Source organism: Stegostoma tigrinum, chromosome 2 (assembly GCF_030684315.1).
Source record: "Stegostoma tigrinum isolate sSteTig4 chromosome 2, sSteTig4.hap1, whole genome shotgun sequence".
Lineage (NCBI taxonomy): Eukaryota > Metazoa > Chordata > Chondrichthyes > Orectolobiformes > Stegostomatidae > Stegostoma > Stegostoma tigrinum.
In genome coordinates, this window is record NC_081355.1 from 27,875,104 (window position 1) to 28,163,461 (window position 288,358).

Sequence of the window (288,358 nt, forward strand, 5' to 3'; positions counted from 1 at the left end):
GCCACTTTCTTCTGACTATATCTCTGTGCCACCATGTTTGCTGAATCTGTCCTGCCGGCAGGAGAGGACATAGCTAGGGATGGTATGGTGGCGTCTAAGGCACAATCACACCTTACAAAATGTCAGGCTGTTGCTTGACTAGGCAATGAGACAATACTCCCAATATTAATGAGGACTTTACAGGGTCCACAGGGCTGTTTATGCCATTGTCATCCTCAGATGTCAAGTTCATCTGGTTTGATTTCTTCGTGGAGCCTTCGTAACAATCGAAACAATTGAGTGGCTTGCTAGGCCATTTCAAAAGGGTTGTTGAGAATCAACCCCATTGCTGTTTGTTGCAGTCACATGTAGGTCAGACCAGGTTAGAATAGCAGATTTCCTTCCCTGAATGACAGCAACGAACGAGATGGGCTTTTATGACAATTGGCAACAGTTTCATGGTCATCATTAGAATCTTAAATCCAGATATTTTATTGAATTCAATTTCCACCATCTGCTGCAATGGGATTTGAACGCAGGTCACCAGACTGTTAGCTGGGTTTCTGGGTTATATATCTAGATAATACCACCAGGCTATCACATTCCCTAAAATTAGTTTCATTACAAAATTTCTCCTCAACCACCTTCTCTAGACCTTCTAATGGATTCACAATGTGGATTTCATCCATCAAGAGATACAATGGAAATGACTTTCACAGCAAGATAAATCCAAGATACTTCAGAGAACAGTGGAAACCTTTATACATGCCTTCTTCAAACTAGTGGAATTTTGGGAACTCCCCTCTAAAGATGCTCACAGAAATGTGGCACTATTCTCTGTCTGCCGCATAACAACAAGCAAATCATGAGTCTCACCAAAGGATACACCATGTTTGCAAACTAGTGTCAAGCATGTGGAGGCCAAACACAAATAGGGGAAGGAGCATGTGAAAACCAGAGCATCCCAACTACCTGGCTCTTCATACATCTCCTAACAATTTGTGGCAGTTTATAGGAATCCAACATTGAGTTGTTTATTTATGTATGGACTCAACTCCAGAGTGGAAGAAATTCAACCTCAGTCTCAACAGACTGCCTAAAAAGACTAATTTGTCACCTTGAAATTTTGAAATCCATTTTCAAACAAAACTGAATTTAATAAACTTTAATACATATCCATCACCTGGAACTTTGATTATCCATGCCTTCAGCGGTCATGGCCTTTCACCCCGGAAATGCCTCCCATTTTGTATAGCATCAAAAGAACTAATCCTGTGAAACATGTTTTTGCCATTTCTACCACGTTAAAAAGGTGCTGTACAGACACAGGTTACTTACTATTAATCAATCCATGAGCATAATCTTTTGAAATGGCTATATTTTGAAGCAGTTTATTTTTAAACAATGTGCAAAAGATGGCCGTGTGATAACACAATAAAACATTACAGAAAGGAACGAGATAACATTGCCTGATTAGAAGATAAACATGAGAGGATAGAAAAAGAAGAAAGCTGGAAATGTTAATGGAAATAAAAATAATAAAAAATTTTGAATTTAATACCTTACAAGTTCGTTAGTGTGATATTACAGTACTTATTTGACATACATTTAATAATAGTATAAAATATAGCTGGGACAATCACTATGATGTAAATGTTTTCCAATGTGTTGTACAATGGCATCAACATCATGTTCAAAATCATTGCATACCAGTATCAGCATAATCAAAAAATTCCATTTCTAAATTCTTAAAACTGGAGTGAATATATTATTGTAGTAAAGGCTGGCTTAATGCACACTGGAACAAAACGTTAGCCCTGAAAATATCAAGTATGATTATTAAATTATTCACAATGATGTTCACACAAAAAAAGGGAGCTTAATATCTCTCTCAAAAGGGTGCATATAAATTCTGTGTAAATATTAAAATGCTATTTGCAGAAGTAAAATGTGACAGCCTGCAAATAATAAGCAGGTAATATAATAGCAGCATAATTCAAAATATATGTATAAAGTTATTGCATAGTGTGTTCTGGTACCCCAAAAATTCCAGTATTTCAAACTATAGAAACAAGGATTCAGATATTTCAAATTGACTTTTTCTGGAATTAGTCCATGAGCTAAGGCCAACAATCTTAAGAATTATGGTGTATCAGCCAAACAGCGTGAGTAACATGCAGAATTCTAGTGGGCTCAGTACAATCATATTCACTTCTTAGTCAATTGCACTAATCCGCAAACTTTGAGAATTGTTGGCAAGACACTGGATGGAAACTGATTCTTTTGAAGCACTGAGATCTGTCAAATACTTTAAAAAAGTGCTAACTCATATGGAGAAATGCAATTGTACCTTTGTCATCATTCTGGACCCATGGCTCTTCCTCATGGCTAAAGGACATCACAATTAACTTTTTTTTTAAAAACAGCAATATGGTCTATAACAACGGTTCCTCTTATTTGCAAGTAGTTGCTATTTGCAGTTGCTTAAATTACTTCAAAGTGACATTTATCAAATAAAATCCAAGCCATGAAGTTACAGCCATTCTTACACATGATCAGGTACTGAGCTCTTAGCTCTGTGGCATCTTTTTAACTGCAAAAGAACATCTGTAACTCAATAAGCTCAAGGCAATAGCTGTTGTATAAAATGTTACACAATATTATTATAGTCTTCCAAAGCTCTACTTTCTCTAATAATGTTAATGTTTGACCAAAGACCATCTTTTCTGTTTTTAAGATGTTGTTTTCTTCAGGCATCACTGTACAATGGTTATTGCTAGTGTATTGGCTGTTCAGGAATATTTAAATGTACAAAATGCCACAAGTATTCGCACTTGTTCAATGCTCATAATGTTTCATTCTCTGAACGATCTCAGTGGAAAATAAAACTGACTAATAATGGTGTTCAATCGCCTTCAAAAGGACATGAGGTCTGTAGCAAGCATCTGGTTGCCAAGTTCGCAGATCAACTAGAACCTGATTCAGCTTCTGCATCCAGAGGTTGCGTTCATCCTTGGTATCAGCTGATAACCAGTTCCTGGAATAGGTGGGAAGGAAAGGGAAAGGAGATGAAATTTTTGATTGGGTTAACAGAGTCATTAGAAAACATTAAAACAGTACATCATTGCTAGATTCCCGAAATCCAATTCAAACAGGTTTATATCCAATCACGTTTAGCTTTGGCCTTGTTCCTCTCCCCTGTGCTGATCTAATCAAATTTCCCTGACCCCACCCATTGTGGTATCCCTTCTACCCCCAGGTATGAAAAGCCAGCAGTTTATGTTCTGATGTGGAGAAAATATTTAACCAGTGTAGTCATGGTAAACTGAACATGGATAATAAGTTTAATTGCTTCTCAAATATAAAATCGGAATTACAATGGGGAATGAAAACAAAAAAACACTCTAGTAAAGCGCATGGTACATTGCAATAGTTAACTTCCACGTATCATTGTTTAACAAATCAGTGGGACCTGGAATAATATTGCATTAAAGAATGTTTCCAATAAATTCTGTGGCAAAGAATCTAGACTGAGCAGATGTTTAGTTACATGTCCCCAATTCTATCTGTCCCAAATTTTTGTTTTGTCTCAGCATACTTGCCAGATCAGATTATCCAGTTTCCTTTCAGGTACATACATCTCATTTAGCAAATGCTGCAGAGCAAGCAGGGCTATTACGTGCCACAAGTAAAACACCCCTACTAAAGTAGAAGGTTTAAATGAACGACTAAACCTACTTTCCCCTCGCATTTGCCTGTTTGGAATTTCATGGTAAACCGTAACATTATTGAAATCAGAAACTGAGAAGCAAGAATTGGAAACCATTGCCCCGATCTCAATACAGTATTACTGTCAGATGTCCTCAAGTCAGGTTGAATTGTGACCTCAAGACAAGTCAGTAACAAACAGAATAAAAGTAGCTTGCTTTGCCATTCAGTTGGATCGTGGCTGATCTGTACCTCAAGTCCATTTTAGTGTCAGATCACTTGGCACGTTTACCTAATAAAAATGTTATGATCACTACTTAAATGCCTTAATTGCCTCAGGATCCACAACGCTTTGAAGAGGAGAATTCCAGATTTCTACAATGCACTTGTGAAAAAAAAAAGTGGGTCTTGGATTTCCATCTACTGCCTAGCTCTACTTTTGGTGATTATACTGCTTCATTTTTTTTTCCTGGTAGGGGAATGCAAAGTAGTTTTTTAAAATTCATTCATAGCATGAGGGCATCGCATGTTAGTCCAACATTTATCGCTTGCCCCTAACTGCCTAAGAGGGCAGTTAGGAGTCAATCACATTGCTGTCTAGATTCGCACGTAGGCCAGACTAGACCAGATAAGGATGGCAGTTTCCTTCCCTAAAGGACATTAATGAACCAGATGGTTTTTCCAACAAACAGTAGATTCATGGTCATCATTAGACTCCTAACTTCAGATTCTTATTTAATTCAAATTCCACCATCTGCTGTGACAGGATTTGAACTTGAGTCCCTAGAACATTACCTGGGTCTCTGGGTTAAGAGTTAAGAGTTCAGTGGTAATACCACTAAGCCATCCTCTCCCCTTATTGACACATTTCCAATAAAATCCCCATTTAACTTTGAGCATCTGAAATAAATCGCTGTCCAACAGTGACTTAAAGGAATCTAAACCATTTCTATGTATTTTCCCTTACAATTTAACCCTTAAAGTTCAGGTATCATTCTAACAAATACATCACAGAGATTAGCAGGACATTACCAAGGCACTGAAACTTCATACAGAATGCTCCCTAAAAATATTCAAGACCCTGTTGCTTACTTAGTGACACAAAGAGTATTCTTGCACTGACTGACAAGAGTCTCTCTGTCATCTTCTCGTTGAGGTCTAACAGTGACAAGTTCCAATGTGTGGGGGCGAGCACAGAATTCACGATTAGCCGGTTCAATTTTCCTGCTTGTGCAATTAGCCAGGTTCAAACGGCCAAGTGGGTTCTGAAAGTAAAAACAGTTATGTTCAGTAAATCTTCAAAGCAAAAATTCAGAAAAATGAAAGGAATTTGCTAAACTTTGGTGAAACAACAACAGATGGAGCTAACTAAATAGCTCTGTCAGACAACCGAGAGAGGCATAATAGGCTGAATGGCGTCCTCAATATTGTATACTTTTGGAGTTCACCATGTGCAATTCAGGCCATCAATAGTCATGACAGAGGGGGACATTTAAACCAATGCAGGCCAATAGTGTTGGGCGAATCGAACAATATTTTACCCCACTTACTTAGGGTAGGTGATCAAAAGCCTGGTTATGGGATTATATTTTAAGAAGAATCTTAAACCAGAAGAGGCGTAGAGAAGCTGAAAAGCCCAGAGACCATTCCAGGCATGCGAACCTGAAGGCCAGGGCACCAATGATCTAGGAAAGGAAATCAGGAATGGGAGGAGACACAGAATTTTAAAATTGAGGCACTGTTGAAGGTATCTCATCTCCTTGCTATAATTTATTATCATCCCTGATTTTATCCTAAATACCTAAATTAACCTGGCAAACTTAGCAAACAAAGTACAATGGGAAATCCTCAAATCTGAAATGACTCCAGTACAAATGGAAATAATCTCAAAAGAAGACAGCAAAGGATAAAATCAAACAATAAAAATTAACTGATAACTAAAAGTGATGTATGGCAAATTCTGCTTTTGTGCAACTCAGTAAGAAGCCACTTGATCTTATGTGCAGAAAGTAGTTTGCTGAGAAAAAGGCGTAAACTTTCAAAACAAAGCTTTTAAATTACATCTATTTGAATAAATATTGAGTTGATCATTTGAAACCATCCTCACATGACAATACTTTACTCAAATATTAAACTGTACAAAAACAGAAGGTAATGGAGCATTGATATTAGGTCGGGCTCGTCAAAAAATTAAACAAAAATGGTTAAAACACTGTAAGCAGGCATTCAGCCTTTGAATTGGCGGCACCTTCAGTTTAATGAGCATATACAACAAGCAATGCTCAAAAAACAGCAGAAATAGTTTCTGAACTTTGCAGAATTTGAGAAAATAGACAAGGAAAACTAAAATGGAAAGTAGATTTTCTGAAGAAGCACTCAAGATACTCTGGGCATACTTTTCTACAGAAACGTGTGCAGAAGTCCTTGAATTACATAACTTGGGAATTGAGAAAATGTTGTGTTCAACAAATCTGCAAGTAAGCAGGATATATTCTCATAGCCCTGTTTACATCATAGCAAATCTTTGAAATGCTGACATTGTTCCAAATGACAGCAGGTGGATGATTCTGACCCTCAAGTCTCTTCTGCCAGTCAACGAGGTGAGGGCTAGTCTGTGTACAGTGAATGTCTGCAAATTGTACTCATATGAGATGACAAATGTTTTCTATTGGTGTCAGCAACATGCTGCACTATCCAAAAGACCTGAACCCTGTTGCAGATGAGACTCAGTATAGAAAGGGGACAGAGATTTGTAACTGTTCTGGATTTTGGATTTAAACTTCCTTTGTGCAGATTGCCAAGCTATTAGCCTCCTCACTCCCAGCATTTAAGTAAAAGGTGTGTAGCCACTCCTAGATAGCATGCAACAGAGCTGTAAATGATGTCAAGCATTTACAGGTTAGTTATTTCAAGCACATAAGAACGTTACTAATGTATGTGTTGCAGAAAAAATACAAACAGCAAAGGGATAGCTAATTTGCATTGTTGATAGAAAATAATAACTGAAGTGCACTAAAATTACACTGATAGTTCTTATGTATCTACAAACCTTGCATTTCTCATCATCTGGATAAGTCCAATATGAGATGCAGTTCCCTGATAAGACACACCAGCGTCGATGCCAAGCTCCAAAACCACTCACATCATCAAACATGGTCTGCAATGAAAGAAATGTGTTACATTTTACACCTTCTATGTAACACTGGATCATCTGTAAAAACACTGGTTTGGTGACTTCACCTAAAAAAAGTCTTTACGACTCAGAATTGCATTCAAGTCTATCCTAATTCTTGTCTGTTTATTACACACTTTTACCATATTTTACAGTCAACATGCTATATGTTTTATATTTCCTAAATAATTTTGTTTGTATTAGCCATTTAGTTTTTAAGAGAGCTAGGCCAGGCAGAAAAAGTTTATGATTTGACTTTCTTTCTGTCTAAAGAAACAAAATACAAAGTTAAACCTGGAGATTTTAAAACTTTGGTCAAACAGTCCAGTTCTACTGACCAATTTGTAAAGTGAGGCACTTCAACATAAAACAAACAAAACTTGGGTACTTGATTTTGTTCTGATCTTCGACAGGTATTCATTCCGAAGAGGTCATAAAAGGTAGAATGGTGCTGTGATTCACCAACAGGGACCATGAGGGCCTGGTGAATGGGATGGGGTCCAGTGGAGGGACAGCCTCTTTCCAGAGCACTAGCAGAGCAGGCCAGAGGTCGCCACTTGGGCCAGTGCTGCAGCTACAGTCCAGAAGAACAGCCAGCAGTACACCACAGTCAATGACGCCCTCTGCTCTGCCAGGATAAGTGCCACATCTTTCTCTCTGCTATCTCACATACATCTACCTCTGCTACTGTACTCACTTCATGCTAAGCCAAAGACTACCACTCTCATTAAAACATGCAACATCTTCTGATATTTTATAAAGCTCAGGTTAGACCCCATTTAGAATACTGTCTCCAATTTTGGGCCCCACACCTCAGGAAGGACATACTGGCCCTGGAGCATGTCCAGCGGAGATTTACACAGATGATCCCTGGAATGGTAAGTTTAACGTATGATGAATGGCTAAGGATCATGGGATTGTACTCATTAGAGACTTTAGAAGGTTGAGGGGAGATCTAATAGAAACTTACAAGATAATGTATGGCTTAGAAGGGGTGGACGCTGGGAAGTTGTTTCCGTTAGATGGGGAGACTAGGACCCGTGGGCACAGCCCTAAAATTAGAGGGGGTAAATTTAAAACGGAAATGAGACGACATTTCTTCAGCCAGAGTGTGGTGGGCTTGTGGAATTCATTGCCACGGAGTGCAGTGGAGGCCGGGACATTAGATGCCTTCAAGGCAGAGATTAACAAATTCTTGATCTCACAAGGAATCAAGGGCTACGGGGAGAGTGCAGGGAACTGGAGTTGAAATGCCCATCAGCCGTGATTTGAATGGCGGAGTGGACTTGATGGGCCGAATGGTCTTGCTTCCATTCCTATGTCTTATGGTCTTATGATCTTCCCTCACTTGCTCTCATTTCCACCAACTCCCCACACTTCTCAGCACTGTGTACTCACTTGCCTGGGATACCTCACCACTTTTGGCCACCAGCACCAGCACCAGCACAAACAGAAATGCCAGTCACTTTAATCTCATTCAATCCCTCAATCTTTCCCATGACTGGAGAAAACACCCATATCAGGGCAAAAAGAGCCACAGTGGAGGGTTGCTTGGTATCAGTTGCCTCGTTGTTTGTGGAACAAGACCAAGATAGCTTCTTGGGAAACGCCGAAATGTCCATGTCCGGGTAAAAAGAAAAGATCATTCTCACAGTAACCTTGCTGTCATTGTGATTTATTGGGGATCACTTCTAAACACTAGCCACAGCACCACTGCTCCTTGTTGACTTGCAGGTGCCAGCAGGATGCTCACAGCTGCGGTGAAGAAATAACTGCTCCATCAGAAAGCAGCTGTTCAAGCCCCGAGGAGGAAGTGTCAGCATCCTGCATCCTTCTATCAGCTCATATAGTGACACCTCAGTGGGAATGTCAGGTTTAGAACATTGAGGATTACAAACCAGCGAGCACCTCACTGATAGTGCAACTGCTAGCCGAGAATGAAACACCCATGCCCCAGCACTCGGACGATTGCCAGAGATCAGGTACCTGCTCAGGCCCAGGCTGAGGGACCCCTGTGGTATCAATCATGAACTGTCCTTACTCACATGGAGGAATAGGAGCAGCAGACACGTACGAAGCACAATCTTCTCCATCCAGAGGTTGCATAACTGCAGTTATCCTATGGAGATGTGGCTGCATCAAAACATGTGATCATCGGGCTCAAACATACATTTCATTGCCTCAGCCATTGGCCATCAGGACTGAAGGCATGGCAGCAGGGGAATGGGGAACTTGGCGCTCACTCCAGGCACTTCCTGGAGACTTGATGGTACTAGAAGGCACCCAGCCGGAGAAGAAACCATACAGAGGTCCCTCAGAAGTCTTTTCTCAAGGTAGTCCAGAGGCAGCTCTGCCTTCCAACCCACACCAACTGCCAGTCACCAACCCTTGGATGTTCAAGCCAAGGTAGATCCATCTTCTGCTGGCAAGGAGACACTCAATGTCTTGGCTGTCCAGACAAAAACCCTACACCAACTCCCCCAGTCAGGGTCACATGACTAAACCTCCAAAGGTTTTCACCTCCCTTGCTGCAGAACCTGAGACCACACCAAGTTATCACGAGAGAATGTAAAAATAATATATTTTTGAGAACATGCAAATGACAATGCACTGAATAATCAATACACATGTTTTCATAAATATTCATGGGTTTTCAATACAACTATTTGTTTGGGTTTCTATCTCACTCCAAATGCAATTGCATCACCATGTTTATCATCAGGTACCAGAGGGGAGGTTTTGGGAGTGAAAGAGAAGTGTGCAAGGGTGTCCCGGACGGAACAGTCCATGCACAATGCTGTCAAGAGAGGGGAATGTGTGGCTGATTGTGGCATCCTGCTGGACATGGCAGCTCAGGATGATAATGAAATGTTAGTCTTTGCCACAAAAGGATTTGAGTATAGGAGGAATGAAATCTTGCTTAAATTGTATAGAAACTTAGAACATACAACATTACAGCACAGTACAGGCCCTTCGGCCCTCAATGTTGTGCCGACCTGTCATACCGATCTGAAGCCCATCTAACCTACACTATTCCATGTACATCCATATGCTTATCCAATGATGACTTAAATGTACCTAAAGTTGGCAAATCTACTACCGTTGCAGGCAAAGCGTTCCATTCCCTTACTACTGTCTGAGTAAAGAAACTACCTCTGACATCTGTCCTATAGCTTTAAATTGAGGGGTGAAAGATATGCCCCCTCGTGCTCGCCGTCACCATCCCAGGAAAAAGGCTCTCCCTATCCACCCTATCTAACCCTCTGATTATTTTATAGGTATCAATTAAGTCACCTCTCAACCTTCTTTCTAATGAAAACAGCCTCAAGTCCCTCAGCCTTTCCTCGTAAGACCTTCCCTCCATACCAGGCAACATCCTAGTAAATCTCCTCTGCACCCTTTCCAAAGCTGCCACATCCTTCTTATAATGCAGTGACCAGAACTGTACGTAATACTCCAAGTGCAGCCACACCAGAGTTTTGTACAGCTTCACCATAACCACTTGGTTCCGGAACTCGATCCCTCTACTAATAAAAAGCTAAAACACTGTATGCCTTCTTAACAGCCCTGTCAACCTGGGTGGCAACTTTCGAGGATCTGTGTACATGGACACCGAGATCTCTCTGCTCATCTACACTACTAAGAATCTTACCATTAGCCCAGTACTTTGCCTTCTGGTTACTCCTACCAAAGTGCATCACCTCACACTTGGCTGCATTAAACTCCATTTGCCACCTCTCAGCCCAGCTCTGCAGCTTATCTATGTCTCTCTGCAACCTACAGGATCCTTCGTCACTATCCACAACTCCACCGACCTCAGTGTCGTCTGCAAATTTACTAACCCATCCTTCTACGACCTCATCCAGGTCATTTATAAAAATGACAAACAGCAGTGGACCCAACACCGACCCTTGTGGTACACCACTAGAAACTGGTCTCCAGGATGAACATTTCCCATCAACTACCACCCTCTGTCTTCTTTCAGCAAGCCAATTTCCGATCCAAACTGCTATATCTCCCACAATTCCATTCCTCCGCATTTTGTACAATAGCCTACTGTGGGGAACCTTATCGAAACTTGGTTAGAATGAAGGACTTTGCACAGTTTCTGTATTCTTTTATCAGGATAGATATTATTACCATAGAGGGAATGCAACTAAGGTTGGCCAGGCTTGTTTCAGATGACAAGACTATCCTTTGAAGAGACATTAGGCAAACTGGGCCAGTATTATCTTGAGTTTCAAAGAATGAGAGGTGGTCTTATTTTGGGTGGCACTGCTGTCTCAGAACCAGGATCAAGGGTTCGATTCCAGCTTTGGATGACCATCTGTGTTGAGTTTGCTTATTGGTCTGGTTTCCTCCCACACTCCAAAAGGTGGACAGGTAAATGAGGGTTTATGGGGATAGGATGGGTTTGGGTCTGGGTGGGATGCTCTTCAAAGGGCTAGTGGGACACGCTGGACTGAGTGGCCTCTACCTACCTGCATTGTAGGTATTCTGTGATAACATCAGTTTGTACCATGGAACAATGTGGAAATTGAGAGTCTGCTATAGAATACAGAAGCAAAATGAACACTTCCCAGGCTCGTTGTCTGAGAACACACTAACCAGACTCCTGACTGTGACCAATCACTTGGATAGGAACTGCAGATTGCTTTTAACTTGCTGTGCCAGGATTGACCAAAGCCCATATGGACTTTAAGGGCTACTTCTCCAAAACTTTGAAACATGGTTGTTTGCTTGCTGCTTGCCACGAGCTGCTGGCAGATGGTGCAAGCATGAGACTGATGTAGCACAATGCCACACAGAAAGATACCCTCTCCCTTAGCTGAAGGCTGTTGGCCACAAGGCGCCTAGTCATGTGGCCGTGCTAATAAGGAAGCGAGCAGCCATGAGATGTAACCTGGTTTATTGTATGGCGCTGGGCCCAGGACAAAGTGGCTATGCAGCAGCATTTCAATGCTAGTTTCCAGCGCACCCTACAATGCCTTCTCAGTGATAATCATAGCATTAAAAAAAAATCAGAAATTACATGGGCAGGAAGCTGCTCAATTTGATAACTTCAAAAAAAAAATTACTGTCTTGAAGAACATGTTTTGCAGTTTCCTTTTGCCAATGACTACATTAGCTGCTGGTTCCCAGCAAAGTGTCCTGCAAGTGGATTAGAGAGGTACCATTAAGATTCTGAGGGGTTGGCAAATAACAGATACCAATGTCTGTGGATAAGGGGTGCATTTGATTGGTGCCCACAGATCATGACTTGAGATGCTGTTGCTTGGTAATCAGCATAGAGGCTGCTCACGGCCAGTGGTGAACTGAAATTGCAAGGTACCTGCTGTGAATTCCATGTTGAGAATTAGGAGTTTCTAGTTTGCTCACAACGGTGATAGGATGGGAAGCTTCATATTAATGAGGTGAGCTGTAAGGTTAGTAAAAAGTCATTATAAGCAGTAATTCTCCTTAATATGCAACTTGCCACGATCCAGCTTGAATCTCGACTCAGTGCCTAGAACATAGTCAAAAGAAGCAAACTGTACATAAAGTCAAAATAAGGCCTGGCTGAACTTGTCGTATGATTTTGCCACATTTCTCAGAATATCCCATGTCATTCAGGCCTCTGCAAGATTCACTCTTTTTATTTTACTGGGAACCAGCAGCTAACTTACTCATTGGTAAACAGGAAACTGCAAAATACATCCTTCAAGACAGTGATCTTTTCTTGAAGTTATCAAACGGAGCAGCTTCCTATCCATGTAATTTCTGATTTTTAATGTCATGACTATCACCGAGAAGGCATTTGCAAGAATGGCACAGAACACTTGTAGAAGAGAGTGTTGATGGAAGTATGTAATCTTGGTTAACTCTCAGTTAGCAGGAATGGAGCGGAAGACATATCATCATCATCCAGAACATGTGGAGTACATCCTGTGGAGTATTGGAACAGTCAAGCCAAGGTGACAAATTTCCCACGATAGCATTAACTTCTACAAGTCCCCATGCTAACTGAGCCAAATTCTTCATCAGGTCAACAAACATGGAGAAGTCCATTTTCTATTCTTACTCTTTTTTTCCTGAAACCGTGTGACTTCAAATACTCTTATCAGTCATTTTTTGGCTCTTTATGAAGCTGCATGACTTCTGGAAACAGATCCTAATTAAAACATTGCGCTAAGTCATTGTATAGTTGTAGAGTCATACAGCATGGAAACAGACCCTTCGGTCCAACCAGTCCATGCTAACCATAATCTCAATTAAACTTGACCTACCTGTCTGCACTTGGCCCATATCCCTCCAAATATTTCTTATCCATGTACTTATCCAAATGTCTTTTAAACTTGCAGTACTCCTTTCCACATCTTCCTCTTGAAGTTCATTCCACACACAAACTACTCTGCATAAAGAGAGTTGCCCCTCATGTCTTTTCTTTAAATCTTTCTGCTCTCACCTTAAAAATACGTCCCCTTGTCTTGAAATCCCCAATCCCAGGGAAAAGACACCTACCATCCACCTCATCTGTACTGTCATGATCTTATAAACTTTTATAAGATCATCACTCAATGAAAATTGTCCCAGCCTATCCAGCATCTCCTTATAACTCGAATCCTCTATTCCCAGCAACATCATGGTAAATCTTTTCTGTATTATCTGCAGCTTGATAATATCCATCCTTTAACAGGGGGACCAGACTGGACACGGTACTCCAGAAGAGCCCTCATCAATGTCCTAGACAATATCAAATGACATACCAACTCCTATCCTCAAAAGGTTCGAGTAATGAAGACAAGCTTGCTAAATGCCTTCTTAATCACTGTGACGACATGGTTCCGTAGGATTCTGGTAAAGATTTTGGCAGCAATGGAGAGAAGTTAGATTCCTGTGTGATTGGCTACTTTCTTTCAATTTGTTTAGCCGGACAACATCAGGGTAATTAGCTAACTTAGTTCCGGGGAATCATTATTTTGTAAACAGATTACTTAAAATTCCACTGGATGGTGCTGTTAGGTTGAAGTACAAAAGAATTCCTGATACACATCCAAATACATTAGAAACAACATTACAAGATCTATGATGGATGACAGGTCAATGCCAACATACAAAATACTTGCCCCACATTCTATCCTTTGAACTGGATATATTATTCGATTATCAGGAAGCTGTCAAATCATTTGGCCAATATTTGTCAGTCCGGCTCAATGGTGGCACACTTTCTTGACTCAGGAGGTGGAAATTGGAATTAGTAGCATTTGCTTGGGTACTTTAAGTGATATCAGGGATGGAACTGGGATCCTTTGCTTGTGCCCATAGTTCTGTTAATCATCATTCAGGCTGTCAACTTGATAATAGACAAAAAAGGTACTTTTGTCCACATCTCAGAGATAGATTTGGACACATGTATATGCAACTTAGGGGACCAACTCCCGGTCTTGGTTCCTGCTTTGACTTCGATTCACCCTGAGACCATCAGCACCAGTGCTGACAGCCTCTGGTAAAACTAATGCGAAACTGCATGCAAGTACAGGCAAGCACTTGCTTGCAATAATCAACACCACTTCTAATTCCTATCTCACCTGTCACATTTAATGCCCTTACCAAAGTCAACTTGCTCAATTTAAAACTGAACCAAAAGCCTGGCACTTTACTGTCAATCAGCATTAATGGGTGCTTCCTCCAGGCCAATACCTCTGCAAGAGTCCACTTGCCAATCAATCAGCATGCTCTACCCATGCAGTTTAAATGTTGGTTTTCCCCTGAATTAGTATCTTTGAGAAATGGCCTGATGAATGCACATCGAAAAGTTTTGACAACTTTTTAATTCAGCAGTAATAAAAATTGCTTGATTCAGAAGGAAGAGATCAAAGTCAAGCCCACAATTTCAATGTCAAGGCAGAATTGTTCACTAAAATTTCATGACCTAGCATGGCATAGGTGTACACAGTGTGCTAAGGATCCTTTCTGGTCCAGCATGCAAGATAGGCTTTCGCCCTTCACCAGTTGCTACAGCCTGACCAACTGCCGGCATATCCATTTAAGTAAAATGCTGTTGCCTTATGGCCTACGGAAAGGACGTAAAAGTGTGCTATGTGGTTCTTTGTAGAAACTCAGAAAAGCCATTATTCCATGTTACAAGTGAGGGAACCAGTTCCAAAGCTCCACCATTAAGAATGCATGAACACTGGAAGGCAACTTCCAGACTTGGTAAGAAAACGTACTTTGGCAAGCTACACTTCCAGTCAGCTCGCTAGTTTAGGTGACGACATCACATTTTTTAGAGGATGCAAATATGTATTCAGTCTTCACTCTCTTCTATATGAATGTGCAGAAAGATGAATGACTTGCAACAAAAGAACTAAATAGCTATTAAACAGATGTGATGGCCCAAGAATGTGTAAACTTAAGCACAAGCTTGTTCCACCTTCCTTGACAATTTAATTATTAATTCTTCAAAAACAAAAACAATCTGCAGAGATTATTTCTACTGTTAACTTACCAAAAAACCACGTTCCTCAATCATGGAACCAACCTGGCACTGCACTTTCACACAAATATGACCTTCAAGAGGAGATGAGAAAGGAACCTACAAAGAACAGAAGAACTGTATATTATATTTGGTTAATACTTTAATCAGTGCTCTAATTAGATCCAATGATCTGATACATTACTTCAGTCTGTTAATTTATTTTGCATAATTGAGCTGCAATCTGAAAGCTACTAGAAAGTGACAACAGACTTTCATCACACTTTAGTGGACAAGGTCAGAAGTATTTCGCACTGCTTTGATGCATTTTAACTTCCCGAATGAGATTAATAGTAACTGACAAGCACCAAAATATTTGTGTTGTGCAGCACACTGAGTGCCACAAGGTATAATAAAGGCCTCACAAATAACAGTACAAAAGCTTCAAGATTGCTATAATTCATTTGTTAATTGAGTTGCAATTCAGTCGTACCAAATCCTCCATGTCTGATCGTGAGTTAAGGCAGCTGTGTGATTTTATTTATCACAAGCTCTCTGTTTTGTGGTTCTGAAGTTACGAATTTCACTGTATGTTGCCTTACTTAGTTACTTAAGAGTGTGTAGTGCACACCTCACATTGTAGATGTTTTCTAGATCCTCAAAAACAAATAAAACCTACACAAAAATTGCTGTTGGGGTGTTTAGCCAAGTAAAAGACAAATTATTCATATATTAATGGTCAAATTCTAATAGAAAATCCCAGTACCACAAGATGTTTCAGGTACCTAAATTCTAACAAGTAGTCATCAAATTTACACTTTGGATCAATTAAGTAATGAAATAAATTAACATTTCATTTGTTACAATATGTCTTGTTTCAAGTGTTCAAAGCAGCAAGTCATTAGTGCCGGCTGATTCTCATTCAACGACAAGGACAAATAATTTACGCCATTGAGCAAAAAGAGCCATGCACAAGTTACTATTGTGCAGACTGAAGCACTTCATTTGAGCACTTCAGCAAAGAATCTGTGTTGAGAGAACAAAACAATAGAACAGAAGCAACTGTCAAGACAATACCATGAAAAATAGAGGTGAATCAGGTGACTGTTTGGACAAAATGTTACAAGCATTACATGGATACCAAACAGAATCTATTGAGTATTATCACGATGATTCCTAACCACCAAAAAGGTGAAAAACAATTTACTACAGCAGCTGGTCACCTAATCATTATCAGTCTGTATTTTGAATTGTAATGATTGCAGATTTAATCAGTGGCTTTTACATTTTTGATCATTTTAGTCAAACTTAATGTCCTTAATGTATTCCTTTTAACAAATTGTTTATTCAAACATATTAAAATAGCTTGTGCAAAAGCTCACTTATTAAAAGCATTAATGACATGCAGCAAGCAATAACAGCTGCGTTATTGATTACAAGGAGTGTAATGTGCAGCAAGGTGAGTGTCAACAGGCAAACTAACTACTAGCAAGGGATGATCCATGAATGACACAAATATAGCAGCCTTTTCCTGAAGAATATTTCCCAGAAACACTAAATGAGTTATTGCATAAATTAAAGGCATGAATAAAACAAGTTGCATGCAAGATATTTATCAAGCTGCGGCAATATTTTTAAAAAATACAAGGATTTACTTTGATAACAGCAAATTAGAGCATGGCAATGAGAAGATCTATTTAAAAGGATACTTCATCCATACCTTGAGTAATATTATATGTTTTACATCTAATTTGAGATACATTATCTTTAATTTCTATTAAGAATTGCAAAATCAAGAAGGTATGCATGCACAGAGCCTTTCACGGAGTATCTGAAAGTGCCTTGCAGTGAAGAAAATATATCTTTACATGAATTGTAATTTTGCCACTGTAACTTTGGAGATTTGCAAATCAGCCAAATTGTCCATCAAATTGCCACAACTGCAAAGTAATAACAAGCTGACGATTTGTGTTCACCATGTTAATTGAGAGATAAATGTTATTTCAAGATAACCTTTCTGCTTTTCTTCAAGATATTTATATGGAATAGTTTATGCTCAGGGCTGACATGGCCCCAGTTTAATGCCTCACCTGAAAGGGAGAACTTCCAACATGTAGAACTCTCAGTTATTTGTACTCAAGTCCTGAAGGAGCCTAGAACCCTGGAACCTCAGGAGGTGAGTGTTACCAATCAAGTTACAGCTAACACACAGAGATAACATACAGATTGGTCTAAACCAATTCCAACCTTCCTTCAGAAATTTATTACAACACAATGATGTATGGTATTCCCAGGGTAGTGATTGGGAACTGAGGCAGGAAAGTTATACAAGCCAGTCATGATCTAACTAAATGCTTCATTCTTGATTTAATGTAATCTGCCAAGTCCAGATACGTGGTTTACATCACAGAGCCATCAAATAAGATGCCAAAATAAAGCTACTTATATGAACAGTGAAGTTGTTTCAACTTTTGAAAATAACAATTGCTTGATAAAGCTTTATGTTGAAAATACATCTCTAAAATTTATATAGGACAAACCTAGAGGGCATCAGCAAAGTACAGGTATACGAGGAAGTGATCCAGGACCAATAGAGTAACGTTTTCAATCAATATTACACATTCCAAGATATGCTAATGAACTTAAAATATATTTTCTTGACTAATATAAGTTCAAATTAAATACACAATTCAACAAGTAAACTATGACTTTGTACGAGTGAAGCAAAATCACAGCATCATGAATTGTATGAAGAAAGACCATTAATTGTCTTTAGAACCATTATGCTCTCATTTAAAGTTTCGAACAAATTTGCTGGACTAAAGTACGCCTGGTGCCAGTCAATCTCAAATTCTGTGAAGTTCCAAGCAGCAGTACCTCAGACAATAACTTTCTAGAATCTCATGCCTCTCTTTTTTAGCATTGCAATCAAAAGACACAAAGAAGCAATAGATCTGCATTGCCAAGGCTACTGTAGATAAAGGATGAGACTGATGAAATTCATTAGGGCTGAAGTGGCACTAGCCAGCAGCAACATTTATCTCACAGCAAATGACAAAAGGAAGCATAGAAATTACTTCATTGAGGAATCCTGCTACATGACCAAAATTTCTAGATTCTAAAAAAAAATTTTAAGTTTGGTTTGCATGGTTTGGGTCTAGGAACAGCTAATTGACTGCTAACATCACTACCTGAAATATTTTTTCTACAGAAACCAGATTTCAGGTTTAGCAAAGACAGTCATTTGTCCCATTATCTCTGAAATCTGGTTTCCAAAAATAATCTTATATTTGCCTAAAAAGTAGACCAACAGCACTGTTACATCTCCTGATACCCCATGAAGGGATTCTGCAGAAACAGCTTAAGGAAATCAACTTACTGGGCTTGTTCAAAAAGGACTGAGTTAATGTTTAACTTTGTGGTATTTTAATGTTTTAAATTATTCCTAATTGCCACATTCTTTTCTTTCTACCTTTTAGATATTTGTAATCAAACTATTTAGGCCTGTTGTTATCACAGATCTGAAGCAGGTGGGACTTGAACCTGGGCCTTGTGCACTACAACAGTCCTTATCACAAATGGGATAATCAAATTACAGAAACCAAATGTGCAAATGTTAGCTTTTTCTGGTGTAATACTATCCCAGAGACATTACCACTAGGCTACTACCTCCAAATATTCTTCCTCATATGCTTACGCGTCTGGGTGTATTGCAACAACCACCCCCAAGTTTATATGTACGAACAAACCACATTTTCACACTCTAAATAAAACTTAGATCTCACAAACCAGGGGCTATGACAGAGACACACATGTTCTATTTCAAAAGGAAAAACACACCTAAAAATTCCTCTACCTACGGATAGGAGAAAAACAAAACTAATTCAATTCATCTCTCCCATTATCCATAACAGAGATATTGCATAGCTTTTTAACAGAGGAAATATACAATTTGCTAAAACTGTACAAGATCAGACAGAAGAAAAGACATGATGAAAGTAGTACTCCAGTTTGTTAACCTTATCTAGTTGGAATTTCGTGTCTCCTACTGAAGACAGTGTGAACCTGTGAGATCCAACCAAGGTGAAATTACTGGTGCGCACTGCATTAGGACCTCCAGGACTTGTCAAAGCTGTAAATGAAAACAGAACATTGAAAAATATTTAAAGAAATTTCCAGGCACCTTTAGGAAATTACTAGTGAAAGACAACAGGTAAAAGTCAAATATGTGGTATGAAGCAAGAAGCAGCAAGCAGCAATCCTGCTCTCCTGGTTTCAAATGAATCTAAACAAAAAGTACTAAGCTTAATTTGATAGGTCACATTTATGTCGAACTTAGGCAGCAGCATTCCCAGGTAATAAGTGCCAATTGTTAGCTATTGGGTAGTATGTTTCAGATATCTTTGGAGCACAGAGCCCAGGCCTGAGAAACGGATTAATTTTCTGCCTGGAAAAACAGTTACAATGATGACCAGTTTCAAGCCAAATGTCAAATGTATTTCTGCTTATGTTGGAACCAGCATATTTAGTAACATTACAAGTTTCAGACAGCACAATGGCTCCGAGTACTTCAACCTCACTGGCAATACAGGTTTATCAAGGCTTAGAAGTGAGAGACTTCCACCAGCACAAAATGCATTTGTACTCTCAGTTTTGGATGTGTGAAAAAAACCAACATAAATGTTATTTTACTTATGAATTATTATAATCTTAACACCAATCCTTGCTTTATGTGCATTAATAAATTCATTGTCCATGATGCCACAAACTACTACTAGTGAAAAGTTAACACGTTTAAATCACCTTTCATTCACCCTGCAAAATAAATTCATTCAAGAGATCAGATTTAAACAGAAAAACAAAACAGGAAACTAAATAATGAAGGGACTTATCTGCAGAGGTCTAACTTTAAGCCAATTTTTTTTATTTCATGGTATGCATTTGCTCTCATTCCCAGGTGCCCTTGAACTAAAAATTTTCTTAGACCACTGGTGAAAGCAACTAAGGGTCAATCACACTACTGATAATCTGGAAGTCACATTAGGCCAGAATGGGCAAGGATGGCAGATTTCAGTCCCGAAAACTACAAGGTTTTACAACTATCAATGAGAGTTGATGTGGTCACTATCACCAAGACGAGTTTTACATTCCAGGATTTTAATTAAATTGAATAGCCAGCTCCCAAAAGGAAAGATAAGTGTTGAGAGCAAAACTTGCAAGTAATAATACCAAGATAAACTGCAAAAGCTTCTTCATAAACACATAAAAGTAAGTGCATGCACAAAATGAACATAGACTGCCTAGATAATGAGCCTGGAGAAATGATAATGGGGAAGCAGGAAATGGAAAGAAGTTAAATTAATGCTTTGTAGCAGTCTTCACTGTAGGAGGCACCAATAACATTCTAAAAATAGTAAATACTCAAGGCGCAAAAGGAAAAGAAATAAAGACGATGGCTAACACTGGAAAGAAAAACTCAGAAAACTAATAGTGCTAAAGACTGATAAGTCATTTGGATGAAATGGTATGCATCGTTGGATATTAACCATAGCTACAGAGATAGTGGATGCACTGGTAGTAAGCTTCCAAAGAATCCTTAGACTATGGAAACAGAGGATTGTAAACTACTTACGTTAAGCCTTTACTTAAAAAATGAAGGAGATAATAAAAGCAGTTAATGATGGGCCAGTTGACTAACATTTTCCCAGTAACAGATGTTAAGCTAACTATAAAAGGATGTAATAACAGAAATTGCTGGAAAAAACTCAGATCTGGCAGCATCTGTGGGCAGAAATCAAAGCCATTCTTCAGAACTGGTTGAGTAGTTAGAAGGCCAGAGGGAGGGGTCCACGTGGAAGGAGTGTATTGGAGGTGGGTGAAAGGGTCGGTGCGTCAGGGAGAGGAAAGGAGGAGTCCAAAGAAACAGGCACAGAAGCAAAGGAAGAAGAGTTCAAGATCTTGTCATGTTCACAATTTATCAAAGTGGGACAAAGAAGGGTCACTAGACCTGAAAGATTAACTCTCATTTATCTCCACTGATGGTGCCAGACCTGTAAGTTTTGCCAGCAATTTTTTTTGTTTCTAATTTCCAGTATCTGCAGTTCTTTCGGTTTTTTTGAAGAATATGAGGCAATCTTATTGAAGAAAAAATAAGTTGAGGGACTAATACATAAAACAGCTATAGATGCTGGAGATCTGAAACAAACAAAAACAGATTGCTGGAGAAATTCAGCAGATCTGGCAGTATCCATGTAGAGAAAATAAAGTTAACATTTCAAGTCCAGTTGCCCTTCTTGAGAAGAAATGATTTCCCTTGGGGGAACAGTCCAGGACCAGGCAGCATGATCTGTTACCTTTAAGGGGTGACCTCAAAGGTTAGGGACGAATTTCTTCATGGAGGGTAGTAAATTTGTGTAATTCTTTACAGCAAAGGGCTGTTGAGGGGCTGGGTCATTTAGCATACTCAAGACTGAGACAGATCTTTAATGGATACAGAGAACCAAGGGTTATGGGGAGAAAGCAGGAAAATGGAGTTGAGGATTATCAGGTCAGCCATAAACTCACTGAATGATGCAGCAGACTCAATGGGCTGTAAAATATTAGTCTAGGCTTTGGATTACTTGTCCAGTGACATTATCAATATGTCACCATCTTCTTTCATGGCAAGATTTTCAATTATTTTCCACCTCTAATCGCCTTCAACAAGGTCGCAGCAAATCAACTTTCTGGACCTCTGCAGTTCATACATTGAGATACACCCAATGTGCTGTTAGACAGGGAGGGTCAGGATTTTTACCCAGCAACACTAAAAGAACAGTGATATTATTTCAAATCAAGACAGTGTGTTTTGGAGGTAATTTTCAGGTGATGGTACTCCCAGGTATCTACTATTCTTTCGTTCCAAGTGTGGTGATCAAAACTTTCATAGGTAGTGCTGAAGAAACTTTTGAGAGTTCCTGTAGTGCAGCTTGTATAGTGCACACACCGCTGCCAATATGGCATTCAACTCCTCCACCGCCAAAGCGATCAAATGGGCTTGTCTGATATGGATAATATTGTTGCAACTGTACTCATCCAGGTTACTGGCAAATATTCCATATTCTGTCTAGTTCTGATTTATGCCTTAGAGATACTGAGAGTCACAAAATGAGTTACTCACTGCAGAATGTCCCTCCTCTGACCTGCTCTAATAACAACAGTATTTAATTAGCCAGTCCAGTTGAATTTCTGGCCAATTGTAAGCCCAAGGATGTTGCCAGTGGAGTACTCAGATGGTAATATTACCACGTTGAGGGGAAAATTATTAGACAATTGTTGCTAGAAAGCATCATTGTCTTTCTGAGCTGAAAATGCTCCTTGATATACATAAACCCAAGCCTGAAAATTATCTAGGTTTCGCTGCATAAAAATACTGACTACTTTTGTGCCATGAGGATCGCGAATGATACTGAACATTATACAATCATTTGCGAGCATCTCCACTTTTGACTCCCCATTCACTTAATCCAGTTTTGCCAGGATTCTTTGATGTCATATTTGGTCAAAAGATGGCTGGATATGAAGGGTAGACACTCTCGCCAAACCGCTTTCACCTTGTGGAATCCAAACTGAGCTTCAGTAAGCAGGTTTCAATTTCCTGACTGCATATATCATGAGAAAATTGTTGGCAAAGCTCTCCTTTTATATTAGAAAAACTCAAATAGAAATTCACAGTTGCCGTTATTCAAGTGATTTAGGTCAATCAAGATAAATTAGCAAAAGAAACTGTAAACCACACCAGTTTATGCTAAATTATCAATCAACTTACCTGGTGTATGCAAGTTGTTTTTCTGTTTGAAATGAAATGAACAAAAAGATCAAGAATTAGCATTAAATATTATTCACAAACTCCACACAAACTGTTCACTGAATCTAAAATTACAGATGAAGTACAACTGTACAAGTTTAATGTTTTATGCTACATAAAAGAAAGCCATTCATTCACTCCTTTATTCATTAGTTCTCACCAGGTCTTACCCAATTCTCAAACGTGGGACTAGCCAAATGCTCATTTATTCCTCTTTATTTCTCCCTGACTGATAGTTAAGGGTAGCAGGATTGTTCACTATAAATTGTATTTCCCTAATCTGACACTCTCTGGTCTGGCAATTTCTGTGATCCGGCATGTTCTGCGAGCGGGAACCCTACAGTATTTCAAGTCTCCTGGAATTGTTCTGACACATAAAGAGATCGTAAATATTCTGTAAAATGACTGTGTACACCATATTTTAAAAACACAGTACAACGTAAAACATGTTTTAAGCTCTTATGTGAACCCTGACATTTGATTTCTCATGATCTCGCAGATTTCATGCTCCAGCAAAGAGCTGGACCTGAGGTTGCTGGATTATTGAGTTAGATGGTCTGTATACTGGCATTCTCAAACTTCAAGTATGGCCTTTGGAATTTCAAGGGATCCCTAGATTCACACAGGCACTTGCACACAAACCATCTAATTTTACAGCTCCTGCCCTATACCCCAAGCAACAGTATCTCGCAGTCTTTCATTTTGTAGACTCTTCTTTTGAGTGACGAAATCAGTTAGATAAGGTGCACTTTGATCAAGACAATGAAATAAATGATTCAGAAGGATAAATTAGCAAAAGTCACAGCTTAATATGGTGTTAAACAAATCAATGCATCAGGATGATAAATGAATCATGCAAAAATAGAGGACGAGTACTAACAATACAGCATCGAGAAAGATACACTCATCACCAGGTAAGTGCTCCAAACAGAAAGCTCTTCATGCTTTTAGATGAAAGCATTGGAAGGATTTTATAGAATATATGTCACAATTCAGTTGAACGTTTTCAATAGCAATTATTCAACTTCCATTCAATTTTCAAATATTTTATTCTGAAATGTCAACAAAGCAAGAGTCATAAGAGGGTTTCTCCCCACAATTGAACCATGGCTTTTTTCGTCCTGGCCCAAACATAGTATCTAGGCATATGTAATGATGTCCCTATACTATTAGGAAAAATAAGGTATGGGACAAGTTCAACCAAGTATGGAATTTAAATCCAATATTAATATTCTGTTCAAGAGCAAGCTGTGGCTCCCGGAATTAACAATTCCACGATGCAAATTAAACAGGTGCTTCCAGCATCTTAGCAAATACTAAAATTGGTGAGCAATGTCAGATCAGAAGTCATCAGCTTTCTGTTTGTGGGAGCTTGCTTTATGTAGATTGGTTGCTGATTCTTACAGCAGCAACTGCACTTCTAAAGCACTTTATTAGTAACTACTTTAGTATGTCATGAAGTCATGAAAGCAACTACGTAAACATATGATTTAATAAAAAATCTTCTTCAAACAATTCCACCAATCATTGTTCTTAACAGAACACATCACATTTTGTCAACAGTAGAAAATGAGGAGATAAAAAGAGACATCAAAACATTAGGAAGACAAAGAGAAACTATGAAATTAAATGTTCAAGGAACATAAAATAGTAAAATGTTTTACAGGAATATTCTCATAAAATTAATGTCAAGATGGAAACAGGGCCACTTAATTATGGCAGGATGAAATCAATTACAATGCTGGTTTGCAGGAAAACAGAAGTGGTCAGGAATTAGATGGCTACATTCAAGATAAAAAATTTAAAAACTAAACAAGCTTAAAGTTGACTTAAAAAACCTGTTATTGATAGACCTCATGCCATATTGAGAAAAATGTTTAGAACAGATCGTAATTGATTAAAGAAGGATAGAGTAACAAAGGACTTCATTCATGGAACCTGGGTGGTGTTGCTGACAAAGCCAACATTCATTGCCCATCCATAACTGCCCTTGAGAAGGTGGTGATGAGCTGCCTTCTAGAACTGCTGTAGTACTTGGGTGTAAATAGAGCTAGAGTGCTATTAGGAAGAAAATTTCAAGATTTTGCCTCAGTAACAGTTGAGAAGGGGCAACATAATTCCAAGTCAAGGTGAGAATCGGAATACTTATGGAACTTCCTCTTCCAATCAGTAGTTTAATTGTTCACTACTATTCAAGGCAGAGCTGCATAGCTAACATGTGACTTCTTGGGTGTGCTTCACTTAGTCCTGTTTATTGCATGCTGCTTCTCCTGTTTGGGATGTAAACAATCCTTGTTGTACTAGTACCAACTTGGCATCTCAATCTTGGTTATGTCTGGAGCTGCATCTGGCATGCCCACTTGCACCCTTCATTGAACCAAGGTTGGATCCCTACTTTGATGGCAATGGTAGATTGGGTCAAAAGGGAGAAAGAAAGGACAGTGTACAGTTTTTGTTAATTACAACTACATACATAGTTGGAGGGCGTGAAGATGCTAGATGATATGACTATCTTTTGCACTAATGTACTAAGCTCTCCCATCAGGGATGGGAATGTTTGTGGAGGCTTCCCCTCCAATCAGTTGTTTAACTGTTCACCAACATTCATGATTGGATGTTGCAAAACTGCAGAGCTTGGATCTGACACATTGGCTGTTGAATTGCTTAGCCCAGTTTATCACTTACTGCGTAGCACACAGAGTTCGGTGTTGTAGCTTCACCAGGCTGACAGCTCATTGTTAGATATGACAAATGCTGCTCCTAGTAAGGCCTCCTGCACTCTTCAGTGAACCAGAGCTGATCCCCTAGCTTGACGGCAGAACGGGATGTGTTCAGCAATGAAGTTGGAGCTTTGGAGTACAGCTCAGATCTGCTGCTACTGATTGCTCACAAAGCTTCATGGGTGCCCAACCTACAATTAAAATGTCTATCCTGTTTAGCATGGTGACAATGCCAAAAGCATCACATAAGACATTCTCAATAATGAAGAAAAGTCTTCATCTTCAAAAGGACTGTCCTGTGGTCATTCCTACTGACACTGTCATGGATTAAGCATCTGTGGCAGGCATATTGTGAGGATGACATCAAATATTTTTTCCCTTTTTGTTGATTCCAACACCACCTACTGCAGACCCATTCTAGCAGCTGTGACCTTTAGGACTTGGCTCAGTTAGTGTTACCACTATCTAGCCACTCTTGGCGAGGGTGTTGATGCCCTACCTAGGAGAAATTCTGCACCCTGGTCACCCTCAGTGCTTCCTTCAAGTGGTGTACAATAAACCAGTGAAAAATTAGAACTTGCTACACAACGTCGTTGAAACAAATAGTAAAGATGGATTTAGGGCAAGACAAGTCTACATGGACAAAGGGAATAGACGGTTATGTTGACAGATTTGGAAGATGATCAAGAAATGGTGCGTAAGTGCTACCACAGACTGGTTGGCATGCACATCCTATGCAATCACTAAATCAGAAATAATTAATCACCTAAATTTAGTAAGATATACAAATCCACAAAGATGCTATATAAAACTACAGTCCGTTTTTGTAGCATCTTATAATGCCGAGATACAAAATATTCAGTGTCTAGTATTTCAAAGCTGTAAACTCAGTGATAAAATTATTCTTTGAATTAAACAACTGAAGTTTTGCTGGATGGTATAAAATGTCAACTAAAGTACATTACATTACCAGTAGCAGTTTTTTTTTATGCTGTATGGTCATATACTCAATTAACTTACAGTAATCGAAGTCAACAACCTCTTTGGAGTAATGGCCTATGAAGAAAAAAAACTTAGTTATTTAAAGAAGCAACCATGGTGTTAAAATGATCTTTTTGATACCTGAATGCAACCAGTATGTCACCTGAGTGTAACAAAACTAGAATTTCTGCCATTGTTCAAAAAGTTTGTTAAAATGTTATTTACCCTGGTTCAGAAGGGACAGAAGTAATTAACCCTTTTCCAGTCAGCAAAATCCAACAAGTAGAAGGTAAATATTACACTGGAGTACATAAAAAGATTTAGCTTCCCATGAAAGATTTATGGAACTGCCTTCTAATCAAGCACACTGGACAAAAATGTCTGAAGTACAATATTTTGCAAACATTCTATTCCACTTAAGGTCATCATTGATCAAGATACAATGTAATAAAAGTAAAATGTTAGCAATGCCAGATGTAATTCAATCCCCTATCATCTCACCTATGACCCTACAGCCCCAAAGACGACAACTAGCTATCTGAGTGGCCAAAGTCCAATTTCCTTCTGTCCAGCGGCATTTATTTAATTACAACCTTAAAAGGGATATCAAGTAATTTTTTTAAAAATTGAAATGTTTAGTCCACTTAGTATTGCTTTAAATAGAAAACACAAGTGTAGAAGCCCTCTGGACAGAGAAACAGGAGGTATTGTTTCTAACCAACAATTTTCACCAGAACCAGAAAAATGTAGAAATGTTAGTTTTTAAGCAAGTGCAAAAGGCAAGGAAAGCTTGGGAGCGGAGCAAGACAAAAAAGGGAACAACTGTGATAGGATTGAAAGCTAATGAGATTAAATGAGGAACGAGGACGGTGAAATGCAAATGTGGATAGTAATGGAAATCTAGAAGAGTTGTACATGAGAAGCAGTATCATCAGTACAGCTGCTGTTCATAAGCAATGTGAACATAAGTAGAAACAGGAGAAGGCCACTCAACTTTTCAAGCTTACTCTGCCATTCAATAAAATCATGATTGATCAGATTCTTAACCTGCAAATCACATTCCTATATACCCTCAATAACTTTTAAACATACAAATATTCTACACGCACTACATTTTGAGAGAGCTCCAAAATATAACAGCCTGCTCTGAGGAAAGAATTCTCCTTCTGTGTCTTCAAGAGACAACACTTCAATTTTAAACTGTGAACACTAGCTTTAGATTCTCCAACAAAAATCTATCTGTGCAAGGCCTTTTGATAATGAGTGGCCAGAGTATGATAAAATTCCTCAAGATGGAGAGTGAAGTAGTTGATTCTAAGAAAAGCGTCCTGAATCTAAACACAGGAGACTAAAATAGTGTGAGGTGCAAGTTGGCTATCACAGATATAGAGAAATGTTTCTGAAAAGGATGACAGTGGATAGGTAATGGCAAACAACGCATAGGTAAACCACTATTGATTGTTCCAGTCTAGTGCTCAAGTAAAATATGTAAACCAAACCATGGCTCAGAAAAAGAAATTAGAGGCAGTATACAGTCTAAAGAATAACTATGCAAATAAAGTAACAACAGACTCAAGGAGTGGTAGCAGTTTAGACTTCAGAAAAAGGAGGACAAAGGGGTTAATTGAGAAATGGAAAAGAATGTGCGAGTGTAAGCTTAAGGAGCACATAAAAACTGCAAACGTTTCTATAGCTATGAGGAGAAAATAAATTGGTGAAGACAAATGTAAATCCCTTAGTCAGAAAATAGGGGAATTTATATTGGGAAATGGTTGATCTACTAAATACACACTTTGTTTTGATCTTCACAAAACAGATTACAACATACCAAAATGCTAGGGCACATGAATAGAAATTTCTTCATCCAGAGAGATCCTGTGTCCCTTGAGTTTAAATGGGGTGGTAGTAGAGCAGTGAACCAAAATGACAAGTGAGCTAAAACTCAAGCTCGTGATTACTAACTAATCAGGAATGTTCCAATGATTCCAATCTGCATTTGCCACCCCATGCAGAAAAAAAACACCCAGTGATAAGGCCCACATTTATTCTGTTTCAAACGTCCTGTGTATCCACCTTGTTGATGAAAGACTAACTATTACGTGTTTCTCCCTCAACAGATGCTGCTGTCCTAAGTACTTCTAACACTATTTTCATTTCATATTTTCAGCATCCGCACTATATCCATCAATAACCTCGATTTTGTTTATTGTATATTTAATTGATACTATTATCACCAGCATAATTACAGGCCAGTATAACTGGTTTCTGACTACAATGTTAGTTTACTTTAAAGTACGTTTACTTTAGCCTGTCTACCAACTTATCATGCCAGCTTCATCTTTATTATCATCATGGGGTAATATATCTACCAAAAAAAGCACACGTGGGCAACATCAAGTTGATAAGTAGCAAGTAATATCTGGGCTTCACAAGTGGCAGGCAATGACCATGACAAACAAAAGAATTTACCAGCCTCCTTTTGATATTCAATGGCATCACCATCATTAATCCTCCACTACCACACTGAGCAAAATTCTAACTGCACCAACCGTATAAATACAGTGGCTACAAGAATAAGCCAGAGATTTAAAATTCTGTGGCAAGTAATTCACCTAACTCCCAAATACATGTCCATCACACATGAAACAAGTCAGAAATGTGATCAGAGAATCACTATTGTGCAGAAGACCATTCAGCCCATCATGGCTGCAAGGGCAATAAATTATCTTTGGATATCCAATCTCCTGCCTTTTCCCCACAACTCTGCACATTTAAAGATTATATAAGTCAAAACAATGCCCTCACTAATGCCTCAATTTAGGCTGCCTCCAACACACTTCCAGGCAGTAGTTTAACAGACTAACTACTCTCTTTATGAAAAAAAGTTTTTCTCAACTCATCACTTGCTTCTTTTGCAAAACCTGTCCCCTTCAGCTCTTGATCCATTTGCAAATGGAAACAGTTTCTCCCCATCTAGTCTTTCAGGCTGCTCTTGATTTTGAAAAGTTCTATCAAATCTCCTCTTAGCCTTCTCCTCTCCATGGAAAACGGTCCTAAGTTTTCCAATCTTTCCTCAAAATTGAATGGTCTTATCCTAGAACCATTCTCATAAACATCATCTGTGTTCACTCCAAAGCATTCACATCCTTTTGATAGAATGGCATTTGGAACAATACATAACATTCCAGATGAGATTTAACCAATATCTTGTACGAGTTTATCATAACCATGTACTTCAAGCACCCTGTTCTCAGCAAACATCCTCAACTGATCATGATGCAATACCTGACAATTGACTTTACTGATTTTATTTTCGCCCTTCCTCAACAAACAACCCAGGTACATTAAGACCAGTTTGCAATGTTCCACAATTAGACATCACCGATTTTAGCAATTTGGGATAAATCTAATGTATGTTAGTAGTAAAGAAAATAACTCTGCTAGCTGCACTTGAGAGGGGAAGGAGTAAGAGAAAAATTGTGAAGCTTTGGCCAGTCAGTTAATGCTAACCAAGGCTGATGACTTCTTCTGGCTTGTTGTTTACTCTTATAATCATGGATAGGACAATTTAAGGATCAGATAAGGCGGCAATGGCCATTTTACAATATATTGAATACATTTACAACTTCTGCATAGAATCAAACAAAAATGTCTATGTGAATCACACCTATTCATTTACTCCACATGTAATGCAGGTCTGGAAATGAAATTCAAAACATGTCCAAATGAAGGCCAGTTAGAAAATCAGAATTGGGGTTTTATTACTGAAGTGTGAGCAGGGAAGATCAGTATTGTTATATTGAAAATGTGAATCATACCAAAGAGCAAATCAGTTCTCTGAAGTAATGAAACACTCCCAGATGAAGTGCAGGCATTTTGCACAGAAACTACAAAAAGAAAATAAATTTAGCCAGCTGGTTGTTCTTAGCAAACATAGAAAATGTAGAGCCAGTAGTAAAGTTTATCAGCTCATAATCTGATTTCAAGAACAGTTCAACTGTTGAAGAAGATATATCCCATAAAATATTTAAGTTTCGATGTAAAGTTACTTTTAAAAGAAGTCTGGAGATCATTATGCTGCTGGAACATACACAAAGACATATTCAAGACTTTTCTTAAAAATCAAAACTACTCATTGGCACAAGGCATTTCAAAATCATTAGAAAGATATTCAGAAAGATTTTTTGTCGAAAAAGAAATAACTTTAAGGACTGTTTTAACAGCAGTTTCAATTTATCCTCATAGCAGTATTTTATTCTCTCTCAACATGTCTGTACAAACTTTTTTTGTTAATTCATTTGTGGGATGTGGGTGTTGTTGATTGGCCAGCATTTATTGCCTATTCTTAGTTGCCCTTGAGGTAGTGGTGAGCTGCCTTCTTGAACCGCTGCAGTCCATCTTCTGTGGGTTGACCCACAATGCTATTGGTTGGGGTGAGGGGGTGGATTTTCTAGGATTTTGACACAGCAACAGCAAAGAAATGGTAATATACTTCCAAGTCAGGATGGTGAGCAGCTTGGAAGGGAACTTGAAGGTGGTTGTGTTCCCATATCTGCTGCCCTTGTCCTTCTAGGTGGAAATGGTTGTGGGTTTGGTAAGTGCTGCCTAGGCTCTTTGGTAAATTTTTGCACTGCATTTTACAGATAGTACATGCTGCCACTGAGCTTCGTTGGAGGAGGAAGTGGATGCTTGTGGATGTAGTGCCAGTCAAGCAAGCTGCTTTGTCCTGGATGATGTCGAGCTTAAGTGTTGTCAGGGCTGCACTCATCCAGACAAGTGGGGAGTATTCCATCACACTTCTGACTTGTGTCTTGTAGATGGTGGACAGGTTTTGAGGAGAGTCAGGAGGGGAGTTATTTGCTGGAGTATTTCTAGCTTCTGACTTGCTCTTGTAGCCACTGTGTTTGTGTGTTAAGTCCAGTCAATGATAACCAAGGATGTTGATATGGAGGATTCAGTGATGGTAACACCATTGAATGTCTGGGGGTGGTGGTGAGATTGTCTCTTATTGGTGATGGTTATAGCCTGGCATTTCTGTGAGGCAAATGTTACTTGCCACTTGTCAGCCCAAGCCTCAATATTGTCCAGATCTTGTTGCATTTGAACATGGACTGCTTCAGTGCCCGAGCAGTTGTGCATGGTGCTGAGCATTGTGCAATCATCGGCGAACATCCCCACTTCTGACCTTATGATGGAGGGAAGCTCATCGATGAAGCAGCTGAAGATGATTGGGCCGAGGACACCACCCTGAGGAACTCCTGCAGTGACGTCTTGGAGCTGAGACAATTGACATCCAACAACCATGACCATCTTGGGGTGGCACGGTGGCTCAGTGGTTAGCACTGCAGCCTCAGAGCGCCAGGGGCCTGGGTTCGATTCAAGCCTTGGGCGACTGTCTGTGCGGAGTTTGCACATTCTCCCTGTGTCTGCGTGGGTTTCCTCCGGGTGCTCCGGTTTCCTCCCACAGTCCAAAAGATGTGTAGGCTAGGTGGATTGGCCATGCTAAATTGCCCATAGTGTTCAGGGGTGTGTGGGTTATAGGGGGATGGGTCTGGCTGGGATGCTGCAAGGGGCGGTGTGGACTTGTTGGGCCGAAGGGCCTGTTTCCACACTGTAGGGAATCTAATCTAATCTTCTCACGTGTCAGGTATGACTCCAACCACCAGAGTTTTCCCCATGATAACCGCTAATTCCAGTTTTACTAAGGGTCCTTGATGCCTTGACTTGGTCAAATGCAGCCTTGATGTCAAGGACTGTCACTCTCACCTCACCTCTGGAATTCAGCTCTTTTGTCCATTCTGAACAAAGGCTGTAATACGGTCAGGAACGGAGTGGCCCTGGCGGAACCCAAACTGGGCGTCACAGAGCAGGATTTTGCTGAGCAGGTGCTGCGTATTAGCATTATTGATGACACCTTCCAACACTTTACTGATGACCGGAGAGTAGACTGATGGGGCGGTAACTGGCCAGGTTGCATTTGTCCTGCTTGTTATGTACAGGAATTTTCCACTTTGCCATCAAGCAGATACCAGTGTTGCAACTGTACTGGAATAGCTTTGCTAAGGGAGCGGCAAGTTCTGGAGCACGAGTCTTCAGTACTATTGCCGGAATGTAGTCAGGGCCTGTAGCCTTTGCAGGGTCCGGTGACTCCAACTGTTTCTTGATACCACATGGAGTTAATTGAAATAGCTGAAGACTGGTATCTGTAATGCTGGGGATCACTGGAGGAGGGCAAGATGGGTCATCCACTTGGCACTTCTGGCCGAAGATTGCTGCGAAAGCTCTAGCCTTATCTTTTTCACTGATGTGCTGGGCTCTTCCATCACGGAGGATGGGGATATTTGTGGGGCCTCCTCCTCCAGTGAGTGGTTTAATCATCCACCACCATTCACAACTGGATGCGGCAGTTCTGCAAAGGTTACATCTGATCCTTGTAGTGGAATCACTTTGCTCTATCACTCGCCACTTATGCTGTTTGGCATTCAAGTACTCCTGTTTGGTGGCTTCACCTGACTGACACCAAATCTTCAGGTATCCTGATACTTCTCCTGGCATAGCATCCTGCACTCTTCAATGAGCTAGAGTTGATTTCCTGGCTTGATGGTAATGGTTAAATGGGGAATGGCTGGCCATGAGGTTACAGGCTATGCTAGAGTACAATTCTGCTGCTGTTGATCCCCCACAGCACCTCATGGATGCCCAGTCTTCAGTTGCTAGATCTGTGAAAAATCTGTCCCATTTGGCACAGTGATAGTGCCACACAACATGATGGAGGGTATTCTCAGTGTGAAAGCGGGACTTTGACCTGCAAGGACTGTGCAGTGCTCACTCTTACTAATACTGTCATGAACTGATGCAACTGCAGCCGACAGACTGGTAAGGATGAGGTCAAGTATGTTTTTGCCTCTTTTTGGTTCCCCGACCACCTGCTGCAGACCCAGTCTAGCTGCTAGTGTCCTTTAGGACCTGGCAGTTCAATCAATAGGACTGCTGCTGAGCCACTCTTGGTAATGGACATTGGAATTCCCCACCCAGAGTACGATTTGTATCTTCGTCATTCTCGGTGCCTCCTCCAAGTAGTGTTCGAAATGGAGGGGAGTACCGATTCGTCAGCTGAGGGAGGAGAGTACATAGTATGCCCATGTTTAACCTGAAGCCATGAGACTTCGTGGGGTCCAGAGACAAGTGTTGAGGGCTCCCAGAGCAACTACCTCCCAAATGTATACCACTATGCCGCCACCTCTGCTGGGTCTGTCCTGCCAGTGAGAGAGATGAATATCCATGGATGGCCCTGGTGGCATCTGGGGCAATGTAAAGTAAGATTCCATGGGTATAACTATGTCAGATTGTTGCTTAACTACTCAGTGAGACAACACTTCCAAATTTGGCACGAGCCAAAATATTAGTGAGGACGACTTTTCAGGGTCAACAGGGTTGTTTCCGCCATTATTTCTTCTGATGCCTCGGCTGATACCAGGTGATCCATCTGGTTTCATTTCTTTGAGACGTTTAGTGATTCGTACAAAAGAATGGGTTGCTAGGCTATTTCAGAGGGCAACTGAGTCAACCACATTGCTGTGGGTCTGAAGACACACATAGGCCAGGCCAGGTGATCATGGCAAATTTCCTTCCCTGAAGGACATTAGTGATCCAGATGAGTTTTTCCAATAACCAATGATTTCAATGATTCATTATTCAATTTTTAAACAAAAAACTGAATTCAAATTCTACCATCTCCCATGACAGGTTTCGAACCCAAGTCCCCAGAACGTTAACCAAGTTTCTGGATTAATAGCTTAATGATAATACCACTAGGCCATCACCGACCCATAAACTAACAGTATGATAACTGAAGTTTCCAAAATATTGTTGAAATAGTTACTTGGAATTTTGGTTAAGGTAATATGATCCTCTGGCATTTCATACCATATCAAAATCATGCCTCTTGGAAGTTTTGTTATTTTAACATTAAGGAAGGTCTCAATGTATCAGTTGGAGGTAAATTTTGTCAGTTTGATTGCACTGGGTAGCTTTTCTTCAACCAGCAGCTGATGAATTATAAAATCATTGAATGTACCAATACTTCAGCAGATCTTGCTCTTTACCTTCGATTTATTAGGTTTCTTCTTCTTGTCTGTAGTACTGCTCTCTCGGCTTTGTGTCTAAAAATAAGAATGATAATATTCGTGAGATAATACAACATTACATCTGTGGATTAATTTTTTGCATACTTACCAAACTGTAAACTTCTATTTCAATTTCAAAATCATTTGAGACATCCTGCCTAAAATAGAAGAAAAGTTTGTGTACTTAATCCAGGCAAAAAGACAAAATAAAAAAGGTTCAATTTTTCTAAACACAGAATCATGAAACAGCTCAGACTATAGTACTGCAGTGAAGTACTGAAGGAACAATGAAGTGTCAGTCTTGGTCAGTGTTTTTGAAATATTCCTTTAGTGGACTATTTGGCAAGTCAGGCAAGAGACACTGCAACCAACCTACAGGTTCTATTCTGTTATTCTGCCACTGTAAAAACTCAGAAGTAGTGGGAAGAATTGCACTACTTTTGATGAAACACCAATGATGTGATAGATCATTCAAACCTGAAACCTTTGGTCTCATGCTGGCCCTCACATTCAGCTAGTTCTTTAGGAAGAAATTTCTCTCCCAACTCAATGGATTTGTAGGTCTTTTGAGGAAATACTGTGGTCTTCTCACTGCTCTTCCTCAATCTGCAATCTCATATGGGGTAAGCAAGGTCCAACAGAGGGTATTAAGCAGCCAGTTAATGACTACTCAAAAGGCTGAAATCATGGCAGATCACCCTGCTCTGACCTCAAGAAAGGGTTCATCTTCAAAGTCAAATGATTACTTTCTAATACACATGGTTGTTGGTGGTCATTTCTTGGAGGTGGAGCATTTGCAGGTGAAGAGTGAAAGTTCAGTCTCCAGCTGGATCTGTGGCTGCTGTGGATGCTTTCCCTGCCAACTCTTCAGCTGACTAGGTGAAATCCAACTGATTAAAATATTTCTGACCATCCTCCCAGTTTTCAGATCACAAGAGTTAAAAATTTAGTTTCATTGTTAAATCTCAACATAACAGTGACATAAATCTCATTATAAACATACGTTGTTGTTTCCTGTCTTTGTCATGCCTGAATATAATTTGTGCAAATGGAACTCTCAGTTCTAATTCTGATCTTGGCTGTGAAGTCAGTGGTTTGCATTTTGGACCAGCTTGTGGACCACCTGGGAGGACCCTTGTCCATAGGCTACACCCAAGAATCAACGGTCCAGGTTATTTCTCAAGTTCTGCAGCAGCGTTTAAACTCATGTCCTTCTATCGCCAAGAAAATATTCATTTGTTTGTCTGCTTTTCAGATTCCTCTTGATATGAGCCAAAAACGAATCCCTTCATCAAAACTATTTCAGCACATGATTGGAAAATGATATTAAAGGAGAAGAATCATTTGATAATTAACCAATAAATGTAAAAATTGCAGCTATGGAGATAACACAGTTTCTTCACTTAACTTTAGACTGGCATCATTTTATTCAGAGCCCTGAACTAGGTACTTGAATGCAAATAAGTTGTTAACGTAATATGTCAAATAGTTTAAGACAGCCTGCAAATATGTAAATTAAAATTGAACTTTGGATTTTGTTTCCATGTTTCTTACTTACAGTGTAAATTTTGTGGGGAAAGTAATAGCGTCTCCACTTAGTGCAATCTGGGTGGGGGCCAGTGGCGTGGCCACCATATTTAATGCTCCTGCTTTAATCAGTATAAAGAAATAATAGCTGGTAGCATCTGTAAGAGATCAATAATTCAAAATCAGCCTTATGTAATTAAAGGCTTTCTGATGTAAACGCAATTTGACTGTATGCACCTTTCAATTTTATTTGCAAATAACATTTGGAATTTTAATGATTAGACCCTACAATTACTTCATGTATAACTAATTCAAATACTATCTCAGAAAGCCAAAAGGCTAAAATATAACATGTTTAAAAAAAACCAACTACAAAATTTGTATTGGAGTTCATTAACTTTTGATATTTAATAGAAAGGAAAAATTCACGATAGAGCATGTTTTTAATTTAGTTATGTTTGTATATCCAAACTAATTGATTTCAAAATTTAGAAAAAGTCATTGGGAGCATTATATTTTGGTCTAATCCAAATCAAGTCACATTGGACTACATTAAACTTTAAACTTTCTTTGCTGTTGGACATCAGATCCAAACAGTGCTTGATTAGCATGCCATTTCAAAAAATGTCTGGTCACTCAAACAATTTATTGCTTTAAGCAGTTATGGTTGTCAAGATAACCTAATTTGCAACAGCAGTTCACTTGACTAGACTTCTTTCGCAAAGCTGCTCCAATTCAAGTCTGAACAAGCATTTTTCAAATAGACAAAAACAGTGTCCAATGGCTGAAACAGTAAAGGTCATTGCTACAGAACTGTCCAGTTTTGCACAATTCTAGTTTATGGACAAGTGAAATTTTGGTATTGAAAATGTAAAGGAGATCTCCAATTGCAATCTATTACATTTTAAAACCCATTAGGTGTAGATCAATACCATGGACAAAGGAGCAATTATCGAATACCATTTTTAGTAGCTGGTTCAGCTTGAGGGCAGAACATACCAATCTTATTACTCTGTATTTTAAATTAGGCTTACCCATTTTGTGAGCTGTTGAGCAGATGAAATCAGCCTTCAAAGGAAGGCGGATTTCTGAAAGTGCAACACAGCCCCTTGATGGAGCATATTCGCTAGCTGCTTTCTCCATATGGTCTCCTCTTTTACTTGAAGGCACTCCTTCACTCTTCAGTTTATTCAGTTCAGTGAGAAGTGCCAACCTCTTTTCACCTATGTGTGAAAACAAGAGTTTGGGTTTAACAAACAAGTTCTTTATGCGCCTTATTCTTTAAAATTGTGCAAGTATATTTTATATTGCAATATGTCATGCTTGCTTTGCTCAACACTTTAGTGTGATAGCTGTCAATTTAAATTCAATTCGTAGCTAAACTTGATGTAATCTTTCCCAAGGGAATATGCACAACTTAATTTAGAGAAATGATTATATGTACTTGTAATTTGATTTCAAATATAGATAATAAATTTAAGCTTAACCTCAAAGTAATGCAAATTTGCACTACTTTATTGAACTCACAGCATTATTACAATGAAACGTTTGTTTCATTGACATCTGTGCTTGTCAAACATAAATCAACATACAGTAATTGTTCTAACATTATTTTATTCAAACGCCCTTCAGACTCTGCCTTTTGCATGGTTGTGCTGGCTAGGAGGGGTAGGGAGAAAAATCCCAGGTTGGCCTGACCATAGCATTTTAACAAGAATAATCAAAATGAAAATTGCTATTTCAATGTTGTATTGATTACTCAGAGCTGGTTGATAACAGTACAATTGAAAAGAAGCATACAAGTAATTACATTTTAGCATTTAATGGACTTTAATAGGTTTGAATTAGAGGTTTCAGAAAAATTCAGAACAGTAAGCCTGAGAAAAGCACAACTTTTACTGTTGGAAGTGGGCATTCACACAACACACTTCGTTCTAGAGAAAATTGTACATTCACAAACATATTGCATCTTAAATGTTTCTTACTGGCAATCAGCAGCAACCTTTCAGCCTCAGCCTCTTGCTGAGATCCTTTCCCGTGATCTTCATCTGTGCAACAGTTTAAAGCCTGACTTGCCTGGTGGATAACACTTTGCTGGATATTTATCTCATTATTCAGATTCTTGAAATGATAAAGCGAAACCAATTAATATATGAGAAAGATAGTACATTAGTAACATCAGAGGATTTACAGTTTGGACTGATGGAAAACCAGCGGTCTCCTCCCAGAATAAAAAATGAATTCAAACAAGGTGTACCATGTGACCTAAAACCAAGTTCAGTTTGTTCTTCTGACAAATACACATGAAACTCCATTTCTTTCCACATCCCTGAAATTTAATGCTCTTAAATCAAAGTGCATAATTGCAAAGGCAATCAGGTTGATGTAATGTCCAGAGTGCTATAGTCCTCTTGCATTGAAGTCATTACCTTCATCCTCTGTTTAACAGAAACTGAACTTAGAGTTGCAGTATTCTTTTCCTCAAGTCTTTGAGAAACATCCTCTTTACGAACAATGACTTGTTTTGCTGAAGGGCGTTCGGCATTAAGTCTTTGAGACCTGTAGGCATCAATACTGTGAAGAAAGGGGGAAGGCAGTTGAAATTACAACACAAAAATGATTAAAGTTAAAGTTTAAAGGGCTTCCTCTGGATCAGCGTCCAACAGGAATTGAAAATCTAGAATTATACAAGACAAATTGCTAAATAATTGGCTCGTTATAAATTCACTATTTTCTTTACATTGTCATCCATGTTGCCTCCTATTTGTCAGAACAATTTGCTTTGCATAGGCAAGATTATTTCTATTGCCTCTTAGTTCTGAATTTCTCCCCAAAGACACTGCTTACCTACTTAAGACTCTGACTCAGTTACGTACATTCACAAGGATTTTTTTTTAAAAAGTACTTCCTTGTGCTGTTGTCCATTTTCTACTGATTAGTTGTAATTCAAATTTGGTTGATAAAATTTGACATTTTATTTGTACAAAATTCCACCCAGAGACTTGAGGTACATTTTATTTGCTAAGCTCTGGCTTCTGAAGATGGGACTTCATGTTGGCCGTGTTTAGAGCAACGCAAAGTTTTATTAGGTTAGCAACCTGATACGATCCCACCCCAAATGTAGATGGAAGGTGGCAAATTTACAAAGAGCACCACAAAGCGTAATCTCCTGCAACTTCATCCTTTAATCCCCTCTCAATTAGGGAATAAAGCCAACATTTCCCAAACTGAGGAACATGAGAGAGCCAACCACATGAAATCTGCGTGCGAAGTACTTGCTCAGGTGAAACTGACAGACTAAATAGCCTCCAAACAATTGAGCTAAATAGCTGTAGCCTGGCTAGGCGAGAGGTCATACTTGGGGTGTTTTCACTGCTTGGCAGGTGATAATTCATTTAACTTCATCTGCACTTCCTTGCTATCAGCCTTCACTGCAGCACAAGTGGGGAAGACCAAGCTATACTTTGGTCAGCTGAAGAGTCAGAAAAATAAATAAATACAGCATAAGGAAACTTTGAGCTGCCTGCTCTCAGTCAGATGGCTCACCACAGAACAGACAGGGTGAACATGCAGAGATTCTACTCAAAAGGGGAGATGCCAAAACAGCAAAACAGAGTTAACATCTTGTGTCAAATGACTCTTGGGACGGTTCCTAAGAAAAGTCATTGGACTTGCAACATTAACTGTTTCCTTGTTCACTAATGTTGCTAGACAAAATATGTTTCTCCAGTACTTTATTTTTATTTGCAAACTTACGAAATGTTTTGTATGCAGAGACAATAAAAAGACAATTGTGGAAAATGACTGCCAGGTCAATGTTATAACATAGCATTCCTTTAACTTGCAAAGGTATAAAACTGGATCGACTACCTGACATCAACATATGTACCAGAAATTACAATGGTACACTCAGCCTTGTCAATCATGCAAAATCTTACTAGTAACACCTTGGGGGATAATGCCAAAAATTGGCAGATATTTCTCAGACTAGTCAAGCAAAAGCATGATATAGTTCTAACTCTAATTCACGGAATTGTATCTAGCACAAAACATCCCAGATAACAAGATCACCATCCCTGGGTATGATGGGCCCAGGAGAGGTGGGGGGGGCACAGTGGTGTACAATGAGGAGGGAGATGCTGTGGGAGCTCTCAACATTGATTCTGGACACCATGAGGATTTGTGGCACCAAGTCCTGTGAATTGCAACATCCAAGCCCACCCCGCACCCTCCCACAGAAAGCAGCAAATAACATTAGTATGAAAAAGACAGTGCAAAATGATTCCACAAACAATGCTTCAGACACAAGTTGGTGGTCCTGCCACAACAAATTGCGAATGGTGACGACAATTAAACAACTCATTGGAGGAGATGGATCCACCAATCTCCTCATCCTCAGTCAATGGAGGGCGGGGTGTGGTGGTGGTCTGTGTGTGTGTGCCTGACACACCTGTGTAAAAGGCAGGGTTGAAACATTTACAACAATATTCAGCCAGAAGTACCAAGTGGATGATCCATCTTGGCTGCTCCAGAGCCCCCAGGATCAGATGCCAGTCTTCAGTCAATTCAATTCACTCCACATAATCATCAAGAAGTAACTGATACACTGAATATAACAAAGATTATGGGCCCTGATAATATTCCAGCAACAGGACCGAAGACTTGGTCTTCGGAATATGCTGCTACACTGTCAAGTTGCACCAGCACAGCTACAACAATGGCATCTACCTGACACTATGGAAAATTGTCCAGACATGTCCTGTACCGAAAAAGTACAAATCTGAACCATCTAATTATCACTCCATCAGTCTACTCTTTCTCATCAGTAAAGTGATGGAGGGAACTATTGCCACGCATTATCAAATAGCACGCACTTAGAATTAACCTGCTCACCTGACATTTAGTGTGGGTCCTAGCAAAGCCACTCAGCTCCTGGACTCATTACAACTTGGTTCAAACATGGACAACATAGTTGAGCGCCAGGCAGCAACAGGGAACGATTTGCCTTTGACATCAAGGAGCCTTAACAAGATTTGTATCAATGAGAACCAGGGGAGATCTCTCTGATGCTTGGAGACATACCTGGCACAGAGGAAGACAGTTGTGGATTTGAGACCATCATCTCCGCTCCAGGACATCTCCACAGGCCTTCCCTAGGTTAGTGTCATAGGTCCAACCAACTTCAGCTGCTTCGTCAGTGATGCTCATCCACCATAAGGTCAGAAGTGGGGATGGTTGCTGATGGTTGCACAACATCCAGCACTATTTGCAATTCCAATGATCAGAAGCTGAGCAGGACTAGGCACATAAACACCGTGGCCAAAAGAACAGATCATAGGCTAAGAATCTTGCAGACACTAATTCAAGCAACCACCCAGTGTCTGCTCACCACCTACAAGGCATAAGTCGGGAATGTTTTGGAATACTCTCCACTTGCCCCGATGAGTGCAGGTCCACCAATACTCAAGAAAGTTGACACCATTCAGGTCAAAGCCGCCCACTTGATTGGTACCACATTATATTCACTCACTCCACCAGCATGTTCAGAACTGCACTGGAACCCATCTACAGGATGTACTACAAAAAATATACCAAGGTTCCTTAGGCAGTACCTTCCAAATCCACAACTCCAACCATCCCAAAGGACAAGGACAGTGGATACATGGGAACATCATCACCAGCAAGTTTCCCTATAAGTAATCATTGTGACATAGAAATGTATTGCCTTTCCTTCACTATCACAGAAATCCTAGAACTCCCTCTGTATCAATACTGCGGTTCACCTACACCAAGTGAACTGCAGCAGTTCAAGAAGCTATAGTCAACACAGTGTGGAGTTGGAAAAAACAGATCAGGCAGCACCAGAGGAGCAGGAAAGTCAACATTTCAGGTCAGGGCCCTCCATCAGGGTCTCAGAGTTCAAGCAGCTATCTCACCAACACCTACTCAAAAGGGCAATCAGGCATGGGCAATAAATGGCAGCCTACCTAGTGAGGCCCACATTTCTGAATTAATTTTAAAAATGTTCATATTAGGTGTCAACATTGGATATTCACATGGGGATGAGAGGAGGGGCCTGAATATAGAAGAATGAGCAAAATATATCGTGGGAGGGATGTTGTGTAGGAGAATGCTGGAAAAGTCAGACTGTGGGGCATGAAATTTGAAACTGCCACTGACCTTTCCTGTCTGCTTGGAGCAATATATTCAAGTTTCAGATATCAGACTGCTGTTGCTCACTTTCTTATCCATACTTCATGTCACCTGACAACCACTCCAGTCCTTCAGATATTTCAGCATGACCTGCATACAAGAGTCTGAGACCCTGGTAGTGGCCTTCCCAGGTCTCCTTTCCATTCTTCTAGTTGCTCTGGCTCATGTATCAAAGTTTACCGTTCTGATACATGCAGATTCCTTTCTAACTAGAAATCCTACCTTTAATAATTTTACTCCACCTGTTTTGACTGAGAGGTGTGAAAGCAGGATGCTAATACTTGGGGTGAGTTAAAGAGACACAGCAAAGCCTGCTTCGGTGACAAGTGGGTTTCTGAGCCATTAATTGTCCCTCTGCTGTTTGGAAGTCCACTTGGATAAAATGTTAGCTTATGTCTTTCTCCATTGCAGGGAAAAGAAGCAAATGAAAAACAAAGCAAAATAAGCTGAAATACAATCAAATCCACTCTTGCATACTTAAGACCAATATCAAAGCTTTGAGTCAGAAGGGAAATACTCCAGGAAGTGAATACTCAAACAAAGTACTCATTTATTTAAAAAAAAAACTTACTGTCCTTTTTGATTTGTAAGCATCCCACAATCAAATTATGAAATTAAAATAGAAGTTAACCATATTCCCAGAGCACCATAGACTGGTGGCAAATTAAACCAAAGTCACCATACCTCAGACAAAATGCAATGTTGAGAAAGCAGAGCCTTTAAGGTGACCCTGACTGGTACAGTAATTGAACCTAGACACTTGCAGAGTGATGCCTTCACAAACCAACCATCTAGACAACTGAGACAATAACAATATCCTTGATACCTGTATAATAAGCTATGGGCACCTGTTGAAGACCCCACACTGCCAGAAGACTCTGCTCTGGTTATGTGTTCTTGTTGTAATTTGTCCATCTTCATTTTGTCTGAAGTTATGTTCTCCTGTGTTGCAGGACTCATTGTAATATTTGTAGAAACAGATTTCTGTACAAAAATAACAGTAAAATATAACATCATAAACTTTTTCAAAGTTATATTTTTAAATTGCAGTGAGAAACAAATTCTTTAAAAATGTTTAATTTAACAATTGCATTTTTGTCAAATTTGCTAGTATTATGAAATTTTACTTCAAAGATCAGACTAGCACATTTGTTCAAATCACGTTTACAGAAACAAAGGCATAATATTATCAAGTAAATTGGAAAACATTACTTAAAAGGGATGACAGTGGCTAGGCAATGGCAAACACTTATGTAGTGCATGGATGCTCTGCAACGGTTCATTCCTGTTGGACACAAAAATGAATACAGAAATGTGGTCCAACTGTGGCTAATAGGGAAATTAGGGATAGCATTAGGTCCAAGAAAGGGATGCACAGATTAGCCAAAAGGAGTAGCAGACCTGAGTAATGGGAGCAGAGTACATTTCTGCAAAGGAGGACGTAGGGTTTGATTCAGTGAGGGAAACTGGAATACAATAGTAAGGTTTCAGGGAACATAAACTGATTGTAACAGCTTCTACACATATGTGAAGAGAAAAAGATGGTAAAAGACCAAAGACCTTACAGTCAGAAACAAGGAAAGATACAATGGGAAAGAGGAGATGGCAGATCAACTGAAAAACATACTTTGGTTCTATCTTCACAAACAACTGCCCCAAAATGTTGGGGATCACACAATCTAGTAAGAGAGGCTAACTGAAGGAAATTGGTAAAAGCAGTAAAATGGTACAGAAAAATTGTAGAAAAATCCCCAGGCTCTGAGAATCTACATCCCCAGAGTACTTAAGGAAGTAGCCCACAAAATAGTGGATGCATTGGTGGTCATCTTTCAAGTTCTATACACTCTGGAACAGGTCCTATGGACTGGAGTATAGCTAATGTAACCCAACGATTTGGAAAAAGAGGTAAAAAGAAAACAGGGAGCTACAGGCTGGCAAGGTTGACATCAGTTGTGGGGAAATACTAGAATTCTTCATAGGATTAGACAACTAATCTAGAGACCTAGGCAATGTTCTTGGGACATGGGCTCAAATCCTGGTACGGTGGAAATTTAATTCCAATTTCTTTTATTGAATTCAGAGTCTAACGGTGACCATGAAGCCATTTGATGATGTTGGGGAAAAAAAACCCATCTAGTTCACTTATATCCTTTAGGGAAGGAAATCTGCTCTCCTTACCTAATTTGGCCTAATTATGACCCCATACCCACAGCAATATGTTTGACTCATAACTGCCCTTTCGGCAATTAGGAATGGACAACAAATGCTGGCTGAGCCAATGATGTCTGCATCCCATCAATTAATTTTGACAAAAATCTATTTCTGAAATAAATCTAGTTCTTCACTTGTAAAACACAATCAGGCAGAGTTAATTTGAAATAACGAGGTGTGGAGCTGGATGAACACAGCAGGCCAAACAGCATCTTAGGACCAGGGAAGCTGGCGTTTCGGGCCTAGACCCTTCATCAGAAATGGGGGAGAGGAAGAGGGTTCTGAAATAAATTGGGGGGGGGGGGGAGGTGAGAAAGAGAGAGGCGGATCGAAGATGGGTGGAGAGGCGAGCAGTTTCAAGGCCGAAGAAACTGCGCGCCTCTCCACCTATCTTCTCCTCTATCCATCTTCGATCTGTCTCCCCCTCTCTCCCTATTTATTTCAGAACCCTCTTCCCCTCCCCTATTTCTGATGAAGGGTCTAGGCCCAAAACGTCAGCTTTCCTGCTCCTTAGATGCTGCTTGGCCTGCTGTGTTCATCCAGCTCCACACCTCGTTATCTCGGATTGTCCAGCATCTGCAGTTCCTATTATCTCTGATACAGAGTTAATTTGAATTCGCTTTTGAGTAGGTGACTTATAGAATTGATATGGGGGAGCCAGTGGATATAGCTTACTTGGACCTTCAAAAGGTTTTTGACAAAGCGCCACCTGAGAGATTAGCATGCAAAATTAAAGCTCATGGGATTGGAGATAATGTTCTGACATGGCGAGACAGCTGGGTGGCAGGAAACAAAGGGTAAGGATAAAAACGTATTTTTCTGAGTGGCAGCCAGTGACTAGTGGAGTACTGCAGGAATCAGTGCTTGGACTGCAGCTATTCACAATATATATTTTCACACAGATAAAGGAAATCAAATGTAATATCTCAATGTTTGCAGTTGACACAAAGCTGAGTTGGAGTTTGAACAATGCATTGCTATTTCAGTACGACTGGAAGTTGAATGAGTGGGCAAATGCTTGGCAGATGAAGTCTAATGAGTTCATCTACTTTTGTAGCCGAAACAGAAGGCAGATTATTTGAATGGTGATGAATTGGGAAGCAGGGAAGTGCAATGAAACTTGGGTGTCTTTGTACACCAATTGCTAAAAGTAAGCATGCAGGTGCAGCAGGCTGGTGAAAAAGGCTAATGGTACATTTGCCTTCATAGCAAGAGTATTCAAGCACATAAGCTGGGATGCTGTGCTGCAAATGTATGAGGTACTAATGAGAGCAGACCTGGTGTATTGAGTGCAGTTTTGGTCTCCTTACTGAGAAAGTTTGCTTTTGCCAAGGAGGGAGTGCAATGAAGGCTCTTGAAATGGTAGGACTGACACATGAAGAGAGATTGGATTGGTTGAAGTTATATTCACAGAAGGACTTTAGAATAATGAGAGGGGCAGAGTCCTTTTGAAATCTATGAAGTTCTAACAGGATTAGAAAAGATACACACAGGTAGGCTGTTTCAGATGACAGGGAATCCAGAAGCAGGAGTCACATAGTCAGAGAGTCTCTGACTCTATGATCATGTGGTGACCTTATGTTTTGCACCCTTCAGGTTACAAACTGAGTCTGTTGATGAAACAAAATCTATGTTAAATTACTTACACTTGGAAAAGGCAGAAGTATAACATTTACCTACTGGACATACCAGTACTTAAACTAAGTGCTTAAAGCCAAACAATCTAATTAATGCCTTGGGACATGAGGAAGATGTGACATTTTAAACTTACTATATAAATTTAAATGAAAATGTGGTAGAAATCAAACCCTCAAGTGCGTTTCAAAGACAAAGCAAGTGAGAATTGAGTGCAGTGGTGTGGCAGATTGAAAGAAAAAAGGAAAAAGAAGAAGAAAAAGAAAAAGAAATAAAACCAGGACATTTAGTACTATGTGGAATTTGTCAGTAGCAATGTAGTCAAACATATCAAGTTTGTATTCCTGCAATAAGGAAAATGACCAAATAATTTTTGGTCTGATTGATTGGTAAATAAACAGTAATTAGGAAAATTTGCTGATTCTTTGAAAAGTGTTGCCTTTTTAAAAAAATATCCTAAGATGTCCAATGGGGCTTTGGTTTAATTTTTCAAACATATGACAGCATCTCTGACAATGCAGCACTGGAGTGCCAACCTAGATCTTTAGCTAAATCACTGGATCAGGGTTAAAAAAAATCAGCCATCATAATGAGAAAGCTGACAGGAAGATGTCTAAAGTAATTGGCTTTGGAAGTATAAAGATGAGAGAAACTAGGGATCTAAAAAAGGTGTTCAAAATGCTTATGGAGGTTTTGACAAAGTATATCAGGAAATGATCCAGACCAGTTGGGGAATTAGCAACTGAAGACACAAATTTAAGGTCATTTGCAGGAAAAAAGAGAGAACAGGTCTGTTAGACTTGTCATGTTCTACAAGATAGATGATTGGTGAAAAGCATAATATATCTTTCAGAGAAGTAGTTAATTACTACACGGCAAAGAAAGATTTAAGAGATATAGGGGAAGACCAGATAAATGGGGACAATTGCTTAGGCCTATCAAAGAACCAATGCAACAGAATGCCTAACAGGCTTTCTTGCTTTCTGTTTCATACATTTTTAGTATTCACAAGTCTTTTGATGCAAAACTGGGACTGTCACATTGTTGCATTCAGTAATGCTTTTCCAAAGCTACAGCCAAGTTGCATTAATGGGATAGAGCATATTGGCTCTTTTTTACCCCCGGTGGTGGAGGGGAGAGAGCAGTGACGTAATTAAAAATAGTATAGAGTGCTCATGTGCAGGCAATGAATACCTAAATAGTCAAAGCTTGTGTCAGTTTTCACCAATAACAATGCTTACTTTGATGAGCTTACAAATTGACCAAAAATGGTGGGGATTGAAAAAATCCTAGATACGTCGAAACAGAATTCTACAAATCTAAATCTCACCTCTGGATTTGTGACAGCATCAACTGTTTCTACCAACGGAGCAAGTAGCGACATTGAGGATATGTTCAGTTCATCACTTTTCCCCTCCATTTCACTTTCAGTTTCCTTTTTGCACTCCCTTCTTTCATCCAATTCCTCATCTCCGTATTCTTCTTCTTCCAGTACACCATCAAATAATTCATTAATTACTTCCGAACTATTAATTTCTTCATCATTGTCAACACTCATCTCAACTACACATACCGCTTCATCTTTATCTGCCAGAATCACATCAATTCAAATTAAATGTTAAACAATCTTGGATTTCAAACATCACATTACAGAATATTGATTAGTACACATAGAACACTTATATCCTACTTCAACAAATGTTTCAACCATTTTCAGAATGGTATCATTTCCAGAAAAAAAAAACATACATTTCACTTATAATACCAGCTAACATTATGGTTGGAGTGGTGTTGTCAGCAGGCAGTGAAACCTTTAGACCAACAGTTTCCTCTTCTACCAACTTGATTAAATTCTAAAGCGTACAAAGAAAAATTAAGTGATGGCAAACCAATCTACTCCATCATTCACTTCTGAGCTCCAGTAGCTACACAGGGCCTGTGGGGAATGTAAAGAAAGCTAGAAAGAACTCAAGCAGAGAATTAGGAGAGCAAGAAGGGGCCATGAAATGACATTGATAGTTAGGGTTAAAGACAATCCCAAGGCATTCTATATTTATATTAAAAGCAACAGGAACGTAGGACTACACAAGAATAAAGGAGTGAACTTGTGCTTGGAGGCAGAGGATACGGGCAAGATCCTAAATGAGTGCCTTGCACCAGTATTCACCCAGGAGAAGGATATAGGGGATAGGGAGATTTGTGTGGGGCATGTAAATATGCTAGAGAATTTTGAGATTAAGAAAGCAGCAGTGTGGGGTCTCTTGAAGTGCATTAAGGTGGATAAGTCCACAGGACTCGATGGTATGTCAAGGTTGTCAAGATCTTTGTATTCTTGTTAGCCATTGGACAGGTCCTAGAGTATTTGCAAGTAGCTAATGTTGTTCCCCTAGGAAGAGGAGAAAACTATAGACCATTGTATGGGAAGCTATTGGAGAGAATTTGTAGGGATAGGACATATGCACATCTGAAAAAGCATGGCCTAATGAATCAGTCCTCATGGTTTTATGCAGGGCATATCAAGTACTAACTTGACTAAATTCTAAGGTGGTGGCAAAAGGTGATGAATGAGGATAAAGCAATGGATATTATCTACATGGATTTTAGTAACACTTTACAAGGTCCCTCAGACTTATCCAGAAGGGCGGTATGGTAGCTCAGTGGTTTGCACTGCTATTTCTCAGTGCCAGGGACCCAGGATCAATTCCACCATTGGGCGTCTGTCTGTGTGGAGTTTGCATGCTTTCCCTGTGCCTGAGCAGTTTCCACTGGGTGCTCCGGTTTCCTCCCACAGTTCAAACATGCGCACTTAGGTGGATTGGCCATGCTAAATTAATCATATTGTGTTCAGGGATATAGAGATTAAGTGCGTTAGCCGTGGGAAATGCAGGGTTACAGGCATAACATAGGGGATAGATCTCTTTGGAGGATTGGTGTGGAATTTATAGGCCAAAAGGCCCGTTTCCACAGTGTAGGGATTCTATATTTAAAAAATTAAGATGCATTGGACACAGTGACCTGGCAATGTGGATTCAGAACTAATTTGCCCATAGAAGGCAGACAGTAGTGGTGGGTGGTTGCTTTTCAGGCTGGAGGTCCATACTAGTGGTGTTCCAAAGGGACCCATACAGTGAACTCTGTTGTTTGGGATATATGTAAATGGCTTAGGTGAAAATGTAGATGGATGGGTTAGTAAGTTTGTAGACAATACAAAGATCAGTGGAGATAGGGTAAACGGTTGTCAAAGAATACAGTGGGATATAGGTCAGTTGCAGATATGGCAGAGGAATGGCAGATGGAGTTTAACCCAGGTTGAGTGGAAGGTGATAACATTTGATCTCCCCTCAAAGTGTAAGAAAAGCACACAGTTAATTGCAGGACCCCGAACAACCAAGATGTACAGAGGGATCTTGGGGTTCAAGTTCGTACAGCTTTCAAAGTGGCCACACAAATAGATTGGCAGTAAAGAAGGCATACGATATGCTTGCCTTTATTGGTCAGGGAATTGAGTACAAGAGTCAAAATGTCGTTTGTAGCTTTAAAAGACTTTGGTTAGGCCACACCAAGTATTGTGATCAGTTCTAGTCGTCACAGTATAGGAAGGATGAGGAGACTTTGGAGAAGGTGCAAGAGAGATTTACCAGGATTAGAGGGTATCAGCTATAAGGAGAGGCTGTAAAAATTCAGGTTATTTTCTCTGGAGCAGTGGAGGCTGAGGAGAAACTTGAGAGAAGTTGATAAAATTGAGACGCATAGATAGGGTTAAACAATCAGACATTTCTATTCTGGGGAAAAAGATTCTAAGACTTGGGGGCATACATTTAAGGCGAGAGGTGAAAGGTTCAGAGGAGATGTGAAGGGCAATTTTTTTTTTTAAAAAGCACAAAAAAAAGTGGTCGGATCCTGCACTGCCGGGGGCGGGGTGGTGGTGGTGGAAGCAGATACAATAGGGGCATTTAAGGGACTTTTAGAGAAGTACGTAAATGTGCAAGGAATGGAGGGATGTGGACCAAGGGCAGGCAGAAGGGAGTATTTGAATTTGGCATCATGTTCGGTAAAACATTGTTTGCTGTACAGTTCTATCACAAATATACACATTAAGCAGGTGTACGTATTTGAATTATGTAGCTTGCTACATTCCTCAAAAATCCTAATGCAACAGTTTTAAGTTTTTGTTTAAGAATCTACAATTCAGAAAGTATATCTTCAAAGTCTTCTCAGTTTTTCCTTACAAGATACTTAACATAATTAAACATAATAAAATGTTACATGTCACTTAAAAAGAGCAGGATGAATAAATATATCTGGTTAACGAATAGTTTGGCTAGAGGGATGTTTCAAAAACCATCTTAACAGGAGAGAGAAGTAGAGGGATTGGGCAGAAAATTTGAATTTCACTCTTGGGATGTGACCACCATTGGCAAGGCCAGCATTGTTAATTATCTTTGAGAAATGGTGTTGAGCTGCCATCCATAACTGCTCTAATCCATGTCATGCAAGTACACAAACAGTCCCGTTATGTAGGAATTCCAGGATTTTTAATCAAGAGATTATGAGAAAGCAATGTTGTTCCAAGTTAGAACGGTTTGTGGCTAAGAGAGGAGATTGAAGGTAGAGTAACATGTAGCTGCTGTCCTTGTTCTTCTAGGTTGGAGATGCTGCTGAACGAGCCTCGAAGTGTTGCTGTTGATGATACATTATGGACACTCAAATGACAGCAGCATGCAAGAAATGAATGTCTAAAGTGATGGATAATCTCACTCTGATGCCTTGTCCGAAGTGAAGATTTTCAGTGCTGCTGCTCTTCTGGGCAAATGCAGAGTATTCCATCACATTCCTGACTTGTATTTTGTATATGATCAATAGGACTTTTTTTTTGGTGGGGGGGGCGGTGGCAAGGAGTCAGAAGTTGAATTACTTTTCCCAGAGACTGAACTGCTATTATAATTATAGCATTAATGTAACTGGTCTAGTTAGGTTTCTCATCAATGGTGAACTGGACAATGTTATTGGTTGCATCTTCAGTGATGGGTAATACTGTTGAACCCCAAGGTGACATAGTTAGATTACTGCTTGTTTAGGATAGTCATTGCCTGGCACTTGTCTAGCACAGGTCATTCACTCATCATTTCTCACAGCAGATTAATCAAAATGCTTGTGTGATGCAATGTTACTTGCCACTTTTCAGCTCAAGACTGATTGTTTAAGACCAGAAGACATAGGAGTGGAAGTAAGGCCATTCGGCCCATCGAGTCAATTCCGCCATTTAAATCATGGCTGATGGGCATTTCAACTCCACTTCCCTGCACTCTCCCCATAGCCCTTGATTCCTTCTGAGATCAAGAATTTGTCGATCTCTGCCTTGAAGGCATCTAACATCCCCGGCCTCCACTGCACTCCGTGGCAATGAATTCCACAAGCCCACCACTCCCTGGCTGAAGAAATGTGTCCTCATTTCAGTTTTAAATTTACCCCCTCTAATTCTAAGACTGTGCCCACGGGTCCTAGTCTCCCCACCTAACGGAAACAACTTCCCAGCGTACACCCTTTCTAAGTCAGACATTATCTTGTAAGTTTCTATTAGATCTCCCCTTAACCTTCTAAACTCCAATGAATACAATCCCAGGATCCTTCGCCATTCATCGTACAGTAAACACACCAATCCAGGCATCATCCATGTGAATCTCCATTGGACACCCTCCAGGGCCAAATGTCTTTATTGCTTGCTGACATTGATTACCTCAGTCTCTGAGAAATGCAAATGCTACTGAATGCTGTGCAATCATCAACGAATATCTTTGCTTCTGACATTATGTTATGGAGAAGGTTGTTGTTAAAGGAGTTGAAGATTGTTGGGCCTTGGACACTATCCTGAGGTACTCCAGCAATGCAGTGCTGAGACTGAGATGATTGTTATCCAATAACCACAGCCAATTATCCTTTGTGCCAGGTATTTTTCCAATGACTGGACAGGAAATCTGTCCACCCCCAAATACCACCACCAACCCTTACCAATTCCTTGTGACTTCAATTTCACTAGGGTTCTTGATATCGAGGACAGCCACTTGAGATAAGACAACATAGGAGCAGAAGTAGGTGATCCAGCCAATCAAACCTGCTTTGCCATTCATTGAGATCATGACTGATCCGATAATCCTCAACTCCACTTTCCTGCCTTTGCGTCATAAATTTGGATACCCTTACTGATTGAAAAATGCGTCTCAGTCTTGAATACACTCCATGACCTAGGCTCAATAGCCCTCTGTGGTTAAGAATTTGACCAATTCACAACCCTCAAAATAAATTCCTCATCTGTTTTAAATATTTCAGCTTATTCCAAGATTAGGCCATCTACCCCTACATAATTTTACGCATCTACCCTGTCAAGTCCTCCAAAAATCTTGTATGTTTCAATAAGGTCACTTCTCATATTCCAACAAGTACAGCCCAATTTATTTGGCCTCTGCTCATAAGACAGCCCCTCCATACTAGTATCAGCCTACTGAACCTTCTCTGACTGCTTCCAATGCCAGTACACCTTTCCTTAAGTAAGGTGCCCACAACTGTTCACACTATGCCAGTTGTAGTCTGACTTGTACCTTGTATAGCAAAATAGCTATATTCCATTCTCTCTCAAATAAAGTTATGTGGAGGTTCTGGTGTTGGACTGGGTGGACAAAGTTAGAAATCACAGACACCTGGCTATAGTCCAAAAGGTTTATTTGAAATCACAAGCTTTCAAAGCACTGCTCTTTTGTCAGGTACACCCGATGTGTGACTTCTGACTCTGAAATAAAGGCCAACATTCCTTTTGTTTTCCCTATTACCTACTGAACTTGGATGTTAACATTTTGTTACGTATGGGCAAGGGCTCCCAAATCCCTCTTCTGTAGCTTTCTGCAGTTTCTCACCCCCCCCCACCGCCCCAATTAAATGATATTCACCTCCTGTATTCTTCCTGCCATAGTGCATACCCTCACATTTCCCCACACTATATTCCACCTGCCAAGTTTTTGCCCAATCACCCAACTGTCTATATCCCTCTGCAAGATCTGTGTCATCTTCGCACTTGTCTTGCAACTTAGTTTTGTATGATCTGCAAACATTCACTTTCCTCATTTCAGCTATTAATTGTGACTCCAACACTGGTACCTGTAGCACATCACTTGTAACTGGTTGACATTCTAAAATTGTCCTTCATCATCCGCATTCCTCCTCTCTCCCCCCCCCCCCCCCCGTCTTCTATCAGTTAACCAATCCTGTATCCATGCTAATATACTACCTCCAACACCATGGGCTCTTATTCTTACTAAGCAGCATAATATTTGACACATTACCTTCTGAAAATCCACTGCTGCTTCTTTATCCAATTTTACCTCCTCAAAAGAATTTTAGTAAACTTGTCTGACATGATTTCCCCTTCAAGAAGTTATAATTATATTATGCTCGATTGTGTTATGCATTTCTAAACTGCTCTATTACATACTTTATAATAGAATAACATATTCCCCAATAACAGGGGATGGTAAGCTAACTGGCCACTATTTCTACAGCCACCTCCTTTATATCCTAGGTTGCATTCAATCAGGTCCAGAGGTCCCGTCAGTCTTTAGTCCTATTAGCTTGCCCAGCAATTTTTTTCTAGTGATTGTTACTGTATTTATTTCCTTTTTTAAAATCCCCCTTGAATATTTAGCAATTTAGGGATGCTCTTAGTGGCTTCTATTTCAAGATTGATGCAAAGCATTTATTCAATTCCTCTTCCATTTCCGAGTTCCTGATAATGATAATACTAATACTAATAATGATAATACTAATAATTCTTATTATTATTTTCCCAACTTAATCTCCAAGAGCCCTACACTCACTATGGCTTCTCTCTTCCTTTTTACATATTTGAAGAAGCTCTTGCTGCTTATCTTGGACTTACTTTCAAGTTTACCTTCAAAGTTTATTTTCTTCCCTTTTTTCCTCGGATGTCTTTTGTCAATTTTTAAAACATTTCCAATCCTCTGTCTTACACAGATCTTTGCCACATTGTTTATTTTATCTTTCAATGTGATACTATCCTTGACTTCCTGGGTTAACCATGATTGGCTTATATCGCCTTCCTAGAATCCTCACTGCAATGTCTTTGTTGTGAATCATGAAATATTTTATTAAATGATTATCATTTCTCGACCATCTTTGCTGATAAACCCCTACCCCAATCTATTCTGCTAAGCTCTGTCCTCATTCTTTAGCATAGCTCTTTCTAAACCAAGTTCCTCCCTCTCAAACTGAATGCTAAATTCTGCCATGTTATGGTTACTCTTTCCAAGGGGATCTTTTACTGAGATATTTTATTAAACCTGCCTCATTATACATCACCAAATCCAAAATAGCCTGATCCCTGATGGATTTACAGCATATTGTTCTAGGAAAATGTCCTGAAAATACTCTATGAATTCTTCCTCATGGTTTCCTCTGCTAATGTGACTATCCCAATCTCGATGATGATTAAGTTACAACAATAAACGTACTGCCTTTGTTGCGTGCCCCCACTATCTCCTAACTTATTCTGTCCCACTGAATAGCTACTGTTAGGAGGCCTATAGACTACTCTAGTCTTTTCTTCCTCACTATTTCTTACCTCCAACCAAATGCATTCTACATCTTCCAATTCAAAATCACTTCTCACTATCCTTCTTATTCCATCCCACACCAACAACGCTACCCCGTCTGTCCTATCAAAGTCACATGCTCCTGAATATTTGGTCCCCTGCTATCCCTTGTCGCCATTACACAGTTATGGCTATAAGATCATACCCATTACATCTGTATCATAGATGTTTCCTCTAGTAGGACAGACTAGGATCCGAGGACATTGCCTCAAAATGAAAGGATGACCCTTTAGTACTGCGATGAGGAGCAATTTCTCCAGAAATTGGTTCATCTGTGGACCTCTGATTCCACAGCCTTCTGCGACACTATATCATTAAGTGTCTCTAAGATAGCAATAGATAGGCTCTTGATTAGTAAGGGAATCAAGAGTTATGGGAGAATGCAGGAGAATGGGGTGGAGTAACGTATCAGTCAAGATCCACTGGCAGAGCTGAGTTGATGGGCTGAATGGCCTAATTCTGATCCTTCGTCTTATGGTCTTATTTGTGATTTTAATTCATTTATTCTGTTCCAAGTACTATGCACATTCAAGTATGCAGTGTTTTTAACCATTATTTCTCCTACTGACCTACTTACTGCAGTTTTTTTTTTAAGCTTGCATACTCTTGTCCATTCTTGTCACACTTAAGGTATTTTTATCCAAATATCTGCTCTGCAACTCTGCCATACCCTCTTGTTTTGTAAGCCTACATTTCCCCTCTTCCAAACCTTCAAGACCATGCCCCACCCAAAATAGTTCAAAGCCCTTTCTACAGCCCTAGCTATTTGATTTGCCAGGACACTGGTCCCAACATGGTTAAAGTGAAGGCCATCCCACGAGAATAGCTACCTTCTATGCCAGTATTGGTGCAAGTGCCTTAGGTACTGAAAAGCATTCCACCCACACCAGTCTAAGCCATACATTTAACTCCTTCAGTTTGGCCATAGCTCAGGCAGTAATACAAAAATTACCGTGGAAGGATCTAATTTAAAAATCAGAACGTAACTGTTCAAAGTCTTTAGAGAAAAACCACCTTTCTAGCCCAACCAATATCATTACCCTAATGTGGACAATGGCTACCCAATTCCCTCCTTTCCCTCTTGAAGTTCTTCACCTCTGGGGAGATGTCCTTAAACCTGCTACCAGGCAGGCAAGGCAGCCTACAGGACTCCTACTCAGCTGCAGAGAACAGTATCTAATCCCCTAATTATACTGCCCCTGACCACAACTACACTATTTCCTTCCTCCTTTTGAATGGCTCCCTATACCAAGGTGCTCTCAGCTCACTTCTGGAATTCAGCCTTTTTTCAGATTTGGGCAAAGCCCATAATATGGTCTGGAGTGGTTGTGTCTGACAGAACCTAAACTGCACAATTGATCAATAGTAGACTGAAGGGACCGTGATTGGCTGGATTGGATTGGTCCTGCTTTTGACCAACAGATTTATCCTCCTTTTCAGAGAGGTCACACCTGGAAAATTTTCCACAAGTCTTGGTAAATGCCTGTGTTGTAGCTGCAACGTACACCTCATCTTAGGATGCATCTAGTTCCTGCGTTCAATCTTCTGTTATAGTCAGGATCCATAGTTCAAATAACTTGTGCTACATCAAAACGAAAAAGGCTAAAGGCAGAGGAGATCATGGGGCATGTACAGATTTGACTGGATAATGGCAATGATAGTGTGAACCTCAAAAGGAGACAGAGTTGAGTTGTCCACTCTGTATTTCAGCTTTGCCTTTATCACTGGTGTATTGGATTAGCAAAATCAATGTGAATGTGGTTGTTTTTTGCAACTTCGACCGGTTAATCATCAGATTGTCTACCACAATTCATGACTAGATGTGGCAGGGGTTAGCTTGGAATCCATTGGTTGGGATTATTGGACTGTCTGTAACGTGCTGCTGCCAAGGTTTACCATAAATATATTTCAGTGTTATATCATCAATAGGTTTGTATTTAAGTTTACCTGGTGATGCTGTTGACATACTCTTCTAACTCTAGCCCAAAATAATATCAGTGTGTAATCTGACTTACTTATCACAGGTCAAGTCTGTCAGCCAAGTCTTTCTGGACTCAGCCAGCTCAGTGAGTAGGGATGCTACCAAATCACTCTAGAAAATGAACATTAAAGGTTCCCACCCCAGGTATATTCTGTGTCCTTGATACCCTCAATGCTTTTATGATGTGCAACGTGAAGGAGCACAAGCTCACTAGCAATAGATAAATCAGGAGGTTATTCCCTTTCCTGTGTTTAACCTAATGTCACAAGACTTCATGGAGTCAAAAGTCAAGGTCGAGAACTCTCAAGGCCACTCATTCTCATCAGTGCATCAATTTTCCCCAATTTTGGTTGATATTCTGAGACGTTAGCAACAAAGACTTTGTAGTGACTTTGTCACTTGTTGAGATTATGTCGATGCTTGGGTGGCCCATCTGGTTTTATTATTTGACTTTGACAACAGATCACTTCATAGAACAGTTGAAAGTGAGCCATATTGTGGGTGCAGACCACAAGGCCAGAGCAGCCATGGATGGCAGATTTCCTCATATTGGTTAAGCTAATGGGTTTTCACACCAACTACTAGTTATGAGATTAGTATGTTGTGCCAGATTAAATAACTTGGATATCCCCAGCTGCTGTGATAGGATCAAAACTCAATTTTGCTATTCTATAACACTACTACTGTTTTGGGCATGATTGTGGTAGATGTGGGAGAGGCTGAGGAATTCAATGTCTCCAATCCCAAATTCTATCCCAAGACTACTGCACACATTTAAGAATGTCTACCAACCTGTTATAATTTAATTATTAAGGCTTTTCTAAATTCACAAGGTTCTTATGTAAAACAATATCTACTTAGGAAAAAGTAGTGCAAATCAAATGAGTCAAATCAAATTCCCAAAAAGGAAAAAGGCTGAGGACAGACAGGAACATAATTTTAATTCATTAATCAGTTGCTACATCACTGTACTCTTAAAGTTGCCACATTAATGCTGCTAAATAAGCATGATAATGTAAAAGAATTAAGCAACCAAATTGTGTTCCAATATTAAAAGAAAATAGTCAGGGGTCCATTAAAACACAGTAATAACTGGTTAACTTCAGTATTTTGGTCCTACTTATCTGTCTTACTAAATGCGGGAGTTAATTTTATGTGTATTATTAAAAAAATAGGGATTAAGATTTTAGTTTTAGGCAACAAAGCTCAAGCTTATTTAACTTTCCTCCTATTTCAAGACCACAATTTGATAGTTTGCTGGAAACAAATAGAGTGGCTAAGATCAGTTTTAAGGGGAGATAGTGGCATAGTGGTAACGTCACTGGGCTGGTAATCCAGAACAGGTGAATGTTCTAGGGACATTGATTCAAATTCCACCATGTGGCAGATGGTAAAATTTGTAATCACTAATGCCCCCTAGGGAAGAGAAATGTATCATCCTTAACTGGTCTAAGCTACATGCAACTTCAGACCCACTGCAATGTGGTTGACCCTTATCTGCCCTCTAAAATGCCTTTCGCAAGCCACTCAGATCAAGGGGAAATTGAGATAGGCAATAAAAGGTTAGCCTAGCCAGCAACACCCTCATTCCAGAACAAATAAAACAGGAAAATTCTACTTATGTGTGGGTCAGTGGTAAATTACTTTTACATGGCACAAAATTTACATGTAATAAACACAGAGAGAGAGCTGAACTCTTAGAGGTTTTGGAAGTCTCTAATCTAGGAAGGGAATCTAAAAAATGTATGGCACCATTTGAAGAAAAGCAATACGGCTCTGGTATTCTACCTCATATGTAACACTCAGCCAACCTGAAGAAGTTTAAGACATCATTACCTCAGTGTTGTTCATGGAACCTTATAGAGCACAAATTGGCTCCACATGCACCAAAAAAATCCTCAGACTGTAAAGCATTTTGGGATACTGGAGTTATGGAGAACATACACAAGTTTTTTTTTCTTGCTTTAACCCACTGTAATGTAATCATTACAGTATTGTGTGCAGTTCTAGAATCCACAGTATAGGAGGGATGTGTTTGCACTGAAGTGGATGCAGGGGAGATTTACCAGAATGCTGCCTGGGCTAGACAGTTTTAGTCACAAAGAGATTGGACATACTGAGGCTGTTTTCCTTGGAGCACAGGAGACTGAAGGAGGAGATGGTTGAGATGCACAAGATTATGTAGGGCGCAGATAGAGTAACAGGCAGAAACCTTCCCCTTGGTGGAGCAATCAATGACCAGAGGTATAGATTTAAGTTAAGAGACAGGAGGTTTAGAGGAAATGCGACAGCAAGGCACACAAGGCTGTGGGCAAAGTGCTTGGAAAATGGGATTAGATTAGTTAGGCACTTGCTTTTAACTGGCACAGACTCAATGAGCAAAAGGGCTGTAGACCACCATGATTCTGTGCTGTAAACCTGTATGATTCAATGACTCATCCTGGCAATACTTTTACGTTTTTCAGATATTTCAAGTATTTTAGTAAATGACACTGACCGTTCAGCATTAAATATAGTCTTGTGCAACTAAGCCCTGAGGGAATGTTTTTATTCAAGATCCTGTATTTTTTAAAAAGTAAAGTAATCAGCAGACAAAATACAACTGCCATATGAAGAACCAATGAGATGTTGTTATCGGCTTACCATTATTTCTTTCATCATCACCCTTTTCTTCATTCCTTGTCGCATTCTCGGTGACATTCAGTTGTTCAGAGACAAAGGTAACCTTTTTGAAAGGACTTAATCTGGCAGGGCTATTTGAAACCTCCAAGCTTTGTCCACCAGAAGCAACTATTAAAATTAAATAAGTATACACTGAAATCCAAATAAGGGCACGAAACCTCTAGCTAGTTGATATATTATTAAAATCCAGAGGTTTGACTAAATACTACCAGTTTTTCCTAATCTATGTCCTTCCCTTGTTATCTCATATCACAAACAATCCACAGCAAACAAAATGAGGAAATGATTTCAGATTAGAGGTAATGGCAAAAGAACCAGATAATACACCAGACCCTTTTCCAAATATTATTTGTTAAAACCTGGGATGTGTTGTAACTTTCAAATGAAACCTGAACTTGAAAGAAAAAAGTAGCCATGGCAAAGTTGGACAAGTTAGATTGTTCCACCAAAGGGTGGCTCAGCATTGATCGGGTGAGTAACCATCCACTGCATCGTCTGATTCAATTTCTTTGCTAATGAAGCACAATAAAGTATGAAGTCTTAATCAATGAGAGATTATTATTTCTTCACAAGAGTATCTCTCAAAGATTAGAGAATGTGGGCCACAGACAGGGTACCAGGAAGAAACCTTCCTCTTGGTGGAGTAATCAATGACTGGGGTATTGATTTAAGGGCATTCATCCAAGTTTCATCATTCTGTGCAACAACACAAAATTAATTCTGTTTTTGCATATCTTGTGCTGCTTAAAATGTATCCAGGTCTAAATGAAGCAATTTCACATTTACTTTTGAATATACAAACAGTAAGCTTCAAAATCACTAGTTACAAGGGGAATTTCTTCTATGCCCTGATGAGCTTGCAATATGGAGCACTTAAATCTAATTTTATCTTGAATGAGACAGTGGCATCATCACTAGACTATTAACCCAGAAACTCAATAAATTTACTGGAGACCTGGGTTTGAATCCCACCATGGAATTGGAATCTTGCTGTTTAAACTTTGGAAGAGAGATACACAGTTGGCAGAGAGTTGCCCTGGGAGTCCTGAACATTAACACTGGATCTCATGAAGTCTCATGGCTTCAGGTTAAACATGGGCAAGGAAACCTGCTAATTACCAAGTACCATCCTCCCTTGGCTCATCAATCAGCACTCGTCCATAGCAAGTAATGCCTGGAGGAAGCACTCAGGGTGACATGGGTGCAAAATATACCCTGGGTAATGCATTTCAATGTCCTCCACCAAAAGTGGCTTGGCAGCAGTACTACTGATCGAGCTGGTCAGGTCCTAGTGGACATAACTGAGACACTGGGTCTGCAGTAGATGGTGAGGGATCCATTAAGAAGGAAAAACATCTTTACCAGTCTGCTAGCTTCAGATGCTTATGTCCATGAAAGTATCGGCAAGAATGACCACCGTACAATCCTCACGGAGACAAAGTCCCACCTTTATATCGAGACCGCTCAGTAGTGGTAGCGTATACTATCTACAAGATGCACTACAGAAATTCACCAAAGATCTTCGACAGTATCTTCCAAACACACGAAGGAGAAGGGCAGCAAATACATGGAACAATGCCATCGGCAAGATGCGTTCCAAGCTACTCACATCCCGATACAGAAATATATCACTCTTTTCCTGTCACTCTGTCAAAATCCTGAAAATCCCTCTAAGGACGTTGTGAACCTACACAGCACATGGACTATCTTCTCAAGGGCAACTAAGGGCGTGCAATAGACGCTTGCCTGGCAGTGATGCCATGTCCCACAAATGATTTAAATAGATCATGCTTCAGCGCAATGTTCAAAATAAAAGTTGTTGCTGGAGGTGGATGCAATTTTCTGTTAAAATTTTTGTGAGGTTTTATGCGCTTACAAAAGTTATTTATTGATATTCTCAAATCTCAAGATTAAAAAAGAATAAGAGGGTAACAATTTGAATAAACTTTGGCAGAGAGGTTGGAAGGCACATGATAGGTAGTACGCCTCTGATAAATGGTTAAAGCAGAGAACTCAAAAGACGATTAAACATCCAGATCGTGAAACAGATCAACTAATGCAGTCTGTCAGTGATCACTATTGGAATCTTGCTGTTTAAATTAAACATGTGTGTCTTGGGGGTGGAGAAAGAAAATCCTACATGTTTACAGATAGTACCACACCAGGAGGAACCTTAAAACAACAGGGAATAGGCTGATCAATTTGAGTAGCTGGGATCCTATACTGATAAATAAGGAACTTCACTTAATGCTTACAAATACAAAAATGATGAGATTGGAAAAGGCAAAAAAAGAGAATTAGAAACTAAATGGTATAATCCTATAGGCCGTGACTCAAAATAGTTTGAATGTCCCAATGAACAGGACTCTGAAGCTTTCAGGCAGCAGCATGGAAAATCTGTGCACCATATAAATGATAGAAACATAATACAAATCATAGCACTGAGATTAATCACTTAAGATTTCAGACAGTATTTGGAATCTAAGTGCCGTGTACTGCAGTCTGTTATGATAAGCAGAAAATACAGACCAGTCAGCCTAAAATCATTGAGAAATTGCTGGAATCCATTATTAAAGTCATTACAGCAGTGTACTTAGAAAAAAAAATCATAATGCTGTCAAGGAGACCCAATATGGCTTTGTGAAAGGAAAAGCATGTTGAATTAATTTAGGAGAGTTCTTTGAACAAGTAATGAATGGAACCTGTGAATATGATGTACTTATCATTTCAAAAGAATCTGATCAAGTACCTCAAAGGTACATAAGATTTTGCGGTGAAGGGGATAAGACACTAGCATTACAGAATTAGTTCGCTAGCAAGTAGTGTATGTGGGATGAGTATTTGCACAGGTATGATTAACTGCCACTTTAAGAGCCTACTGACGTGTCTAAAGCAGGGCATCATCAACTGTTCCAGGCAGATTTTAAAAAAAGTCCTCTCTTACTTTGCTGCTTGCAGAGAATGAACATCTCCATAAAGCTCCTGCTGTTTAATGCTTCAGCCTCCTGGTCCTTCTTGGAACCTAATTAGCTCACCACATATAGAGGGCAAATAGGTTTTTTTACATAGGCAAGAAAGCACTGCTGGAGCACAAGAGATCATTGCTGGGACTCCAACTTTTTACTATATACAGCAATTATAGCCTGCCAACAGCCCCAAGAGCGGCCAGAAGGTAATTTGTCACGAAAAAGTAGCATATCTCCAAAAATGATATAGGATAAGTAACTGAGCAAAAATTTAAACAGGTGGGACAATAACTTAGAAGAACATGAATCTGTTCATTTTGGTTCACAACTCAGAGTGGAATTTGGATTTCCTGCTGCATGAATCACAAAAGGGATACTATGCAGGTGAAGCAATTGATTGGGAAGGTACACAAAATGATAGTGTTTATTCCAATAGGAGTTAAATATAAGTTGTAACATTTACTGCATTGTACAATGTGCTGAACTATTGAATTATTCAAGGTGGAATTGGATAGGGATCAAAGGGTTATATGGATAAGCTGGAAAATAGAATTGAGATCACAATTGGATCAGATATGATTTTATTGAATGGTGACACAGACCTGGACGGCCTATGATCCTTCCTCTGTGTTCCTTATCATTGATACCCAATACTATGAGAGGCCAGTGAAAAAGTTGATGGAGGGAATGAGAGTATTTCAGGGTATGATACTCCTCACATGCTAGCCAGAATGAAAGATAGTAGTGGCCAAAATGTCTATTATCACCAAACTGTGCATTCATTCTTTCTCCAGATATTGAGGTTATGCTTGTGGCAGAAATCCTGAAGTGGATGTGACTGAGCATTTGTTTCTCATAACTAATTGGCTGTGAAAACTATTTCAAAGAAAAAAAAAATCAATCATATACCACTAATTTCTATGAGTAAAACCACAGTACCTGCTTTGCCAGAGCCAGATATTTTTATAGATGATGGTTCAAGTGCCTCTGCTAATGCACATTTCACTGGCAATTTTGGATTTGGTTGCAGTGTTGACCGAGGTGGGTGCTGTGCAGCACTCATCTGGGATCTGTGAACTTTTGGGCTCCTTTGCTCAGAGGTTCTAGGGAGAGAATCACTGCAATCCTATTTTAAAGTTGAAAATGAGAGGCAATTAGTTTGCTTTGTAACTTTCTGCTATCTGCAATACAAGATTATTCCAATTGTCAGAAATACATGACAACATCTGAAAACTGGAATCAATACCGAGAGGAACTAAATAATCATGGATATGACACGTTCCACCTGTTAATCCTGCACAACAGCCAAGTCTCTTGCATACAATGAATCCACTATTGTTGACTGTCGTTTCAACTTCCCAAGTCCAGAAATTATGTCACCACATCTCTCAGCCTCTTTTCCTCCAAGCTACTTCTTAAAACCTACCACTTGAGCAAAACTTCTCACCAGCAGTCACTTTTATCAGATGAAATTTGTCATTGTTGCACATTATTTCTGCAACGCTAGCACAACTATTTTCTCTTTCGACCTAAAAGGTGGTCACTTTTGGATTTGAAGAAGTTTTAAGAATATACAAATTTCGAGATACTAAATCGCTTCAACTAATCACCACATTGTAAATAAATATTAATTGGATATTTATTCACAATGCATTAGTTACCCAACTAGAGTTTGGTTTAAAATACCTGGATATGATAACTAAATTCCCTTATGTGAATGCCTCAGTTGAACTTGTGCTGGGTTATTTAAAATTAGCCCTTCTTAACAGCTTACAAAGTCTGTCAACTTACTTTAAACTGCATTGGTGTTACAAGGTTTAAGCTTTTTATTTTCTTGGAGAAGTCAAGCAGTGGAAAGAACAATATTCAGAGTATTCCTGAACATGTTGGCTCCTACACCGATTTAATAATATAATTCAAAGAGAAATATATACCTCTGATAACTTGGAGAAGCAATTTTCTTTTTCCTTATCAGCACTCCACAAGTTACCTCTCTGGAAACGATTGCGAATATTAGCCAGTTCTTTTTCACGTTCCTGAAACATAATTGCAACAAAATTATGACAAAAGGGCTATCCTGACTCAACAAGGGGCATATTTAATAAAGGTAAAGTCACAATAGTTTTATCAGACCACAGACCTGCTCTCTCATTACAGACACCTGATGGTGGCTTGACCTGGAGGCCACCGTTCCTCAGGCAAGGGGAGAGGTTGACAGGGAGTCTTTCATGGGAACCTCAACCAGTGCAGGAATTGAACCCAATCTGTTGAAAATACTCTGTATCACAAATCTAATCAATTATTGCAATTTTCTGCCTTAAATTCCCAATTTAGATTGTGGAAATGTCAGCTTGCATTGCCTACATATTTACGTAAGCTCTTTAATCATCTTTAAATACTATAAGTAGTGACCAAACAAAATATTCTGAAACTCAAGTCATGTATAAGTGACCTTCACATACTTTTAACTTCTCATCTTTACAAACCAGTTCTACTGGCAGACGTAACCGCCAACAGAGCTGGTTTGTCAACAAGAGACTGAAGGGGTGAAAAGCTCACTCAGACATACCTTGAGATCTGGAACATTTTGTTTGGTCATTAATCAACTTTATTACTATAGGTAAAAAGAGCTTAAGTAGATAATTTAAGCACAGTAACAGTATCATTGGTTGAAATCTCTCTTATGAAAGAGGCGGAGTAGATTGGGACCGTACTCATTGGACTTTAGAAGTATGAAAGGCAACCTTACTTAAGCGTAGATTCTTTGTCCATTTAAGACAAAAGGTACAGAGGAATTTCTTGTTTGAAGATAATGAACCTGTAGAGGCTAAGTCATGAAGTACATTCAAGGCTGAGTCAGACAGATCTTTAATCAATAATTCAGCCTATCCAGTCTTGCTCCACCATCTAGTGAAATCATGATGGATCTGATAACCCGCAACTCCATTTTTCTGCCTCTTCCTCAACATCTTTGATTCGTTTACTGACTTTTTAAAAAAAAATCTGCCTATCTCAGCCATGAAAATACTTAATGATCCAGCCTCAACAGCCCTGTGGTAAAGAATTCCATAGAATCATAACCCTTTGAGACACAAAATCCCTCCTCATGTCTTAAATGCAAGATCCCTTATTCAAAGATAATGCATTTGGGTCATGGACTCTACCAAAAGGGGAAACAACTTTTCTCCATCTACCTATAAAGTCCTCTCCGAGTCTTGTATACTTCAGTAAGGTCCCTAATAATTTTTCTATATTTCAATCAGCAGAGGTCCAATAAACTCAACATCTCCTCAAATCCTTCTGTTCCAAGGTATCTGCAATCTTTCTTTACTCGGATAATATTCGGTTCGTCCATTCATCCTGCCAAGTGCATAATCTGACATTTCCTGACGTTGTACGTCATCCACTAAGTCGTTGCCCACTTAGCTGGTTATATTGCTCTACAAACTCTTTGCACCACTCTCATCACTTCAATGAGAAGTATACAAATTCTTACAGGGCTCAACAGGATAGATACAGGAAGGATATTTCCCCCCAAATGGCGTACAGAGAATCAGGAAAGACAGTCTCAGAATAAGGTGTAGGCTATTTGTGAGGGAGACAAGGAAGAATTTCTTGACTCGGTGAGTGGTGAATCTTTGGAATTTCCAGCCCCAGGGGCTCAGTATGCGTAAAAATTCAAAACAGAGATTGATAGATTTTCTGATATTAAAGACATCAAGGATATTGAGATCATATGATAAAATTGGCATAGAAGTAGAAGATTAGCCATCTTGCTAAAAAGCACATCAAGCTTAAGGGACTGAATGGCTATCTGCTGCTCCTATTTGTTTTGTACCTATAAAAATTCTCTCATGTCTTCATTGAATTCCTCCCTCAGTAAGCAATTACTTCCCATGCCCAGTAATTTCAACCTCCATTTCAACTCAAATTTCCCTCCAGTCTTTGGCTCCCCTTGTCATCTCTAATTTTTCTTACGTTCCACAAACTTTCTAACCCACATTCACAGCCACTCTCTCCACTTTCCCACCATCTCACGTGGTGAAATCAAACATAGAAAAGGTCATGTCTGATCATGCCCTTACGTCACACTCCATCCTGAAATCTACCTCTTTTTGTGTTTTGTTCTGAAAAAAAATACACTATCCCCCAATTCACTTACAACCACAGTTTTAAAATCCCAGCTTTATCGACCCTTTCTTTAGCACAATATTGCCGCAGGAATGATTTTCTTATACATACCCTCAGCTCCACAGTTAATGCCCCAACTCTCAACAAAACCATCAACCTTGAAATGATATGTCAGAAAGCATCTTAAACATTCACCACCAAATTTGGCTGGGCCACAAAGCACATGGGATCTCATCACATCTGCTAAACTACTCCACCGGATGGAGTCTGAAATGTAAAGACAGTCCCCTCATTCTCTACTACAAACGTATGTCTCAAAACTTTTCAGCTACTCCTCCAACCCCCATGTCTAATAATAGGCATGGTGAAGCTCATGGATTTCTTTGTCATTATGATGAACAAATTGATCATGGGCATCTTTCATTTCTACTAGTCAAAAGTCCTAAACACAGCCTATTTCTACCCTTAAGTTTCCCAACTTTGCCTTGCCTCAGTTGCCTCTGCTGCTAAAATCCTCACTAATTCATGTCTTTATTACCTTTATGCTTGAGTATTCCAATACATTCCCAGCTGGTCTGCCACATTTTACACTTCTAAAGTTTATCTAAAATGCTCTCTCATGAATTCTAATTTGCACCAAGCCCAACTCATTTTATTGCGTCTGTGCTTGCTGACCTACATTGGCTCCTGATTAAACAATGCATCAAATTCCGAATTTTCATCCTTGAATTTCATATTCCATCACAGCCTCACTCTACCAGATCATTAATCTCCTTCTGTCACACACCCCCATGTTTTATCACCTCTCCATCTTTAATATGTTCCTTAGAAAATGCAATTCTTCAACTAAGGTTGTGCCCTAATATCACCTTAAGGCCAGATGCCTATTTTTTTCCTTTACAACACTACTGAGAAGTACCTTAAGGCATTTTACTCTGTTAATGGTGCTATTTGAATATTCAGTCGTTGTGCAGTCTGTTGATGTATCTTAGTATCTTCTCAAGTGACAACCCAGAAACCCAGACATAGATCCTTAGTACTATACTGCAGTTTATGCTGTACTGTCAAGAAGTCACGTTTCAGATGACACTCAATTACAAGGCCCCATCTGCTCTCTCATGTAGATGACACAGAACCTATGGTACTAATTCAAAGAGGCAGTAGGTAGTTTTCACAGGCATCCCAGCCTATTTATATCCTTCATGAAACATTGCTAACATAGATTAGATTAACTATACATGATCACATTGATGCTTGTAGGATTCTATGTAAGTGACAACAATTGAAAAATCTTCATTGCATCCATGGGGCTTTGGCATTTCCCAGTCATGAAAGACAGGACATAAATGCAAGTCTTTCTTTCTTAATAGCATTAGTGGCACATCGAAACATGCCACCTGAATTTAAAAGCTCAAAGAATCCATGGGTAAAGTTGAAGTTCAGACCTGTTTACGTTGCTGAGTTAAGTTTGCTGTTGTAGAAGGTTCCTGCTGTTTAAAAAGTCGATCCTGGATTGCTTTTGTGCTGGGTGTAACATTGAGAGATCTCTGTCCAGGAGTGGATGGAGCAGAGTTTGATACGTGTTGTTGGCAACGCTCACCAAAACGTTCCAGAAAGGACTTGATCCCTGTACCACCTGTAATATAATTGGAGATTAAAAATATCACAATTGAAAAAAAAACCCCAAATTCAACATATCAAAATGAGAGACTCAGCTGTCTGAGTACATGCAATCTTCTAAATACTTGGCTTGTCTCATGCTTAGTGTTCTGCAGCAATAACAATTTTGTAAGGGATAATTTAACAGCAAGCACAGGAATTTTTTTTTTTAAAAGAAATAAAAGCATTATGAATACAAACCATGCACTTTGTTAAAAGAGACTGTTCATTTATTTTTAGGAATTTGCAGTACCAATCCTGAATTTAACAATGCATGGAACTACCTAATAAGATAACTTAAAATAATTGAGGCATTAGGCCTAGTTTTCTCTAATAGCTAGTTTGGCCCAGACCAAAGTGACTGCAAGCAAAGTCGCTATTCAATGTTCAATGGATCAGTAGATCCTAGATATGATCTCCAGCTATACTGAAAAAAAGTGCTAGAAGGCAACTGGGGCATTCCAAATGGTTTTCTAGAGATGGGGAATGTTAAGATCAGTTAAAATACAAATGATGATAACTAAAAGCTATTTTAAAGTACTCAACTGCTAAAAGGATTAAAACAATAAAGACTAAGCTTGGAGATATTTGCTCCATCAGCTTTGTCCTACTACCTCTATCCTAATAATTCTCGCAAAACTTACCTGGAGTAGTTATAGTGTCTCCTGATTGAACCTGGGTTGTTGACACTTTGGTTTGTTGATCTTTAGACTCAGTCTGATGCTGAATACTTGCCCCTTTCACTGATAACGATTTGGCTTCAATTTTCTTTGGACTAAGCTGGACTTTTTCCTGGGCAAGTGTCCTTTCAGGTACTGGTGACTTGGGCTCTTCAGTTGTCTTTGGACTGAATGCTTTGGGCAAATTAATGGGTTCCTGACAAAATATATTAACCAGAATAAGTGAGCAGAATTTACGTAAACCCACAATCTGCCATGCAGACAAATCATTTTTTTAAAAATCAGATTTTAAGAAAAAGAATTAAATTGCAATTGTCCCCAAATAAATTTGTAAACTTTTTTATACGGGTGTTTTGATAAATTGATTTTCTTTTTCACTTAAGTTTCCAGAGATCTAGCTAATTAAACTTTGAGTGTGCCAGTCTTCAGCCAAAAACTTCTAATTTTTCTTTCCTGTACTTTTAAATAAAAAACTAGTGTTTAGCTCTAGACTAGACACTAACTGTATGGCAATCTGAACTTGCACTACACTTTCCCAAACTTATACATCACAATGAATCGGACAATTAGCAGAAAAAGGCAGCTCCACAAATAGAGGAGTTGCACACATTAGCAGAAAAAGGACCAGGCTGAAGAGTTCATAATCGTCATATAAATCAAGAAAAATGCTAAAGGCATTGGATTCTGCAAAGGTCATGGGCCCTACTAAATTTCAGCAATAATCCTGAAGATGCATGCTCCAGAATTAGCTGTGTCCTTAACCAAGCAGTTCCAGTGCAGTTACAACACATATCTACCTGGCAATTTGGGAAGTTTCCCAGATATGTCCTGTTGATTGGAAGGAAAATGAATCCAATCTAGCCAATTAACATCCATCAATCTACTCTCACCAGTAAATTAATAGAAGCAATTGTCAACTATGTGGTGGTGCTTGCTTAGCAATGTGCTCCCTGATACTATTTGGATTTTGTAGGATTATTTTCCTCCTGATCTTAGTCTTTGACCAAGCATTGATAAGGGTTTTTTTTAAACGGGTGAGGCAAGCATGCCTGGGTGTAGCATCAAGAAACTCTGGAGAAACTGAAGTCAAAGGGAAAGGGGGATAACTCTCCACAACTGGTGAATGACCTCCAATATACACAATCATCTCATTCCCAGATTAACGTTGCAATAGATTCTCAGAGTGGTGTCCAAGACTGAACCATCTTCAATTCCTTCATCAATAACCTTCCCTCCAAAGTCCAGAAGGAGGATATTTGTTGATGATACAATGTTCACCATAATTTCCTCAGATACTAAAACAAATGTCCATATGGAGCTGGACATGGATAAAATTCAGGCTTGGCCTGATAAGTGACAAACGACATTCACTCTACACACCCTGGAGATATTATTGACTTTTGCACAAGAGAGAATCTAATCATCTCCCCTTAAAATTCAATAGCATTACTTCAGTGAATAACATCAGCTATAATGCCACTCTCAAAAACCTGGGGGTTATCATTGACGAGAAACTGAACCGGACAATTCACATAAATATTGCAGCTACAACAGCAGATCAGAGATTAGAAATTCCACAGCAAGTAACACACCTTTTCCCTCCATACAGTCTACTCACAAACTAGAAGGTCCATGTCAGAAGCATGATGGAATATGCCTCATTTTCCTGGATGAACGCAACTCCAAGAATCCAACTAACCCAACTCAAACTGTAGAGAACCACCAGGACAATAAAGGTACAAGGCTGGCAACCGATTCACCACCTTCAACATTCATTCCTACCACCACTGACACAGTGTCAGTATTATTTCTTGCCTACAAGATGCACCACAGCAATTCACCAAGGCACCTTGGGCAATACCTTCCCAACCCAGGGGTAGCCACTAGTTTGGAACATCATTGGTCGAGTCATATACCGTCCTGACTTAGGAACAGTAATCATCATTCTTTCTCTGTTGCTGGGTCAAACTCCATCCTTAAGAGCACCATAGGCATAACTATACCATGGACTGCAGTGGTTCATGATTATGGCTCAGCAACATTTTCTCAAGAGCAAATAAAGATGGGTAATAAATGCTGACCTAGCCACACATATACATGAATGAACAATTTTTTTAGAAAAAGTGTCAGATATCTAATAAACTGTACCAACATTCTAAGTCATTATGAGCTTTTTAACACACTTGAGGTCTACTAGTATCTGATTTACTAAAGTCAACGTGTAAACCAGCCCTAACTTAATAAGTTACATCACTTGAATATTGTCTGCTGTTAAAGTTATTGAATCTAAACATGATAGTCACAAATGGATTATTAAACAAAAACAAAACTCTGCACATCAATCTCGATCACTATCAAACGTTTCCTGGTGTTTGAGGAGGATAATTCAAGATTCAAATGAAGTGGGTAAGTCAACTCAAATATTCAACATATTCTCTGCTCATTTGCTAGGTGCACATAGTTTAAAAGAAAAATACTACTTTAGGCAATGAACTGAAAGGCCATTTGTAGCGATAAATTTGTTTAGAAGGGTCATTGACTTAAAACGCTAACTTGGTTTGTCTCCCACTGCATAATCTGCCATATGTTTCCAGTACTTTGTTTTTATACCAATGAAACAATGCTTCAGCATGAGGCAGAACAGTCACGGTAAAAATTTGAGGGGGCTGGTGAAGAAACAAACCAGAAGATAATAACAGCATACTGGTGTTACTCAAAAAAATGGAAACAGTATATAAAAATTATCACCAGGACATTAGCTAATTATTCTATACCCTTTTTATTACAGATAAAACCAAGTACTTGAATTTTACAGGATAATACTTAATGGAAGATTCCACAGGATTAGGAAGTTAGAGTATATTCAAATTTTAACAAAAAGAGAAACGATTCATTACTACTAATTTTGAGCCTTTTGTTTAATATCTTCACCCACCTGTGATACTGTAACGGTGGCTTTATTAACAGTGCTTTCTACAGGTCTTTGAGGACTGGTTATATCTTGCAATTTAACACTGCTACTGTCGTCAGTAGTTGCAGCTCTGTTTGTTGTGGAAGCAACTGGTAAACAAGCAGTGCCAGGCTGTCCTGGCAGTTTGTTTTGCTTTCTATTCGGGTGGCTCAAGTCATCGTCCCAGGAGCTAATTGCTGCAGCAAGGTTTGCAAAGCGTCCTCTCCTTCCAGCTGGAGTTTTAGGCTCAACAATGCTCACTGTCTGTGGAGGTGGCGAGGTAGCTGGTTTCCACGAGTGTGCAAGCGATACAGGTGAATCAATATCATTACCTGTTTAAGAAAAGAAACCATGGCAAATGGAATTACTTTGGATGTTCATGTGCAATTTTATAATATGTGAAGGTTTAACTAAGCACTACTGTTTACAATAACGGTTAACAAATGTTTAAATATTCTAGCATTAAACAGTTAGCATAATAAATAATAAACATTCAGTATAATTTTCTTACCTCATATTACACAAAGTGCGTTAAAAAGGCTATATATTGATAGCACAATTCTATAACTAGCATGCCACCAGTGTTTAAAATTTTATAAAAGGAATGTTTCGACGTAAACCACATCCATTCAATGAAAAGTTAAGCCTTCTAGGTCAGGAAATATTTGCAATTTAAAGTAATTTCTTTCGTTCCACAGAGACTTGTCATTTCAAGGAGCTGCTGTGCTTTAAGCTGTAAATATTCTGTTAGTAATTATCCTTTAACCTTTACAGTGCCAGCATCTCCAGGGAATTGTTCTCTCAAGCCAGCATTTTATTACTAATCAGTTTATATAGTGTGAAGTTCAAAAGTCACCCAATCCAGAAATTCCACCATATAAATAAATAAGCTACCAATCCAACAGTTTGAAACCAGTTCTACCTCATCCATACTGAAGTAGCTAAGAAATATAGATGTACATATGTTAGCCTTTAAAGTTTAGTTTATTAACTTAAAAGTTTTCCTGCTTCTCATGAAGACACCTTCTTCTCCAAAAATTGCATGAATGAGTAAAATTCAACCAGTTGAAAAACAATTTCCAAAAAAAAAATCATTTTCAGCCTAATTAAAATGAAGTTGTTGACATTTCTCAGGCTGCCAAAGTGTTCAACAAGATGGGCAAAGAGAACTAACTTACCAAAATATATTACATTATCAAATGTGCTTCAGGAATCACAAGGAAACTGTAGAACCACTGTACTTCTTATGCATATGCTTTAAAGATGGTAACTTTTAAACCCTCTCAAATATACCATCTACAAATCTGACTTAACACCTTCTTTGGTGATCTCTGCAAGCAACCAACTTGTTCCTAGTTCTAATAACAACTTCAGTTTAACCATGCAGCTCAAGTGTCGAAATTTTGCTTGCATTTCTTTTTTGAATTAAACTGGTATTTAAATCTCATACCCAATCTTTATTTCAGACTTGAAAAATTAACCATGTCAATTTGTACATCATACCTTCATCCAGTGAATCTAGATTTTGCATGTCAGTTCCGGAATCAACTCTTAGTATACTATCTTCAGCAGCCAAGTAAACTTTGACCCTACATGATAACCAGAATTCCACTCCCCAGGTTATTGAAGTACCACCAGACCAGTCATAATCCAAAATAATTTGAACTTCAATTTGGCTATACCTAATTCTATCTGCACTGCAAAAGTTGAAGATGAAGATGGTTTACCAGCACATTCTCCATAGTCAACCAATTGACAGACAATACAAACTTGCCTAACAAGCATTGGTCAGATCTTAATTAAACTAACAAAAGTGAATATACACAAAGCAGCACATAGCCATCATTTGTCCTCACCAAACCCTACTAGCAATAGATGCTACTGACCATACTTTTCTGGCTGCAAAATCTTAATTGCAGTTTACAGTCCCTACGTACTCTCATTTCCATGGATTTCTATGTTTTCTCTGTGGACAGCAGTTCCGTGCCACTGCTCATCTAACTCTGGTTTGTGCAATGAATGCCCTTCTGTTCTGCCAGATGCCAAAGCTGCAGCAATCCCTCAAGCACTTGACTGTGCTACATGTCACACACACATCTTCAAAAATATCCTTAAAACTTACCTCTTAATCAACACATTCAAAACGCTTCAAATTACTAGCTTACTGCAGGACAGAATCTGGATTCCTGACTTTGAAATGTCTTGGGAAGTTTTGCTACATTAAATGTTCTCAAATCAAAGTTCTTACTTCTGATATTGTAAATTTCTGTTTTAAATATAAATTGTGAACTGGTTCTATTCTTCAGTCTATTTGCAAGTCAATTTGTGTTGGTCTCAGAACACAATGCAGGACAAGATACAATCGTCATTCCTAAATCCAGGAAACACGTGTATGTCAGATCTTTAAAATTACACACCTGTATGGGATTGTGTTCCTAAATTCAAATGTTAGTAAATCACGAAGGCTTTGTATATATTCCTGGTATGTGGGCTGAAAGTAGCTTCCAATTTCAGATTTATTTCCCCAGCTTCTGCAGTGAGATTTAAACCTGTATCTCCAGATGATTAACAGGGGCCATGTCTGAAGGCCACCTTCTGAAACCACTGGGCAAAACGTGGTCTAGTTGCACCCATTGCGCTGTTAGGAAGGAAATTTGATGACTTTGACCCAGTGGCAGTGAGGAAACAACAAAAAAGTCACAAGTTGAGGCAGTATGTTGCTTTTAGGAAGCTTATAGTTGGTAGCATTCCCATGCATCTGCTGCTCTTCTAGATGATAGAGGTTGAGAGGCAACCTTATAGAAGTTTGTAAAATAATGAGGGATACAGATAAAGTTAACGGTGGTTGTCCTTTCCCTAGGATGGGCTCTCTCAAGACTAGGAGGCACATTTTTAAGGCGAGACGAGTGAGGACATAGGGGCACTTTTTTGATTAAAAAGCACAGAGGGTGGTTCCTGCGTGGAATAAACTTCCTGAGGAAGTGGTGAATGTGGGTACAATTACAATATTTAAAAGATCTGTGGATAAGTACATGAATAGGAAAGGTTTGGAGGGACACAGGCCAGAAGTAGGCAGGTGGGACTAGTTTAGTTTGGGATTAAATGTTCCACATGGACTGGTCAGACTGAAGGGTCTGATTGCGTGTTTTTTGATACAATGACTCGATGAGACAACATTAAAAAAACAGTTTTGAATTGTTGTCAATAATACAATTGCAGACACTACCCTCTGGTGTCAAAAATCAGTAATTACTCTCTGAAAAAAAGGATGGGTCATACTTCTGCTTTGGAATCAGTTCTCACTTGATCATCTTTCACAATAATGAATTACAGTTTCACTCATCATAAAATAGCCTTTACAAATTTGAGAACAAGAAAATTGCTGAGAGCTTAAGATGCATATTTTGAATCAATAAACGTTCAATAACTTAATTTATGAGTATAGAGGGCCCTACTTCAAAACCTTGAAAGCATCTTCTGGAGTTAGCAAAGCAATGATGTTGTGTGTATCAGTCCCTTGGAATGAAGAAAATGCGTGATCTTTTAACTTGGAAACTTTTCCACTGCAGTTACTACACCACTCGATGATCAGGAAATTTTCCTTTTACCACATGCCATGAGCATAGTGGAGGAAATGGAAAAATTGAGAATTAACCCATTTGCCATATTATGACATCTTCTGTGGCCATCAAGTAGAATATGAACATGGAACTTCTAGTTCAGAGGTAGGGGCACTGCCACTGTGCCACAAGACCAAATTGAAGAACTGCTACTGTACAGTCAGAGTTGCTGTCGTTCATAAAAGATTAAAAGATAACCCCTTCCAGTCCAAAATGACTAAAAAATCAAGCGTGACTATTTTAAAATAAAAGGAAAAAGGAGTTCTCTTGGTATCACACCCAAAATTAATCCCCCAACTAATGCTAAAAGAGGTTTCATGTATTACAGTATTTTGCTGTGTGCAAATGCTCATTTCCCACATTTGTAGTTTTGTCTCGATTGAAAACAATATTTCAGCTGATAAAACCCATTTCGATGTCCTGAGATCATGAAAAGTATAATATCAACACAAGTTTTTTTTTCAATTCACACGTGACCAAGTCACACCAAAGCTTACTATAAAACATAGGAGTGGAAGTAAGGCCATTGGGCCCATCAAGTCCACTCCGCCATTTAATCATGGCTGATGGGCATTTCAACTCCACTTACCAGAACTCTCTGCATAGCCCTTAATTCCTTGTGAGATCAAGAAATTATCAATCTCTGCCTTGAAGACATTTAACATCTCGGTCTGCACTGCGCTCCGTAGCAATGAATTCCACAAGCCCACCACTCTCTGTCTGAAGAAATATCTCCTCAGTTCCGTTCTAAATTTACCCTTCTAATTCTAAGGCTGTGTCCACAGGTCCTAGTCTCCCCACCTAACAGAAACAACTTCCCAGCGCCCACCTTTTCTAAGCCATGCATTATCTTGTATGTTTCTATTAGGTCTCCTCTCAACCTACTAAACTCTAATGACTACAATCCCAGGATCCTCAGCCGTTCATCGTACGTTAAACCTACCATTCCAGGGATCATCCATGTGAATCTCCGCTGGACACGCTCCAGGGCTAGTATGTCCTTCCTGAGGTGTGGGGCCCAAAATTGGACACAGTATTCTAACTAGTGCTTTGTAAAGTCTCAAAAGCACATCACTGCTTTTATATTCTAACCCTCTTGAGATAAACGACAACATTACATTCACTTTCTTAATCACAGACTCAACCTGCAAGTTAACCTTTAGAGAATCATGGACTAGCACTCACAGATCCCTTTGTACTTCGGCTTTATGAATTTTTCTCACCATTTAGAAAATAGTCCATGCCTGTATTCTCTTTCTTCCAAAGTGCAAAACCTCACATTTGTTCATGTTGAATTTCATCAGCCATTTCCTGGACCACTTTCCTAAATCATCTAAACTTTTCTGGAGCCTCTCCACCTCCTCAGTACTACCTGCCTGTCCAACTAACTTCATATCATCGGCAAACTTTGTCAGAATGCCCCCAGTCTCTTCGTCCAGAACATTAATATAAAAAGTGAATAGCTGAGGCCCCAACACTGAAACCTGCGGGACACCACTTGTCACTGGTTGCCATTCTGAAAAAGAGCCTTTTATCCCAACTCTCTGCCTTCTGTCAGACAGCCAATCCTCAATCCATGCCAGTAGCTCACCTCGAACACCATGGGCCCTCACCTTACTCAGCAGCCTCCCAGAGGCACCTTATCAAAGGTCTTTTGGAAGTCTAGATAGATAATATCCACTGGGTTTCCCTGGTCTAGCCTACTTGCTACCTCTTCAAAGAATTCTAACAGGTTTGTCAAGCACGACCTCCCCTTACTAAATCCATGCTGACTTGTTCTAATCCGACCCTGCACTTCCAAGAATTTAGAAATCTCATCCTTAATGATGGATTCTATAATTTTACCAACTGAAGTTAGGCTAATCCACCTATAATTTTCCATCTTTTGTCTTGATCCTTTCTTGAACAAGGGGGTTGCAACAGCAATTTTCCAATCGTCTGGGACTTTCCCTGACTCCAGTGACTTTTGAAAGATCACAACCAACGCCTCCGCTATTTCCTCAACCACCTCCCTCAGGACACGAGGATGCAGCCCATCGGGGCCAGGAGATTTATCCATTTTTCGACCTTTTAGCTTTTCTAGCGCTTTCTCTTTTGTAATGCCTACCATACTCAACTCTGCCCTCTGATTCTCCTTAATTGTTGGAATACTGCTCATGTCTTCCACTGTGAAGACTGGCGCAAAGTACTTAAGTTCTTCAGCTATTTCCTTATCGCCCATCACTAGTCTTCCAGCATCAATTTGGAGCAGCCCAATGTCAACTTTTACATCTCGTTTGTTTCTTAAGTATTGAAAGAAACTTTTACTATCATTTTTAATATTACTGGCAAGCGTACCTTCATATTCGATTCTTTCCTTTCTTATTTTTCTCTTTGTAATCCTCTGTTTGTTTTTGTAGCCTTCCCAATCTTCTGATTTCTCAGTGCTCTTGGCCACTTTATAAGGCTGTCTCTTTTTCTTTGATACCTTTCCTGACATCCTTTGTCAGCCATGGCTGTCTAAACACCTCCCCCCCACCCCATTACTTCCGATTTTGCCTTCTCTCTTTCAAACTGCAGACTGAGCTCTACCATATTATGATCGCTGCCTCCTAAGTGTTCCCTTACTTTAAGATCTTTTATAAAGTCTGGCTCATGACATAGCACTAAGTCCAGAATAACCTGCTCCCTGTGGACTCCATCACAAGCTGTTCCAAAAAGCCATCCTGTAAGCATTCCATGAATTCCCTTTCTTCGGATCCACCGGCAACATTATTCACCCAGTCCACCTGCATATTGAAGTCCCCCGTGATCACCGTGACCTTGCCTTTCTGACATGCCCTTTCTATTTCCCAGTGCATCTTGCACCCCTGGTCCTGACCACTGTTAGGAGGTCTGTACATAACTCCCATTATGGTTTTGTTTTTGCCTTTGTGGTTCCTCAAATCCACCCACACAGACTCCACATCATCTGACCCTATGTCATTCAGTGCCATAGATTTAATTCCATTCTTAACTAACAGGGCAACCCCGTCTCCTCTGCCCACCTCCCTATCTTTTCGATAAGTTGTAAATCCTTGGATGTTTAACTGTCAGACCTGAAACCCCTGCAACCACGTCTCTGTGATGCCTACCACATCATAATCATTCAAGATGATTTGTACCGTTAATTCATCCAATTTGTTATGAACACTATGAGCAATTAGGTAAAGTGCCTTAATGTTAACTTTCTTATCATTAGAGATATTGGAAATCATAAGATGTTTTAAGCTATCCTTCCTTTTTGCGGCATTCTTAGTCTGCCTCGAGCTTAAACCCACCTGTATACATACTATCCTGCTGCTTATCTTTCCATTCAACTCCATACTCCCTGTCGCTTTCACTTTCCCTTCCCCCCGACTCACTAGTTTAAGGTCCTACTGACTACCCTATTTATCCTTTTCGCTAGAACACTGGTTCCTGATCGGTTCAGGTGGAGACCGTCCCAACAGTACAGATACACCCCCTTCCAAAACTGATGCCAATGCCCCATGAAATGGAATCCCTCTTTCCCACACCAATCCCTTAGCCACATGTTTACTTCCCTAACTTTCTTATCCCTATGCCAATTGGCACGTGGCTCGGGCAGTAATCCGGAGATTATGACCCTTGAGGACCTGCACTTCAATTTCCTTCCTGTGCTTGATAATGCCTGAACAGGTCCTCTACCCTAGCTTTGCCTATGTTGTTAGTCCCAACGTGGACCACAACAACTGGATCCTCCCCCTCCAATATCTTTTCAAGCCGGTTGGAGACGTCCTGCACCCTGACACCGGGCAGGCAACACACCATGTGGGACTCCCGATCCGACTTGCATAGGATACTATCTGTTCCCCTAATTATAGAATCCCCTTTAACAGCTACTTGTCTTTTTGCTCCTCCCTCTTGAATGACCTTCTGCACCATGATGCCATGGTCAGCTGGCTCATCCTGTCCACAGCCCTTTCCCTCATCCGCACAGGGAGCAAGAATCCCATATCTGTCGGACAAGATCAAGGGGTGAGGCTCCTGCACTCCTGAACTCAGGATCCCCCTACCTGCCTCACCTACAGCCACACACTGTTGTCCCTGAACACTTATTGAATTTGAATTACTTAATCTACTGGGTGTGACTGCCTCCTGAAACAGAGTCCAGGTAACTCTCCCCCTCCCAGATGCGCCACAGTTTGAAGCTCAGATTCCAGATCAGCGATTCTGACCCGGAGTTCTTCCAGCAACCAACACTTGCTGCAGATGTGGTCGCTGCTGTTCACAATGGGATCAGCCAGCTCACCTTTTCAATTTCCTTAACCGAGCTCTAAATATGAGCAGAGTTTGATTAATAGTTTCAAAGTAAAGCAATTGTCTTTACTTTTAATATTAAGTAATCCATATTTGACTTCTTTGGTTTCTTTCTTAGACAGAAAAGGAAAACTGTCAGGATAATACAATGATTTTTCACAACCTTGCAAAGCATTGCCACTTGCCAGGTGTTAGAGTTGTGCATTACCCTGATTTGTATTGCTCCAACATTGGAGTGCCTTCGCCCTAACATTCTGGATTTCTCCCCCCAAAACTCTCCACTCCCGTTTCTTTAAGAGGAATTGCTCCTTTGGAAGCCTACAGGAAAAATCTTGGAGATAAGGATATTGGCTGCCAACTGGCAAGAACCCTCTGCCAGCTCTTCACATCTCATGCTGTTCCATTCAAGAGCATGACAAGCTAGAGGGAGGCTTTCCATGTTTCAAGGACCTTAAGATAAAATGATGGCAGAGGCTGGCAGCTCTATTGAACTGCACTGTCACCGAGAAGTGGTGACTGCTGCAGATGTGACATTCACTGAAAGCCAAGGATTGTAGCTGGATCCTAGGCTAGGAGTGAATGACAGGGAAGAGAGGTCAAGTGTTGGGGATTTTAAGGAAGACGAGTCAACAAAAAAAAGTCAATCACTCTCAACAGCTCCCTGCCCCATATTTGTAATGGTCTGAAAGGTAAGGCCCATCAGCCGCTGGATTAATACAGCTGTTAATTTCACACTTAAAAGGACTTAACTGGTTGTAAGAGGGGGGCAGATATCCATTGATCTTCCACCATGGAGTTAATCAGGGCAGAGGCAGGAAATTAGCAAGGTCACCACCCTTCTGCCTAGTCAAATGTCACCCATATTGCTGACACTCAGTTGGGGGCTGGAGGGAGAAGCGTAAAACCTTTTGATCGAAGTTTTAGTCTTCTCTCCCATTATCTCCTCATGAGATTCAATGTTATGTTTAGTTTGTATAAAACAGCGACGCAACCATAAGACGACTTACAACATTAAAGTTGATAAAATGCCAATCGTTGCTGGACCTTCCAGAAAAGGATAATTGCTCTCCAAAGTAGTAAATCACAATAAAATATACAATCACATTCTAATGCATAATTAGGCCATACCGTAACAGTCCCATTGGCGTCGTTGTTCGGCCAACGCTTGCATTCGATTCTTCACAGAGGATACTGGGTTTGCATTCTGATTCACACTTTGTTCTTCCTGAACCCCAATTAATGCAACAGGTTGACTTGGAGGATATTGTGTAACAGGATTTCCTAGCTCTTCAATCTCTGCCCCAGGGACCGGAGTTTCCATTTTATCTGAACAGCGTCGTTTGGATGGAGAAGGCTTGGTTGACACTTTCACTACATTAAAAAAGGCAAAACAAAAATGTGGAGAACTCTGCCACTTCAGGAGAGAATAAATACCATAAACTGGGAGATGGAACAAGAGGAAAGGATATATGTTTAAAATTATGATTTAACTTTTATCACTAGATTACAGAAAGGTTACAGTCCATAAAGGGGGCTATTCGGCCCATCGTGCCTGTATTAATTTGTTAGCTAAAAATCATGTCCTTGTGCCAATCTCCTGTTTTACTGCTACACCCTTGCACATTGATTATTTGGTTAAAAATCATCAATCATTCAGGACCCTCCTGAATGCCTCAATTGAACTCAGCGCTCAAAAATATATTTAATTCCTGCTTTTCTTCCAGTCAGAGGCTAGAGGCCAATCTTGCTTTTATGTCTTTGCCCCCTGGGATTTTCTGGTCAAACCACCTTCAAATTTCTCCAGACAATTGTCTCTCCCTGTGGGAATATGTCCACATTATGGTAATATTACCACAAAGTACAGCACTTTTGTGTGACCACAATTTCTACCATTATTTATACTGGTATAAAGAAATTCATATTTATTGCAGAATCAGTATTCACTATTGCCAACATATATGATCGTTCAAAGTAGGCTTTATGCCTTACTTCAAATTCAAAGGCTTGATCTAGCTTTCAACTTGCCCTAATAGGTGAAACAGAAATAGGCGATTTGGGCCAGGCTTGCCATATCTGACCTTACAGTTGTAACCATTGCTACCTATCCTGATTCCATTTCCCTTTAACACCTGCACCTTCACCATCTATCCAATTTGAATCATTAAATGTTGACAATTTCTGCCTCAACCTTGGAACCCCAACATTGACCTTGGAAGTGAATGCCACATCCTGATAACTCTTTGTTGAAAGGAAGTTGTTCCTTTTTTCTGTTTTAAAAAGCTTAACATTTAATGTTGTAACCATGGTCTCCTACTCTTGACCCATCACCACCTGGAAACAATTCTGTCCTGCCTTTTTATTACTTTAAACACTTCCAAAGTTTTGACCCAGAAATCTGTTGTTCTTCTATTTCTTGAAGACATATTTCATACAGAAGATCAGATAAAATGAATCATTAGTTAAACATTAGATTTAAATGTGCAACTAAATGTACATTCTGCCATGCTAGAGTGCACAGCATCAACATGTTATGCCACTGAGCATCCTGCAGATCAGGAATTCCACTTTGGAATGGAAAAAAAGACAAACATACCATTCAGTCAACTGGCTCAAAGCTCAAGAGATATAATTTCAGCTGATATATTTGCATGTGGTACAATAGGTGGCATTGTTAAATCCAAAGTCACAGTTAGGAGATTTGATGATCACACTGCATTGGGTTGCCAAGTCCAACATAAAGTGGAAACGGTAGTGGCTCAAAACTAATCCCTAGGATTCCCAAACAGCTTTCCTTCCACTGACTCAATTCTTGCAGCTTATACAAACTGTTCTTTGTCAACACACAGGCTGTATCCCAATTATCCACAGCATTAGCCTTGATTAATCATCTTCCATTTTGAACCTGGATAAATATTTTTGGAAGTCTAAGTAGAATACAGTGTTGCAGCTACCACATCTCACTACTATGTCTCTTCAAAGCTGTCATGGAGCTTGTTCAGCGAGGACCTTTTCCTTACTGAACTCATTTTGGCAACTCAACTAAGTTATAATTGTACTGTTAATCATTAGGTTTATGACTCAAAATCAATTTGATTAAAAGGTGGAATGTAAAATAAAATTAACAGACCTTAAATTACTAGCAGCTGATTCATCATCCTGTTTAATAAAAAGGTACCACATTGACTGATTTTTCAATACTGGTAACTTCCCAAATGTCTTTAATACCATTAATAACCATTAATACAAAGTTTCTTTCCTAGTTTCCTTCAGTAATCTGCAATTATTATTCTTAGGGATTTCAGTTTCTTAGCTCTTTTAGCTTGTCTCAAGGTTCCTTCTCAGTCCAATCAACATCATAATATTGTCATTTGAAGAGGGTTTATCTTCAGGCTTTCCCTTGTGAATGTCCAGAATGTTTAAATCATTGACAATCCTCATACATTATACCTCATCTCTGCAGCTAGATGAAAAAAATCTACTCTTTCATCACTCTGACATACCCTTGTATGTATCTTAAAACACCAACCATTTTCTCCTTGCACGATTTATGGAGGTTATTTTCTCACTAAATCATTTCCAATGCGCTTATTAATCCATTTAGGATAATTCTTGTTTACTCTTCCCTTGCTTCTCGAGTACATACTTGCCCTGCATGCTCAGCACTGTATTTTTAACCAACCTGTTCAGCCATGATATGACAACACTGGGATTTGAAGCAGGCCTTCTGTCCCAGAGGTAGGGACATTGCCTAATTGACGCACCTCAAGAACCCTCATTTAAGGTGTTCCACTAAGATAGTTTAATCATTCTGTCCAGATATGTCTAGAGCAGATGGCTCTTGAATCCAGGCCATCTGGCTCAGCAGTTGAGGTACAGTGGTATTGTCCCTAGAGAGTTATTGGCAAAACTTATAGTCAGAGTGATACAGCACAGAAACAGACCTTTTGGTCCAACTCATCTGCGCCAACCAGACAGTCCAATCTGACCTAGTCCCATTTGCTAGCATTCATCACTCCAAACCCTTCCAATTCAACTTAACATCCTAAACTTTGTGATCTTTTGAGGCGGTTCTGCCAACTTTGCCAGAATGTGCTGATTTTGCTGGAACTCTACCCCAATGTGTTCCATTGCTCCCTTATTCAAGTTAAATTAGTCTTTTTAAGATTAAATGGCCAGTTCTTCAGTAAGCCTGAATACCATCTCAAGTTGAACTTCATTATTCAGTGTTTGCTTTCCTTTATGCTTCACAGCTTCAATATTAAATTGATACTTTCATAATTATTTACACAAATAAAGGCTGGAGATTAGTATTATCTCAATCTAAATACATTAAAATTAAGTCATCTTTCAGCTGCTTAGCCAATGGCATATATATAATATAGAAAACATCTTCAAATTTCATGTCTTAGTTGATTTAAAATTTTAGATACATGGCTAGTTAAGAGTTCACAGACAACATGTGTGTCGGGTACGTAGCCTAACAAGAAATATTCTTTCATAATAAAAGATTACAGTTTCTATTCACTTCTGTACTATAGGACTTTTTTTGGTCAGAATCAAACACATAGTAAGAAATCTTTTACCTTCCTCAGTAACTTCCAATGGTTGGTTGCTAGCCTCAGACAAAGGTTCCCTGGATCGTTTTACAATTTGTCGAGCAGCTGCTGTGGGCCTCTCAGCCATCTTCTTCTGCAGATTCTCTCGCCGAGCCCGAGTTCGCTCAAGTAATTTCTAGAATAGGTAACAATTCATTGTATTCTCCACAGTCTTGCATAAAAGTCATTGATTACATAATGCAAGCACTAAGCAAATTGCATCACTTCATTGAATTAAAACAATAAGCTTTTATTAGAGGAAAGACAAGTGAAGCACAAAAACTGCATTATTTCTAAAGTCAAGATGTGTTAGGCTAAAACATGAATATTGTTTTGAAAGAAAACATTTTTCAAGCACAATATTCACGTTTTAGCACATCAGGAATTATAAAGTATAAAATCACATCATTGCTCAAGTCACTAACTTACTATCAGCTTGGTGAGGATTAGTAGGTTCTCCATACTAGTTAGGTGCAGTGAAAACAGGTGAAAAAAAATCCTCAGATGAAATGAAAAAGGTATTCAAGCCATTTTATCCCTCCACAGATGTCTGACAAACTGAATAGTTCCTGCATATTTTGCTTTTATTTAAATTTCCAAAATTCAAAGCATTTGCTTTTAAATACAGAATAATATCTGGCTGGCTACAATGCTGTTTTTCTCGTAGCATATTGGCACCAATACAACAAAAAGGCTAAGCGGCAACACTGGGTACACACATGGTCTAATGAAGGATATCATCCAGTACTTTCAGCTCCTGCCTGATAGACTAACAAGCATCAAATTATATTCATAAAAACAACAGTCTGCATTGTCACAAGAAGTTTTGTCATATAAATTAAAAAACATTCTGTCACAGAAATTAGAGCAAAACCAGAAAATTTCTGCCAACAGATTAAAACTGCTGAAGATAGTCACATGGAATCTCTTACCAATTTACATTTTGCAAATTATAGTAATAAAATTAGGAGTACAGAAAAGGACAATAGTAAGGTTTTCACCTGTTAAGCCCAAGACATCAAGGGAATGTTTTTTCTACACTTTTCCCTTTTCTTAAAATCCTAGGCAAGGCAGACCAAAAGGTGCTCACCAAAACCCTGGTTTTCAAAGTCCAATTTCTAAAATTAACCCACAGCAAAAAGGAGCAGAGATGAACAAAACATTCAAAATATGGGAGTATTGCTTTGCCACTCCATCCACCCATACACCGGCAGTCACGAAGCTTTATTTACTCCAAAAGACATTAAATATCGTTTCAAGTGAGTTCACAGCTCGCCAGAGGTGAGTAATTGTTTTTGTCAGTGAAAAAACAAAGTTGCTGGAAAAGCTCAGCAGGTCTGGCAGCATCTGTGGAGGAGAAAGCAGAATTAATGTTTTGGGTCTGGTGACCCTTCCTCAGAGTTTTCTCAGTGAGCTGTGCCTGGGCCCAATAGTTTTCTTTCTTGCAAAAGATAGTCTATCAGCCAGCAACTTGTATTACCAGAGATGGAGGGTCTAAGGAAGTCTGACAACTCAATCTGGAGTCCGATTCTCCTTCTGGTGGTCAAACAGCAACTGTCTTGAAAAGCCAGGATTGCATTTATCAGCAAACTCAGATTTCAATTGTGATTTTAAAAAAAGCAGGCATTTCAGGTACTGAGGGCTTAGCTTAGTGAACTAATTGGAAGGCTCTTAAACTAACAGCATGGTGTTACATCTCCCAAGAGAGTCTGCAGAGCAAGGTGAAGAGGTAAACGTAAACTGTTAATGTCTTTTATTTAAACATAGTAGGTTTTGATGTTTTCTTTTGTCCTGGGCTGTGGGCCTGGAGTCACATGCAGTCTCGAAGAACGGCAGATTATTTCCTTCCCTAAGCAATATTAGCAAGATAGATGAATATTTACAACAAACAACAGCAGTTACACAGTGGTCATCAGACTAGCTTTTTATTGAATTCAAGTTTCACCATTTGCCAAGGTGGATTCGAATCCACGTGGTCAGAACCACTAGATTACCAGTCGAGTGGCACTATGGCATACAGGTAAGGAGGTGGAGGTAGTGGTAATGTCCCATATCATTATTTCATATGACCGTCTTAAAGGTATCTTGCCTAACTGGAATGGAATCTATTTGGAAAGAAACTGTTATGTATGTAACTTCTCATGTACTAAAATTGTTTTCTTTTAAAAAAAAAACTTGAAAGTTTTAGAAGACCAGCTCAAGGTAATAATTAACTTCAGGATCAACAGACGTTAACCCCACCCCCCCCGCCTCCCCCCCACCCCGAGTATAATGATGAATGTCAGCATGAGGGTACCTTTTCTAGAAAAAACTGTCAAACAGACTCATTAAAATTAGGCACTGTCACTACAATGAATGCCTTTAGGAAGGATCCTGAGCAAGAGAAAAGGTCACGTCATTGATGCATTGCTTGAAGATGGACACAACTATGAAACCACTGTAGAAAGCTAACAATAATTACATGATTGAAGTAGTCAACACTAAATACTATGGTCAGAGAACTGTAATCAAACCTAAAAAATCTACAACTTTTTCACACTAAGAAAAAGCTGTCCAGCTTTTCTTGTTACTATTTGCTTTATAACACTCAAGGGAAATTGGGCACATATATACTAGAAATATGGTTTCACAGCCCATACCAAACTACAGAAAAAAAAGTGACCAAAGAGATTACACAAAATCAAAAACACTGGCAGCAACAGAAGTGTTAAGGTGGACAAACGGAAATGCATCAATAATATTCACTGTCAAATAAGCAAGTCACGATTTTCAGAGGATGAATAAGTATTCCATGTTGTTACTCCCATGTGTCAAGGTTAAAAGAGGCCCAAAAGCTTTTTTTTCAAAAAATTCACTCATGGGATATGGACACTAGAAGGCGATAAACTGAGTTCTTGAACTGCTGCAATCCATTTGCTGGAGAGTCACCCACAATGCCATTAGAATGGAAGTTCCAGGGTGTGACTCAGCAACACTGAAGGAACAGCGATATAGTTCCAAGATACGACAGTAAATGGCTTAGAGGAGATCTTGTAAGTGGTGATGTTCCCACGGATCTGCTGCCCTTGTCATTCCAGATGATTGTGATCATAGGTTTGCAAGATGTTATTCTAAGGGGTCTCAGTGAATTTCTGCAGAACACTTTGAAGATGGTACATAATGCTGCGACTGAGCATCAGTGGTGGAGGGAGTGAAAGTTTGTGAATGTGATGCTAATCAAATGGTGCTTTGTCAAGGATGACATCAAGCATAAAATGTCTTGAAAACTAGAAGGCACACACTAGAAAATAAAATAAAGACAGTATGCAATGTCAACATATTACCACCACACATCCTAACGTCTTGTACCTCAATAAGTGGCACTCCACAGCATAGAATATGAAAGACTGTCACAGTGTATGACAGATCATCAATTCAGTGAAATAGCAAAATCACAATGCAATACTAAGCTCATCTTGGTTTTGCAGTAGCAAGATTACCAGTTGTGCACAGATCTCAGCATAGCTACAATTTATGATATTTAATCATACCCACTGTGGCAGAATAGACCGCAGACAGCATTCTGAAAGGGTGTGACTTTGAAGTGAAGTGAGATACAAGCCAGGTACCAGGATGATTACATCTGAGGCACTCAGCAGATTATCCAAGATACGACCAAGATATTCCCCTTAATCTACATATTAATGGTGTAGACTACAAAAGTTGAAGACATTTTCAATGTCAATAATCAGTTCCAAGCAGCGACTGCTGAAGATGAGCAATAAGAGTTGCAAAAGATGGCCAGGGATGACACGAAGGAATTCAGATATTTTTGCAAAATAATGACAAAAGCCATTTCGAAGACATACGAGTCGTAATTCCAAAAACATGACACCAAAATATCATGTCCATCTTACTCAAGAATATATAGGTATTGAAATTCAAGAGGATTAGCATGCGAATGCTGGGCAGGGGTGAATTGGAAGGACTCGTGAATGCAAAGGAGACATGCCAAACATATCAGCAGCAAAAGAAACCTCTATATCTAACATGATGTTCAACCATTCTTTGTATGTGCAAGGGGGGGTGATTACATCCATGTGGTGGATTACACCTTTAAATTTCCCATTGTTTAGCAACATCGTAACACAATCGCTCATGCAATCACTGCTATTTTCAGTATACCGGAATGCAGAGTGTCTGGCAACAGAATGTAGTCTACTGACAAACTGACAAGTTTCAAGACAAGTGGGGAGTGGCCACATCACTTTGGCACCCCACTATTCAAGCTATTGAATCAATTAAGTGTCAAGTGGCGGAACAGGGTTTTTGCATTAAAATTCTCCATTTCTGCCAATGTCAGGTGGGCTCTTCTTCAAAGACAGAAGAGTTTAAAAAGAAGAGACACACGATGAGTGCACAGATAGGAAGCCACCAAACTGCACAACGGTAACAGTATTTGAGTTACAAACTCAAATACTCAGATACCAGCAAGGACTTCTAGAATCTGCAACCATGCCTGATCATAAGTCATTATTGATTGTAGTATTGCATTGTGAAGTAACAGAGCGCAATGTGTGGGACAACAATCACGGAATAAGAGTAGGGAAGTAAACTCTGATAATAAAGACTATACAGTGATGCTGAGTGACAAGAATCAGCAGCAAAACAACAAACAATGGAGAATAACACATACCTCTTTAGACAGATATAGAACCACTGGATCAGGATGAATTGCCAAATCTCCAAAGTGCTGTAGTGAAGTTTGAAACATTAGTCTTGTAAAATCTGTTTTATCTATTTGTGACAGGTACCCACTGACAACATATTTGCTTGTATAGTTTTCAGATCTTCAGGAAAGGCAGCATGCTATACTACATCTCACTATCAGAGAGACTTGCTCATGATATCATGACCTTACACTAACAGAAGCTTTAAAAGGTCTCATCCACGGAATCACTCGATGCAAGTCATATTCATCATACATAGTACTCTTTATTTGAAATTGTAAAATTTGATCAGCTTGTATTCAATGTTCAGAATTGTAACAGGTTTAAGTCCCCAACTATTACATGTAGTTGTAAATACTATTATTGCAATATGTTTAAGTTTACTGCGTGTTTAAAAGGGGAGATGACAGCCTAGTGGTATTACTGCTGGACTGTTAATCAAGAGACCAGGAAATATTCTAGGTACTTGGATTTGAATACCGCCTCAGCAGATGGTGGAATTTGAATTCAATCGTGTCTTTTGATGACCACAACTCCATTGTCAATTGTCGGAAAAATCCATCTGGTTCACTAATATCCTTTAGGGAAGGAAATTGCCATTCTTATCCGGTTTGATTTACATGTGATTCCAGACCCGCAGCAAAGTGGTTGATTCTTAACTCCCCTTTGGGCAATTAGGGATTGGCAATAAATGCGGGCCAGAGACGCCCTCATCCCATGAATGAATAATGAATCTAATTACTTGACCTCAAACTTTGCAAAACCCTATTAATTTTGAGAAGTAGATGGTACATCAATCGTGAGTTTAAAAAAACCAAAGATCTATTTATATTCTTCACAATGTCAGAAAATCCCAAAACTCTAATCTTTTCAATTTAACGATGCTACCTTGATACAACATCAGCTCAGGGTTGTCACAAAGATTTCAATGAAATGTAGCAATGAAATTTGATGACGGTTTTTAGTAAGAGAGAGAAGCTATAAATAAAATGTATCAAAGAGAAAGAAAAGATCAAGAAACCCACGACTATTATAAATTTCTATTTGTTCACCTCACCACCTGCTTTCTAAGGATATCTGATTTTCACTGTTGACAAGGTTGAAGACATGAAATCTGGAACTGCAAACAATCTTGGCATATTAAGATATTAAATTTAAAATTATATTTAATCAAAAAGTGAGCCAAATTTAAAATTTAGATAACAAAGTGTAGAGTTAGATGAACACAACGGGCCAAGCAGCATCAGAGGAGCTGGAAAGCTGACGTTTTGGGCCTAGACCTTTCTTCAGAAAATATTTAAAACTTATCAGGATAGTCTATATTCTTGAGGTCTAAAACTGAAAGTTACTACTTCTTTATTGATATGTTTATACCCTCAAGGGGGTTACACAGGTAAAAACACTTCTGAAAAAGTCCAAGCTGACATCTGAAACTTTCCAACTGTGCAATTTGGCACACACCACTTTCCACTGATTCAGGAAGAATGTTAACAATCAGCTGCCTTGAAACACATACCAAGTCTACTAATCAGCACTACACCAGAATATTTCGTTGAAGCAGCAGAGTCTCATTTCTCAAGTATGTTCAATTTGGCATGTGACTCAAAATTCAAATCCTATTGGAGTAACTGACACACTGCACCACCAATTCAAACAACTGGGTGAGGTGACATGTACAATTTGAAAAGTTTCATTTGCAGCAGTGCTTCCCACCCTTTAAAGATTTAAATAGTATCCGGTCTTTAATCCACAGAAGTATTAAAAGCTACTCCTATTGGAAACAGAAAACATTTTAAAGCAAAGTTACTGCTTCTTTTCCAAATAGGTTAGAACAGAAAGAGGAAAACAAAAACAAAACAAAAATTGCAACTCATTGACAGTACAACACAGTCAGGAAAGCCAAAATACAAGTAAACCATGCAGACCATAAGTCTGACTCCTGACTGTGCTGCCAATCTCAGTATGGCAGGATGACAGTTATAATTGGACTCAATGCAATTTTGCTGATTAGAAAGCATGAAACTTAACAAAATGTTCCCACTCTATCTACTAGACTCAGAGAGAAAGCAGATTTACAGCAAAGCTGGATCACCTTTAGCTAGAATTCATTGAAACAAATAGTTTAAATATAAAATAGCAAACTCAAGTAGTTGAGTGCAACCAGCACTTGTTGAACTATATGTATTTTAGGAAGGGAAACACCAGAGTAGAATTTGAAGAGGAGCAAATTGTTTCTAGATTTGTGCAGTGAAAATAAAATTAAACCTATTGAATGGCTTACAAGAAGCTTGAGGAAGTAAAATAAGTTTTCCATAGAAAAATACCCAACAATGACCTGGTCTAAAATCAGGGGAAAGCACTGCGAGCTACAGTCCTGTAAATGCAAAAGCCCTTACCAGAAGAGTTTCTCAAAGCCCAACTTACTTACTTATCCACTTATCTGAAAGTATATCTGTTCTGTACATCTGGACAGTGAAACTCGCAGGAAACAGAAAGTTTGCAGTGTTGCCAAAAGCTGGTTTACAGAAAACAGCAAGGCGTGGAAATTGTACGAAATACAGGCAGGCTTCAGCATTACGTATGGTCAGGACTCAATCTGAACAGAAACAGAATTCAGGGCAGACAAAAAATAATATAGTTTAGCTAATATGTTAGAGTTAAAGGGTTCTTGGTTTTAGGATTAAATTTTAGATAAAAATAAACAGAGGCAGTCAGGTAGAGGAAGAATAATGATTATTCGCTGGAGTTGAGATATAGCATTCCAGGACAAAAACTACACTATACATTTTTCTCCCAAATACTTATTAAATTATTCCGTTATAAACAGTGTTTGTGCACGGAAACATAAATGATTTTCATCAAGAATTCAATAGTGCAATTGGTATGCAAAATGTTCATATTATCCTTATAATTGTTGCACTTTTTTCAAGCATATTTTTGCCTTTTCTACATTGGTTTGCACCCGTAGAAAATATCTTGAGCTATTTAACACTGAATTACAAGTGAAGGGAGCAATCTGTTAAAAACAGATAATTTATAGTTAACACCAAGGCAACTTTTCTTTATAGACAGCAATAAAGGGGCAGGAATTGGCCATTCAGCCCACAAAATTGCTCAGCCATTCTAGATTGTGGCTTCAATACCATTTTCCCCAGATTGTCCCCATATTCCTTGATGTCATTTCTAACTAGAATTCCATTGATCTTAGTCTTGAACTTAATTAATGACAGAGCTTCCACATCCGGGTTAGATAATTCCAAAGATTCACTATCCACTAAGTGAAGAAATCCATCTTTGACTCAGTCCTAAATGGTTTCCCCTGTATTGTGATCTGTCCTCTGCCCGCAGATTTTTGAAGTTAGAGAAACATCTTTTCTGCATTTACATTTTTTAAATACTTGTTCCTAGAAAGCGAGCATCACTGGTTAAGCCAATTATTTACCATCCCTCACTACCCTTGGGAAGGTGATGGTGATTTGCTTTCTTACACCACTGCAGTTACGAGTAGTTATGCCCGCAAGGCTGTTATAGAGGAAGTTTCCCTAATGCCATTAACCTGTCTACTCCTTCGAGTTCATCTTTCTAAACTTTACTGAATACACGTCTGCATATTCTCCTCAATCTGTCCTCATTGGATCGTCAACCATACCAGGAATCATTCTGGTGTGCATTTACTGCGTTCTCTCTGTGGCAAGTATATCATTCTTTGCCAAAAGTGTACATAACATTCCAGATGCAGTCACAACTAGATTCTCTAGCATCACTGAAGCAAAATACTCTTGTACTTAAATCCTCTTGCTATAAAAGACAACATAATTGTCAGCCTTCTAATTGCTTACTGCATTGCATGTTAGCTTTCAGTAACTTATGACAGGCAATTCTCAGGTTGTTTAAGACATGATCACTTCCCAGTTCCTTACTACTTAAAAAAAAATAACCTGCAGCTCAGGTTCTCTCATCAACTGGATGACCTCACACTTATCCTGATTATATTCCATCACTCACACAGGCTGTTGAAATCCCCTTGAAGCCTCTGATTTATCCTTGCAATATGCATTCCCACTTATTTACAGGGCATCTCCAAACTTGGAAATACTTGGTCCTAGCATCCAAATTATTGATAATAGCTCGTGAATAGTTGGGACTCGAGCATCGATCCCTGTTGTACCCCACTAGTAATAGCCTGCTAATCTGACCACTGACACCAACATACCCAAACCTAGAAACAAATACTGGACAAAACCTTCAAGAGAAAACAGTTGTTAGTTTAAAGCTGTAAGCTGGCTCTGTTTCCCTTCATCCTGATGAGGAAAACGTGTCAGTTTTGCTTCTCCTTTGTAACTGATAATTATGAAGACAAAGTGGAACATTTTATTATTTCAACAGAAAGCAAAATCTCCAAAAATAATTTTTCTTCAGAAATAATGAGTGACAAATCAAACATATTAATAGATATCCTGCCACAAAATTTTAAAATTACAAGTACATTTTCTTGTCTATTTCTAGAAATTAAATTTCACTGTTGATAAGCTACAAATGAGAAACTTCACACATTTCTATGTGTTTATATTAAAAACATAAGAGACTTCAAGACCAATTGTTTAAATATGTTAACATAAATGCATAGCAAACAAGATTTTGATATGAAGTTTTACATCAGAATTGTAGATTTTCTTGCTACATATAGTACACTAAAGTTGAAAGAATTGCTGTAGGGTTATTATTTAACAAAATAAAAACAAACCAGTTTAGTAGTTAAAACAGTAACGTGTATACCCCTGCATTACAGTTTTATTACTTAGTGTAAGATTTTATAATCGATTATATGGGCCTCTTGATCAACCAGTACACTACTGGTCCCATAGCTGCCAGTTAATAAAACGTTTACTATATTTGCACCACAATGATTCACAATAAAGTACACATGAACAAAGGAAACAAAATATTAACTGAAATGCAAGCAATAAGATGTTAGATGTGATTTTTCTATTTTGTTTAGAAAATATTTGGAACAATAATATAGCCAGAGTAGAGCCAAATGTCCATTGTTGAAATTCATGAAGGGTTTCCCTATATTTTCAGGCTACTTATATTTTAGTTTCAATTGCCCTAGTACTTGCCTCATGTCCAGCAGTAAATTAACAACTCTATTATGCTATCAGAATGGCAATCAAATAAACCGTTTATGTTCAAAGTAGCTCCACATTCCCAAAGTATCAGTGAGTCAGACTCAGTTAGAAATTGTATTGTAACGTAAAAGTGCCTTAAATGTTTTTTTTTGTTTCAAATTACCTCTTTTGGATAAGATCCCAGTCATACAACAGGCACAACACATTACTGAAATTTCAGTTTGAGCCTAACTGTAAATCAAATTGTGATCCAATATTTATGCTCTATCCATGTAAGGAAATTAAGACAATCTCAACCACAGCTACTTACTGTACAGCACATCAGCTGCTCAGTTGCCAAATCAGGATTAAGTTTCATTTGAAAGTCTCCATGAAGGTTGAAACAAGTTAATACCAATTCATTACACATTCAAAAGATGTTGTCTCCAAATCCTAATTAGAAATCTTCACACATTTAGAAGGTACTTCATTCCTATTGATTTTATCTGAATAATTCCTTATTTCTTTCCTGTCTTATGAAAAGGCAGGCACAGATTGGAGACTGGTGGAATGTGAACTCAGTGGAAGGCATTCCAGACACATCACGTATAAACTGAAGTAGCATTTCAGACAGAAGAGGTTTAGAAAAATAGCAAATATTAAAGATCCGAACAACTTCTAAAAATGTTAAAAAAACTGGCAGGTCAGTCAGCATCCGCAACAGCAAAAGCAAAACATGATATATTTGGATGTGTTCAGTTCTGATGACAGATACACCTAAACATCAAAAAACCTTGATTTCAGTTTATCGATATCGGGCAATTCACTCGTCCAAGTTGCAAATGAGCAACGTTGCTGCGATGCCAAGCAATAATCACTTCTCTCTGATACATCTCTCACAATGCCGAGAAGTGGTACGTATCATTCTGAAAGCCTTTCAAAAGCAGGGGAATAGGGGAGAAAGTTGAATCAAATCCCACTAAAAATTAAAGAGTTAACCTAACTATCTCGCCCACTAGACCTACTGGTTTACCTTAAGTCATGGGAAAGTCTACTTTTACTGATTGATTAGTAGAATTAATTGAAGATATGGTTGGGGGGTTAGTGTAAAGAATACCATTCTACATAATTGAAACGCAACATCATTTTACTCTTAAAAACGGAAAATACTGTAAATAACATTTGGCAGCTCAGGCAACGTCTGTGAAGAGCAACGTTTTAGGACTCAGTGTTTCATTAGAAAACGGGGAAGTTGGGATGTTGGTGGGGTGGGGGGTGGAAGTGTGGGAAAACCACATCGGTAATTCTTCACCTTTAAGGAAAAATAAACCAAGTGGCATGACTGCAAACAAAGTGCCTCGAGTTATGAAAGAAAATCGCCATTAAATGCAGATCCGTGGGAGACCCCAGGAGCGACAGCTCGCTGAATGACAGAACTGACATGAATAGGGTGGCCGGGAAAACGCGCACACCCCTCTCACGGTTTCAGCCTGTCCCAAAATACAACCGCCAAAACTTCGCCGGACTTCAACATCCCAATCCCCTAATATGGGGCATACACGGAGCCCTTACCTCGGTGAACGGGTCCATAATGTCCGAGTGACGAGCCGGCCAAATCAGCCCCTGTCAAACAACCAGCTTCTTCGGCCCTTCTCGTACTACTGCCTTCACAACCTCGAACTGCGCCAAACTGCATTCAAAATTTCAAATTCGGCGCCGTCAACGGTACGGGCTGAGATCGCGAGACCGGAGGAAATAGGATGAAGCCTGGCGGCAACGGTAAGGCTAGACGTCACTTGACGAACAATAATACAGACCAATTGAAAACGGTAAGCCGCGCGTCATGCATCTTGATGGACAGATTAAATAACCAATCAAATATCTACACAAGGTGGTCGTTTTCCACTGAGCTGGTGAATTCCAGCTTGACTGTCATTTACGTGTCAATCAGGGAAATGGCTGCGTACAGCACCGTCTTTGCCTTGAGTTCGCAATTTTCTCCTTACGTTTCAAAATGCCGATGCATTTTGTTTTGTTTTTTTATTGCGGGGTCGCAGTAGTTTGCGTGTTTTTTTTCCCCAATATGGAATAGATTGTGTTTCCGTTCCCCATCTTTCGTTACTGAGATGCCAGTCGCTCTATAAAATGGCCGGTCGTTGTTTTCCAGCAATGCACTTCATTCATAACAGTTGTACAAGTACGTGGCAAAGCTTCTAGACTTGAAAATTACAGAAATTGCAACAAAATTAAACTTGTCTTCAAATAGCACGTCCAACTTTTCTGTATTTCATCATGAATGTAATAATTTTAATGTGTATTTCACGTCAAGGTATACTACCTACCTGAGTATAATACATTTTAAATTGAAAATCAGTGAAAGCGCAATAGAAATAAACTTCTCCCTGCACCATGTTCTGCTCAGAGATACTTCAACACACTTGGAATGTACGTTGTGAAGACCACGGCTATCCAATTTCAGGTTTATAATTTAAGGGGTGTTACAAATTTTAGACCCTTGGTGTGAAATGGTTTAAAAGCTCTCCGCAAGTGACCCTTCCCATTTGTGCCTCAATGTTGGCTTCCCTGAATTTTAGTCATTCCTCAGCATGTACCCTGGACTTGGAATGTTCCATTTTGCAACATTACACAATAAGACCAATCCGGAACAAAAACAAAGTTGCTGGAAAAGCTCAGCAGGTCTGACAACATGGGTGTTTTCTCCTTCAGAGTTAACATTTTGGGTCCGGTGACCCTTCCTCAGAACTGGGGAAGTTGATTTACAGCATCTGCGGTTCTTTTGGTTTTTATAAGACCAAAAAGCTTTAGGCTGACTGGCCCTTTGTATGAGATCATTCCTTTGTGCCTGGACTCTGCTCCCCTGCATGCAGCTCGTGTGGCTGTACTGAGGAAGAGACTGTTGTCCCGGTCCTCATTGAATGCGCCTTTGTAAGGAACGATTGAGATGCAGTAGTTTTTGTTGAAACTCATTCTGAGCAGCTCTGTGATGCAGGACACTCAGCTCTGAAGGTTGTTCCCTACGATGCAAACCAAGGCAAACAACTGTGACTTAAAGTCTGAGAGACACCACAGTCCTACTCCCTTGTTAGAGTAGTGGTTTAACCTAAAGATCACCACACCTCGGACAAGGGGAGAAGTTGACAAGGAGTGTACTTCGTGGGAATTGAACCCACACTGTTGGCATCACTTTGCATCATAAACCAGCCTTGCAACCAAATGAGCTCCTACTTAAGCCTAACAACTCATGATCTACCTTTAGGTAGCCAGTCTTTACTGGCCTTTAAGCCTTACAGGCTGTTTAACTGTTACATTTCAAAGTGTAATATCCTGGTTACTATGTTATTTGTAACAAGCTGAGAACCAATTATTATGCAGATACATCATTCTTGCAGCACTGAATTCATATGCTAAAGTATCAGTTCACAAACCAAGTGGATGGCAATAAGAAATTCAGTGGATAAAACTCTTGCATTTTGAGTCCAAAATGGTTGATTATTTTGCATTGTGGGAAACAGAAGAAACAAAATGCTTGGGGTCAGGTGTCAGTGGATAAGACTCAAATCATTTGAATGGATTGATGTTAAATTAGACTAAGGAAAATCATCCCAAATCAGCGCCAAAGAAAAACTGAGTGAATCGTGGAAACAAAATGGTTGCCACCACATCAAAAGCCCAAAATTGAAAGGGAAGCTGATGATGTCATACAGGTATTTGGAAAGTTTACACAAAGTGCAGACTAACATTCACCAGATTTCCGAAAGGCAGTACTGTAGAGAAAAAGGCCAGTTACTTCTGGTTGTGGGCAGCATTGAAAGGGTTAAATTTGTTTAAACTCAGGGATGAGTAATAACAACAGTAAAAATTCAGACAAAAGTTAACGAAAAACTCAACACACACCTCCAAATTATTAGTTCCACCTAATCTGCGTTTCAAAACCTGGGCAGAAACGATGTGAGCCTGTTGCCAATTTTTCAACAAGACTAAAAAATGCAACCAGAAAGTGTGCATTACAAGAAACGTGAAATGCTGATAGATCAGCTGATTTGAAGTAGAAAACATTTGATTAGAAAGACCACATAGTCCTATTGGACCACAGGGCTGATCTCTCATTAGAGAGTGAGGGAGAGAGATGGCTGGTGGTGGTTTAACCTGAGGGGCATCACACATCAGGCAACAGGCAAGGTTGAGAAGTAGAGTCATTCATGGTAATCTCAGCCAGTGCACGAATTGAATCCATGCTATTCACATCATCCTAAATTACAAACCAGCCATACAGCCAACTGAGCTAACTGACCATCATTGGAAAGATAGTGGCCATAAAATTCCAAGTTGTAGACATTTCCAGAACACATGAACTAATGAATAGGTGAAAATGCTAACTACCCAAATGGCTCATTTCAAGGAGCACTGGGAACTTGTCTTTGGAACTTGTTGCCACAGAGAGCTGTGGGGGCAGAGTCTTTGTGTATATTTAAGGCTGAGATAAATAGATTCTTGATCAGTCAAGGAAATCAAGGGTAATAGGGAAGAGGGCAAGAAAGTGGACGTGAGGAATATCAGATCAGCCATGATCCTCTTGAAGGGCTGTGTAGGCTTGAGGGGCTGATCAGACTATTCCTATTCCTACTTCTGATGGTCTTATGCATGGTATCTCCCAATCCTCTAACCACAGACACATCCAGGAATGACATTGCTGATGTTGCTTTCCCTGAATGACATGAGTATTATGTTTCTTCTGGAACAAGGAGAGGCAAGAAGCCTGGGCAGGGTATTTTCTCCTGTCACTGGCTTATGCCAGGTGCAGAACACTGTAGACTGTACCCGTATTGCCTTCAGAACACCTTATCATCAATCCCAAGTGCTGTCTTGATGCATTCGTAACAGAGCAGTCACAGATTCCTGCCTCCTTCCAAAGTTCTTGGGCGTTACCTGGATGGCTGTTGGGTGGCTTGGGCTAAGTCCTTTAAAAATGGCCTATGAGATCTTTATTAAGCCTTCGGAATGAAGCAGAATGGAGATGTAACGTTGCTTATACTTCCACAAGGGCCATAGGGGAACAGACCACAGTATTCCTTAAAATGAGGTTTTGAAATCTGGAACATTCTGGTGGGACCTTTCAGGTATAGTCCGGAAAGAATATGCTGCAACATACTCGTAATCTGAGTCAATAAAGGAGGCATGGCCTTAATGTAGAGGAAATGAGGGATTGAATGCAATCTCCTGAGGATGAAAGTGAGGATTAGAACTGTCTGACAGGGCTACCCAAAACAGCACAGCAGATCAATACGTTGTAAAAAGTGAGAAGCCAGGGAAAAGTAATTGAAAGCCACTGTCAGAATGCTTGAGTTAGTAGGAACTGCTGATGGTGGAGATTCAGACCGGAAACGTCAGATTTCCTGCTCTTCTGATGCTGCTTGGCCTGCTGTGCTCATCCAGCTCTACACCTTGTTATGTCAGGATGCTTGAGCTGGGTTTGGCCTTCCTTTTGTTTTGTGACTGTCTGTTGGGTTTATGGCAAGCAGCCTTTGGCTAGTCCAAAAGTCCATGTGGCCCAAATTATTTTTGCAGTCTTTGAACTTTTCTGTTGCTGAATAAATGTTTTCTAACCCATTTAACTTTATGCTTGATATTTTTGGTATTACAAATGTGAGATGATGCATTTTGGAAGGTCAAGTACAGGTGGAAATTATACAGAGAAAATGGCAGAACCCTGAGGAGTATTGATGTGCAGAGGGATCTGTGTATGCAGGTAGGTAAGGTGGTAAAAAAGGCCTATGGCATGCTTGCCTTTATTGGAAGGGACATTGAGTATAAGGATAGGCAAATTATGCTGAAGCTTTATAGAACTTCAGCTAGGCCACACTTGGAATATCGCATACAGTTTTGGGTCACTACAATACCAGAATGATGTGGATGCTTTGGAGAGGATGCAGTAAAGGTTTACCAGGATGTTGCCTGGTATAGGGGATTTTAGCTGTGAAGAAAGGTTGGATAGACTGGGTTTGTTTTCATCAGAATGCAAAAGGTTGAGAGGTGACCTGATAGACATTTATAAGATTGTGAACAGCATGGATAGAGTGGAAAGTATGAGACATTTTCCCAGGGTAGAAGGGTCGATTACTAGGAAACACAGGTTCAAGATATGGAGGGACGGGGTGTTTTAAGAGATGTGTGAGGTACTAATATCAGATTGCACTAATGTTAGATTGTTTTTAAGGTTACAGTCAGCATATGGCATCTAAGTGTTGTGTAGTGAAGTCTCTTGTTTGGAAGCAGTTTGGAAACAATCCTAAGGCACTTCTTTTTCAGCCTTTCATCATCAGATACATCAATGTCTTAGAGATTGTGTAGACTCCTAAATTGCCCTGAAATGCTTGAACATCCTGCAGGATGGTGTTTAACCTAAGAGAGGCAGCTCTTTGTGCAGTGTCAGTTGGTAGGCAAATGTGCTTTGGGGGAGAGTGATGCTGTGAAATTCCATTTGTCAATTTCCCAGACTTTAATGGCAGCATGATACCTTGAAAAGTTCATGGAGAGAATTAAATTTTGTCTCCAAAGAAATATAAAATTATCACTGATTCCATACTGTCACTTCCAAGGTTTGTTTGTTAGTATGAATGGTTTGAGCAAAATAGGCCATCGTGACTACAGGTCCAAAGTTGGACATTCTAAATTGACCCACAGCCAGAGAAATCAGACATAACAGGAAATTGGCCAAATTTAATTAATTAGTAGCTAGCAGCTATCCTGCTACAGAGAACAGTGGAAAGCAAGATCAAAGAGATTACAAAGGTTCAAGGGGAATCAGTCACAACCACCGCGAGGTTGTGTGTTGGAGAAGTGTCAATCAGACTTTCTTGCACCTGCCTGAGTATGTGCACTTTATACCTCTCGTCATGTCAACAGTGAAAGGTGTTGGCGTGACCCCATTGGGTGATTGAACTCTGTTCTCCCATTGGCCAAAGGCAACAAGAAGATGACAAGAAGCCAGATATGGTGGTTGGGGACCATGAGGAGTAGGGGACACAGAGTCAAGGACCCACAAAAGACAACAAATTAAAAGGAAAAAGTAGGAGATATGGCATGGTGTCCAGAGTGGGAGGTAGTACTAAGAAAGAGGCACTACGTAAAAGAAGTGGCCCAGCTGTGTTGGCCATTCCAATGAGCAAATATTGTGTCCAAAACCCATGGGACAAAGATGCTGGGAGGCAGTCCAGAAAGCTGAAGGGAAGTGCTCTTTAAAACTCAGCAACATTGTAGCAATAGCCAATTGGTGGAGCAGCTGAGAGGCAGAGAATGGGAGAAGGATAAGCTAAGTAAGGAACCGAAGGAAGTGAAGCAGGAACTGGAGAAACTTAAGAGTCAAAGCAGCAGAGTAAGAGGTACCAGGCAAATGTGGTACATTCAGACTCAGTACAATAGAGTGTACTAGGGGACACAGTGTGCCATCAGTGAGCAGGACACAGCCCAAAATGCTGTGAACAAACTGATTGAGAATGCAAAAACCTACAGGTTGTGCTCAAAGTCCTGCACCAGGCAAGCATAGAAAATAATGCCCCGCCAAGGACCATTCAAAATGCCAGCACAAGATTGGAAAGTTAAAGTCCCAACTTTCTTAGCAAATGGGAATTATACGCATGTTTGGGACAATAGAATCACATGGAGGCAGCAATTGTGGGATAATCTGGGAGGAAATGGAAGAACAAACCCATAGATAAGCGGAGAGATGATTAGGGACTTCCATCTCCATTTCCAGAGGGAGAAAATCCTTCAGCATCCCCAGGATCTTACCCTGCCCCAATGAACCCACTGACCATAACCTGTCAGGACAACCAGAACAATAATGCAATTACTTGAAGTGGAAGAAAAACATTCGTGAATCGGAGCAGCCCAAAACAGGTGAGGGAAAAATGAACCCAGTAATAACTCCAAACGCCAGTACTATGGTTTAACCAAAACAAGGGGAGTCATTATCTGAGCCATCCACTTCCATGTGCCCATCCCACAATAAGATCTTTGGATCAGCAACAGAGAGGACTGAGGTCACTGTCACAGGGGAAATGCTACAATTGTGGGCACACAGGTTACTTTGTAAGTGACTGTAGGGTACCCAGCTAGCAGGGCCTCTGCCAGGAGTTAGGCTTAAGATTCCAGTCCATGTTCCTGGAAGGACAGGAGAGACAAGCAACAGTTAATCTGGTGCGGTAAAAATCCAGTCAAATTTAATGGAGGAAATCCCACTGTCGAACACCTTGTACCACCACCCACCAACCCCACCCCACACCCACACCCCCAGTTTGATACATTTGCCAGTATGTGACAGAGCTGCGCCTCTTTTCAGTGGGTTTGCAGCACCAGATGGAGCAAAGTGGGACAGCCCATGGGAGACAGCAAGATGGAAGGTCAGCCGGTTGAGTTTTTATGGGACGCAGGGGTCCAGAAAGACTCTTAATACACCCGAGAATTTGATAACACATGGTGCACCTGCAAGAAAATTCTCTTAAGTGGATGCATTGGACACCTATAGGATAGGGTGGAGACAGAACCCATAGAATTCAAACAGAGAGACATGGTCTGCCATCACCCAGTAGTGTCGGTTAATCTCCATACAAACGGCAAGCACATTTTAGGCTTGGACCTTACAAAGAAATGTAATTTACCTTTTGACCCAGGCAGTTGTTATGTGCAGCAAAGGCTGAAGCTCAGTGAGGCATCAACCATCACCGCACCAGCACTACCTGCCCCCAAGATTGCAACAGGCACATATACAGAATTTGTATATGGGGTAATTATGGATTAGGCTCACCGAAATGACTGAGGCTCCAGCAACACAGGCAGTTTTCATGGAACATGATAGTCAGTTCACCAGTCACAAGTACAACTGTGGTTGTATCAAGGGTGAGGTTGTGATAGATGGACCAGACACAAAGCCATAAAGAAAATACACTTTCCTCAATCAGGTGGCGCAGATGATGGCCAAAGTCATTAGCTGTTTGTTAAACCAAGGACTCCTATGCCCTTCAACATCTCAAAATAGCTCACTAATGTGGCCAGTTAAGAAATCAGACAGCTCTTGGAGGCTTATCATCAGCTACAGGTAGCTAAATGAAATCAATTAATCATGGCAGTGACAGTAGCAACTAGCCTTGAAATCATATAAAAACCAAAAGAACTGCGAATGCTGTAAATCAGGAACAAAAAAAGTTGCTGAAAGAGCTCAGCGGGTCTGGCAGCATCTGTGAAGAGGAAATCAGAGTTAGCATTTCAGGTCTGGTGACCCTCTCTCAGAACTGATGGTGGCTAAGAAAACATTTGTTTATGTGCAGAAAATAGGGATGGGGATGGGGATGGGGTAGGGCATTAAATGGTAGGATAAAGGATAGAGCCTGAAGAGAGAAAAGAGCAGATGGATAGAAAAAGGAGTTGATAACGATCAGGCTGGGGGGGGAATAGTTGTGAATGGGGACTGTTAGTGACTAACAATAGGGAGTGTGTAATGGCAGGCTATGTGATAACAAGGCCTGGAATGTGGTGTAAGGGGCAAGGACAAAGAGTTTAGGCCCTAAAATTATTGAACTTGATCTTGAGTCCAGAGGGCTGTGGGTTCCCAAGTGGCAAATGAGGTGTTCCAAGATAATAAAATGTGAGGCTAGATGAACACAGCAGGCCAAGCAGCATCTCAGGAGCACAAAAGCTGACGTTTCGGGCCTAGACCCTTCATCAGAGAGGGGGATGGGGAGAGGGAACTGGAATAAATAGGGAGAGAGGGGGAGGCGGACCGAAGATGGAGAGTAAAGAAGATAGGTGGAGAGAGTGTAGGTGGGGAGGTAGGGAGGGGAGAGGTCAGTCCAGGGAAGACGGGACATTGGGAAAACCAAGCGGAGGCTTGGGGATCGCTTTGCAGAATTCCTCTACATTGGGGAAACCAAGCGGAGGCTTGGGGACCGCTTTGCAGAATTCCTCTACATTGGGGAAACCAAGCGGAGGCTTGGGGACCGCTTTGCAGAACACCTCCGCTCAGTTCGCAACAAACAACTGCACCTCCCAGTCGCAAACCATTTCCACTCCCCCTCCCATTCTCTAGATGACATGTCCATCATGGGCCTCCTGCAGTGCCACAATGATGCCACCTGAAGGTTGCAGGAACAGCAACTCATATTCCGCCTGGGAACCCTGCAGCCATATGGTATCAATGTGGACTTCACCAGTTTCAAAATCTCCCCTTCCCCTACTGCATCCCTAAACCAGCCCAGTTCGTCCCCTCCCCCCACTGCACCACACAACCAGACCAGCTCTTCCCCTCCACCCACTGCATCCCAACACCAGTCCAACCTGTCTCTGCCTCCCTAACCGGTTCTTCCTCTCACCCATCCCTTCCTCCCACCCCAAGCCGCACCCCCAGCTACCTACTAACCTCATCCCACCTCCTTGACCTGTCCGTCTTCCCTGGACTGACCTATCCCCTCCCTACCTCCCCACCTACACTCTCTCCACCTATCTTCTTTACTCTCCATCTTCGGTCCGCCTCCCCCTCTCTCCCTATTTATTCCAGTTCCCTCTCCCCATTCCCCTCTCTGATGAAGGGTCTAGGCCCGAAACGTCAGCTTTTGTGCTCCTGAGATGCTGCTTGGCCTGCTGTGTTCATCCAGCCTCACATTTTATTATCTTGGAATTCTCCAGCATCTGCAGTTCCCATTATCGCAAATGAGGTGTTGTTCTTTCAGTTTGCATTGAGCTTTGCTGGAACACTGCAACGAGCCAGAGACAGGGATGTTGGCCAGGGAACAGGGTGGTGCATTAAAGTGGCAGGAAACAGGTAGCTCAGGGTCATTCCAAGATAATAAAATGTGAGGCTGGATGAACACAGCAGGCCAAGCAGCATCTCAGGAGCACAAAAGCTGACGTTTCGGGCCTAGACCCTTCATCAGAGAGGGGGATGGGGGGAGGGAACTGGAATAAATAGGGAGAGAGGGGGAGGCGGACCGAAGATGGAGAGTAAAGAAGATAGGTGGAGAGGGTGTAGGTGGGGAGGTAGGGAGGGGATAGGTCAGTCCAGGGAAGACGGACAGGTCAAGGAGGTGGGATGAGGTTAGTAGGTAGCTGGGGGTGCGGCTTGGGGTGGGAGGAAGGGATGGGTGAGAGTTCTTCCTCTCACCCATCCCTTCCTCCCACCCCAAGCCGCACCCCCAGCTACCTACTAACCTCATCCCACCTCCTTGACCTGTCCGTCTTCCCTGGACTGACCTATCCCCTCCCTACCTTCCCACCTACACCCTCTCCACCTATCTTCTTTACTCTCCATCTTCGGTCCGCCTCCCCCTCTCTCCCTATTTATTCCAGTTCCCTCCCCCCATCCCCCTCTCTGATGAAGGGTCTAGGCCCGAAACGTCAGCTTTTGTGCTCCTGAGATGCTGCTTGGCCTGCTGTGTTCATCCAGCCTCACATTTTATTATCTTGGAATCTCCAGCATCTGCAGTTCCCATTATCTCTGATACTATTTTAAGCTCAGGGTCATTCCTTGTTCCAATCCTAATTCAGCACCCAACCACAACTCTTTTCCGATATATCAATGACATCATTGGTGCTGCTTGCCTCTCTTGTATGGAATTGGAAAAGTTCATCGATTTTGCTTCCAATTTCCACCCTGCCCTCACTTCCACCTAGTCTATCTCTGACCCCTCCCCTCCCTTCCTTGACGTCTCTGTTTCCATTTCTGGAGATAGACTGGCCAGCAATATCCACTATAAACCTACTGACTCCCACAGGTACCAGGACTACACATCCTCCTACCCTGCTTCCTGTAAATACTCCATTTCATTCTCTCAGTTCCTCTGTCTCTGTTGAATATGTTCAGATGAGGCCAACTTTGACAAGGGAGCATCTGAAATGTCCACCTTCTTCCTCGACCAAGGATTTCCCAGCACTGTTGTCGATGGGGCCCTCATCTAGGTCTGATCAATCTCCCGCACTTCTGCCCTCATCCTCTCTCTTCCCTCCCACAACCAAGATAGGGTTCCCCTTGTCCTTACCTACCAGCCCACCAGCATTCACATCCAGAAGATCATCAGGCACCATTTCTGCCACCTACAGCGAGATGCCACCACCAGACACATATTCCCCTCCGAGATAATGGAAATTGCAGATGCTGGAGAATCCAAGATAACAAAGTGTGGGGCTGGATGAACACAGCAGACCAAGCAGCATCTTAGGAGCATAAAAGCTGATGTTTCAGGCCTAGACCCTTCATCAGAAATCACCTTTTCTGATGAAGGGTCTAGGCCTGAAACGTCAGCTTTTGTGCTCCTAAGATGCTGCTTGAGCTGCTGTGTTCATCCAGCCCCACACTTTGTTATCACATATTCCTCTCCCTTCCCTCGTCCACCTTCCACAGTGACCATTCCCTCTGGGACACCCTGGTCCACTCTTCATTCACCCCTTTTACACCCCCCATCCTCCACAGCCCCACAGCGTCTTCCCCTGCAACCGGCAAAGGTGCAACACCTGCCCATTTACCTTCTCCCTCCCCAGTATCCAAGGGCTCAAACATACCATCCAGGTGAAGTAACACTACACCTGCACTTCCCAGAATAAGTCTACTGCATTCGCTGCTCACAATGTGGTCTCCTCTACACTGGGGAAACGAAAACTAGACTGGGTGACTGCTTCACAGAACATCTATGTTCTGCTCACAAAAAAGACCCTAAGCTACCTGTTGCCTGCCATTTTAACATACTACCCCGTTCCCTGGCCAACATCTGTGACTCTGATAACAAAATGTGAAGCTGGATGAACACAGCAGGCCAAGCAGCATCTCAGGAGCACAAAAGCTGACGTTTTGGGCCTAGACCCTTCATCGTCTCTGGCTTGCTGCAGTGTTCAGCGAAGCTCAGCGCAAGCTGGAAGAACAACACCTCACTTTCTGCTTGAGGACCCTGTGGCCCTCCAGATTCAACATCGAATTCAATAATTTTAGGGCCTAAACTCTCCCATGTCCTATCCCCCTTCCCCCCATACCAGGTTAACACTGTATTGTCAAAGGGGTTACAAATGTTCAAGAGGAATCAATAGCAACTACCCCAAGGTTGTGTGTTGAAGTGTCAATCAGACTTTCTGGCATTGTGACTTTCTGAGTATGTGTAATTTACACCTCCAGGCATGGCAACAGTGAAGGGTGTTGGCCTAATCCCATTGGGTGATTTGAACCCAGAACATGACCCCATTGGCCATAGAACACTTAGGAAGATCCAGGGCAAGGGAGGATAAAAACACACACTTGGAAGTCAGCCCCTCAGCAAATGAGCCACAACCAATGTAAATGTAGAACAGTAACAAAAAGTAACTAAACAGGGGAGCTCATGTGTCATCCTTGGATACTTGTGATCCTCCTTGAATATGTTCAAATGAACTAGTGAACAAAGACATTTGAATCTTATCTGATCCCTATGGGTTGAACTCCCATTTAATTGGAAACATAAGATAGGAGCAGAACACAAAGAGGCTATAAAGAGACATTGATGGGTAAAGTGAATGGGTAGCCAGGCTGTAGATGGAGTATAATGTGAAGTATGATGTTATTAATGAGAGTAGTAAGAGCTAACGGACAATGTATTTTTGGGCCCCCTTGTAGTACTTTGGTAATGTCCCTACCCCTGGACCAGGAGGCTTGGGTTCAAGTCTCATCTGCTCCAGAGATGTGTGATAACATCTCTGAATAGGTTGATTAAGAAAAAAAAAGATAAATTTTAAAAAATCAGAATATTTTTAACAGATATGAAACTTGTATATGTGATGTTCAGAGAGAATTGGGTGTAAAGAAACTTAGTATTCGGGTACAGCAAGCAATTACAAAGGCAATTAGCAAGTTGGCCTTTACTACAAGGGTTTTGGATACAAGAATAATAAAATCTTGCTGCGATTTTACAGGGCACTGGAAGACTGCACCTGAAGAACTCTGTGTAACTTGGTCTCTGTATTTAAGGAAAGAAACTCTTATATTGGAATCAGTACAGCTAACGTTCTTGGGACGAGAGGATTATCCTATGATAAAATGCTGCTTACAAAAAACGTATACTTTCTGGAGCTTAAAAGAATTAGGTGATCTCATTGAACAATACAACTTTCTGAAGGGGCTTGACAGGCAAGATGGTTTCCCTTGGCTGGGAAATCTAGAATGTGGGATTAAGTAGCGGGGTAAAGAAATGATAATCCAGAACGAAGACAATGAGGAAAATTTCAAAATATATGGTCATGAATCTTTGCAATTCTGTACCCTGGGATGTTTTGTTGTTTCGTCATTTAATATATTTAATGCTGAGAAAGACAGACTTTTGATCTTTCATGGAATCAAGAGGTTGTAGAAGTTGGAGGTATAGAATTTAGGCAGAAGATAACCAGGGTCGGATTGAATGACACAACAGGTTCAAAAGAGCATATGGTCAAAACTTGCCTCTAACATGTTTTTAACTGTCACAATTAACATGTTAATAGTCAATCAAGTGATGTACTGAAGGGTTATTTGTTGACATTTGTAAAAGTTTTCTCAGGTTGGAAGAAGCAGTTTTGACTAAGGAGGGGGAGAGGAGGGATGAGAAAAATAAATAAGCAAGCCTGCTCTTCTGTTCAGTGAGCTTTTATTACATTGCGTTCTCATCACTCTCTGGTAAAGTAACCAGATTTTCTTCAACACATTTGCATAACATCTTATAGGCCTTTGAATGATAAGTTTGATGTTTGAAGTAATGTCATGTCCAAGTTAGCATTTTGCAGAAATGACAAATTTGTAATATCCGTTGGAAAGCATTGATCAAGCTTCTTTGCAGTGATGATGTTATTTTGTTCAAACGTTTTACCAGTTCTAGGGTTTATCTGTTAGATTCTATCACATTGCAGAGATGACTAGAAAGGTTGATGAGGGTCGAGCTGTGGATGTGGTGTATATGGACTTCAGTAAGGCATTTGATAAGGTTCCCCATGGAAGGCTCATTCAGAAGGTCAGGAGGAATGGGATACAGGGGAACTTAGCTGCTTGGATACAGAATTGGCTGGCCAACAGAAGACAGCGAGTGGTAGTAGAAGGAAAATATTCTGCCTGGAAGTCAGTGGTGAGTGGGGTTCCACAGGGCTCTGTCCTTGGGCCTCTACTGTTTGTAATTTTTATTAATGACTTGGACGAGGGAATTGAAGGATGGGTCAGCAAGTTTGCAGACGACACAAAGGTCGGAGGTGTCGTTGACAGTGTAGAGGGCTGTTGTAGGCTGCAGCGGGACATTGACAGGATGCAGAGATGGGCTGAGAGGTGGCAGATGGAGTTCAACCTGGATAAATGCGAGGTGATGCATTTTGGAAGGTCGAATTTGAAAGCTGAGTACAGGATTAAGGATAGGATTCTTGGCAGCGTGGAGGAACAGAGGGATCTTGGTGTGCAGATACATAGATCTCTTAAAATGGCCACCCAAGTGGACAGGGTTGTTAAGAAAGCATATGGTGTTTTGGCTTTCATTAACAGGGGGATTGAGTTTAAGAGTCGTGAGATCTTGTTGCAGCTCTATAAAACTTTGGTTAGACCGCACTTGGAATACTGCGTCCAGTTCTGGGCGCCCTATTATAGGAAAGATGTGGATGCTTTGGAGAGGGTTCAGAGGAGGTTTACCAGGATGCTGCCTGGACTGGAGGGCTTATCTTATGAAGAGAGGTTGACTGAGCTCGGTCTCTTTTCATTGGAGAAAAGGAGGAGGAGAGGTGACCTAATTGAGGTATACAAGATAATGAGAGGCATGGATAGAGTTGATAGCCAGAGACTATTTCCCAGGGCAGAAATGACTAGCACGAGGGGTCATAGTTTTAAGCTGGTTGGTGGAAAGTATAGAGGGGATGTCAGAGGCAGGTTCTTTACGCAGAGAGTTGTGAGAGCATGGAATGCGTTGCCAGCAGCAGTTGTGGAAGCAAGGTCATTGGGGTCATTTAAGAGACTGCTGGACATGCATATGGTCACAGAAATTTGAGGGTGCATACATGAGGATCAATGGTCGGCACAACATTGTGGGCTGAAGGGCCTGTTCTGTGCTGTACTGTTCTATGTTCTATGTTCTATGTCTGGCTCACTGGACTTGCTTTACCGTCAATGCAGGATAATCTGAAAAACTTGCTTGAGATCACAGCTTTTAAGCATTGTATTTTTTTAAAACGAAGGTCCAATCATGGTGGTGAATTCAAAATTAGTCAACTTTTATCTATTATATATTAATTTAGTTAATATAATCAATTTTCAACATGTCTTTAATGTTGTTTTATATCAGGAATTATGATATCAAACTGCATCGAAGTGAAGAGCTCTGCAGATGGCTCAGCTGATTAAAGGAATAAGTGCACTGGTGTACTGAGCCAAGTGCACTGTGAGCAATGTGTATATTACATTTCCTCGTGAAGTGGCAGTTCAGCAGTTGCAGTGCATTAATAAACTGTGGGAAATGGATTGTTGCAAGTGGATGGTGGGTGTAGCTGGGAAGAGTGTCTGTAGGATGCACGGTAAAGAGGAAAATAGCACGTCCCTAAATTATAGATGCAGGGGCAAGTAAAATACCTGTAATTAATGCATAAAACACAGCAGTTAGCAGAAAATAATTTTTCAAATGGCTTTGGAGCTGTGATAATCTGATAAATATGGATTGATCTAAATGTCATTTATTCTTAAACTACTACTGTAATTGAGTAAACTGTACTGGCTAGTGGCAGACAGTGTTTACAAGAGTTATTTGAAACATCTTAAATTATCGTGGACAAATAGCATTCCTCTACAATCTGTTAAATTTGTTTATTGATCTTCTGACAGATTTCTCTCTTCCTGTGCAAGCAAATTATTCTACACAAAGCTGTGGTTGGCCGAGAATGAAACACAAAATAGACTGAATAATCTTAAAGCATTGAAATTTGTACATTAGAAGATAAAAAAAACTTGTTAAAAATTAGAAGAGATTACCAGTCGTCAGTTTAGATTTCTCAAACATTTAGGAATATGGAAACACTAAATTAAGCATTTGAAAATGTTATTTCCTTGTTTGCATTCTGAAATGGAACTTTCGTTGGTCAGGTCTAATCAGAAGTAGAGGCCCTTAGAAAAGTTTTTTTGTAATTGTCAGAGCAAGGTAAGTCAGTATTTATGGATAATGAAACTGCAGCCAACATCACCTATGCTGCTCTTGGATGCACTCAGTATGAAAACTCTTGAGTACCCAAATTTATGAGCAGCCACCGCATTCATTAAGTTCTTTTTTGCAACTTCTGATAGATGCCATACCAGATAAGAATGCTAACAAGGAGACCTACGCCAGAAAACCAGTATACTGCCATTATCTTATTGAAACTATGGAGTAAAAGCACCTCCTATTTCCGGTGCACCCAACGATGAGATAACAGTATTTTTCAATGAGATCAGTGTTTATTTGCTAAATGTTATATTGTTCAATGGAAAATCTGCCTTCATTGTTGTCTTAACAGAATTTATTAATAGCATTTAAAGGAACCCTCTGGTACAAGGTTCCACCTGTGGAAAGTATGCAGTCAATTTTACAAAGTAATCCTGGAGGAGGAAGACTTCAGTCAGAGAGTGTAACAAAATGCCTAGGTGAACACGCCACAACCGCCCCAAGAGGATCCCCCTCGTTCTCACACACCACCCTACCAACCTCCGGATACAACGCATTATCCTCCGACACTTCCGCCATTTACAATCCGACCCCACCACCCAAGACATTTTTCCATCCCCACCCCTGTCTGCTTTCCGGAGAGACCACTCTCTCCGTGACTCCCTTGTTCGCTCCACACTGCCCTCCAACCCCACCACACCCGGCACCTTCCCCTGCAACCGCAGGAAATGCTACACTTGTCCCCACACCTCCTCCCTCACCCCCATCCCAGGCCCCAAGATGACATTCCACATTAAGCAGAGGTTCACCTGCACATCTGCCAATGTGGTATACTGCATCCACTGTACCCGGTGCGGCTTTCTCTACATTGGGGAAACCAAGCGGAGGCTTGGGGACCGCTTTGCAGAACACCTCCGCTCAGTTCGCAACAAACAACTGCACCTCCCAGTCGCAAACCATTTCCACTCCCCCTCCCATTCTCTTGATGACATGTCCATCATGGGCCTCCTGCACTGCCACAATGATGCCACCCGAAGGTTGCAGGAACAGCAACTCATATTCCGCCTGGGAACCCTGCAGCCATATGGTATCAATGTGGACTTCACCAGTTTCAAAATCTCCCCTTCCCCCACTGCATCCCTAAACCAGCCCAGTTCATCCCCTCCCCCCACTGCACCACACAACCAGCCCAGCTCTTCCCCCCCACCCACTGCATCCCAAAACCAGTCCAACCTGTCTCTGCCTCCCTAACCGGTTCTTCCTCTCACCCATCCCTTCCTCCCACCCCCAGCCGCACCCCCAGCTACCTACTAACCTCATCCCACCTCCTTGACCTGTCCGTCTTCCCTGGACTGACCTATCCCCTCCCTACCTCCCCACCTACACCCTCTCCACCTATCTTCTTTGCTCTCCATCTTCGGTCCGCCTCCCCCTCTCTCCCTATTTATTCCAGTTCCCTCCCCCCATCCCCCTCTCTGATGAAGGGTCTAGGCCCGAAACGTCAGCTTTTGTGCTCCTGAGATGCTGCTTGGCCTGCTGTGTTCATCCAGCCTCACATTTTATCATCTAGGTGAACACTGCCAGGTTTAAGACACTATACTGAAATTGAAGTGGGTCAGACACAAATTGATTGTGCATTCCAGTAGAAGTAGAAGTAGCAGAAGATGTAAACTCATAAGATGACTTGTTACTTCAGTACACTACTGAGGGAATGCTGCATTATTGGAAGTATTTGCTTCATACATGACAGTAAAACAAATGATACCCTCATGTTGCCTATTCCAGTGGCTCAATTCAAAGAAGAGCAGAATGTATGCTGTGTTTTCAAATGTACTCTGACGGCATCCAACCCTAATTCATCATCATATCTCGTGACTTCACCTCTACTGCAAAGTTATCAGCTTATCTGATGTCCAGTTTGAATAATTAGAAATTTACCTCAATTAAATATTCAGAAGACTGAAGCCAATGCTTTCAGTGCCAGCTGCAAATTATGTCCTTAATGAACTGACTCAATCCTTTTTCTTGGCAACTGACTGAGACGAAAGCAGACTGTTTGTGATCTTGGTATCACATTTGAACCCAGTACGAGTTTTCAACCACATATTAATGCCATTAATAAGACCATTTACTTCCATCTCTGTAACATTGCCCTACATTGTCCATCTGTGCAATCTTCTGTTGAAATGCTCATTCATACATTTGTCATCTTTAGCCTTGCAATAGATTTCCAGCTGGACTCTTGTGTTCTACCCTGATGCCTGCATCAAATGCTGCTCACCGAATAGCTCTGTGCTCCCTGACCTATCTCTATAATCTCATCTAGACCCACAAACTTTTAAAATATCTATGTTCATCAAATTTTTGTCCTTCACCAACTCCAATTTTGATTAAGTGAATGAGTGGTCGCAGTGCCTTTATCTGCTTAAGCCCTACTCTCTATCATTTTCTCTCTACAAATCTGCTTCTTCCCTTTCCACCTTTAAAATATTCATTTAAACCTACTTCTTTAGCCAAATTTTTGGTCACCTGATCTAATTTCTCCTATGAGCTTGGTATCAGATTTTGTAATTCAGTCATTCCTCTGTATCAATGAAATCAGTTTTCACAAATTTGCCTATCTGTGTCAAAAATAAGTGAACAATTAACTGTTATCTATGGGTAAAAGTCAAGTATCCGAGACCACTTTCGCGGCTGGGGTACTGGGCTAAGTTGTGCTGCATTGCATTAGTTATGGTTTGTCACTTAGGCTACTGACTATAGATACTGCACACTTTTCTCTATGCTGATTTTCATTCTCTTATGTTACAAAACCATATTCTATTAAGTACTAATATAATGTCAGTAACATTCCTTATTTTAACCCAAAAATAACAGGTGAAATGTCATAATCTTGAGATCTGGGAACTTAACATTATTTTTATCATAAGTTATTAAGCACTGTACTCATGAATTCATCATTTGTGAGGGTTTTCTGGAACAGAATCTTTGTGGATGCAGAGGAATGACTGTACTTTCACAAATTTTCTCAGGATCTTTTACCTTACTAAAGGGAGAGTATAAGATGCTATTTCTTTTTATTATGTTTTAGCCAACATTCCTCTCTTTGTCAGCATACCCCAACAGTGGGTTAGATGCTCATTGATGTCATTTGCTGTTGTGGAGACATCCTATGCACAAATGACTACATTTGTCTAATATGACACTAGTCACTGTTATTCGAACTATTGGCTATATGAAACATCTGAGAATTTTGATGAAGAACTATATCAAAGTCCTTCTATTAATTTCTATTTAGACATATCAGCTTCTGCACGTTACATTGCACATTTCAACTTTGAATCTAATGCTGCTGCCTGTTAATAACCAGAATTAAAGTTCAATCAAGCTGACTGATAATGAATTTTCTTTTTTTTGAAATGGAGAACGTTTCTTCATGTCTTTCATCTCCCACTTGCGCATAATCCTTTAAATGGCAGCAGGATCAAAGCTGAGGGATACTTCAATTCTCTGTAAAGGATCTGATGAAGCTCTTTGATGTTTGTTAACTGAATCCAGATACCAGGGTTCAAATAGTTTGCAGACATGTTACTGATATATCTTTGTGAACGAATTATACGTATGAAACATACAAAAATAGAAACCATTGTGACTCTCAGGTTAAATCTTGTAGGATAAACGATGGCAAAAATATATTAAATCTTGGCAAAATCCAATAACCAGTTATTCATGTTCATTTTTCTCCAATCTTTAGGTAAACACTAATTTGAGGTACAGTCCCATAGGTACCAGTAGACCTCTGGCATCTTGCTTAAGTAATGATTTTTTTCATTGATCTGACACTGGCAGTAACTCTCTGCGGGCTATTTGGAAATTAGGTGTTGGTACAGGAGAGATTGAATTTGTCGGGTCCTATTAGGGAAAGTAAGAGGAATGAGGGATCTGTGGGAAAGCGTGGCTGTTGCCAAGGGATTGAATCTCGAAAGTACACTCAAGCCTCAGGCTCGGAGGAAGGGTGAAATACAGCTGTGAAGGACATCAGGCATGGTCACCGCATCTGACAGGGGTTGTGTGGGTAAGGTGCAATGGGATAGATAAGTCAGGTGTACACTTGCAAAGAGTGAAACCTGTGGGGTTTACAGGATGAGCTACTAAGAAAGGGAAGTGGATGTTTGGATATTCAAGTTGAGGTTGGAAGCTACTGGCAGAGGACCCCTCACTGTTAACTTTCATTGTGATGCAAATCAAGTGACAATGAGGAAGAAAATGGGTGCATGCACATGTACAGTGGGTGGGACAAGTGAGTAGACATGTATTCTGCAGTGGGAGTGGAGGGAGCTTGCTTGGCCATTGATCCTGTTGGCCCTGGAAGTTTGCTGGGGTGACCCCATAAGCAGGTTGAACTTGCAAGGGTCAAAGGGGTACAGACAGGATGGAAGTGGAAGGCCCGACCACATCTGCAGTGGCATGAGTCAAAACTGCTGAAGGAGCTGTGTGTGGTTCTTCCTCTCAATGTATACCTTTTGGCAACAACTTGTCTCCTTTCAGAGAAGGGGGCCACCTGGAACGGGATCAAGGTATCCAGTCCTTTTCTTTATGTCTTCAATCCAATGGATGGTATGACAGAGTGCAGGTTTGTGTGCCTCTGCAGCAGGCCCTTAAAGTTCTGGGCCTGGTACGCCATGGAAGCTGCCAACTTGTCCATGGAGGCTGACACATAGTCGCGTGATTCACTGCAGTGATACCACTTCTGGGCTATGATGGCCATTGCCTCCCACATATTGTCTGCAGCTTCTGTTCTGTCATGTGCATTTGGATTGAATCATTCCACAGGGTCCTCTCTTGTCGGGGGCTAGCAAGTGCCTGGTCTCCAGCAATCCTCTGAATGCCAATGGATCGGGGTGTTTCTTCCTCAGGCAGCTGCAAAGCTGTCACAGTGGAGTGCTCACTATCACGTGTTCCCACACTCTCTAAGTCTATTAATGTGAGCTGGTAGGGCATACAGGAGGCAGGCAGGCCTGAGTACTCTTGCCCTTTGGGTTCAAGGGTTGGCTTTTAGTAAACCTGGAGCATTTTTCCTCAGAGGATCTGGGAAGGCTGGCTGTACCTGCAAGATACAAGAGGGAGACTGCTTTGTTGCCAATGGTTAGAAATGGTGTGCTATGAATGAGACTGACAACATGGTCAATGGTAAAGTGGCAGAGGTATGTGGAGTGGCACTTACTCATTTGACCGAACGTGGATGTCCCTGCATCCCTGGAGGAGTGGTCTCAGACTTCTCCTGCAAGGGCAAAGCTTTTCTTCTCCTACTGGGTAGGGATCTGAATGTCAGGCACCCTCCTACCCATACAGGCTAACTCTGTCCTGTATGAGCTAAGTCTGGCTATAATGACAGAAAGGGGAGGAATGAGTAAGTTAGTGCTGGTGCATGTGGGGGAAAGATGTGAAGGAAAAGTGATGAGGTCTCCTAAGGGGCTGAGGAGGTAGTGCAGAGGGCACTCACTCTGGCAGAACAGATGGCACAATGGGTGGCAGGGTCTGATGACACAGCTTCCTCTGTTGGTCCTGTGGGAAGAAGACGTATCGGCTCTGGACCACTGTCTACCAGGACCTCCAGGTTCCTGTCAGAGAATTGCAGTGCCATTTTACTCTTCTCAGCCATGTTCCAACACTGTTTGTCAATGGGCAGGGCTGCTTGGGAATGCCAGTACTTGTCCAGGTGCACGGCAGCTTTTTAAAGATGAATGAACGCTAGCAATAATGGGTTTCTTGTCAGGTCTCTGCTAAGTGGAGATTTGTTCCATGAAGGACACACTGTAAGATGAGTAAGAAATTGGATGTGAGAAATACCAGAGGGAGGGTTAGGTAATTAATATGATGAGTTTATTTAACCGCAATGAACAAACCCACTAAGCATCATGGCAACAAACCATCCAAAAATCTCAACACAACTTGGACTTAGCCAAAAAAAAGTAAGATACAGCCAAACATTTTACATCAGTGATCTTCCATTAGAACTTTCATTTGCAAGTAATTTGACCAAACTTTAGTCAATCCTCTTAATCTTGTTTCCTGGATCAATGTGCATGTACCTTGCATAGCTAATCCATGTGTTTTGACCGTTGTTTTTTCTCCATTTTAAAGGTATTGTATAATTTGCAAGTTGTAAGGATATAAGAAGGCATTAATTCTAGTTAATATGGGCTATCAAAATTTAACTCACCTCATCTATTTTTATTCCCTGGTGGGTCATGGGGATCGCTGGTTCGGCTAGCATTTATTGCCCTTCCCCAGTTGCCCTCGAGAAGGTGTTGGTGAACTGCCTTCTTGAATGATTGCAGCCTGTGTGTTGTATGTAGTCCTGTAATGCTGTTAGGTAAGAAATTCCAGGATTTTGATCCAGTGACAGGGAAAGAATGGCAGCATATTTCCAAGTTAGGATGGTGAGTGACTTGGAGGGGATCTTGCATGTGGCGGTGTGCCCATATCTCTGCTGCACACATTCTTCTAGATGGAATTGGTCATCGGTTTGGAGGGTGCTGTTTAAGAATTTTCAGTAAATTTCTGGAGTGAATCTTGTGGATAGCACATACTGCTACAACTGAGCATTGGTGGTAAAGTTTGTGGATGCAGTGCCAGTCAAGTGGGCTGCTTTGTCCTGGATAATGTCAAGTTTGTTGAGTATTATTGGAACTGCATGATCCAAGCAAGTGGGGAATATTCCATCACACTCCTGACTTGTGCCTTGTAGATAGTATAGACAGTCTTGGGGGGGAGGGGGCATCAGCAGGTGAGTTACTCACTATAGTATTCCTGGGTCTCTGACCTGTTCTAGTAGCCATTGTATTTGTATGACATTCCAGTTTCTGGCTATTGGTAACTCACAGGATGTTAATAGTGGAAGTTAATAGTTAATAAATGTTAATATTAATGTTAATGACATTGAATGTCAAGGGATGGTGGCTTCATGGTCATTTAATAGATATGGTCACTGCCTGCCATTTGTGTGGCATGAAAGATAATAGAAATTTTATTATCTAGGTCTTGCTGAATTTGTACATGGATTATTTCATAATCTGAATAGTTCTGACCATTGTGCAATCATTGGCGAATATTCCCCCTTCTGACATTATTGTGGAGGCAAGGTCATTGATGAAGCAGCTGAAGATGGTTGGGCTTAGGACACTACCCTGAGGAACTCACGCAGAGATGTCCTGGAGCTGAGATGACAGACCTCCAACAATTACAAACATCTTCCTATGTACCAGGTATGATTCCAACCAGCAAAGAGTTTGCGCCCCGATACTCGTTGATTCCAGCTTTGCTAGGCCTCCTTGATACCACATGGTTGAATGCAGCCTTGCTGTCAAGGGCTGTCACTCCCACCTCGCTTCTGGAATTCAGCTCCTTTGTCCATGTTTAAGCCAAGGCTGTAATAAGGAAAGGAACTGAGTGGCCCTGGCAGAACCCAAATCGGTTATCAGTGAGCAGCTTATTGCTGAATAGGTGCTGCTTGTTAGCACTACTGATGACACCTTTTATCACTTTGCTAATGATCGAGAGTAGACTGATGAGGCATTAATTGGCCGGGTTGGATTTGTCCTGCATTTTGTGTACAGGACATGCCTGGCCAATTTTCCACATTATTGGGTTGAAGCTTGTGTTGTAATTGTGCTGGAACAGCTTAGCTAAGGGTATGGTGAGTTCTGGAGCTCACGTCTTCAGTACTATTGCCAAAATGTTGTCAGGCCCATAGATTTTGCAATATACAGTGCCTCCAAACACTTCTTGATACCATGTTGAGTGAGTCAAATTGGCTGAAATCTAGCATCTGTGATGCTGGGGACCACTGGAGGATGTTGAGATGAATCATCCACTCAGCAGTTCTGGCTGAAGATTGTTGCAAATGCTTCAGCCTGATCTTTCACACTGATATGTTGGGCTCCCTGATCATTGACCCTCCTCTTTCAGTGATTTGTATGATTGTCCATGACCGAGCATGGCAGGACTGCCACTTTAGAAATGAGCCATTCGTTGTGGGATCACTTAGATTTGTCTATCATTTGCTGCCTAGGCTAGCTTTATTATTTTGGCATCTTACTTTAGGTAAAGCCGGTGCTGCTGCTGCACTCTTCATTGAACCCGGGTTGATACCCTAGCTTGATAGTAATGATAGAGTGGAGGAAATGCCAGGCCATGAGGTTGCAGATTGTGCTGTAGTACAATTCTGATGCTGCGTGGATGGCCAGTCTTGAGTTGTCAGATCTGTTTGAAGTTTGTCCCATTTAGCACAGTGATTGTGCCATATAAAACAATGAAAGGTATGATAATTGCAAAGGCAGGACATCATCTCCACAACGAGTGTATATGGCGGCCACTCTTACCAATACTGTCATAGTTGGATGCATCTGCAACAGGCAGATTGGTGAGGATGAGATCAAATACGCCTTTCCTCTTGTTGGTTCCCACACCAGCTGTGTGACCCACTCTAGCAGCTATGTTCTTTAGGTTGTTATATCGGAGACTTTCATCAACTTAAATGATTTTGAAAAGATGAAGAAAGATTGACCTAAAATGGTCAACTAACTAAACTAAGATAAACTTCATAACAGCAGAAGGAATAAACAAAGCTCTCTGTGTTAATGTCACAATTTTATTTAAGGACATTTAAAACAGGCAACTGAGTCAGTTTCAAAAACATCACAGCTTCTGCTAAATTCCCATGTGTGTAATAGTTTCACGCATTGGGAGATTAAAGACATGCCTGTCTGTTAGCAAGCTTGGAAAGACAATGGAACTTCAAAATATATACTGATGTATACCTCAACAGGGGAAGGAGAAGGAAAAGGAATTTGTGACAAGAACCCTAACTCACTGTCTTTGTCTAATCTCTCTTCATGTTGGAAAACACTGACCAGAGAAAAACCAATTTGATAAAATAACCATTCACCAAGACTCAAATATATCTACAGATCTTGAAACTGCTTTGGCTGTGCATTGACAAATTAACCAACTGTGGCCTCAGGTTTAAAATCTATCATTTTAAGAATTGTAAGGACTCTTAACGTGCTTGGGTTTAATTTTCCATATATCACTTCCTTTTAGAAAATTACTTGTGGTTGAAATCTCATTTTTGTTTCTTTTTTTCTGGATTAGTAGGGAATAAAATTCCTTTTCAATAAAACCTAGCTAATTGGCTCTTTTGTTTCCTAACTCACTACATGTTAATTAAAACATGATACCTGCGTGCTTGGATGTGAATAAAATGAAGAGTTAAGACCAGATTCCTTCTCCTCACCTGTTCAAATTACTTTGGGGCTCAGAGTATGGAATTTTCACACATGTGTAACATAGCATTGGAACTGGGGGAAACAAATTATTCCTTTGAAAGAAGTTTCTCAAAAATTGCAATATGGTTTTTGAGTCTCTAAGATTAAAGGTGCTAAGATATACAAAAATGATATTAATTATTTTGTAGAGTATGACAAAAATATACAAAAAACTAACAACATTGTCCTTTTAAGATGTTAAAGGTGTAGCTAGGCACTTAGAAGTGTAGTTATGTACAAAAGCCACAAAACAGAAATTACAAAATTGTTATGAAATATCGAGAGGTAGAAACTGAAGAAAGTGAGATATATAAATTTAAACTGACTAGATGGAATAGCAATTGAAACAGCTTAAGCCTAGAAGGGAGAATGAATACAGCTCTGGTGAGGAAACTACACCCCACTTAGATCTAAAACCTGCATCCTGGATTGCTGGAGGCACAGGCTATAGAGATAGTTCCATAAAATCCCCTATCGTGTGGAAAGAGGCCCTTTGGCCGAACAAGTCCACACCAACCCTCAGAGAATCCCACCCAGAACCCTAGCCTATCTAATCTACACATCCTGAACATGATGGGCAATTTAGCATGGCCAATCCACCTACCCTGCACAACTTTGGACTGTGGGAGGAAACCGGAGCACCCGGAGGAAATCCATGTAGACACGAGGAGAATGTGCAAACTCCACACAGACAGTTGCCCAAGGGGGCAATTGAACCCAGGCCCCTGGCACTGTGAGGCAGCAGTGCTAACCACTGAGTCACTGTGCCACCCTTACTGATGCAATCATCTTTCTAACTTCCACTGGTTCTTGAATTATTCCTGCAGATTGGAAGCATGCAATGTCACCCCATTATTTCAAAAAGGACCAAAGGTAACAAACAGGAAACTCCAGAACCCCAATACATCAGAAATAAGGAAAATGCAAGAATCTTTTTATTCACTTATGAGATGTGGGTGTTGTTGGCTGGCCAGCATTTATTGTTCATCCCTAGTTGCTCTTGAGAAGGTAGTGGTGAGCTGCCTTCTTGAACCACTGCAGTCCACGTGCTGTAGGATGACGCACAATGTCTTTATGGATGCAGTGCCAGGGTTTTGACCCGGGTACAATGAAGGAACAGTGATATACTTCCAAGTCAGGATGTTGAATGGGCTTGCAAGGGAACATGCAGGTGGTTGTGTTTCCAGGCATCTGCTCTCCCTATCCTTCTTGATGGAAGTGTTGTGTTTACGAAAGGTGCTTTCTAGGGAGTCTTGGTGAATTTCTGCGGCGTATCTCGTAGATAGTACACATTGCTACTTCTGGGTATCAGTGGTAGTGGGAATGAATGCTTGTGAATGTGATGCAAATCAAGCAGGCTGCTTTGTTCTTTGTCTATCTTAAAGGATATAATAAATGGTCACTTGGATAAAAATGATCTGATAGCGCACTGTCAGCATGGATTTGGGAATGGAAAATTGTGTTTGAAAAACTTATTGCAGTTTTTTTTAGGGTGTTACTATGAAAATTGATAACGGGGAGTCGATGGATGTGGTATACTTGGACTTTCAGAAAGATTTTGTAATTAGCCCTTCAGAGGTTGCTTAGAAAAATTAAAACTCATAGGACAGGAGGTAATACACTCGCATGGATTAATTGTAAACAGACAGTAGGAACAAATGGGTCATTCTAGTGTTTGCGGACTAGTCAGGTACCACAGGGCCCTAGCTGCTAGCAATATATATGTGAAGACCAAATGTAATTTTTCCAAATTTGCAGATGATTCAAAGCTAAGCAGGAATGTGTATTGTGATGATGATATAAAGCTCTTTCAGGAGGATTCAGTCAGGCTTAGTAATTGGGCAAGAAAATGGCACATGAAACATAACGTCATAAAATATGAGGTTATCCATTTTGGTAGGAAGAGAAAATATGCAAAGGATTTTTAAATGGTGAGAGGTTAGAATATGTAGATGTTCAAAAGGTCGATAAGTCAATAAGTCACTGAAGGCTAACATGCAGCTGCAGCAAGTGATTAGGAAGGTAAATGGCATGTTAGCCTTTATCAGAATAGGATTTGAGCACAGGAGTAGTGAAGTTTGCCTTAATTGTACAGCAGCTTGGTAAGCATCTAGAGTACTATGTGTAGTTTTGGTCTCCTTATCTTAGGGAAGGTATTTTTGCCATAAAGGGAGTGAAATGAGGGTCCACTGGGCTTGTTTCTGGAGTGGTGTGACTGTCCTTTGAAGGTAGAATGGATAAACTGGTCTGCCTTCTTAGAGTTTTGAAGTATGAGATGTGATCTCATTAAAGTCTATAAAATATTTAAAGGTATAGACAGAGTAGAAACAGGTAAAATGTTTCTCCTGGTTGGGGAGTCTACATCAAGGTGGCACAATTTAAAAATAAGAAGGATGCCATTTAATATTAAAATGAGGGGATTTTTTTTCCCCAAAGGGCGATGAATCTTTGGAATTCCTTACTCTACAGGGCTATGGAAGCTCAGCCTTTGAATATATTTAAAGTAGACAGTGATAAACTTTTGATTATCAATGGCATAAATGATTATGGGAATTGTGTGGGTAAAAGACTTTAGTGTGTTCAGTTGGCCATGATCCTTTTAAATGGAGAAACAGGCTGAAGGCCTACTCCCATTCCTCTGTTCCTAAAAACTGAATTATTCAAACTTGCTCATATAATCCCCATGTTTGTCAAAGAAGACATGGATGCCTTCTTTATCTCTTTTGAAAAGTTAGCAGAGCTGTTAAAGTGCCAGTAGAGCAATGAACATTGCAATTACAAGGCAGATTGATAAGGGAAGCTTATGAAGTTTATTCACTTATCTGAGGAAAGTGCCACTTACTATGAGGCAGCACATTTCTGAGTCATATTGCACGTGGTCCTGCTGGCAATGATATGGTGGTACTGGTGTCAATGTTCAGACTAAATTTTAGTTCATTTAGGCTTAGCCAGTCTTATCGTGCTGCAAAATGTTCAGCCCAAAATCAAACCTGAATGGTAAGGTTTGTGGAAACCAGCAGGACTATAAAATGAATCATGGGAGGTCTTTTGAAACTTGAACCATGAGGATGGAATTATACTCTAAATATCCCCATACTTTTTACTCATCTGGTTAACAAAGATGACAAACAATGTGAATACTTTTGGTAGTGTTCTAATAGAACTGCACGAAGATAATCTATCTCTTATAATACCATTTATTAAGCCCATTAAAATAATGGGGTCAACATTTTGGGAGCTGAATGACAGCAAGGAAAACAGGAATATCTGAGTGGGAGGGGATTAACTTTTGAAGGAGGATAATCTGATTTTTCATAATTTGAAGCTGCGTCTGCCTTAAATCAGATTGATAAAGGAAGTGCAAAAGTTCAATTTGAAATAGGAACTTACAATGAGAATATAATTATGTCCCCAAGGGAAATAGAAAAAAAACAGCAGTAGCAATAATGGTGTAAAGGTACATTACCTGAGCATTTTATGCTGCCCTAAGGCAGTTTTTAGTTTAAATTTTAATCAACAACTACTTGCCTTGCCACTATTAACAACTGGAACGTTATACTTCCCATAACAATATGGAATTGTATGATAGCCATCTTCCTTTCCAAACTATTACATATAGCTATAATTTTCCTGATAAAATATGTAAACGATAAACATTTTAAGTGCATTCCACCTAGTGTGAAAAATGTTTAGGCAAATATTCCATAGCCTCAAGAAATGGCCTGAACATACTTAAGTACCTTGTTTTTGACCAGTCAATATAGGCACTTAAAATTTAAGCCACATATGAAAACCTTCATGAGGTTCCTTCAGATAATTTTCCTTCAGATGTTCAAAACTTCAATCCTCTTTTCAAACCAGACACATAACAGAACAGAGGTTAGTAAAGTCTAGACAAACAGCAATTTTGGCTATCAGTTACCACAAAGACCTATAAACTCAGGGAATGTAGGCTCTGGGAACTATCACAAACTGGAGAGATAAGGGTGAGGTGATAACCCCTGAGATAAGCTGGAGAAAAGAAAAGCCAGGCATAGAAAACAGAACTGTCTTTGACTATTGTATCAGTGATAATGGTGTAATAATGGTGTAAAGGTACATTACCTGAGCATTTTATGCTGCCTGAAGGCAGTTGCTGTCATTCAGCTCCCAATTTCTCCCCTTTGGTCCAGGAACTCCCCACCTACGTCCGTGACACCACCCATGCCCTCCACCTCCTCCAGGACTTCCAATTCCCCGGCCCCCAACATCTCATTTTCAACATGGACTTCCAGTCCCTATACACCTGTATTCCTCATGCAGATGGCCTAAAGGCCCTCCGCTTCTTCCTGTCCTGCAGGCCCGACCAATCCCCCTCCACCGACACCCTCATCCGCCTAGCCAAACTTGTCCTCACCCTCAACAACTTCTCTTTCGATTCCTCCCACTTCCTACAGACAAAGGGGGTGGCCATGGGCACCCGCATGGGCCCAAGCTATGCCTGCCTCTTTGTAGGTTACGTGGAACAGTCCCTCTTCTGCACCTACACAGGCCCCAAACCCCACCTCTTCTTCCGTTACACTGATGACTGTATCGGTGCCGCCTCTTGCTCCCCAGAGGAGCTCGAACAGCTCATCCACTTTACCAACACCTTCCACCCCAACCTCAAGTTCACCTGGGCCATCTCCAACACATCCCTCACCTTCCTGGACCTCTCAGTCTCCATCTCAGGTAACCAGCTAGAAACTGATGTCCGTTTCAAGCCCACTGACTCCCACAGCTACCTAGAATACACATCCTCCCACCCACCCTCCTGCAAACATTCCATCCCCTATTCCCAATTCCTCCACCTCTGCCGCATCTGCTCCCAGGATGAGGCACTCCACTCCGGCACATCCCAGATGTCCACGTTCTTCCAGGACCGCAACTTTCCCCCCACAGTGGTCGAGAACACCCTTGACCGCATCTCTCGCAACACATCTCTCACATCCCGCCCCCGCCACAACCGCCCCTAGAGGATCACCCTCGTTCTCACATACCACCCCACCAACCTCCGGATACAACGTATCATCCTCCGACACTTCCGCCATCTACAATCTGACCCCACCACTCAAGTCTTTTTTCCATCCCCATCCTTGTCTGCCTTCCGGAGAGACCACTGGCTCCGCAACTCCCTTGTCCGCTCCACACTCCCCTCCAACCCCACCACACCCGGCACCTTCCCCTGCAACCGCACAAAGTGCTACACTTGCCCCCACACCTCCTCCCTCACCCCCATCCCAGGCCCCAAGATGACCTTCCATATCAAGCAGATGTTCACCGGCCCATCTGCCAATGTGGTATATTGTATCCATTGCACCCAGTGTGGCTTCCTCAACATTGGGGAAACCAAGCGGACGCTTGGGGACTGCTTTGCAGAACACCTGCGCTTGGTTTGCAACAAACAACTGCACCTCCCAGTGGCGAACCATTTCAACTCCCCCTCCCATTCCTCAGACGACATGTCCATCATGGGCCTCCTGCAGTGCCACAATGATGCCACCCGAAGGTTGCAGGAACAGCAACTCATATTCCGCTTGGGAACCCTGTAGCCCAATGGTATCAATGTGGACTTTACAAGCTTCAAAATCTCCCCTTCCCCTAATGCATCCCAAAACCAGCCCAGTTCTTCCCCTCCCCCCAATGCATCACAAAACCAGCCCAGCTCGTCCCCTCACCCCACTGCATCCCAAAACCAGCCCAGCCTGTCTCTGCTTCCCTAACCTGTTCTTCCTCTCACCCATCCCTTCCTCCCACCTCAAGCCGCACCTCCATTTCCTACCTACCACCTCATCCCGCCTCCTTGACCTGTCTATCTCCCCTGGACTGACCTATCTCCCCCCACCTCCCCACCTATACTCTCCTCTCTACCTATCTTGTTTTCTCTCCATCTTCAGTCCGACTCCCCCTCTCTCCCTATTTATTCCAGTTCCCTCTCCCCATCCCCGTCTCTGATGAAGGGTCTAGGCCCAAAACATCAGCTTTTGTGCTCCTGAGATGCTGCTTGGCCTGCTGCGTTCATCCGGCTCCACACTTTGTTGTCTTTGTCTATTACCTGGTGAAATATAAATGAGAGGCTGGTGGGAAACCATCCCAAGTGTCTCTATTGTAAGAACCCGGGACATGCAAAGAAAAATGATTGGCTCTAGATTCTCTAGAAAATTAAGCTATAAGACCAATGTCTGTAGCATTCAAACATGGATAGTTTATGGTTAGGCATGACTGTTGACCAGGAAAGATGACTGGATTTTGTGTCCAAACGAATGGTGACCATTGACAATTTTAAAGAGCCAGCGAAAGAAGTTAGTACTATTCAAAACAACAAGTACTCTCAGATTTTGCCAGTGCGTGAAACAAAAGAATTTTCACTTGAAAGAAAACTGAATTGCAGTTTTCTGATCAAAGGGTGATTGGAAAAGAGTATACAGAGGCACAGAGCAGATCTCACTCAGGCCAGGAGAAAGCAAAGGTGAAGCTTCACCTAGTGGAAGAGCTACAGAAGAAGATAGCAGAAACTAAACATCCAAGTGATGGCAGTAATATTCCAGGGGAGGTGGAATAGGTTAAAGGGAAACCCCTTCACAAAACAAAGGGAAAAGGGAAAGGAACGTATCTGCATCAGACACCACTGGTGGAGGAGGCTACTAGGGGCACAGCAGTGAGGTTTAAAACAAAAGGAGGTACCTACTTGCGTTCCAAGGAAAAGCATCAAAGTTCAGTTCGCAACAAATTCAATCAGGCAGATGTAAAATTAAATGAAAGTGAGGTGCAGAATGTGTGCGCAGACATCCTACAGAAGGCAAACATCCAATTATTGCCCATTGACGACCTTCTTTGGAACTCTCTGCCCCAGAAGACATTGGAGACAGGGACATTTAATATTTTGAAGAGAGAGATGGATAGATTCTTGTTGGGCAGGGGATTAAACAGAGCAGCCTCAAGGGGCCAAATAGTCCACTTCTACTTCTGTTTCATCTGTTTGTAATAGAATGTAGAATGTTAATGCATTTTCATCTTTTAGGTATTTCACTGTACTATTTAATATCGACACATCAAAATTACCACCTGATCAAATATGAGTGCTCAAATAGTTTGACTAATCAAGCTTTACACTTGCGCTGATTCTTCTTCAGGTGTAACATAAAGTTTTCTGACGGCCTAGCTTGATGACTGGTATTGGACTGTCACTCTCTAAATGGGGTTATTAATTAACAATAAACAGCACCTTTTAAGAAATAATAAACCTATTCCAGGAAGATGTTTGTAAACCTTTCTTTAGATAATCATTATACTATAATACGATTTGTTTTTATTTGAACACAATAAATTTTCAGTAAAACTGAACTCACCAAACAAAAAACCACACACTGGATGAATCAATCAGATCGTACATGTTTAGTTTCCTGCATGTATTTGTTGCCTGCAGAAATGAACTGGCTCTTTTTATGACAAATTATTTATATTTCAATGAATATGTGACTGAAAGAGCTGAAAAGATTTTAATATTTAGTTTTAAAGCTATGGGAGAGTCACTGTAACATCTATATTACCCATCACTCTTAAAAGTCCATAGCAATTAGCTTTGGCATTATAAGTTCCATCTGTAAGCACTTCCGTACAAATCCAGTTATGTAACTGACAATGTTCCTTCTAAGCTGCATGGTTGTGAGCTCTGGGAATCTCTGCACATACCAGTTGAGCCTTTGTTAGAACTGAAAATAACTGAAAAAGGGTAGTACTTGTGCTGATAATGGGATTTGGGTTTGTGGTGGGGAGGTGAATAGAATGCGTGGAGACAGTGCCCAGAGAAAGAATATGAAAGGGATAGGCAGCCTTCAGGACTCACAACATTGTGTTTAACAATTTCAAAAAGTGTTGATCATCCTTCTTGATTGTTACCCTTCCACCAGACCCTTAGGTCCTTTTTGGTATGGATTGCTCCCAAAACAGCCATTTCTGGGAGCTCCCATAACAGAACATTTTCAACAATTTACACTCCCCATCACATCCTACTGAGCATATATCTCTATCTTGCCTTATTTTAAACCATCTTCTTGTGTTACCCCTTTTTCCCTTCTCTCTGGGCATGTCTCCATGTATTCTATTCACTCTCCTCCAATATCCCAACATTAACATAATTGCCACCCTTTCGCAGCAACTTTCAGTTCTGACAATGGGTCAACGGACTCAAAACATTAACTCAGTTTTTATTTCTATAGATGTAGCCTGACCTGCTGAGTTTCTCCAGCACTTTCTATTTTTGCTCCTAGTGAACAGGTTCTCCAACAAGCCCAGGTAGATGCACCTTTAGTATTAATTTCTACGCTGAGGTAAAACCTCCATTGCCTTGTGTCCTTTGTTCCTCTCTGCTCTCCTCATGCCCAGGGCTGTGTCTTTGCTGCTCACAGTGTTAACTTTCAACACCATTAAAATTAATATCTGAGAAGTATTCTTCCACTACTGAGTACTGCCTTCCCTGCACTCAGCTGAATTCCCAATAATGATGAGAAACCTAATCCCTTTTTATTCATGTGATGCTTAGTAGGTTACAAGGCCTTACAATGCCAAAGGCTGCATAGACCATTCTCCACACATCTACACAATAGCTGAATGACCTTCAACTAGCAGCCTTTCAAGTGCCCAACTTAGTTGATGGTGTGGCAACGACTGGTCCCCTATTGTGCTGTAGCCTCCATCTTCTTGGTCTGTCACTGATCCACTAGCCATATGTGTGCCTCAACCAATTTCCCAACTAGCCAGCAGTGGGTTGACAATGAGTGAGTTAAATGAATCAATTAGCCACATTCCCTAATTGATTGAGCTTCTGGGATCTGCCTGCATTTATTTTGATGAAAATCTCTGGAGGTAATATAAGAAGCGACATAAAACAGCATTTTAACTGGCTGTAGTATTCTTAGCACCAATCTGTCTCTGTTCCTGACCTGATAGGACCTGAAAAACCCATCCAACGACTGATATAAATGAGATGGAAGTCCTAGACAGCCTGAATGTTATGGATATTATACATCCCAGGCAAGAGAGATAAGGGGAGGAATTTGCATTGATCCCAAGCACTAAGGAATTGCTGAGCACAGTTGTACAAATATAGAGGTAATGGGCCAATGCAAAACTAATTATCAAGATTATACAGGCAAACACCAATTCATTAGTTTGACTTCAATCATGCAAATTGTTTTATCTGAATGAGGAGAGCAGGAAGGAACAAAGGGCAAGAAGGTAATGGAGATTCTACCCTCAGCATACAAACTAATGCCAAAGGTGCATTTTCCTGGGCTTTGTTGGAGAATGTGTTCTGCAGATGCAAAAATAGAAAGTGCTGGAGAAACTCAGCAGATCAGGCTGCACCTGTAGAGATAAAAACAGAGTTAATGTTTTGAGTCCAGTGACCCTTTGTCAGAAGTGAAAGTAGCTGGTAAGGGTAGTATTTATGCTAATAGTGGGATGTTGGAGCAGAGTGCAATATATACAATAATAGACTAACAAACAACAGCTAACAAGGTTGAAAAAGGGGCAGTTCTTACCTAGTCAAAACCTTTTTGGGAAAGTAATCTCCCAAACCAACTGTGGAAAACCCAAACATGAGTACTCTGGTTCAAAGTGACTTAACACATTATGATTGCTATATCCGTCAGTTCCACTGTGCAGCATATGGTCTTGTTCATCTCTTTGTAAGATTCTATGGGTGTTTCTGCTGGAATCTTCACACCTCCTGCTGTTGAATGAAAAGAGCCTTATCATCTTCTACATTGTTCTGTTCTGCTTTGCTATCAGCATCTTTTGTAGTCCTAGTCCAGCATGGTGGAAATAGTTGGCAGTTGTAAGTTTTTTTCCCCTTTATCCTTTCTTGAATATTAGTGCCACTGACATTAGTTATTCATCTCTAATTTCCCTTGAACTAAGTGGCCTGCATGGTCATTTCAGGGTGATGAGCCAACCAAATTGCCATTGGTCTGTAGTCAGATGCAAACCTGTTCGGTTAAATATATTTGACTTCCTTTACCAAAGAGCTTTTGTGGACCAGAGAAGTTTTCACAACAACAACAACAAAAACAAAGTTGCTGGAAAAGTTCAGCAGGTCTGGCAGCATCTGTGGAGGAGAAAACAGAGTTAATGTTTTGGGTCCGGTGACCCTTCCTCAGAAGGGTTCTTAGGTTTCAAATTGGAAAAGTTCATCAATTTTGCCTCCAGTTTCCACACTGCCCTCACTTTCACCTGGTCTATCTCTGACTCCTCCCCTCCCTTCCTTTCTTGATGTCTCTGTTTCCATTTCTGGAGATAGACTGGCCACCAATATCCCCTATAAACCCACTGACTCCCACAGCTACCTGAACTATATATCCTCACACCCCACTTCCTGTAAAGACTCCATCCCATTCTCTCAGTTCCTCCATCTCTATCACATATGTTCAGATGAGGCCAATGCTGACAAGGGAGCCTCCGAAATGTCCACATTATTCCTCAAGCAAGGATTCCCCAGCTCTGTTGTTGACAGGCCCTCAATCGGGTCCAACCCATCTCCTGCACATCTGCCCTCACCCCTTCTCTTCCCTCCCGCAACAGCGATGGGGTTCCCCTTATCCTCATCTACCATCCCACCAGCATCCACATCCAGAAGATCATCAGACACCATTTCCGTCACCACTATCAAGATGCCACCACCAGACGAATATTCCCCTCCCCCCCTTATCCGCCTTCTGCAGGGACCATGCCCTCCGGCACACACTGGCCCATACTTCATTCACCCCCAACACCTCCCCACAGCCCTACAGCACCTTCCCCAGTAACTGGGGAAGGTGCAACACCAGCGCATTTACCTCCTCCCTCCCCAAAATCCAAGGGCCCAAACATTTGTTCCAGGTGAAGCAACACTTCAACTGCACTTCCAAGAATCTAGTCTACTGCATTCACTGCTCACAATGTGGTCTCCTCTAGACTTGGCAACTGCTTCACAGAACATCTATGTTCTGCTCGCAATAAAGACCCTGAACTAACTGTTGTCTGCCACTTCAATGCACCACCTTGCTCCCTGGCCAACATCCCTGTCTTGCTACAGTGTTCCAATGAAGCCCAGCGCAAGCTGGAGGAACAACACCTCATTTTCCATTTGGGGACCCTTCAGCCCTCCTGACTCAATATTGAGTTCAATAATCTTAGGGCCTAAACTCTCCCATGTCCCAGGCCCCCACCCCACCCCACACACTAGGCCTTGTTACCACATAGCCTGCTTACACACCCCTGTTGTTAGTCACTAACAGTCCCCATTAACAACTATTCACCCTCCCAGCCTGATCGTTAGCAACTTCTTTGTCTGTCCAAACATGTTTCTCTTTTTTTGAGTTTTCCTATCGTTTACTCCCTACACCACCTACCTCCCTATTTTCTGCATATAAACTGACGTTTTCCCAGCCACCATCAGTTCTGAGGAAGGGTCACTGGACCTGAAATATTAACTCTGTTTTCTCCTCCACAGATGCTGCCAGACCTGCTGAGCTTTTCCAGCAACTTTGTTTTTGTTCCTTCACTGTATTACTTTGACTTGGGCCTATCCAGTGATGTGTGGTCAAGGATATGCCTTGGGAGTTTACTGACAGAAGAATTACTTTTCTTAGATGACATTAAGGCTTATTCTCTGCAAATACAATGACATTTGGCCAGGCAAAATTTCTAGGGTCTTAGTCAGTTAATAAATATATACCTGCTTCCTTTGATTGCTCTATAATGTGTGGTCTATCCTATGATCCGTTGAACGGATGGAGGCAATATAACGTTAACTTTTCTACACCATAACATTATACAACCGTTAAAATAGCTGAATGTGTTCCTTTGAATGGTTCAGACTTAATTATTGGAAGCTAAAATACTCATTATTTAAATTTGGATGTGGAGCGAGGCAAGGGGCAGAGAGCCCTATCTCTCTTGAATGTACTGCATTCTTACCGGCAAACAATGAATTTCCAACATCTTACTTTCTATGGAAAAGAAACTAGTTTAGTTTTGAAGGTAACCATTATGATTAGCTCTCAAGAAACATACAGGATATTCTCATGTGACTGACGTCACAAAGCGTGGTGTTGTGACTGAACAGAGGGTTACCTTGGGAACTGTGGCCGGGGGCTGGAAAGCGGAACGTGAGAATGACAGGTGAAGAGTCGGCGGCGCAGACGCTATGGAGAAGTTGGGGACTGCGGCAGTTCTGCGGAACTGAGCCGAATACAGGCTGTCCAGGTACACATTACACGGTGTAACCTCATTTAACTATGATGGAGTTCCGTGCAAATTACAAGCCTGCGCTTTGTCTTTGACGCTTCGTCGAATTGAGGACACTGTTGCTATATACGTGCATATGTATCGAAATTGTGCATCGTCAATTTCTTTTTGTACCCTGCAAGTAGAAGAAAAGTATAGAACACGTTTCGTCTTCTTCTTCTGGTTTCATCTTGCAATTGCCGGTCATCAGGGATGCTGGAATCAATCCGAGTAACCGGTACGTGTCACTTCCTGTACTGCAGGGACACTGAACAAAATATCCAGTTATTACTGTAGTGAGAAAACCGGGAGATTTGGTCCGTGTATTCACTACTTGGAATATTTAAAGGGAAAATCTGAAATAACATCCGCCGCACTGCAGTTATCTATGGTGTCGACATTTTGTCGTTGATCTTTAATCATTTTTATTTGTCAGAACGTTTCTGTTGCTTGTTTCAGCAGTGACTCTTGGGAGATTTTATTTCGTAAATGATCTATTTTCATACAGCCTGAACGCGGGAAGATGTTGAAAAGAATATCTAATGAGGTGTATGTCTTTAAAATGTCATCATGTTTCCACCTGATTGAATGGGCATTTGTGTTATTAGCCAAAGAATAGTGCAGGTGTTGGTATTTTAAAGGGCACAGTTTTGATGACATTTATTCATTCTTTTATTTACATCATTTGCTGTTTATTATATACTGCCATATTTGATTCCATGGTCAGTTTGCTTCTGCGCCACCTCCAAAACATAGATTTCTTCGAGAAGACTGACATAGTTAATTCTGAGACTAGGTCTTGAATTTAAATAGAAGAAATTATGACAATACATGACGCTGATTGATTATGATAAATTGGGGAACATCATTTAAAGGAGTGCTCGTGATGAGGCAATGGCAAACATTTAAATAGCGCATGGAGACAGAACAACAGCTAGTCACTCCTGACTCTACATGTCTTACAGTCAGAAACTATTTAATAATGGAAAATAATGAGATGACAGACCAATTTAGTGCATAATTTGGTCTGTCTTTGCAAAGGAAGGCACACATGTACCAAAAATGTTGGGAACACGGTCTGGTGACTGGGAGGAACTGAAGGAAATCAATAATAGTGGGGAAATGGTGTTGAAGAAATTGAGATTAAAGAGCAACTAATCCTCAGAGGCCGCTAATCTACATCCGAGTACTTAAGGAAGTGGCCCTAGAAATTATGAATGCATTTATTGGCTTTCGGGATTCTATAGACCCTGGAGCAGGCCCTATAGATTTGAAAGTAGCTAAAGTAACCCCCTTTTTTTATAAGAAAGGAGGTAGAGAGAAACAGGAATTATAGACTGCTTAGCCTGACATTAGTGATGAGGAACTGCATGAGTCATGTATAAAAGATTTCATAGGACACTTGGAAGACAGTGATAGGATCGGATAGAGTCAGGATAGATTTGCAAAGGAGCAATCATGTTTAACAAACCTACTGGAACTTTTCAAGTACATAACTACTGAAGGTGTTTGATAAAGTTCCACAAAATTTAAAGCAGATAACAAGGTGTGGAGCTAGATGAACACAGCAGGCCAAGCAGCATCAGAGGAGCAGGAAGTCTGACATTTTGGGTCTAGGCCCTTCTTCAGAAAAGGGTCTAGGCCCGAAACATCAGCCGTCCTGCCCCTCTGATGCTGCTTGGCCTGCTGTGGTCATCCAGCTCTTCACCTTGTTATCTCAGATTCTCCAGCATCTGCAGTTCCTACTAGCTCTGAAACAAAATTAAAGCACATGGGATTGGGGTTAGTGTACTGTCATAGATAAGGAACCATTTGGCCAATGGGAAACAGAAAGTAGGAATAAGTGTGTTCTCTTCCAAGTGGCGTACCCATGAGCATCAGTGCTTGGACCAACATGTTCACAATATATCATTAATAACTTACAGGAGGGAACTAAATGTAATATCTCAGACTTTGCAGATGACACAAACTGGGTGAAAAGGTGAAGTATGCGGAGGATGCAGAGATGCTTCAGTATAATATGGGCAAATGTATGGTAGATGAAGGTGGATAAATGTGAGGTTATCCAGTTTGGTAGCAAAAACAGGAAGACAGATTAAGATTTGAATGACGATAGATTGTGAAAGGAGGAGGTGCACTGAGATTTGGGTGACTTTGTACACCAGTCACTGAAAGTAAGCATGCAGGTAGTGAAGAAACAAGTATGTTGGCCTTCATTGCGAGGATTTGAGTACAGGAACAGGGATGTCTTGCTGGGCTTTGGTGAGACTGCAACTAGAATGCTCTCCTTCTCTGAGGAAAGATGTTCTGGTTATGGGGAGAGTGTATTGGAGGTCTATCATACTGATTCCTGGGGTGGTAAGACTGATGTATAAAGAGAAACTGGATCGGTTAGAATTATATTCACTGGAGTTTCATAGAATGATGGTGGAATCGCATAGAAACCTATAAAATTCTAAAAGGATAGTACAGAATAAACACAAGAAGAATGTTACTGATGACCAAGGAGTCCAGAATCAATGCACATGGTCTAAGAATACAGGGTAGGCCATTATGGAATTAGATAGGGAGACACATTTTCGCCCAGAGCATGGTGAGCCTGAGGAATTCTCAGTCACAGCATCCGAGGAGGAGACTAAAGATATCAAAGGGTATGGAGCAGGAACAGGGCAGTGGGTTGGATGATCAAGAATGATCATAGTGAATGGCACATCTGGCTTGAAGAACAGAATGGCCTACACTTGTTTGTATTTTTTAACCTAAGATTGGCCATGCCACCAGTAATCTGTTATCAAGTCATACAACACAGAAACAGACCCTTCAGTCCAACCATAATCCCAAACTAAACTAGTTCCACCTGTCTGCACTTGGGCCATATCCCTCCAATAATTTTTTTTATTCATGCGCTTATCTGAATGTCTTTCAAATGTTGTAGCTGTACACACATCCACTACTTCCTCTGGAAGTTCGTGATCCATTGTCTGTGTATTCATTTTTAAAAAAATGCTTCATGTCTTTTTAGTTTAAATCTTTCTCCTCCTCTCATCTTAAAAATATGCCCTCTTGTAGAGTCAGCGTCATACAGCACTGAAATAGACCATTCCATGCTGTCCAACCAGTCCACGCTGAACATAATTCTAATTTAAACTAGTCCCACCTGCCTGCTTCTGGCCGATATCCCTCCAAACCTGTCCTATTCATGCACTTATCCCAATGTCTTTTAAACATTATAATTGAACCTACATCCACCACTTCCTCAGGAAGTTCTTTCTACACACAAACAACCCTCTGTGTAAATAATTTGCCTCTTATGCTTTTTCCAAATCTCTCTTCTCTCACCTTTAAAAAATGTGCCCCCTTATCTTGAAATTTCCCATCTTAGGTAAAAGACACTATCATTAACTCTAACTATACTTCTTGGTACTTTATAAACTTCTTCCAGGTCACCACTCAATCTCCTACTCTTCAGTGAAAAAGGTCCCAGCTTATCCAGCCTTTCATTATAACTCAAACCTTCAAAACCCAGCAATATCCTGGTAAATCTCTTCTGAATCCTCTCCAGCTTGATAATATCCTTCTTATAACTGGGTGACATGGTATTCCAGAAGTAGTCTCACGAATATCCTGTGCAACCTCAATATCCTGGTGTTTAGGTAACATTATTGGAAGCTAGAGTCCATTCATCTCAACTCCTATACTCAAAGGACTGAGCAATGAAGGCCAGCATGCCAAACACCTTTTTAACCACCTTGTCTATATGTGACACAAACTTCAAAGAATAATGTCCCTGTACCACTACGTCCCTCTGTTCCACAACACTACTCAAGGCCTTTCCATTAATAGTATAAGCCCTACCCTTGTTTGTTGTACCAAAATACAATACCTCGCACTTATCCAGGTTGAACTCATTCTGCCATTTTTTTAGCCCATTGACCCATTTGATCAAGATCCCATAGTAATCGCAGAAAACCTTCTACACTGTCTACAACGCCTCCAAATTTGGTGTTGTCCACAGACATAATAACCATGTCTTCCATATTCTCATCCAAGTCATATTACATAAATGTCAAACAAAAGAGGACCCAGAACCGATCCCTGTTGAACACTGCTGGTCACAGACCTCCAGTCTGACAAACAGCCCTCCACCATTACTCTCTGTCTGCTGCCGTTAAGCCATTTATGTATCCAATTGGTGAGCTCACCCTGAATCCCATGTGACCTAACTTTACTAATGAGTTTATCAGGTGAAACCTTGTCAGAGGCTTTCCTAAAATCCAAATAAACAATGTCAACTGCTCTGCCATCATCAAACTTTTTGGTAACTTTCTCAAAACGCTGCATTAAATTAGTGAGGCACAATTTTCCTCACTCAAAACCATGCTGATTTTCAGTTTGATTTTATTGTCATGTGTACCGAAATACAGTGAAAAGCTTCATTTACAAGCAGTTACAGGCAGATCACAGCAAGCAAAGGATGTACAGATCAAACAGACTTAGCGGCACACAGATCACATCATTTGAGGCTAGAGTCTATTCAATAGTCTGGTAACGGCCAGAGAGAAGCTGTTCCTGAACTTGCTTGTGCGTGTGATCAGGCTTCTATAATCTTCTACCTGACAGTGGAGGTTGTAGGTTACCAGATTGTGATGAGTCTTTGATGATATTGGCTGCCTTTCCATGGCAGGGGACCATGTAAATAGAGTCCATGGATGGAAGATTGGCTTCCGTGATGGTGGCGTGCACAGCCCAGACCTTCTGTAGTTTCCTATGGTCCTGGGCAGAGCAGTTGCCGTACCAAGCTGGAAATGTTTAGAGACGTCCTTAATCCTAGCACCAGGAAAGCAACAAACCATCCTAAATTTACTGTGAGGCTGGATGAACACAGCAGGCCAAGCAGCATCTCAGGAGCACAAAAGCTGACGTTTCGGGCCTAGACCCTTCATCAGAGAGGGGGATGGGGGGAGGGAACTGGAATAAATAGGGAGAGAGGGGGAGGCGAACCGAAGATGGAGAGTAAAGAAGATAGGTGGAGAGGGTGTAAGTGGGGAGGTAGGGAGGGGATAGGTCAGTCCAGGGAAGACGGACAGGTCAAGGAGGTGGGATGAGGTTAGTAGGTAGCTGGGGGTGCGGCTTGGGGTGGGAGGAAGGGATGGGTGAGAGGAAGAACCGGTTAGGGAGGCAGAGACAGGTTGGACTGGTTTTGGGATGCAGTGGGTGGGGGGGAAGAGCTGGGCTGGTTGTGTGGTGCAGTGGGGGGAGGGGATGAACTGGGCTGGTTTAGGGATGCAGTAGGGGAAGGGGAGATTTTGAAACTGGTGAAGTCCACATTGATACCATATGGCTGCAGGGTTCCCAGGCGGAATATGAGTTGCTGTTCCTGCAACCTTCGGGTGGCATCATTGTGGCAATGCAGGAGGCCCATGATGGACATGTCATCAAGAGAATGGGAGGGGGAGTGGAAATGGTTTGCGACTGGGAGGTGCAGTTGTTTGTTGCGAACTGAGCGGAGGTGTTCTGCAAAGCGGTCCCCAAGCCTCCGCTTGGTTTCCCCAATGTAGAGGAAGCCGCACCGGGTACAGTGGATGCAGTATACCACATTGGCAGATGTGCAGGTGAACCTCTGCTTAATGTGGAATGTCATCTTGGGGCCTGGGATGGGGGTGAGGGAGGAGGTGTGGGGACAAGTGTAGCATTTCCTGCGGTTGCAGGGGAAGGTGCCGGGTGTGGTGGGGTTGGAGGGCAGTGTGGAGCGAACAAGGGAGTCACGGAGAGAGTGGTCTCTCCGGAAAGCAGACAGGGGAGGGGATGGAAAAATGTCTTGGGTGGTGGGGTCGGATTGTAAATGGCGGAAGTGTCGGAGGATAATGCGTTGTATCCGGAGGTTGGTAGGGTGGTGTGTGAGAACGAGGGGGATCCTCTTGGGGCGGTTGTGGCGGGGGCGGGGTGTGAGGGATGTGTCGCGGGAAATGCGGGAGACGCGGTCAAGGGCGTTCTCAATCACCGTGGGGGGAAAGTTGCGGTCCTTAAAGAACTTGGACATCTGGGATGTGCGGGAGTGGAATGTCTTATCGTGGGAGCAGATGCGGCGGAGGCGGAGGAATTGGGAATAGGGGATGGAATTTTTGCAGGAGGGTGGGTGGGAGGAGGTGTATTCTAGGTAGCTGTGGGAGTCGGTGGGCTTGAAATGGACATCAGTTACAAGCTGGTTGCCTGAGATGGAGACTGAGAGGTCCAGGAAGGTGAGGGATGTGCTGGAGATGGCCCAGGTGAACTGAAGGTTGGGGTGGAAGGTGTTGGTGAAGTGGATGAACTGTTCGAGCTCCTCTGGGGAGCAAGAGGCGGCGCCGATACAGTCATCAATGTACCGGAGGAAGAGGTGGGGTTTGGGGCCTGTGTAGGTGCGGAAGAGGGACTGTTCCACGTAACCTACAAAGAGGCAGGCATAGCTGGGGCCCATGCGGGTGCCCATGGCCACCCCCTTAGTCTGTAGGAAGTGAGAGGAGTCAAAAGAGAAGTTGTTGAGTGTGAGGACGAGTTCAGCTAGGCGGATGAGAGTGTCGGTGGAGGGGGCCTGGTCGGGCCCCAGCTATGCCTGCCTCTTTGTAGGTTACGTGGAACAGTCCCTCTTCCGCACCTACACAGGCCCCAAACCCCACCTCTTCCTCCGGTACATTGATGACTGTATCGGCGCCGCCTCTTGCTCCCCAGAGGAGCTCGAACAGTTCATCCACTTCACCAACACCTTCCACCCCAACCTTCAGTTCACCTGGGCCATCTCCAGCACATCCCTCACCTTCCTGGACCTCTCAGTCTCCATCTCAGGCAACCAGCTTGTAACTGATGTCCATTTCAAGCCCACCGACTCCCACAGCTACCTAGAATACACCTCCTCCCACCCACCCTCCTGCAAAAATTCCATCCCCTATTCCCAATTCCTCCGCCTCCGCCGCATCTGCTCCCACGATAAGACATTCCACTCCCGCACATCCCAGATGTCCAAGTTCTTTAAGGACCGCAACTTTCCCCCCACGGTGATTGAGAACGCCCTTGACCGCGTCTCCCGCATTTCCCGCGACACATCCCTCACACCCCGCCCCCGCCACAACCGCCCCAAGAGGATCCCCCTCGTTCTCACACACCACCCTACCAACCTCCGGATACAACGCATTATCCTCCGACACTTCCGCCATTTACAATCCGACCCCACCACCCAAGACATTTTTCCATCCCCTCCCCTGTCTGCTTTCCGGAGAGACCACTCTCTCCGTGACTCCCTTGTTCGCTCCACACTGCCCTCCAACCCCACCACACCCGGCACCTTCCCCTGCAACCGCAGGAAATGCTACACTTGTCCCCACACCTCCTCCCTCACCCCCATCCCAGGCCCCAAGATGACATTCCACATTAAGCAGAGGTTCACCTGCACATCTGCCAATGTGGTATACTGCATCCACTGTACCCGGTGCGGCTTCCTCTACATTGGGGAAACCAAGCGGAGGCTTGGGGACCGCTTTGCAGAACACCTCCGCTCAGTTCGCAACAAACAACTGCACCTCCCAGTCGCAAACCATTTCCACTCCCCCTCCCATTCTCTTGATGACATGTCCATCATGGGCCTCCTGCACTGCCACAATGATGCCACCCGAAGGTTGCAGGAACAGCAACTCATATTCCGCCTGGGAACCCTGCAGCCATATGGTATCAATGTGGACTTCCCCAGTTTCAAAATCTCCCCTTCCCCTACTGCATCCCTAAACCAGCCCAGTTCATCCCCTCCCCCCACTGCACCACACAACCAGCCCAGCTCTTCCCCCCCCCCACCCACTGCATCCCAAAACCAGTCCAACCTGTCTCTGCCTCCCTAACCAGTTCTTCCTCTCACCCATCCCTTCCTCCCACCCCAAGCCGCACCCCCAGCTACCTACTAACCTCATCCCACCTCCTTGACCTGTCCGTCTTCCCTGGACTGACCTATCCCCTCCCTACCTCCCCACTTACACCCTCTCCACCTATCTTCTTTACTCTCCATCTTCGGTCCGCCTCCCCCTCTCTCCCTATTTATTCCAGTTCCCTCCCCCCATCCCCCTCTCTGATGAAGGGTCTAGGCCCGAAACGTCAGCTTTTGTGCTCCTGAGATGCTGCTTGGCCTGCTGTGTTCATCCAGCCTCACATTTTATTATCTTGGAATCTCCAGCATCTGCAGTTCCCATTATCTCTCATCCTAAATTTACGCTCACTGCCACAGAAATCCTGTCTGTGGCCCTGATCGGACCGTCCCCTATATAATAATTATATTAAATCTTATAAAACACTGCCTAACATAATCACTCCAAGTGTCCAATAACTAACTGGCCCTTCTGTTTTCAATAGAGAGACTATCCTCTTCTATACTTCCATAGACTGAATATCTATTTGATAGAGGAACAACCACCAGAGACTTTTAAACTACCTTCTTATTTTTCCTGACAGTCACCCATCTATCTGACTGATCCTGCTGTGTCATAACTTTTCTAAATCTGCTAGCCATATCACTCTGTACCTCCTATATGCCCTTAATAACACTAAACCTAAAAACAAGTTTCAACAACACATATACAAAATAAACTACCTTTCATTACCTACAGAAAATAATGTTAAATGGAAAAAATTAAAAATGTGTATATATATCAGACTTAAATAAAATCAACCACTTAGTTGATTAACTGAATAATCAACAACTCTTCTGCTATAAATTCCTCGAACAAAAATAATTCTTCTCCACAGCCGACCACATGTACGACTTCCCGTAACAAAAACACAACTTATTTTAAAAAAAACTGCCTTGAAATCCCCCACCCTAGGGAAAAAGACACCTGCCAGTCACCTTATCTACACCCCTCATTATTTTATAAACCTCTATAAGGGCACCTCTCAATGTCCTACGCTCAGTGAAAAAAGTCCCAGCCTCTCCTTGCAACTCAAACCTATGACTTCTTTAACCATGTTTGATAACTCTAAGTTTTCACCAAGAAAGATTCATCCATATAGTCCTTCTAGTCTAAAAGTTTCTAAGAGGCACAGTTGCAACTGTTTTCATTTGTGTTCATCATTAAAATATGGGAATTAAGTATACTGTAGTCCTAACAAAATCACTTTTATGATATAAGTGACGAGTAAAGAAATCCTTTGTCTAATTTTTCATTTATCCCTTAGTAAGTAGAACAAAGTACTGCTCACCCCAGTAGAGCATTTGCTTCTCTCTGGGTGTTCGTAAATCAAGAAATTTAAAGAGTTGTCTATCTCTTAAAATCTAGTTGGAATTTACATTTAGCATGTAATTCTAACCTTAACATAATTTTTTCATGGTGCTGGAAATTGGTAATTAAACTGTGTAGTTGCTCAGTTAATTTGTGATTTGGTTGAGCATTTTGCTTGTTCCTCAAGGACTTCCTCGTCTTTGAAATCTTTGCGAGTATAAAACGAGAAATCTTGCACTGAGAAAACTAAGCAGCATGAAACTAGCTTGACAGAATACAGCTTCAATAGTGTTTAATTTTGGAATTGAGTGAAAGAGAACATTTGGTGCAAAGAAGAATTTTTTTTACAAATTGAGGAATGGTCATGGTAGAGCAATAGGCAGCAAAACCTGTGAACTGGGTTATTAATTAAGAAAGACTGTAGGAAATAGGTTGGTGAATTATATGGTTTCTTTGAATCAGGGCAGTAGCTTCTAGGAAGAAGTAAGCTGTGTGTTAAAGTTATAATTTAATTAGTTAATCTAAATATAACTACAAATAATCTTTAAGTCATAGTTCAAAAATGAACCCCTGATCAGTGAAACAAAATACATTTTGAGATGGCAGAGTCTGTGATGTGTTTCAGCTTTAGCACGTGGGAGCTGCTGGACACCACAGTGATGTACAGCTACAGTTAAGGCTCTACAGCCTGAGAAACTTTAGCTCTGAGTTGAAGAACAACAGTCCAAACATCAGACACTGCAAAGAATCAGGGAGGGAACAGTCTCCTGAACACTTTAGCCCTGGAGGTAGTCAACCTTTCAGGATAAGTACTTTTAGTTTTGGTTCAGAAGGTAGCATTTGAACAGGCTCAACCATGGTACTTATCCAACTGATAGAAAGTTTTTAAATCCTCTGTGAGCAGGGAGGATGAGCAAACTGAACACGGCACCGTAGACTGGAAGTCATTCAAGTTGGCAGTGAAAATAAAACGTAGTCATTGTGGGAGACTGTATAGTGAGTGAGTTTTTCTCTAGCAAAAGCATGAGTCTTGGACCCTATAGTGTTTACTTGATGCTAGTGTTAAGAACATGTTCTCATGACTGGAGAGGAACGTTGAATGGAAGGGGAGATACCCAGTTGTCTTGATTTACATGGGTACCTGTGACACAGCTAGGACTAAGAACAAGGTTCTGCTAGGGGAGTGTGAGCAGCTTGGGACTAAATTAAAAATGCTGAACCACAACGATAGCGATCTTTGGATTACTACCTGAGCCACAAGTAAAATTGGCATTGGGTAATTAAGATTAGAGAGTTAAATACATGCTTCAAATATTTATATGGAGAACTTGGTTTCAGTTCATTCATAGTGCACGAGTATTGGCAAAGAGCAAACTTCTATTGAACCATGCTCTGACTTGTGTCCTTGCTGAAGGGAGGGCTTTATATTAAATAAATAGGGACAGGCTGGTAGTTGGTGCTGCAAGAGATAGAGGAGATTTTAAGAAGGCAATAATGCATTATCATGACATTGATAATGATAAGCAAAGTGTGACAGAAATGGAAACAGTGTACCAACAAATGAGGCTAGGGTTGAGAAAGTTGTTAAACATCGTTGTTTATCTGAATACTTCTAGCATTCTAAACAAGATCAAAATGATTGTCAGGACAACTAGAAATAATTGGGAAAATATAATTGATTACAGAGAGATGGTTGAAAACTGATCAAGGTTAGGAACTGAATATTCAAGGGTATTTGACATCTTAGGAATGGTGGGAAGGCTGAGGAAGGGTGGGAAGGCTTAGAAAGTAGGGTAGCTCTGTTAGTAAAAAATGAGATTAGCATATCAGTGACAAAAGATATCGGTAGATCAAAGACCTAGCAGAGAAATGACCTCCTTGGTGGGATTAGTTTATAGGACGCCTATCTAGAACTACACTGTATCATAGTGTATACTGAAAAGCAGGACTCATGGTTTATTCAAAAAAAGTACTGGGGCAATTGTGGGTGATTCTAATGTTCATATAAGTTATATAGTTCATATTGGCAGTGGTGGCCTTGGGAATGATCTGGATAGTGTACTTTGAATAGTTTCTTAGAACTGACCACAGATCTCCCCCAACCCAATTATGTCCTGACCTCTTTGACTGTTCTGATGAATGGCCACATTCTCCCACCTCTCTCTTCTGCTAATCCATCCTTCCATTAACTATCTCCTCACCCACCCTACCCCCAAAACCATCCTACCCATCTACTAACATTGAAGTACTTACTTATTCAGTAACACTAATTAACATTTAAACTTGTACAACAGCTCATGAGAAAAACGGGAGGTCCTGGCTTCTTTCCTGTCCCAACTCTACTCTGTTGCAATGCTGGTCTCCAAGGAATGCCGTGTTCCATGATTCTGGAACAGCTGGACCAACCGAGGCGCTGGTGGCACTAGTAGACAGGGAGATAGTCAATACTTGTGCTTCTAGCTAGTTCTAAACAATTTATTATTCTGTGCAATTAAAGTCGAAGGGAAATTGGCATGATCCCACTTGCCTATTCCCTGTTGCATTCCTGCCAGTTGATCATTGAGATGTTTACTCTTGCTAGTTACAAGGGACATATATGGAAATAGCCCACAAATGAGGGCCAATTCATACAGTTACATTGACCCTTTCTGTTTTTAAATTTCTGCAGAAAAACTTCGTTGGCCAGAATTGGAGCTAGCCAAAAAATCGGTTCTATTGAATCCCGCTGAAAAAAATGACACAAGCCAAGCAGATCTCCAGCAAGTCTCTGTTAGCATTTTAAAGGAAATATTTACAGGAAGCAATGGTTACAATGTCTTATTGCCATCAAAGGGAGAGAAGAAACGGTTATCCTCCAGCCATCACAAAAAGCACCGAAAATCTGCGAAGCCCTCAGCTGTGTTGCAGTACAAGGAACGCCGGACCCCCAGCTCCTCTGTGCCAATGGTTGATAAGGAGTGGTGTCTTGGAAGCGGACATACTGCATTACTCATGGGTAACTTGGTTGCAAGCGATTCAAAATTTCCGCTTGGCATATCAATGGTAGGAAGTGGAATCGGTCTGTCCCAAAGACCAAAGAATAAGATAAAAAGGCTTTACTTTTCAAGTCTGCACAGGTCCAGTTTGCCAGTTGGACAAGGGAGAATCAGTGAAAGCCACACTCGTAGACTCTGCATCCTGACTGCTGTTAAACCATCAAATGTGGAAAAGGAGAAGGTCAAGTTCTTCAAGTCTGAGTTCACCTACAATCCACAGTTTGAATATGCGAATCCTGCTTTGCCCAATGTGTTAGCAAAACACGGTATCGCTTCAGATAAATTTCTTCTCCAGGTAGAGTCTTGCTGAATTCATCTGGTGATAAAGCTGTATTTGAACAGAAATATCTTTCTTTTGCTTTTTTTCTCTATTAAATCTGATTTTTACAGAGTTTTAGCGTCAAATACATTTTGCTCTTCAGTGTGTTCTGATCAATGATTGCAAGTCCCTGTAAGTTTTTGGACTGCTACAATGAGTCAGAGCACTTGGTAGCAATGGGTTAAAAATTAGGAACAATATCTCATGAAATTCTATCTCATGCAAGGAAGAGATTTCCTCTGTTGAAATATAATGTGCTTATTTTTATTGTACCTTTTTGTATTAGTCCTAAAAGTGCTTTACAAGCAATTGTACTTTTGAAATTTGATCACTGTTCTAATGAAATGAGCATGGCAGCCAATCTGTACACATCCAGAAGTTCAGTTCAGCATTTCATCTGAATAACTGCACTTCCAGTGGTACAGCATACCTTCAGTACTACGCTGGAGTGTCAGCTTAGATGATATGCTCACATCTCTGGAGTGGAACCTGGACTCCTAAAATACAAAAGTGAAAAATTATTTCTGTCTTCAATGAAGGCATGAAAGCTTCTCAATAACAGTTTAAAAAAAAAACAGGAGGGGCAACAGGGAGAGGTGAATTTAAAACAATTATAATTACTAGGAGGAAAATGTACTAGAAAACTAATGAGACAAAAGATTGATGAGTCCCCAGGACCTGAAGCAACCTGGAAAATGCAGTTCAAGTAGCCCAATGGAGAGGAACACCCATTGGCATATGCATCCAGGACTTTGGCTAATGCAGAACATAAATACGCCCAGATAGAGAAGGAAGGTTTGGCGGTCATATTTGGAGTCAGGAATACCTTTATGGACATAAATTTATGATGATAATGGACCACAAACCCCTGCTAGGGCTACTCAGAGAACAAGGCTGTGCTGCCCATATTAATCCAGCCCAATTCAGCAGTGGGCTCTAATTCCAAGTGAGTATAATTACAAGTTGGAACATCAGCCAGGAGGCCAAGTAGCAAGTGCATTGAGCCATCGGTGGAAGAGTCCGTAATGGTGTTAAGTTTTCTCGACACATTTCCAGCTGACAATATCACACTTTGGATGTAGAAAGATGTGATCCTGGCAAAGCTGAAACAGCTGGTGGTGATGGGGGAAACTGAAAGACCGTCACAACCAGAATTGAAACCAGAGAGACCAGATCACTGTAGAGGGTGGCATATAATTATGGGGAATAAGAGTGATTGTCCTGAGCAGAGGTCACTGCCAGATACTGGCTGACCTCCTCCAGGGTCATCCAGGGTTTCCAAAATGAAGAAGTTGGTGACATGTTATGTCCGGTGGCCAGGATTGGATACAGACATAGCTGTATCTAGGGGCAGTTCCTAGGGTGCCAATAAGGACAAAAATTATCATCTGCATCTCCTCCCACATTTGTGGGAATGGCTGGGTAAACCCTGTACTCAATTACATGTGGACTATGCAGGTCCTTTCATAGAGTCAATATTTTTGGTCATTGTGGATGCCCACTCAAAACAGCTGGACATGCATAAAATTCATTTGTTAAACATTGGACAATGATAGAAAAACTGTGTGCATTTTTTATGGTGGACATTGTCTACATGGACCTCCTCAAGGCATTCGACAGGTTCCACATTGTAGACTGATTAGCAAGGTTAGATCACATGGAATCCGGGGAGAGCTCACCATTTTGGATACGAAATTGCTTGAAGGTAAGAGACAGAGGGTGGTGGTGGAAAGTTGTTTTTCAGACTGGAGGCCTATGACTAGTCGGGTGCCGCAAGGATTGATGCTGGATCCACTGCCTTTTGTTATTTATATGAATGATTTGGATGTGAATATAGGAGATACGGTTAGTAAGTTTGTAGATGACACTAAAATAGATGGTATGGTGAACAATGAAAAAAATTCTCAGATTACAATGGGACCTTGATTAAATGGGGCAACGGGGTGAGGGATGGCAGATGAAGTTTAACTTAGATTAATGTGAGTTGTTGCATTTTGCTAAGGCAAATCAGGGCAGGACTTATACACTTAATGGTAGGGTCCTGGAGTGTGTTGCCAAACAAAGAGACCGTGGGGCGCAGGTTCACATTTCCGTGTAAGTAGAGTTTTAGGTAGAAAGGATGGGGAAGAAGGTCTTTGGTATGCTTGCCTTTATTGGTCAGCACATTGAGTAGATGAGATAATGGGAACTGCAGATGCTGGAGAATTCCAAGATAATAAAATGTGAGGCTGGATGAACACAGCAGGCCAAGCAGCATCTCAGGAGCACAAAAGCTGACGTTTCGGGCCTGTACCCTTCATCAGAGAGCTTTTTTTTTCACTTCCAGCATCAGAATTTACTGAAATCACACAAATGGGAAGAAACCCTCTGAAAATCCAAAGACCACTTCTCCGATCAAATGAAGACATATATTTTTATCGATTTGTTTCATCCCATTTTTAACATTTACAAACCAATCGTATTATTAATTAATTGCCAACATTTCCAATTAAACTAATCATATCACTGAACGGCTAGAGAGGGACAGGCTTGTGGTCAAAACCCCCTGGCCCTCCATGGTCTCGTGATGTGTCCCAGACTTTCCTATCTCTCCTCTTGGTGCTTTTCACAATTGACACTGTATTCCAGTACATTCCTGCTGAGACGTTTGCCAGCTGCATCATGTCAATGTCAGTTCATTGGATACTTGCCTATCACTTAAGGACCTTTTAAATTCCTCATAAACCTCATTACAGGAGCTACAAAAGAATATTGATTTTCACTAGTTGTTATAACATCAGTTCCAACAAAGTTACGTGGTAACACTGAATGTTACGATTCTTTAGGTAATGAGTTGAGAGCATTTTCTTTCTTGCCGTATTTACTAGACACATCAATCTTTAATCCTTGATAATAAAATGTGAGGCTGGATGAACACAGCAGGCCAAGCAGCATCTCAGGAGCACAAAAGCTGACGTTTCGGGCCTGGACCCATCATCAGAGAGGGGGATGGGGAGAGGGAACTGGAATAAATAGGGAGAGAGGGGGAGGCGGACCGAAGATGGAGAGTAAAGAAGGTAGGTGGAGAGAGTATAGGTGGGGAGGTAGGGAGGGGATAGGTCAGTCCAGGGAAGACGGACAGATCAAGGAGGTGGGATGAGGTTAGTAGGTAGATGGGGGTGCGGCTTGGGGTGGGAGGAAGGGATGGGTGAGAGGAAGAACCGGTTAGGGAGGCAGAGACAGGTTGGACTGGTTTTGGAATGCAGTGGGTGGGGGGGAAGAGCTGGGCTGGTTGTGTGGTGCAGTGGGGGGAGGGGACGAACTGGGCTGGTTTAGGGATGCAGTAGGGGAAGGGGAGATTTTGAAACTGGTGAGTCCACATTGATATCATTAGGCTGCAGGGTTCCCAGGCGGAATATGAGTTGCTGTTCCTGCAACCTTCGGGTGGCATCATTGTGGCAGTGCAGGAGGCCCATGATGGAAATGTCATCTAGAGAATGGGAGGGGGAGTGGAAATGGTTTGCGACTGGGAGGTGCAGTTGTCTGTTGCGAACTGAGCGGAGGTGTTCTGCAAAGTGGTCTCCAAGCCTCCGCTTGGTTTCCCCAATGTAGAGGAAGCCGCACCGGGTACAGTGGATGCAGTATACCACATTGGCAGATGTGCAGGTGAACCTCTGCTTAATGTGGAATGTCATCTTGGAGCCTGGGATAGGGGTGAGGGAGGAGGTGTGATGAAGGGACCTCTCTGATGAAGGGTCCAGGCCCGAAACGTCAGCTTTTGTGCTCCTGAGATGCTGCTTGGCCTGCTGTGTTCATCCAGCCTCACATTTTATTATCATTGAGTAGATGAGTTGGGATGTCATGTGGTTGCTGTATAGGACATTGGTTAGGCCACTTTTGGAATACTGTGTTCAATTCTGGTCTCCCTGCTATAGGAAGGATGTTGTCAAACTTGAAAGGACTTAAGTTCAGAAAAGATTTACAAGGATGTTGCTGGGATTGGAGGGTTTCAGCTATTGGGAGAGGCTGAGTAGGCTGAGTTTAAGGTGTGACCTTGTAGACTTTTAGAAAATCATGGATAGGGTGAATAGCCAAAGTCTTTTTCCCATTGTAGGGTGTTGCATATATGGAATGAACTACTAGAGGAAGTGGTGCAAGTACTGTTACAACATTTAAAAGACATTTTAGACAGGTACATGAATAAAAAAGTTTAGAAGGATGTGGACTAAACCTAGGGACCAGTTTAGTTTGGCAAACCTGGTTGGCATAGATGAGTTGGTCCGAAGGGTCTGTTTCCATACCGTATAACTCTGAGTGGCCAAATATTTAATAGATGCTGTATAGCATAGGAATGTATAATGTAAGGATGTCCTTTTTAATGGGGAAAATAGAAAAGCAGAATATTTAAACTGTGAGAGAATGGTGCAGTAAAGTGGGATCTTGGTATCTTGCATTTGAATTACAAAGTTAGCATGCAGCTACAGTAAATAATTAGGATGGCAAATTATGGAAGACTTGCTACATAGTTTAGATCAGACCTCAAATGCTGTGTACAATTCTAGTCTCCTTTCTTAAGAATTCCTGGTTTAAAAGGAACTTTGATTTTTAATTTTAACCTGAGAACATAGTATTAATAAATGCCTGAAGAGGGAACATTTACTTGGCTACAGTGAAAAAGCAGGCTATGGAACTATCTGAACTACCCTTGCAAGGAGCCAATACACACACAGGGTGATGTACTCTTGGTGCTGTATCCATCCCATGACAGATGTAGCTTTTAAGGAGCATCTTAAGAAGAGGGAGTAGTGAGGAGAACAAGCAAGAGAAACCATATGGAAATGAAACCAGAGAATGAATACATGTTAATGACATTGCAATGAAACTTATGTTAACCACATTCTCTCTCTTTCTGATTCTGCTCCAGACTTGTCACAAAATAAGCATTCCATGAGTTGTTTTTATAGAAATATCTTCATACGTATCGGCAAGAAAAGTGCCGTTTATTGCTGCACCAAACATATGAGGCTTGAATGGAGGAGTGGTTGCAAAATGGAATTATCACTGTATGGTACTCCAGAGGACTAGTTCAATGCGCTGGCGACATGGGTTTAAAGCCCACCATGACAGATATTGAATTAAAATTTCACCAAAATCTGGGTTTTAAAAAAAAGGCTAGTCTAACAGTGACCATTAAACAATTGTCAATTGTCAAAAAAAAACTACATGGTTCACTTAAGTCCTTTGGGGAAGAAAATCTATTGACCTTACCTGGTCTGGCCTATGTGTGGATCCAAATCCACAGAAAAGTGGTTGATTCTTAACCATACTCTGAAATGGTCGTTGCAAGTCACGCTGTTCAAGGGCAATTAAGACTGGACAAAGCTCATATCACATGTAAGTTTTAAAAAAAATGATTTAGTTATTTGTTAATTTTTCTTCGGAGGTCTCAGGAACCACTGCCTCTTTAAATGCAAATTAGATTCAGAAAACAACTTATTAAAATACAACATTAATTACAGTAATTTCTTAAACTGGAAGAGGTGACTAGACCTATTGTTGCCAAAGCTGGGTGTGATTTTCCTGGTGTCTTGCTGTGATCTACATGATAAAGACTGATTAATTGTTATGATAAATATTGTTCATCAGTGTTGTATATTGACTACCTGGCACATTGCAATAGAGATTAAGCTTTTTTGCTATCTAGCAATTCATATTTTCCATTGTAGCAAATGTACTGAAACCTGTAATTAGATGTGATCAAGTTCAACCTGACTGTATTCCTACTCATCTAATCATCACTAGATGGAGCTGTTGTGATAAATAATATTCAGTTACGCCTCATATGGTTAGAAAAGCTCCCATCTAAATTCTAATTTTCAGAACTTCCTCCTCTTGAGCAAAATGCCAAATGTGACTCTTAACTATTGTTCTTGGATATGGAGACAGCCAGCATGATTTTCTAATTACTTAATTAAAATGTAATGTAACTTGCACAACTGAATATTTTAAAGTTCAAATACGGTCATAGAGTCATACAGCACGGAAACAGACCCCTCGGACCCCCCTTACTTTAAATCTGTGCCCTCGTGTACTGGATTCCCCCATCCTAGGATAAAAATGTTGGCTATTCACCCTATCAATGCACCTCATGATCTTATAGAGGTTTATAAAATCACCCCTCAGCGTCCAATGCTCCGGGGGAAAATAGCCCCAGTCCCTCCCTGTAGTTCAAACCCTCCAGTCCTGGCAACATCTTTGTAAATCTTTTCTGTACCCTCTCAAGTTTACCAATATCCTTCCTAAAGAAGGGTCACAAAAGTTGTGTGCAGTATTCTAAAAGTGACCTCACTGATGTCCTTCACAGCTACAGCATGGTGTCCCAACTCGTGTACTCAGTATTATGACCAATGAAGGCAAGTGTGCCAAATGCTTTCTTCACTACCCTGTCTACCTTTGACTCTACTTTCAAGGAACTATGCACCTGCACCCCTAGATTTCTTCATCTGGTAATCGTCTCCTGGGCCCATTAACTCTGTAAGTCCTGCCCTGGTTTGCCTTACCAAAATGCCTCACAATTATCTAAATTAAACTCTGCCACCTATTAGTCCATCTGATGAAGGTCCTGTTGTACTCTGAGATTACCTTTTTCTCTGGCCACTACACCACCTCTTTTGGTAGGTCACAGGAATCCTGTGTAGTCCAAACCAAATGTGTCTGGTAGGCTTCCTTCCATTAAAGGGCACTATGGTTATACAATTTTTCATGGTAATTTGATTTCTCTGGTGCCAGAGTACAAAATGCCAGAATTCAGTTGTATATTTTGGAATTTTGGGATTTGAACTAATGACTGCTACTATGTTGCTAGGAGTGATTTAACAACATTACTATTACTACTTCACTTTTTGTTAGGTATAAATGTTTCTTTAATTTTAATATTTCTCACATTTGACCCCAATCTATAATAAATATTCCTGTTTACTTAGGAGTCACAGCATTGTGAAATAGACATCATCTTGGAATTTGGAGACTCCGATTGGAAAGGACTGCTCTGCTTTAACATCTTGTTCTGCTCACAAATCACCTCCTCTTAACTGAGCTGGAGTGACTTACTGTTTCCCTAGGAATAAACAGTAAAATCTTTTGAAGCCTATAAATATTTCTTGTTTTGTGCATCTTTTCTCTGAAGTTGATTTTGTACCTAAATCATTAAATGTCTCTCTTCCTCCAAATGTAGTCTCCTGATCACTACCTTGCTCACTGAGCATAACTTCTGGTTTCTGGAGCTTTTTCTCCACATTTTAAAAAAAAAACTCTTCAAGACCCATTTCTGTCCAGGCTTTTGGTCATCTCACTTAACACTGCCCTTCTTGGCTTGTTTCTTAATTTCTTTGCATCTGTTTTTCTGAAGAAGTTTGGAGTGATCCTTTTACATTGAAATTGCTGTATCAATGCAAATGATTCCTCTAGTGTGGTGCTGAGAGAACGATAATGTCATTCAGATCCTATGAAGTAAAATTCTAGCAACTCTCTAAAAGCCATGAAATTGTCTGACATTTGAATGTACATAGCTTTTCAAAGTGACATTGGAGAATACTGAATAGGCCAAACCTTTTCCCTTTTTACACAGAGAACGAGGGGAAATCTTATAGAAACATATAAGATTATGAAGGCAATAGATAAGATGGAGGCAGGGAGATTGTTTGTTTGTTTCCGCTAGCAGGTGAAACTAGGACTAGAGGGCAGCGCCTCAAAATAAAGGGAAACAGATGTAGGACTGAGGTCAGGAGGAACTTCTTCACCCAAAGGGTTGTGAATCTGTGGAATTCCCTGCCCAGTGAAGCCGTTGAAGCTACCTCGCTGAATGTTTTTAAAGCAAGGCTAGGTAAATTTTTGAACAGTAAGGGAATTAAGTGTTATAGTGAGTGGGTGGGTAAGTGGAGCTGAGTCTCAAAGATCAGCCACAATCTTATCGAATGGTGGGGCAGGCTCGAGGGGCCAGATGGCCTACTCCTTCTCCGAGTTATGTTCTTTCATGGATGGTTTGATAGGAAAGACCAGTTCTGGATCATTGCCCTTCCATGTGCCCTGTACAGCGCGCACAGATGTGGTGTGTGGTCGCAAGCTGTCCCATTTACTATTTGTTTTAAAAAGCACCACAAATTGAAATGAACAGTTCATGCACAATGAATAAAGAAGGAACATTGCTGACTCCCTGGTCTCTCAAATTGCAATTCAAAACGTTCCTCTTGTTCTTGGCGTTGAGCCAAGACCAAAGTCTCATTCCACCTATATGAATTTGAATGGCTTTGGGTGGAGAGTGGGTGGAACACTCACTTTAATAATTCCTGTCTTTAACAATGACTCTGTTTTTGACAGTGTTGGTTGAGATAGAAACGTTTAGTAATGGCATTTTTATCTGAGACACAATTTTCAGCATGAATGTCTAATTGGAGTCTAATGTACAATGAAAAATTAATATGTAGAGTAAACAATTAGGCTAAATCTATATAAGTTGCATAAATAGGCATTCACTTTCAAAATCTCATTCTTGACTTAATTCTCTCTCTTCCATCAAGGATTTTCAAGTTATTTTTGCTTAAGATCCAAATATTTTTCAGAGGTGGCTGACTAATCCAGATTGTCGTCATCATTACTACACTAGAAATCAAGCCCCAGTATCCCATGAGTCATCAAAAACATCAAAGATTTTATCACAGTACACTGAATTCCCCAATTTATTTGTCTTTTTAGACCCAGGTTAATTGAAATCTGGCTTCAGAAATGCCATTAATTACAAATAAATAGATTCTAGCCACAAGTAAGCAACTACACACTGTGACACATAACTCTTGTAAATTCCCCTACATAATCTACAGATAGAAATACAAAAATCATTGATGTTATGGTTGGAAGGTAAAGCTAATAAGGCAGTTTAATAGTCTCTGTTTGAAATATTCACTGAAAAGTTTTTGTCTTGCCTAGACTTGCTGCATGTTAATCTGTCGTCTTTAGGTACTTCCACGTGCTTGCAGGAGGCACGGACTAACTGGTCCACAAGTTGTGAAGTCTGACTTATTGGTTGAAAGCAACAGCTTACAGCAACTGGTGAGGGAAAATAAATGGGATTTCTTCAGGCTTTAGGTATTTTACACTGCAGAACAAATGACCCCACCTCCCTTACCACAGGTCCAAAAGCTTCTGCTCACTTTATTCACGCCTGTTCACTTAAGAGCAAGTCACGTTGTTGGCAAGCAGGAAACCTTTGTCATCAAAAGATTGATCTGTGGAATAGTGACAATCAGCTACTTGTTGCCATACACATCTCCTTTTGTGTGCACCTTCTGGTGCCAATCCCCCCCGAAGTAATCTCACCCCACTGCTTTAGCAAGCAGCAGTATAATAAGTGCTAAAAATGAGTGTTGGTAGCCTGCTTTAAAAACACAATATTTCCTTTCACGATCCTTACTTTTTGAAACAATGCTTTTCTTATTTCAACCCACAATCAAGAAGATGGAAAAATAAGATATGGTTTTTACATTATAAGTATCCTCTTTTGGCTGCAATCAATTAGGGCCCCTTAACAATTATTTGGTGACTTAAAGTGTATAAAATATGAAATCTCTTTATAACAAAGGAGCTTTCATAAATTTTACTCTTTCTGTATTTCGCAACCTTGGGTTGCCAATGTTGCCAGAGGGTTGCCAACTGGTTATTTATCTCATTCCTGTTTGTAGGACCTTGAAGAAAACAAGTAGATGTATCAGCTTTGTTTTTGCAGCCTTCTGTCTACTTTGTTATTGCCTAGTTTGGGCATAACATGAGTAATTATTGAGTTTAAAAAACTGAAATTCAGTGAAATGCTTTCTTTGTAGCTGTTCGTGTTTCATTTAGTAAGTAACTGTGAGACTTTTGACATTTGATCTCACAAGTAGGAGAAAACCATTTTCTTGAATATTCTGCACCATTTTAACAAATCTATGTCAAAGAATCATCTTTCTTCAATAGGCGATAAAAATAATGAAAATGGCACTGAAGAAATATGGCAGCTATGAGAAGTTTGAACAAGCAACAGGGGGAAACCTCCTCACCAAGAGCCGCATCTGGTTTTACGTGAAGAAATATATGGAAAGGGAAGACTGCCTTGGCGATGTAAGCAACAAGATAAAGGGCTGATGTTTTTAGATATAATTATGCAGTGCTAATTTGTCTGTTTTTGTTTGTATATGCTAAAGACTGTAAACTGAAAATAGGTTGTAGAAGAATAGGTTAAGTAAGCAGCAATGGGCATTGTATCTGAATGGCAATGTTACTGACACAGGACTCTATTATAAATATAGAAAATAGATGCAGGAGCAGGCCATTTATTATTCATTTTGGCCATGGCTAATCCTCTGTCTCAATGCCATACTTCTGCTTGTGCTCTCATACTCCTTGACACCCTTCGCCTGTAGAATTTTTATTTCTTAAATATTTTCAGCATCCTGGCCTCCAGTTCTTTTTGTGGTAGAAAATTCCACATGTTCACAATTTGAATGAACACATTTCTCCTCCGAGTCCAAAATGGCCTACGTGTATCCTGAAATTGTGACCTGTTGTTTTGGATTTTGCAGCCAGGGGAAACAACATCTGGCCCTATAAGAAGTTTGTATGTTTCCACGAGACCCCTCTCATTTCTAAACTACCAACCTGTTCTCATACGACAAACCTTCTATCCTAGGAATCAGTCTGGTGAACCTTTTGATGCACTCCTTCTATGGAAAACTGCACACCATACTCCAGTTGTGGTCTCAGCAAGGCTCTGCTTGGCTGCAGTAAGACTTCCTTACTCCTGTACACAAGCGCTGTTGCAATGAACACTGACATCCCATTTGCCTTCCTAACTGCTTCCTGCACCTCCATTTTTGATTTGATTTATCATTGTCACATGTATCAAGATACAGTAAAAAGTATTGTTTTGAGTGTTAAACAGACAAATTATACCTTTCATAAGTAAACAAGATGTTAGAAACGAATGCAGAATATAGTGTTAGAGCTACAGAGAAGGTACAGAGAAAGATCAACTCTAATGTATCAAGGGTCCATTCATAAGTGTGATAACAGTAGGGAAGAAAGCTGTTGTTATATATTTTGAAAGTTTTGTATCTTCTACCCAATAGAAGTGGGTGGAAGAGAGTATAACCAGGCTTAGAGGGTCTTTGATTATGTTGGCTGCTTTGCCAGGGCATTGCAAAGTGTTGACTGAGTTAATGGAAGAAGGGCTGGTTTTCATGATGGACTGGGCAGCATTCACAATGCTCTGTAATTTCTTGCATCTTTGGGCAGAGCAGTTGCTATTACTAAGCTATGATCCATCCAGCTAAGATGCTTTCAATGGTGCATCTATACAAATTGGTAAGTGCCATTATGAACATAACAAATTTCCTTAGCCCTCTGAGGAAGTGTACAAGGATACCCAGATCCCTTTGTACATCAACACTTCACAGTCCGTCAGTATTTAAGTAATATGCAGTCATTAAAGTGGGCAACTTCATTCTTATCCACATTATACTGTTTCTGCTGTGCATTGGTCTACTCATTCAACTTGTCAAAATTGCTTTCAAGGCTCTTTAAATCCTCCCCACCACTCTCAGTCCTATCCAGCTTTGTGTGGTCTGCATACCTAGAAAATTACATTTGATTCCTTCATCCAAATCATTGATATAAACATATTGTGAGTAGCTCAGGTCCAAGCACTGATCCCTGTGGTATCCCACTTGCCATTGCTTATACTAAGGAAAAAACCTGTTCTGAACACAGCAGGCCAAGCAGCATCAGAGGAGCAGGAAAGTTTCACGTCTAGACCCTCCTTCAGAAATAAGGGTCTAGACCTGAAACATCAGCTTTCCGGTGTTCAGGTGTTGCTCGGCCTGCTGTGTTCATCCAGCTCATCACTGATTATCCTTATTTATTCTATTAATTACATCCTCAAAAAAACTCCAGTAGGTTTGGCAAACACTGATTCCATTTCATAAATCCGTGTTCATTTTGTGCAATCCCATTTGTATTTTCTAGGTGTTCTGTTATTAGATCCTTTGAATTAGGATCCAGCATTTGGACTATTGACTTTAGGCTAACTGATATATAATTCCCAGTTTTCTCCTTCCCTGTTTTTTTAAAAATGGTGTTACATTTGCCAATCTGCAAGGATGGTTCCAGAAATTATATAACTTTGGAAGGTGACCACCAACATAGCTGCTATTTCAATGACAACCTCCTTTTGTACCCTGGAATAACCATTTATCAACTACCAGTCCTATTAATTTCTTCCAACACACTTTTATACTGAAATTAATCTAATCTCCTTCAATTCCTTGTGACCAATTGATTCTTGCTTCCCTTGCATTTCTGGGAAGTTATTTGTGTCTTCTATGAAGACAACTAAAGTAATTTTTTAATTGTTCTGCCATTTCCTTGTTTCCATTATCAATTATCCTGTTTCTGATTGTAAGGGGTCTGCATTTGTCTTCACTAATCTTTTTGCTTTTTACATTGCTAGAGAAGCTCTTTCAGGCTTCTTTAACTTTACTCTTATGCTCTACTTTTCCCCTCTTCAGCAACCCTATTTGTCTACCTCTGTTGATTTTTTTTTTAAACTGATCTCGGTTCTCATGGTTGTGGCATTTTCTAGTAACTTTGTAGGATTCCCCTTTGGTTCTAATACTATTCTTAAACATTTTATTAGCCATGGTAGGACTGCTTTTTCCTTGTGTTCTTTCACCCAAATATATATATATTAAAATGTTCCCGATATTAATTATTGTCTATCCACTGCCAATAAATTCATCCCTGCATACCTGAATAGGTTCCTTTGTTTAGGTTTAGGATCTTCATTTTATATTGGACTACTTCATTTTCTATCCCAATGAAGAATTCCGTCATGTACTGGTCACTTTATTCCCAAACGATTTCTCAGAAAAGATAATTCATTAAGTCCTCCCTATTTCTCAAAACCAAATCTAGGATAGCCTGGTCCCCAACATACTGGTCTAAAATAAATCTTTCACACAATCTAGGAATTCATCTGCCACAGTTCATTGCTAAAATGGCTTGCCCTGTCTATTTGTAAATGAAAGTCACCCGTTTACAGTTGCACCACTGTGTGCATCTCTGATTTCCTGTTTAACGCAGTTCCCTACCTTACGGTGTTGTTTGGAAACCAACAGACTGCTCCCATCAATGCATTCCACCCCCTTGTGGTTAGTTCTAACGAGACTAATTTTACATTTAGATTTTCTGCACCGATGTTCTTTCTCATGATTGCACTGAATTTATCTTTCACTAACAATGCAACCCCACCTCCTTTTCTTTTTTAGCCTGTCCTTCCTAAAGATTGAATACACTTGGGTGTTTTGTTCCCAGCCTTCGTCACCCTACTGTCATGACTTTGCATTCACAATCATATTGTACTGATTAACAACTTTGTGTGCTGTTAATTCTTCTACCTTATTGTGAACCATCTGTGTATTTTGACGTAGCACTTTTAGATTTTTGACATTTTGACGCTTGTGTTTATATTCCAGTCCTATTTGCTGCCATCTCTTGTTTTGTCTGTCTTCCAGTTTTGTTTTCTACCATTCTATCCTTCATTTCCATCTTTGTTTCCCTCATTCCTGTCTCCCCATTCAGATTCCTGACCTCTGCCACTCTAATTTAACCCCCACAGTACTAGTGAATGTCCCTGAAAAGATATCAATTCCAGTTCCAGGGACTCTGCCTGATTTTTCTTTTTGTCTTGCTGCTCATGGGATCTGACATCAATTAATGTCCCAGTTGCCAACGTTAGCTCTCTCGTGTCAGGTGTTGAACCTGGGCATTCTTACCTGCATTTGAATAATTTCCTTACAAGAAGAAATCTATCATACCAGTTTCCTTTACAAATGCTTCTATGAAACTCAAGATTTAATGCTAAGTAAATGAAGTCTAAGTTCAAGGGCACTAATCATAGTTCTGTTTCATTAGATTTTAACGAAGGATTTCTGCACACTTTTGCTTAATTATTGCAAGTTGTTGATGGTCCATATACGTTCTAAGTACAATTTTTCTTTTAAAACCATACAGATTGCAGTCCATTTAACAGACGATCTGCTTTCTCGTGCCTCTATGACAATAGTGAATGGACGTCCGACTCTTACCATCAATGTTTCCACTGCTCGAGAGCACTGGCTGGAGGGGATGCTGAGACACGAGATAGGTGTGAGGATCTTCATTGATGTTTCAGAACTGAGAGTCAAAGTAGGGGAGTCAATGTTGCCTTGATAGGATAACCAGAGCATTTATTCCAACTTTAACATGTATGGCCATTTAGCAAGTTGGAAGTTAGTGCATTAAGTTTCCAATACTAAACTAAATCTTGAAATATATTCCGCTCTTAGATCCACCACAGTGTAATCTGTAGACATGTATCTAGAAGACAGGGTTGACGTAAAGGTATTTGCCATCTTAGGTGAACCCGCAGCCTGCTATTGCAGACATACACACATTTTGTGAAAATTATTACTCGTGGGTGGTTGTAATCTCCGTTCATTGCTTTTCAGAATCATGACCCCCTCAGTAGGATTACTGCACTTCTCATCAGACCTGAACACTCATCATCATCATCATCGGCTTTCTAATTAATTTCATAGTGAGAGGATTTAAAGTTTCTCTAACCCAGACACTGATTTTTCATCATTTTGATTCCATTCTACTTTTCTGTCTTCCAATGGATGATGTTATATCCATGCATTGGACAACCTTTCCTCCTTGGATGATATCCCCATCTCAGTTGAAAGCAGCCGACAATGTCATTAGTCTTGTCCTTTTCGTGTTGACAGGTACAATGTGGTATCTGTCTTGTGTTAATGCAAGTGTACTTTGGTAGACATAATATCTGTGGAGCATTCACTTTTATGAATTCAATGGACTGCAAGCTGCTGATACCTTGATAATGCAACTCCGGCAAACCAAGCAGATTTTTTTTGTGCTGAAATGCTCTTTAAAAGACTGGTTTAAGTACTAAACTTTGAAACAGTTTTTCCTACATTGTTGACTTTAAAATCAATATGCTTCTACTGCTATTCTGAGAATATGGTTTGAACACTGTTAAACTCAATCATTTTCTAACTAAATGATAGAAACTGAGTGGGGAAATGATAATTTCCATAAAGGACAGAAACATCAATTTATTTTCAGGTGTTTTTCCATTGTCATTTCAAATATTTCAACAATAAACCTTTGAATATAGTCGTGCACAAGATGTATCTTGAGGGTAATATTTCATTGAAAGGTTTGCTGTAGATATGTATGTAGCACTTCAAAATTACTTTTAATAATTGAGACAGATTGAACATGTAACGTTAGTGAATGATTTTGGGGGCAAAGTGTTTAACTAGAGGCACCACCACAAAGGTCGGCTCTCGCTGGCAGCAATAAATGGGGACCTTTTCTATATAATCTCTATGTAACAGCATAAATAATCATAATCCAATGATAAGAAAAACAAAACGCACTGGTTTAATTTAATCAGAAAAAAATCTATCTGCAATAACATTTGAGGGAAAGCAAAAACTGTATTGTGTCAGCAGTCTTATTTGGGTCTAAGGATTGGTTAAAATATCGAGTATGTTCCTTTTATAGAAAGTTTTATGAAATTAACATTGAGTTCCTTGTGCAGGGACACATTATCTTCGAGGCTTAAACAACAATCTACAACCCTGGTGTAACTGGAATGGTCGTAAAAAATATGGTCTTAAGCCAATTAACCCAACCGAAGAGGGACTGGCAAGTATCCACAGTGTGCTGTTCCACAAGGACCCTTTCCTCTGGAGAGCAGCTCTGCTCTACTACACAGTCTACCAAGCCAGCCACATGTCCTTTCGGGAACTCTTCCTAGACATTGGCAAATTTGTGGAAAACCCAAATACTCGGTGGGATTATTGTGTGCGAGCCAAACGTGGTCAAACTGACACATCCCAACCAGGTAGAAAAGCTTATTCTGGTGAAATATGGTCAGCAATCATATCTGTGGAGTAAAAGCTAATGATTTTTGTTTCTGCAACTTTGAACGTTTGTGATCATCTCTAACCAGTTTGCAGCCTTCCCTTTTGGGGAATTCAAAGGTGATCCCCATCTAATGCAAATAATTACATATAAATTACAGCACAGAAACAGGTCACAACTAGCCCACATTGAAGTTTATGCTTCACCTGGGCCCAGTTCCAATTCTGTCACTTTCTCCCTTATGCACCCATTTAGGTTTTAGCTTAGCCTTCACTATTTAATAATACATTTATCTCCTAGAGATGATTTTTCAATGGGTAGCTGGACCATGCAAACCAGGAAAGCCCAAAATTCAATCCTGGTCTGTGTTGATGTTTGCAGGTCCCAGATATGAAACAGCGATGTCTAATAGGATTAGTGAGTGTCCTTCTGTTGCTGCCCTGAGATTTCTGGCAGACATTTATGCATGTTATAGAGGATAGCATTGGATGTTATCAGAGATTGAATAGAATGCCACACTTCTTCTGATTGCTTGCCCTGAAACAGGACAAAAGTCAGGAAGTTGACAGTGCACATGGAACTGGATCCCAGCAAATGAATGGAGTGGAGAAAAAAATGTATCAGGATTATCTGGCATTATGTAGATGATTTCTAACTCCCTGCACATAGTAAGGCAGTGATGTTTCACCAACTGCTGTCTTAGTGTTCATCACATACAGTTTGTGAGTTGACTCTCAGTCCATCTTCACTGTACACGTGGTTGTCGACAGTGGGTAGGAAATCCAGGCAAAAACCTAAGCTGAATTCTCAGCAAGAACTCAACAGTGCTAAAGAGCACTCTCCTGATCAAGATTAACTTTACTCCAACTCCCAACAAATCCACTTGAGCATCAATGGTGGAGGGAGTGGATGCTTGTGGATGTGGTACCAACCAAGCAGGCTGCTTTGTCCTGTAGGGCACTTTGTCCCGAATGGTGTCAAGCTTCTTGTGTTGTTGAAGCTGCACTCATTAGGCAAATGGGGAGTATTCCATCACACTCCTGACTTGTGCCTTGTAGATGGTGGACAGGATTTGAGGAGTCAGGAGATGAGTTACCCACTGTAATGTGCCCAGCCTCTGACGCACAGTTGAGTTCTTGGTCAATGGTAACCCCACGTATGTTGATAAAGGGGGATTCAATGGTGATAACATCACTGAAAGTCAAGGGGCAGCGGTTAGATTGCTTCTTGTTGTTGGTGGTTATTGCTTGGCATTTGTGTGGCGCATGCCACTGCCCAATATTTAATTAGAGCAAATTTTTATTAATCCTAAAATGGGTGTCTGCCAGTCAGGTACGGTACCTTGCCAATCAATCAGCGCATTCCTCCCGTACACGATAAATGTTGGATTTCGCCTTAAATCTTCAACAAAGTGTACCTCTTTTCCCCACTCTTGTTTCCTGTTCTCCTTCCTCCCTACTCTCGGAATAATGAGAATATAACAGAAGTTATTCTTGATCAATGAAAAATGACGAAGGACAAATATTCACTTTTGTCTTATCTAGGCTGTTTCAGCAAAGACCAAGTCTACCTGGATGGCATTCTTAAAATTCTGAGACACAGAGATAACATTGATTTCCAGCTTTTAACAGCATTGGGGAAGGTCAGTTGAATTGATGGACTAATTTACTGCTGCTATTACAACCTTTTCTGTTCTTGACACAACCATTCATAATTCTTTCAGCCAATTCTCAATTATTAAAGATGTCAGCCAGTGAGACAGACCTGGACTTTTACCTTGCAGTCCATTGATCTATCATCTCTTTAGCTCAGACTTTGCTAAACCCAGATTCACAAAGCAACAGCAAGCTCTAGAATATAAAGCAGGACTATAAACAGCTTACAAATCCATCCTCTCATGATTAGTTTTAAGTTGCCTTGCCTAATTTTCTGACCTTGCTTTTAAAAAAAACTAGAGATATTAAACTACCAAAGACTAGTGTTATGAGTGTACAAACAACAATTTTAGATTTTCATCAGACATTGGATATTCGTGCATCTGTAGTGCTTGTGTTCCTTCTTTACAGCATGTGTGGTCCACATGCATGCAATGGAAAACTGACAAGTTGCACCGTTCCACAATTCAAACCAGTTGTCTGTCAAATTCCTAACTATCAAACTTTAGCATTTAGCATTTTAGTTGAATGCTATACTTAGAACATGATGTCCAAATTGGAAAGCTCTTGAACATGCAACACGTAATGCTCTTTGTGTAAATGACTGAATGTTCACCCATATAACCACAATGCAGGATAGTGCATAATTGCTATTCTTGCTTGGAATGGTGCCAAAATAACTAAATGAATGGACAAAGTTTCATCCTGGTTAGTCAAATGTAGTGATTTGGATTCTGTGCTAAATCCAGAGTAAGAGAATTCTTATTAAGGAAAATCTTATTGACAGGAAGGACTGTCATTAATTAGAATGGCAAGTCTTAAGGTTTATTGAACAATAAAAATGAAACTTGACTTTTAACAAGTTAAAGCATGGCATTACACAAATGGCTCCTTTTTTGTATTCTCCCCATACCTCCCAAATGCCCTGTAGCATCTGGCATGTCACAAATACTACCTCTTGCAGTATCAGTATTTTCAGACACCTTTTACAGGTATCCTTTGCAATATTTAGCCCAAGTATGTATACTTATATTACTTCTATGTACATATTTGCAAATCTTTGACACTGAGAAGAGTACTCCAAAATTTCCCATTACATTCTTCCCTTGTATTTGTTTGACCAGAGGTTCTAATCAACTCTAATCCTCAAGTCATTCTGCTAGCCAGTTCGTATTGCAGTCTTGCGATCTGGATGCTGATAGTACCAGACTGATCAGAGCCCAAATGTACAAGTGTACCCTATCTACAAATGCACATCTTTCTCAAAGTTACATATTCAGCAGTTGGAGATATACCAACTTAAAAACCTTCTGAGCAATTACTAGTACTACTCTGAATTACTAAGATACCTATTCACTTCTTTGTTAAAGTTTCCCACTCAGTCCTGCTTTCACTGTTTCCAGGAAAATATAAAAATGTTTTAAAAATAAAACATTCCAATTGTGTTTCCAGACAAGTCTGGTCCAACACTCCTAAGATAGTTAACTATAAGCAACTTTGACACTCCTTTTTTTTAAAACTTTGGGCTTGCATATGCAGATTCTGACATTTGTACCAATCTCCCAGGAAATGTTCTGCAAAATTCTTATCTACCTGCCCCAAAGGTTTAGGACACTTAAGATTTGAAGGAAAGATTTTTCTGATCAAGAGGGAGTTATGGACGTAGGGAGGGTGGTGCCACAGAAGAATCTGAAAACGAATGAGAATTTTGGAATAGAGCGAATGTAGCTCAGCTAGTATTGTGAATGGGCCGGATGTATTTTAGGATGCAGACATGAGTTTTGGATTACTTCACATTAATAGAGGGTAGAATTCTAAAAGCAACAAAAAGCATGGATGATGGAGCAGAGGCCAGGGTTAGAGCTTCTGGTAGCTCCACAGCCACTGCTGCCTCTAATGCCCAAAAAGCCAAGAGGAAAATGTCTTAGACTCAAATCCCTACCAGAAAGGAGACTGTGAGGCAGCTTGAAAAGAACTACCTCTGCTGATGATGGTTTCAAAGGCAGCAGCCATGGGAGAGGTTTATCTGCAATATTGGGCAAAAGAATGGCTTGTAAAATGCACAGTTAATGTTTTACATACTATCTAGTGAGTGATTATGAGCTGACCTTAGCTCTGCATACCCTACCCATGGAGGAACAGTCAAAAAGTGAACTGCTAATAAAAATTTGTATCAGAGATAATGGGAACTGCAGATGCTGGAGATTCCAAGACAACAAAATGTGAGGCTGGATGAACACAGCAGGCCAAGCCTGATGAAGGTCAAGGCCCGAAGCGTCGGCTTTTGTGCTCCTGGAGTGCTGCTTGGCCTGCTGTGTTCATCCAGCCTCACATTTTGTTGTCTTGCTAATAAAAATTTATTCTGTTTTTTAAAGTGTCTTGCTTGTATCAACAAGGAGTATGAGAATTGCTCATTGTTATAGAAAAATAATCACTAATCAACATGCTGTACTGTGAAGTGCAGCATGCAGTGTTAGTTGACAAACTGCAGACAGCTCAGGTTGCGGTGCAGCTCCATATGGGCGAGAAGTTGCTCTGATTGTGCAAGACTCTGCTTAAGAGTAGGAGTCCTGCCTGGGATTCTCATGGCAATACTCTGGACTACAGGCTGTCACGAGCTAGTTTTTATGGGAAAACTGACAAGTGTTTCTCGTTTATGCTTGGAGAAGATGCATTAACATAATAACGCAAAGGGCCAAGATTTGTGTACGGGTTCCAGACCTACGTTTCCTGATCTTGATGGTGAAGGAGGTGGCCAGTGGAACTGGCTCTGTCTCCATGTGGCGATTCAATTGCTGATGGTGAAAAGTAAGTTTCATGAAGAATCTGCAGATAATCAGTGCTAAACTATGAACTGCCCATGAATTTTCCTTTAGAATCATAGAATTCCAACAGTTGAAAAGCAGGCCATTCAGCCCATCGAGTTCACACTAACTCTCTGAACAGGATCCATCCACACCCATTCCTCTACGCTATCCCTGTAACCCTGCATTTCCCATGGCTAATCCACCTAGTCTCTTTCAGCTCATTGCTGCAATGAAAATACAAGAGGGGCCTGGAACTTGGTTGGGCTGCTAATGCTCCTATTGTTACCTTGCTTTTTGTGGCTCTGCTCTTCAGTTAGACCACCTTACATTAGTTGACTGGCCACAGCATGATGACTTTCAGCAGACCGCTAGGTACCGAATGGAAGCAGCACCCACTTCTGAAGCTGCCACACACATTAAATAGGACCTTTTTTTTTGGAAGTGGTCATGGAACAGTCGAGGAGTTTAGAACTGTTTCCTATGGAAAAATGAAATCAGAAATTATCTTGTATTTCAGTATCACCCTGGTAGCATGAACAATTTGGTAGACAAGTACATAATCTGATAGCTTTTTTCACATTCCAGTCTGACATTGAATGGCCAGTCCGGTTGTCTGCCACATTTGTTTCATGTACGCAGCTTTTGGATTTAATAAAGTGATAAGGTAAGTACTGTACCACAGTGATCAGTTAAAGTTGAGTGAGAGCAATGGGGAAAATAGCATGAAGAATGGAGGGGAGTTTGTGATTGAACAAATTGAAAATAAAAATGTAGTTACTAGGAGGACAAAAGCTAAGTGGTTAAAATTCTGAAAATGTATTCATTAAGTGATTTTAGGCCGTATTTTTGTGGCATGCAAAGAATGAAGAAGGCTTGGAACATGGAAGGGGGATATGGATGGAAACTGAAAAAGTGATCAGAGATGGACTTATCTCTAATTTTTAAGATGGGAACAGCAAGACCATATAATGTGTCAAGATCAAATGACTGGTTGTGAAGATAGTTTGGATAGTTTATATGAAGGGAAGGTTATGGGAGCATAAAAGGATGGTGTTTCAGGATCGGCAGCATAATGAATTGAGATACAAGTTGAAATCGTCAAGGCTGAGAATTGTGGAAATTTGGTATTGCATTCCAATTACCTTGTAATATGCTGCTATTTAATTTTGTATCTGTGTTATTGCTTATTATTTTTGTATTAGTTATCAGTTGTATTAGTTATTGGTTGAATTAGATTTAAAAAAGACTGACCTCACTGATTAGCGATATAACTGTGAATGCTATTCTGGAGTATTTATTTGAAACAGCCCTTTGACCACATGTAAGAAAAAAACTGAATGCCAGCAAACAATACTAGTGTAAAAGCTAAACTGTGTTTCCACTTTATCTTTCCTTCAGGTGTCTTATGAAGATGTAGACCGGCTAAAGGTTATTGCCTTATTGCAGAATGCCCAAATACCTTATTTCATGCAAGATCAGAGTCGCTATCTGGAGCAATTGGACAAGATCATGGAAGTGAATGGGTTGACTGACTGTGAACTCCAGATTTTAGTCTGAAAGGAATTGACCCAGTTTGAGATTTCCGAGATATTGCTATATTTATAGGAATATGTACTAATCATGGAATTGGAAACTTGTTTAGCAGGCAATTTGGTTATGTATTTGGTTATGTCTAATGTTTGTAGCTAATAAATCACTTATGGCAGAAAAAGTAATTTCTCATTGATGGTTAAAGTACTAAGTATAGCAGATTGCATAAATATGTTTTGTTATGTTTATGGTATTGAAATGAAATCTGAAACTTCGATTTTTATAAAGCAAAAATAAAATCTTGAAAAAGACATAGCTGGAACAAGCTGCCAGAGGAAGTGGTAATGATTACAACATTTAAAAGACATTGGACAGGTAAATAGATAGGAAAGGTTTAGAGGGATATGGGCCAAATGCAGGCACATGGGACTAGTACAGTTTAGGAAACCTGGTCGGCATAATGAATAGGACCAAAGGGCCTGTTTCTGTGCTGTATATCTCTATGACTTTCTATAATTGCCTGGTAAACATTTATTTGTGCAGCTGAGAATGAAAGACTTAAGTGCTATGTGTAACTGGAATATTCTCACTACAGTAATAGACCAAAATGATAATCAGAGCTGTGATCATCAGCATGACATTAAATTTGTCTGAATGTTTACACCCTGTAAAGCATTACTTAACATGCAAAGCATTTCACTCTGGCTGTGATGTGATGGATGCATTAACTTACCTCCGTAAGGAAGTTATGTTCTAAGGAATGATCTATTGTGTGGCCTGCATTAATTATAAACATCAGTGTTATACAGAGTTTCTGCTAAAGAAATTAATGACTAGTAATGTAAAAAATTGTTAAAATTGTCATGTTAATAATCTTTGCATATTGTATCATTTCACATTGTCTACTCATAAGCTCTGGAACTGAAAAATGTAGTTGTCAATTTCCTTCAGTTGTTCTCCAAATTGATGTCTCTGACCTTGAGGAAGACTGCTATCTGGGACATTCAAAACAAGGGATCTCTAAAGTTGCCTTCTGTTTACTACTGTGTCGAATGTACAGCGCAGACACCAGTTATTTGGTCCTGCTTATCCATGACCATGTTTACGCTCCACATGAAATGTCTTTCACCATTCCTCATCCAGATCTACCATATTGTTCTATTATTTTTAAGTCTGCAATTATCTGGTTGCCCTTCAAATCATTTACACTATTCATCTCAACTACTCGTTGTAGAAAGGAGTTCTACAATCCAGTTGCCCTGTGGGTAAAGATGTTTGTCCTAAGTTGGATTTATTTGTGATCCTTAGTTTTAGTGTCCTTCTGTTTCTCCATATAATAGTTAATATGTGCAAAATCTATCTTTTAAAGAAGGCGAAGCACACTAGAATGCATCTTTCCAAAAGCAGTAATGATGTGTTTTAGCCCAATTAATGAATTTTTTTTTGAGTAGGTTTGGGAGGTAGAGCAGTGGAGGAGAGAATATTTGACTACCAAGGGTTTTTGCAGTATCTGCACTGCTAACAATTGATGGTTCATTTTCACACACCATTCCCACTATTTACGTTACATCTTAGCACAAATAAATACATGTAAGGAAATTGCAGTTGCTTTTCTGGACTGGACAGTGCATTAAATTAAGGTAATTGAGTGCTATTATATTACTGTAATGAGGAACATTGTTCACTCTCTTCCTTTGGGACTTTATTTGGTCAGCTCAGCACCCTATTATAAGTAAACCAAACATAACTGGTATCTCAATGGTGTGTGTTCCATATATGGTGAAGATCTAGTCCTGCTATCCTGACCAAAGGATGATTTCATATTTCATCCTTTTCTGCACATTTGATAGATGAAGGTGACTCCATGGAACGTAGCCAATTCTAGGGATACAAGTCTTATCTATCAACCAACCAAAGTAGACCAGGACCTTTGCTGTGATAATGATTCTAATGTTATCTTTACTTCTAATGGGTTGTTTGAGATTTGTAATTCATAATCTGAACTACAACTTAAGATTTTTGCGTTGCTAGAGCTCCTAAGATTTAAAAACTGAAAGAACTGTGGATGCTGGAAATCAGAAAGAAAGACAGAAATTGCTGAAAAAGCTCATCAGATCTGGCAGCATGAGTGGAGAGAAATCAGAATTAACATTTTGGGATGAGTGACCCTTCTACAGAACATGTTTTCTGATTTTGCTTCTAGGATGTATCGTTTCAACACACAGTTAGAACTTTTTTATTTTCCTATCAGTTAAACACAGGTGAGGGATTCATGGTTTTTTTTAAAAGAATTCTTTCCAAAGAAAAGCATCGCTCTTTATAACTGGTACAAATGGATGGATGGAAGATGCGGCTGAATCCTTTCACTCAAATGCAATAGATTTGGTCACAGAATTTTTAGGTGAGTGCGTCACTTCTCACACCATTGCTGCTTTAGGAGAATCAATGAATAGTTTCATCTTTTGTTTTAATGTCAAATTTTCTTTAATCAGTTCCAATCCTTTAGAATACATATTGCTCTCCCGTGGCAGTGAACCACCACCACCCCCCCACCCAACTTCCACTTGTGACTCCTGCAAACCTGAGGAGGGAAAAAAAAATCTGTACGTTTTGGAAGAATTTATTTCTTAAAAGAAAATCCTCAATCCAGTTATGTCCTCTTTCTACTTCACCCACCTGTGATCAGTGTTTGCATAATTCTTTGGTTTAGTTGTGACTAATTTAATGGACAAAATTTATGTGGGCTCTGGGGATCACGCCTGGATCTCTCTTGCTTTCCCTTATGTTTTTTTTGTCGAGATCCATTGAAAACTCAATTCAATTTATATTAGCTTTAATTTCCCTAGATCTTTTGTTTCCTTAGCATTGCTGCTTTAAGAACAGTTAATTTATTCACTATTAAAAGTATTTTCTTTATGGTTTACTCAATGCTTGGAAATGTCTTGAATATTACTTTCTGTATCACTTGCTTTTCTTGAATACTACTTTTTACAGTGCCTCAGTATAAGTCTTTTGAATGCATACCTAACTCTGATAGTCATTCTTGTGAACGAGCAGGACTGGTTTTTTTTAAAAGTCACATTCTGGTGCTAAAAGCATTTTGTTTATGTATGGTTGACTGTAGATTTATGAATTTGTAGATTCACAAAAGCTCCTACTAAATGTATTTCCATACAGGACAGTCTATAGGAATGAACTCCTCTGGTATTCACAAAAAATAAGGGTGTTTGTTTTCATTTGTACTGCTACAACATTATAATTCCACAACTGTTAGTGTAAGTGTAGATTTGTGTGCTAAACTATATGTTCTTTAATTAGCAGAACCAAATGAATGGAGAATGGGGGACTCCACATGCAACGATGTGTTCCTTACTGGGATTGATATCACGTTATTCTGGTAGTAGATTCACAAATGATGGTGCATGTGATTGTTAGTTACTGATGTCAGCTTTTTCTCTTTAAGAAGCCACCTCTTTGTGCTTGCAGTTTTGTACACGTGCAGTTGGAGTATTTGCATTCTGATTGTTCCATCAGTTCCAAACCTTTTCAGCCACCGTTTTAGACATGAGTGTATCACTGGAAAAAATAAACAATTATTTAAATATGTAGTCCTGCAAAGTGATTTTGTTTTAGTGAATGATAAATTTAGTTCATTATGAAACTATTATAGTTTTAGATCTAAATGTAGAAGTATAATAGATTGAATAAAATTAACCCATTACAGTAACACAATATTAAGACAAGTTGAACGAAAGAACAGAACAAACGTGATGCTCATAGCACAAGTTGACAGTTTAGTTTTAAATACCAGAGTGATAGTTGAATTGCCAAGCTGGACAAGAAGTAAAACAAGTAACAAAAAAGTGTCAATAAAAGGTAAAGCACTTTAACCAAGCAAGATGAGGTATTTGGCAGAATCCTTTTAATTGTTATGTTTCAATTTGTGTAAGTTTTTTTTGATGTAACATACATTAGGTATACTTAGACACACTTTCTTTCAAATGCATTGTAAAAGATTGGTAATGCTACATTTGAGTGTTGTGTACAGTTCCAGGTCACGCAGCTACAAGAAGGATGTTATTAAACTGGAAAGGGTGCAGAAAAAATTGACAAAGATGTTATTGAGACTGGAAGGTTTGAGTTACAAGCGGAGGCTGGAAAGGGTGGGACTTTTATATCTGTAGCATAGGAGGCTGGGGGCTGACCTTAAAAGAATCACAAGAGGAATAGATAAGGTAAATAACCAAGGGCTTTTCCTCAGGGCAGGGGAGTTCAAACCTGGAGGGTATTGGTTTAAGGTAAGAGGGGAAATATTTAAAGGGGACCTGAGGGGCACAGGGTGATGATTATATGGAATGAGCTACCAGAGGAAGTGGTAGAGGAAGGTACATTTACAACATTTAAAATACATTTGGACAGGAACATAGTTATGGAAGATTTAGAGGGAATGGGACAAATGCAGGCAAATGGGATTAGTTCAGTTGAGTAAACCTGGTCAACATAGACAAGTTGAGACAAAGGGCCTGTTTCTGTACTGTATACCTTCAGGTCTCTATAATCACTACAACTGCTTGGAGTTTTTTTCAAAGCAGGAGTTAATATTTTTGAAAAATCATTCCAGGCCCCCTCTCTTGGCTACAGCTTTCACCACTACATGAATGCTTATGTCTCACAATCAGTATGCATTTAAGAAACATGCTCATGATATCATCACTGTATGATAGCCTCAGCTCATAAGCTATAAAGGTCTCAAAATCTATCTTCCTTGGATCACTTGAAATGTGACACCTCCTGCTAGAAGGGAGCTTATACGGTGGTATTATCACTAGACTATTAATCCAGAGACACAGGTAATGTTCTGGGTACCTTGGTTTGAATCCAGTAACGTAGATGGTGGAATGTGAATTCAATAAACACCTGGAATTAAGAATCTAATGATGACCATGAATTGATTGTCAGGAAAAACCCATCTGGTTCACTAATGCCTTTTAGGGAAGGAAACTGCCATCCTTGCCTGGTCTGCATGTGACTTCTGATCCCCAACAATGTGGTTGACTCTTAACTTGGGGATGGGCAATAAATGCTGGCCTAGTCAGCAACGCCCTAATCCTGTGAATGAATAAAGAAAAACATATATAATTATATTTCACTGTTTGGTTTCTGAACTGATTGTAATTCATTTCAGTGAACCTGCAGTTCATCAGCACAGGTAGTAATATTTGTACCCAATGCCCATTTTGATTCTCACTAATGAAACTATGAATCGCTAAAGCAAATTCCATTTTACATTCACACACATGCGCCAACTCCCATGAAATGCTTACATCACATTACACAAAAAATGCGCAGGCAGAAAGGGGAATAAAAAATATTTATGAAAGTGCTATTGGAACTCACTAATGGGAGTTGCTAATCATGATCATGGTTACACGTACAGATTTATGGGCTAATTAAATGTTTGCATAGTGATATAGATATTTTTGTAATCAACCTGTTTGGAGTTGTTATTACATACCTCTGGAACAAGTGGTACATGAACCTGGGCCTCCTGACTTGGAGGTTGGGTTGCTGCCACTGCACCACATGAGCCAAAAGTTAGAAGATTAAATCCATTAGTTTAGACCTCTTGGCCCATCTACAACGACATAGTTCTGCTTCTTTGCCGACATGAGGGATTTTATGGAGCCTACCAGTGTGTGAAATAGGGTGTGTGTTGAGACTAAGTTAGGCTGTGAAATTTCAATTTTGCAATGACATGTTGAGGTACAACGGTTAAGTCAGTGGCATGTTTGTGGAGTGCGAGGCCTCATGCCAGTCTGTGATGGTTGCATACTATAATAGGTTTGTACGCTATGACTACTCACTAGTGCAAAACTGTTTATAACTAATGGGTGTAACACTCTCAAGGTAAAGTCAGCAGTGCACGAAAATCTTATGCCATCTGCTTCATGCTTGTCTAACCGTGGTGTGCAACATTTGCTTTTGTGTCTAAGGTGAATGGTAGTCTTTGTTGAACCTATAGAGCAAGATGAAGGGGTGCAGTACATGGGAAAGTTAGGTTTCTGGCACAGAGGTGTGAAATGGGAAAGGAAGGGAACATAAAGGATGGTGATCTGCTTCACTGAGGTCCAGGGAGAGAAATGGTCACAACACCTGGGTGTGGTGGTTGTGTAGCAACTAGGGTGGAGGGCAGTTCCAGGCATGAAAGGTAAAGCTGATTAAAAGGACCTATAGGATTAAGTAGGTGATGTCAACGTTGGGGTTCTGTGTTTCAAACAGAGTGCCAGGTGGCAGAACGAGTAATCAGTTACAATGGTGAGATTTCATTGATGGGGCAGTTGCAGTCTCAGACAGTCATATTTCTCATTGGATAAGTCACAGAAGCAAACATTTTGAGCAAAGAGAGTGGAAATTTCAGAGTGGATCAGAAATATTATATGCATCATTGTTATGTTTTTGTGTAAAATGCAGTCTCTCAATGAAATCTTGGCGAAGTCAGAGAATGACTGTCTTGGGTAACTGAATTTCGGATGCACACAAATCATTGATTACAGAGACCACCTGATTACTAATTCTATGTATGAGAACCAGGGACAATTATATTCTTTCCGCCCTCTTCTCACAGTGTAATTACTGTGTACTGTCGGTCCCATTGACCCAATACCCCTGCAAATGCAGGAGCAGGATGAAAGAACACAACAAAAAAGAGCCCTCAACAGTTGTCAATAGACAGGGACAGACAGTGGACACTGGTCTAAAAACCACCAGCAAAGGCTCTGTTAAACAAGGGCAGTGGCCCACCAATGCATCCTTAGAAAGAGACCAAAATACCTCCGGACATCACAGGTAATGCCAGAGATAACCAAGTACATTGCAGGAAATGTAAGTGAGATATGTCAGATTGTAATCTAGATCCCAATGCACGTGGTCCTCAAGATTACAGGTGCCCAATTTCTATGTCTGCAGTGGCTTCCAGCGTGTGATGGCTGGCATGTGGCAGCTCAGCAGATCTCCATCACTTTACTGGGAATATAGACTTGGCCTGGCCATTCTCCCTTGCACAGTTAACAGTAAACCAAATCATGTATCATCAAGAACAAAATGGGGAGCAGAGCTTTCTCATACAAGCCTACTTGTGATTGCTGGTGCCAAGGACACCTTTGGGACATGTGAACATACATGTTGAAGCCTACCTTGCCCAATTATTATGATCCAGCACCATCTTTGCAATGAGTGCAACTGCATCTGTTTTAGTTATACCCTATGAAAGTAATCTACAGTCAACAGAAGTTGGTGGGGTGGGGGAGACACAGATTGATAGTCACTTTAAGCCATATTCCGCAGAATAAAGATTGCATGTAAATGTAACAATCCCATTCCATAATACTGTATGTGTCTATCTCCTCTGTCAAGATAGGCCAAACATGGGAACTGCAAATGACTGCGACTTTCCATACTATGAGAGGCTATCAAAATTTATCAATAATGAATTTTTAAATAAGATTACCTTCTGCATATATTAACAAGTGCAAAACATGTCTAATCATCCATGCCTCCTTTGTGCTGGTACATTATTAGTCGTAACAGCAAAACAAGAAAACCTTACTGCAACTCTGACATCATTAGCTAATGTGGAGGCAGTCTGCAGATGGTGATATCCCATTGCGTTAGAAAACCATGGTTGTGTCCTTGAGTTGTGAGGCGTTAAGGGATCCAGTCTATAGGTGTCCTGATTGGGGTGGAGGCACCACTTTGGCTTTGAATGCTATTAGGATCAATGACAGAGGGGCCCAGTTGTCAATTCCTTCTTACTCCTGGCTTGTCCAACCTGTCTGCACTGTATCACCCACCCTATTCGCCAGCAATCCTTGGCAGATGTGAAGCTTTCCTACTTCTGTGAATCTCCTTTCCTTTGTGTTGTCCTCCACCACATTTGAGCAAGCAGGTCCTGTAGTTACTTGAATAATAGCAACAATGTTTGAGCAGCCGCCAATACAGTACTGGCATAGGGATGGATTTGATTTGACAGCTCACACTAGTGGCAACCAGCAATGTGAAATTTGCAAACTCAGCACTATGTCACCTGATTATACAACACAAAAGCAGGGAAGAAATCAAGATTTAGGAACCTCACAGAAGAAACCCTCATAGCATTCTTCAACAAGAAAGAATACTCTAGTGAAGCGGAAAAGCATTTCTGTTAAAAGATGAACACCAACGGATCAGTTAGCAACTATTTGGAGAAAGAAAATTAATAATTTTAAAGCAGATACAGGCTACACTGCGAGGTAGAGATCTGTGAGACTGGTCCTAAGATGGAATGAACAGCAGCGAGTGAACAGATATCAGTGGCTCTGTGAATGAAGTTTAAAATCTCTGGTGGGTCAGAGAATAATTTGAAGCAATGTAGTGAATCAGGCTGGAAAAATGAATGTTAAAAACTTATTTACAACTCCAATTGAGTATCCTTAGCACAGTGATTGGCACAACAAGGCATGGTTACTAAATTGAAGTACTGTGCTATGAAAGAAATATTAATCTGAGGTTGCGGATCCAAGGACACTGCAAAGCCAATATTTAAAAAGATAATGTAGGGCATATTAAAAAAGCTAAGCTGACATGTCCAAACAGGAAGCAAGTGGGTTACTTTATTCAGGCTATGATAAAGATGGGAGATGCTTTATAGGAGTTGCAATAAAAGCAAGAATAATTTGTTTACACTGTGAGGAACATGAATCATTCAGTAAAATAGTGATTAAAGAGGAAATTATTTATTAAAGCTGCAGTCAGAGGGCTGTGAAGCCATGAAAATGTTGCAATACTCCATTTTACCCATAAAAAGCAGGAATTCTCAATTTTAGCCATGCAAGTCAGGATTCCTCCATTTTTATTGCAAAACCTGGTGAATCCCTCCAGAACAGCAGCAAGGAACAACGGAACTGCTATTATAGCAAAGTAAAAATATTTTAAGCAAGTATAAAATAACCACATTAGCAAAACATAGCATTAGAAAATAATATTTCCAGAAAGATAATTTCAGAGATGAGTCAAATAGAATAGAGAATTGGACAGTTTGGAGAAAATAATTTCTGAGATACAGAATAGCTTCCGAATTAGACATTAAATTAGAAGCTAAAATGTAAATAGGCTTCTTTACACAAATACTGAAAGCCTTTACTTCAACTTCAGAACTAATAAAATTCTTTGAAGAGCAAGATTTAATAAAGAATTCAGCTTCCAGGGGATTACATAACTGACTTAATTAATGATTTCTACGATGAAATGTGGCATAGTGACATAAAAGTCAGAATTTATTAGAGGTCTTTTTTCATCAGTTCAGGGAATATGAGTTTCACTGGCTGGGCCAGCATTTACTGCCCACCCCTAAATGCATTGGAGATGGTGGTGGTGAGCTTCTGTAGTCCATTCGGTTTAAGTACACCTATGAGGCTATTAAGGTGGAAGTTCCAAGATTTTGACCCAGTGACAGCAAAGGAATGGAAATACATTTGTAAGCCAGAATGGTGTGCATCTTGGAAAGAAACTTGCAGGTGGTATTTTCATGTTTCTGCTAGCCTTGTCCTTCTAAATGGTAGTGGTTGTGAGTTTGTAAGGTGCTCATTCAGGAGCCTGGGTGAATTTCCACAGTGCATCTTGTAAATGGTACACAATACTGGTACATGCAGTTTTTCTGGAGCAATAAATATTTGTGGTTATGTGCCAGTCAAGAATGTTGCTTTGTCCTGCATGCTGTCTCTGGGTGTTTTTGCAGCTCCACTCATCACGCAAGTGGGGAGTATTACTTCATGCTCCTGCCTTGCAGATGATGGACAGGTTTTCAGGAAAAGGAGATTTCAAAGCAGATACAGACTACACAGTGAGGTGGAGACCTGTGGGAGTGGTCCTAAGATGGAATGAACAGCAGCGTTGGAGAGTTACTTGTTGCAGGATCCCTAGCTTCGGACCTGCTCTGTAGCGCAGTATTTACGTGGTTGGTTCAGTTCAGTTTCTGGTCAGTGGTAACCCCAGAATACTGGCAGCGGGGGATGTAATAATGGTAATGCCAATCAATGTGAAGGGACACTGCTTAAGTTCTCTTTTGTCAGAGACAGTCATTGCCAGGTACTGATGTGATGCAAATGTTACTTGCTGCTTGGCAGTCACAGTCTTGGATATTTTCCAGGTCTTGCTGCATTTGGAGATGGTCCATTTTAGTATCAGAGGAGTCATGAATGGTGCTGAACATGGTGCAATCATCAGCAAACATGCTCACTTTTCACCTTCTGATGGAGGTAATCTCATTGAAGAATCAACTAAAGATAGTCGAGAACTTGACACCACTATCTGTAGGTCAAGAATCCCAGGTTCACATCCTATTTTCTAAAGGTGTGCAACAATATGGAGCAAAACCAAAGTTGCTGGAAAAGCTGAGAGATAGTAAGAACTGCAGATGCCAGAGCCAGAGATAACACAGTATGGAGCTGGAGGAACACAGCAGGCTAGGCAGCATGAGAGGAGCAGGAAAGTTGATGTTTTGGGTCGGGACCCTTCTTCAGAAATCTGTAAACTGACATTTTCCCAACCATCAGTTCCGAGGAAGGGTCACTGGACCCGAAATGTTAACTCTGTTTGTTTCCTTCACAGATGCTGCCAGACCTGTTGAACTTATCCAGCAACTTTGTTTTTGTTCCAGATTTACAGTACCTGCAGTTCTCTCACCACTATGCAACCACCTCTGCTGGCTCTAGCCTGATGATAGGACAGGACCTACCAAGTGAAGATGTTGTCTGGAAAACTGTGAAAGGTATGATCTAAGTATGACTTCAATCGGTTGTTACTTGACGAGTCTGTGAGTCAGCTGTCCCAATTTTGACAATAGGAACACGGGAACAGAGAAGACCATTGTGCTCATAAAGCTTGCTCCACCATTTAATAAAATCATGGTTGATCAAACACTTCACTGCCTCTGTAACTGAAATATATGATAAAAAATGGTTAAGCCATAACAAGTGTTGTGTGCAGTTCTGGAATTCAAATTAAAGAAAATATGTGATTGCACTGAAGAGGTTGCAACGATGATTTACCAGAATGTTACCTGGGCAGGAGAGTTTTAGTTATGAAGTGAGATTGGATCAACTGTCATTGTTTTTCTTTGGAGCAGAAGTCATGATTGAGATGTATAAAACAATGAAGGACATTGACAGGGTAGACAGGAAGAAACTTTTTCCCTTGGTGGAGGGCTCAATGACCAGGGGCATGGATTTAAGATTAGGGGTAGGAGGTTTAGAGGGAGAATGAGGGAAAACATTTTTAGGAAAAAGTTAGAGAAAACTGCAAATGACAGGATCACTCTCAGAGTGACAGTGAAAGCCTTACCAGAGATGTAATTAATCTTGAAATTGATTCACGTATTTAGTTTATGAAAGCATAATGGCTAACAAGCCACAATTTATTTGGCCAGATTCAACAGGGATCAAGAATGTCTCAACATCTGTTGATATAAGATTGAAGGCTGGTTATACTAAACACCCAGCTATTGGCACTGAAAATACATTTTCAACATCAACAGTACTTTACAATTGTGGATGACATATTAGCTATGATGTACTGTTCGTCATTCCAGCTTCACTTCAGGAAGATGACCTAGAACAACTACACTAGGGACACTTGGGAATCATCAAATGTAGAGCCGGAGCCGGGTCAGCTGTGTGGAGCCATGGGATCTCCAAGATATTGGGGATCTCATCAGTAAATGCAATGTGTGTGCCATCCACAGCAACAAAAGCTCAGTAATTCACATCACATTCCCCGTCAGATGTGTGGGCACAAATTTACATGATTTTGATAGAAAGTTTTGCCTCATTGTCATTGATTATTTCTTCCAATGGATAGAGGTCAAGAAGGTGCATACCATGACAGAGTTTTACATGAGATATTTAAATTGCGTGATATCCCTGCTTTGGGTGTTTTGGACACTAGGCCCACAGTTCATTAATAAATATTTAAGACAAATTGTAGCCAGTCTGAATTTGAATATGTCACAAACTTGCTGAGATGCCCACAGTTCAATGGGAAAACTGAGCTTGTGGCCAGGTCTGTTCAGTCACTCGGGGAATATTGACTTCTACATGGCATTACAAAAATAGAGATCCACCCCATTGCAAGGTAATTTAGCACCATCAGAAACAATTGGCAGGGAGTTAGGGGCTTAGTGTGGCATCCTACAAAAAGAGTTGAACTCATATTTAATTCCATGGGATGATAAAGTGACATAGAACATAGAACATTACAGCACAGTACAGGTCCTTTGGCCCTCGATGTTGTGCCGACCTGTCATACCAATCTGAAGCCCATCTAACCTACACTATTCCATGTACATCCATATGCTTATCCAATGACAACTTAAACGTACCTAAAGTTGGCGAATCTACTACCGTTGCAGGCAAAGCGTTCCATTCCCTTACTACTCTCTGAGTAAAGAAACTACCTCTGACATCTGTCCCATATCTTTCACCCCTCAATTTAAAGCTATGCCCCCTCATGCTCGCCGTCACCATCCTAGGAAAAAGGCTCTCCCTATCCACCCTATCTAACCCTCTGATTATTTTATATGTTTCAAATAAGTCACCTCTCAACCTTCTTCTCTCTAATGAAAACAGCCTCAAGTCCCTCAGCCTTTCCTTATAAGACCTTCCCTCCAGACTAGGCAACATGTAAGGTCCAATGCCATTGTGCACAACAGGTGTTACTGGGCAACACAGTTCTCACATTTAGGCCAGCATAACAGGTCTAGATCAGGGATCTGAAGCAAGAAGGTATGGTTATCTAAGAAGCTGCAGACCAACAGAGATTGTACTTTTTTTTCTTTATTCCTTTTTGAGATGTAGACAATGCTGGCAAATCAATCGTTATGCTAAAGGTTCTGGAGTCACATATAGACTAGAACAGGTAAGATTTGCAGATTATCTTCCTCTACAGGAAGTGAACCAGATGAGTTTAGTTCCAACATTGATGATAATTTTACAGCTAGGAATACTGAGACTAGCTTTCAATTCCAGATTTTATTTTTATTAATTGAACTGACATCACTGAGAGGCTCTTTTGGGGGAGATATGACAAAGCTTGTACACATTGGTACCAACAAAGTAGTCAGAACAAGGGATGAGGCCTTACATCATGATTTCAGGGAGCTAAGCAGTATAGAAGTTCGTAATCTCAGGATTACTCCGAGTGTCACAGGCTAGTGAGCACAGAAACAGGAAAACAGATCAAATAAACATGGCTCAAGAGGTTTTAGATTCCTGGATCACTGGGACTGGGGATGGTGAGACCTGTACAACAGGGACAATCTGCAAATGGACTAAAATGAGACCACATCCTTGTTGGTGGGTTTGCAGGTATTGTTGGGAGGAGTTTAAAATAGTTCAGCAGGGGCAGAGGACATAGTGAATGAATTTAATAGTAACTCAGCATAACTTAGAAGGCAGAGTGAGTCCAACTATGTGCTGTCTCAAGGGATGACATCTACTTTAATGCCAGGCTTATTAGAGTTAGTACAGATAAGTTAAGATGTAAAGATTTAGGGACATCTTCAGCTCTGAACAGGGTAGCTACCAATCATACTGTTATCACTTTCTTTATTAGCCTTCCCCAAATGCATTATCTCTTACTTTTCTGGGTTGAATTACATTTGCCACTGTTCTGCCCTGCCTGACCTGTTGATATCCTCTTACAGTTTATGGCTACTGTCCTATTTACTGCCCTACCAATTGTACCCATTACATTTAAGTCCAAATCACTGCCCTGTCCGGTCACATGAAAACCTAGAGCTGAAACTCATGACCATGAACAGACATAATTACTGAATCCAGAGGCAATCAATGATGAAACTAAATCGCTGTTCAATTTTCTCTCAGGGGGATGTAAATGATGTTGAGACAATATTTTGAAAAAAAAAACAGGGACAATCCAGTGTTGTGGCTAATATTTATTCTTTAACCAACATCCTCGGCCTCCTGCAGTGCCACAATGATGCCACCCGAAGGCTGCAGGAACAGCAACTCATATTCCGCTTGGAAACCCTGCAGCCCAACGGTATCAATGTGGACTTCTCAAGCTTCAAAATCTCCCCTACCCCAATGCATCCCAAAATCAGCCCAGCTTGTCCCCGCCTCCCTAACCTATTCTTCCTCTCACTTATCCCCTCCTCCCACCTCAAGCCACACCTCCATTTCCTACCTACTAATTTGATCCTGCCCCCTTTGACCCATCCGTCCTCCCTGGGCTGACCTATCTCCTCCCTACCTCCCCACCTACACTCTCCTCTCCACTTATTTTCTCCGCTATCCACCTCCCCCTCTTCTATGAAGGGTCTAGACCCAAAACATCAGCTTTTGTGCTCCTAAGATGCTGCTTGGCCTGCTGTGTTCATCCAGCTCCACGCTTTGTTATCTCGGATTCTCCAGCATCTGCAGTTCCCATTACCTGTGTTGTGGTATAGTGGTAGTGTCACTACCTCTCAGCTTGAAGGCCTGAATACAAGCCCCACTGTCTGCAGAGGTGTCAAAATATACTGAACAGGCTAATTAAATATATCTACAAACATACAACAATGTTTCTATTATCACATATCACTTTTCTCCTCGCCCATACCTGTGCCTAATCTGCTTATAACAGTTGGGAATTTCCAGTCTTCACTACAAATGTCCCCACACACCAAATTTTCAAAGAACTTCTTTGTGCTCTCTCTTGACTTGTTTTCCTGCCTTTATTAATGGTAAGATGTCAGTAAATAATTTCAAAATTAGCCTATTTTTGGATACAGTTCACAATCTACCAAACAACTCAAACCTAATAGTATGCTTCTTTCAGGTCCCATTTGTGGAATGCAATATTGCTGGACCTCTTAGCACCAATGTAATTCCTTATATCCACTGTGTTAAATAACTGAATGCTGCTAGTTAAAGCCATGGTTTTAATGAGTTCAGCTTTGGAACTGGTCATTACTGCGAACTGGCAATCTGTTTGCCATTAGTCATTTTCATGGAAAAAAAAATCAATTTCTCCATCACATCCAGGTTTCCATGTTAAATAAATTACTACGTGCTGCTGTTATTGGTTCAACTTCCACAACATATAAAGAAATATTCAGCGTACTTTTGAACAAATCTTATATTTACAAACACACTTTAAAGAAAGATATCATACCAATAAAGCTGCTAATGTTTATATGACTTTGTTTACGGTTATCTCACAATCAGTTACTGCCCTGCGACAAGGCCGTGCACGCGTGCACCTCCCCTCCCCCAACCCCCAGAAACGATACGAACCGATCTCAGACCCCGCCCTTTCCTCAGGCACGGCCCCGATGGTGGCGGGAGCGCGCGCATTTGGGCGGGAAGGCGAGACAACGCGTGGGATTTCCTTCCAGGCGGGAAATAGCGGAGCGTCGACGTTAGGAACATGTGGCTGGAAATGTTCATCGGTTTAGCCTGGATCAGTGAGGGTGAGCGAAGGGGATACGGAAAAAAAAGAAAGAGCGAGCTAGGAAGGAAGGGTGGACGGTGGTGAAGGATGACAGAGTGAAGGAGAGGGAAGATAAATGGGTGAGGACAGGGGGAGTGGGGAAGAGGACAGACGAGAGGAGAGGTGGTGGGAGCGGGGGAAAGGGTGGCGGGGGGTAGACGTGGTGGGGGAGGGGTGAAGGGGTGGGGAGAGGAAAGAGTTGGGGTAGGGGAGGGCGGTGTGGTGGAGGAGGGCGGGGCCGAGAGGAGGGGTAGAGAGGCAGTGAGGAGGGGAGGATGGCAGGGCAGCTGGGAGAGAGAGGTGAGGGTGGGAGTTGGGTGTAGAGGAGAGCATGGTCAGGAGAGGAGGGCAATGTAACAGTGCATTTTATACCCTCCCTACTCACTGTGTGAAAAAGTTTCACCTTTGCTCCTGAAAAGCATGTTGAATCTATGCTTTTTCTTTGTCTGTTCTGAGTGTTCTCGCATTTGATTCTGTGAGTTCTGCTCATAATTTTGAAAACTCTGTCAGATCACTTCTAGCCTGCTCTATAAAGAGAACAGTCCCAGCTTCTTCAATTTATCCTCATAATTGAAGTTCCTCACTCCTAGACCATTTAGAACAAAGAACAAAGAAACCTACAGCACAGGAACAGGCCCTTCAGCCCTCCAAGCCTGCGCCGATCAAGATCCTCTGTCTAACCTGTCGTCTGTTTTCTAACGGTCTGTGTCCATTTGCTCCCTGCCCATCCATGTACCTGTCCAAATATATCTTAAAAGACTTTGTAAATTACTTTGGAACTGCCTCTAATGTGTCCTCATCTATATTGTGGACACCGGAATTAAACACAACATTCCAGCCGAGATCTAACAAGTTCATCACTACCCCCTTGCTTTTATTCTGTGCCCCGTAAATGGTTTTCTTTCTATTCATTTTGTAGGATGTGGGTGCTGCTGGCTGGCCAGCAGTTCTTGCCCATCCCTAGTTGCCCTTGAGAAGATGGTGTTGAGCTGCCATCTTGAACTGCTGCATTCCTCCTGCTGTAGGTTGACCTATAATGCTATTAGGGAGGGAACTCCAGGATTTTGACCCTGCGACAGTGAAGGCATGGTGTTATATTTCCAGATGAGGATGGTGAGTGACTTGGAGGGGAACTTGGAGGTGGTGGTGTTCCCATTTATCTGCTGGCCTTGTCCTTCTAGATGGAAGTGTTAAGTTTGGAAGGTGCTGTCTGAAGATCATTGGTGTTTTTTTCCATGCATCTTATAGATAGTACACACTGCTGCTACTGAGCATTGGTGGTGGAGGGAGTGAATGCTTGTGGATGTAGTGCCAGTCAAGCGGGCTGCTTTGTCCTGGATGGTGCCAAGCTTCTTGTGTCGTTGGGGCTGCATTCATTCAGGCAAGTGGGGAGTATTCCATCACACTTCTGATTTGTCCCTTCTAGATGGTGGACAGACTTTGAAGAGTCAGGAGATGAGTTGCTCACCGCAGTATTCCCAGCTTCTGGCCTGCTGTTGTAGCCACTCTTGTTAATGTTTATGGTCAGTGGTAACCCCCAGGATGTTGATAGTGGGGGATTCAGTGATGGTAACACCATTGAATGTCAGAGGTGGTGTTTAGATTGTCTCTTATTGGTGATGGTCATAGCCTGGCATTTGTGGGTCGCAGATGTCACTTGCCACTTGTCAGCCCAAGCTTGGATATTGTCCAGATATTGTTGCATGTGAACATGGACTGCTTCAGTATTTGAGGAGTTAGGAATGGTGCTGAGCATTGTGCAATCATCAGCGAACATCCCCACCTCTGACCTAATGATGGTCGTTGATGAAGCAGCTGAAGATGGTTGGGCGTAGGGCACTACCCTGAGGATCTCCTGCAGAGATGTCCTGGACCTGAGATGATTGACCTCTCACAAGACCATCTTCCTAAGTGTCAGGTATGACTGCAACCACTGGAGAGTTTTCCCTCCGACACCCATTGATCCCAGTTTTGCTAGAGCTCCTTGATGCTACACTCAGTCGAATGCAGCCTTGATATCAAGGGCTGTCACTCTCACCTCGCCTCTGGAATTCAGCTCTTTTGTCCATGTTTGAACCAAGGCTGTGATGAGGTCAGGAGCTGAGTGGCCCTAGCAGAACACAGACTGTGTGTCAATGAGCAGATTATTTCTGAGCAGGTGCTGCTTGATAGCACTGTTGATGACACCTAACATTACTTTACCAATGATTGAGAGGAGACTGATGGGGCGGTAATTGGCTTTGTTGGATTTGTTCTGCTTTTTATGTACAGGACATATTTGAGCAATTTTTCACATTGTCAGGTAGATATCAGTGTTGTAACTGTACTAGAATGACTTGGCTAAGGGAGCGGCAAGTTCAGGAGCACAAATCTTCAGTACTATTGCCTGAATGTTGTCAGGGCAGTAGCCTTTGCAGTATTCAGTGTCTCCAACCATTTCTTGATAACATGTGGAGTGAATCGAATTGGTTGAAGACTGGTGTTTGTAATGCTGAGGACCACTGAGGAGGCCAAGATGGATCATCCACTTGGCACTTCTGGCTGAAGATTGCTGCGAATCCTTCAGCCTTATCTTTTGCACTGATGTGCTGGACTCTCCCATCATTGAGGATGGGATGTTTGTGGAGCTTCCTTCTCCAGTGAGCTGTTTAATTGTCCACCACCATTCCTGACTGGATTTGGCAGGACTGCAGAGCTTAGATCTGATCTGTTGGTTGTGGGATCACTTAGCTCTGTCTATTACTTGCTACTTTCACTGTTTGGCGTGCAGGTAGTCCTGTTTGGTTGCTTCACCAGGTTGATACCTCGTCTTCAGGTACACCCGGTGCTGCTCCTGACATGCCCTCCTGTACTCTCCATTGAACCAGGGTTGATCCCATGGCTTGATGCTAGTGGTTGAGTGGGGTTATGCCAGACAACGAGGTCACGGATTGTGTTGGAGTACAATTCTATTGCTGTTGATGGCCCACAGCATCTCATGGATGCCCAGACTTGACTTGCTAAATCTGTGCGAAGTCTGTTCCATTTAACATGGCGATAATGCCACACAACACAAGAAGGTTGTTTTCAAAGTGAAGGCGGACTTTGTCTCCACAGGACTGTGTGATGGTCATTTTTACCGATACTGTCATGGACAGATACAACTGCAGCTAGCAGATTAGTGAGGATGAGGTCAAGTATGTTTTTCCTTCCTGTTGGTTCCCTCACCACCTGCCGCAGACCCAGTCTGGCAGCTATGTCCTTTAGGACCTGACCAGATCGATGAGTAGTACTGCTGCTGAGCCACTCTTGGTGGTGGACATTTAAATCCCCACCCAGAGTACATTTTGTGTCTTCGCCATCCTCTGTGCTTCTTCTAAGTGTTGTTCAACATTGAGGAGTACTGATTCATCAGCTGAGGGAGGACGGTATATGGTAATCAGCGGGAGGTTTCTTTGCCCATGTTTGACTTGAAGCCATGAGACTTCATGGGGTCAGGAGTCAATGTTGACGACTCCTAGAGCAACATCCTCCCAACTATGTACCACTATGACACCCCCTCTGCTGGGTCTGTTCTGCTGGTGAGACAGGACCTATCCAGGGATGGTGATGGCGGTGTCTGGGACATTGTCTGTAAGGTATGGGTCTGTGAGTAAGACTGTGTCAGGCTAATGCTTGACTAGTCCAGGAGACAGCTCTCCCAATTTTGGCACTAACCCCTAGATGTTAGTGAGGAGGATTTTGCATGGTCGACAGGGCTGTTTCTGCCGTTGTCTTTTCCGGTGCCTGTGTTGACACCAGGTGAGCCGTCCAGTTTTATTTCTTTGAGTCTTTGTAGCGATTGGTCCGACTGAGTGGCTTGCTGGCCATAACAGAGTGCAGTTGAGAGTCATCCACATTGCTCTGAGTCTGGCGTCACGTAGGCCAGACGAGGTAAGAGTGGCAGTGAGGAACATAAGTGAACTGAATGGATTTTTTCCAATGATCGGCAATGATTTCATGTTGATCAGTAGATTCTTAATTCCACCCTCTTTTTTTTGAATTCTGCTATGGTGGTATTCGAACCAGGGTTCCCAGAACATCAGCTGGATTTCTGGATTAGTAGTCTAGCAATTATACCACTAGGTCATCACCTACCCTATAACATTGCCTACCCACAGCTGAACATCTCTGAATAGAGTTTCTGGTCGGGGCTGTTAATCTGGTCCAATCAAGGAACCCTGGCTGACAAAAAAGTTGAGTTTCAATGACACTGGCACTCTGGTACCTGACTCTTTATGAGGCCGTACTATAGTCAAGGACTGTTCATGTGTAGGTAAAAGGTGACTTGGTAACAGGATAGAGGTTAGTGTAGAGTTATTCTTTGGCGATGAGAGTAAAGTATAATCTCAAAGAAAGTTGCTTGCAGTAGTTACCTTTGAATTGGGCAGGCATTTTCCTACATCATGCCTTGGTTTAGGAAGCTTGACTCGTTTGACCCTGCTGTCGAGGACTGGGCTCAGTATGTGGAAAAGGTGCGTTGTTTTTTTCCCAGGAAAATGGCATTGAGGTCAACAGGAATCAATGAATAATTCTCCTGACAGCTTATGGAGCTGCAGCCTTTTCTGGAGCCTAACTTTCTCTGAAGCATCAGAACCAATCAAGATCAACGTTACATTAAACATTCATCCAGCTCTAATGGAGGTTGATTCTGCTGTGGCTTTATCAGTCATCACAGAACCAGTTCTTAATAAAATTTTTTAATAGAAATGTCTCCAGCGCTTATATTTACGCAAGACTTCAGCTAGGTTAAAACCTATACCAAGGACCTTTTACAGACTAAGGGTACAACTTCCGTTCTGGTCTCTTATGAAAAGCAGCTGGTTCATTCACTGGTAATTGTAGTAAAAGTTTTGGACCCAAACTTGATGGGGTGAAATTGGTTGCAAGGGATTCACCTAGGTTGGCTCAACATTTTCAGTTAGAAGGAAGTCCTGTGGACTTGTTGGGCCGAAGGGCCTGTTTCCACACTGTAGGGAATCTAATCTAAAACACTTGGAAAGTCTTCCAGGAAGGTCTAGGGACTGTCAGGGAGACAAGGCCACTTTGCATATCGACCAGGAAGCAATTCCATGATTCTGCAAGACCCTCCAAGTTCCATTTGCAAAAAGTAGAAGCAGAAATTAGAAGGCTGGAAAGTGAAGGAACCATTAAACCAGTCCAATTCACGGAATGGGCAGTGACAGTCGGGCCGATTTTGAAGCCCGAGGGTCAATTTGCCTTTGTGGGGATTTTAAACAAACGGTACACCTGTTTTTGCAACTGGATAAGTACCCACTTTCTCGTTTAGAGGACTTGTACGCAAAGCTGGCAGGGATGCTGTCCTTCATGAAGCTAGAAATGAGCCACACTTGCTTGCAATTGCATGTAGACAAAGATTCCTAGAGGTATGATGTAGTTAATTTAGGGCTTGTACCGATATACAAGTTTGCCATTTAGGCTATCATCAGCCTTTCAGTTTTTCAGCGGACATTTTACAAGATCTAACCCATGTAACCAATTACCTCGACATCCTGATAAGTGGGAAAATTAATAAGGAACACTTAGACAGCTTTGGACATACTCTTAAGGCAGCTTTCCAACGCAGGTGTAGGCCTAAGAAAGAGAAAATGCCTGTTTTCAATCAACTTCAAGTTGCCCACTTGGGCTATAGAGTTGACAAGACTGGGTCGCACCTGTTGGAAGATAAAGTGAGGGCAATCAAAGATGTCCTGGCTCCCACATCTATCCAGTAGCTTAGGTGGTTTCTTGGTCTGGTAAATTATGGAAAATTCGTACATAACTTGACATCCATCCTGGCACCTTTGCAACAACTGCTTAAAAAGGTCAGCCTTGGAAATGGTTTTGTAGATGAGCCCTAGCTTTCAATGTAGTACAGAAATAGCTACTATCCTCTAAGGTTTTGGCACACAGTGATCCCAAGAAAGGTTTGGTATTGACAGGTGATGTCGCCCCATTTGGCATCGGGGTGGTATTAGTTCATAGGTGGCACACTGGAGAGAAACCCCCTGTTGCTTATTCTTTCCAGGACTTTGGCTAATGCAGAGCATAAATATGTCCAGATGGAAAAAGGAGGATGGACGGTCATATTTGGAGTCAGGAATTTCCATCATACCTTAATGGATGAAAATTTGTGAGGTTAATGTACCACAAATCCGGATTTGGTCTGTTTAAAGGGGACAGTCAGTGCTGTTCATAGATTCAGGCCAGCAGTGAGCTCTAATGCTAAATGCTTGTAACTCAGAACACTGTCCAGCAAGCAGAGTAGTAAGTGTGGATATATTAAGCAGCCTCCCATTAGTAGATACACAGCCAGTGGTACACCCGATAGAAAAGTCTGTGATGTTATTTAGTTTTCTAAATACGTTCAGTCACAGCCAACAATATTGGACATTGGACACAAAGATCCTGTCCTTTCAAACTGAAGCAATTGATATCAATGGGAACCAAAGGGCTGTCAGAACAGGAATTAAAACCTTTTTGGTCCTGGAGAGACCAGCTCACGTCAGAGGATTGTATATTGTTATGGGAAGCAAGAATTACTTGCAAGGAAAGGTTACCTTCAAATACTGGCTGAACTGCACCAGGACTATCCGGGGATCTTGAAAATGAAGATGTTGGTGAGAAGTTATGTCTGGTGGCCAGGCTTGGAAGCAGACATAGGCATGTTGGTGGTGCAGCGCCCAGAGTCACCAAACCATGCAGCATGGAAAGAGGCCCTTTGACCAACTTGTTCATGCTGGCCAGGTTTTCTAAACTGAACTAGTCAACTATGCAGGTCCTTTCAGTGGGTCAAGGTTTTAATCATTGTGGACACCAACTCAAAGTAGTCAAATGTGCATAGAATTCATTAATCAAACACTGGGATGATGATAGAAAAATTGCACACATCTTTTGCAACACAGAGCCCTAGAAGTGTTGGTCACAGATAATGGGTCTTTGTGTACCAGCAGGGAATTTGGTCATTTCTTAGACTCTATTGGGATTCAACGTATAAGGACAACTCCATACCACCCATCATCTAATGGTTTGGCAGAAAGAGTGGTCCAAATTTTGAAAGCTGAATTGAAAAATACAGCCTGGCTAGATACTAAGCTGTCACGATTCTTGTTTGATTATAGGACTATCCCACATGCAACTGTAGGATAGCACTGACAGTTGCAAATGGGTAGAAGACTCTGCACCCAGGTTAAGTCTGATCTTCCCAGACCTGGGGTGGGGGAGAGCGGTGAAACAGCATCAGGAACTCCAATGCTGAATCCAAGACTCTGCCATGCAAGAATGACAGTTTGATATGTGGATGAAGTTTGTTGCAAGAGTCATGATTGATACAATGTCAAGATGTATACAGCTCGGATGGGTGCAACAGTCCTGAATAAGTGTGTGGACCATTTGAAAGTAGTGAATTTTCAAATGGTGCGGGAGCAAATTATCAAAATCCATGGATTCACCCTCTCCATCAACCATTGTCAAGACCTGTGAATCAGACATGCACATGACAGACGTAACCACCTCAATGCCTCTGTTGCTGGATTAAGGGATTGTAAGTCTACTGAAGCACTCCTGGCACAAGAAGCAAGCTTTCATGCATTACATGCAGCCTGTGTCAGACAACGAGTTGGGAGAACCTGACTCAGTGCTAAAATACCCAGGAGGCTTTCAAAGAAAAGGGACCAACCTCTGCCCATTGACTTAGAGGGGAAGGAATGTAGTGATCATAATGAAGTCAGCCAGCTGCACTTCTTAGAATATGAGTTCCCTGGTTGGGGCTGTTAATAAGTTCCAAACAGGGAGCACTGGCTGACATGAAAAGGTTGAGTGTCAGGTATATTGACACACTGGTGCCTGACTCTGTATGAGGCAGGACTGTAGTCAAGGACTGTTCCAGTATAAATAAAGGGTGACTTGGTGACAGGATTCCGGCTTCTGTGGAATTATTTCAGCTCTATTAATACAGCTGACAATTCTATATGCTTTATTAATGACTGTCTTCACCTGTACTGCCACCTTCAGCGATCTGCACACAGATACACTCAGATCCTTTTGCTCTTTCTCCCCTTTAGATTTGTATTTCCTGTTATATTTTATTATCTTTCCTACTGAAATACATCACCTCTCACTCCTCGTAGAGTCATTGAACATGAAAAGAGATATTTCGGCTCACCATGAAGCACTGGTCATCCAGTACTTGTCTACTGTGATCCCATTCTTTAAGCACTTCGCCCATACTTGAATTTCCTCTGCATCCTCTCCAGTGCAATCATGTTATTCCTAAAGTGTTCTCTGCAGCAAAGCTCATCTGCTGCCTCTCTGTCAACTCTACCCCTTTTCTGTATTCTATTGAAGCTGTGTACTGTTAACATGACTTATAATTCTTCCAGGTTTCTTGTAATAATCATAAAAGTGTACAACTCAGAAATACCCCTGCGGCCTATCAAGTCTGCATTGATCAAATACAATCACCTAACTTATCTAATTGTATTTCCGGCACTTGGTCCTTAGCCTTGTATGCCTTGATGTCTCAAATGCACATCTAAATATTTCTTAAATGTTATGGGGGTCTCTGCCTGTTACCACTATTACTGTCATAGAGATCAATAGCATTAGAATAAAAGCTCTTCAGCCAATTGAGCCTGTACCAGTCAGAAATAACCACGTAACTATTCTAACTTATGAGGTTTTTTTTGTAGAAGTGTTCCCTAGAAATGTCTGACTTTAACCTTCAAACAATTCCTCCTAGTACTCACCTCCCAAGTGGCAGAAGTACTCTATCTCCTTTAATATTTTGAAAACTTCAATCAAATCACCTCTTTACCTTTAATTTCAGGGAATAGAACCATAGTTCGCAATAATATTTCCTTGGAATTTAACCTTTGAAGTCAGGTATCACTCTAGCAAATGTATGCTGCACTACCTGTAAAATCTGTGCTATTCACAGTACATGGGTATTGTGTGGTTGAAGTTCGATTGTTTCCCCCTTGTGCTGTTGAATTCTAATCCTCTAGAAATAAAGATTGGCATTGCATTAGACCTTTTATTAATTTCCCCTACCCCATCTATTACATCTTCATGATCTATGTACCTGGGCACAAAGTCTCTCTGAACCTCTACTGTTTCTGCCTATTTGCCATTTAAAAAGTACATTTCCATCCTGGTTTGGTCCATAATGGAGGAGCTCACATACACTTGTGTTGAGGTTAACCGACCTGTTTAGCCCATTAATTTTGTAATGGGAGATTTCAATGTGCAGATTACCCAAAGGTCATGAGCAAGAATTTTTTTTTACTCCACTAGCATCAAGTCTTTACAAATATGAAGGGGAATTAAGGTTTAACTATGAAAAAGAGTATTTGCGTAGAATCAAGCCTGTAGTTTACAAGTGGTTGGGGAAACCCTTTATCTGTCTCTCCATTTCTGTATGAGGTCTCTTTCTAAAAAAGATACCCTTTCCCCAACAGAATGTCCACTCAACTGCTTGAGCTTCTCATTCGGTACCATCTATACCATTGCCACCTGCTGCTGGTGGCCCCTTTACATTCTTTACTGCTTGAGACTTGACATCCTGCCTACTACACACCATACAGTGTCTGTTTACGCTAAACAGCTGGGTTCAGCAGGTTCTGTTGCACCACGGTAGCTGGAATGTTCAGGTTCACATTAAAGAGCGCATCTCATGTATATACCAATTTGGGAAAACTTATTTTAATCAACCTGTTCAGAGATGGAGCAGGTGGGACTTGAAACCAAGTCTCCTAGCCTCGAAGTAGGAACACTTCCACAGCACCACATGAACCCCCTACCAATCTAGGAATAGCAAGTTGTTTGAGAGGACTTCCTCAACCTCTAGTTGTACTAGTAATTTTGTAGAATGAGAGAATTGTTATGGTGCAGAAGGAGAATATCTGGCCCACCATTTTGGTAACTGTTCTCTAGATGTGCACTATGACTTAGGCCATTTTTGTTTATGTGTGTCCCCATGTTCTTCCTAATGAAATGTATCATCTGACTCTTCTCTGCATTGAACCTCATTGCTATCTGTTTAATCTACCAATCTGTCAATGTAATTTTGAACTTATAAACTCTGAAGAGAACTCCACTACAAACTTGCCTTCAGCCTTAAAAATATGCATTAATCATTCTTTGTTTCCTGACACTCAGCCAGTGTTGTAGCCAGGTCCATTTATTCCATCAGCTTATAACTTTTTTATAGATCTATTGAATGACACGGTACCAAATGACTTTTTGAAGTTCCCGAACACCACATTAACAACATATCTTCATCAACTCTCTGTTACTTCAAAAAATCCAAGTTAATTGTACGTGATTTTTCGCCAACAAAATCATGGAATCTAGACTTTGACTGGCCACTCATGTTCAAGTTGAGGTTAGTTAGGCCTCCTGGAGTCATATAATCAATAGCACTTGTTGCTTCAGTTGCTGCCTCCTGGCAGGTCATCTTTGCACCACCATGTAGGGCTGGAGTAAGCCTCCCCTTATTGAATGAACCTTCTGGATTCACAAAACAAAGGCTACTCCAGAATTCATCATCATTCTCCAAATCCACTTGAGCCATCATGCATCAACATTTCAGGCTGTATGTTATTATTGAGTGTGCAGCTTGCCTTCACATCATCCATAAGCATTTTGGCCTCAAGCAACTCCCTTCACTGGACTGTTTTCTGAGGCTGCCCTCCAGCTACTAATTCATCTACTTGGTGTAGTTATCTGTCTCTGGCCACTTAATGATGCTGTGGGGTTTTGGATCTCAGACATCCTGCATCTTATTCTGCCCTGTGATGCTCCAATTTTGGAGAAATAACCTTGGACTGATAATAAGGTCAGTTCTATCGGCCTTGCAATCTTTCAACAATTTGCTTCTCAGTGCTTTTCTCATTGTCCTCTTGGATGCCTTCTTGACTGTTTGGCTGATACCCATGTAATGTTTGGCTCTCCAATCAGTAACCTGGCTACTTCCATCAGAAGATATGGTGAGCCCAAGGAGATGGTTTGTGAAAAAGATTGGTTCACATTCAAAGAAGAGATAGTGTGGAGATAATAAGTCTGGATGAGCCTGTGTTCCTATAAAAATATAAACTAACTCTAGAAGGTACTCAGGCCAGATTTGTTTACTCCCCTTACAGGGGGAAAGGTGTGTGGGTGGCCATGCAGAATTCATTTGACTCATTTCACTATTTATTACTCTGGATTATAGGAGTAATTTGGCTTTTAACATTGACAGTGCAAAGCTTCTGTCAGATTTTGCTCGCAAAGTTGTGCCCCTGTTAAGTGAATCTAACAAGGAACGCCAAAAGGGATTAACGATTCACGGTATATCACATCACGGGTGGAAGGGCCTGTGTGAACATGGTGAAGACATCGCCGAGTACAAAAACACACTTGATTCCATTACTGCTGGGATGAAGGACCATGAAATCCATTGCAAGGATCTTGGTAACCACAGATTCCATGCTGGGAAGACTTGCTGCCCTGAGTGCTGTGTAACTTTGGATCTGTGCATTAGAAGGAAGTGGAAATAGGGTCATTGAATATTTTTAGCACAGAGGTAGACAGATTCTCATCAGGCAGGGCAAATCAGGGTTTATGCGTAGATGTCTAGTTGTGATCTGTAAATAGTTTGTTTTGCACCCAATGTTATGTAAGTATTTTTAAATATCATAAATCCTGCTTCCACTGTTCAAGTGATTCTCCGTGTTTGTTAAAGCTCCAAACACTCTCCTGTGCCTTGCGGAATCATTTGTTGGCCATTAGTGCAGAACAGCGGAGAGCGGCGCGAGCCGGGCGGACATGACGTCAGGGCAGAGAGGCAGTTGGGAAGATAAGTGAGTGCTATTTAAGTACTTACCTTGAAGCCAGCGGGTCCTTTTTGCTGTGGAGACTGGCGCGAGCCGGGCGGACGTGAGGTCAGGGCAGAGAGGCAGTTGGGAAAGTAAGTGAGTGCTATTTAAGTACTTATCACGAAGCCAGCGGGTCCTTTTTGCAGCGGAGAGCGGCGCGAGCCGAGCGGACGTGAGGTCAGGGCAGAGAGGCAGTTGGGAAGGTAAGTGAGTGCTATTTAAGTACTTACCTCGAAGCCAGTGGGTCCTTTTTGCAGCGGAGTGCTATTTAAGTAGGTGTGTTCTTAGCCCCAGGTCCTACACGGTGGGGTCTCCCTCCCACCCTCCTCCTCTAACCTAATTAAGAGTCCACAGACTCACAGCAAACAGACAAGGGCTGAGGGAAGTGCCTGGTGAGTAAAGTGCGAGTTTTCGGTGAAGAGGCTCAGTGAGGAGATTACGCCACTGTTGAAGAGGGTGAAGACATGACTGCCAAGCTGATTCAGTGTGCTGCATGCATGATGTGGGAGGTCAGGGACACTGATGATGTTTCTGGCTCCTATAACTGTGGTAAGTGTGTACACATTAAGCTTCTGAAGGACGTTGTTGCAGCACTGAAGAAAGAACTAGAAGACCTCAGTCTCATCCGAGAGAATGAGAATTTTCTGGACAGGACCTTCAGCAAGGTCACTACACCGAGGATACCTGAAGAGAGAACGGGGGATGTCGATGACAAAGGAAGACATGAATGAAGTACAAGTAACCCCAGGGGAAGCACCTATAGTAAACAGGCTGACCATCTTGGAAATTGCCGAGACAGACGACACTGCCAGTCCGAGAGGTGGACAGGTCTGCAAGTCAAAAATTGCTGTAGAGGCAGAGCCGAGAAGTCAGACATCATGGAGAGCTGTGGTAATAGGGGACTCCATTGTGAGAGGGACTGACAGGGGTTTCTGCGGCAACAGGTGAGATTTGAGGATGGCGTGTTGCCTTCCTGGTGCCAGGATCCAGGACGTCACTGATAGAGTGCAGAGAATCCTCGAGGGTGAAGGTGAAGACCCAGAGGTGGTGGTGCATGTCGGCACTAATGACGCCGGGAAAAAAAGGAGGAGCATTCAACAGCAGGACTTCAGAGAACTTGGAAGAAGGCTGAAAAGCAGGACTTCCAGGGTGGTTATCTCTGGTTTGCTTCCAGTTCCTCGGGCTGGAGAGGGCAGGAACAGAGAGATAATGGACCTAAATGTGTGGCTGAGGGACTGGTGTCGGAAGCAAGGATTTAAATTCTCGGATCACTGGGGTATGTTTGGGGTAAGAATAAATTGTACAGGAGGGATGGTTTGCATCTCAATAATCGGGGGACCAGCTTTCTGGCAGGCAGGTTTGCCACTGCAACACAGGTGTGTTTAAACTAAGTAATGGGGGGGAGGGGCCAAACTGGAAATTTAAGAATGAAGTTAAAGGGAAAGTGAGAATAAGAGAGGTTAAGAAGGACAACAGAATCAACAGAGTAGAAAACTCAAGAAGGGATCGTACAGTATGGCCAAGTGAAATAGGGATTGATAGGAAGGGTGAGGGGAGAAACAAATTAAAAATATTATATATGAATGCACGAAGCATAAGAAATAAGGTGGATGAGCTTGAGGCTCAGTTGGAAGTTGGCAAGTATGATGTTGTGGGGATAACTGAGACATGGGTTCAAGTGGACAGGGCCTGGGAAATGAATATTCGAGGCTATACATGCTATCGAAAGGACAGACTGGTGGGCAGAGGGGGTGGGGTAGGCCTGTTGGTGAGGAATGATATTCGGTCCCTTGCGTGGGGGGGACATAGAGTCAGGAGATGTAGAGTCAATATGGATAGAGCTGAGAAATTCTAAGGGTATAAAGACCCTAATGGGAGTTATCTACAGGCCCCCAAACAGTAGTCAGGAGGTAGGGTGCAGGTTGAATCAAGAGTTGAAATTGGCCTGTCACAAAGGTATCACTACAGTTGTTATGGGAGATTTCAACATGCGGGTAGACTGGGAGAATCAGGATGGTACAGGACCCCAAGAAAGGGAGTTTGTAGAGTGCCTCCGAGATGGATTCTTAGAACACCTTGTACTGGAGCCTACCAGGGAGGAGGCAGTTCTGGATCTGGTGTTGTGCAATGACCCGGATTTGATCAGGGACCTCAAAGTAAAGGAGCCATTAGGAGGTAGTGACCATAATATGATAAGTTTTAATCTGCAGTTTGAGAGGGAGAAGGGACAATCGGAAGTGTCAGTATTGCAGTTGAATAAAGGGAACTATGGAGCTATGAGGGAGGAGCTGGCCAAAGTTCAGTGGTACAATACCCTAGCAGGGATGGCAGTGGAACAACAATGGCAGGTATTTCTGGATATAATGCAGAAGGTGCAGGATCAGTTCATTCCAAAGAGGAAGAAAGATCCTAAGGGGAGGCGGAGGCGGGGGCGGCCGTGGCTGACGAGGGAAATTAAGGACTGTATAAAGATAAGGGAAGAAGTATAACATAGCAAAGATTTGGGGAAAGCTGGAGGACTGGGAAACTTTTAAAGAGCAACAGCGGATAACTAAAAAGGCAATACACAGAGAAAAGATGAGCTATGAAGGAAAACTGGCCAAAAATATAAAGGAGGATAGTAAAAGCTTTTTTAGGTATGTGAAAAGAAAAAAAATGGTTACGACTAAAATTGGGCCCTTGAAGTCAGAAACGGGTGAATTTATCATGGGGAACAAGGAAATGGCAGATGAGTTGAATAGGTACTTTGGATCTGTCTTCACTAGGGAAGACACAAGCAATCTCCCAGATGCAGTAGTGGCTGAAGGACCGAGGGTAATGGACGAACTGAAGGGTATTTATATTAGGCAGGAAATGGTGTTGGATAGACTGTTAGGTCTGAAGGCTGATAAGTCCCTGGGACCTGATGGTCTGCATCCCAGGGTACTTAAGGAGGTGGCTCTAGAAATTGTGGACACGTTGGTAATTATTTTCCAAGGTTCTATAGATTCAGGATCAGTTCCTGCGGATTGGAGGGTGGCAAATGTTGTCCCACTTTTCAAGAAAGGAGGGAGAGAGAAAACAGGAAATTACAGACCGGTTAGCCTGACGTCAATGGTGGGAAAGATGCTGGAGTCAATTATAAAAGATGAAATTACGACTCATTTGGATAGCAGTAACAGAATAGGTCAGAGTCAGCATGGATTTACGAAGGGGAAATCGTGCTTGACTAATCTTCTGGAATTTTTTGAGGATGTATCTATGAAGATGGATAAGGGAGAGCCAGTGGATGTAGTGTACCTGGACTTTCAGAAAGCCTTTGATAAAGTCCCGCATAGGAGATTGGTGAACAAAATTAGAGCACATGGTACTGGGGGCAAAATACTGAGTTGGATTGAAAATTGGCTGGCTGACAGGAAGCAAAGAGTAGTGACAAACGGGTCCCTTTCGGAATGGCAGGCAGTGACCAGTGGGGTACCACAAGGTTCAGTGCTGGGAGCGCAGCTATTTATGATATATATTAATGATATAGACGAAGGCATTAGAAGTAATATTAGCAAATTTGCTGATGACACAAAGTTGGGTGGCAGTGTGAAATGTGAGGAGGATGTTATTAGAATACAGGGTGACTTGGACAGGCTAGGTGAGTGGACGGATGCATGGCAGATGCAGTTTAATGTGGATAAATGTGTGGTTATACACTTTGGTGGCAAGAACAGGAAGACAGATTACTATCTCAGTAGAGTCAAGTTAGGTAAAGGGGAAGCACAATGAGATCTAGGTGTTCTTGTACATCAGTCAATGAAAGCAAGCATGCAGGTACAGCAGGTAGTGAAGAAAGCTAATGGCATGCTGGCCTTCATCACAAGAGGAATTGAGTATAGGAGCAAAGAGGTCCTTCTGCAGCTGTACAGGGCGCTGGTGAGACCGTACCTGGAGTATTGTGTGCAGTTTTGGTCTCCAAATTTGAGGAAGGACATTCTTGCTATTGAGGGAGTGCAGCGTAGGTTCACAAGGTCAATTCCTGGAATGGCGAGACTATCATATGTTGAAAGATTGGAGCGACTGGGCTTGTATACTCTTGAGTTTAGAAGGATGAGAGGGGATCTAATTGAGACATATAAGATTATTAAGGGATTAGACACTGTGGAGGCAGGAAGCATGTTTCCGCTGATGGGTGAGTCCAGGACCAGAGGACACAGTTTGAAAATAAGGGGTAGGCCATTTAGAACAGAGTTGAGGAAAAACTTCTTCACCCAGAGAGTGGTGGATATATGGAATGCTCTGCCCCAGAAGGCAGTGAAGGCCAACTCTCTGGATGCTTTCAAGAAAGAGATAGAGCTCTTAAAGATAGTGGAATCAAGGGTTATGGAGATAAGGCAGGAACAGGATACTGATTGTGGATGATCAGCCATGATCATAATGAATGGTGGTGCTGGCTCGAAGGGCCGAATGGCCTACTCCAGCACGTATTGTCTATTGTCTATTATCATATTGGAGCAGGAGTAGCGATTTGTCTGCTTGGCAAGGGGTCATCACTCCAACACCTTAACCCACCTCTAACCTACAACATTGCTTACTATTTGGCTTGATGTGTTGTCAGGGGTGTACATCTGAGGGAGGTACTTGACAGTGACATGGAGATGCAGCACAAAAAGACTGTCAATGTTGCAGGTTGGCCAGGGAATAGGAACCCTTTTTGGCCAAGATATCACATATTGGAGGTGATTATTCTTAATCTGTGAGTGTCCAGTGAATGATTTCAGGCCGCTCCCTCACAGGTTGGTTCACTTACCCTGCCACTCTGAGTATCTTTGCAACCATTCTCCTCAAAATTGCTTGCTATTCACATGCTTTACAATTGAAACATTAGTGAGTGGTCCTCTGCCAGTGGTTTTCAGATGCTGCAGGGATCCTGAACATAACTTTGTTCTTTCTTGATGCACATTCCGTCAACCTCACACATTTCACACTTCTCTAAGCCATCATCCAAGTGGTTTTATGCATCTGCAGCTGCCTACCTGTTGCCTCTTTGCCACAGTCCCATTCCCCTTAATTTCTGTAAATAGAGGTGATAGAACAACTGTTACCCAACCCCTCAAATGACCTGATCTGTCAGTGATAGCTGTAATCTCCACAGGTCCTTGTTTGGTGGCAAAACATTTCCTAGGTGATGCCACCTCAACCACCCCACAGATTGGACCCTATGGAGATGAAGAACTGATCGTAACCCACTCCCTGGAGCAAAGAGGTATATTAAGCCTGTACAATGACACCCTGACCAGAGTCCTGACTGTGTCTTAAGCTGGGGACTGGAATGGGAGGCTGCCCCTGACTAACAATGTGAGGCCTCCCAACTGATGGCTACCCCATTGACATCACTTCAGACTAAGACTTTCAGACATGCTACAGATGCATCATGGTTGGTGCTGTTGCGGCTACGTGGTAGAAGTGCTAAAATGACAAATGTTAAAATGACATGGCACACAGACTTACGACAAGATGCATGCACCCTTCTCTGAGAGTTGCTGGAAAGCATAGCTACTGGCTTAGTTGTGCAGCTACACTAATTGCCAGTGGAAGCCGCACAACGACAACGCAGACACAATGTGAGAATGCTGATAGACACCTTAAGAGTCATGCAGAGAGTAAAGATGTAGCTCTGGTAGATAGCTAGTTCCATGCTGTAGAGTAGATTCCTGTCTCTTTGTAGTACCTGTGTCCAGTGGAACCAGATACTGCTGATTGTTGGTGTGCCCTGCTAAAAACTCTGTCCTACAGGGCACAGTACCAGTTCATTGGATGCCAGGATGCAAGTGATGGCTTTCTGAAAGTGGAGGTCTAATGTCTATGGTGGAAGGGCACTTGTGGCTGGAACTGGTGGATTATGTCCTGCTCTACAGTTCAGTCACAAGCAAGGTAAAGGTCATTCTAAGAATGCAGCAAGTTGAATCCTCCAGCAGGCCAAGCAGCATCAGAGGAGCAGGAAGGCTGACATTTTGGGCCTAGACCCTTGCTCAAAAATGGGGGAGGGGAAGGGGGTTCTGAAATAAATGGGGAGAGAGGGGGAGGCAGATAGAAGATGGATAGAGGAGAAGATAGGTGGAGAGGAGACAGACAAGTCAAAGAACGGGGATGGAGACAGTAAAGGTGAGTGTAGGTGGGGAGTTAGGGAGGAGATAGGTCAGTCCAGGGAGGGTGGACAGGTCAAGGGGGTGGGATGAGGTTAGTCGGTAGGAAAGGGGGGTGGGGCTTGAGGTGGGAGGAAGGGCAAGTTAGGGAGGCAGGGAAAAGCTGGGCTGGTTTTGGGATACAATAGCAGGAGGGGAAATTTTGAAGCTTGTGACGTCCACATTGATATCATTGGGCTGCAGGGTTCCCAAGCTGAATATGAGGTGCTGTTCCTGCAACCTTCGAGTGACATCGTTGTGGCACTGCAGGAGGCCCATGATGGACGTATCGTCTGAGGAATGGGACAGGGAATTGAAATAGTTCATGACTGGGAGGTGCAGTTGTTTAGTACGATCCGAGCGTAGGTGTTCTGCAAAAGCGGTCCCCAGGCTTCTGCTCAGTTGCCCCGATGTAGAAGAGGCCAAAACAGAAACATTGGATACAGTATACCACATGAACAGATGCGCAGCTGAATATCTGCTTGAGGTAGGAAGTCTTCTCGGGGCCTGGGATGGGAGTCAGGGGGGAGGTATTGGGGCAGTTGCAGGGAAAAGTGCCAGGTGTGTTGGGGCTGGAGGGGTGTGTGGAGCAGACAAGGGACTCCCGGAGAGAGTGGTCCTCCGGAAAGCAGATAAGGGTGGGGTGGGGAAAAATGTCTGTGGTGATCGGGTCAGATTGCAGATGGTGGAAGTGTTGGAGGATGATGCGTTGGATTTGGAGGTCGGTGGAGTGGTACGCGAGGACAAGGGGGATTCTGTTTTGGTTGTTATAGCGGGACCAGGGTGTGAGGGATGAGTTGCAGGAAATGCGGGAGACACGGCCAGAGGCATTCTTGACCACTGTGGGGTGAAGTTGCGGTCCTTGAAAAACAAGGATATCTGAGATGGAGTGGAATGCCTCATCCTGGGAGCAGATGTGGTGGAGGCAGAGGAATTGGGAATGGGGATGGCATTTTTGCAGGAAGGTGGGTGGGAGGAGGTGTATTCTAGGTAGCTGTGGGAGTTGGTGGGCTTGAAATGGATATCGGTTTCCAGGTGGTTGCCAGAGATGGGAATAGAGAGATCCAGGAAGGAGAGAGAGGTATCAGAGATGGTCCAGCTGAACTTTAAGGTTGGGGTGGAAAGTGTTGGTGAAATGGATGAACTATTTGAGCCCCTCGTCCAGTAACCTGCTCTGGTTTCCATGTCAGGTTTTCCCAATAGCTCGATTGAGTGCAGAGTTCAGTAAGATTGTAACCCATGTTAGGCTGGGCAATTCACAAAGCATTTAACAAGCATTGATGAGTATCAGTTGGAGAATCACCGCTGCCCACCAAGAATCTCTCCCTGCTGCTTAACAAATGTGTACAAGAAATGACGATGGGATCTTGAGATCAAGACGGACTTTGCCAAAATTCCACCTAATTCTCCCAACTCACCACCGCCCACACTGCTTGGAACCTGGTAAGACTTCGCCCAAAATTGTTGGCTGAAAAATTACTGATATTAAAATTAAGACAAATGCATATAAGGCAAGAGACTATTTATAAGAAGTAAGTCCCAATAAATCTGTGTGGTATACTGTTGGACCCATTTCTTCAGTTCCTGTATTTTTATTGTTCATGAAATGTGTGCACCCTAGGATTGGCCAGAATTCATTGTCCATTCCCACTGGAGAGAGTGGTAGTTATCTGTCTTCTGGAACTGCAACAGTTCTCGAGAGGTAGGGACACCCACAGTGCTTTTAGGAAGAGAGTTCCAGGATTTTGACCCACTGATTGTGAATGATCAATTCCAAATCAGGATGGTGCGTGGCTTGGAGAGGAATTTGCAAGTGGTGGTGTTCCCTATGTCTCCTGCCCTTGTTCTTCTAGATGTTAGAAGTCCCACGTTTAGAAGACACTGTCAAAGGGAGATTTGCTGCCATTTGTAGATAGTACACGGTACACACTGCTGCTACTGTGCTTCGGAGGTGGAGGGTGTGAATTTGAAGATGGTGTCTACAACAGGCTGTATTGGTTTACTGTACAAGCTGTTGGGTGTCATTGAAGCTGCACCAGAGAGTATTCCAGTGTACACCTGACTTGTAGATGGTAGACAATCATGGGAAAATAGAGGTTGAGTTACCCGCCATAGAATTTGGCAGGTGCAGTATCTGCTTAGGTGCCATATCTAATGTGTGGGGATGTGGCGAGTTTAACATTGTAAATAAGATTCAGCACATGTGATGGCTTCTGTAGTTGAACGCTTAGTATTTCTTGTGCAGGTAGACTCAGCAGGAAAGTGGATTTTAGGAGAGAGAGAAGATTCTTGGTGTCTGGTTCTAGAGTATGGCAATTTTCGCTGCTCAATTTCTCCATAACTGACCACTAGCCATTTCAAAATACCTCCCTCTCTTTGTCTTTCTCTTTCTCTCTCTCTCTTTCTCTCTCTCTCTCTCTCTCTCTCACACACACACACACACACACTCCCATGAGAGAAGTTTCCTCCAGGTTGTTCAAGATAGAATGTCAATTGTCAACTTGCTTGACTTTTTGTATCTTTCTACACTGACAAGTGGCAGCAATTACCAGGTGATCTGTGCTAAATGATAAGTAATATTCCGTAGAGCCATTAGTATTCCAGAAATAGAGCTTCTCCCACTTGAGCATGTTTTTAGCTCTAAATTCTGGAGTGTGGCTAATCTACAATGAGTTTTCTGTGAAGCTTTGTGATTTCCGAGATGAGACTGTCTTTTATCTGTGCGTGTCTCCCACTTATCCACCTGGAACTTGCAGATGTGTCTTTCAGTGACTTGTAGCCATTTCTGTTAGCTTTTGTGCCTTGTTACAATCAGGTTAATGTTTTTACAAAAAGATGTTTTGTCCTGACTATCCTGCAATCCTACCTCATAATCACAGTCTCATAATTGAATCTGCACTGAAATTTATTCAGTTTATTCTGATGTTCCCAAGAATTTGAATAAAGAATACTTGTTTGAACAACACATGCTAAACTTTTTATTTACGTAATAGTTGACCAGATTTAGATTCAAATTTATTACCCCATGTATGTAAAAATACAAAGTGTTGGCATGCTCCAGCGCCATCTTAAAACAGTGAATATAATGCAAGATATTACTGCAGTAGACTTCATCTTTCTCTGTTGTTCCTCCTCCGCTGCTCTTACAGTTGTTGCTAGAAATCACAGTCTCTGAAGCAGCTTGTGGGTCTCCATAAAGAGCTGTGGGGTCTCTGTTATGAGCCTCTGCTGCCACCACAATTGCAGCTGCCACATCCAAGCTGGAGCCATGGGCCTGGGGCCGCATGGGTTCTGTACCTCCTGTTCCCCAACTGATGCTCCTCCAGATGCTGCAGCTAGTTGTTGGTTATTGGACACCTCCCCTATCCCTTTCGCTGATGCTTCTGTTCTTCAGGCGCGTGGGCACAGCTGCGGACCTGGAACCTCAGCCTAGCCTGTGAGTCTGGACCGGACCGGGAACGTCGGCCTGGGACCTGCTGCCTGCTCACTGGCAGACCCAGGGTTGGGGTGGAGTCATGTCCAGCTCAACATGGCATTGTTACCTCTGCTGCCAGAGGCCTCCTCCTTCACCCATCACTCTCCAGGCTTTAAAGAAGAAAAAGGGATAAAAAGATAATAAGCAAAAACAAAAAGAAGAAACGGCAAGAAATAGAAAGAAAGCAGATGAGCCCCGGGCTCTGCCGTGCTTCTCTGCTGTCGTGTTATTAGTGAGACTATGAAGTGTAAATAAGAGAGGAGAGGGTGTGTGATTAGGGAAAGGGGGAGAAAGCAGGAGAAGGCTTTGAGGGAGAAGAGTTAGAAGAATGGAAGCATAAATAGAATAACAAAAATAAGAGGGATTATGATGAATGGGGAGACAGTGAATGTAAAATTGCAAAGAGAATATGAGGAGTTGCCAAATCTTCATCATTAAATGTATTAAAGAAAAATATTGATATAGTTTTGAATAGAAATGTATTGTTTGGGAAGCTGCAGTTGAAGTGCAAGATGAGCAAGGGTCATATTAAAGAAATGTGAAAACTTGAAGGGTTGGAATGCCTGGGGAAGAAAAAGAAAGGTAGAGCAGCAAAAGAAAGGAGTGTGACTGGTCAAGCAGTAATGTTCATGCTGTTGCCCACTGTTTGGTGCATTATTTTTATGGCCTTCCACTCTCAGGTGCATGATTTACGTGCTCTCTCAGTCTTAGATATGCACATAATGAGTAGGTGGATACATTATTTGGCTTCCCATTTTTGGGTGCGCGCATTACGTGATCGCCCATTCTTAGGTGCATGTGTCATGTAGCCTCACATTTTTCTGTGAATTATATAACCTTCTATTCTAAGTGTATGTATTATGTTGTTACCAGTTCTCAGATGCATATGTTATATAGCCTGTCTTCTTGCATGCTCATGTAGTCTTCCATTCTTGGGTACATACCTTATGTAACCTCCCATTTGCCCTGTCTCCTTCACCCATGCCCAGAAATGGTTTCCTTTAAATTTTCTTCTTCATTCATCAATGTAAAATCATTTGACTAAAATTTACTGAAGTGATTCATTATTTTTTGTAGTTCATTTGCAGGCACAAACAGACAGTCCCAGAACGTACTACCATATTGCCACCAGATTTTCTTCTGTTTTTCTAAGTGGATATGAAGATGGATTATTTTCAGACGTAAAAACTGTTTCTTGGTTCACTGTATGCCGTACCCATGTCAATGTAGTGTTGTCTCATGAATTGTTGTCATCAGAACTTAAAACATCTGAATTTTTCGGAAACCGATTGAATTACAATGAATTGAATGGATCTCTGGAAATTTTCAATTTAGAGTTGGATGACGGTGGTATTTATGAGCTGTTTATAACATATGAAGATGAAGTTGTACCAGCTTTTATACACCGTCATGTCCTGGAAATTCAAGGTAAGGATAACTAGCTTCTGTTCATATGTGTAACGCAATTTTCTGACACATATTCTGAGCTTGACATTTGTTATAAACTTTTGCTTTTGAGTTCCAGTGTATTTTCTGCAATTTGTGCACCCTTCTAATTTGAATTACTTGCTGGATATCACTGGTTGGACCAGCATTTATTGCCCATCCCTCATTTCCCAGAGGGCAGGTGAGTCAATCACACTGCTATGGATCTGGAGTCACATGTAGGCCAGACCAGGTAAGGATGGAAGATTCCCTTCCCTAAAGGACATTAGTGGACCAGATGTGTGTTTCCCTGACAATTGACAATGGTTTCATGGTCATCATTAAACTCTTATTTCAAGATTTTTGTTGAATTCAGATTCCACCATCTGCAATGGCAGGATTCCAGTCCAGGTCCACTGAACATTGCCAGGGTCTCTGGATTAATAGTCTAGTGGTGATACTGCTAGGCTATTACCTTTCTCATTGCCCTATGAATCCTCTATGAGATGCGTGTCTTCAATCAGTATTTCAAAACCTGAAGCATGTTTTCCCTAAGGCCTGACTGTTGTGCCAAGGTCAGTCAGAGTTATGAGAACTTTACCTTTGCAGAATTAAGCTGGAAGATATAGCTGTAGGTCTACAGCAAAATATCCACTTATGACCCAACTGGGCAAACTTTTCCAAATATATGATACAGAGATAACATTTAGGAGGTGACCAAGCAAGTAATGCAATTGCTCAGTTAATTGGTTGTAGCAATAAAAGAGGAAACGAACCTTGGAATGAGGAAAGATTCCATAATGAGGCCAGCTTAAAGAGTGTCTGATGTAAGAATGTAAATAATTATCCTGTACATGGGCCAGTCCCCATCTGGTGATCCATCTGGAAAAGCATTAGTTTTATCCCCTAATGAATATTTCTGCAATTCTCCCTCTCTTGTAAGAAGGCATGTGTTTTTCTGCAGGTGAGGAAAACTTTGCCAGCAGCTTGGAGTTTTGGAACCTTTGGAAGGGGTGCCCCAATAGACCCTGGAATAGCATACCTACTGCTTCACAGATTCATTTCTCAATGGTTGCATTCTTCTATTGAATACTTCATTTCTCCAACTAGATTAAGTTAGCAAACTTGTATAAAACCTATGTTTTACTGATAGGTGTAGGGTTAGGAGTATAACATACCTCCTATGCATAATTCAATTGTAGACGACATCATTATGCATTTTTGGCGCAATGTGGGGGTCAGTTATGTATCCCTGGAAAGTCCCATGAAATGTTCAGTACTTAATAGCTTTATGGTTCACTGGAAGAATACAACAGATGAGGCGGGGGGGAAATTCCAAGTAATCCCAAAGTTTTATGCCCTTGACATGCAGGCAAAGCTTACAGTGGCAGCAGTGGGCTGCTATAACATAATCCCATTTGAAAATATGAAAATAAGTGTATTATTCCATCATTAATTTGATCTTATCATTCAGGTTTAAAATAGGATGTAGGTGAAGCCCATTCCCAAAGAAGACTGTTATTTTTGGAGTTCAGATAATCTTCCCAAACAGCAAACTCAACAAAAAAGTCTTGCCTCCAAAATAACACAAGAAATAAAATGTTTGATAAGAGGTACAAGTGTGTTTTGGTGATACAGCTGTTTGGGTTGACCAGCTTTCTGCATGTGCAAGTTTTGAGACATGGGTACAGGACTTGCAGCATTGTTAAGTGTGTGAGGAAGAGGTAGAGCTATGACTGTGTGCTTTGAGTCACAATGGATGCTCAGTGAATGAACAGGGTGGTAACAATGAACGTTTTCTGAAGTGATAGGAACTGTTAATGGGATATGACATTGTAAGGTACATTCACCAGGCTTGAATTTTCAAATGAACTGATTGAATCACTTATCATGTTATATCCAGGCACTTGGGGCATAATTTGCTGATCAAATTCTCCGATGTTATTGCCTGCAGGAGTTCTGTCTAGAGGGCCTTCTAGTCCCTGGTGGATACATAGCATGTCTCCTTTCCACATCTAATACAAATACCTGTCCTGCTATAGGACCAAATATATTTGGTATGTGTTGTCTTGCAGTATTCTTGGCTCTTTCCTAAGCTAGATTCATTTGTAGAATAACTCTCAGATCCTGCAGTGAAAATTTAAGGAACACAGGCTGATTTTGAGCAGAGCAGACTAACTTTAACTCATGAGACAACAAGGTGTAGAGCTGAATGAACACAGCAGGCCAAGCACCATCAGAGAAGCAAGAAAGCTGATGTTTCGAGTCTAGACCCTTCTTCAGAAAAATAACTTCTAAAAAAAAACCTTTAACTCATCTTACCTTTTACAGTTATGTGCTCCTGGTCAAGCATACAGTCACTCAACAGCATGACACAATATTTTTTATTCATTCATGGTATGTGGGCATCTCTGGCTAGGCTAGAATTTATTATCCAGCTGCTAATTGTTGTTGTACCTGTAATGTGTGGTTTAGACGGTAACCTGCAGGTGGTAGTGTTCACTTTTCGTGGGTGATAGATGTCTAACGTTTTGAAAGTGCTTGAGAAGGAGTCTTAATGAATTATAGTATATGGTATAGACTGCTGCTCCTGTGCATCAGTAGTAGATGGACTGACTGTTGAAGGTGTTAGATGCGATGCTGCAAGCGAGTGCTTTGTTCTGGATGGTGTCGAGTCTCTTGAATGTTATTGGAGCTGTGGGAAATATTCCATTACACTCCTGACTAGCATTTTGTACATGGTGAACAGGTTTTGAGGAGTTGCGAGGTGAGTTACTTGCCACAGAATTCCCGGTATCTGTACCTGCTGCCACTGTATTTAGAGGGGTTTTATATGGCTGGTCTAATCAAGTCTGATCAATAGTACTTGCCAGGATATTAATTGTGAGGGAGTCAGTGACGGTAATGTTGAATGTCAAGTGAGGATAGTTAGATTGTTTCTTGTTGAAGATGGTCATTGCCTGGAATAAACACAGAATATGCTGGCAAAATGCAAGGTCTGGCACTATCGGCAACAGAGAAACAGAATTAATGCTTTGTGTCCAATATGACTCTTCAGGACTGAAGAGTCAGAAGATGGCGGTTTTTATACCTTTGACAGAGGTGAAAGGAGCGAAAGGAACCAATGGTGTGGAGAGGTTGTTAAATTCGGTTAGAGGGTGATAGAGATTTAAAATGGTGGTAAATTAAGATGTGAAAGGGAAAAAATGGGTCATCTTGACAGAGCAAATTAATGAGAAACAAACAGGACAAGTTGAGTGGGACGTACTTAGAGGGAAAGAATGTATGAACTGTGGAGGACAGACATCATGCAGTTGGCTTTGAAACTGTGGGATTCAACATTAAATCTGAAACTGTAAAATGTTTAAACGTAAAATGAGTTGTTGCCTGTTGAGGTTATGCTCTGTTCATTGAAACACTGCAGCAGGCTCGAATGAAATTTTAGCACGAGAGCAAGGTGATTTATTGAAATAGCAAGCAACCAGAAAGTTAGGGTTCCAATGTATAGAGTAGAGGAGTTCCACGCAGCAGTCACCCACTTCACTCCAAGCAATCATCTTACAAACACTCAAACCTTAGTGAAGGGTCACTGCTACATCCAGTTAAAGTTTCTTGCTCAGCTAATCTCAGAAATGATCTTATTTCATCAATTTTCTGTGCTTTCACTTGATGCTGTTGTCGTTAGTTAATTAGACCTTAAAACAAATTACTAGATCAGCTCACTTATTACATAGAGTCATACAGCATGAAAACAGATCCTTCGGTCCAAACAGTCCATGCCAACCAAGTTCGCAAATTAACCTAGTCCCACCTGCCTGCGCTTGGTCCCTGTCCCTCCAGTCCTTTCCTATTCATGTGCTTGTCCAAATGTCTTTTAAATGTTGCACCATAACCTGCATCTACCACTTCTTCTAGCAGTTCATTCCACAGATTTGGCAGGATTGAAAAGCTTAAATTTGATCTGTTACTTGTGGGATTGTTTAGCTCTGTCTGTCTCATGCTGTTGACACTGCTTTGCATGCAGCTTATCCAGTATTTTAGCTTGATCAGATTCAAATCTCCATTTTAGGAATGTCATTTCCTTCACGTGGCACATCTGCATGCACTCTTCATTAAGGCAGGTTTGATCCTTTGCCATGGTGGTAATGGTACAGTGGGGAAAAGCTGGGCCTTGAGATTACAGATGGTGGTTGTATACAATTTTGATGATTCTGATGGCCCACAAAGCCTCATTGATGCCCAGTCTTGAGTTGTTAGATCTGTTTGAAATCTATCCATTCTGCATGACACTGGCTTCATCAGTAAGAAATCTGGACTTTGTTTCTAAAGGATTCTGCAATCTTCACTCCTACTAATATTATCATCAGCAAATGTAATTGCAGTTGGTAAAGGTTATATCCTGTAGGATTCAGCCACTTTGCTCAGTAGTGGTTTTACCCAGCCAAGCTTCGTAATGGACATCGGAATCTTCCATCCAGAGTACATTCACTGCTTTGCCACCTTAAGTGCACCCTCCAAATGGTGTTACCATGGAAGAGAACTAACCCATCAGCTGAGGATGTGGGGGTATTAAGGTTGATATTCAACAGGAGTGTTTCCTTGCCCTTGTTTGTTGGCTGCCTTGAAACTTCATGGAGTCCAGTGTCAAAGTTGAGGACTCTTGGACTCCTAATTATGTACCATTGTGCTGCCATCTCAGGGATGGTGATGACAATGTCTGCAATACTTGATGTAAGGTCTGATTCAATTAGAATGACTAAGTCAGACTGTTGCTTGACTAGTCTGTGGCAGGCATTTCCAGTTTTGGTACATGTCCTAGATGTTAATCAGCAGATCTTTGCATGGTTGGTAGGACTATATGTGCTACTGTTATTTTCATCTATCACTACTCTCGTCCCTCGACTGAGAGATTTGGGGATCTTAATGGCTGAATCATAAAAAGCTAGCTAAGTTCAGTGGATAATAGGGAAGGCAGTTGAAATACTGGCCTTTAATTAAAAGGAACGGAGAATGAAAATTCAAAGGTCTTAGTAAAACTACACACTAGTCAGAACACACCTGAAATCTGAATACTTTTGGTCCCCGATCTAAGGAAAGATATATTGGAGACAGTCCAGTAAAGGTTCACTATGTTCATCCCACGTGTGGAGGGACAGGTTGAATAGGTTGGAGTTTAGAAGAATAAGATGAAACCTTATGGAAACATGGTTTTTGGGGGAGCTTGGAAGGGTAAATTCATTTGAGGCTGTTTCCCCTTTTGGGAAAGTCTAGGACCAGAGGGTATAATCTCAGAGTAGAGAGTCACCTATTTGAGACAGAGATGATGAGGAATTCTTTCTCTTAGAGGATGTGAATCTGGGGAATTCTTTACCTCAGAGGGCTGTTGAAACTAGATCAATAAATATACTTAAGGAGAGACTGATTACTAATCATTAAAGGAATTGAGGTTACTAGGAAAAGGCAGGAAATTTGAGGATTATTAGAGGAGTCTTGATCTTATTGAATGGTCGATCAGACTTGATGTGTTGAATAGCCTACTTCTGTTTCTACATCAGATGGTCTGGGCAAGCACATTTCTGCAGATCTGGAGTCATGTGTAGGCTTGATCAGGTGAGGATGGCATTTAGGATATTATGAACTAGATTTTTTTCCCCCAACAGCGATTTCACAGTGACTGCTAGACTGGCTTTTAATTCAAGATTTATTGAATTCTATTTACCACTTGCTGTGGTGGGAATCCACCCCGTCTCTGCAACATTAGCTTGGTTCTGGATTACAGATTCATTGACAATCCCATTTTACCACTGTGTTGTTTGTACTGCTTATAGGATTAATTGTGCAACAAAATCCATGCATCCATTTTTCGGAATAATCAAATTTCTTGGCCTGTCTTTTCATAAGATTTTTCCAGATCCAATTTGTGTCACCAATCAGTGTTTTCTTATGATAACAAAGTGTGAAGCTGGATGAACACAGCAGGCCAAGCAGCATCTCAGGAGCACAAAAGCTGACGTTTCAGGCCTAGGCCCTTCATCAGAGAGGGGGATGGGGAGAGGGTTCTGCAATAAATAGGGAGAGAGGGGGAGGCGGACCGAAGATGGATAGAGGAGAAGATAGGTGGAGAGGAGAGTATAGGTGAGGAGGTAGGGAGGGGTAGGTCAGTCTGGGGAGGACAGACAGGTCAAGGAGGCAGGATGAGGTTGGTAGGTGGGAAGTGGAGGCGCGGCTTGAGGTGGGATATGGGGATGTTTTCTTATAACTTCCTTTTGCCACCTGTATTAACTTTTTCAACTCTAGCTACACTTTCCGTAGCCTTCTTGATTATTAATTGAATTTTGTTTCTGATATTATTATAACACAGTTTAAAGTCAAACAGAACAAATTCACTAATGACCCTGATGTGATTTTTCTATTTCAACAGAAGTTTTGCCACTGCCGTTGATAATTCTTGATATAATTCATGAATTGAGAGTTGTTTATCTGAATTGCTTTGTGAAGTATGGAGAAGTAAATGCAATCTGGTGGCTTCAAGAAGGTGACCCTCTTCAAAATGACGAAATTTACAAAATGTCGAATGGTAACAGAACACTGATAATTAACATTCAACACTTGATGAATTGCAAGCTTTATACTTGTGTGATCAGAAACAAGGTCAGCCAGAAAGACAACTCCCGTTTGCTTGTTATTGATGGTATGTTTTACAACAGTCTTGATTTACATTCACTCTTTAAAATTTTTTGTCGTGTGTCTGGTTTGTTAAAAATGTATAGTATTGCTCAATGATGCTGTTATAAAGCAGAGGTTGACACCCCCCACCGAGAACTAAAACCAAAACACTGAAAGAGGAGCTCCTTGCCCTATAATCTATTAAAAACAAGTGTGAAAAGTGGTGTAACATGCTTTTCAGAAACTTCTGGTGGTTAAATAAAACAAATCCCTGACACCCACTTTACAGTCAACACGTAACAATTTATTTGTCTAACTGTAACAATGAACTAATTAACTAAATTATTAACGAACCAAATAAAACCCTTCTAACTACTAACTATTCCTGATTAAAACAAGATTCTAATAGTATTCTGTTCCAATAAATACAAGTCCCACTTAGATTAGATTAGATTACCTACAATGTGGAAACAGACCGGTAAAATAAAATAAAAAAGTAGAATTTAGTCTCTTGAAATTACAGACAGGTTATGGGTCCTCCAGAATGTTGTGTGCCATCTCCATTGAATGTTCTGGCAGGAATATTAACTAATTGTATTATAGGTACCTTGATTTAGATGGTGCTTCCTGTAAAACTTAGAGAACACTGTGAGAGCCAGTGAAGATCTCTTGCAAGCTGAGAGCTGTTAACTTTGGCAGCTAGTAGTTCGCTCATCTGTCTTTACCCAACTGCCCCTTCTTTTATACCCTTGATGACATATCAATACTTCTTACAATATGATTAGTCCTATGTTGTCAAAATCTTTAACTTTAATTGATTTTTGGTATCGAAGTGCCTGGTTCAAATTGATTGACTAAATTTGAAAATTGTTATCTTGATAACAAAACAAAATTGCTTGTCCTATTAACTGCACGGCCTTCCGATACAAATGTTTCAATTCAGGTGCTCCCTGAGCACCTGCTACCCCATAAGCTGCAGCCCATAGACAAACTTTGTGCATCTTTAACCATTGAGAAAGCATGTCATCTTTTAAAGGGACTATGCACTGATTCCCTGCTTAGCATTTTACAAACAGTAATATTTTACAAACACCAAATTCTAACATCTTGCCTCCCAACTCACAAATACTCTACCCAACTTTGCAACAATGTACATGTGAAATATCTCTAAAGAGATATTCGTAAGCTCCTTGTGCAGTTGATAACTCATCAGTTTTTGCATGGTGGTGCGTATTCAGAGCTTTGAAGGAACATTGATTACATGATAGAGATTTCAAGGCCAGTCGTGATATCCTCCCCCATTTAAATGAATCTTACGTTGATAGATATCCTCGCCCGTTTAAATGAATCTTACATTGATGGATTAATTATTTTTGATGTCTTTTTAAGGCAGGACACCTGCAAGAAAGAATGAAACCAAAGTACTTGGAAATGTTATTAGCCTTGCTATATTGAGCCTCTGTGCAAGTTTCTTCAATTCATTATGGTTCAGGTGGGATGCTGTTAAAACTGTTAAACACCTGGGGTGGAGAGATAAATTGGCTTCTTTATTGAGATTGGACATCCAAAAAGATAATCCAAGTGAATACAAAAGATAAAATTAAAAAGTTGTTATATGGATCAATATCTGAGGATTTAAGTCAGGATAGTTCAATGTTTGTAGTCATTGCTGTAGAGGTTACTGTAGAATCTGTCTGGGTAGTGTTCATTTTAGGGATTGCAATCGTAGTTACTTAACATATGCAGTTGACAATTTGTGAGTAATTTTCTGCTGGGTTAATGAGTTTGCTAAGAAGCAGCAGTTTAGGCACATTCTTTAATTAGATGAAGAAAGTCCACAAACATGTGTGGTGATGCTGTCACTTCAAAAAAGTTAATTTGCCCTGGGTTTTTATTTGAGGAGAGCTTGCAAAGCAGGAAGCTCTGGACTATTGACTGGTAATGGCCCAAAAAATTGTTCTTATTCGGTAATTTAACAGATTTTTAGGGGATTTTTTTGGAACAGTTGGAACAATGGAAGGAGAGCGTCCAGCTCTCTCAGACCAGGCTTTCTATATTTTTTTTAGCTATAGTGTTCAGAAGTTAAGGTAATAACATTCTAGAATACATTTTGATTCCTATCATAGGCTTTATGATATAAATCATTTATCATCACATCTTTTGGTTGTAACTCCATTAATCTTTCAGAACTAAACACATCTGCCTGATCATCTAAGTACTTAGGTTTTTCCTTTACCATCTCATCAAACAGAGGGTCAGCTAACTGGACCTCAACTCCTCCGTCTTTTTCTTTTGTTTTTTCTTGTTTTAATTTATGGCTATGGGATCTTTTCACCACACAGTCTGGAAAAATTCCAGGGTAATTTTCTTTTAACTCCTCAGTTCCATGGTTTTCTTTTGGCTGTTCCACTACAATGGGCATCACTCCTATCTGTGATCCATCTACTTTGTTTCCAAGAATAAACTGTGTTCCAGGAGTGGCCAATTCTTCCATCACCTCCCTATCACTTCTCCAGTCTTGTTTGGGCTTTCTAGCCTTATCTTACACAGAGGAACACTAATTCTCTCTCCATTTATTCCACAGATTACCACTGTCTCCGGCAGTATTTCAGACGGATTGCAAATATTTTCATTTCTTACTATTAGATACTGACTAGTTCCTGTATCTCTCAATATTTTAACTTCTTTACCTACTCATCCCCTGTTCTACCTGAGTAAACCTTACACACACAGGTGAAGTCTTTGAAAAGATTGGGCACTACCTTACTATTCAGTCCATGACTAGGCTATGCACTCTGCTGCAGCTGCTGGACCTCTCTCAGGATTGCCTTCACTACGTCAACTAATCCCACTGGTTTAGCCTCTTTTACCATATCCTTTTTCTCAGTGTCTCCCTTAAGCCATCAGCACTGTGACTTTGTGTGACCCACCTTATTGCAGTAAAAACACCTGAGGCCTTTCACCACTTTTTCACCTCCAAAGGTTTCTTTTTTCCACATGTGGTAAACTGTTCCCAGTGTGATCTACTTTTTGTTTTTCATTGAAGGATCTCCCTCTCTCCCAATTTCTATCCTTCATGGAATGAAATTGCTTTCAGAAGCTAGATTTCAATTTATGTATGAACACATATTCGTTCACCATTTCTGGAGTTCTTCTTGCTGCTCTAACTTTCTGTTCCTCATCATGAGTTCCTATCACTTCTGGAAGTGACTTTTTAAACTCTTCCAGCAGAATAATATGTCTAAGATCCTCATTTAAACCAAGCGGAGGCTTGGAGACCGCTTTGCAGAACACCTCCGCTCAGTTCGCAACAAACAACTGCACCTCCCAGTCGCAAACCATTTCCACTCCCCCTCCCATTCTCTAGATGACATGTCCATCATGGGCCTCCTGCACTGCCACAATGATGCCACCCGAAGGTTGCAGGAACAGCAACTCATATTCCGCCTGGGAACCCTGCAGCCATATGGTATCAATGTGGACTTCACCAGTTTCAAAACCTCCCCTTCCCCAACTGCATCCCTAAACCAGCCCAGTTCGTCCCCTCCCCCCACTGCACCACACAACCAGCCCAGCTCTCTCCCCCCCCCCCCCCCCCCCCCCGCCCACTGCATCCCAAAACCAGTCCAACCTGTCTCTGCCTCCCTAACCGGTTCTTCCTCTCACCCATCCCTTCCTCCCACCCCAAGTCGCACCCCCATCTACCTAGTAACCTCATCCCACCTCCTTGACCTGTCCGTCTTCCCTGGACTGACCTATCCCCTCCCTACCTCCCCACCTATACTCTCTCCACCTATCTTCTTTTCTCTCCATCGTCGGTCCGCCTCCCCCTCTCTCCCTATTTATTCCAGTTCCCTCTCCCCATCCCCCTCTCTGATGAAGGGTCCAGGCCCGAAACGTCAGCTTTTGTGCTCCTGAGATGCTGCTTGGCCTGCTGTGTTCATCCAGCCTCACATTTTATTATCTAAGATCCTCATTTGTTTTTTTCTATTTTTAATGCTGTCATCCATCTATTGAAGTTGCTCTGTTTAATTCTTTCAAACTCAATATAAGTCTGACTCATTCCTTTCTTACATTTCTGAGCCATTGTCTGTATGCTTCTCGTACCAGTTCATTGGCAATCAAAATAGCCTGTTTAACATCTTCAAAATCTCTTAACATCTCATCTGACAGCACTGCAAACACCACACTAACCCTGCCTACCGACTTAGTCTGAATTAAAATTGCCCATATAGATTCTGACCAGTTCATCTGTTTAGCCAATTTCTTAACACCCCTCTGAGACCTAAAATCGAAACACTCAAAGAGGAGTACCTTGCCCTATAATCTGTAAAAGGAGTGTGAAATGTGATGTGACCTGATTTTCACTAACTCCTGGTGATTAAATAAAATGAATCCCTGTGACTGACATTATAGTCAAAAGTAACAATTTATTTATCTAACTGTAACAAGGAACAAATTAACTAAACTATTAACAAACCAAATAAATATCTTCTCAACTACTAACTATTCCTGAATTAAAGATTCTAATAATGTGTTGTTCCAATAAAAGAAGTCCCACTTATACAAAAACAAATTTAGTCTTTCGAAATTACAGCCTGGTTATCTGTCTTTTGGAATGTTCTGTGCCTTCTCTGTCTGTGTTCTGTAAAGAATTCCTTCGCTGTTGATTCTTTTGTCAGGAATATTCACTAGTTGTGCCATTGGTACTGTTGTTATTTGGATGGTGCTTTCTCTAAGACATAGAAGACTCTGTGAGAGCCAAAGATTCTGTCTTGACAGGTGAGGGCTGCTAACTCTGGCAGATGCCCCAGGCCAACATACTACAGACATTCCCTTGTACCTAGACCAACACATTCTAGAATATTCTCATGTACACAGACTAATGCACTGCAGAATGTTCCCTTGTACACAGACTGACACATGATAGAATATTCCCTTGTGTGCAGACCAATACATTGCAGAATATTTCCTTTTCCTCAGTAGAAACCCAGGTCAGCAGATTGGGATAATCTTTTCTACCAACACATTATGGAATTTTCCCAGGTGTACAGAAGACACAATGGAAAATAATAATACTTTGCTTTAGCCCCTTTGAAGTTTTGATTGGTCATCTTAAGGGATATGTCTGTTGGTGACTTTATTTGACAGGTGTGTGGTGTATAGAGGATTGAAGCATTTGACATATACATGACCACCGACTATTATGGAGGAATTGGTGGAAAGAGAAAACAAAGAAAGGGGAGTGATGCACAACAGCTTTCTCTTGCTGGAGAGACTGATTCCATGAGGAATGGAATGAGATTGATGGTGGGAAGAGGATGGCATGGAACAATTGGAAGGAAATATGATGTGGTGTATGTGTTATGATAATAAACATGTAAATAAAAGCGTAAGGGAAATATTTTAAACAGCAAAGTGAAATGAAGTATCCTAGAACTGACTTTTGGCTTTGTATTACATTAGGCTCTGACATATTGTTCCATGATTTGTTTCCAAATAGATTAATATTAGTTTTCTGTTTCAGGATGGATTTTAATCCATAAATTATCCCTCGTTACATCTATTACAGCTTTGGTTAGCACATTAACATCATTTGTTGCATGCAGTTTCATAATCTTCTTCGCCCTGAAGTTTTACAAAGGTAATCAATGATTTTTTATGCATTCTATTTCTGCACAAGCTTCTGAAGGTGAAAACATTCTTAAAGCTCATCAACTTATTAATGTCCTGTGAAATCAATCTCACATTTATTTGTTTTTTATTTGTAGTTCATAAGCAACACGTGGAGCTCACTGCTGTTTTTATGCTGTTCCAAATGCTCTCTTTTTCCTTTCTGTTGATTGCAGCTGTGCTCTGTATCATTGATTTGGGTAAGTGTTTAATTTGCATTTAAGTTAACACACCAGCCACATTTCTGTTTCATTCAGCATATACGAAATGGGAAGTCTGAAGATTGAAAGAGACCATTTTTCCTGAAACCCACATTCTTGTGAGCAATAGGGGAAACACAATAATTTGCTCTTGTGTAGCTGCTTATTAGGTTGAGGGCATCCTAAAGCATATAGTGCACTCTGTAGATACATACCATGAATACTACCAATTGCCGACACCTCGGTACATAGACAAATCTCAACCAAACCACCTGTTTTCTTCCTTTCTTGTCCTGAAGTACATGTACCCATGGACTATTTAACATCCAGTCCTTCCCTTCCTTCAGCCCAATTTCTATTATCACCACAAGATCATAATTCCACATGGCAATCTGTGCCTGACTCAGTAGTCTTAATTACTATACTACATACATTTACAAATGAGCAGTGTAGCCCTGATTTAAAATGTTTTAATTTCTCCTTTAGTATGATTCCACCTATTGATTTATTACTGTCTATCTTTGTACTATCTGTATCTCTCAGGTATGTTTTGCACTCTGGTATTGCCTCAAATATTCTCTCCTTTCCAACACCCCTTTGCATTAGTTTAAAGCCTACCCAGCAGTGTTAGCAGAATGCCCATAAAAAAAACTCAGTTCCAGCTATGCCCAGGTCCAACCTCTCTGGCTTGTACAAGTGCCATCTACCCAGAGCTAGTCATAAAATCATCGGATACAAGCAAAAGTAAGCCTTCAGGCCATCAATACTGCTTGCCATTCAGTGGGATAATGGCTGATCTGATACTCTTCACCTCCACTTCCCTGCTTTTACCCCATAACCCTTGATTTCCTTACTGATTAAAAATTTCTCTCAGGCTCATATAGACTTCACATCCCAGCTTCTACAGCACTTTATTGTAAAGAATTCCATAGACTGACAACCCTAATTGTCCTTCTCATGTCTATCCTAGCTAGGCAACTCCTTACTCTTGAGATTATGCCCATAGACGGACTACCCTAATTGTCCTTCTCATGTCTATCCTAGCTAGGCAACTCCTCACTCTTGAGATTATGCCCTCTGATCCTAGCCTCTCGCACAATGGGAATCTCCACATTTACCCTGTCAAGCCTCTGAAGAATGTTATTTGTTTCAATCAGGTTACCTCTCGTTCTCCTAAACTCCAAAGATTTCAAACTCAATCTGTCATCACAACATAATTCCTTCAAACCTGGGATGAACCTCGAGACCTGTTACCCTAGTGGGTAAATTACCACAAGCTACCTTTATTTTGGCTACTAATTAAGAAATCTCACAGACAATCAAATACTGAAACAGTTATTTAAACTATTGCGTGTAGCAAACAAAATAAGACCCCTCTTAAGCTTCACGTCCGAACTTTTCTCTTACCATTAGAGGTGGAATTTAGCTGTGATTCCAACCAACAGTGTCTTCTCTGAATGCCCAGGGTTCGATCCTTGTGGAGATCGGAGTTTCGCTTCTGAGGAACCCTGGAGTTGAATTCTTATCCAATTTTCCATACTTCATTACTGATTATCCTTTAGAATCATAGAATCCCTACAGTGTGGAAACAGGCCATTCAGCCCATCAAGTCCACACCGACCCTCTGAAGTGGATCCCACATAGACCCGCCCCCCCCCCACCCCGTGCAATCTAACCCTACATTTCCCATGGCCAATCCACCTGATTTGCACATCTTTGAACTGTGTGAGGAAACCAGAACACCTGGGGAAAAGCCACGCAAACATGGGGGGAATGCGCAAACTCTGCACAGATAGTTGCCCAAGGGTGGAATCAAACCTGGGTGTCTGGTGCTGTGAGGCAGCAGAGCTAACTATTGAGCCACCATGCCAGCCTAACTTCTTTAGATTTTTTTCATCCAAAGTACTGATAACTCCTGTTGAAGTCTTCAGCTTGCCTTCTTATTGGAAGAAGTTCTTTATTCTCTGTTACGTTGGGCATTGGCTAGTCTGTTGATGAAGGTTCTGGGCCCGAAACGTCAGCTTTCCTGCTCCTAAGATGCTGCTTGGCCTACTTTGGATTCTCCAGCATCTGCAGTTCCCATTATCTCTGATACAATTTTAACTCCACTGTGAAGCCTCTTCTAAGGATGTCTAACCTGAAGAAGTTACCCTCCTCCCTCCGGACAAACCCCAGGGAATTTCTCTCCCACTGCAAATCTCTTGTAATCTCTTCGGCCTTGAAACTGCTTGACTATGTCCTGAAGCAAACCAGCTACTACAGCCACGTCACCTTTCTTAGTACCTGGCTACAGAACCAAATCATCCCCAATGGACTACAGTACACATTCAGGCCTTCCCAATTTTGCCCCAGCCGTGACAATATCTACATTCAGAAAATTGAGACCCATCAGAAGCGTTTCTCCTTGCAACTCCTGAAACACACACTTGCAGCAATGCGCCGGCATCTCCAGGCACTGCAATCCAGCCTACCCCAGCTCAGACCCTCCCTCTCCCAGACCTGCAAAGGACCTCTCCTATTTTTTATTCTTGGTAGGATCCACAAGCTGAACTCACAATCCTACTCAGCTTTACTGGACACTAAAAACCGTGAGTACAGTAAACGTACTGGTGCCTGCCGCCCAAAACGGGATTCCTCCACCTCCCAAATCCCCAGCTGTACCCAGGACCTTCCCCACAATGTACCCGCTGCCATTGGCCATGAGGCCACTGTTGGAGATCCCGTAGATGATGCCACATCCGCCACCACAGGGAACACCACTTCCGGCCATCCCTGCTGAAGCCACTGCCTCCATTTCCAAGACCAACACCACAGACACAACCGTCACCGCTACTGCCGCCGTCTACCCCGTTCCAGCCGCCACGGATGCAGTCACAACTCAGTCCACCACTACTGACGCAGCTCCGCCCACAGCCAGCAGCTGCAGAGGAGACAGCAACACTGAGCCCTGCCGAGTCTTCACCATCCCCCCAGACTTGCCCCTTACTGAGGATGAGCGGTCAGTCCTCAGTAAGGGGCTCACCTTTGCCCCCTTCCACCCACACATCAACGAATACCAGTCACGTTTGGACATTGAGCAGTTTTTCCACCCCCTCCACCTCCACGCTTGCTTCTTTAACCGTGAGCCTAGCCCTCCCTCTATTGACCCCTTCTCCCGCCTCCAACACAAGCCCCCCTCTTGGACACCACCCCAAGGCCTACTATCCTCCCTCGACCTCTTCACCTCCAACTCGTCGAGACATCAATTGCCTCAACCTCTCCACCCCTCTCACCCACTCCAACCTCTCCCCCGCAGGACGTGCAGTCCTCCGCTCCAATCCCAACCTCACAATAAAACCTGCAGACAAGGGAGGTGCAGTTGTAGTATGGCGCACTGATCTCTACATTGCTAAGGCCAGACGCCAACTCTCCAACACCACCTCCTACCGACCCCACCGCTGAGCACCAAACCATCATCTCCCAAATCATCCACAATCTCATCACCTCAGGTGACCTCCCACCCACAGCCTCCAACTTCATCGTTCCCCAACCCTGCACTGCCCACTTCTATCTCCTTCCCAAAATCCACAAACCCGCCCGCCCTGGTCGACCCATTGTCTCCGCCTGCTCCTGCCCCACTGAACTCATCTCCACCCATTTTCTCTCCCTTGGTCCAGGAACTCCCTACTTACGTCCGTGACACCACCCACACCCTCCACCTCCTCCAGAACTTCCAGTTCCCCAGTCTTCAACACCTAATTTTTACTATGGATGACCAGTTCCTATACACCTGCATTCCCCATGCAGATGGCCTTAAGGCCCTCTGCTTCTTCCTGTCCCGCAGGCCTGACCAGTCCCCCTCCACTGACACCCTCATCCACTTAGCTGAACTTGTCCTCACCCTCAACAACTTCTCTTTCAATTCCTCCCACTTCCTACAGAAAAATGGAGTGGCCATGGGCACCCGCATGGGCCCCAAGCTATGCCTGCCTCTTTGTAGGTTATGTGGAACAATCCCTCTTCCGCACCTACACTGGCCCTAAACCCCACCTCTTCCTCCGTTAAATTGATGACTGTATCGGCGCCACCTCATACTCCCACGAGGAGCTCGAACGGTTCATCCACTTCACCAACACCTTCCACCCCAACCTTCAGTTCACCTGGATTAACTCTAACACCTCCCTCACCTTCCTGGACCTCTCTGCCTCCATCTTGGGCAACTACCTCCAAACCGATATCTATTTCAAGCCCACCAACTCTCACAGCTACCTACAATGCACCTCCTCCCACCCACCTTCCTGCAAAAATGCCATCCCCTATTCCCTATTTCTGATGAAGGATCTAGGCCCGAAACATCAGCTTTCCTGCTTGGCCTGCTGTGTTCATCCAGCTCCACACCTTGTTATCTCTATGTTTGAAGCACTGCTTTCCTGTGAAGTTCTTCTACAGGGCAATCATTTGTCCTTATGGCATACTGCAGTCATTTATCAGGCAGTTGTTCAAACAGTTGTTTATGTAGCTTTGTCTCTTCCTTCTCCTGCACGTAGCTAATTGCTTTTAATTCTTGAATAACACTTTGTCCTTGTTCCTTAACAGTTTATTCCAGACAGGTTTTTGCTGCTTCATTCAGTCTATGACCAGTATTAAAGTTGTGAAACTTAAACTCCCACAGAGCCTTCTCTGGAATGCCTCCAATGCCAGTATACCTTCTCTTAGATAAGGGAATCAAAACTATTCACAGTATTCCAGGTGCGACCTAACTAGTGCCATGTATGGTTTTAACAAAATATCCTGATTTTTATATTCTATTCCCTTTGAAATAAAGACCAACATTCCGTTTGCCTAAGATAGTAGGAACTGCCGATGGTGGAGAATCTGAGATAACACGGTGTAGAGCTGGATGAACAGAGCAGGTCAAGCAGCATCAGAAGAGCAGGAAAGCTGAAGTTTTGGGTCGAGACCCTGCTTCAGAAAATGACCTGAAACGTCAACTTTCCTGCCCCTCTGATGCTGCTTGGCCAGCTGTGTTCATCCAGCTCTATTCCATTTGCCTTCCCTGTTACATGCTGAATTAGTTAGCTTTTTGTAATTTACGCAATAGAACTCCTACTCTCTCTGTGCTTCAGCTTTCTACAGTCTTTTTCCAATTAAAATACAGCAAAAGTTTTAGTAATTGGCACCTATGGGACCGGGAGTATGTTGGTTGGTCAAATATTCGGCTGATCAAGAAGGCCACATCATCACTGTAAGAATACATACTGAATTATAGGAAATAATGCCGGGAGTATACACATCACTGTTATACTTTATTTACGGCATAAATCACTTAAATAATAATGCAGCTTTTCCTTAACAAAGGTTACCAGCAGACAGCCTTCTCACTCACACCCTCATCTGACTACTTGACATCACAGCAGATCGCAATAATACAGTAAACTATCGGTATTTGAGATATATAATTTTTGCTGGTTTTTAGAGAGTGCTGATTCATAAAGTACCAGTTAAAACAAACTTTGCTGTATATTTAATTCCTCTATTATTCTTGCCAATGTGTATAACCTCACATTTTCCCATTTTGTATTCCATGTGTCAAGTTTTTTGGCCATTCATTTAAACTGCCTACATCCTTCTGTAGAGTTCTCGTGCCATCCCACGTTCCCAAATATTTTCATCATCTGCAAACCTGGCTACAGTACATTCACTTTCAGCATCCAAGTTACTAATATATACTGTAAATAACTGTGCTCCCAGCACTGTACTCTGAGGAACACTACCAGTTAAAGGTTTCCACCTTTTATCTCATTTCTGAATTTAGTATCAGTTAACCAATCTTCTTACCATTTGAATATGGGCTCTTATCTTACTTAGTAGGCTAACATAAAATGGTTGCTGGAAATCCAGACGTATTATTTATAATGCTCCCCCATTGAGTATTGTGCATGTTATCTTCACAGACAATTCTAATAAATTTATCTGACATAATAGAAATATAGAACAGTAGAGCACAGTCCAGGCCCTTTGGCCCATGACCCACGACCTATTATCCTACTAAGATCAATTTACCCTGCATTCCCTACATTTTACTATCCTCCATGTGCCTATCCAAAGAGTCGCTTAAAAGTATCCAAATTATCTGACTCCACTACCACTGCCGGCAGTGCATTCCACACGCCCACCACTCTCTGTGTGAAGAACCTACCTCTGACATCTCCCCTTTACCTTCTTCCAATCACCTTAAAATTATGACCCCTATAATAATCATTTCTGCCCTGGGAAAAAGTCTCTGACTATCCACTCTATCTATGTTTTTCATCATCTTGTACACCTCTGTCAAGTTACCTTTCATCTTTCTTCGCTCCAATGAAAAAAGCCCTTGCTCCCTTAACCTTTCCTCATAAGACCTGTCTTCCAGTCCAGGCAGCATCCTGGTTAATCTCCTCTGCACCCTCTCTAAAGCTTCCACATCTTTCCTGTAATGAGGTGACCAGAACTGAACACAATATTCCAAGTGTGGTCTAACCAGAGATTTATAGAGCTGCAGCATAACCTCACGGTTCTTAAACTCAGTTCCCCTGCTAATAAAAGCCAACACACCAAACACCTTTTTCACAACCCTATCAACTTATATAGAAACTTTGAGGGATCTGTGGAAGTGGACCCCAAGATCCGTTTGTTCCTCCACATTCCCGAGAATCCTGTCATTAACCCTGTATTCAGCATTCAAATTCAACCTTCCAAAATGAATCACTTCACACTTTTCTGGGTTGAATTCCATCTGCCACTTCTTTGCCCAGCTCTGCATCCTGGCAACGTCCCGTTCCAACCTACAATAGCCCTCCACACTGTCCACAACCCCACCAACCTTTTTGTTATCAGCAGACTTATTAACCCACCCTTCCACTTCATCACCCAAGTCGTTTATAAAGATCACAAAGAGCAGAGGTCCCAGAACAGACCCCTGCAGAATACCACTGGTCACTGAGCTCCAGGCTGAAAACTTCCCATCTACTCCCACCTTATGGTTTCTATTGGACAGCCAGTTTTGTATCCAGACAGCCAAGTTTCCCTGAATTCCATGCCTCTTTACTTTCTGAATGAGCCTACCATGTGGAAGCTTAACAAATGCTTTGCTAAAATCCATACACCACATCCACGGTTCTACCGTCATCAGTGTGTTTTGTCACATCCTCAAAGAATTCAATAAGGCTTGTGAGGCATGACCTGCCCCTCACAAAGCCATGCTGACTATTTCTACTCAAACTGTGTTTTTCCAAATAATCATAAATACTACCTCTCAGCATCCTCTCCAATAATTTGCCCACCAGAGAAGTAAGACTAACCGGTCTGTAATTTCCAGGATTATCCCTATTCCCTTTCTGACATTTGACATATTTCCTTCAATGACATTTGCCACCCTCCAATCTTCTGGTGCTAATCCAGTGGACAGTGAGAACCCAAAGATTATTGCAGTCTCTTCCCTTGCTTTCCTTAGAAACCTTGGGCATACCCCGTCTGGCCCAGGGGACTTACCTGTCCTCATGTTTTTCAAAATTTCTGGCATGTCCTCCTTCCTAGCATCAACCTGTTCAAGCATATCTGCCTGTTTCATATTGTCCTCACAAATGTCAAAGTCCATCTCTCTGGTGAATACTGAACCAAAGTATTCATTAAGGACTTCCCCTACCTCCTCTGACTCCGTTCACAAGTTCCCTTCACTATCCCTGATTCGCCCTACCCTCACTCTGGCCATCCTTTTATTCCTCACATAAGCACAGTCTTGGGGTTTTCCTTGTTCCGACCCGCCAAGATTTTCTCATACCCCCTTCTAGCTCTCCTAAATCCATTCTTCCATTCCTTCCTGGCTACCTTGCGAACTTCTAGAGCCCTGTCTGATCGCTGCTTCCTCAACCTTAAGTTAGCTTCCTTTTCCCTCTTGACTAATTTTCCCCTTCATGAAGCCATGTTGACTTTGTCTAATTATATTAAGAATTTTTGATTGATCTGTCATTAATCCTGTTCATCGACTCTAATATTATCTCATTAACAGACGTTAAGCTAACTGGTCAGCAGATAGCTGTTTTTTGTTTCCTTCCCTTTTTGAATAATGACATTACATTGGTGGTTTTCCAGTCCTTTGACATTTTTCCAGAATCTAAGGATTCTTGGAAGACCACCACCAGTGCATCCACTATCTCTGTGGCTACTTCATTTAAAATCCTAAAATGCATCCCATCAGGTCCGTCTTTAGCTCATTAGTTTCTCTCATTTTTTTTCTGCAGTAATAGTTATTGTGTTTATTTCCTTGCCCCTTGAATATTTAAGAATTTTAGAATCCTATCATTGAAGACTGCATAGTATTTACTCAACTGCTCTGCTAATTCCGGTTTCCTCATTATTGTTTCCCCAGCCTTATTCTGTAAATGGCCTATGTTCACCTTGGCTTCTTTTTATACATTTAAAGAAGTTCTTTATTGATATTGATATTATTATTGCAACCTAACCTTCAAAGTTTTCTTCCCCTTTTTTGAGGTGTCTTTTGTTGGATTTTAAGTCTTTACAAATCCACTGTTGTACCTTTAATCTTGGCCATATACTATCTTTTTCTTTCAATTTGTTGCTATCCTCAAGTTTTATGGCTTGTCATTGCTGGCTTAACTCCTTCCTAGAATCCTCCTTTCCTACTGGAATAGATCTTTATGAGCTGTGAATTATTTTCTTAAACATCTGTCATAGCCAGTATCTAGTATCCAAGGTATTTGTAGCCAACCTTCTCACAACAACTTTCTAGCCTGTTATTAATTTTAATTCTGTACTTACTAGTGCTTGAAATAATCTAGAGATTACTATTTTCAAGGTCCTGTTTGCTAACTTTTTTTACCCAGCTTCTTAATTGTGACTACAAGTCTGCATCTCTTTCCTGCCTGTATCAGTGGGACCTCAAATTCCTGCTGATTACTTTCCCAAGATGCATGTCCTGCATCTCCCGTTTGACATCCTTGAGCCTGGGACCGTGAATGCAGCGTAACTTTCTGCAATCACATTTCCAGCTCCAGAAATGCCTACCTGTTCCCATAACTAATGAATCCCTGTCACTATTGCTCTTCTACTCTACATATTTTCCTCCTTTACCTATGGCACACCATTGGTGCCATGGACATGGTGCTCGCTGCACTTCACTGAGGAACCATACATAGTTCTCACCAGTATCCGGAATGGAAAAATTATTATTCAGCTGTACCGAAGGGGATTCCTATACTACTTGTCTGGTTCTTTTGAACTGACCGGTGTTCACTCATTCCCTATTTAACTGCGGGCCTCTAACCTGTGGTGTGACCAGCTTTTTGAATTGGCCTTATTCTGTAAATGGCCTATGTTCACCTCGCAGATGCATTATAGTGACTCCAACTGGCACTTGAGTTCCAAAATCCAGAGCTCAAGCAAGTTTTGCAGCTGATAACACTTCCTTCATGTGTTTAGTTAAATCATGTAAAATATCCATTGTTCTCTAAATGCCACAAGTTGTACACTGCATATAGATGAGCTGATCTGCCATAAATCAAGCTGACTTTTTACTGTTTGCTGTAATTGAAAATTAGTGATTAACAAGATTGCAGTTCTGTGATGTCACTCTATAATATCTTTTAAAACTTGTCCTTCTTGTATTGCTCTTCAAATCCTGGACTCCCAGAGGATGACAAAGACAGATAAAAATGAGGAAAATGAAAGAAAAGCATCTCCCTCCCCTCCTCGAAGCTCACCAAATTCTCAATAATCCACTCTGTCCTGTTCTATTTGTGAAGTGCAGTTAACCTCTTATGTTCACACCACTGAGATCCAAATGATTGAAATTATTGGCAGCTACAGAACTGGCTTAGGTGACGTACTTAATTAGCTGATCTCATCTTCCTCCAGCAAAGAGTTTGATGAGTCCTGCCCTAACCTATAAGAAAGAGATTATGTTTTTAACTTAAAAAGCACTCTCTTTATCATCAAACTGTCAGTAATCTATTTTGTCTTATTGCACTCCTGGTAACATTTAGAGACTTTCTTTTGCAGACTCAAGCAATATAACTCCATCAAAACCACCCCTTGCCTACCCAGCTACCAAATGGTGCCAACAGAACGCTGGCCCTTTTGTTTTCATATTTGAACTTAATGATTTCCACCAATGCCAATCCTCGCAATACTTTGAATTCCATTTGATCTCAATCACAGAAGACACTATTATTTGTACTGATTATCACATAGAGTCATAGAGTAATACAGTATGGAAACAGGCCCTTCAGCCTAAAGTGGTCCATGCTGACCCATAGTGCCCAATCAGGTAGTTGCAATTGCCCGCATTTGGTCCATATCCCTCTAAACCCTTCCCATCCATGTACCTAAGTGTTTTTTTTAAATGTTGCTTTTATGCCTGCCTCAACCACTTTCTCTGGCAATCCATTCCATGTACGCATCATTCTTCAAGTGAAGAAGTTGCCCCTTACGTCCTTTTTAAATCTTTCTCCTCTCACCTTAAACCTATGCTCCCTAGTTTTCAGTTCCCCATCCCTGGGAAAAAGACTATATGCATTCAACCTATCTGTGCCCCTCATGATTTTATACACCTCAATAAAATCACCGCATATTCTCCAGTGTTCCAAGGAATAAAGCCCTGTCCTGGCCAACATCTCCCTATAACTCAGGCCTACTAGTCCTGGCAACATCCTCGTAAATCTTCTTTGCACACTTTCCAGTTTAACTATGTCTTTCCTATAACAGGGTGACCAAAACTGTACATAATACTCCAAGTGCAACCTCACCTCTGACTTATACAACGGTGACATAATGTCCCAACTCCTGTACTTGATGCTTTGACTGATGAAGGCCAGCACGCTAAATGCCTTCTTCATCATCCTATTTACTTGTGACTTGACTTTCGAGAACTATGTAATTGTACTCCCAGGTCTGTCTGTTCCACAGCACTCCTCAGGACCTTACCATTTACTGTGTAAGTCCTACCTTGGTGTGACTTTGCAACGTGCAACACCTCTCACTTATCTGTATTGAATTGCATTTGCCAATCCTCAGCTTATTTCCCCATCTGATCAAGATCCCTCTGGAATTTTTGATAACCTTCCTCGCTATCAACGAAACCTCCTAGTTTTGTATCATGTGCAAACTTACTAATCTTACCTTCTAAATCCTTTTAATTAATGTAAATAACAAATTATGTAAATAACATCACAATGTATTTATCCATTAATGTAGCATTTGATATTGATTGGCATTTAAAAATGGTAACAGTTGAAAGTTGCAAATGTTATTCTGTGATAAGTTTTCATTTGAAGACACATATTCATAATATTACATAGTTAGAGACGTTGGATAATCTAAGTTGATTGAAAGAGGCAGATGGGACCTCTATTTAATACCTTCCCTGAAAATGGAATATCCCATTAAAGTGTAATCCTCAATTATATGTTCAGATCCCAGCTGGGCTTGAACTCACAAACATCTGACTCTGAAACAAGTCGGGACTTGAAGTTAATCATGACGATCAGGAGTTTCTTAAATAATTAATATCTTGTTGTAAGTCTACTCGATATATTCTTAATTTTACACAGTCTGTTTTCTTTACCAGTTTATCCCACATCATACAGAATTATCGAAGGTGTTGGATTTTTCCTCATCTCAGGAACAATCGTTTATATTGTCTACTTGTATCTGCAACCTGAAAACCTATTGAAACGTTCCTTTTTGGTAAAAAAGGGTAAGTTTAAATGACAATATTTCATTTGTAGGTTTTTCTTCCTGATATTCTTCCTTTCTCTCTCTCTCTCTCTCTGATCAACTCAGATGTAATGCCTGAATATCCTGTTTGTGAAATTCTGGTGAGATTAGAAATGGAATTGACCATTCCTAAATATACTGACATAGACTAAGGACTGGTTAACAGATAGAAGACAGTGAATATAAATAAATAGATCATTTCACATTAGCTGACTGTGACTAGTGGAGTACTGCAAAAATTAGTATTTGTACCACAACTATTGACAGTATATCTCAATGATTTGAATGCGGTGACCAGATGTAATATTTTTAGGTTTACAAATGTTGTAAAGCTAGGTGAGAATGTTGCGTTTTGAGGAAGGTACCATGCAATAGCAAACAGATTTGCTCAGAATTAGTAAGTGGGCAAGAACATAGCAAATGAAATACAAAAATTATAAAGTTGAGGTTATCCGTCTGCTAGGAGGAACAGAGGTGTCAAATATTTTCTAAATGTTAAAAAATTATAAGGTGCTGATGTACAAAGGAACTCAAGTGTCCTTGTCAGGTCACTGAAGACTAACAGGCAGATGCAACAAGTAATTAGGAAAGCTAATAGTATGTTTGTCATTAACGCAAGAAGTTTTGATTACATGAGTAGTGAAGTCTTGTTTCCACTGAATAGAAACCGAAAGAATGGCAGGTCCTGTAAATCAGAAACAAAAACAGAAATTGCTGGAAAAGCTCAGCAGGTCAGGCAACGTCTGTGCAGAGAAATCAGAGTTAATGTTTTGGGTCACCAGACCTGAAATGTTAACTCTGAATTCTTTGCACAGATGCTACCAGACCTGCTGAGCTTTTCCAGTAATTTCTGTTTTTGATCCACTTAATAGAACCTTGTTTAGCCTGCACTTGGAGTAGTGTGTGTGGATTTGGTCCCTTACCATGGAAAAGACAACATTTCCATAGAGATAATAAAATGTGAGGCTGGATGAACACAGCAGGCCCAGCAGCATCTCAGGAGCACTCTCAGCTTTTGTGCTCCTGAGATGCTGCTGGGCCTGCTGTGTTCATCCAGCCTCACATTTTATTATCTTGGATTCTCCAGCATCTGTAGTTCCCATTATCACATTTCCATAGAGATGTTTATCTAGTTTGTTACTGAATGGTGAGACTGAAAAGAGATTGGGAAACTGGGACTGCATTTTCTACAGTTTTGAAGTAATGAGAAGTGATCTCACTTGAAACCTGTGAAATACTGGAAGGGATCGACTTGACTGGATGCAGAAGGATGTTTTCCCTAGTGGGGAGTCTAGAACCAGGGGACACAGTTTCAAAAATAGAGGTGTACAATAAGGACTGTAACGAGTGATTGCGGAGCTGAGTTCGAATCCCACCGTGGCAGATGGTGGAAAATTAATTCAATTTAAAAAATGGAATTAAAAGTTCAGTGAAACCGGTAGTTTTGTTGTTAAATCCACATGGGTTCACTTAAGTCTCGTGGGGAAGGAAAGTACCATCCGTACCTGGTGCAGCTGATGTATGACTCCAAATCCAGCAGTGTAGTTGTCTCATAACCTTTCAATGAAGGGGCCATTATTTGTATTGACTGTGTAAAAAGTGAAAAAAGGGATGAAATCACATGGACCACCTGGCCCTTCCTGTTGGGCCTACAGATAGCAGTAGATTGCAGCAGTTCAAGAAGGAAACTCACCACTACCTTCTCAAGGGTAACTGGGGATGGGCAACAATTGGTGGCCTGGCCAGCAATGCCCACATCCCACGAGTGAATAAAACAAATCCTTTGGGAGAGATAAGATGCCCTTTTGAATTATTAAAAGTTGGTATGAAATACTGTAACTGTACACAAAAGCATTAAATGTTAAACTTAGTGGTGCTGTTAACAGACCTATCAAAAGGACATATATCTGAAAGATTCCATTACTAGATTAGTTCTGAGCAACTGAGATATCCCTGAAAGCTTCTGTTCGCAGATTAATTCCATGTTACTAATTTCATAACTATCCATTATCACAGATAATAAAAATGTGAGGCTGGATGAACACAGCATGCCAAGCAGCATCTCAGGAGCACAAAAGCTGACGTTTCGGGCGGGTCTAGGCCCGAAACGTCAGCTTTTGTGCTCCTGAGATGCTGCTTGGCCTGCTGTGTTCATCCAGCCTCACATTTTTATTATCTTGGATTCTCCAGCATCTGCAGTTCCCATTATCTCTTATCCATTATCACAGTTGGGTGCTTGCTATTTCACCGTTTGAGCACTCAGAGGCTAACGACTACTTGAAATGGAACTATGAATTTCCCTGCTTGTAGCTATAAAGAATTATGCACATATAAGAAATGTTTATTGTTATCAGGTATTATGTTAGTGGAGGAATATTGATGTATTATGTGGGTTTCTGTGAATGAGTGTTCTTCAATATTGTGAATTATGAAAAAAAACTCCAAACTTTGTTTTAGTTCGTCACTGCCTGCACTCAGATCTGCCATGGTGGAAACTGGGTGAGTTGGTAAGGCAGGTACAAAGGAAGAATATGTTTTCTGAGGGCCTGGGTTGCTAGATTTGACGTAAAGTGGCACCGAGCCTATAAAGGAAAATAAGAGCTGAATACAGAATTGGCATGAAGGGTATGAGGTGTTATGAGGATAGGTGGGAATGTGAGTAGAAAAAGTTTGAAAAAGATGGCATAGGGAATTGTGTGAGGTGACGGATGTGTTAAAATTCAATATATTAACATCTGCCCATACTTCTCTGAACTCTACATCATCTGTCCTTAGTCTCAGGTTGTCTGGCTTGATTCACAGTGAACCTACTGCCCATAAATGAAAATCTGTTTGTCAGGCAGACACGTTTAGAAGGAGAGTTTGCAGATCCAGGAGTCTCTCAATTTCTCAACACATGGAATAAAATCCAAGTACAGTTTCATTTTACAGGGAAAGTCAACACAGGTTGAAATAGGAAATGTCAAGTTGATTTTAGTCATGTATCTAATGTAAGTCAGAGGAAAGGAAAGGAGATTTGCTAGCAGCCAGGTTTATCAGCTGGATCCTGAGTCAGGCCTGCCAGTACTTTAAGAGCATTGCATACAGGCAGATCACATTGCTTCATTTTCAATCAGCTCTCTAAACATAAGATGCTGGTCTTTCAGCCACACATACTCCTGATGGCCAAGCTTCAAACTACATCAACAACAAGGACTGTTGCATTTCTTTTACATTTGCTGCAAGTCATCTCATGCTGTCCCTGCTGCTGTTCCCAATTTTAAAATTTCCTCCTGTACTTTATATATTCAGGTTTCTTCTGTAAAATCAACCCAATACCTAAGAAATAGGAGTAGGCTATACAGCACTTCAGCCTCCCTCACTATTCATGGGCTTTAGAAAACCCCCACCCAGTGCCCAATTATTGTTCAGTTAGCTAAACATTTAGCCAGGTATACTTGGGCAAGAACATTTTTCTGTTCACTGAAGGTAATCCTCCTCTAGTTAAGTGCTCATAGGCTTGATTGTACCTTGTCATTCTCTGGTCGTTGTAAATCTGATGATAATATATCACGTTTCTGCAAACGCTCCCCCACTAAAACATGCTCCATCATTCCTAAGAACTAAATTAAACACTGCTTCTTTCCCCACTTTGACAGCATATTGATCAAGAAAGTTCTGTTGTACAGAGTTCAGAAATTCCAGTTTCTCTTTTCCCTTTATCCTGCAGCAGTATTTTAGTCTATATTAGGCAAATTTAGATCTCCCGTTATCACTACTCTATATTCTTGCTGTTTTCTATGGGAGGTGGACTGGGGAGTAGTGATTTGGTTTACCTCAGTTGGCTGGACAGCTAATTTGCAATGCAGAGTGACAACAACAGCGGTTGAGGTTACCATGAAGGATTCTCCCTCTTAGCCTCCCTATGTTCTTATAAGATTATGGAATTTGACAGTCTTTATTCTTCTCTTCCTGATGTTTTGTGATCTATACCAGACAGTGAGAAGTGTAATAGTTGTACTATTATTCCTTAACTTCAGTCATATAGACTATATCTTTGATTTATGCCCGTTATTCCTCTGATATTTTAATAGTATTTTAAATAATACTGCCACCCACCTCCTTTATTTTCTGTCCCTGTCTTCATTTAACACCATGTAGCAGTGAATATATAGTTCCCACTCCATCTATATAAGCTAGATTTGCTATTGTCACTATACTGTAGTCACAAATAGTAACATGTGCCTGCAAGTCATTAACCTTACTAACCACACTACAAGCATTTCCACATATACGCTTCAAACTTAAACTGCCTTGTATTGGCCTCTCCTGTTATTTATTCGAATTTTGAACTGTTCTTCACTTTAGTGTCATTTGTTTAATCTAGTCTGTTCAGCACCATGTTTCTGCTCTTTCATGATTCTTCATGGTGACAATTTTGCTGCTAGATTATTGAATATTTTTCCTTGATAGTTTTTAGCTTTCTTCCAAAGACCTTACGGCTGTGAAGGTTCGACCTGTCTACTTTTAACGAGTCTGCTTTGCGTGAGAATTAGACCTTGTGACATTTTTCCTTTTTAACTTCTACCCCATCTGTACTTACTAGTGCCTGACACTGGGCATAGTAAAAAAAGTTATGATCTTTGAGGCGCCCAGTCAGATTTCCTACTTAGCTTCTGAAACTTGCCTGCAGAATTTCAGCTCGTTCTCTTCTTGAATTATTAATTCACACATTTACCATGATTGCAGACCTGTTTCTTTTTCACTTCACCTCTCTGCCTCCCCCCAATAAAATGTCCTGCACCATCTCAGTGATGTAGAATTCTCTTCCAATCCCATTGAAAGTAGGACGAGAACAGAAGTAGGGTGACTGCTGAACTGTGGGAAAGTAAGGCAGAAAGTGAAATCAAATTGAGATCTCTAAAGCTGTAACTGATATCCACCAAGTCTTTGGAATGCTGCTGCAGATAATCCAAATTTTCCAGTCATCCATCTTTTCATTCAGCATTGCAAAGCCTACAAGTGATGAATAAAGGTCTTCATACAGATGTACAGCATAGAAATAGACCCTTTGGTCCAACTCATCCGTGCTGACCAGATATCCTAAAATAATCTAGTCCCATTTGCCAGCATTTGGCCCACATCTCGCTCAACCTTCCCTTCCCATCCAAAAGCCTTTTAAATGTTGCAGTTGTACCAGTCTCCAACACTTCCTCTGATAGCTCATCCCATACATGTACCAGCCTCTGTGTGAAAAAGTTGGCCCTTAGATCCCTTTTAAATCTTTCCCTTTTCACTTTTAAACATATGCCCTCCAGCTTTGGACTTCCCTACCCTAGGGAAAAGATTTTGTCTGTTCACCCTATCAATGCCCCTCATGATTTTATAAACTTCTTTAAGGTCATTCCTCACCTCTGACAGTCCGGGAAAAATAGTCCCAGCTTATCAAGCCTTTTCCTGTAGCTCAAACCCTCAAACCTGGCAACATCCTTGTAAATCTTTTTTGAACCTTTTCAAGTTTCACAACATATTTCCTATGGCAGGGAGACCAGAACTGAATGCACTTTTCCAAAAACAGCCTAACCAATGTCCTGTACAGCTGCAACGTGACCTCCCAACTCACATACACAATACACTGACCAATAAAGACAAGCGTACCAAAAGCCGCCTTCAGAGCCCTGTTTACTTGAAACTATGAACCTGCACTCCAAGGTCTGTTTGGTCAGCAACACTCCCCAGGACTTAACATTAATTGTATTAGTCCTGCTCTGATTTGCCCTGCTAGCATGTACAGCCTGATCTGGAGGTCTCCCTGTTATGGGGCCATGTTTGTAGATATTCCTGTAGCTGTGCATTTTCCTGCAAATACTGCATCAGTGACTACCTCCGTTTGATTATTTCCATGTTGGGTGATTTTTATAGCAACATTCTCATTGAATCTACGTATTTCACTCCATGTATCTCTGGGCAATGAGTGATGATAGACTGACTGACCAACCAAATGGGGCATTTCAAGGATGTGTTCCCAGTTATTATATTCTGCATTCCTTGTTCTGAATCATAACTGGTGAATTTTATACTCCTGTTTCTGTAGTGGTAAGTATTCTGAGAGCAGTGACTCAAATATTTTAGTTTCATTGATATCAGGGCATAGACTTTATGCTAGGATGGAGAAAGTGAACAGTCAAATTCACAGACATTCTGTTTTATCCCAGCATCAAATTAAAATAGCAAGTGAATTGCCCAGACTAGGATGGGCATCAGTTTGTGTGTATGCTCCCCATTTACCAATATTAATTTTAAAATTTAATTCACAGATCATCAGCGTGTTTTTTGGATATATGGAATCTTCTCTGTGCTTATTTCAGCCGTACCAATTCACAGAGGAAAAGAAATCAGTGAGTACTGATAATAGAATGAACTTCAGAAACATTGGAGTTTATTTCTGTGCTTTTAAAATTCTTTCATCAGATGTGGGTGTCACTAAGGGTGTTCCCCCTTTAATGTTTCCTTCTATGCTGCTGTTTTGTCACCCCAATTACCTCTGTGTAACGCCACCCCTGTTTCCTTTGAGTCCTTTTATTTTCATTTGTTCTATTCATTCATGGGATGTAAGTTCTGTTGGATAGGCCAGCCCCTATTGTTCATCCCTAGATAACCTTGAGAACATGATGTGAACTACCTTTTGCACCATTGCAGTCCATTAAGTGTATTGAAATTTGCAAAAAAAATTAGAGCGCCAGTTTCAGGATTTTGACTAAGCAGCATAGAAGGAACATTGTATACTTCCAAGTTGGGATGGTGAGTGGCTTGGAGAGGAACTTGCACATGAAGATGTGCCCATATTATCTGCCCCATTGTTCTTACAGATAGAAGTGGTCATGGAATTGGAAGGTGCTGTCTCAAAGCTTTTGTGAATTTCTGCAATGCATCTTGTAGATAGTGTACAATGTTGCTGATATGTGTTGGTGATGAAGGGAGTTAATGTCTGTAGGTGTGCTGCCCATTAAACGGGTTGCAGGCATGATGGGGCAGTTTTCCACATTGTCACATAGATGATGGAAGAAAGGTCATTGCTGAAGTAGATGAAGATGATTGGACCTAAGATACTACACTGAGGAACTCCTGAAAAGATGACCCAGACACAACTGCAAACACCTTCCTTGGTGCCAGGTATGGCTCACTGCACTGGAGAGTTTTCCCACTGATTGCCATTGACTCCAATTTTGCTTGGGGTCCTTGACGCTGTACTCAATCAAATGCAGGCTTGGTGTTAAGGGCAGTCACTCTCAGCACATCTCTGGAATCAGCTCTTTTATCCATGTTTGAACCAAGGCAGTTATGAGGTGAAGAGGTAAATGGCCTCGGCAGAACCTAAATTCAAGTGACAATGAGCAAATTGTTGCAAAGCAGTGTTACTTGATTGCACTGTTGATAACATCTTCCATCACTTTACTGACAATTCAAAATAGACTGATGGCATGGTAATTGGGTTAGATTTGATTGTTTTGTGTACGGGACATATGAGCATAACCTTCAATATTGTAAGGTAGATGCCATTGTCACAGCTGTAGTGGAACAGCTTTGCCAAGGGCACAAAAATTTTTGGAGCACAAGTCTTCTCTACTGTTGTCAGAATGTGGTCAGGGCCTGTACATAGCCTTTGTGGACGTGCTGAATGCAACGAGCAACTTACCATTTCACAGGGCAGATATGAGTTAACCACATTGCTGTGGGTGTGGCATCACATGTAGGCCAGTCTAGATAAGTACAGCAGATTTCCTTCTCAAAAAGGCATATTCAATCAGATGGGTTTTTATTTCAGTTGTCATCTTTTTCATGATGATCACCAGATTTACTTTTAAACTCTGATTCTACTATCTACTGTGGTGGGATTTGAACCTGTCATTCCAAAACATTGCCTGGGTCTTTGGATTACTAGTCCAGTGACAATAACATTATGCCATATCCTCACCATGTTGATGTAACTACTTTACCCATAGAGTCCATGATTTTGGAAATTCCCATGTTCTTGTTGGTCCTGCGCCCTGTCTATTCAGCAGTCAGAGTTGCTGTGACCTCTGTGGTGAAACCCCACACTCACTCACCTTCTGGAGGTCCCAGTCTCCTCCTATTCGCTGTGGCACCCAGCTTTACAATCTATAATTACTGCCTACTACTGTCACCAGTCCCTCAGTGATCCAGTGTAGTGAAGCCCATCCTCAGATTTGAGTTGCTGGTTTTCCCCTGAATGCCATCACCTGCCCTCTAACTGTTATTGAGGAAACCCTTAAGATTGACTTAGTAGATCAGCCCCAACTGATTAGAGTTCAACTCGCTGACTGTTCTCTATGCAGCACTTCTATTCACCTACTAGTTATCCCTGTATTTATGCTGCAAGATTAACTGTGGCACATCCTCTGGGTAGCAAGGATGCCTATCAATGGGCTGACATAGGGCCAGGTGCCTGACTAACTTTGGCCAAGCCCCTGCTGTTAATTTGACTCACTACAGTGGTACCTTCTGACTGATCGTAGTTCTCCATTTCTCAACTAAAGACTGATTACCTTGAATTTCACATGTGGCCATTTATTTGAAACATATGCACTGTGTTTGCCCCTGCAAACTGCTGGAATAGGCTGAGGTGTGAATTTGTCTGAGCATAGTGCTACAGAGTTACATGTTCATCCCCTTGTGAGTTCACATCTCCCGATCATGACAAGCTGCATGCTTCTCCCTCTGCTTTAAAAAGCAGTGAAAGCCACAAAGACTGGCATACAGTAACTGAGCAATGAAGATTATGTTCACTAAAAAGCTAGGAGGACTGCAGCATGTGAGTAAGTGTAAAGTAAATGAGTCCTAAGGTAGCATGCAAAAAGCTATGATATCCCTCATGCAGATTTTTTTTTCATTCATGGGCTATGGGCATCACTGGCTGGGCTGGCATTTATTTTCCATCCCTCGTTGCCCTTGACAAGGTGGTGATGTGCCGCCTTCATATATTGCTCCGGTCCATTTGCTATAGACTCAATGTTGTTAGGAAGGAAGCTCCAGGATTTCGACATAGCAACACTGAAGGAATGGCAATATTTTTCCAAGTCGGGACGGTGAGTGACTTAGAGGGGAGTTTGCAGCTGGTGGTCTTGTCATGAATCTACTGTGCTTCTTCATTATAGATGTTGTTTGTCATGGATTTAGAAACTGCGGTATAAGGAGTCTTGAGAACTTTCTGCAGTACATCTTGTAGATGGTATGAACTCCTGCTCGTGAGTGTTAGCAGTAAAAGAGCAAATACTTGTAGAGTGGTTTCAGTCAAGAAGACTGCTTTGTCCAGGGTGGTGTCAAGCTTCTTTGTGTTATTGGAACTGCACTCACCAAACAAGTGGCAGGTGTTCCATCATATTCCTGATTTGTGATTTAAAGATGGTGGACAGGCTTTTGGGAGTCAGGAGATGAGTCATTTGTTGCAGGACTCTTAGCTTTTGACCTGCTCTTCTAGCCATAGTATTTATCCAGTAAATCCAGTTCAGTTTCTATTTAATGGTAACCCTGAGGATCTTGATAGTGGCAATTTGGTGTTGGCAATGCCATTGAAAGTCATGGGACAATCGTCATATTCTACCTTGTTGGATATTGCCAGGCACTTGTGTGGCATGAACGCGACTTGATACTTGCCAGTGCATATCTCGATATTGTCTGAGTCTTGCTGCATTTGGTCATGTACTGTTTCAGTATCTGAGGAGTTACAAATGGTGCTAAACATTGTGCAGTTATTAATCACCCGTTTGTTACCTTATGATTGGCGGAAGGTCATTGTTGAAGCAACTGAAGTCATGGACAGTACTCTGGAATTTCTGCAGAAATGTCTCGGAGGTATGCTGATTGGCCTTCAACAACCTCAGCTATCTTCCACTGTGCCAGATATGACTTCAATCAGCAGTGAGTTTCCCCCTCACTAAATTGTACTTTAGCTTTGCCAGGGTCCTTGAACCCACACCCAGACAATGCAGCTTTGATGTCAAGGACAGTCACTCTCACCTCTAGAATTCAGCTCTTTTGTCCACGTTTTAAGTAAGGCTATCATGAGCTCAGGAGCTAAGTGACCTTCGCAGAACCTAAACAGTGCATCGGGGGCAGGTTATTGCTAAAAAAGTGCTGCTTGGCAGCACTGTAGATAACATTTTCCATCTCTTTATGATGATTGAGTCAGACTGATGGGTGGTAGTTGGCTGGGTTGGTTTCTCCTGTTTTTTGTGTACAGGACATACCTGGTCAATTTTCTACATTAAAATAGAACAAAAAACTGTGGATGCTGGAGTTTTGAAACAAAAACAGGGATTTCTTGAGAAACTCAGGCAGGTCTAGCAACATCTGTGCCAAGAAAGCAGAGTTAATATTTTAAGTCATGTGACTTCATTAGAATTCTTAGTTTCTCCAGCAATTTCTCTTTTTGTTTCAATTTTCTACATTTTTTTGGGTAGATGTCTGTGTTGTATCTGTACTGGAACCAGCTCAATTCAGACACAAGAGGTTCTGGAGACTTCAGTACTATTGCTAGAAAATTGTCAGAGCCCACAGCCATTGTGGTATTCGGTGTATCCAGTTGACTCTTGGTATTACGTGAAACAAATCAAATTAGTTGAAGACTGGCATCTGTGATGCTGGGGACCTCTGGAGAAGGCCAAGATCAAATATCCCCTCGGCAGTAGTGGCTGCACGTTTTTGCAAAAGCTTTAGTTTTATCTTCTCACTGATGTGCTGGGTTCCACATTTGTTGAGGAAAGGGGATATTGTGGAGTCACCTCCTCCAATGAGTTAATTGTCCACCACCATTCAAGACTAGATGTAGCAGGAGTGCACAACTTAGGTGTGATCTGATTTTTGTGGAATCAATCTCTGTCTATCACTGGAGCACTGCAACAGGTCTGAGACAGAGATGTTGGCCAGGGAACAGGATGGTACGTTAAAATGGCAGGCAACAGGAAACTCAGGGTCGTTTTTGAGGGAAGAACATAGATATACAGAGCAGTGGTCACTTATTTCCCCCATGTCGAGGAGACCACATTGTGAATAGCGAATGCAGTAGACTAAATTGTGAGGTAAAGTGCAAGTAAAGTGTTGCTTCACCTGGAAGATATTTTTGGGCCCCTGATACTGAGAAGGGAGGAGGTAAATGGGCAGGTGTTGCACTTTCAGAGATTGTAGGGGAAGGTGCTGTGGGACTGTGGAGGAGGGGGTTTGCATTCATATGCTGCTGATGACCACAGTGCCTCTTAGGATACTCAATCTTGAATTGCTAGATTTGTTTGAAGTCTATCTATTAGTACCATGGACAAATGCCTCTGTGGCAGGCAGATTGGTGAGAATGAAGTCAAGTATATTTTTAACTCGTGATGGTGCATTCACTACCTGACTCAGACCCAGTCTAACAGTTATGTCCTATAGGATTCAACCAGCTTGGTAGGGAGTGGTGCTTCTGAGTTACATTCAAGTACAGCACCAAGAGTACATACTGCATCCTTGCAGTGTTTTATCCAAGTGATTTTCAATATGGGGGAGTGCTAATTCATCAGCTGAAGTGGGGATAAGATGTAGGACATACCCAGGGATGGTGATGGTGTTTGAGGATATTGTGTGTATGGTATGATACTGTGAGTATGACTATGTCAGGCTGTTGCTTGAGTAGTCAATGAAACAGCTCTCCCAACTTTGGCACTAGCCCCTAGACATTAGTAAATCAGGAATTTTCAGGCTCACAGGGCCGTGTTTGTCATTGTATGGGTTGAAGTGGTGTGAGAGTTGGACAGAAAGCAACCATGGCAATGCAGTGAGGCTGGTGGTTTGTTACTTTTGACATCATGGACAAAGAGTTGAGGATGATGGTGACCGTTGAGCAAACAGGGACATTTGTTGTGAAGAATCAGTTGGATAATGGCAGGATAGGTGTTTAGCGAGCTCCAGCTGTGAGCTCCCTGCACTAATTCACATCAGGAATTTGCGCCATCTAGATTCATAGTGAAGAAGAGAATTGGGATGGTATGTAAATAAGGCAAGGCCAATCAATGGCCAGATTCTGAAGTCACCATTTAAGACTTAAGGGAATAATACAAATCATTTTCTTGATGTCGAGATTATTTTCATTCTTGTATTTTCTCATCTATCTCACCATTGCCACACTAATGTGTGGAAGTTCCACCATCATTACCACATTTTTCCAATGGCAGCTGGCATGGTTAAACGATTTCAGGCATTGACACTGTGACAACATAACTGAGGCAGTTTTATGGAGTTTTTAGTTTTGCAGGCAGCAAACAAACAGGAGCTGATTGCTGCCTACCTCCAACTATCATCCACATGGCCGCCCAGGTGTGCCAGGTTTTCCATTCAGTGGAGAAATAAGGCCATTTGGAGATGAAAGGAAAAACAGAAATACGCCAACTGGGTTACCTCTCTCCCATTTGGGGAGGGGGGTCTGGGGTGATGCTGGTGGAGGAGGAGGAGCAAAACAGGTAAAGTTGGAACAAAAATACCAGTATACCAGATGCATACCATCAATCTGATGGAACTGCAAGAAGCTGTCCAGACCTCAGAGGCCATGCTAATAAGGATTGGGAACTGTGGCCCAGCTGTAAAATTTAGTAGTACCCTATGAAGTATCAGATGTGGAAGATAGCAAGCACTGCAGGACCCACGAGTCAAAATAAATTTTCTTGTTGGTCTGCTCTTTTTGAAAAGAAATGGCCAACCTTAAATTTTCTCAAGGGCTGCATTTTGATTTTTTTTATCGTTTGGCCAACTTGGTATCCGTGTTGCCCTTGACCTTATTTCTGAGGTTTTCACTTTTACGAACAAGCTTCTTGATGACCAATTTGACTTTTTTAGGAAATTCATATAAATCACATACACTATGTTACCATCATCAAGAAACTCAATAACATTAGCACCTAAAACCCAATCCCACGACCAAAGAGATAGCTCCCTCCCCATCCCTCTTTGCCTTTCGTAGGGACTGCTCACTCCGCGAATCCCTTGTCCACTCCACACTCCCCTTTAAGCCCACCACCTCAGCACCTTACCCTGCAACTGCAGGAAGTGCTACACCCACCCCTACACTAACCCCCCTCACCTCCATCCAAGGCCCAATGCAAATGTTTTATATCTGATAGGGGTTCACCTGTACATTCTCCAACCTGGTCTACTGTATCCGCTGCTCCCAATATGGCCTCCTCTACATCGGTGAGACCAAGTGTAGACTCGGGGACCATTTCGTGAAGCATCTGTGCTCTGTACGCAATAATTGACAATACCTTCTGTTTGCTAACCATTTTAAGTCCCTCTCCTACTCCTTTGATGACATGTCCATCCTGGGCCTCCTCCAGTGCCACAATGACGCCGCACGCATACTGGAGCAGCAACACCTCATATTTCATCTCAGCAGCCTGATGGCCTGAACATAGCATTCACCAGTTTTAAAATCTCCAACCCCGGCCTCATCCCACGTCCAAACCTCCCTCTCATTCCCACCTCCTTGACCTGACACAACCTGCCCATCTTCTTCCTCATCTTCTTCACCACCTACCCGTCCTACCCTTACCAATCTCCATGACCCCCTTACCTGCATCTACCTATCACCATCCCACCTACTTTTCCCCAGCCCCACCCACCCCCTCCCTCTATTTATGTCCCAGCTTCTTTCACTCTCCCCAGTTCTGAAGAAGGGTCCCAGCCCAACATGACAAATTTCCTACTTTGTCTCCAATTATTATTTCTACAATATTTCTCACAACTATGAATGCATGGATGGATCACAGCAGCCTTTTTTAACGACGGTACCCATCTCTATTCTATATAACTTTGCAGTTTTTTTGCACCATTGTTCAACCTTTGATATGAAGAAGGGTGTTACTCCTGGCATTTCAGATTGAATCATGCAAAGGACATAAGATTTCTAAAATAAGTGTTATCTATGGTTATCTCTGTTGTTATCTAATAATGTGCAAAAGTACACCATGCATCATGTAAATTATGTGCCCTTTAGCTTTGACTAAATTGATCAACTGGGGTACACTAAGGGCAATTCATTTGTTAGCTTTCTCAGTATGTTTTCTCTTCCTTGTAAATAGAGTGGGCAGCACAGTGGTTTAGTAATTAACACTGCTGCCTCACAGCACGAGGGACCTGGGTTCAAATCCACCCTCAGGTGACAGTCTGTGTGGAGTTTGCACATTCTCCCTGTGTCTGTGTGTGTTTCTTCTGAGTGCTCCGGTTTTCTCCCACAGTCCAAAAATGTGCAAGCTAGGTGTATTGGCCATGCTAAATTGCCTATAGTGTTCAGGGATGTGTTGATTAGCTGGGTTATAGCAGGATTGGTCTGGGTGGGATGCTCAGTGGGGCAGCATGGACTTGTTGGGCTGAAGGGCCTGTTTCTGCATTGTAGGGATTCTGCAATCTTGATCTTAATTGCCTAAATTTAGGACTGATTTTTAATCAGAAAAATTAACAATATTTGTTCTTTACCTACAGTTACAGAATGCCAAGTGCCTCTGAGCCATGTTTCAGGAACTATTGCAGTCGCAGTGCTAGTTTACTTGTTTATAGTTGGGCTATTATTTATCATTTTCTTGAAATACAGTAAGTGTTGATTCTATTGAAACATTATTAATAATAGTTTCAATTACTTTCTCATTGAGGCTATTCAATTCTATTCTATTTGTACATCCTTCCCATTTTACAAATGTAACATTTATTTTAAACACTGATTTATACGTGCTTCCTCACCCATTAAACCTTTGCCCATTAAACATTTCCAGCCCTTAATCTGATCACGTTACAGTTGAAATTTTCCCATTTACAGATAAAAAGTGGTGGTGAGTTAATTTCATGGCATAATTTTCACCATGACACTTCCATTTTTCACTTCATTAATTATGTCAGAACAATGTTGGGTGCATCACACAGTGAACTTTTGGCGAGTGAGATGGAAGTTCTCACTACTTGGAGACCTTCCAGCTTGCAAGTCTCCAGTGTTATATTTTAAGCCCAGGTGGACACCACTTCAAATGCTGTAAAACAGGATCAACCCCTTGCACTATCGTGCTCGCCTCCAAATTCTGACCAAATATCACAGAAGAAAACTCCCCGCTATTAAATATCTGTCAATGAGGCTCTATCCATTATACCTTTGCCTATTAAACAACAATCAATCAAGTCTCTATTCCTTAACAACAGCTATTAAATCACCATCCATTAAATGATTGCCCATTACTCTTCCATTAATTAAATTTCCATCCACTAAGCTTCCATCAAGAATAATTGATTTATCACATCTCAAATGATATGTGATCAGTAGTGTAGTGTCAATATTGCTGGTCTATTAATGTAGTGGCCTAGACAAATGATCCAGAGATGAGTTCACATCCCACTATGGCAGGAGAGGAATTTAAATTCTGTTGATTAACTGATCCAAATCAGTGATGGTGTTCATAACAATTTCATTATTGTAAAACAGTGGTTCCATAACCTTCTTTAAGGCAAGAAATCTACTGTCGGTCAGACATACATATGACTCTGTCACACGGCAAAATGGTTTTCATTTCAACCTCTACGAAAAATATAAGTGAATCAAGTTAGGGATGCTGAAAGCAAACTCAGCTAGTCAAGCTCTGCAAAGTCTTAGTTACAAACAGGCTAGTGACAAAATTTGTGAGAAAAGGAGCACTGAGAAACAAGGCAGGGAGGAACACAAAACTAAACAATCACTATCACCAGGAAAAAAAAGTGTAGGAAAATCAGTCTGACTAAAAACTGGTAATTTCCTTGGCCTGTAGGGCATTAAAGGAAGTGGTTGCAAAGATGGTTGTATACATTGATTGTAACGTTACAAATTATGAGGTTGACTGCTTTGGCAGAAAGAATAGAGAAGGAGAATGCTACTTAAACGGTGGAAAACTATAATGTTGTATAGCACAGAGGGATCGGAATGACCTTGCGCATAACTTATGATCAGACACTCATGTAAAGTGAATAACTCATTTCCTAACTTGCCAAACTTGTCCACCATCTACAAAGCACAGGTAGGGTGTGATGGACTCCTGTATGCCTGGATAAGTGCAGCTTCAATAAAACTCAAGATGCTTGATACCATCCAAGAATAAGCAGACTGCTTGATTGGTACCTTATCTCGCCACATTAAACATTCACTCATTGCACTGCCGACATTGCATTACCAGCAGTGCACACCACTGCTGTATTTACAACAGCGTCTCAGCAAAATTGTTTTGACAGCACCTTCTAAATTCAGAGCCTCTACTAACTAGAAGATAAAGGGTAACAAATTCATAGAATACACCATGCATGTTCTCTTCCAAGTTATAACTGTCACTGTTGCTAAATAAATCCTGGAACTGCCTACCTAAGAACACTGTGGGAGTACCTATCCTGCAGCAGTTTAAAAACACAATTGACCACCATCTTCTGGTGGGCAATTTCAGGAGGAAAATAAATGCTGGCTTTGCCAACAATGGCCACATCTCTGAACAAATACATTACGATGCCGATGCAGCAAATAATTAGGGTAAATGAAATGTTGACCTTCCAGGGGATGATTGAGTAGGGAACCTCTTGTTATGATTGTACAGGGCATCTTTAAGACATTATTTGGAGAACTGTGTATAGTTCTGGTCTCTTTACTGAAGAAGTGATATACCTGTATTTTAAGCAGTTCAGAATAGATTCACTTAGCTGATCCCTGGCATAGAGGGTTCGTCTTATGAGCAAATGTTGAGGTTCCCTCCATCATGAAGTCATAAGTAGGGATGTTCACCAATGATTGCACAGTTTTCAGTACCATTCGTGACTCCTCAGATACTGAAGCAGTCAGTGTCCAAATGCAACAGGACCTGGACAATATCCAGGTTTCAGCTGAAAAGTATCAAGTAACATTTGTGCTGCAAAAATGATGGGCAAAGACCATCTCCAAAAAAAAGAGAATCCACCCAACACCTCTCAACATTCAATGGCGTTACTGTCACTGAATCTCCAACTGTCAACATCCTGGGGTATGCACTGACCAGAAACTCAGCTGGACTCACCATATAAATGCAGCGGCAATAAGAACAGGCCAGAGACTGGGGTACTGCACAGGATAACTCACCTGTCCGTCATTTACAAGGCAGAAATGATAAATGTGATTGCATATTCCATATATGCCTGGATGAGTACAACTCCAGCAACACTGAGAAAACTTTACACTATCCAGGAAAAAGCAACCTGTTTAATTGGCACCACATGCACAAACATCCACACCCTGTACCACTGACACTCAGTAGCAGCAATGTATACTATCTACAAGATACACTGCTAAAATTTACCAAAGATCATGAGACCTTCCAAACTCAAGACCACTTTTATCTGGAATGACAAAGGCAGCAGGTACGTAGCAACATGCTACATTTGCCCTCCAAGCCATGCACCATCCTGACTTGGAAATTTATCACTGTTCCTTCACTGGCACTGGGTAAAAATCCTGAAATTCCTTCCTTAACAACAATGTGGGTCAACTACAGCACATGGACTGCTGTAGTTCAAGATGGCAGCCACCAGCACCTTCTCAAGGGCAACTACAAATGGGCAACGAATGCTGGCCCAACCAATGACGTCCACATCCCACAAGTGAATTTAAAATTGTTATTATCAGTATTCATTAGAGTTTAGAAGAATGGTATGAGATTCTGAAGGCACTTGATAGATGTTGAGGACATTTTCTCGCTTCAGGGCACACTTTGAAAATAAACCATCTCCAATTTAAGATAAAGATAAAGAAGAACTCATTCTCCGCAAATCATTGTGTTTTAGAATTCCTGCTGCAGAGAGCAACGGAGACTGTGGCATACAAAGTAATGAGGGACTTGGCTAGAGTGGATGTGGAAGGTGTTTCTCTTAACAGAAAGGTCAATTAACAAGGCTGTAACCTGCATGCCTACAGAACCAGAGACTGTAAAGGGAGTGATTGGTGGGGGCAGGTGGGGAGGATGTATGGGGGTGATAGTTTATTCAGCTGGCACAAATATGATGGATTGAATGACCTTTTTCTGTGCCATAATCTTTCTAAAGTTCTATAAGCCATTGAATCGATTCAAGGCTGAATTACACATGCAGGGAGTTTAGTGTTAGGCGTGCAGGTGGGAAAATTGAGTTGAGGCCACAATCAGATCAGCCATAATCTTATTGAATGGTGAGCAGGGTTGATAGGCCAAATGACCTTCTGCTCCTGTTTCTTATGATCATATGCTCATTGATGCTCAGTTTAGGTTCTTCCAAGACCATAAGGCTTCATAATTTGATTGCAGCCTTGGCCAAAACCATGGATAGCAGAGATGTATTATAGAAGTAAGGCTGTATAGTAGTAAGTCCCAATAAAAATGATCTTTAGCAGAATTGAGGTCAATGAACAATTGGGAAATCTTTCTACTAGCTGAGTTCACAGTATAAAAGGAAAACCCTCCATTGGCTGGATTCGTATCTGATATAAAAGGAGCTGGTTGTGGTTGTTGGAAACCCGATCATCTGAGCCTCAGGGATTGCTTCAGGAGTTCCTCAGGACTGTATTGAAAGCAGAAATATCTTCACAGACTTCATTAATGACCTTCCCTCAATCCTAAAGTAAGAAGAGGCTGGTTGCTAATGATTGATAGTCAAATTATTTGGATAATGAAACAGTCCTTATCTACATCCAGCAAAATCTGAACAATTGGCTTGAGCTGAAAAGAGGCAAATAACATAGTCATCACTTGGCACTTGTGCGATGTCAATCTCCAACAAAGGAGAGACAGACCATTGGAATAGTACTTTAGTATCTTCATCATGTGAATACCAGTGATTCCAAAAGTTGACTCATCAATATTTTCTCAATGGTGACTAATGCTACCTTTGTCAGCTATGCAAGGATGAATCTCAATGTTTATTTTTCAAAAGCAGCACACATTCCTGCAATTAACCTCCAAGCAATATACTTCCCATTTAATCTTCTCAATTAATTTTCCATTCTCTACGATCCGTCATTAAATGTCAGTTCACTGGACATCAATCATCAAACATTAACTGATAACACTCCATTCATTAAACTTGCATCTATAACACCCCATTCATTAAACCGCTGACATTAAAGCTCCATCCTTTTAATATCTGCTGCTTAATCATTCATCAATGAAATTCCCATTCATTAAATGTCCATCAGTCAATTTCATTAAATTTCAAAAGCTAAACTGACACCTTTATTTCTCTGTCCATTAAATTTCTATCCAATAAGCCTGCATCCATTACTAAACCTTTCTGTTTGAAATCTGTTCCATATTGTTGAGCTGTTCATATCAGACCACTAGTCAATAATCTTTCTTCAGTCACTAAATGGCATATAATTAAAAATGTGAGGACAATGGGATGGTGGATGATCAAGCCTCTTGAGGCTTTCTGGACAATCTGAGTCCTACGTACAAAAATATTGCTGCTGCACAGTATTGGAGACTTGAAGATTGGAGCTTTCAGACACCATTTGCTTCAGGCTTGCAGCTAATTGGTAAAAGTGAATTGCCTGCAATTCTCCATCTAGATGCCACCTCTTGCAGGTTTCTTTTTATGAGAAATTCATGATTGATTCGGCCAACTCCTTCACAGAAATTTTCAAAGTACTATCTGTTCACTACAGTTACGACCAGCTGTAGGAGTCCCAACACAGCTGCATCTGTCCCAGGCATCTGCACAACAGATTCACTCCCTCAGCCACTTATTAGCATGTCTCAACCTCTACGCTTAACATGTGCAGATCAGAGTGCAAAACATATATTTCAATAGTTATGCTAAATTGTTAAAATAATTCATTCTGCTGAGGTCCTTAATCAAGGTGCAGATCTCAAACCAGACCAAATCTATGGTCAAATGAAAAGTAATTGGTAGCTAGTGTGTTTTGTATATTTTGCAATATTCAAGAGCACTGCTGTTACACCAAGAGATTTTCCAGAAGTGATACCTGTTTCTCTCACATCATATCATGGAAATATCCCTATAACTCATCAATCTATTTGGTCTACTTGCTAATGATGTACTGTCTTATTAAGAATATTAATTAATGCCTCATTTTATTTACAGTGTTGGCATGGCCAAAATTTCGAAGACTAAGCACTCATTCAAGAAGAGTTCCTGCATTTTAAGCATTGTAAAATGTTACTAGGTAAAATACAAGTGAAAATCACGGTACTTCTTTTTAATAGAATTGGGAATTCTGACCTCACATCGCATCAGCTCACTTTTCAATAATGGTCATTGGAAAGCAGTGAGAAGTGATGAATTTGGCTGACCAAATCTCTAGCCATCTCTAACTCAAAGACGTCTATTTCATTGATGTCTGGCACACTGATAAACACATTACTGTCTTCCAGATTTTGCAAATGAAACAACCAAGAACCTACACCTATTTTCCATAGAATCCACACAGTTTGGAAGCAGGCCATTTGGCCCATCGAGTCCACAGTGACCCTCTGAACAGCATCCCATCCAGACCCCATCCTGCCCCATCTCTGCATTTCGCACCCAAAATACTGGGCAATTTAGCATAGCCCAGCCACCTAACCTGCACGTCTTTGGACTGTGGGAGGAAACTGGAGTACCCACAGGAAACCCCTGGAGACATGGGGAGAATGTGCAAACTCCACACAGACAGTCGCTCAAGGCTGGAATCAAACCTGGGTGTCTGGCACTCAGAAGCAACAGTGCTAACCACTGAGCATCTCCGATAGAGATGCTGTAATCAATAGGACCCAGTCTCCTGCTCTTTTGTTATGTTTTCTTTCTCTTTTCTAGAGATTTTTCCACTTCACTTTAAAAACTATTATTAATTCTCCTTCCCCTACTGTTTCAGGTCACAATTATAACCTCTCCATCCCTTAATGAAATCTTTCATTTATTCCATCTAGTTGACCTATGGAAATTGGAAACCAGTTCCAGGAAAATCTCCAGTAAAACAGTAATCGAAACGAAGCTGTTAGTCAACTTAAATAAACAAATGAAAATGAGAGAACTGCTATTTTAGTTTCAAACAGACATACTGCATGTTGAGAAATGTTAAAATATTCAGCCACATAAGCTTTCAATCAGTACTCATCCTATTGGATCATCTTCCATGTCTTGCTATACTGGAAATAAATAACACAATAGAACACTGCCGTCAAGTGGGATTTTTCTCAACAAACTCAGTTTGGGCTTTCACTGCACTGATGGTGATAATTACAATCTTGACCTCCCTGTGAAAACTCGGCAACATTTAGAACCACGTCAACGTTATCATCTCACCCAGAAAATCTGCCTGTATTCTTCACAAATTTTAGCCTGGAATTAACTGGTGATACCATCAGACAATTAACCAAATTTACAATACTTATGATAACAAGAGCTGGATGAAGACAGTAGGCCAGGCAGCATCAGAGGAGCAGGAAAGCTGAAGTTTCGGGTCTGGACCCTTCTTCAGAAATAGGGGAGGGCAGGGGGACTCTGAAATGAATAGAGAGGGGGTGGTGATGTTAGAAGGTAGATAGATGGAGAAAAGACACACAGGTCAAAGAGGCAGGGATGGAGCCAGTAAAGGTTGGGGGTTGGTCATTTGGGAGGCAGGGTTGGGAGGGGAGGGTGGGAGGGAAGACAGACAGGTCAAGGAGGCGGGGATGAGGCTGGTAGGTAGGAAGTGTGGGTGGGGGTTGGTCATTGAGGTGGGAGGAGCAGATAGTTGGCAGAAAAGATGGACTGGTCATGAGATGAGGTCGGGCAGATGGGGATATTTTGAAGCTTAGGAAGTCCATATTGAGACCATTGGGCTGCAAGGTTCCCAAGCGACATGAAGTGCTGTTCCTGCAGCCTTTGGGTGGCATCGTTGTGGCATTGGAGGAGGCCTAGGGTGGACATGTCATCCAAGGAGGGGGAGTTGAAGTGGTTTGCGACTGGGAGGTGCAGTCGTTTGTCACAAACTGAGTGTAAGTGTTCCACAAAATGGTCTCCAAGCCTCCAGTTGGTTTCCCTGATGTAGAGGAGGCGACATTGGGAACGGGGATACAGTATACCTACCTTGACTCAGTCTTCTTCTCCCTGGTCCAGTCACTACCCACATACATCCATGATTCATCTGTCGCCTTACACTGGTTTCAAAGCTTCCAGTATACCGACTCCAGCCACCTTTTTACCATGGATGTGCAAAAAAAACACATCCATTTCCCACCAGGAGGATCTTAGGGCTCTCCACTTCTTCCTGGAGCAAAGATCTGAACCGTCCCCATCCACCACCACCCTCCTCCGCTTGGCTGAGCTTGTCCTCAACCTCAACAACTTCTCTTTCAACTCTCGTTTTTTTCAGGTAAGAGGGGTCGCCATGGGTACCCACACAGGCCCTAGTTATGCCCATCTGTTTGTGAGATATGTGGAACATTCCTTGTTCCAGTTCTATTCCAGCCCCCACCCACAACTCTTTCTCCAATACATCGATGATATCATCGGTACTGCTTCCCTCTCTTGTCTAAAATTAGAAAACTTCATCAATTTTGCCTCCAATTTCCACCTGCCCTCACTTTCACCTGGTCTATCTCTGACTCCTCCGTTCCCTTCATTGACATTTCTGTTTTCATTTCTGGGGATAGGCTGGCCGCTAATATCCATTACAAACCCACTGACTCCCACAGCTACCTGGACTATATATCCTCACACCCCACTTCCTGTAAAGACACCATCCCATTCTCTCAGCTCCTCCGTTTCCGTTGCTTATGTTCAGATGAGGCCGACGTCCACAAGGGAGCCTCCGAAATGTCGACATTCTTCCTCAACCGAGGATTCCCCAGCTCCGTTGTCGACAGGGCCCACAATCAGGTCTAGCCCATCTCCTGCACTTCTGCCCTCGCCCCTTCTCTTTCCTCCCGCAACAGCAATAGGTTCCCCTTATCCTCACCTACGATCCCACCAGCATCCACATGCAGATGTCATCAGATGCCATTTCCACCACCTCCAGCAAGATGCCACCACCAGACACATATTCCCCTCCCCTCCCTTGTCCGCATTCTGCAGGGAACGTTCCCTCCGGGACACCCTGTTCCACACTTCCTTCACCCCCAACATCTCCCCGCAGTCCTACAGCACCTTCCCCTGTAACTGGCAAAGGTGCAACACCTGCCCATTTACCTCCTCCTTCCCCAGTATCCAAGGGCCCAGAAATACCTTCCAGGTTATCAACATTTCACCTGCACTTCCCAGAATCTAGTCTACTGCATTCGATGCTCATAATGTGGTCTCCTCTACATTGGGGAAACAAAGCGTAGACTTGGTGACTGCTTTGCAGAACATCCACGTTCTGCTCACAAAAAAGACCCTGAACAACCCGTTGCCTGCCACTTCAATGCACCACCCTGCTCTCTGGCCAACGTCTCTGTCTCCAGCTTGCAACAGTGTTCCAGTGACGCCCAGCACAAGCTTGAGGAGCAACACCTCATTTTCTGTTTGGAGACCCAACTGCCCTCTGGACTCAATATTGAGTTCAATAATTTTAGGGCCTAAACTCTCCCATGTCCCACACACCAGGCCTTGTTACCACATAGCCTGCCACTACACACCCCTTGTTGTTAGTCACTAACAGTCCCCATTAACAACTATTCATCCTCCCAGATAACAAAGTGTGGAGCTGGATGAACACACCAGGCCAAGCAGCATCTTAGGAGCACAAAAGGTTTTTCTGATGAAGGGTCTAGGCCCAAAACATCAGCTTTTGTGCTCCTAAGATGCTGCTTGGCCTGCTGTATTCATCCAGCTCCACACTTTGTTATCTCAGATTCTCCAGCATCTGCAGTTCCCATTATCTCTGATACAATATTCACCCTCCCAGCCTGATTGTTAGCAACTCCTTTGTCTGTCCAACTGTCTTTCTCTCTCTCTCTGAGTATCTTATCCTTTACTCCCTACCCCACCCACCTCCCTAGTTTCTGCATATAAACTGATGTTTTCCCAGCCACCATCAGTTCTGAGGGTCACCAGACCCAAAACATTAATTCTCCTCCACAGATGCTGCCAGACCTGCTGAGCTTTTCCAGCAACTTTGTTTTTGATACAATTTACCACACTAGCAGATGTGCAGGTGGACATCTATTTAATGTGGAAGGTTTTCTTGGGGCCTGGGATGGGAATGAGGAGGGAGGTGTAGGGACAGGCATAGCACTTCCTGCAATTGCAGGGAAATGTGCCAGGGGAGGTGGGGCTAGTGGGGAGTGTGGAGCGAACAAGGGAGTCACAGAGAGAGCAGCCCCTCCAGAAGGCAGATAAGAGTGGGGAGGGAAAAATGACTTTGGTAGTGGCATCAGATTGCAGGTGGTGGAAGTGGTGGAGGATGATGAGTTGAATCTGGAAGTTGGTGAGGTGGTATGTGAGGATGAGGGGGATTCTGTCTCTGTTATTTGAGGGTAGGGGATGTGAGGCATGTGTTGTGGGAAACGCGGGAGGTGCAGTCAAGGGTGTTTTTGACCACTGTGGAGGGGAAATTGCAGCTCTTGAAAAGCGAAGACATCTAGGATGTCCAGGAGTGGAATGCTTCATCTCAGAAGCAGATGTGGTGGAGATGAAGGAATCAGGAATAGGGGATGGCATTCTTGCTTGAAGAGATGAAGTGTATTCTAGGTAGCTGTGGGAGTTGGTAGGCTTGAAATAGATATCAGTTTCCAGGTGGTTGCCTGACGTGGAAACAGACAGGTCCAGGAAGGAGAGAGATGTATCAGAAATGGTCCAGGTGAACTTAAGGTTGGGATGGAAGGTGTTAGTGGAGTAGATGAACTGTTTGAGCTCCTCATGGGAGCACGAGGCGGCGCCAATACTGTCATCAATGTAATGGAGGAAGAGGTGGGGTTTAGGGCCAGTGTGGGTGCAGAAGAGGGATTGTTCCACATAATCTACAAAGAGGCAGGTATAGCTTGGGGCCCATGCGGGTGCCCATGGCCACCCCATTTGTCTGTACGAAGTGAGCGGAGTTGAAGGAGAAGTTGTTAAGGGTAAGGATGAGTTTGGTCACACAGAAATGGGTGTTGCTGGAGGGATACTGGTCGGTTTTGCAGAAGAGGAAGAAGAGGAGGGTTTTTAGGCCTTCTGCATGGGGAATGCAGATGTATAGGGACTGGATGTCCATGGTGAAGATGAGGTGTTGGGGACCTGGGAATTGGAATTTTGGAGGAGTTGGAGAGCATGAGTGGTGTCACGGACATAGATGTGGAGTCGAGATAAGTGGAGATAAGTTTGGTGGGGCAGAAGCAGGCAGAGACAATGGGTCAACCAGGTCAGTCGGGTTTGTGGATTTTGGGAAGGAGATAGAAGCAGGCTTTGCAGGCTTGGGGAATGATGAGGTTGGAGGCTGTGGGAGATTTCCTGAAGTGATGAGGTTGTGGATGGTTTGGGAGATGATGGTTTGGTGCTCAGGGGTGGGGTCATGATCAAGGGGGCAGTAGGAGGAGGTGTCAGAGAGGTGGCACCTGACCTCGGCGATGTAGATGTCAGTGTATCACACTACAACTGCGCCCCCCTCGTCCACTGGTTTTAGTGAGGTTCGGGAAGGAGAGGACGGCTGCACGTTCTGTGGGGGAGAGGTTGGAGTGGGTAAGAGCGGTGGAGAGGTTGAGGTGATTGATGTCTCAATGGCAGGTGGAGATGAAGAGGTTGAGGGAGGGTAGGAGGCCTTGGGATGGTGTCCAGGAGGATGGGGTGTATTGGAGTTGGGAGAAAGGATCAGTAGAGGGAGGGTTAGGCTCACAATTAAAGAAGTAAGCACAGATGAGGCGGAAAATCTGCTCAATGTCCAGGCGGGAGCGGTATTCGTTGATGTTCGGGTGGAGGGGGATAAAGGTGAGTCCTTTACTGTTTGTTATTTCAGCAAACCAGTCCACCTAGGGCACAACATGTTCATTTCATAGACCGTAAGAAATAGGAACATGAATAGGCCATTTGTTCCCTTGAGCCTGCTTCACCAGTTAGTAGCAGCATAGCTGATAAGTTATTCCTCTTGTCCACTTTCCAGCCTTTCCCCCATAACCCTTGAGTCCCCTGCTGATGAACACAGTATCAGCCTTAAATGTACACGAGGACTCTGCCCCCAAAACTCTCTGTGGCAAGGAGTTTCAAAAACTTGGAACCCTCAGAGAAGAAACTCTTCCTCACCTCAGTCTTAAAATAGTGACACTTTATTCTGAGATTATGCAGTCTGGTCCTCAAGACTGCCATGAAGTGAAGCATGCTGTCAGCATCTACCTTGTTGAGCCTCTTAAGAATCCTACATGTTTCAATGAGATCATCTCCTTCTTCAAAATTCCACAGAGCAGAGTCAAAACTGGTTATATGACAGTTCTTCGATCCCAGGCCTCATCCAAGTGAACCTTCTCTGAATTGCCTCCAATGAAATAAAATGTTCTAAATACAGGGATCAATACTGTTCATGGTACTCCAGGAATGGTCACACCAGCACCTTGTACAGTTGCAGTAGGGCTTCCTTATCTTTATAGTCCAATTCTCTAAAAATAAGAACCAACATTTCATTTGCATTCCTGATTACCTGCTGCACCTGTGTGCTAGTTTCGTATTTCATGCACAGGTATCCTCAAGTCGCTTTGTATTGCAGCTTTCTGAAATTCTTTTCTCCATTTAAATAATATTCTGTTCTTCTGTTTTCCCTTCCAAATTGAACAACTTCATATCTTTCCATATTACAGTCTATTTGCCTTTACTTAATTACTTAATCTATCAAGATATTTCTGTAAACTTGCCTTTCCACCTATTTTTATGCTGTCTGTAAATTTGGCTACAGTATATATACTTTCTTCTTCCAATTCATTAATGAATATTGCAAACATACGTACATTGTTGTGGTCCCATTACTGATTCCTGTGGAACCCCACTAGTTACACACCTGAAAGAAAACACCTTATCTCTGCTGGCTGTTTCTTCTATAGAGTCACAGGGCTGTACAGCCTGGAAACAGACCCTTTAGTCCAACCAAATATGGTTGTTACCGACCTGATATCCTAAATAAATTTAGTCCCATTTCCTAGTATTTGGCCCATAGCCCTCTAAAGCCTTCCTATTCATATACCCATCCAGATGCCTTTAAATATAATTGTACCAGCCTCCACCACTTCCTCTGGCTGTTCATTCCATATATGCACTACCCTCTGTGTGAAAATGTTGCCCCTTAGGACCCTTTTAAATTTTTTCCCTCTCAGCTTAAACCTGTGCCCTCTAGTTTTGGACTCCTTTAGCCTGGGGCAAAGACTTGTCTATTTCACCCTATCCACGTCACTCATGACTTTCTAAACCTCTATAACGTCATTCTTCAGCCTCCAAAACTCCAGAGAGCCTTTGCAGCCTCTCCATATAGCTCAAATCCTCCCTATTAGCCAATTTTCTCTCTGTGCCAACATACTATCTCAGCAATGTGGTTGACTCCGAACTGCCCTCTGGGCAATTAGGGATGGGCAATATAATCTGCTTAGCCAGCAACGCCCTCTTCCTGTAAATGAATTAAAACAAAAACCATGCGCTCTTATTTTATAACAATCTTCTGTAAGGCACCTTGTCAAACACCTTCTGGAAGTCCAGGCACGACACATCTACTGGTCTTGAAAAACTGTAATAAATTAGGTAGCCATGATTTCCCTTTCGTGAAGCTATGCTGACTGCTTGATTAAATGATTTGCCAAATGTGCTACTACTTCCTGAATCATCTGCAGTAGTTTTATGTCAGGAATCATTCCACGGCTGTGATTGTTTCTCAAATAGAGCGTAAGTTTAAAACATTGTTGCAATTTTTTGTTGAAATTAAATACAAATCAAACAAACCAACTTTCAGAGTAATGGGAACTGCAGATGCTGGAGATTCCAAGATAACAAAATGTGAGGCTGGATGAACACAGCAGGCCAAGCAGCATCTCAGGAGCACAAAAGCTGACGTTTCGGGCCTAGACCCTTCATCAGAGAGGGGGATGGGGGGAGGGAACTGGAATAAATAGGGAGAGAGGGGGAGGCGGACCGAAGATGGAGAGTAAAGAAGATAGGTGGAGAGAGTGTAGGTGGGGAGGTAGGGAGGGGATAGGTCAGTCCAGGGAAGACGGACAGGTCAAGGAGGTGGGATGAGGTTAGTAGGTAGCTGGGGGTGCGGCTTGGGGTGGGAGGAAGGGATGGGTGAGAGGAAGAACCGGTTAGGGAGGCAGAGACAGGTTGGACTGGTTTTGGGATGCAGTGGGTGGGGGGGAAGAGCTGGGCTGGTTGTTTGGTGCAGTGGGGGGAGGGGATGAACTGGGCTGGTTTAGGGATGCAGTAGGGGAAGGGGAGATTTTGAAACTGGTGAAGTCCACATTGATACCATATGGCTGCAGGGTTCCCAGGCGGAATATGAGTTGCTGTTCCTGCAACCTTCGGGTGGCATCATTGTGGCAGTGCAGGAGGCACAATGATGCCACCCGAAGGTTGCAGGAACAGCAACTCATATTCCGCCTGGGAACCCTGCAGCCATATGGTATCAATGTGGACTTCACCAGTTTCAAAATCTCCCCTTCCCCTACTGCATCCCTAAACCAGCCCAGTTCATCCCCTCCCCCCACTGCACCAAACAACCAGCCCAGCTCTTCCCCCCAACCCACTGCATCCCAAAACCAGTCCAACCTGTCTCTGCCTCCCTAACCGGTTCTTCCTCTCACCCATCCCTTCCTCCCACCCCAAGCCGCATCCCCAGCTACCTACTAACCTCATCCCACCTCCTTGACCTGTCCGTCTTCCCTGGACTGACCTATCCCCTCCCTACCTCCCCACCTACACTCTCTCCACCTATCTTCTTTACTCTCCATCTTCGGTCCGCCTCCCCCTCTCTCCCTATTTATTCCAGTTCCCTCCCCCCATCCCCCTCTCTGATGAAGGGTCTAAACCAACTTTCAATCATGTATTTGAAGTAAAGGTGGTACAGCAAGTCAGGCCCATTGGACATCTTCAGCTTCCCCATATGTTACTGTAATAAAAGATATAGTGTACCCCCAATTCCAAATGCAGAGATAGACAAGGCAATAGCCAGAGGCATGGCATGTACCACAGAGAGTGGGGTTCATTAGGCGAAGGTGGGATCCTGATGAGTACAAACAAGCCAGACACCACAGACAGTGGAGCCAATCCTGATCATTCAGTACAAACAGACCAGCATTACTGTCCTAAGATAACAAGGTGTAGAGCTGGATGAACACAGCAGGTCAAGCAGCATCAGAGGAGCAGGAAAGCTGATGTTTCGGGCCTAGACCCTTCTTCAGAAATTACTGTCCCATCGGTTTTGCAGTCCTGAACACTCAGTAGAGACTTAAATGGTCACACAAAGCTCCAAGGAAGTATAGAACTCACCATCTGACAGGCCAAAATGCAAAATCCAGCTGAAACACGTTTGTACAGTTTTCTCCAGGTGTAAATATGTCAAACAGTCTTCAATTCACTGTTGATCTGCCTGACATCTAACATGAAATTGGTTACGCAAAGACTTACACTGCTAGGTGTTGGTATTGAAGTTCATCATGTTGTCTCATGTGAGTCCTCTGGTATACTGAACTCCCAGCTCTAATGAAAACCAAACTGTTTGGATTCTCCCAATTAGCTATGTATCTCTCCCACTCTCTGTTTGGATCCCAGTTGAGCAAATCAGTGGAACTTTCTTTCATTTGAATCTATTTCAGCCTGAAATTGTTTTAAAGTAATTGAAAAGTTTTACATTTTAAGTTACCATTTACTTAAAATTGCCGTTGACAAATGTTTCAATGGTTGTGTGGTGATAAGCAGTATGCACTCTGCAATCTGTTACTTTTCAGTATATCATTGCTGGCATATTATAACCGTTGTTTGCAGGTACATTATAGTCTTTTAAGTATGATTACAGCCTTTATTATGTGTGCAACTTTACAATACTTGTTAAGTCTTATTTCACAATACAGTACTAGTGGTGTATTAGTCTTTACAATGTCTGGTATTTCATGGTAGTTGACAATGTATGTTATGTTGCATGACTTGTTACGTGTTGTAATTTTGAATACCTTTTGTTTGGTCCATTTTGGCAGATTATGATACAATTTGGTCATTAAATGTTCTATAATGTGGAATAAAGTTAATGATAAAGAGCATGGGATAGAACATAAGGAAGGTGCATAAGTAATGTAGGGAGTGTAACCCATGTGTCAAGTGTGAAAATGCAACCATGTCAACAGATTAGATTGTGGTAGTACAGTATTCCAGACCAGACAGTCTGGTGCAACTACCCTCTTCTCTGGGGACTGTGGATTTCCTGTCTCCTAAACTCAAAACTGTCTAAAGCTCCTATCTTCACTTCCTTAGAATGCTGGTAGTATCTTTGCCCTTCTGAGGGTCGGCTGCTGTTCTCGTCTTCTTTAACCTGTGTGGCGCTCACGAGCATGATAAAAATGTTCAACCTGTTCTGAAAAAAAAATCAGATTGGAGTCAAAATGTTAACTGTTTCTGTTTCCATAATGCTGCCAGACCTGCTGAGTTTATTCAGCAGTGCATTTTTATTTCTGATCTCCAGCAACCAATGTATTTTGCTTTGAATTTGATTTGCCTTACTCACTTGTCTCCTCTCTCTGGAGATTGGTTTTCCCTTGTCTTCTTCTGAGAGAGAATCTGGTGATCTTGTTCCACTCAATGATGCGTGGCCAGAATGAGGTGAGAAGTGTACAGACAATGGATTAGAGATGGTGATAGCTTTCTGAAGGTAATCAGGTAAGAAGAGATGAGAAAGAAGCAGTTCAGCCCGGAAATTTCTGTGACAATCTTGTGATCCAATTTGACTCTTTTAAATATTGCTTCACTGGTTGTTATTGATCAATCCTGTCTTCTACAATGAGTGTGGCTGCTGTTAAAACAGCTTCAGAATTCTAATTGCATCTAAGTTGGACTGCAAGTTGTAGTCAAGAACAGCAGGAAAGGATGCTTGCAAAGTTGCAATTCCTTGGTTTATACACAGAATAATGGCAGAGGTAAACATATATATTGGCAAGGCACTGGGAGTTGGGAGGAGAAGGCATCACACCCAAAACATTGGAATAAAGTCAATTTAAATGGTGCCTTCTGCGCACTCTCTGTTAATAGGTTTTCCCATCATGTAAAGCTCAGATCCATGTATAAAAATTCAAAATGAGTTTTTCAGAATCAATTTTGGTCCTGAATACGAGATAACAAAGTGTGGAGCTGGATGAACACAAAAGGCCAAGCAGCACCTTAGGAGCATAAAAGCTGATGTTTCGGGCCTAGACCCTTGGATGCTGCTTGCCTGCTGTGTTCATCCAGCTCCACACTTTGTCATCTTGGATTCTCCAGTATCTGCAGTTCCCATTATCTCTCTTGGTCCTGACTACTCCTGGATTAATTTCTGAATATGTTTGTATCAGAGTGGCTTGTAAGAGGTAGATATATCAGAATTTCTCAGATGATCTCAGTAGTGAGGACAGGGTTATGGTAACAGCAATTTATGAGTAGTAGAGTAATAAGGAAAACATTAACATAGTTAGAATGTTATAGTAATGTAGATAAGGAAGGATAACAGTAGCCAAAATTGTTAGAAGAGAGAAGCATTACAGTGTTATGGTTCAGCCCAAAGCATCTCAAAATATATTAAGAAGATAGCCTAGTTCCTAATTTTTTCTTGCCTTAAAGGAAAGTGTAAGACATTGGGTTTCAGATGTCAAACTACTCAACTGGAATCAATCTCAACAATGTGGAAGCAGACCATTTGGTCCATTGAGTCCACACTGATGCTTCAGAAAGCATCCCATCCAGACCATCTCCAACCCTATTCCTGTAACCCTGCACTTACACAGCCCTGGACACTACGGGGCAATTTAGCATGGCCAATCCACTTAATATGCACGTCTTGGGGCAGCACTGTGACACAGTGGTTAGCACTGTTGCCTCACACCTGGACCCTGGTTCAATTCTACCCTCGGGTGACTGTCTGTATGGAATTTTCACATTCACCCCGTGTCTTTGTGGGTTTCCTCCGAGTACTCTGGTTTCCTCCCACAGTCCAAAGACTTTCAGGCTAGGTGGATTAGCCATGGTAAATTCCCATGGTGTTCAGGGATATGTAGATTAGGTGGGTTATAGGGAGATGGGTCTGGGTGAGATGGTCTGAGGGTCGGTGTGGACTTATTGGGCCAAAGGGCCTGTTTCCACATTGTAGGGATTCTGTGATGATCTTCGGACTGTGGGAGGAAACTGGAGCAGCTGGAGAAAACCCACACAGACACAGGGACACTTTATTTTTACACTACAGTTAAAATACAGACAAATTAAAAATTAAAGAATTTGCTGAACTGTAACTCTATTGAAATGTTTAACTAAATAAGTACATATACTAACTACTACTAGTTATCTGCTCCGATATAGTGATATCCCATAAAAACGTCCTTGTCAAAGGCAAATTCACTACAACAGCTTGTCTCACATACAACTCTAGCAGCAGGAAGCGAACCCCAGCTTTTAGCTGTAACAGAGAGAGGAATAATACCAGCTATGACAGAACACGAAAACTAAAATTCCTGTTTCTGTGGGAATTTGACCCCATGTTTTCAGGCTGCTTCTATTGTTTCAACTTTTAAAAAAGACCAAGGCCTCACAAGCTGTTTATTTGGTTGGCTTTGAGTAGACTCTTCAATAGAAGTAATACATAGCAATAACTTATATTTCTATAGCCCCATAACATAATCAAATGTACCAAGCCAAGTAAAGGAATTATTAATGGAGGCTAAAATAACAGTTGCCAATAATGAAGTAATTAAAATCAAGGATACTCAAAGGCCAAAATCGATGGAAATTACAGAGCACTGGAGGATATTTCTGAGGTAAGGAAGCATGAGGCCATGAGGGACTTCAGAACTAGACAGAGAATTTTTAATATTTGGGTATTGCATGACTGAGAACTAATGTCAATCACTGAGTATGCGATGATGGCTGAACGGGATTTGGTGCAAGTCTGAACCTGGGTGACTGAGTTTTAGACAACTTCTAAAATAATGGAGGGCCGAACAGAAGGCAGCCAGGTCTAAAGGGGGATGGTAATGTTATAAGGTAGTAGAGTCATTGATATGAGGAAGAATTAATTGAGTGTATTCTGGACACTTATCTGGATTGATAAATGCTGGATTCAATCAGGGACCAGGCTATTTTGGATCTGGTGATGTGTAACAAAGCAGATTAGATAAATTATCTCAAAGTAAAAGATCCCCTTAGAAAGAGTGACCATAACAGTTAGCAATCAGTTTGAGAGGTAGGAACTTAGTGTTGAAACAACTGTATTAAACTTAAATAGGGTAATTACAAAGGAATTAGAACAGTGCTGGCAGGAGTGGGCTTGGAAAATAACTCAGCAGCAAAGATAATAGCAGGTGTTTCAGAAAATAGTTTTATGATACACAGCAAAGAAATATTGTAGTGAGGAAGAATGATTTTAGGAAGGGGATAAGCTAATATTGATTAACCAGGGAAGTTAAGGATAAAAACAAATTTAAGCAAAAAAAACAAACAATGTGGCAATGATTAGATATGAGCCAGAGAATTGGGAAAGTTTGAAAAAGTTAACAAAAGACAACCAAAAAATAATAAAGAGGGAGAAAATAAACTTTTGAGGGTGAACTTGCAAGTAATATCAAGACAGACAGCAAGAGCTTCTTCAAATATAGGCAGTCCCTAGATAGTGAACATGTTCTATTCTTAAAACCAATCTCAAGTTGATTTATATGCAAGTAGGAATACAATGCAAGACAATGTAAAATAGCTGTTCCTAATTATGAGGAAACGCTTGTACATCAATATTTAAAATCACACTCCTGCATGCGATAATGTTTATAAATACGAACATTCCTAACTGAGCCATTGAGAAGTCAGGAAACTCCATTTATAAAAAGGAATAGAGAAGCCAAAGTGGACATATGTAGAGAATGAGTCTGTAGAATTTTTAAAAAAATGGTGAATCAGGAAATAGCAGAGGAGGTAGATAAATATTTTGGGGTCTTTACATTAGAATCCACTAACAGGACTCCAAAACTAAATGGAAAAAGGAGAGGAAATAAACACAATAACTATCAATAGAGGGAAAGTGCTAGAGAAACTAATGGGGCTAATGGCCAGTATGTTTTCTGATACTATGCATCCTAGGCTATTAGATGAAGTAACTATAGAAGATCAGATTCTGGAAAAGTCCTAAGGGGTTGAAAAAGTGCAAATGTAACACACCTAAGGGATGAAGACCACAAACAGGTAACAACAGGCCAAGTAGCTTAGTGTTTTTTATTGGGAAAATGTTAGACTCTCCTTTAAATGATGTGATAGCAAAGTGTCTAGAAATGCTTAACATGATTAACAGAGTCAGCATGGCTTCAGGAAGGGGAAATCATGCCTGACAAATTTATTAGAATACTTTGAGGAGGTAACAGACAGGATAGACAAAGGGAAAACAGTGGGTGTAATATATTTGGGTTTTCAGAAGACATTCGATAAGGTACAATATACTATACTACGTAATAAGATAAGAACCGTGGTGTTGGGAGGGCATTTGTGAGCATGGTTACAAAATTGACTAACTAAAAGACAGAGACTTAGGATAATTAGGTTGGGTGGGAGGGGCTCTCAGTCAGATTAGCAATCTGAAAACTAGTGGTGTGCATTGGGGATCAATGCTGGGGCCACAATTATTTTTGATTTTTTAAAAGGCAGATAATGTAGATGGCAGCTTGCAGAGAGATATAGATAGGTTAAGCAAATTGCCAGAAATCTTAACAGATTGTATAAAATATGGGAACATGAGGTTATGCACTTTGGCTAAAAGAAAAGAACCGCTGAATATTATTTGCATGGAAAAATACTGGAGAAAATTGCAGGACTAAGAAATTTGGGAGTCCTCATGAATCAAAAAGAACAAGTATCCAAGTTCATTGGGTAATAGGGAAGGCAGTCAGCATATTGGGTATTATTACAAGGAAAATGGGGTATAAAAGTACACAGGTTTTTCTATAACTATACAAGCCATGGAGCTTAGAGGGAACATTGATAAAGACCAAAACTGTATGCCGTACTCCAGGTGTAGCTTCTCTTAACATCCTGTATAGTTGTAACAAGATTTCCCTGTTTTTAAACTCCACCCTTCCAGCAACAGAGGCTCCTGGAAAATTCCATTTGCCTTCTTAATTGTAGCACTTGCCATGCTAACTTGTTGGTTTCATGGGCAAGAACACCCAAATTCATCTGCTCTTCTTGGAACGTTTCTATTTTTAAAAAATTACCCTGCCTTCTGAAACTTCCTACTAAACTGTATGCCCTCAAATTTTACCATAAGACCATAAGACATAGGAGTGGAAGTAAGGCCATTCGGCCCATCAAGTCCACTCCGCCATTTAATCATGGCTGATGGGCATTTCAACTCCACTTACCCGCAGTCTCCCCGTAGCCCTTAATTCCTTTTCTTACATTACACGCCATCTTCCAAGTTTTTGACCTCTCACTCACTCAACTGTCTATATCCACTTAAAGATTCCTATGTCCTCATCACAAAATTTTTGTAGCATCAGCACACTTGGATTCATTTTACCCATCCCCCTTGGCTAAGACAATAACATAGGTAATAAATAGTGTAGGCCCTAAGACTGATTCTTGGGGCACTGCATTGATTAAGACTTTGTAACCTGAAAAAACATCCATTAATTCTGACTCTCTGTCTTCTGCCTATACCCAATTTTCAAACTATTCTAATACATTACAGACAAGACTGTGCGCTCCTATCATGTGCCATGACCTACTATATTCAGAAGACATAAACACCTTGAGGAAATCCAAAATACTCCATCTTCCAATTCCTCTTTATCAACTCAGCTTGTGATATCTTCAAAGAACTAGCAAATTTGACAAAAAATGACTTCCCTTTCAAGTAACCATGTTGATTGTGATAATGTTAAGCTATTCTAAATGTTCTGCCTTTTAAAATTAAAAGGTCCCTAGTATGTTCCTAAAGACAGTTGTTAGCTAACTGGCTTATAGTTTCCTCCTTTGTTTCGCCCTCCCTTCTTGAACAGGGGTGTCATATTAGATAACAAAGTGTGGAGCTGGATGAACACAGCAGGCCAAGCAGCATCTCAGGAGCACAAAAGCTGACGTTTCGGGCCTAGACCCTTCATCAGAGAGGTGTCATATTGGCAGGTTTCCAAACCACTAGAATCTCTTCAGAAATCCAATGAGATCTTGAACAGGTTGACCAATGACTCAACTATCTCTGCAGACACTTCCTTTAAAACCCTTACATGCAGGCCATAAGATCCTGGTAACTTGTTTGTCTCAGTACCATTAGTTTATGAAATACACTGTTCCTTGTGATACTGTCATCTTTCCTCCTATGATCATTTTTGCATTTTTGATAGTTTTGGGATGCTTATGGTGCCTTTCACCACAAAGATGAATGCAAAATATTGTTTTTAATTACTTGCCATTTCCCTGTTCCCAGCTATCAGTTCCCCAGTTTCAACTTCCAAAGGTCCCTCACTACTTTTGCTCACTTTCTTTACGCACCAGTAGAACTTATTGTTCTTATATAGTTCTTGCTAGTTTACTTTCAGAATCAATTTTGCCCCATCTTGTTCAGCTTTTTAGTCTTCTGCTCATTCCTGAAAGGAAAAATCTCAGGCCTTTGACTTGATATTGGTTTTTGCTATCTTCTATGCCTTGAGTTTTTGATTGTATAATCTCCTTGATCATCACGCTTGCTAACTACAGGTGGTTCATACTTCTCATCGAATCATTTTTGATTTGAATAAATTTTTACTGAGCATTATGAAATATCTGCCTCTGCTTAACCACTGACCTCCCCGATACAATTTTCTCAGTCTGCCTCATCCAACTCTATTTTTATAACTCTGTAATTGCCTTTATTTGAAGTCACTGGTTTGAGACCCAAATTGCTGTCCCTCAAACAGGGTTGTAGAGTTTGTAGAATATGGAAAGAGGCCCTTTGGCCTATCATGTCTGCACCAGTCATCAAACCTCCACATTTCTAATCCCATTTTCTGGCACTTGAACTGGTATTTCAGGTGCTTCTCTAAATAGCTTGTAAATGTCTTCGAGGATTCCTGTTTCTGCCACCCTTTCAGACAGTGATTTTCAGAAACCAGAACCCTCCAATTAAAAATGTTTTCCTCAAGTCCCCTCAACCTGCCGTTCTTAACCTTAAAACTGTGTTCACTTGTTATTGGTCCCTCTAGTAAGGAGAAAAATTTCTCCCTATCTACCTCATAACTTTATACATCTATAAGATCGTAGGAAATAGGAACAGGAGTAGGCCATTTAGCCCTCAGGACTGCTCCACCGTTCATGGCTGATCTGACACTCATGTCCATTTTCCTGACCTTTCCCGATAACCCTTGATTCCCCCAGTTGGTCAGGAATCTATCCCAGCCTTTAATATCCACAAGGACTCTGCTCCCACAGTTCTCTGTGCCAAGGAGTTCCAAAGTCTCTCAACGTAACTCAAATCCTCCAGTCCCAGCAACATCTTTGTTAAACTAGTCACATCCTCGAAAAATTCAATTAAATGTGATAGATATGGTCTGCCTTTTCCAAAGCCAAACTGAATGTCCTTGATTATTCATTGTCTGTCCAAGTGGAGGTTAATTCTGTCCCTCAGAATTTTATTTCCACTAATATCCCTTACACAGATGTTAGACTAACAGGGTTGTGATTTCTTGATTTATCCTTACCACCTTTCTTGAATAATGGTACCATATTAGCTGTCCTTCAGTCCTTTGACATCTCTTCCAATCAGAGAAAATTTGAATATTAACATCAAAATATCTGCGGTTTTCTCCCTTTCCGCCCACACCAACCTTAGATAAATCTCCACAGGGCCTGGGAATTTAATTGCTTACACGCTTGTTAAAAGCACTAATACCTCCTCCCTCTCAAAACTAATTTATTCAACAATATGACAGAACCACCCCCTCCCAATTTCTACACTGACATCATTCTCCTCTATACTGAATATAAATGTAAGGAACTTATTTAAAACCTCAGCTATGTCATCCGGCACAATATACAGATTGCCAAATCAAGGCGGTCAGTCCCGGAGTGGGACAGGGCGATTGGCCGGAGTGAATTGTGGTTTGAAATGTTCATCAATGTGGTCTGGCTCAGTGAGGGTGAATTGGAGCGTGTGACAAGGAAACACTGAGGTAAACATAGAGAGAGGGCTGTGAGGAAAAGTTGTGAGAAAGAAGGGTTAGTGGGTGTAATCTGTGAGAAAGAATGCCTTTGGAGAGGTAAGTGAAGTGCAGTGCAGAAATACATAGAATTTGTCGGGGGGGGAGTGAGAAAGTGAGGGAAGGGGAGTGTGAGTTCACAGATAGAAGACGACTTGATTGTGGCAGTTTTTACATGTTGAATCCAGTACTATGTTATCTGTACTACTCTTTCATTGAAGTTAGGTGCAAGGTGGTTCGTCCAAGTCAGTGTTTCATTAGTACGGCCCAGATGAGTAAGTTACTACTAATATGTGCTATCCCAAACATCCTTTTCATTTTACATTGGATTACCTAAAGTGTTCACCTGCAGAATTATTCTCTTGCACTAACAGTTCTTTCTATGCATTGCACACAAGCCATAGAATCCCTGCAGTGTGGAAGCAGGCTATTCACTCCATCGAATCCAATGTCCACCTGAAGAGCATCCCACCTCTACTCTATCCCTGTAAATCTGCATTTCCCATGGCTAACTCACTTAGCATGTACATCCCTGGATCCTATGGGCAATTTACCATGGCCACTCCACCTAGCCAGTACATCTTTGGACTGTGGTGGGAAACCGGAATATCCAGGGGAAATCCTGCAGACTTGGGTAAAATGTGCAAACTCAACACAGACAGTTACCCAAAGGTTGGATTGAACCTGGGTGCCTGGTGCTGTGAGACAGCAGTGCTAACCACTGTGCTGTCCTAGTCCTTAATTTGATCTGGTCTCTTGATAATATGTGAGCATATTGTCGTCGGCTGGTAATCCTCCTTACATGAGGAGTTTGGTTTCTATGTTATTTGTTGCTGCAGTACCTGTTGTTCCATTTCTGTTGTTTGGGTGCTCTGGACCTCTGATATTGAAGCTCATAAGAAATGGGGGCAGATTTAGGCCATTCAGCTCATCAATTCTGCTCGGCTATTCGATCACGGCTGATGTGCTCCTCACCTGCATTTTCCTGCTTTCTCCCCATAACCCTTCAACCCATTGCCAATTAAAAATCTGTCTGATCCTTAAATTTACTCACTGTCCAGGCATTCACCGCATTTTGGGGTAGTAAATTCCACAGATTCACAACCTTTTGGGAGAAGTAGTTTCTCCTCAACTCTGTTTTTAATTTGCTACCTGTTATCCTAAGACTATGATTCCTCATCCTAGAGTGCTCCACAAGAGGAAGCATCTGCTCCATTTCTATTTTATCTATACCTTTTATCATCTTGAATGCCTCAATTTGATCTCCCCTCATTCTTCTAAATTCTAGAGAGTATACGCCTAAACTGTTCAATCTCTTCTCATACGACAAACTTCTCATCTCTGGGCTCACTCTAGTGAGGCTCCTCTGAACTGCCTCCAATGCCACCACATTCTCCCTCAAATAAGCGGACCAAAACTGTGCACAATACTCTAATGCCTTATAAAGTTGCAACAATACTTCCTTCCCTTTATATTCTAGTCCTTTAGCTATAAAAGCCAACATTCCATTTTCTTTCCTTATTATCTACTGTACCTAAATGCTCATTTTCTGAGACTCATAAACAAGGACACCCAGATCCCTTTACACTGATATGTCCCAAAGTCTCTCCCCATTTAGATAGTAGGTCACCTTTCCACTTTTCTAACCAAATGCATGACCTCACAGTAATCCATGTTAAACTCCATCTGGCACATTTTGGTCCACTTTCCTAACCTATCTATATCCATTTGTAAGGTTCTTACTTCCTCATTGCTATTTACCATCCTGCCTATTTTTGTGTTGTCTGCAAATTTGTCTATAGAGCCTTTTATCCTTGTATCTAAGTTGTTAATGTAGACTGTAAATAGCTGGGGTCCAAGACCAAACCCTGTGGCACCCGACTTGTTACTTCATGCCATCAAGATAAAAAAAATTATCCTGACTCTCTATCCTCTGTCCATCAGCCAGTCACCTATACAAGCTAATAAATTACCCATAATCCCATATGATCCAATCTTGTGAATTAATCTTCCATGTGGCACCTTATCAAATGCTTTCTGGAAGTCCAGTATATTACATTTATAGGATCTCCATTATCCACTTTGCTTGTTACATCTTCAAAGAACTCTAGAAAATTAGTCAGACATGATTTTCCCTTCATAAAACCATGTTGACTTTGATAGATAGCATTTTGACGTTCCAAATGGCCTGATATTGCTTTCTTGATAATTGATTCTAACACAGATGTTACGCTAGTTGGTCTGTAATTTCCCACATATTGCCTCCCTCCCTTTTTGAATAGGGGCATTATACTAGCATTTTTCCAATCCACTGGAACCTTACCCATGTCCAGGGAATTTTGGAATATTGTAACCAATGGATCCATTACCTCTACCACCATTTCCTTGTCTGCCCTCAGTCCTAATAGTTTTCGCTTTCAATGTTGATTGCTCTAAGTTCTACTCTTTCTATGGCTTGCCCATGACAATAGGAATGGTACTATTGTCCTCCACTGTGAAAACTGAAGCAAAGTTTGATTGGGGATTGGGGACTGCAGGGAGGATGAACCAACTGGCTGTAGTACCATGGTGCAGGCAGCCATTCAAGTTAGGGGAAGAGAAGAGAAATGTAGTTATAATTGGGGATTGTACAGTTATGGGCATAGACACTGAACTCTGTGACCAAGATCAAGGGTCCCGAAGGTTGTGTTGCCTACCTGGTGCTTGAGTTGGGACATCTCATCTGGGCCGCAGAGGAATTTGGAGTGCGAGGGTAAAGGTCTAGTTGTCGTGGTCCACATAGGTACCAATGACATAGATAAAGCCAGGACAGAGGTTCTGCTAAGGTAGTATGAACTGCCAGGAGCTAAAGTAAAAAGCAGAACCAAAGGGGTAATAATCTCTGATTAATACCTGAGCTAATTGGCACAGGGTCAATAGGTCCACAGGTAAATGCATAGCTTAAAGATTGGAGTGGGTGAAATGGGTTTAAATTTATGGGATATTGGCATGGGTAGTTGGAAAGATGGTACCTGTTCTGACGGGATTGTCTTCATCTGAATAGTGCTGGGACCAGAGTCCTAGTGAATTGCATAACTAGGGCTGTAGACAGGGCTTTAAACTAAATGGCGGAGTTGGTGGGGGCAGGGACGGTTCAGTTATAGGGGAAATTAGAAAACCCAAATTAAAGGAGGAGGTAAAAGTACAGTTTAGTGATGTAGCAGATGGATACCAGACAATAAAAGTGAGGGACAGAACATGTGAATGTCTTCATGCACCAAGGAATAAAAAAAAGTAGGGAAATTTACCAGTAGAACAAATTTAAAAGCTTTGTATCTAAATGCACGAAGCATTTGATACAAAATTAATGAGTTAATCGCACAAACAGAAACAAAGGGAATGATTTGATATAATTTCTGAGACATGGTTACAAGGAGACCAAGCCTGAGAATTAAGTATCCAAGGGTACCCAGATAGACTGAAAGGAAAAGGAGGTGGTGTAGCTTTGCTGGTGAAGGTATGCATCAGTGCTGTAATGAGAAAGGACATAAGCATGGGAGGTTAATAAGTAGAATCAGTCTGGGTAGAAATAAGAAATAGCAAAGCAAAGAAGTAATTAGTGGGAGTAATCTATAGATCTCCAAATAGTAGTTCTGTGGTGGGGTATACCCTCGTGAACGACGTTGACTTTGCGACAGTCTATGCACAATAATTGTGGTCAAACAGTTTTTTGGCACAATTTATATATAATAATAGATAGCCTCCATTCCTGAATGTCATTGCCCATCATGAACTTGATTCTTTCCTCACTTAGGATAACCTCTTGGGTTGAATTTGAAAGGATGTAGTTTTATGGATAATGCATCCCCTACTTTAACAATCTTTGCAGCCAGATACATAGTTGACCTTTCTTCTACCCTAACAGTTTTGGAGTTTACTAAATAGCCCCCCTGTTTTAATAGGCCTTTTCTCTCTGGATGACCAGTTTCTCTCTGAAATAAACCTGCATACTGCCTTTCTAAAAGAACTTGTTTTTCGCTCTGTCTCCCTGTGTGTCAAATGTTGCTCGGCACCATTTTTTTCCTTCTATCCTTATTTCCAGTGTCCAGAGTGACCTTGTATGTAGGAAATGTTCCAGTTGCAGCTACTGCAAATTCACCTTTTGGATTATGGAGTGTCCATAAAGCTAAGCTCTTTCTGAATAGCATAGTAGTATAGCAGGTTGAAAAGGAATGGTTGACCATTAACCAGAGTAAAAGCACCAGGCAGATAGCACAGGAAACCTCATGGGTCAGTCTCTCTCTAACAGATTTTAAACTTTGGTTACTGCTGGGCGAGATGGTTTCTCAAGAAAATGCAACATGACACAAGCCCATTGCAACTGCAACGACTCAGCTGTGTTAGGCAAGGGGATAAAAAGAAGCGGGAGAGCAATAGTGATAGGAGACTCTATATCACCATCAGGGGAATAGATGGACATTTCTGTAGCTGCTGTTATGACCCCAGGATGGTATAGTTGTCTCCAATGTGTTAGCGTCCAGAATGTCGCTGAGTAGCATTTTGTAGAAGTAGGGAGAACAGCCAGAGATCATGGTCTATTTTGGTATCATTGACATAGGTAGAAGGAAGGACAATATCCTGCAAACAGAATATAGTGAGCTAGGAAATAAATTAAGAAACTGGACCCTAAAGGTCGTAATCTCAGGATTGCTGCCAATGCCACCTGCTTGCAAGATCAGTATTGGGAAAATAGACCAAATGAATGCATGGCAGCAAGGATGGTAGAGGGCAGAAAGATTTAGATTCTTGAGTTGTTTTGATCAATTCTAGGGAGGTTGGGACCTTTATGTCTGTCTAATTTATTGAAGTTTTTTGAGGAGGTGCATCTTGAGTTGATAAAGGGACCCAGTAAGTGTGTTCCATTTGGACTTCCAGAAGGCATTCAACAAGGAACCTCACAAAAAGTTCAATCGTAGGACCCTATGGTGTTGGAGGTGTTGTTTTGGCATGGATGGAGAATTGGCTAATGGGCAGGAAACAGCAAATGGGAATCAAGATTTATGTTTGAGGTTAGCAACCCACAACCAGTGCAATTCCACAGAGATCAGTGCTGGGACTGCAACTGTTTACAATGTGTATCATTGTCTTGGAGGAAGGAAGCAAATTTACTATAGCCAATTATAAAAGAGACAACAAAAGGTGGAAAGGCGAGTTCTGAGAAGGGTACACATAGTTTAGAGAGATATTCATTCATTAAGTAAGTTGGCAAAAGGTTGTCAAATGGAGTATAATGTGGGAAAATTGTTTTGGATGGGAGATCAAAGGAACAGTGTACAATTTGAATGGAGAAAACTGCAGAAAGCTGCAACTCAAAGGCACTTAGGGTTGCTTAGGCACTAAACATAGGAAGCTAGCAGAGAAGTGCAGCAGGTAAATACAAAAGCTAATGGCATTTTGGCCCTTATTTCAAGGGGTTGAGATATAAGAGTAGGGAAGCCTTAAAGCAACTGTACAAGCTGTTGCTGACACCACATCAGGAATAATGTGAGCAGTTTTGGTCTCCTTATTTCATTGGAGGCAGCTCAGAGAAGGGTTCACTAAGCTGACCCCTGGACTGGAGGGCCAGTTTTATAAGCAAAGGCTAAACAGGTTTGGACTCAACTCACTGGTATTTAAAAGAATAACAGGAGATCTCATTGAAACTGACGGGATGCTTAGTGGACTCGACAACGTTAGTACTGAAACAATGTTTCCCTTCATGGGAGAGTCTAAGACCAGAGGGAATAATTTCAGAGTAAAAGGGTGTCAATTTAAGACTGAAAGAGAAATTTCTTGGAAAGGTTATAAGTCTTTGAAACCCCGTGCCTCTGAGGGAAGAGTCCTCAAGTATATTTAAGGCTGATAGATTCTTGATCAGAAGGAGAATTAAGGGTTTCAGAGATAAAACAGAAAAGTCGACTTGAGAGATTTTGAATCAGCCATGATGGTGTTGAATGGCAGGCCAAGCTTGAGGGACCAAACAACCTAGTCATGTTTCTATGTCTTATGGTCCATGAGGTGAACGTGTTGTACCTACCAATATCCCTAGGGGAACATTTGCTGGTATAGTGGGGGAAGATTTTGAACTAAAGGAGCAATGGAACAGACATCTGAGTGGAGAGACAGGAATGAGGGAAACAAAAGATAGAAATGTAGAAATTGAAGTGGAAGGCAGAGGAAACAAGCATTTTCAGCAAATAAGGCTAGTGTACAAAGAAAATACAAAAATGTTAAGTATTACAAGTCTAAAGATACTATATCAGGATGCAGGGAGAATTCACTTTAAGGTGGACAAAATAATAGTATAAATAGTTGTGCGTGGGTATGAAATGATTGTTTTGAGACCATTTATTATCTTTATGATTTTTTTGTTTGGAGCTATGAACTGAGAACTGAAGATGACCTCTGGACTGTGAGCAGCTGCTTGTTTTTTTAAAAAAAGAGAACATGTAACCTGATATTTATTTGAGGCCTGTCCTGGAAATGCACCATGCTCAGGCTAAAGCCAGATATTTGAATGTTAACAGGGGCTAATCAGTCGAACAAAGAGAATTTTCTTTTAAGTAAAAGAAAGAAAACCAAAATTGGAACTGTGTTTTGAACTATGTTCTGTCAAAAGCATTGTGGGTGCCAAAGCTCCAGAAGGAAGATCTGATGGCTCCCTGGTTATCCTCCATTTTTAACTGATTGAAAGGTTGGAGGACAGAATCTTGGCTATAAATGAATGTTCCTCAAAGCTTACTAGAAGCTATCTGCATCGACCAGTGCCTTCAGAACTTAAACGTGATAGATTCCTAGATGCCTGTGATATTGCAGATTATGGAGTCTAAGTGAACTGGCCAGTTACATCTCCTTTTATTTTTCTTTAATTCTGTCTGTCCAAGAGAGTTGGGCTAGAATCAAAGTTGATTTGATTTAAATTATAAGCTTTGATTAGATTAGCTTCTTTAACTTTGCTCTGCCAAAGCTAATAAAATCAACTTTTTATTTAAGTTATAAACTTGGTGTCTATTGATTATCCAAGATGGTTGGTTAGGAACTAATGGGACAGTTTTGAAGGTTATTAAATGCTTTAGTTGTGTTATGAATGCAGGGATAGAGAGACTGATTTGATTTGCCACGTTAAACCAGTTGTGATTGTTGAAACATTGGCTTCAGGATGACCAAAACTAGGAACTAAAAATACAACAGTATATAATTCTTAGGTAGGTCAGGCAAAATGGAAAAGGAGGTGTGCTGATATTGTTAACGAAAGATGAAATGAGTGCTGCAGTGCTAAAAGGATATTAGCGCAAGAAATCTAGATGTAAAATCAGTCTGGGTGGAGCCAAGAAGCAACAAGGGGCAGAAGACATTAGAGAGTGTTGTTGTAGGCCTCCAAACTGAGTGGTGAAGTCGGGGATGACACAAAACGGAAATGCATACAACAAGGGTGTTTTTTTAAATCATTATTTATTTTAATCCGTTTATAGACAGCACAAACCACATGAGTAATAGTAATAATGAATTTCTGGAGTGTATACAACACGGATTTTGGATATTGAGGAACCAACTCAACTAGAGGCCATCTTACATTTTGTTTTGTACAATGAAAAGAGGTTAATTAGTCTTGTTGGGAGACAGTCTGTAGGACATAACATGGTAGAATTTTTCTTCGGGATAGGAGACTTGGGTCCTAAATATAAACAAAGGAAACAATGAAGGAAGAGGGACGATATAGCTTTAGTAAACTGGGTAACTTCGTTGAAAGGCATGATACTTGATAGTCAATGATTACTATTTAAGGAGCAATTGTATGCATTGCAGCAGTTATACATTCTTATCAAGTTTAGGTTTCTCAAATGTAACAAACCTCAACAGAGAACAGTTTGGAATTCAGTCTAGGAGGATGTAGTCTACTTGGATTTAAGCAAGGCTTTTGATTAGGTCCTGTATGGTAGACTGATAGCCAAAGGTAACAGCCCATGGGAACCATGGAAATTTGGCAAGAACAATACAGCACAGGAACAGGCCTTTTGGCCCTCCAAACCTGTGCTGACTAATTGAATACAGAATTGGCTGATTGTCAGGTAGTAGAGGGTAATGATCAAGGGATTTTGTGATTGAAAGCCTGTGTCCAGTGAAATTCTGCAGGGATCAAGGTTGGGGCCCTTGCTGTTTGTGACTTATATAAATGACTTAGATTTGAAAGTAGGAGGGTTGATCAGTAATTTTGTGGATAATATAAAAATTGATGGGATGGCAAATAGCAGAGGAGGAAGATAGCCTTAGATTCCAAGCTTGTCCAGCTGGGCACTATAGTTTTCAGTAGGGATGGAATTGCCCTGGGAGTCCTCAACATTGACTCTGGACACAGTGAAGTCTCATGGTGTCAGGTCAGACTTGGGTAAAGCACTGAAGGTGGCAGTGGGACAGAATATATTCTGGACAGGGAATTTCAGGGTCCACTACCAAAAGTGCCTGGGTAGCAGCTCTCCTGATTGAGCTGGTTGGGTCCTAAAGGACATTGCTGCAGGGCTGGTTCCGTGACAGGTGGTGAGGGAGCCACAAAGAAGGAACAATATACTTGATCTCATCCTCACCGAACTGCCTGCTGCAGATGCATTTATCCATGGCAGTATCGGTAGGAGTCACCACTGCAGTCTTTATGGAGATGAAATTGCAACTTTGCATTGAGGATGCCCTCCATCATTTTATATGACACAACCACCATGCTAAATGGGTAAGACTTCCAACAGATTTACCACCCATGAGATACTGTGCGTTCTCTGCTGAAAATGCGTACTTCAACAGAGTCTGCAATATTGTGCATGCTCACCCCCGCCACCCCCCACCACAGCTACCAAACTGGGGGAATCAACTCTTGTTCAATGAACAATGGAGGAGAGCATGGCAAGAGCAATGCCAAGCATATCTAAAAATGAGTTGTCAATCTGGTGAGGTGACAAAACAGAACTACCGGAATGCCAGAGATAGTAGGAACTGCAGATGCTGGAGAATCTGAGATAACAAGATGTACAGCTGGATGAACACAGCAGGCCTTCTTCAGAAAAAGAAGGGTCTAGGCCCGAAACGTCAGCTTTCCTGCTCCTATGATGCTGCTTGGTCTACTGTGTTCATCCAGCTCCACACCGTGCTACCTGAATGCCAAACAGCACAAATAGTGAGTCACAGAGAGTATAGAGATTCTGCAGCCAATGGATTAGATCTATTCCCTGCAGTTTGGTCATATCTAGTTTTGAATAGTGGTGGAGAATTAAACATGTGGCTAGAGGAAGAAATATTCTGCAAATATCCCTGTTCTTGATGATGGGCGAGCCCAGCAGATCAGTGCAAAAGATAAATCTGAAAGGATTGTAATAATCTTTATCCTCAAATGCAGAGTGGATGATCTCAGACACGTCCTGAGGTTCCTTGTGTCACAGGTAACAGTCTTCAGCCAATTCAGTTCACTCCATGTTATATCAAGTAATGGCTGGAGGCACTGGCTATTGCAAAGCTAGAGGTCCTGTGAATGTTCTGGCAATAATACCAAAGAATTGTGCACCAGAACTTGCAGTGTCCTGAGTAAAAGCTGTTCCAGTATTGCTAAAATGCTGGCATTTACCTGACAATGTAGAAAGTTTCTTAGGTATTTCTTGTACTCACACAAGCAGGACAAATCTAACCAGCCATTTACTGTCCTATCAGTCTACTTTTGATCATCAGTAAAGTGGTAGAAGTGGTCATCAAAACTATGATCAAGCATCACTCATCCTCAATATAATAAAATGTGAGGCTGGATGAACACAGCAGGCCCAGCAGCATCTTAGGAGCACAAAAGCTGACGTTTCGGGCCTAGACCCTTCATCAGAGAGGGGGATGGGGTGAGGGTTCTGGAATAAATAGGGAGAGAGAGGGAGGCGGACCGAAGATGGAGAGAAAAGAAGATAGGTGGAGAAGAGAGTATAGGTGGGGAGGTTGGGAGGGGACAGGTCAGTCCAGAGAAGACAGACAGGTCAAGGAGGTGGGATGAGGTTAGTAGGTAGGAGATGGAGGTGCGGCTTGGGGTGGGAGGAAGGGATGGGTGAGAGGAAGAACAGGTTAGGGAGGCAGAGACAGGTTGGACTGGTTTTGGGATGCAGTGGGTAGAGGGGAAGAGCTGGGCTGGTTGTGTGGTGCAGTGAGTGGAGGGGATGAACTGGGCTGGTTTTGGGATGCGGTGGGGGAAGGGGAGATTTTGAAGCTGGTGAAGTCCACATTGATACCATTGGGCTGCAGGGTTCCCAAGCGGAATATGAGTTGCTGTTCCTGCAGCCTTCGGGTGGCATCATTGTGGCACTGCAGGAGGCCCATGATGGACATGTCATCTAAAGAATGGGAGGGGGAGTGGAAATGGTTTGCGACTGGGAGGTGCGGTTGTTTATTGCGAACTGAGCGGAGGTGTTCTGCAAAGTGGTCCCCAAGCCTCCGCTTGGTTTCCCCAATGTAGAGGAAGCCACACCGGGTACAGTGGATGCAGTATACCACATTGGCAGATGTGCAGGTGAACCTCTGCTTAATGTGGAAAGTCATCTTGGGGCCTGGGATAGAGGTGAGGGAGGAGGTGTGGGGGCAAGTGTAGCATTTCCTGCAGTTGCAGGGGAAGGTGCCGGGTGTGGTGGGGTTGGAGGGCACTGTGGAGCGAACAAGGGAGTCACGGAGAGAGTGGTCTCTCCGGAAAGCAGACAGGGGTGGGGATGGAAAAATGTCTTGGGTGGTGGGGTCGGATTGTAAATTGTGGAAGTGTCGGAGGATGATGCATTGTATCCGGAGGTTGGTAGGGTGGTGTGTGAGAATGAGGGGGATCCTCTTTGGGCGGTTGTGGCAGGGGCGGGGTGTGAGGGATGTGTTGCGGGAAATGCGGGAGACACGGTCAAGGGTGTTCTCGACCACTGTGGGGGGACAGTTGCGGTCCTTGAAGAATTTGGACATCTGGGATGTGCGGGAGTGGAATGCCTCATCGTGGGAGCAGATGCAGCGGAGGCGGAGAAATTGGGAATAGGGGATGGAATTTTTGCAGGAGGGTGGGTGGGAGGAGGTGTATTCTAGGTAGCTGTGGGAGTCAGTGGGCTTGAAATGGACATCAATTACAAGCTGGTTGCCTGAAATGGAGACTGAGAGATCCAGGAAGGTGAGGGATGTGCTGGAGATGGCCCAGGTGAACTGAAGGTTGGGGTGGAGGGTGTTGGTGAAGTGGATGAACTGTTTGAGCTCCTCTGGGGAGCAAGAGGCGGCGCCGATACAGTCATCAATGTAACGGAGGAAGAGGTGGGGTTTGGGGCCTGTGTAGGTGCGGAAGAGGGACTGTTCCACATAACCTACAAAGAGGCAGGCATAGCTGGGGCCCATGCGAGTGCCCATGGCCACCCCCTTAGTCTGTAGGAAGTGGGAGGAATCGAAAGAGAAGTTGTTGAGGGTGAGGATGAGTTCGGCTCGGCGGATGAGGGTGTTGGTGGAGGGGGACTGGTCGGCCCTGCGGGACAGGAAGAAGCAGACAGCCTTGAGGCCATCTGCATGCGGAATGCAGGTGTATAAGGACTGGACATCCATGGTGAAAATGAGGTTTTGGGGGCCAGGGAATTGGAAGTCCTGGAGGAGGTGGAGGGTGTGGGTGGTGTCACGGACATACGTAGGGAGTTCCTGGACCAAAGGGGAGAAAATGGAGTCCAGATAGGTGGAGATGAGTTCGGTGGGGCAGGAGCAGGCTGAGACGATGGGTTGATCAGGGCAGGCAGGTTTGTGGATTTTGTGAAGGAGATAGAAACGGGCCGTGCGGGGTTGGGGAACAATGAGGTTGGAGGCTGTGGGTGGGAGGTCCCCTGAGGTGATGAGGTCATGAATGGTGTTGGAGATGACGGTTTGGTGCTCGGGTGTGGGGTCATGATCGAGGGGGCGGTAGGAGGTGGTGTCGGAGAGTTGGCGTCTGGCCTTGGCAATGTAGAGGTCAGTGCGCCATACTACCACTGCGCCACCCTTGTCTGCGGGTTTGATGGTGAGGTTGGGGTTGGAGCGGAGGGAGTGGAGGGCTCATCCTCAAGTTGGTTCTCCCAGAGCCAACCAGCTCTTAATGTCATTGTTCAAACATTGGCAAAAAAGCTGAATTCCACAGGTAAGATACAATTGACTGCTGTTGACACCAAGGCTATATATGACCGGGTGTAGCGTCAAGCAAAACTGGAGTCAGTAGGGACTGTTCCCCTATTTGTAGTCATGCCTGTGGTTGTTGGTCAGACATCTTGGCTCCAGGATGTCTCTGCAGGAGTTCCTCTGGCCTGTGTCCTTGGCCCAGCAGTCTTCAGATCCTTCATAAATGATCTTTTGCTTATCGTAAGTTCAGAAATGGGGATGTTCGCTGATTGCACAATGTCCACGATAAGCGACTCCTCAGATAGTGATCAGACCATGTCCAAATGCACAAAGATCTTCATGATATCCATGTTTGGGTTTAGAAATGGCAAGTAACAGTAGCACTGCTCAATGTCTGGTAATGACCATCTCCAACGAGGGAATCTAACCATTGTCCCTTAACATTAAATGATATTACAGTACTGAATCCCCCACTATCAACATGCTATGATTACCATTGAACTGTAGCAAAACATCCTTACTGTTGTATCCCATTGCCCTCTCAATAAGTGACAACATTGCATTTACCTTCCTAATCACATTCTTTAGCTCAATGCTAACATTTTGTGATTCACGTACTAAGATTCCCAGATCCAACTAACTTCTGCTGTCTTTCTCTATTTTAAGAAAATGCTGCTTTTCTGTTCTTTCTGCCAGAGTGGACAGGTTCATATTTTCTTAATTATACTCCAGCAGCTAATTTTTTTGCCAGTTAAGGTAACCTATTATTATGAGATAACAAAGTGTGGAGTTGGAGGAACACAGCATGCCAAGCAGCATCAGAGGAACAGGAAACTGACATTTCGGGTTGGGACCCTTTTTCAGAAATGGGGAGAGGGAGGGGAGCTCAGGAATAAATAGAGGAGGGGTGGGGATGGCAAAGGTAAGTGGGATGGTGATAGGTGAGTGGTGGTGATTGGTCAATGAGGTGGGACAGAAGGTGGACAGGTTGCGTCAGGTTAAGGAGACAGGAGGAGAGGGAGGGTTGGTCATGGGATGAGGCAGGGTGGGAAGATTTTGAAACTGGTGAAATCCACATTTAGGCCATTGGGCTAGATGCCACCTGCAAACTGGAGGAGCAGCACCTCCTATTCTGCCTTGGGAGCCTATAGCCTGATGGCCTAAACATGGATTTTACCAGTTTCTAAATCTCCACCTGCCCGGGCTTATCCCATGACCTACGCTCCCTCTTATCCCCGCCACAATAACCTGACACAACCTGTCCATCTTCTCACCCACTTATCCACCACCCCCACCTCATTGACTAACCCCGACCACTGCCTACCTCCTCGCATGTATCACCATCCCATCTACCTTATCCAGCCCCATCCCCTCTACTTATTTCAGAGCTCCTCTCCCTCTCCCCATTTCTGAAGAAGGGTCCCGACCCAAAAGGGTCACCTTTCCTGTTCTTCTGTTGCTGCCTGGCTTGCTGTGTGCCTCCAGCGCCACATTTTGTTATCTCTGACTCCAGCATCTGCAGTTCTTGCTATCTCAGTAACCTATTATTAGTTCTTTGCAGATCTCTTAAGGCTTTCACAACATGCATTCCCGTCTACCTTTGTGCCATCCACAAATTTTGAGACTATGTACATTCCTATCAATGTCATTAATATGGAATGTAAATTGTTGAAGTCCCAACACTAATCTTAATGGAACTTCACTCATTGTATCGAAAATTCACCCTTTTGTGCCAACTCTTCATTTCTTGTTAGTTAACCAGTCCTCTATTCATGTTAATATTGTCTCCTTCTACCTATAACTTCTTACTTTGCTCAGAAACTTGATGTGGTACTTTATCAAAAGCCTTCTGGAATGCTAGGTACCTATCAGTTCCTTATTATCTACATTTCTTTTTTGTTCTCTCAAAGAATTCCAATATGTTTATTACACATGATTTCACTTTGATAAAGCCATATTGATACAGCCTGACTACCCTAAGATTTTCCAAGTGCCCTACCATGACTTCCTTGCCACTAGATTTTCTTATCCATCGACTCACCCCAGTCTATATTGAAGATAAAGTGGACTGGCCACATTATTACTATGGCTACAAAACAGATAAGAGGCAAGGAATCCTTCAGTGAGTAACTTGTGTTCTGATGCCCCACAGTCTGTTCACCTGTACAAGGTATTGGTCAATACTGTGATGCAATATTCCCCACTTTCCTAGATGAGTGCAATTCCAACAACATTTGATGTTTGAAACTGTCAAAGATAAAACAGCCCACTTGATTGGCACCACATACACCAACATTTACTCCTTACACCTCCAATGCTCAATGGCAGCTGTGTCCACCATTATAAAACGCACTGCAGAAAATCACCAAGTCATTTTCCAAACCCCATAACCATTACCATCAAAAAGACAAGGGCATTACCATCTGCATGTTATTCTCCAAGCCACTCAGCATCCTGACTTAAGACACATGTCACCATCCTTCTGGGTATAAATCCTGGAACTCCCTCTCTCCCTGACAACAGTGTAGATTACAACCACAACAATAGTCTGCAGTTGGAAATAGGATACAACAAACATATTCTGCTACAGTTGTATAGGGTGTAGGACTGTATGTGGAGAATTGTGCATAGTTTTGGTCTCCTGAATAAGAAAATACTTGAATGCCTTGGAAGAGTTTCAAGGAAGGTTCACCTGACTGATTCCTGCATGAGGAGTGTGTTGTATGAAGAAAAGTTGGACAGGCTGGTAGTGTATCCATTGGAGATTAAAGTCTAAGATATGATCTTATTAAAATATATAAGACCTTGATGGGGACTTGACAGGGTAGATGCTGAAAGAATGTTTTCCCTTGTGGCAGAGAGTGGAAATTGGGTGCAGAGATTTAAAAATGGAGGAGTTTCCATTTAAGTTGGAGATGAAGGGGTTAAAGTTTTCGACAAGAGGGGATATACGGAATTGAAACAACAACTAAATGAGTCACAATCCTATTGAATGATGAAGCAAACTCAAAGGGCTAAATAGCCAATTCCTGATTCTAATTAATTGTATATTCATATGTTCTTCTTTGTCTGAAAATACTGATGCAAGGTGTTTGCCATTTCTTTATTTTCATTAACTGTTATCACCATTACACGTTTTCAAATTCCCTTTTTTATAGCTCTTTGCTATCTGTTTTTGTGACATTTGCTGTTCTTGGCATCTCCCATTCTTCAGGATCTGTACTGTATTTTGTAGTGTTTCTGTATATGTTCTTCAAGTTTTAAGTTTTCTCTAGATCCTTTAGTTTTTCATGACTGTTTTAATTTGCCTCCTTAACTTCTTGCACCTTAAGTCACCACTGCTGCCTCATAGCGCCAAGGACCTGAATTTGATCCCAGCACTGGGTGATCGTGTGGAGCTTGTATATTTCTTCCTATGTCTGTGTGGGTTTTGCTGGATGCTCTGATTTCCTCCCACAGCCCAATGATGTGTAAGTAAGGTGAATTTGCCATGCTAAATTGCCCAGAGTATATAGGGAGGTGCAGGCTAGACGGATTAGCAACAGTAAATGTGGGATTACAGGTATGGGGATTTGGGTCTGGATGGGATACTCTTCAGAGGACTGGTGCAGACTCAATGGACCAAATGGCCTTGATCTGCACTGCAGGGATTCTATAGGTATGCTTTTGTGCACCTGAAATGCTGCTGGGCCTGCTGTGTTCATCCAGCCTCACATTTTGTTATCTTGGATTCTCCAGCATCTGTAGTTCCCATTATAACTCATTCTATAGGTATAAACTAGTTCTGTATCACATTATTTTCAAGGCAGTGCCAAAGATATTCTGATACGTTTCACATTAACAGAATCTCTGTGCTTGCTAAGGACAGTTTCTGTGTAATTACAATGAAGTCAACCCTACCTAATCTAGAGTCTTAGTAGCAGACCTGCATTCCTCCTTTTCAAATTCTACATTTTATTCCAATTGGTATTTAATAAATGTTCACATTAAGGGAGCAACTAAATCCAGCTAATGGCTCATTAGTAAATCTAACATGGCCTACCTCTTGTTGGATGCAGGATTTACAACCATAGTAGTCAATGCTGGATGCATCAAGAAATTTCCAACCTTTCTGAAAGTCTGCTTACCCGACCTATTTATATCACACAATAAATCATTCCACCACTTCCTTACAAATTTATCTCATTTCAGCATTTACAAATTTGCAATTTGGCTGCTGCTACTGGGGATTCCATACATCTTACAATCTTAAATCTATTTCCATTTCTTTGTTGTACCAAAAATGTCTTCATTACCTACTCATCTCTCATTACATTCTCTCATCGACATAATATTTTATTACTGAAGTTTCTTCCCATTACAATTTTCTCCATTGTGCTTGTAGTCCTTATAATCGAGTGTGCTTCATTCACAAATATCTCGCAGCCATGTCTCTGGCTATTGTGTCATATCCTCTAAGGTGAATATGCATCTACAAATCACTTAACTAGTTCTTTAAATCTTCTGCCTTGTAAAGAGAATACTTATTTCGGCTACATGCCTTTAAATTCCTTCTCTCTAGCATGAGAGAAAATGACAAAATGTGAGAGAAAAGTGAGGTAATGTGAAAGAGAAACAGCTTGAGAGAAAACAGCGAGTGGGAGAGAGGAGCATGAATACAAGAAAGGCAGAAGCAGATTGAAAGGGCAATGCAAGAGAGGAGAATATGAATGTGAAACTTGAGAGTAAGTTGATCCCAATTTGTACGTCTGTTCTTAAATATATTAAGGACAGATCAATATATATTTGGATTCTAAAGGTTTTGGTCAACGTTTGAGAAGGTAGAATTGGGATAGATGACCAATTATGATCATTATTGAATGGTGCAGCACACTTGAAGAGCAGCGTGGCTGACTCTTGCTCCTATTTATTATGCTGTCGTGAGATAATATGAGAGTGGAGAATTGGGGAAAGAAATGAGTGTGACCTCCGATAAATTGAGTGTGTGGCACCTGTCAGTCTCGAGAGATCATGGGTCTGCGCCTGAAGAGTTTTGATTCAGCTGCTGGTGATAGCGCAGTGTCTGTTGTGGCTGTACAGGCCCACACGGGAGTGACAATCTTGGTTGCAGCGACTGCATTTGAAGACGCACTCCTCCAGTGTTGCCGTGTTGCTTTCTTTCCATTGAGCACGCTTTTCCTCAGCGGCAAACCTCAGTTTCTTCTCTCCTCACTCCAGCCCTCTGCGTAGTTCTCATCTCCATCGTGAACAATCTTTTGCAACGTCTTCCCATCTCTCAACGTCCAGGTCCATTGACTTCATGTCCCTTTTGCAGATGTCCTTGAAACGAAGATGAGGTCATCCTCGTGCTCTCTTGCTGATGGCCAATTCCCCGTATAGCACACCTTTCGGGATCCTCCCGTTCGGCATATGATGTACGTGGCCCAACCAGCAGCGGCGGCATTGTTGGAGTAGGGTGAAGAGGCTGGGTACCTGGGTGTGGGTGAGGATTTCGGTGTTGGTGACTCGGTCAGTCCGCTTGATGTCCAAAATGCGTCTCAGGCTGCGAAGGTGGAAAGCGTTGAGACGCCGCCCTTGTCTGGAGTTGAGGATCCAGCTCTCAGGATGCACGCCCTGTAGACTGCAATCTTGGTGTTTGTAGCCAGCTTTTTGTTCTGCCAGACTCTCTCAGTCAGCCTAGCGAATGTGGAGGCTGCTCATCCGTTCTGCCTGTTGATCTCGGAGCCCAGGGAGAAGCTGTCTGCGATGGTATGGCTGAGGTATGTGAACTCGTGGACTACCTCCAGCTCGTAGTTGTTGATGATGATGACAGGGAGGTGGTCAATGCCTTGACCCAGTACGTTGGTCTTCTTCAGGCTAATGGTCAGGCTGAATTCCTGGCAGGCTCTTGAGAGGTTGTCCATGATGTCCTGCAGTTGCTCTTCAGAGTGTGCTGCCAACGCTGTGTCGTCTGCAAACAACATGTCCCTAATGCGTACTTCACGAACCTTGGACTTTGCCCTCAACTGGGATAGACTGAATAGCCTTCCATCCAATCTGGTGTGGAGGTGGACACCAAGAGTTGATGTTCCAAACGCGTGTTTTAACATGACTGCGAAGAAGATGCCGAACAGGGTGGGGGCAAGCACAAAGTCTGCTTAACACCGCTGCGGATGTTGAAAGCCTCGAAAAAGAGCCATCAAATTGAACGACACCTTTCATATCCGCGTGAAATGATTGGACTATTCAAAGGAGTCTAGGAGGACAGCCAATCCTGGCAAGGATTTTGAACAAGGCTTCTCTGCTCACAAGGCCTTCGTGAGGTCAACGAAAGTGATGTAGAGTGCTTGTCTTTGCTCTCGGTATTTCTCTTGTAGCTGTTGGAGGGAGAAGATTGTGTCAATTGTGGAGCATTCTGACCTGAAACCGCCCTGGGATTCGGGGTATACCCTTTCGGCAAATTTCTGTAGTCTGTTCAGGACCATGCGGGCAAAGACCTTCCCAACAATGTTCAGCAGCGAGATTCCTCTGTAGTTTTTACAGTCACTTCTGTCCCCTTTGTTCTTATAGAGGGTCACAATGTTGCAGTTTCTCATGTCTTGCAGCACCGTTCCCTCCTCCCAGCACTGGCACAGTAGTTCCAACAGGTGGCTAAGCAGAACTCCCTTTGCACACTTGATGACCTCTGATGGGGTGCCATCCAACCCTGGTGCCTTCCCAGTGGGTAAGGTGTCGATGGCTCTGCTCAGCTCGTCAGCAGTCGGCAAGGTGTCCAGCTCCTCCATGACTGGTAGGCATTCCACGGTGTCTAACACGTTGTCTGAGATGTTGTTTTTCCTGGAGTGGAGTTTGGAGTAATTCTCCACCCATCTCTCCATCTGCCTGCTTTTATCTTTAATGATCTTGCCTGTCCTGGATTTTACTGGAGCTGTCTTGTTCTGGGTTGGACCAATGGCTTTCTTGATCCCCTCATACATTCCACATATGTTGCCTGTGTCAAATGATAACTGGGTGCTTTTGCATAGTTGTAGCCAGTAGTCATTTGCACAGCGTCTGTGCATTGTTTCTTGCTGTCCTCAGTGTTTGCAGTGTTACCTGGGTAGGTTGGTGTTTGTGTTTCTACAGTGCAGCACGCTTCGCCTCAACAGTCGCGTTGAGCTCATTCACGTTTGCTTCGAACCAGTCCTGTGTCTTGCTCCGCCTCTTCCTGAAGGTCTTCAATGCAGTGCTGTGGACAGTGTCCCTTAGA

At 41.4% G+C, this 288,358-nt stretch overlaps 2 protein-coding genes across 6 annotated transcripts; one reads left to right on the forward strand and one right to left on the reverse strand.

Moving 5' to 3' along the window:
• Positions 1-1,215: 1,215 nt before the first annotated feature.
• Positions 1,216-97,057, reverse strand: anln (anillin, actin binding protein). 3 transcript variants are annotated; one of them, XM_059653013.1, is made up of 26 exons: positions 96,956-97,057; positions 96,186-96,831; positions 84,785-84,932; positions 81,330-81,572; positions 72,268-72,614; positions 69,297-69,528; positions 68,439-68,629; positions 64,797-64,898; positions 63,802-63,988; positions 59,858-60,004; positions 47,904-48,160; positions 43,554-43,711; positions 38,944-39,088; positions 38,500-38,635; positions 37,549-37,737; positions 36,546-36,672; positions 35,097-35,145; positions 34,967-35,023; positions 30,680-30,748; positions 26,901-26,936; positions 23,122-23,143; positions 19,334-19,446; positions 15,348-15,434; positions 6,737-6,844; positions 4,780-4,952; positions 1,216-3,016 (listed from the first exon to the last, which is right to left on the reverse strand). In XM_059653013.1, exons 2-26 carry the CDS (start codon positions 96,201-96,203, stop codon positions 2,872-2,874), a joined length of 3,486 nt encoding a protein of 1,161 aa, XP_059508996.1. In that variant the 5' UTR covers positions 96,204-96,831; positions 96,956-97,057; the 3' UTR covers positions 1,216-2,871. The 3 variants fall into 3 exon arrangements, with proteins under 3 accessions (XP_059508996.1, XP_059508998.1, XP_048405087.1); XM_059653015.1 differs by lacking the exon at positions 30,680-30,748 and having other exon boundaries at positions 96,956-97,055; XM_048549130.2 differs by lacking the exons at positions 81,330-81,572; positions 84,785-84,932; positions 96,186-96,831; positions 96,956-97,057 and adding an exon at positions 73,786-74,094.
• On the forward strand, positions 96,521-171,568 carry LOC125460937 (putative tyrosine carboxypeptidase MATCAP2). 3 transcript variants are annotated; one of them, XM_059653017.1, is made up of 8 exons: positions 96,521-96,810; positions 145,291-145,952; positions 154,968-155,060; positions 155,961-156,104; positions 160,053-160,185; positions 161,647-161,952; positions 163,517-163,614; positions 167,833-171,568. In XM_059653017.1, the coding sequence occupies exons 1-8, from the start codon at positions 96,759-96,761 to the stop codon at positions 167,989-167,991; spliced, it is 1,647 nt and encodes a 548-aa protein (XP_059509000.1). In that variant the 5' UTR covers positions 96,521-96,758; the 3' UTR covers positions 167,992-171,568. The 3 variants fall into 3 exon arrangements, with proteins under 3 accessions (XP_059509000.1, XP_059509002.1, XP_059509001.1); XM_059653018.1 differs by lacking the exon at positions 96,521-96,810 and adding an exon at positions 133,234-133,624; XM_059653019.1 differs by lacking the exon at positions 154,968-155,060 and having other exon boundaries at positions 96,525-96,810.
• The last annotated feature ends 116,790 nt before the right edge of the window (positions 171,569-288,358 follow it).

What these genes read in the sequence shown, in the direction of transcription:
- anln (XM_059653013.1), bottom strand. An exon ending in TAACTCAGCAACGTAAACAG is followed by an intron (nt 64,899 to 68,438) that starts GTCTGAACTTCA and finishes ATTATGTTTCAG; the next exon opens with GAACGTGAAAAAGAACTGGC. An exon ending in CTGTTAAACAGAGGATGAAG is followed by an intron (nt 38,636 to 38,943) that starts GTAATGACTTCA and finishes TATCATTTCAAG; the next exon opens with AATCTGAATAATGAGATAAA.
- LOC125460937 (XM_059653017.1), top strand. Translation starts at nt 96,759, where the DNA reads ATGGCCGGTCGTTGTTTTCCAGCAATGCACTTCATTCATAACAGTTGT. An exon ending in CAGATAAATTTCTTCTCCAG is followed by an intron (nt 145,953 to 154,967) that starts GTAGAGTCTTGC and finishes TGTCGTCTTTAG; the next exon opens with GTACTTCCACGTGCTTGCAG. An exon ending in TTTTAACAGCATTGGGGAAG is followed by an intron (nt 163,615 to 167,832) that starts GTCAGTTGAATT and finishes TCTTTCCTTCAG; the next exon opens with GTGTCTTATGAAGATGTAGA.